The 237,003-nt window shown below is 40.7% G+C and overlaps 16 protein-coding genes and 2 long non-coding RNA genes across 33 annotated transcripts in view; 10 read left to right on the top strand and 8 right to left on the bottom strand.

Annotated features, from left to right (window-relative positions):
• Positions 1-1,242: 1,242 nt before the first annotated feature.
• Positions 1,243-3,781, bottom strand: si:ch73-345f18.3. Its single transcript, XM_031323385.2, has 4 exons — positions 3,526-3,781; positions 2,328-2,406; positions 1,971-2,192; positions 1,243-1,852 (listed from the first exon to the last, which is right to left on the bottom strand). The coding sequence occupies exons 1-4, from the start codon at positions 3,577-3,579 to the stop codon at positions 1,464-1,466; spliced, it is 744 nt and encodes a 247-aa protein (XP_031179245.1). The 5' UTR covers positions 3,580-3,781; the 3' UTR covers positions 1,243-1,463.
• A 1,692-nt stretch (positions 3,782-5,473) lies between these two features.
• Positions 5,474-11,304, top strand: klhl7 (kelch-like family member 7). Its single transcript, XM_031323059.2, has 12 exons — positions 5,474-5,967; positions 6,104-6,206; positions 6,502-6,595; positions 6,822-6,946; positions 7,233-7,408; positions 7,736-7,910; positions 8,391-8,533; positions 9,165-9,405; positions 9,582-9,783; positions 10,218-10,315; positions 10,452-10,635; positions 10,807-11,304. Exons 1-12 carry the CDS (start codon positions 5,839-5,841, stop codon positions 10,970-10,972), a joined length of 1,836 nt encoding a protein of 611 aa, XP_031178919.1. The 5' UTR covers positions 5,474-5,838; the 3' UTR covers positions 10,973-11,304.
• Positions 11,305-11,356: 52 nt separating this feature from the next.
• On the bottom strand, positions 11,357-16,268 carry aste1b (asteroid homolog 1b). Of its 2 annotated transcripts, none has more exons than XM_035993034.1 (7): positions 16,131-16,268; positions 15,118-15,368; positions 14,615-14,881; positions 13,502-14,484; positions 13,163-13,394; positions 12,847-13,039; positions 11,357-12,184 (listed from the first exon to the last, which is right to left on the bottom strand). In XM_035993034.1, exons 2-7 carry the CDS (start codon positions 15,353-15,355, stop codon positions 11,875-11,877), a joined length of 2,223 nt encoding a protein of 740 aa, XP_035848927.1. In that variant the 5' UTR covers positions 15,356-15,368; positions 16,131-16,268; the 3' UTR covers positions 11,357-11,874. The 2 variants fall into 2 exon arrangements, with proteins under 2 accessions (XP_035848927.1, XP_031178918.2); XM_031323058.2 differs by lacking the exon at positions 16,131-16,268 and adding an exon at positions 15,768-15,939.
• smarcc1b (SWI/SNF related, matrix associated, actin dependent regulator of chromatin, subfamily c, member 1b) lies at positions 16,014-25,030 on the top strand. Its single transcript, XM_031323057.2, has 28 exons — positions 16,014-16,280; positions 16,645-16,764; positions 17,138-17,223; positions 17,308-17,389; positions 17,484-17,576; positions 17,770-17,839; positions 18,232-18,301; positions 18,385-18,460; positions 18,667-18,792; positions 19,005-19,087; positions 19,317-19,423; positions 19,522-19,581; positions 19,740-19,768; positions 19,913-20,028; positions 20,159-20,230; positions 20,329-20,442; positions 20,745-20,898; positions 20,993-21,103; positions 21,369-21,428; positions 21,564-21,822; positions 21,939-22,010; positions 22,175-22,221; positions 22,350-22,449; positions 22,538-22,671; positions 23,054-23,188; positions 23,367-23,508; positions 24,501-24,605; positions 24,717-25,030. Exons 1-28 carry the CDS (start codon positions 16,104-16,106, stop codon positions 24,782-24,784), a joined length of 2,868 nt encoding a protein of 955 aa, XP_031178917.1. The 5' UTR covers positions 16,014-16,103; the 3' UTR covers positions 24,785-25,030.
• Positions 25,031-25,581: 551 nt separating this feature from the next.
• LOC116066883 lies at positions 25,582-34,776 on the bottom strand. Its single transcript, XR_004109074.2, has 4 exons — positions 34,763-34,776; positions 31,479-31,480; positions 26,438-26,659; positions 25,582-26,267 (listed from the first exon to the last, which is right to left on the bottom strand). It is a non-coding gene; the product is annotated as an uncharacterized LOC116066883 (long non-coding RNA).
• Positions 34,777-35,390: 614 nt separating this feature from the next.
• Positions 35,391-48,545, top strand: cspg5b (chondroitin sulfate proteoglycan 5b). Of its 8 annotated transcripts, none has more exons than XM_035993196.1 (7): positions 35,391-36,166; positions 40,761-41,535; positions 42,626-42,835; positions 43,342-43,504; positions 43,941-44,003; positions 45,794-45,958; positions 47,508-48,545. In XM_035993196.1, the coding sequence occupies exons 1-7, from the start codon at positions 36,085-36,087 to the stop codon at positions 48,102-48,104; spliced, it is 2,055 nt and encodes a 684-aa protein (XP_035849089.1). In that variant the 5' UTR covers positions 35,391-36,084; the 3' UTR covers positions 48,105-48,545. The 8 variants fall into 8 exon arrangements, with proteins under 8 accessions (XP_035849089.1, XP_035849091.1, XP_031179063.2 ...); XM_035993198.1 differs by having other exon boundaries at positions 35,392-36,166; positions 43,342-43,420; XM_035993197.1 differs by having other exon boundaries at positions 35,394-36,166; positions 42,626-42,814.
• Positions 48,546-61,193: 12,648 nt separating this feature from the next.
• Positions 61,194-69,953, bottom strand: mrpl3 (mitochondrial ribosomal protein L3). The gene is made up of 10 exons (XM_031323243.2): positions 69,714-69,953; positions 68,239-68,420; positions 68,053-68,144; positions 66,790-66,888; positions 64,246-64,345; positions 64,094-64,154; positions 63,763-63,874; positions 63,256-63,333; positions 63,078-63,155; positions 61,194-61,420 (listed from the first exon to the last, which is right to left on the bottom strand). The coding sequence occupies exons 1-10, from the start codon at positions 69,785-69,787 to the stop codon at positions 61,271-61,273; spliced, it is 1,026 nt and encodes a 341-aa protein (XP_031179103.1). The 5' UTR covers positions 69,788-69,953; the 3' UTR covers positions 61,194-61,270.
• Positions 63,809-64,752, top strand: LOC118493458. The gene is made up of 2 exons (XR_004895422.1): positions 63,809-63,912; positions 64,608-64,752. It is a non-coding gene; the product is annotated as an uncharacterized LOC118493458 (long non-coding RNA).
• A 1,845-nt stretch (positions 69,954-71,798) lies between the features above and the next one.
• On the bottom strand, positions 71,799-94,384 carry cpne4b (copine IVb). Its single transcript, XM_031323263.2, has 16 exons — positions 94,026-94,384; positions 90,141-90,331; positions 87,652-87,831; positions 85,008-85,079; positions 84,693-84,767; positions 84,062-84,145; positions 83,881-83,970; positions 80,584-80,682; positions 80,000-80,086; positions 79,441-79,500; positions 79,155-79,288; positions 78,886-78,940; positions 78,624-78,675; positions 77,128-77,261; positions 76,468-76,704; positions 71,799-72,748 (listed from the first exon to the last, which is right to left on the bottom strand). The coding sequence occupies exons 2-16, from the start codon at positions 90,309-90,311 to the stop codon at positions 72,617-72,619; spliced, it is 1,662 nt and encodes a 553-aa protein (XP_031179123.1). The 5' UTR covers positions 90,312-90,331; positions 94,026-94,384; the 3' UTR covers positions 71,799-72,616.
• An 886-nt stretch (positions 94,385-95,270) lies between these two features.
• On the top strand, positions 95,271-102,852 carry dync1li1 (dynein, cytoplasmic 1, light intermediate chain 1). Its single transcript, XM_031323221.2, has 13 exons — positions 95,271-95,538; positions 95,790-95,863; positions 97,444-97,560; positions 97,726-97,956; positions 98,238-98,392; positions 98,654-98,747; positions 99,426-99,561; positions 99,648-99,759; positions 100,019-100,078; positions 100,218-100,262; positions 100,356-100,443; positions 100,548-100,670; positions 101,474-102,852. Exons 1-13 carry the CDS (start codon positions 95,435-95,437, stop codon positions 101,590-101,592), a joined length of 1,458 nt encoding a protein of 485 aa, XP_031179081.1. The 5' UTR covers positions 95,271-95,434; the 3' UTR covers positions 101,593-102,852.
• Positions 102,853-105,168: 2,316 nt separating this feature from the next.
• LOC116066918 (catenin beta-1-like) lies at positions 105,169-115,474 on the top strand. 2 transcript variants are annotated; one of them, XM_035993150.1, is made up of 17 exons: positions 105,169-105,348; positions 106,340-106,389; positions 107,024-107,233; positions 107,375-107,625; positions 107,767-108,005; positions 110,595-110,796; positions 111,272-111,416; positions 111,554-111,657; positions 112,008-112,142; positions 112,287-112,490; positions 112,626-112,784; positions 112,908-113,027; positions 113,238-113,388; positions 113,496-113,617; positions 113,746-113,806; positions 114,232-114,427; positions 114,529-115,474. In XM_035993150.1, exons 2-16 carry the CDS (start codon positions 106,377-106,379, stop codon positions 114,420-114,422), a joined length of 2,307 nt encoding a protein of 768 aa, XP_035849043.1. In that variant the 5' UTR covers positions 105,169-105,348; positions 106,340-106,376; the 3' UTR covers positions 114,423-114,427; positions 114,529-115,474. The 2 variants fall into 2 exon arrangements, with proteins under 2 accessions (XP_035849043.1, XP_035849044.1); XM_035993151.1 differs by having other exon boundaries at positions 105,196-105,357.
• Positions 115,475-119,441: 3,967 nt separating this feature from the next.
• LOC116067039 (forkhead box protein H1-like) lies at positions 119,442-120,737 on the bottom strand. The gene is made up of 3 exons (XM_031323329.2): positions 120,440-120,737; positions 120,221-120,316; positions 119,442-120,116 (listed from the first exon to the last, which is right to left on the bottom strand). The coding sequence occupies exons 1-3, from the start codon at positions 120,593-120,595 to the stop codon at positions 119,475-119,477; spliced, it is 894 nt and encodes a 297-aa protein (XP_031179189.1). The 5' UTR covers positions 120,596-120,737; the 3' UTR covers positions 119,442-119,474.
• Positions 120,738-122,941: 2,204 nt separating this feature from the next.
• On the top strand, positions 122,942-125,628 carry LOC116067038 (forkhead box protein Q1-like). Of its 3 annotated transcripts, XM_031323325.2 has the most exons (5): positions 122,956-123,070; positions 123,372-123,483; positions 124,018-124,284; positions 124,369-124,464; positions 124,578-125,628. In XM_031323325.2, exons 3-5 carry the CDS (start codon positions 124,129-124,131, stop codon positions 125,217-125,219), a joined length of 894 nt encoding a protein of 297 aa, XP_031179185.1. In that variant the 5' UTR covers positions 122,956-123,070; positions 123,372-123,483; positions 124,018-124,128; the 3' UTR covers positions 125,220-125,628. The 3 variants fall into 3 exon arrangements, with proteins under 3 accessions (XP_031179184.1, XP_031179185.1, XP_031179188.1); XM_031323324.2 differs by lacking the exon at positions 123,372-123,483 and having other exon boundaries at positions 122,942-123,070; XM_031323328.2 differs by lacking the exons at positions 122,956-123,070; positions 123,372-123,483 and adding an exon at positions 123,077-123,319.
• Positions 125,629-139,863: 14,235 nt separating this feature from the next.
• Positions 139,864-155,306, top strand: ndrg1a (N-myc downstream regulated 1a). 3 transcript variants are annotated; one of them, XM_031322993.2, is made up of 16 exons: positions 139,864-140,017; positions 144,353-144,427; positions 145,387-145,422; positions 148,102-148,207; positions 148,544-148,664; positions 149,057-149,119; positions 149,219-149,279; positions 149,772-149,858; positions 150,020-150,076; positions 150,166-150,269; positions 150,394-150,450; positions 150,556-150,607; positions 151,620-151,667; positions 152,130-152,165; positions 152,497-152,548; positions 154,645-155,306. In XM_031322993.2, exons 2-16 carry the CDS (start codon positions 144,371-144,373, stop codon positions 154,884-154,886), a joined length of 1,179 nt encoding a protein of 392 aa, XP_031178853.1. In that variant the 5' UTR covers positions 139,864-140,017; positions 144,353-144,370; the 3' UTR covers positions 154,887-155,306. The 3 variants fall into 3 exon arrangements, with proteins under 3 accessions (XP_031178853.1, XP_031178854.1, XP_031178855.1); XM_031322994.2 differs by lacking the exons at positions 139,864-140,017; positions 144,353-144,427; positions 145,387-145,422 and adding an exon at positions 147,419-147,692; XM_031322995.2 differs by lacking the exons at positions 139,864-140,017; positions 144,353-144,427; positions 145,387-145,422 and adding an exon at positions 147,486-147,686.
• On the bottom strand, positions 142,395-169,166 carry ccn4a (cellular communication network factor 4a). Its single transcript, XM_031322996.2, has 7 exons — positions 168,867-169,166; positions 165,777-166,065; positions 158,299-158,553; positions 157,267-157,460; positions 156,084-157,159; positions 142,983-142,986; positions 142,395-142,405 (listed from the first exon to the last, which is right to left on the bottom strand). Exons 1-5 carry the CDS (start codon positions 168,912-168,914, stop codon positions 156,860-156,862), a joined length of 1,086 nt encoding a protein of 361 aa, XP_031178856.1. The 5' UTR covers positions 168,915-169,166; the 3' UTR covers positions 142,395-142,405; positions 142,983-142,986; positions 156,084-156,859.
• Positions 169,167-187,831: 18,665 nt separating this feature from the next.
• On the top strand, positions 187,832-193,281 carry sla1a (Src like adaptor 1a). Its single transcript, XM_031323226.2, has 8 exons — positions 187,832-188,035; positions 188,457-188,544; positions 188,863-188,962; positions 189,162-189,248; positions 189,471-189,574; positions 190,851-190,982; positions 191,438-191,567; positions 192,165-193,281. Exons 2-8 carry the CDS (start codon positions 188,481-188,483, stop codon positions 192,364-192,366), a joined length of 819 nt encoding a protein of 272 aa, XP_031179086.1. The 5' UTR covers positions 187,832-188,035; positions 188,457-188,480; the 3' UTR covers positions 192,367-193,281.
• An 11,633-nt stretch (positions 193,282-204,914) lies between these two features.
• abitram (actin binding transcription modulator) lies at positions 204,915-207,346 on the top strand. The gene is made up of 6 exons (XM_031323119.2): positions 204,915-205,112; positions 205,281-205,332; positions 206,222-206,351; positions 206,445-206,521; positions 206,605-206,674; positions 206,956-207,346. The coding sequence occupies exons 1-6, from the start codon at positions 205,031-205,033 to the stop codon at positions 207,091-207,093; spliced, it is 549 nt and encodes a 182-aa protein (XP_031178979.1). The 5' UTR covers positions 204,915-205,030; the 3' UTR covers positions 207,094-207,346.
• A 550-nt stretch (positions 207,347-207,896) lies between these two features.
• Positions 207,897-237,003, bottom strand: part of ctnnal1 (catenin (cadherin-associated protein), alpha-like 1) — a 50,524-nt gene continuing 21,417 nt past the window's right edge. Inside the window, exons 2-19 of one of the 3 annotated variants that reach the window (XM_031323115.2) lie at positions 229,241-229,430; positions 224,647-224,834; positions 223,594-223,713; positions 222,176-222,265; positions 221,779-221,949; positions 220,772-220,972; positions 219,570-219,656; positions 219,103-219,261; positions 216,383-216,475; positions 214,291-214,441; positions 213,027-213,064; positions 212,888-212,938; positions 212,378-212,532; positions 211,983-212,031; positions 211,331-211,387; positions 210,204-210,323; positions 209,360-209,443; positions 207,897-209,033 (exon numbers count right to left, since the gene is read on the bottom strand). In XM_031323115.2, the coding sequence (XP_031178975.1) occupies positions 208,863-209,033; positions 209,360-209,443; positions 210,204-210,323; positions 211,331-211,387; positions 211,983-212,031; positions 212,378-212,532; positions 212,888-212,938; positions 213,027-213,064; positions 214,291-214,441; positions 216,383-216,475; positions 219,103-219,261; positions 219,570-219,656; positions 220,772-220,972; positions 221,779-221,949; positions 222,176-222,265; positions 223,594-223,713; positions 224,647-224,834; positions 229,241-229,430 (2,175 nt within the window). In that variant the 3' untranslated portion in view covers positions 207,897-208,862. Of the gene's footprint in view, positions 209,034-209,359; positions 209,444-210,203; positions 210,324-211,330; positions 211,388-211,980; positions 212,032-212,377; positions 212,533-212,887; positions 212,939-213,026; positions 213,065-214,290; positions 214,442-216,382; positions 216,476-219,102; positions 219,262-219,569; positions 219,657-220,771; positions 220,973-221,778; positions 221,950-222,175; positions 222,266-223,593; positions 223,714-224,646; positions 224,835-229,240; positions 229,431-237,003 lie in introns of those variants that run through there. The other 2 variants (XM_035993090.1, XR_004895368.1) reach the window with 2 other exon arrangements.

Below are 237,003 nucleotides of genomic sequence, written 5' to 3'. Positions count from 1 at the left end.
ATGATTGCATTGTAAGAATAATTGATTACACTGCAGCATATACAGTGAAGTTGAATGAGCATTTGTCAGCAACTGCCTTTGATTCGTTTGGTTAAAATATATTGACATAATTATGAACATAATCAGTTACAATATTTTAACCATTTTGTTGTACAAACATGGAGTCAGAGTCATGAAAGACATAAGTAATAAAGTTTTCCTTTATTAAACATATAAAAAAAAAACATGAAAAAAAATATGTTGTCAATTTACTTGTTTTATTTCTCAAACCTTTTTCATTTAGATGAGCAACTAATTGTCAGGTTTTACCTACCACATCCTTACATACTTTATGCCAAATGAATCTGTGAAGTTTATAAGGCAAAAGCAGGACTCTAAAACTGTCTCCATCTGATAAATAATGCATGACCACTTGACAATGACCTCTGGAACAATGGATTTTCCAAAATTAATTATCAAGATGGCATATGACCATGTGTTTGTCTGCTTTCACATTAATAGCAGATGGAAAGCTGCGGTTTTAATCAGTTGATAAATGCATGGGCTTTTGTGGATAATATTTAGCAAATGTTCCCTCTGAATGTTAAAATAACAAAACACTACAAGCACAGTCACAACAAACCTCTGGTCCAATGTCTATTGCTGCTATAGGAGATTGTGTCCTGTCCTCTATTGCATTATAGAAAATTGTATATATGTACGTATTATCCAGTGCAGTTCACAACCAGAATACTCCTGCACAATCTTTCTTGTGTCAAAATTTTGCAAAAAAAAAGTGTCTAATCAGGTACAAATTTCTAAAGAATACATACATTATTTTGATTATTGATTCTGGAATTAAGGGAATCTTTATCAATGTAGTGCAATTTCTGAGAAACAGACTAAGTCTGAGGAATATGAATGGAAGAGCAACGGTTGGAATAGTAAAGTGACTCTGCAATGCCCCCTAATGTTAGCTGGTAAGATTACACCAATCCAGGAAAATACTGTAAGTTTTTACTCAGACAACATATTTTAAGTGTTAAAGTGAGTCTTTGCTATATTTATAAAAATTAAGCATTTAAAAGGCAGATATATGGCCGCCCGGGTAGCTCAGTTGGTAGAGCGGGTGCCCCTATAGAGGTTTACTCCTCGACGCAGCGGGCCTGTGTTCGACTCCGACCTGTAGCCCTTTGCTGCATGTCATGCATGCTCTCTCTCCCCTTTCATGTCTTCAGCTGTCCTGTCAATAAAGGCCTAAAATGCCCAAAAAATAATCTTTATAAAAAAAAAAAGGCAGATATCATCGTTAGTCTTTGTGTTCTTATAGCAAACATGATAGAGGCTGCAATGGCCTGCAAAGCAGAGAGTATACTTGGTACATTTAAATACATGCATGACGTTCTGTGTGTGCATAATGTTCAAAGAGTATACTGCGTATTGTTATTGTTGGATTCAAATTAAGTATCTAAAATGCGCATGAACTACAAATAAGCCCCTGCCAACTGTGCAGCCTCAGTGAGGACTTCCCCGGCCCGTTGTTTATATCCCAGCGACAACTCCTTCGCCCTTTTCACTTCCCTCAGGTTCTCCTCCAGGTTCTCGTTCAGTCTTCCTTGCTCCTGGTAAGTTGCTGCAGCCCCTTTCACCTGCTCAGCCATTTGATCCTTGCTACGCAGCAGCCAGCCAATCAACTCTTGAAGTGTGGTACCTTTTGAGATGATGGCTTTGGCGCTCTCAGAAGTGCCCTTCACTTCATCCTGAGCCAATGACAGATGTGGAGGCAGTGGTTCCTCCTCACTTTTGCCCACAGGAACCACATTGAGGGAGAAGTCATAGCCCTTCATCTTAAGGGAGACCCTGTACCTGGCCTCTAGAAGTGGAGAGAGATGGAGATTGAAACAGAGAAACAAAAGAAAACAGAACATTTAAGCAAGGAAACCTGTCATCATGTTGCCTTTATGGCAGGGAGCTCTGAGTGGGTCACTTACCATGCTCATCTCTGATTATCCCCACACATTCGGTTAAAGCCAATGTATCATTTTGGTTACAGCCGTAGCTCTGACGCAGGTTAGTGATATGTCGGACCATGGCCTCATAGCGCTCGTGCTGTTCATTGAAGGTCTCGGCCATGTCAGAAAACCTCTGGTCCAACTCTGGCACACACACTTGCCTCATCACCAGCCTGCCAATCCGCATCACGATCTGCGCATCTGGGAGGGAAAAAAATTATTACACAACAGGCACACACACAGAATGCATGTAGTTCAAATTCATCCGTAATTGTATGCATTAGAAATGTACAGGTTTGAGAGACAGACACATTAACATTTAGAGAGATTTTGTACCACTGTGTGTTGGCCGGGTCTGCCTGGCTGATCTAGCTTCATTCAGGTCAGATGGTCTGGGGTGCAGGAGAGGCTGTCTCTGAAATAGGAATCAGAGTTGTTTGTTTCCTTTACATAGAATGTTTTTGTTTTTAGAGACAAAAGAGACATAAAGTAATAATAAGGCTTGTGTTCACCTGGACACATTGTTATGGGTTTGGTGTGTTTTGTCTTATTATGGTAATCTGTTTTTTCTGTTTTGTATTTTTGCCCTGTTTCCTGTTTTATTTTGACGGTCTTGTTTTCTGTCTTGTCTTGTCTTGTTTTACTTCCTGTGTTTTCCCTCCCTTGTGATTGCCCTAATGTGTTTCACCTGTTTCCCAGCCTTGTGTCACCTGTCTTGTGTTTCCTCGTTACCCTGTTTATTTAGTCTTTGTCTTCCCCCTGTCCGGAGTCAGATCATTTTGTGTTTTGTGTTAGATCTTGTCAGTTTGTTCCTGTCAGCATGTTTCGCTCTTGTGCCTGCAGTCTGAATCTCCCTACGGTCTTTTGTTTCTGTACGTTTTTTTCGTTATCAGTTTGTTCCAGTCTCTGTTTTGGTTTTCAGCCGTTTCCTCGTGTTTTTTGTCATTATTCTTGGACATTAGTTTTGCCTGCTTCTTTTTACTCTGTGTTTTGCCTGCTGGATTTTTGGACTCTTTTTGTTTGCATTTACTCTTCGTTTAAATAAATCCTCAAGCTCAAACTTTTTCCTGCCTGGTCTCCTGCATTTGGGTCCAACTATTCCCTGCTTCACACAACACACATGTAATGACTCATAAAGTCAGTGCACCAACCAAGTGTTCATGTTTAAAACAAATACATTTTTTAAGTTCAAAGTTCTGTGGTTCATTCCTGCCTTTATGGAGACCTTATATATGTCACGATTCTGTTGTATCTCTGCACTTTATATTTGTAACAGAACAATACAACTATAGTGATTTTGATTACCATTTCTTTTCTTGTAAGACACCATGAAAAATACTCTCACAGGGACTGCATTAGCCTGATTCAGATACATAACATTTTCATAGTCCTCACCATTCTTGCATTAAATTAGACTAGCAGGTTCATCCAACAGGCTAATCTCACTGAAGCAAAGCAGTGATCAAGTTTCTCGTCTGAACTCGAATAAAACGCATTCACATTTACATAAAAATTCAATAAACACATAGCCTACCTCGTTGGTGGAGTTTTCACTTGAGAAGCAGCAACTGCAGAGAAAACGGAGCATTTTTCTGCAGCTCTCGGGTCTCAATTTGTTTTCAGGTCAATTATTTCTGACAATGCATCTGTAGTCCGCACATTCCACATTACGTCAACGTCATGCGACTGTCTTCCTGGTTATGTTTTCTGGATTGCTGAAGAGATATCAGCGTGACATAGGCCTACAGGTTAACCTACAGGTGAGCTGCAGCGAGGTAAACAAAACTGCTGTTGCCATAGCTGTATCTATTCCTAGATATAACATCTCAAATTTGCTCTTCCAAGGGATCAAACAACTAAAGTGCTATGTTTTAAATACCAGAACATATTTATTACATCTAAAACATGTTTTGAAGGATAAATTAATCAGTTCCGCAATCCTGTGGTCAATGTGTAATTTGTCATATCTGTCGGTAGAGGGCGAACGCGAGTATCTTCAACCAAAGCTTTATATATACCAATAGTCCAGTCATTTTAAGCCAAAATGGGGGTCAACCTTGAAACAAATTGCAACAGAATCAAACTCAACTGATTTTGTATTCTCATTATGTTCTGAGTAAGGGAAAAAAGCCCCCGAAGAATCCCATTAGAGGAAAGTTTCGAAAAAGACACAATTATAGCCTAGCCTATTCATTCTTTTTCTCACGTGAATAGGGTAAAAATGTTAACCTTTAGATATCACCATGAAAATTACTGAGTTGATTACTTATATCAAGACAAACATAACATGTATTACAAGTTTTTGCATAAATACCACAACAGATCTAAACATTGGGTATAGCCAGGTGGAAATGTCTTGTTGACATATAACAGTAAAATACTTAATGTTAAGGTCTGAATGGAACCCATTTAGGCTACCCATGAGCATTAAAGTGCTCATATTATGCTTATTTTCAGGTTCATAATTGTATTTTGAGGTTATATCAGAATAGGTTTACATGGTTTAATTTTCAAAAAACACCATATTTTTGTTGTACTGCACATTGCTGCAGCTCCTCTTTTCACCCTGTGTGTGAGGCATCACACTTCTGTTCCATCTTTGTTTGGAGTCAGTAAAAGACCTAATGTTAAGGTCTGAATGGAACCCTTTTTCGAAATTTTCCCCTAATGGGGTTCTTCGGGGCTTTTTTTTTCTTACTCAGGACATGTTGAGGATACAAAATCAGATGAGTTTGCTTCTGTTGCAATTTATTCAACCTTTTTTTCATAAAATGACTGGACTACACAGAACAGGTACAGAATTAGATTAGATTAGATTAGATTAGATAATACTTTATTCATCCCACAATGGGGAAATTCACTTGTTACATCAGCAGTTTTTCCACAATAAAAACAAACCAACAAAGAAACAACAGGCAAAACAACAGACAATGTGCAAAAAGTACTGAATGAATGTAAAGTGGCATTATATAAAAAGTATTGTAAAGTAAAGTAAAGTGAGGTGGTCATAGTACGAAAAATGTTGTAATGTAAGTAAGTAATTGACGTGAAATTAGATTGAATAATATGTATTAAATAACATAGCAAAAGTAATTAACAATAATATAAATGATATTGAAGTGTGACCATAATATAAATAATATGGGGGAGGAATTGTTGAGTGTGGCTAAAAGTAACTCAACAGAACAAAACACAGGCAGCAACCTGAACAGCACACATCACATTTTAGTGTATTTTTGTGATTGCTGCATGTGCTTGTTATTACAGGAAGTATGTAGCCTATATCAGATAGAAAGGACATGATGGAAGAAAGGAAACGATTTGGGATAAACAGATGCACGAGTAAATAACATACGTAGAAAAAAGGGACAAGTCAGAAGATGCTTGGCCAGCTTCCTAATGAGAACAGGACTGATTAGGAAAATCTATGAACAATCTGACATGAGTTAACTAACTCCAGAAGATGGCAGTAGTGGAACATTAGGGATGTAAGCTGCCGTTAAAACCCAAAGAATAAGAAGAAGAAGGAAAACAACACACGCCGAGCTAAACTGAAGAGTTTTAGCTTACAAGATATACTTCGCTAACCTGTTTTATCACTATTTGACATGACAGCAAGTTCATCTTTATGGTTTTCTTTATGACGTTCTCTCTACGAGTTTCAAGAAGAATCTGCCGTCAAACTGGCGGCTTTTTAGTTCATAAAATTACAACAAGCTGCTGTCTGCTAGCAAGCAAACTGTTAGTTGCTGAGCCACAACAAAGAGACTGCAGCCGCACACTGCTGGCAGTGGCGCTAAAAGTGTTGGTTAATTTAAACTGAACAGATTACATTAATCAGGCTGACATGACAGGAGTGGCCTCTACAGAGAAGGCTGCAAGCACCAAAAAGAAGAGCGAAAGGAAGTGTGCTACCAAAGAGGAGTACAGACAGCTGTCTAGCATCATGGGAGTCATGAACAACCTGAGGAAACAGGTACAGAAAATACAAAAGAGGACAAGAGTGTATGTCTGTAACATGGCTTGACATGAGGCGTTTACTGTAAGTGTGTGTCCCTCCCTGTCCTGATACTCTCTAACTGTGTGTGTGTGTGTGTGTGTGTTTTATTCAGGGTACTCTCTGTGATGTGACCCTTGTGGTTCAGGGGAAACACTTTCCTGCCCACAGAGTAGTGTTGGCTGCAGCAAGCCACTTCTTCAGTCTCATGTTCACCAGTAAGTGTGGATCCAAAAACACATAACCACTGACAGGATACACACACACACTTGATATCTATGTATGTACAGATTGAGCCAAAGGGGACCACAGTAGTGAGAAGATTTCCTTTGCTGCTATAGGGGTAGTGTGATTTCTATTATAACATTATGTTTTTGGAATGTCACATTATTAATTATGCAGTGCTCCCCAAGCTGTTGCCAAGCATAGCAGGAAAAACATTTCTTGATATCATGTTTTGTTGGCATGTTTCCATTTTCTATTAAGTCTACCTCTGTTTTTCCTTACCTCCAGCCAGAATGATGGAGTCGATGTCCCACGAGGTGGAGCTCAGGAGTGCCGAGCCTGAGATCATTGAGCTGTTGATTGAATTTATATACACAGCTCGGTAAGAATCTTGGCTAAAAGGCTAAAAAAGTAAAAGTTTTTTTTTACCTGTAGGAATGTGGGGTGCTGCTAAACTCACAGCAGATTAGACCATCCCCTTTAATTGTTACTTTCACAAAATTTCATCAGAAACACCACACCTCTCTGTGTGTGTGTGTGTGTGTGTGTGTGTGTGTGTGTGTGTGTGTGTGTGTGTGTGTGTGTGTGTGTGTCTCTGTGTCTGTCAGGATCTTGGTGAACAGCAGTAACGTCCAGTCTTTGCTGGATGCAGCCAACCAGTACCAGATTGAGCCTGTGAAGAAGATGTGTGTGGAGTTCCTCAAAGGACAAATTGATGCAACAAACTGCCTTGGTAAGAACAGAAAAACAATCCATGTTAAATCATATCTCATTTGCTTTTACCCCACAGTTTGAGGAGCCCTTTGGTCCTTCATTTTTTGAGTTACCATCATCAAGTATTAAACTACTAAGGGCCAACAATTCCAGCTTAGCTTGGTCATTGTGCCTGGTATGTAACATCAAAAGCATTTTTGTTCATTTAAATATTGAAGTTATTTTCCCCACATATGTGTTTGGGTCAGGCCTGCCACATCATGTAACTCATTAGATTGACTGTATCTTTGTATGTTCTCCTGCAGGTATTTCCTCCCTGGCAGACTGTATGGACTGTCCTGAGCTGAAGGCAGCAGCAGAGGACTTCTTCGAGCTCCACTTCACTGAAGTCTACAAACTGGACGAGTTCCTGCAACTGGACGTTAAACAGCTCACACACCTTCTGCACCAGGACAAACTCACTGTCCGTGCCGAGGCCCAGGTACACATGTACACACTCTTCGACTATACTGTATGTTTCATTTCTTTTGTGCCATAATCTTTTAAAATATGCTAAAGGAAAAAAAAATGTCTGAGGTGGTCATAGAAACTGTTGGTATTTTAGTGCCTAAGTTCGGGGACATTAATATTAAATAAAAAGATAAGTCCCTTTTTTGTGAAGTAATATGTACTTATTTACAACTTAACTTAACCAAATAAATGGGTGTATCACATCAGGACAAAGCTGAGTGATAAACTCTGGCTAAAAACAATACCACCTTTTAATCTGGATGTTCCCACATGCTTTGTTGCATGCAATTGTGTCTAGATTTACGACGCAGCAGTGCGCTGGCTGAAGTACGATGTGTGTAACAGACAGCGGTACATGGTGGAGGTGTTGGGGTGCGTTCGCTTTCCTCTGGTCTCTAAAACCTTCCTTTCCAAGACGGTGCAGGCTGAGCCCCTCATCCAGGACAACCCACAGTGCCTCAAGATGGTCATCAGTGAGTGGGAAGAGAGAGAAACAAGTTGACACAACCCATTATTTACAAGTGGACGTATTAAACATACACAGTACTGAGTGTCTTATGTCTATATATGAAGGAACATTAAAACATTGGTGTAATGAGGAAATAGTTGACATTGTCTGATATGTGCTATTACTCTGAATATAAACTATCTGTAGCATTCTCTATTATAGTAGTGAAAGATTAAATATTTATTATTAATGAGGGTACAATTCAAGGTTTTGGCTGGGCTCTCGAAGATACATAACATATGAGCCACCACCACAGATGGTGATAATTCACCTAAATCCGAAACCCTGAATTAATGTCTTCATGTATATACATTTGACCTGTATTATCTCATATTGTAGATTCAGATTTATCAGCAAGTTCAAACTGCTTTAGTGCTAAGGTCTCCTGGGTTGACTTGAACACACGCGCATGCTAAAAATATGACGGCCTGTGCTTCTGTCCCAGGTGGGATGCGCTACCATCTGCTGTCCCTGGAGGATCGGGAGGATCTGGGAGAGAGCAGCCGACCGCGACGCAAGAAGCACGACTATCGCATCGCTCTGTTTGGAGGCTCCCAGCCTCAGTCCTGCCGCTACTTTAACCCCAAGGTACCGGGCTTAAGTCAGTAAATGTTGGATAGATATATACTCTTTAGTATACTAGGGTGTGAAACTTCAGAAATCCAATTTTGGGTTTTGGTTAAAAAAAATGATTTGACGTCTTGGGCTTTACATTGTTTACAACAACAATTAATCAGATTGCAGAAACAAACATTAAAGTTTTTTCTATAGTCCACAAAAAATTACCTACATATTTACCAGTAGGGCTGTAACGATACACCCAACCCACGATTCGGTTAGTATCACGATTTTTGACCCACGATTCGATACAGAACCGTCGGGAAACAGACCCAGGCACCCGAGTCAGAACAGCGGCCATTCGTAACTTTACACCTCTGTTAGCGTTACAGGCGTTCGTGCCCCCCCCCCTGACAATTTACCCGACAAAAGGGGGATAAAGCACCAAAACGACTAATGCTAATAGTAATTTAAAGATGTGGTAGCATTGGATCTGGACGGGAAGGATAACTGTGGGAGTTGGAAGGGGTATGTCGCGATTCTGCCTTCTCACTCCGCGACACAGGTTTGTGGATCTGAGTGTTGCGATTTCAGTTTCATATTGCATATCGTTACAGCCCTATATACCAGTGTTTAAGTGTCAGTCTGGCTTTCCATGCAGGACTCCACCTGGACAGACATCCGCTGCCCCTTCGAGAAGCGCCGGGATGCCACAGCCGTCTTCTGGGACAATGTGGTCTACATCCTGGGTGGCTCACAGCTCTTCCCCATTAAGCGCATGGACTGCTACAACGTCCTAAAGGACAGCTGGTACTCCAAGCTGGGTCCACCCACGCCCCGCGACAGCCTGGCTGCCTGCGCTGCCCAGGGCAAGATCTACACATCTGGGGGGTCGGAAGTGGGTGAGCACAGGGAGGTGGAAGGGGTGAACTTGGGACCTGGGATTGGGGAGGTTTGTGTATCTTCTGAGTGGGTTAGGGGATGGTGGACATTGATGATCCTTCATGGGTGGGAAAGGAATCCCCCTTCTAAAAGCATTTAGTCATGGTGTTAATGTACTGTACGTGTGTGTCTGCAGGCAGCTCTGCCCTCGACCTTTTCGAATGCTACGACACAAGAACAGAGTCTTGGCAGGTGAAAACCAGCATGCTGTTGGCTCGCTGCAGCCATGGCTCCGTGGAGGCCAACGGGCTCATATATGTCTGTGGAGGCACGGTGGGCAACAATGTGTCTGGCAGGGTCCTCAACAACTGTGAGGTTTACGACCCCAACACTCAACAGTGAGTCACACAAAAATACAGTCCAGAACTATACAACCCAAAGGATGTTGTGGGACCCCCACTGGCTTGTTTACAGTATTTATGAATGGGAGAATGAAAAGGAATATGAGGGGAAAGGCTTTTGTTATGTACTGGCTGACAACAGTAGGACATGCAAGAACAATGTGAAGAAATGTTGAAAACTATGTATCCCCAACAATTCTCCATAGGAGGACAAATAGCCTTCATTTTAGTTTGACAAGAATTAATTTATTATATTATTGAATTGGCTTTGAAAAGCTTTTATCAGACCAGGAGGTCATGGAAAGTTCTCCACAAAAGAGCAGGTGGACATAAAGCTCTAAACTGGAGTTTTACATATATGTTATATGTGTTCTCTGTTACACTCCTTCTCAACCCCTTCCTTGTCCCTGTGTCTGTCTCTCTGTCCTCAGATGGAGGGAGTTGTGTGGGATGAGAGAGGCTAGGAAGAACCATGGGCTGGTGGTGGTCAACAACAGGATCTATGCTGTTGGAGGGCAGGGAGCACTGGGTACAAGAAATTGATAATGCCATAACCACGTAGTGATTAAGAATTAATTGTCCTGTAATAATGCTATTGAACATAGTAGCTGTAGTACATATGGCCTCTGTATGATACTGTTGTTGTGTGCGTGTGATTTTACTAGGTGGACTGGACTCTGTGGAGTACTACGACATTGCCAGTAATGAGTGGCGTGCTGCTTTGGCGATGCCGTGGCGAGGTGTAACGGTGAAGTGTGCAGCAGTCGGTGAGGTGATCTATGTGCTGGCAGGGTTTCAAGGTGTGGGACGGCTCGGACACGTCCTGGAGTATCACACTGATACTGATAGGTCAGTATATTAACTAAATGTTAACAACAACAAAAAAGTAAAAAACACATCTGTCACTAATAGGCACAGTGGGAATCTACAAAATAATCAAATTAACTCACCATTACTAAAGTTTTGATCTTTATTCCCATTTCATACACCCTGTAAATCAGTTTTCTTCTGTGTGTTTAGGTGGGTGACTTGCAGCAAGGTGCGAGCGTTTCCTGTCACCAGCTGTCTGATCTGCGTGGTCGACACGTGTGGAGTCAACGAAGACGAAGACATGGACCTCATAGACTCTCAGTCACACGCTGCAGCCACTGCCTCTTCATCTGCCTCAACCTCTTCATCCTCATAGGACAAGAGGAAGATTCAGTGTATGGTATGTTATGACGTTTGATGACACTTGTAACAGCTGCTGCGTTAGGCCTCCAGTCGACCATGGAGCTATTTCACAAAGGCAAGCCCTGACTGCTCCTACTAATGTGAATATTCACGTGTATTTTTGTTTTGTTTTTTAACTATGTCCAGTAGCCACATTTCTATTTTTAATTTTTAGCTGTGCCAAAAGTGTAGGTCCTATGTTAAAGTGCCAGTGGGTTACTATCCCACAAATGTATTGTTTACAGGGACAAGGAGACTTTTAATTTTAGGTTCTTAGGTTAGATACATAAGACGTTGTAATGTTTTTGTCGCTTGTGAATTACTTACAAAGTGTAGATATACTGCATTAATGAATAGTTTAATCTTGGTTGTGTTGTGTACATATTTAAGAGTGTTTTGGTAACGCACTGTAACTTAAAACTGACTTTATGGAATAAGTAAACATTTTATTATTGGCCATGTTGTTACGAGTAAAAACTAGCTGAATGTGATAATTGAAAAAAAACGTGTCGAGTTTGATTTATATTTTTTATTATAGAAAGATGAGCACCAAATTCATATGTATGAAGGTGTCTGCAATAAAATAAGATTTCATGAGTTGCTTATTAAGATGACAATAGCTGCCATACAACTTTGTGGTCAACAGAGATGATAAAATAAGTAATCTCTAAATAAGATTGAAAACATGCATCAGTTACAGTGACATAAAAGCTTTCATAAATCAGCTAAAAGCAGAAACATTAGGTGTAGTTCTTCACTTGTGAAATTACTATTTAAAGCATTCCCTGAGTGTATTTGATAAAACACAGGAATGTCCTCCCTCATATGGTCCCTAGCAAGTGCTTCATATCGATCAGTTCATTTTACTCTGCCTCATCAATCGTCATCAGACTCTTCGTCGCTCATCAGGAGAGCAAACCTGTTGTTTATCTCCTCAGTCCCTCTCCCCCCTCCCCTTGCTCCTCTCCCACGCCCGCCTCTTCCTCTCCTTCCCCGGCCTCCACCTCTCTTCCTACTCCCTGCTGCTGAAGAGGATGGCTGGGTTTTGGAGCTGCAGTTCCTCACAGCGTCCAGCAGGGAGGAGTAGAGTTGTCCCGACATGAAACCCCCGGATAGGAGGGATTCAGCAGCTCGGCCCTCCTTCAGATACCTGAGGAGGCCATGCACCAAGGTACCACTGTACAACCTGACGCGCATACAGAAAGGGAGAGAGAGGCAACCAAATTACAAAAAAATATACTTTTCAACTTAACCATGGTGGTATCTGCAGATCTTTTTAGATTGACCCCCAGGTCCACCCATGGAAGTGAATGGAATTTTGAAAATGTCTTTCAGTTTGCTCTCTCTCAATTACTCTTGATTTGTTTTCATGTCATTTCAATGTTTTAAAGCACCACAAACAAAATTCCATCACTCTTATATTGGAATGGCAGCAGAAATATCAAGAGATTGGTATCACAGTTATGATCAGATTCCACTAGGTGAGAAAGTGTCTTATTTGGTTGAATGACCGTTTAAGTGTATTGATTTGACTGACACAGATGTGGTGTCGCTTAGGACAATTATTAATTCTAAATAATGTGAATATTTGTCTTATGTGATACTAGTATATTTAATGTATGAACAGTCTAATGCACAGTTGGTTGGTCGGACAAAACAAGCAATTGGATGTCACTTTGGGTTTGTGACAAAAATGATGGGCATTCTTCACTACTTTCTGACGATGAGACTAAGTGATCAAAGAAATAACAGAGTAATCAATGATGAAAATAGTCATTTGTTGCCGCTCTAGTTCTCATAGGTGGAAAATGAAAATGGTGTCTTCACTTTCATGTCCCTGTGCCTTACCATGATAGGTGGGGTTCAGGCAGTGGCATCAGTAATAGCTGATTGAGACACAGTGTGCTCCAGAGGCAGGCCTGCCATTGGCTAAAACTGTGAGCCGCTCCGACATCCAAACCCCGTCTCTCCCCTGGCCTCACCCGTTGTCGATCCAGCCCTGCCCACACGTTGCGCTCTGCAGCCCAGTTTAGCTGTGGGACTAGGATGATACACAGCAGCAACAAAATGTAGATCATTAAGGATCACTGTTTGCCTTTTTATTGAGGTACATGTTAGTGTTTGTAACCTTGTGGAACAATACAAAAGATACAACACGTCTAACCGGCATGCTGATAGTGTGTAGCTCCAGGCTGGTTGTTCCAGGACAGCTCTCCGTAAATCATGCCCAGCACCAAAGCCTGGAGCTGGGGCTGTGAGGGTGTTGGGATGGCCTCTCGCAGCCAGAAGGCTGTCACTGCTACAGCCAGCCTCAAGTGAAGAGGAACCGGAACCAGAGAAGACTCCTTCATCCCTAAGACTTCTAACAGGACACCAAGACGAACCGCCACAGGAGCCTGGATCAAATCATGGGACATAATTGGGAAAGGTAAATTAATCACATGAACAATTTTCTTTTGAAAACCATAAATTCAACAAACAAAATTTTTATTGTCATGTTTACCTGGCCAAGTGTGTCTAGATGTAGGGGGGTTCTGAGCAGATGTGCCTCTACGTGGTTTTTCTTCAAGTTCAGATCCACACGGTCGTACTCCTCTACAGTAGAGCCCTGAGCCTGCACTGTAGCTGCACCAGCTGCTTGTTCAATGCTGAATCCTACATTTACACCCTGTTGTGTGCCCTGACCCCTACCTCCACCAACCTGACCACATCCCCGCCCCCTTCCCCCTCCCCCTCGCCCTCTCCCACCTCTTGTACCCTGGCTGATTTTTTCTTGTACCCTCATATCCTGTGCTTGGACATCTGGGCCTCTCTGCAGTAATATCCCATATATAGCCTGGCGTATGGTGCTGGCACTACAATGGCTGCTGGCTAGCTTGCTGTTCTCCACCTGTGGGATGAGCAGGACCCTGCGCATCACCAGAGCATCTACCACCAAGGGAGCCAACAGTCCCTGAGCTGCAGCCAACGACAGGCACTCGGGTAGCCCAGAGGTCCGCCCTCCAGGAGCTGGCTTACCTCCAGAGAACCAGCAAGCCAGAGAGCTTTGAGGGGCGATGTGGTACTCCTGCATACATGCCCACAGCTGTGAACTGAGCCCAGCCTTCTGTCCTCTCTTACCCCTAACGTCTCCACCTTCCTCCCCCATTAGCCTGCTCACTTCCGCCAGGGCCTGCGTTGGATTTGAAAAAGAGGACAGCCAGAGAAGGAAGCCCTCAATGCGGGAAGTGGATGCTCTACCTTTACCCCTGCCACCACTTCTCCCTAATACACTCACATCTAACAGACCCAGGAGTGTTTCAGTATCTTTTGGAGTGCCATAATCATTACCAGCCAGGACGGCACATAAGGGTAGCAACTCCTTGTTCATTCCACCAAACCAGCGACACAGCCTGTTAGTGGTGTAGCATCGAGCCGAGATGTAGCGGTGAGAGGCTTTACCATTAAGGTTGGTCCACTGGAAAAAATGGTGTGGCAGGTAACCACCTAAGAAAACAAAGCACATAAACTATATGTAAAACAACAGCAAAGCATTAAGTGAGATATCATCACTGCTATTCATTACAAAAGTCGATTTGGATCGTTATTAAGTACAAAAGTCTGTCGCTATCCACACCTGGCAGGTCAAAGATATAAAAGTCACTGTCATTGGTCAGAACTGGGCAGTTCCACTGGTGAGCCAAACATGCAATTTCCCAGTCAGCCTCAGCTGGACACTGGACCAGTGGCACTCCTCTCTGGATGAGGACCTGAATGAAGACATCTCTTGTGAGGATGGGGAGAACAGAGCCATTGCGGCCGTGGGAGAGGCTGTCTGCCTCTCTTATCTTGGACTGCAGACGCTGGCGCAGAGTGGGAAACTTCTTGTCACTGGGGTCAATCCCTTATAACCAAAAAAAAAAAAAAAAATAACTTGCAGGTTCAAATTAACTTGTTGATCCATTTTTAACAAATGTGAGCGAACTGCTTTTGTTTAATCTAATTCATTTATCAAAAGAACTATCTACATTGATCAAAACACTTGACTATATTCTGTCATTTACATGTAATAATGCATTGACATCAACTGTAATAAGATGAGTTTCCTAAAATAAAAGGTGCCGATAGGGAGTTCCTTACCTCCATCCAGTACTACAAATGGCTGGATGTTGCAAGCCGCCAAAGCAGACAGGAACTGGGTGAGCAGGCAAGCGAAAGCATCATAGTCCCCTCCATGCTGCTGGTCCAAACCGTGGTTAAAGTAGAGGCGGAAATACAAACTGCAGCCATCAATAACCAGGCGACTGTCCCTGAATTTCACATCTTGGAGGAAGTTTCTGTTCCCCTCCACATAGGTGGTCAGACCCTGGACACCCATAGGATCTTACGGCCTAGGTAAACAGGGAGTGAGTGAGAGGATGAATATGTTACTCACAGGGGTGCTGGTGCATCGGTGCCACGCAGAGTAGTTAGACAGCTAGTTGGTGTGAGGTTGTGTGAAGTCTTTTTTCGGTTTTGCGGAATATCCAATTATAGTATGCGACGGAAATGAATCATAACAAACTCGCTGCTACTGCTGAGTCGACAGTCAGCTGCACAGAAGTTAGTTTTTCCTGTCTCTTGGGAAATTATGACAAAACGGAAAATACTGCAACAGCTATACAATTCATATAACGTTAAAGGCAAGTGATTTGGCCATATCTTAAGTACTTTTTCAAACAATTATTCGAAAGGTAGCTTAGAATTAGAGCATTTCAGTATATACAAGCTGCTAAACAATGTCACTTTACTTCACTTCTGTTCATCCTGTTTACATGTCTTGGGTAGTTATTTCCTAAATGTTATATTTCAAAGTAAAAGTCGTGGTTTGTAACAAAGGTATGTATTCTGTTGTGCATAAAAAACAAGTTTGGGTATTTTAAACATATACTACTGAATCAAAAACGCACACAATTAAGTTTAAAAATAAATGGAAATGAAAGGCAGTTAAATATTTAAAAATAGAAAAACCCTTATGCCGAACTGCGACAATCGCGCTGCGTCTCGCGAGAGAAAACGAGAACGCAAAAGCTAGCGAGCGCGCTAGCCAGTTTTGTTCTCCCGTTTGAGATAAATCTTGTTTTATTATGGCCACAATGTCTGGAGGAACAAACCTCGGCATTCCCGGGACAAGCCAAGCCAGCTCTGGCACATCCGCACACCGGAAAAAAGACAGCAGTCCGTCCGCTAGGTTCTGGGAGAGTCCGGATACTTTAGCCCAGCTTGAGGTGGTGCGACAGTGGATCGGGAAGCACTACAAAAAGGTAGTTAGCTAGCTGGTTAGGAAGCTAGCTAACAAGCTAGCCGCCCCCTGCTAGCAAGTCCAATGGCTCAGACTGTAAACAAACATCTCATGCTGGATAACGTTACGTTTAACGTTGCACAGGCCAGCAAGATTCGTGTTATAAAGTTAATGAGTGCTGTATCTTTAAAAAAAAAAATGCATACAAAAAATGAAGTGCAAATGTAGTCAAATCCTAAGGGTTAATCAGTACAAACCCAACAGTTAAACTGGATACACTGTCGGTAAAATGCAATAGGTTATATGTTCCACTAAAGCATGATGATGATGATGATGAAACATTCTCCTCCTCATATACCTCTCATCTCTGTCTGTGTGTCCGTCAGTATGTGCTGGTGGATGCTCCATCGTGTCAGGCTCTGGCTGCAGTAACCCTGCAGCTTCTCCAGTTCCAAGAGGATGCCTTTGGCAGACAAGCTACCAGTCCTAGTCTCACCAAACTGCCTGTGAGTTGTAGCTTACTGTCTTTCACTACACGAGTATTCTGAATTTACAATACCTCATCCTTTGGTTGTTAGCAGTTTCTGAAGTATCCATCTTTTTTATTTATGTTGATTTAGTCTTCTTGTGTGTGTTGAGATCAATATATAAATATATGACAAGATGTAATGAAATATACTAGTAATTAGGTAGATACACTTGTTACTGCATCACCCTGTCTTGACATATAATGAGAAGAACAAAAGATAAAACCCCAATAAATCTCAAAACGTATTTTAGTTGTGGTCCTCATTAAAAAGCAGAAAGAGTTAGGTGACAGTAAATCTTGCAAGACGGGTTACAAAATGCCAGACTGTTGATTTTACAATTTTTCTGCAGACACAGTGCTTCCTTGACCTGCGACCAGGGGGTGGACTCTGCCACATTCTTGGCACTGCCTACAAGTTCAAGGCTGCGCAAGGCTGGTGAGTTGCATGCCTCTGATCGCCTTTGCTTTTATCACAGTAGTGTCCGTCTTATGATCTCTCTTCCCCTCCCTCCTTTTACAGGCGGAGGTTTGACTTGCAGAATCCATCAAGAACTGAAAGGAATGTTGAGATGTTTGGTAGTATTGAAAGAGCGCTGATCCAGGTGACATAAACACACACATTTAAACACATACACACATCAGCCCACCAAGGACACACCACTAATGAATGTGTACCAATGTTTTGTGTGTCAACAGAACAACTGTATGTCACTGCCTGTGGTATATCTGGACCCTACGCTGGATCAGGAGCTGACTAGCAGACTTACAGATATTATCACCAAACACCAGGTAAAGTGCTGCAGAAGTTAAAGATGAGCCGCCACATTGTTAGAGGGCCTGATCAAAGAGAAAATGTTTAAAGGTTGAAGTATACGGAGACAGGTCTGGCCGACTAAGACATTGCAAGAATAAGAAACTCAGTGCAGCTCTGATAATGTAGTTCAATATCAGTGCCACACAGTCACACTTTGTCCTTCCACAGGGTACGATCACTGAAGACCGAACACTCGCCAGTCACCACATCTATCCCTCATCTGCTTCTACAGAGGAAGGTCAGTTAAAATTAATAATAATTTATTAGTCCCGCAAGGGGAAATTACAATGTTTTTCACTCTGTTGTTATTACACACAGGCCTGAATTACACACACATGCACTAATGGAGAGATGTCAGAGTGAGGGGGCTGCCTATGGAAAGGCGCCCCGAGCAGTTGGGGGTTCGGTGCCTTGCTCAATAGCACCTTGGCAGTACCCAGGAGGTATACACCATATACCACCATACTTTGGTCCGTATGGGGACTTGAACCAGCAACCCTCCGGTTTCCAACCCAACTCCCTACTGACTGAGCTACTGTCACCCCCAATTAGTGCATGTATGTGTGTTTGTTATCGTTTTAAATGGTTATTTAACTTGATTAAAAAAAAAGTATATGCATCTATTTTCAGATGAATGGATGCGCCCTGTCATGCGGAAAGACAAACATGTTTTGGTACACTGGGGCATGCACCCTGACAGGTAAAGCACGAGCACATATGCACACAGGTGTTCATATACAATCACAATACTTACCTTTTGTGTCTCTTGCCACCTTCCAACAGTTACGACAGTTGGTTGTCCTCAAGTGATGTTGAAGGAGAGGTTGAAGAGCCACCACATACAGAAAAGCCGTGGCGGGTTAGTACAAAAACATGATTTAGTACCACTCTATATACTTATTTACACAACACTGTTTCCTGCTACATTTACTATCAATAAGTCTACATCCATTTTACTGGTATTTGGTGATATGATCTCTTGTGTGTTCATTTTGGACACTTGATGAGATACACCAGCATGCACCACCACATCAATACTGATTTGTGTGGGTGTGTGTGCTCCAGGTTCATGCCTGCTGGGTTCTGGACACAGATGTTTTCAACGAGTGGATGAACGAAGAGGACTATTGTGTGAATGAGAGGAATGCACCAATCATTTTCCGCCGACGTATTCACCTCAGAGACGACCAGGTTTGTGTGAAGCTGTAGGCGGTCTGGAGGGCCTGTGGAGGGAAAGGTGTTTTCAGTTATTAAAACATAGATCTTACAGTTTCCTGTCGGGAAACTGTGAACCATGAGATTTTCAAAACGTGAAAGCGTCTTGATCGGTGATGTTTCAGTTAATGGCGCTAGAACTCTCTGTTTCTTAATTTCTCACCATCTACCTCTGCCGTCTGCCGCAGGACTCCAAACACACCCCCTTCAAAAAGAGAAGACGCTCCCCCTCACCTCCTTCCTCTGAAGGCAGGAAGAAAGGAAAGAAGGGGTAAGGGGTCTTAACCAAACGGTTTTTGGTTTGGCATTTCAGTGTGTGGTCTCAGCATTGATTTTGTGTGCGTGCGTGCGTGTGCGTGTGTGTGTGTGTGTGTGTGTGTGTGTGTGTGTGTGTGTGTGTGTGTGTGTGTGTGTGTGTGTGTGTGTGTGTGTGTGTGTGTGTGTGTGTGTGTGTGTGTGTGTGTGTGTGTGTGTGTGTGTGTGCGTGCGTGCGTGCACAGGAGAAGGCGTGGACAACAGGAGGAAGAGCCAGAAGAGGACTTGACCAAAGACATGGAGGACCCTACCCCTGTCCCAAACATGGAGGAGGTTATACTACCCAAGAATGGTAAAAACACTAAAATAAAACAGTGACTAGGAAATTCAGTAATCGGTAAAGAAGCATTTTGTCTCCTAACCATCCTTTACTGTCTCCCTCTCTTGTAGTCAACCTGAAGAAGGACAGTGAGAATACTCCAGTCAAAGGAGGGACCATGGCTGACCTGGGTAGGTTAAGTGTTATAGCTAATGTTAAAGGAGAAATGCTGCACGTGTAAATGCTCCTTCTAGTTTAAAACAGTAAAAAAAAATATGAAATATGGTTGATTTTTGTTTGTAAATGCATCTTGAAATGTTACCCTTCCCTCACTTTTTTTTTTTTCTAGATGAACAGGAGGATGATTTCCCAGGAAGGGTAAATATGATGTCATTTTCCTAATGTTTTTTTAAATGCTGGAAGGCTGTGTATTCTCTAGCAATAATTTGTATCTGTATTTAATCTGTTTCAGTGATTTTAAAAGGGGTATTACATTTACTCTGTGTGTATGTGTGTGTCTAGGAAGATGAGGAGGGGAGAGGGGAGATTACTCGCCTGTCAGAGGGGGAGGACAACGTCACAGAACAAACCCATCACATCATAATACCAAGCTACACATCTTGGTTCAATAACAACAGGTAAATAAATACACACACACACACACACACACACATATATGTGTTGTTGTTGTGACATTGACTATTACTCCAAACATAGCTTTCTTCAGAACATATCCAAATGTCTAACCTTTCTATCCATATATTTAAGCATTCAGTCAATAGAGAAACGTGCGTTGCCTGAATTCTTCAATGGAAAGAACAAGTCCAAATCTCCAGAAATGTGAGTACTTGCACACATTCAGACTTTATTATGTAAGTCTTATCGGATTATGGAGATGGCGTCAATAAAAACCTGATTTTTTTTCCTGTGCACTGCAGCTACCTGGCATACCGTAACTTCATGATTGACACGTACCGGCTGAACCCCCAGGAATACCTCAGCTCAACGTCCTGTAGACGCAACCTCACTGGAGACGTCTGTGCGGTCATGAGGTATAACTTGCGTGGGCACGCGTGCTGCGTGGGCATTTTCTACCATGCATTGTCCGCTGCATCTGTTAAATTAAGTGTGGTGTGTGTGGGTGTTCTGAAATATGAATATGTTAACGGAATGAAATCTATTAGTGTTGGAAAGGAACAAGCGGTATGTGGTGTACTTAATGCGTCTCAGAAGCAGCTTTTAATTTTTTTTTAAACATGACACACGCTGATTTGTCAGTGTTTTTACATGTTGTCATCTGTGGGGGGCATTTTACAGCTGCAGCACAACAACAAAAAATATTCTTTGTGTCCAGGGTTCATGCTTTTTTGGAGCAGTGGGGTTTGATTAACTACCAGGTGGATGCAGAGAGCAGACCCCTCCCCATGGGACCCCCGCCCACCCCTCATTTCAACGTACTGGCGGACACACCGTCCGGGCTTGCCCCCCTACAACACAAACCCCTACAGGTAAAACGCACATAAACACAGTAGCGCATGACAACCGCTCTGAAACACACTTTTGTATCAGATTAAATGTTACCTGATAAACTCCCTCTTCCAGGTGTCCGCCTCGCAACACATGTTGTATTTCCCGGAAAAGAGTAGAGAGAAGCCTTCAGACTCCCAGAACTTTGGTCTGCGCTCCGACATCTACACCAAGAAACACCCAAAGGTCTCACATAATAACAATACAAACATACTGAAAATTGCATTCTTTTTTTTAACCTTCCTTTTTCTTTATAAAATAGTTTTAATCATATTTTAACTAACACTTAACTAATTGTACGTCCGTGTACATTTTTCCCAGTTTGTTTTCCATTTACTGAGTTTTACCATTCTCTCAGTTTAACCATTTCTGTAATTAATTGTTTAAAAAGTTGCTATTAGAGATACTAAATGACTGAATGATGGCCTATTTTTCATGACATCTGCCTCAGACTAAAGGAGCGAGTGCAGGAAGGGAATGGACAGAGCAAGAGACTCTCTTGCTACTAGAGGTAAGAGCTTATACATGACTTATTGCCATCCTAAAAGGGAAATTGTTTTTTAATCATGTGAATCTTTTACCTGAAATTTTGCAAGTTGTTCTCACACTTGCTTGTTCCTCTGTCTCCCTCCCGTGTCTCTCTCAGGCCTTAGAGGTCTACAGAGACGACTGGAACAAAGTATCCGAGCATGTCGGTTCCAGGACGCAGGACGAGTGTATCCTTCACTTCCTTCGCTTGCCGATAGAAGACCCTTACCTAGAAGACTCCTCGGCCTCCCTCGGCCCACTGGCGTACCAGCCCGTGCCTTTCAGCCAATCAGAAAACCCGGTCATGAGCACTGTGGCCTTCCTGGCATCCGTGGTGGACCCACGGGTGGCATCATCCGCAGCTAAGGCCGCACTGGGTGAGAGGACAGAGAGAGGAATGTTGATTAGTGTGTAGTGTACATTATGGTATGGTTTTGAGATGGTGTACTGTATGTTCAGTATGTGTGTAGTGATTCTACATATTTGTCTTCAGAGGAGTTTTCCCGAGTGCAGGAGGAGTCGGTGGATAAGGTCTCCGAAACGTCCAACCAGCTCGACAGAACAGGTAAACCCTTTAATGTATATTTATGCACATAAATATTATATTATGCACAAATGAATCTATTTCTCCATCCATCTTCGTCCGCTTATCCGGGGTCAGGTCGCGGGGGCAGCATTTCTCCATGCTGTCTATATGCATCTCTTATTCTGTTTTCCTCTTTCCTTCAGAGTCGATGGATGCAGAAAAAATTGACACAAACTCGACCACCCACCAGGTGAAACGGCATTAAGAGCTTAGAGTTTTTTTGTATCTGCTGGTGATTTTTGTGACTCACCTTGTGTGTGTGTGTGTGTGTGTGTGTGTGTGTGTGTGTGTGTGTACGTACATTTGGATCTGTTTCAGGTCCCTTTGAGGGCAGATGTGCTCAAGGTTGAATCCAGTGGAGCCAAAGTGGAGGGAGAACTTGTCAAAAGAGAAAATGTACTTGCCGATGAGAGAGACGGTATGTAAATATGTATATGTTCTTACTACAGTATATGTGTGTACACGTGCATGTCTGTATTTTAAAAAAAAAACTCTTTCTGATGAAGGAAGGGGAGATGACGACGAGAGCCTAGGGCGGGGAGACGTGGATGAGGGGAGAGTGATGGAGCAGGATCTGGTGGAGGGCAGTGTTGCCACGGCAGCAGCAGCTGCTCTGTCCTCAGCTGCCACAAAGGCCAAGGTAAAAGCCCACCTTTCCACTTCTAAATGGAACAATCAGGGACGTAAAGTGAAGAAATGTTTTTCTTTTCTTCCATTTATGTCTCGGGTCAGGTCAGTTTTCGTCCCAACCCTTGTTGCTGATGATTGATTTTGTAGTTTTCTTTCAGTCTCTTAATTTATTTTCTCTCTCCCTACTTGCCACGCTCCGTCACACCTAATTTATTACCCTCCTGTTATCGTTTCTCTTCTTTTCTCTTTACCTCTGCTACCTTTTTCGTTTCCCTGCTTCTTCACTGTTACTTGCACCTACCACCCAGTTCCTTACTCTTTATTTATAGTGTCTGTTTTCTACTACTTTCACCCACCTCCTAACTTTTTCCATCTTTGCCACGTGTTTGCAGCACTTGGCGGCAGTAGAAGAGAGGAAGATCAAGTCCCTGGTGGCTCTGCTGGTGGAGACCCAGATGAAGAAGCTGGAGATCAAACTGAGGCACTTTGAGGAGCTGGAGACCATCATGGACCGTGAGAAAGAAGCTGTGAGTGAACTACAATATCTGCTATAGCCCAAACCAATCCTAAATTCCTAAAAACGCAATATGTCAAAAAGCTTTAGTGGCTTTTAACATCCATTTGTTCCTTTGTATCCAGATGTAACAGTGACATGTTTAGAAACCTGTATCATTAATACTTTGTGTCGGTGTGTGTGTCATGTAGCTGGAGCAGCAGCGGCAGCAGCTCCTGTCAGAGAGACAGACTTTCCACACCGAGCAGCTGAAAACGGCAGAGATGAAGGTTCGCCAGCAAAGGGAGCAGCAGGGGCAACAGGGGCAGCCTGGATACACAATGCAGCAATCAGGTCTGTCCTAGTCTCGCATTGCCAGACCTATCTCCACAGCGCTGTGGAGTAAAGTTGGGCTACTTTAAACCAATCACAATCGTCTTGGGCAGCGCTAAGCTCCTGACGGAGCGACGGTGGCTCTGCAAAATGGTCTTGGGAAGGAACATGTTTTGGTGGAACATTTGCACCCCGCAAAGGAAAACGCCACATACAATATTAAATAAAGTTACCTGTTCACACAATACAGTAACGTGAGCAGGGCTTGACATTAGCACCCGCCAACCCGCCAAATACAGGTAGATTTAGGCAGTGGCGTGTAAGAAAGTCACTCTCACTAGCCACTTTGACAGGTGGCATACCTTTATATCGAAACACTGGTGGCTGGAGTACTGTGCCACCGCCCGACACAGGAACACTGTGACCCAGTGTGCAGTCCACGGCCAGAGTACGGTGGCCCGTACGGCACCCCAGACCAGTAAGCCGCAGCAATCACGTAAAATATCCCCCAGAACTCTGTTCAGCGCACGCGACATGGCAAGCCAAGGCAATGGTTGCGTCTGTATAGGTTTGTAGAAGAAGTACAGAGAGTGTGCAGCAGGACAATTTACTTGTTAAAACATTTGGTCTGCGCGCTCCACTTCCCGCCACCAACGGGCACATGCCAGCTGCTTAAGTGACACGCGGAATGCTGAGTGGCTATTAGCTTTAGAAAACCACTAGCCACAGTGCCGGGTGAGCAAAAAAGTTAATGTCAAGCCCTGAACATGAGCTATATAAATTAGCTGGATACATGGTTAAATGCGATTTGCTCTTATGAGTGTATTGTCGTGTGTACTATGACCACAGCAGTCCCCGCCAATCGGTTTTAAAACGTCCCACTTCGATAATAAATGACACACACGCACACACACAGAGAGAGAAAAAGGTTAACCTTCTTAGGACACAAGAAAACACCTCTAATGTATTAATCTTTTATCTGTTCAAATATTTGGTTCTCTCATTACATTTAGCCCTGCCTCCTCCTTCAGGCCAGTCCATGCCCAACCGCATGATGCCTGGTGGAGGAAATGCCCAGACAATGGCTCCTCGACTCTCTGGAGCTCCCAATGGCATGTGTGAGTATTCTTCACTGTCGTAATAGCTTCGAAGGGTTAATTTGTGCCATTTTAACATGGTGTGTTTCTGTGTGTGTGAGATGACACTATCTTGTTCTTTTACTGTCTTAGACCCGTCCTCGCAGCCTGATGGGATAGCACCAGCTCAGCCGGGTCCTCAAGTGTCCAATCACAGCTGAACTGACCAGAAAAACACGCGCGCACACACACACACACGCACACACACACACACACGCACACACGCACACACACACCTGTTGAGAAATTGAACTCTTCAGTACTAGTCACATGTTTATAGACAAATTAATTGTGTAATTTGGTCAATGGCTCAGTCTGTCTTATATCTGTGAAATATTTGTGCTCTGACGTCAGAGTTGAGAAATCTTAAGATAGAACTCAACTCATTAAAGTTGTTTTACATGAAACTCAATTTGTCGTGTGTGTGTGTGTGTGTGTGTGTGTGTGTGTGTGTGTGTATAAAGTGGAAGGCAATGAAAATAAAGAGTTTTTGTTTAACTACATTTTAGTGTTGTCTTTTTCGTCAGATAGGTCGACATGTTGATATTGCCAGAGTCAGCGTTTAATGACAGTGGTGCTGATGCCAGTGGCAACTTAATATGCTATAGTGTCTGGCTTTTGTTTGATAGACTATTGTCTGCAAAATGCCTCTTTGAGTTTCCTCTTAGCGTAATGATCGGAATGATATTTGAGCTGTGCTTTTATTGTGAAGGGAAAATGCCTTTTTTTGAGGACGAGTGAATTTAAGCTGGGCTTTTATTGGGAAGGGCAGACATGGAAGAGCCAGCGTTCTGGCAGCGCCTTTTTTCCTCAACCTTTATTGTGCTGTCGTTTAGTGTAGACGACAATCTGAAACTCCATTTTTAGCCACTGATTAGGGGAATAACCATAGACTGTATATAAGAAGGAAATAACTAACTTGCCAGACACGCTTGCTGGTAATGATCACAGAGCCAACTGAGTTTTGTAGATTTATTTGCATTAACACAAACAAGGTTCCGCATCCAATACATCCCATAATTGTATTACTGCCATACGAAGTGGTGTCCAGAAGGCATGAAAAAAAAAAAAAAACGGCATTAAACAGCATTAGAAAAGCGTGAAAACAGCGGTCAGCAAAAATGAGACTCTCTCTCTCCCCACCCTCCCCGGATGAAAGGAGACACACACACACACACACACACACACACACACACACACACTTACTTTCTAGAGCGATTAGCATAAACTCATTAAGGGGTAGACACAGCAGTGAATAGGCACACATTAACTAATAGATATTAACATGAAACATTCCTAGTTAATTACTGACATTAAAACAAAAATGATATTTAAGTCATAAAAGTTCATAGGAAACATGGGCCGTATAGGGTTTTCCAGTAGACTAAAAGCGACTTCTGGAACGGGAGCGACTTCTGGGACGCAGCGACTCCTGGCTTTTCGAGTAGGAGATTGCTGCTCCAGCGCCGCTGGAAAGCGCCTGCAGCAAGGTGGGTTTTCTCTCTTGTGTTCTCAGCTGCGTATTGGTTACATACCAAAGACCAACAGACAAAGTATATTGTAATACATATTGCCATCCACCCCATTTTGATGTAGAAAAGAGCGTTCAGTGCGATCATTCCAAAGACGACTGGTATACTTTGTCTGGAACAACATGAAGAGTAATTAATTGATGATGACTTTATAATACACTGAGGTTTTCTTCTAGCCTTATAACTATCTCACAGACTATGGAAATAACTGTAATGCTACAAACCAGATTACATTTGTTGATAAGGAAACAAAACTATAAGCAAGGGTGCAAGCAGACTTACTGTGAAGGAAATGTCAGCAGGATGATGACGATTCCAACGAGGCTGAGAAAGAACACTGTCCCGTAAGATGGAATCACTAAATTCAAAAATCCTAATGTGAATGCAAGAAAACCACAAGATCAAACCCTGATTTCCACAAAGCAGGAAAAATGCAGATGTCAGATTTATGTACAGACAGCATTGCAACATATTTATACACAAACATGCATTTTATAAGCTGTACTCACATTGGGGATGGAGCTACCATCTTGAGAGAAGCCTCTTGTTTGTTTCAGCAGTTGTTACTTGACCCTAATGAGATTTACTTTTGTGCTATCAAATAGTCCTAAGGAGGCTTTGGTAATGAACAGGTCCTCTTATAGTATCTAGTAGTATTAATAGTGACATGTCAAGGCAAGGCAAGGCAGCTTTATTTGTATAGCACATTTCAGCAACAGGGCAATTCAAAGTGCTTTACATAAAAACGGATTAAAAAAAAGGTGTTTTAATCTTTTGTGCCCCCCCCCCCCCACACACACACACACACACACACACTCCCCACCCAACAGATGTGAACACCCTCCTTTCTTCCTGTCTACTAAATTGTCATTGGCCATTGGCTGAATGCAATGATGCACCTGTCTGAAGAGGTGACTGGTGTTCTGGAGTGCCTACGTTGTCTGTGAACCAGCTTTTCCAAATACCTGGCCTTCACTGACTGGCGTGACAACTGTGTCCTGGCGTGTGTCCTATAGTCCCAGTTGACGTTGCGTCATCTGGCTTTCAGTGGCAATGTATGGGCCTATAGGGTTGTGCAATATATCAATCTGATTGCAGTGTTTGTGTATTTTACATTAAAAAAACATATTGTGAATACATTTATATTTAATGTTGCCACTATTTTTTCATACCAGTGTGACCTTAGAGTTTCAAAGTGGTTAAACCTTCTTCAAATTTCCTTTAGCAAAATTATTAAATTATACTGTAGGTTACAGTCCAAAGTCTGCCTTATCTGTATAATTTTTACACATCCAAAACCATTTTCAATATCTTATCGTTTAGTGAAGTAGTAGTAGTAGCAGTAGTATTCCAAGAATACTACATTCTCATTATGTCATAAAGTCCTCAGACTGGTTTACGGGAATGTATTTATATCATTCGGTTTACGCCCTCTGAAACTAGATTACATTATACACAGGCCACAAGAGTGTTTCTTCTTCCCCTAGTCTCGCATTGCACAACCTATCTCCACAGCGCTCTGGAGTAAGGTCTGGCAGATACATTCTAGGATAGGTGAAAAAAAACACATTGCATTTATTTAAACCAATCACAATTGTCTTGGGTGGTCATAAGCCCCAGACTACTGCTCCAGAGCCATCGCTGCAGAGCGACGATGGCTCTGCAAAATGGTCTTGGGAAGGAACTTGTTTTGGAGGAACATTTGCACCCAACAAAAGAAAACGCACAATACAATATTAAATGAAACTAACTGTTCACTCAATACAGTAACATGAGCTATTAAAATCAGCGGGATACATTGTAAACTTAATTTGCTCTTACCAGTGTATCACTGTGTACTTCTTCCACAGCAATCCCTCCAAAAAGTCCCAGTTAAATAATAAATGCTGTAAACATATTCTTTGTAAATCTTTACAATCATTCACTGAAACCAAGGAGACCTGCCTTATTGCACAAAATACATATTTATGTCAAAACTTACCATTTTCAGCGTGTAGCTTGCTAGCTCGAAGTTTGTTGTTGTTTCCCGTTGTGAACAAAGTATGAGAACGGCAACACACAGAGAGCAGAAGGTGAGGGACATCCGGTGCATGAGCCACGCACCGTATGTCAGGCAATTATGCTGTAAATCTGTTTGAATTCTGTTGATCCAGACTATTCTGCCCCTAACTTCCTTAGCAGAGCCACCTGAAAAGGTCTCATTCTGAACACCACAGAGCAACCTGGGGATTTTTTGGCCTGAATATTTAGTACTCAACTGAATGCCAGAGATGGCTCGGTCTGGTTGAGTCATTTTTTTTAATTTAACAAAATGTGCCCTACTACTAGAGAAGACCAGTAAAGGGTTAAACTGCTCTAACTAACTTTCAGTTTGTATAACTTGTAAGTTATTAAGGTCAGGATTTAAACATCTGCTGTCACAAAGACAAACAACTTTTGTTCTTTCCCTCACATAGTACTTTCCCAGAAGAGATGGAGTATTGGAGTGGTGGAACTCATGAGTGCCAACTCAAGTTTGCATTTAGGCTAAATTGTATCAATAGCTTGATGTGTTTAAAATGTTTGAAATGCTGCGAACAGTTAGTAATATACAAACTATTAGAATACATGTATAATAATGTACTTTAAAACCACAGATTGTCTGCCATCTTTGTTTTTATTGCAGAGTTATGATTCAATCGACACTTTTGCAATTCATTTTTAGGAGAATGAACAAATAATGTTTCCTGTTTGCTGCAGCTTCCTGGCATACCGTAACTTCATGATTGACACATACCAGCTCAACCGCCAGGAATCCCTTAGCTCAAAATCCTGCAGATGTAACCTTGCCAAAGGCATCTGTGCTGTCATGAGTTATTAGTATTAACATTTTAAACATCTTTCTTTTTAAAATAGTTTTATCATATTTTGTACACGTACGTAATTTTACATTCACTTGTTGACATAAAACAAATGGTCCTGTATATTCAGTTTGATTCCAAATTGATGGTTCATTGGAACCCAGTGAGGTTCTGTGCCTTGTTATGTCTTGCCCAGTCTCTCTACACAAAGCTAGATCAGTTATCGTTCCCCATCCACTGGCTCCAACGCAGTTCTGGTCCAGAGTGGTTTTATATTTATTATTGCAAGGAATTTGCTTGTGGCTTTGTCTACACTCGCTTCAGCCAAGAGTGCACTACAGCTGTCCTTTTAAAAGGGCACTTTCAAGTTTGTGAATGTTAAGATTTGTGTTTGGTTTCAGTTTTGTGTCCAGTGAGGCTGCCAAAGGGTGTGTTTCAGCACACTGCAGCGCTTCAAAAACAATAACTGATTAAGTTGTTATTTTCCAAGTTCTTTTGTTCATGATGCCCTAAAAAAACATTGTGTGAACACAATGTTTTTACCAGTAAATTGTTGCAAGGCTGTTGCCTTGCAACAATTTACTGGTAAATCTAATTTTAACTAGAATTCAAATTCTGAAAAACTATTAAACTACTCTATACCAGTTGGTGTTTTAGTTTATCATTCTCTTATTATTTATACCTCTGCTTCGCGTCGTGCCAAACAATGCTCCTTAGCTGTGACATAATCACAACATACCATACATCAACGTGAGCTATTGCTTAAGTATACAGTACACAGGGTTGGGTAGTAACGGATTACATGTAATCTGGATTATGTAATCAGATTACAAAAATCAAGTAACTATAATCAGACCAGATTACAATAAAAAAAATGTGTAATCAGATTACAGTTACATTGTTGAGGATTACCTGATTACATTTTATCATGTAAACAATGCAACTTTTTTATGATAGCCTGTTTTAATTTGACAAGCAGTTAATTCGTTTGTCCACTAGATGTCACTATCATCCAATTGCCTGTGTAGTTTCTTGACAAGAAAAAGGTTCAAATCAAAACTCAAGATGGACAGACGAAAGACAGACCCGTTTCAGTTGGTAAAAATGTGTTTACTAGTTGGCAATATCGCCACAACTTCTATTTAAAGACAGTGGAAAATAATAATGTGTATGTTGTGTGCAAGTTGTGCAAGTTGTGCAAACCAAAAGTGCAAGTATTGTCAACGGTGCTAACATCTACTTCAAATCTGAAGAAACACTTGGAGGTAAGTTGAACGTTAACATTAACATTACAGGAACATGCTCGGCATCGTTCAAACATTGCTAGCTATCAGGTGGTCCAATGATGATAAACTAATGGTTTCAGTTTTTTCACCATTTAGTGAAGGTTAAATTTGCATTTGCCACATCAGTATTGATCATGGTGGCGATGGTTAGGCTAAACGTTATGTCGATCGCTCATAATGTTATATTGGATTTTTTTAATGGATCTCTTAACGTTATCCTGGGATTCATTGTAACATCACTCAACTTGTTAGTTAGCTTAGGTAACGTTAATACAGCAGTGTTCTGCGGTAGTAGTCTAACTTACTGTGTAATTTTCAGTAATTTTCTGTATGAATATGATATTGAAATACAATTGGGATCACTCATTTGATTTCCAACCCATTAGTTAAGACAGGAATGCTTTAATGAGAGCAAAATATTTCTTAGATGTAATGAAATAATAAAGAGAAAATAAAATGAGAATTCATTAATTAATTCTGTGGCGGTGTCTTTTACCTAAGGTGCATATTTATTGAAGTGATCTAAGAGTAATCCTAAAGTAATAGGATTACATTAATGTTTTGGGTAATCCAACTGATTACGTTACTGATTACAAAAATTGCCATGTAATTTGTAATCAGTAATGGATTACATTTCAAAGTAATCTGACCCAACCCTGGCAGTACAAATATATACAGTAAGTATACAAGAGAAACAGGGTGTGTCAGTTGTCTCTACTACCTTCACCAGTGAAGAATGAAAGATGAAATGCCCTACTGCACATTGTTGTTAGATACACTCAGCTTTGTCATCTCCTAGTGGCAGCACTGCACCTTTTATCAAAGCACCATGAGTTTATTTCCTGTAGCGTTACTGTTCGTTACGGTTATATTGCTCTATGAAGACTGCTGTTCATATTGTTGTTAGACATTTTATGAATATATTATGACAGTTGTTGAGATCATTAGAAAAGGCTGATAAAGTTGCCAAATGTGTTTTAAATGAAGTCTGTTACTAAGTGCAATATATAAAGTGCTGTACATGTGTGTTTCTATAGTGGACCAATTCACCTCAATTTTTTTTGTTGATTTTCAGTTGATTATAAAAACATACATACGTACAATCCTCCCAAATTACAGTCTTAGTTCACTGAACCAATAACTATTTAGTGTAGACTACTGTACATTTGTGTAACAACAGGGAGAGGACACCTCAACGGCTTTTGACCTTATACTGTATTTTGCTGGGGGGAAATAACTGATGAATATCACTCTGTTAGGCTACATTCATATTTACAAATGTGCATGAAATGTATCACTTAATTATTATAATATAGTTCCTAGATTTTAGAGTCCAATTTCTTCAGTGTCTTTCTTTTCTATGTCCATATATACGAGGGAGCAAAGCATATAATATGTACAGAAGGAAACTCGGCCTCTGTAAAAAAAAAAAAAAAAAGAAAACGTGAGAAAAAGCATGGCAGATAATAGCGGACCGACTGAATGATAGCCTAAAACTATACATTTACGAACTACTGCTCTTAACTGAAACCATTCAATGAGTCCCTTGTCATTCGCAAAAACGAACAATTGTACACTTTGCATTTAAAGCGAGCAGTGGAAGTTAATATGACTTAGGAAATTTATATTTTAGCCCATGAGAGAGAGAGAGGGAGAAACAGTGTGAAAGAGATATTTATGTATCATATTCTAGTGTTGTAGAAAATGGATCTTCATGGTAAATTTCCTGAGTAACATTATCTTCTGCTTAGTTTTAAGGCAAAGAGTACAATGGTTAATTTGTGCAAATGATTAGTAGCCTAATCCTTGAATGGTAGGATTATGACGGTTTCAATTCAGAGCAGTGGTCAGTTAATGTATATAAACTTAGCACAAAAAGTAAGGAAATTTGTGTTTAGTAGATTATTTCTCTGTGGTAACAATGCTTTTTGCAATAAATCTTATACCGTTGGAAAGCCTGTGTAATTCCCTTTCAAATGGTGCCCCATTTGTAAGGAACATGCATTTGTGGGATGAGCAGCAGCACTGAGTATGTGGGTTGCGCCCATGAAAAATTTGCCAAATCTTCTCTGCCATTGCCACACAGGTTATTTTGCTGTTGCTATTGACACTTGTTTTAAGCTTCTGGTAGCGTGAGGTGCTGCCAATCAGGTGCCTGATTTAGAGATGAGATTCTGCAACCAGTGGCAATCCCATATCTCCACAGTCTGGGACCGAACTCTATCCTCCAAGATGACAACGCTCGCCCCCCACAGGGCGGGGTTTATCAGAGACTACCTCCAGAATGTGGGAGTGGAGAGGATGGAATGACCTGCCAGCAGTCCTGACCTCAACCCCATTGAACACTTGTGGGATCAGCTTGGGCGTGCTGTTCGTGCCAGAGAGACCAACACAACCACGTTGGCTGACTTGCGACAAATGCTGGTTGAAGAATGGGATGCCAGGCTGGTGACCAGCATGAGGAGGAGGTGCCAGGCTGTTGTGGCTGTGTATGGTTCTTCCACACGCTACTGAGGCTCCTGTTTGTGAAATGAATAAATTGTTAAAATTGCCAATATGTCTTTTTTCTTCAAACTTCAATCATCCAATCCACCAAACACCAAACGAGTCAATGGCAGAATAACCTGTTTGGCATTGGCAGAGAAGATTTGGCAAATTTTTCATGGGCGCAACCAACATACTCAGCACTGCTGCTCATCCCACAAATGCATGTTCCTTACACATGGGGAACCATTTAAAAGGGAACTAAACAGGCTTTCCAACGGTATAAGTTTTATTGCCAAAAAGCATTGTTACCACAGAGAAATAATCTACCAAACACAAATTTCCTTACTTTTGTGCTAAGTTTATTTAGGCTACTTACGCATTCAGTCAGTCCGCAGTCGGCTGCCACGCTTTCTCTCGCTGCTTCATTACAGCGGCCGTGTTTCTTTTTTACAAATAATGTGTTTCACGTTATCATACTTCCACAAGAAGCTGCTGCTCACTCTGTATAAAGTATGAACAATGCGTATTCTCCATTTTAGCATCAGTAAATCTGTGATCGACCTCGCGGTCTGTTAAGGAAAGCCGTGAACGCGCATCTATCCAAATTACTTCAGCCTGGCTCGACCTAGTCGCTCCTCCTCAGTCTGGCTTGGCCTTCGTGAAACACATCAAGCCAGGCTGCACAGATTAGACTAGGTCAAGCCTCGCTTTATCGGTTATCCTGGATTTATAAATTCTGCTTCTGTGAAACAGCCCCCAGGACTCCAACCAACCAGCTTCAGCCACAGTGCCACCACCCAGTCAGAGTCAGAACCACCCTATCACTACACAGGACATCACATCCAGAGGCTCTTCAGTGGGTCTTACATGGCAATGACCCTGCCATCCTCCATGTAGTTCCAGTTTCTGCTTTCCATGTAATGTCCTTACATTTAAATCAGAGCTAACTTCAGCTAAGCATCTATTAGAGCAGTTACTTGAGGACACAAGGATCATTGAAATTCAGAATGTGATTAAAGTTGGGGGGTACGGAGTATTAAAGAGATAAGATTCCAGACTTCTCTGAAAAGACCTCACTCTGCTACCTGCTCATTGTTATCCATACATGTTGTGGCTTTATCGATGTAGATATATTTAATAAGCAGCCTCATCTTCTTCCGAGAGTGGACGTTGCAACATTAGACACACACTCACTGACACATGCAGGAAATGCACCAGAGGGGATTTGGACATCCTGTCCACCCCTCACTGTTCAACACAGCGACAGGATGGAAAATCAGGCGAGCCCTGAGCACAACATGCACAAACCCATGCACGCACAGAACTTGGCGTTGACTAAAGTGTGCTATTCTCCCATTCTGGTTCTCGGTAAGATCCATCTGTTCATCCAACACGAAGAAACACAAAAAAAACTAACCTGTCTTGCCTGTAAAATGCCAAGTACCGGAATTAATTCAATCGCTGTAAGAGGATGAGAGTTGAAATATAGGATGTGTGTGCTCGAGGGTGTTTATCATGGCAGACATTTTTGTGTGTTTGTGTTTAGGGGACGGGGGGGGGGGGGGATATGGTAGTACGGAAGCAATTTCGTTCTGCTCTGTTTGGCAGTGCATCAGTGAACATTTTTCTGTTTCTCCTCGCCACCACTCCCAGCTCCCTCTCTTCAACATTCACCCATGTCTGTCCATCCTCTGAATCCCATTACACACAACCTTTCTCTGTCTCTTCGCCTCTTGTGGCTGTCCCTTTCTCTATCTTTCCCCCTCTCTCCCTGCCAGGTCCTTCTCATGCAAAACCCCACTCTTCCGTTGCTGAGAGTGGGGTTTTGAGGTGGACTCAGTTTAGATTGACGGATTGATTGGGAACAGCGGTATGCTGCACACAGCAGGGGCTTGGACCATTTCACTCCCGATTCAATGTGTAATGAGCGGAACTCGTTTTTTTAAAACTATGAACAGAGCATTTGGTCATAATTATTTCATAATGTATTTGACATAATCACATTTAGGAGATGAGTGGGTAGTCAGCCCTCCGCAGGAAGTTTTGTTAGCTGTTTGTGACAGTAAAGGAGACAGAGAAACAGGAACATGGATTAGTGTCACAGAGCAATGATTATGTCAATGTATTTGGAAGCAATTATATTATGGCATTTAGGGTGACAGGGGGAATGATAGTAGGCTAGCCTTATATCAAGTGGTGCAAAGGCAGTGTGAAAAGTGATGTGTGTGTGTGTGTGTGTGTGTGTGTGTGTGTGTGTGTGTGTGTGTGTGTGTGTGTGTGTGTGTGTGTGTGTGTGTTCGGGTGTCTTGTGGGAAGGGGAGAGGGAGACTATGGAAATTGAGACAGTGTATTAAACCATGGGGGCATGTGAGAAAGGGGGACTTTTTAGTGGTCAGAGCAGTGTATGTGTGTGTGTGTGTGGGGGGGGTGTCTATACAGCAGCAGATGCCATTGTCTGGGGCATATCACGATATAACTGTTGGAGGATTACCCACCTACTGTGCACACACACAGCTGCTGGGCAAAGGTAACATGCACACATATATAACCCCCTGACATATAAACACCACCCAGAGAGAGAGAGAGAGAGAGAGAGAGAGAGAGAGAGAGAGAGAGAGAGAGACACTCCTGGACATGATTTGTTCACACACATTAGTTGTTGTGTAAAGTGGAGCATATTGACTTCAAGTGACAACAGATGCTGCTTAAATCCCACTCAGCCCAATTCTACACGAGCTACAGCAGGCTGAGGCTGGATCCTGGCGAGCATTTACTCGGGTGTGTGTGCTGGCACTTTGACACCCAAACGCACTGTACGCACAGACGTGCCGTGCCGTTCTGCGCCGCGCCGTGCTTTGCCGCTCATCGCCTATGCAACCAAAGGGAAAGGCTTAACGGATCGCATATACGCAGACAGGCAGGCAGTGACAAACCTGGCTCATTAAAACATCGTCTGCAGACCGTCAGCAGGTCGCGCGCAGCACTACTACAGCTCCTCGCGGTGCACTGGACCTGCCGGCGGAGCCCAAAGCGCAGAGTGACACGCGCGCGCTAAAGGTGTGGAGGAGAGGGCAGCCGCTCGGTACAATGGGACCGAACCCAAGCCGGTAAAAGGTTCAGAGAGAAACACACGCATACCAGCTCCGAGGGAGGCCAACGTTTGGGGAAGTTAACGGCAACATGGCGAAAACGGTCAAGATCTGAACTTTGGAGGATCCGCTGTGTGGATTAACGTACAGCCCCACAATCTGACCGGTAGTATAACGAGGAACGAGATCACAGTTTGCATCAGTGTGTCAAAGGGATAGCCGTTGGTATGGAGCGCGTTGACAGTCGTTTGGGCACCTGGCAGGTGCTACTGACCATCTCAATGGTCATTATCCCCCTGTCTGCTCACGGTAAGTCCACTGCATTAGTCCCACCCTGTGCGTGTGTGTAAGCTATGTCTGCGTGTGTTTGTGCAAGAAAGCGCGCACGTGTGTGAATCAAATCACACCTGCATTGGTATATGATATAGAAAAATGACAATTTTCCGTTTATGCGGCATGGGGATGCAACTGCCATTTAAATTTGGTCATTGATGGTTAATATGCAATCGTTTTATCTGTCAGCAGTCTTTGAGCCTATTGATAGTAGCCTAACACGCTGGGTATTGATAACTGTTTTTGTATTCTGTTTTATGGACACTGATATTTTAAATGCACTGATAATCCATTGCATTTTGGCATTTTCTGTATAATGTCAGCTGGCTCATATTTAGCATTACAATTGCATTTAAAGACTGTCAGTCAATCCCTACTCTATGCTGACAAATCCAAGTGTATGATATTATCTGCCGTATTTTCTGTCATGCTGAGAGCTGCTATTGATCATTAATGACACTTGAACCGACTGTGGGTGGCCATGGTCCGGTCAATCTCATGCCCATTTTAAGTCCGACAGGGGAAAAACCTCTCCCTACTGTAACTAATATAAAAAGGTAATTGCCTTGTTTTAAATGTTATAAGCTTTATGAAGGAACATCTGTATTAGAAGAAAGACGTGCCTGTGGGTGATCAGAGAGAGACAGAGACATTTGACAGTTCAGTAGCCTACTGCAGCTGCGACTCGCCGCGGCGGTGCGTGACCCAGACAAAGGCGGGATTAGGTGCACCGTGGCCAGGCTACAGGAGGCCTATTCACGGCGCTGAAAGGATTGAATTCCTCCAGACATTCAGGGGAAGCCAGAGACAACCGCTACACCTCTTCTCCCTCCCCAAGCCTTCTCATTTAGCCTAGGCTACTGTCCATCCCTTGAGACACGGAGGCAGGCAGTGTGGGAACGAAAATTTGATACAACCATGTCTCTGCTCTGTCTGGCACACACACGCGCGCGCGCTGATAGTAGTGGAAATGTGGCAAATCTTGTTAATGTAGACATGAGCGCTGCTGCCGCTGCCCAGCAACAGGGTGGCTCGTGCACGCAGAGGGTCGCCGGTTCACGTGGGCACGCGCTACCAATGTAACTCCCCCTCCCCCCCTCTCTCGCCGCATCTCGCGTCCTCAATGTGTGACCAGGCGTTAACTGTAATAAATATACGCCAGGCGTCCTGTCTGTCACGCTTGAAACCCCCAGAAACCAGAAACCACGTGGCTGTCGACATATGTTATTCATTAGGCAGTATAGGCTATAGTCTAGGTGAATCTTCCTTAATTTCTCTGGCAATCTGGGGAGAATATGGAGAGTTATCCATATCCATGTACACGATTTTTCTCCATGACCCTTACAGTAACAAACCGAGCAAATATATTATTATATTATATATAATATATATAATAATGTAGCCTTAATATTCCTTTAATGTTCTTATACAGGTTTATGATGACTCTGACTAGGATTGCCTCATTTTTCAAGCAAGCCGAGTTTAACACATGCTGCAACTCATGCACATAACTTTGCTTTTATAGCAGGTCTGTACTTTTAATCGATCATATACAACTATAGCTGCAACTTATTTTCATTATTGATCAATGTATTCTTTTGATATACAATGTCAGAAAATAGGGAGAAATTGCCATCATAATTTCCTGAAGCCCAAGTTGACATATTCAGAGTGCTTGTTTGTTAAGAATTTTATTTATACAGCCCAAAATCACAAATTTGCTATGAAAGATTTTACAATCTGAAAAGCCCACTCTTGTTGTGCCCGACTGACTGTCCAAACTTCAAATATATTCCATTTACTATTAAAAGGGACGAAGAAAAGGGGCAAATTTTCAGATTTTAAAAAGTCATAATCAGTGAATTTTTGGCATTTTTGCTTAAAAGCGACTTGAGAAATTACTTTTTACTGTTTTAATCAATTAAAATAGCTGCATATTATGCAGGTGATAGTCAGCTAATCAATGAATCAACTAATCATTTCAGTTCTATATAAAACCAATAAAACAATCCACATATACACAAAAACATACCGAAAAACAGATTGTCCCTTATAGCAATGTAAAGTAATATGGATCAAATCCAGACTCTTGGGTGCTCTGCCATGTGTGTGTGTTTGTCTGAGTGAGTGCATACTGTGAGGTCCATCTGCCCTGTAGCCCCAGAAAGCTAATGCTATGTCACAATAGATAAGAACACACACACACACACACACACACACACACACACACACACACACACACACACACACACACACACACACACACACACACACACACGATGCCAGAGGTTTAGTGCTGAAGGAACACATCACACCATTTGTAAGACGGAAATTTCTAAGCAGGGGAGTCGTACATTCAATTTGCTTGTCCTGTCCTTGTAATCTCTTCATGTTCCCTTTTGCTCTTGTAATCACTATAAGACTGCCAGCTACTAACAGGATGCTGCATCTGAGTCTCAACAGGGAACAAATTGGCAGATTGAACCTTTAAATGAAATTTGAATCTGTTGTAATCAATTTTAACTGGTGGAGTATGTTTATCTCTTTCACAAACTGTGAAGCATTCAAGTTCATTCCACCTCGGTTTTCCCAGAGATGGAGTTGGCATATAACACTTACTGCCTGGCTGGCTGATTGATTGAAAAACGCGAGAGAGAGAGAGAGAGAGAGAGAGAGAGAGCGAACACTGGATTCTCTGTTTCCACTGCAACTCCCTCACTCCACTTCTCCTTTTAACATGGCACCTCTTTACATCTCACCATGGCAACTACAGTGTGTGTATGTGTGTATGTGTGGTGAATCTCATGGTTCCTCAGCTACCACTAGTCTTCGTGATTCGAGGCACGTTCAGATGGTTTTAGTATTAGCTCTTTAGCTCTGAATAAAGTACCAGACACTGAAAGCAGTGATCTCATTGGACACAGTGATTTCAGGGTGGCAGTGGGAGAGAAGCCGTCCAGCCAAGAATTGGGTTGAGTTTGGCCATTTGCACAAATGTACCAGGCCAGTGGAAAGGTGTGAAGAAGTGGCTTCTTGAAATTCAGTCTGTCAGTCTTAAACTGTGGGAACACTGTATTCCCCAAACTGTGCAACAACAGGGTCTTCTTTCTTCCCTTACCCCTTTTAAACTCAATTTATTCTACACTTCCTTACAGTATTTCTATTAGCTTCCAACTCTTTCCCACTCTGAATTGAAGTCATTTGATGTTTATGCTGAGTTGAATCCAAACCCAAGATTTCATGTTTTTATGGCCGCACCATTCTATTAATCTTCTCGATGCCTTGTACCTATTTTTTTTATCCATTTCCCCAAAATTCATCCCGTTAGGTTTGGTATTTTTTGGAAACTTTGGGATCTCCACTTGAATTTTAAAGCATTCTGTGGGTTTGGACAATGTTTGGCTGCACAACATGAGTTAAGAAATGACTGGCCAATCAGTGGCCTGCTGCATGTTAAAAGGTTTAGAGAACTGTCTGTACTTCCCTGTTCTGTCTTTTTCTTTCTTTGTCTGTCTCTCTGCCTCTTTGTGTGTGAATATTGCCCTGCAGATTGCCAAGTACAGGAGAAGTGCCTGACCAACCTCTAACCTATTGCTCTAAATCCTAATCCTCACCCAGTCTTGGTCACCAGAGCACATTAGTCAGTCACTCAATGTGCCTAATCCTACATCCCTACAGTCTGATTACACGGCAGTTTTCAGCTCTTGTTTTTGATTTCTTTGAGAATTAATCACTTAGCTCTTAAGCTCAAATCAGCCCTCTCATGACAATGCATTTTGTGCATATATTTATTGCATTGTTTTTCAAATTCAGCTGAATTTACAGTGAATGGTATTGTGACATAACAGTATTCTCTTAGAAAACTAGTCTGATACAGCCTTAAGGCATCTCTACAGTATACTGTAGGGATCCATTTAAATTATTTATGCCTCATCCTTGTTGGGCCACAATCTTTATCAAACAAAACACTGTCAGTACCTTGGGATTTAGCTCTGACACAGTGGCATCGATGCAGTGTTGACAATACGATTATGTTAAGGGGAGAATCAGTCGTTTTTGCACATCACAAGTCAGTAACAGCAGTCAGTCAGTCTAGTTTAGCATAAAGACTGGAAACAGGGGCAACAAAATTCACCAACCAGCACCTCTGAAGAACACATTAACACATAATATATTGTTTGTTTAGGCTGTACAAAAAAACTATGCGTAAAAAATGGCAAATTGGGATTTTATGGGGAGTTACGTGCGGGACTATTTCTTGGCTTGCAGTAACATCCTTGAGACTCAACTGGTTGCCTGGCAACCTTACAGTGACAACAAGACTACATGAAGAAATAGTCTGACACATAACCCCCCCCATTAGATGTTTTATTACATTTTTGTACAGATTAGGTCAGCTTTAGAGGTGCTAGTAGGTGGATTTTGTTCATTTTCGATCTTATCCAACTCTTGGCAAAAAGCCAATAAATGTTTAGTGTAATCTGACTCTTGCCAGTCTCCCAACTTTATGGAAATGCAATACTAGATGACTGGAATGCCTCTTTAATGCCTTTTTGTGTCTGACTGACAGGGAGGCATTCACTGGCCAGGCACCATCATCACCGCAATCAATCATCTGTCAACAAGGAGGCCTTGAACACCAGGATGGTGCTCAGTGATGACTCCGCAGAGAGGGACCACCTGATCGGAGCAGGGCTCATGCTCGGGGCTAAACTCCCACTCAGCTCCACCAAACGCCACCATTCTCATAAACACGCCCATCTAGACGTCGTAGAGGAGGACCAAACTGTGGGGGAGGAGCTCACCGCCGGTGGGGGGGGTCCAGACCAGCCCGGAAACCCCATGTCAGATGATGTCATCACCGTGGAGTTTCACAGCCCTGCGCCGGATATGGTGTCCTCTGATGTTGCTCTAGATTGGGCCAAAGCCCCCAAAGCCCAGAAGCAAAAAGGCGGAGACCCTACTGCATGGACGCTTTCTGACTTTTATGACTACCTGTCACCTGATGACGACCTCTCGACGTTAGATACGACCCCAGAACCTGAGCCCACCCCTTCACCCCCGCCTGAAATGGAGGATGAGAATCCACTCCTGGCTGGTTCTCCTGCTGTTCCTGATGTGAGGCCTAACACGGATAGCAGGCCCTCCCTCCCAGCTCCTGCCATGCCAGGGCCGGACAAGGGTGAGGGGTTAGGCTTAGGTGGCGCCATGGGGACTGATGGCTGCAGGCTGGGCTTTGTGCGCTCTGGACCTGGGGTGTGTGTGTCTCAGTGTGACATTGAACCCAATTTCTGCTTCAACGGAGGAGTGTGCACTGTGGTGGCAGGAATGGGAGCCTTCTGCAGGTGAGAAATGTGGTAATTACACCGGCTGGTTTGTTGTCCTTGGGTAAATTGTAAGGAGAATTACAGCCTTCCTGTTTTTTCATCATGTTTAGTAATGCTGAATGAATACATTTTTAGTAGCATTTACAAGCAGGCAGTGATTTCTTAGAGGAAAAGTGGTACTGTATGGGAGTGGCAGCAGACGTGTTGGGGGAGGGGGAGGGGGAGGGGGGGGTGTAAGTTGCTAAAAACATTCCTCTTTTTAACTGTCTTGTTGGGATGATTTCCAATGTGTTGCCTCTCCAACACAAAAGAAGAAAAGATTTAGGACATTTCAGACAGCGAATAGACACTGAAAAGACAGACACGCACATAGATATAAGGTTGGCTTAATGTGTCATGAGGGTTCGTCAAGATCACAGCAGGGTCGCTGACGGATTAGCTCAGTTTGGTAGGCGGCCGGGCGGGGGGGGGGGCTCAAAGCTCAAAGGCTGGTGACAGCTGATGTAGACACACGCAGTATGCACACACAAAAGGCATGAGGACAATACAGTAAGGCCAGTGCACATACCCACACATTCACAGACACACAGCACCATCTGTCCTATCCAGCAGACTCCGTGTAAGCTTGGAGGTAAAGTGTTGCTCATCTCATCATACCTGCTGAGTAAGGGCACACACACACACTCTCATGTGGACACTTCAAACTTGCATGCAATTGAAGAGAAAAAGACAGGAATATGGAAAAGATACACACAAACTCACACATGCACGCACGTATCCTCATCCTTTGATCTCATTAAGGGCTGGGCTGCAGGCCGAATCCCTGCTTTGCTGGACAGACCTCAGGGCCCCATGTCATCAGCACCGAGTACCATTTCACACTTTTTACTGTGGCTTACATGCTGTGGTCATAAATATGGTAAATATGCTAGTGCAGTGGGTACACATTCATATTAAACCTCTTGGGGTTTGGCCTTTTTTTTTTTTTCTTTTTTTTTTAACAGCAGGTCAGAGGAGGAACATTATTTAGCGCTGTTTTTTCTGACCACAAAAGTGTCACATTAATCAAAAGGGCCAATATTGCTACTTTGCATCGCTTTGCAACCAGGTGCAATGTGCAGGACTACATCTGGAACAAAGGCACGCGCTGTGATTGGGCGGTCACAGACTTCCAGGTTATGTGTGCAGTGGTGGGCGTGGCTTCCCTGGTGCTCATCTTCCTCTTCATGATCATCGTATTCTTTGCCAAGAGGCTGCACCGCCTCAAGAATGAGAACAGGCGCCTTCGCAAACGCAGGTGTGTTTGTGTGACTGGGAGGTGAGAATGTAATATGTGTTGTAAGTTACACTATGTGATGGGTGCTGAGAGAAGTGGCTGTGACTATGTATGTGTCAGTCTAATTCCTGTAAGACTTTACAACCTAACGACTGAGAAAGAATGTTGTAATCAAATGATAAAACAGCAGAGAGGGACAGAGATGAGAATGGAGTTAAATTGAGATGAAGTCAAGTGTCGACAAGCAGTGAACAGTGAGAAAAATCCATCTAATCAAATCAATTAGATTTTTTTAGTCACTAAACGCAATGTAGTCTTTAGAGTTTATCTAATTCTCTTTGGTATCCACTGAATTATTTATGTTCTTAAACCGTGATGATATCATTTTGTGTATAATGTGTGTGTCTACCAGAGTTTTTAATCCCAGTTTCACACTGTGCAGAGCAACGTGGGAAAATATGGACCTGGAGAGAAAAAAAAAACAAAAACAAAAAACACATTAACTGCAAATATTTATGACACAAATCTCTCTCGTTGCCCTCCTGCAGTAAGTACTGCCCACAGAGCAGCGAGCCACAGACAGACGGCCTCTCCATTTCCACAACAGCCGACGGCTCGCAGCCAAACGTAAGGAAATTGTGTGACACCCCTCCGCACGCTCCCCAAGCTCACACTCACAACCTGGCGTACTATGACAACATTATCTGTCAGGTACGCCACAACTCTCCGTGTGTTTATTCTCCATTTCTGTCCTTCCATTCATCTTCTTCGTATTCATTATATTTGTCTAACTTTTCAGTGCATCTACGATTTCTTTTCTCTTTGTCTGTTTTCTGTTGTAACATTTCGTCTTTGTTCATGGTGTCCTCTCCTATGTTTTCTCTCTGCCAGTTTACATAGTGATTTGATTTTTGTATCTGTCTGGGTTTGTCCGTTTTTCTGTCTCTGTGCACAGCCGTCTATCTGTTCCAATTGACAGTACTAACACCAAACCACTAACTTAAGCTTGTACAGCAGTATTATGCACACGTCCAGCTCACCTTAGTGCCCTGTGAAATCAGTAACTTCTCATTGGGATTTCCACCTACAATTTTGAATGTACAGCATGTGTTTGTTTAATGCTTTTCACACTCACCGATCCCTTCAGAGGCCATCAACAACCAGCTATACCTGGGAATATAAACCCAGAAACCCTTATAATCATTTCCAGGTAAGGAGAACGGAAATGTCCAACATGCCCAAAAGCAATTTCCCTCCCTGGCTTTGCTTTGAACTTACCCATTGTGCAACCACTAGATGCCAGATTTCCGCTAACTGCAAACCTCACTTCCACAAACTCTCCCTGTATCTGATCTTATCAGATGCATTCCACGTACACTGTAGGTTAAAATGATTAATCACCTTCTCGCAAGGATTCCTGCAACTAGTTGTTCAGAGGCGTAATGTCATCACACAGCTGTGTGATTAAATAGCAAGTTCCCACATTTGCTGCCTCTCTTACCTCTGCAGTTTCCCGAGAAGCTTGGTGAAGAAGCTGAGCCTCCATTTTGTTTTTAACTGCTGGCTTTGCTCTTGTGCCCATAACGCTCAGACAGCCATTTTAGGGTCCCTCTGCAGCAGGTTTCCTCTTTCCTACCCAATTCTCTTCTAAAAGGTCGTGCATGTAGTGCTGCTATAAAGCGAGTTGCATCATGTGTGTGCATGTGTGTTTGTCTGTGAATATGAATCTGTGCGCATGGATGCATTAATTGCTATCCATGTTTCTGTGTGTTTGTGGGGTTTTGTGTTTGCAGGCAGATTTATGTGTGCCCCTGTTTGGTATTTATCAATCATACACGCCTACTGATACATGATTTAATTCTTAATCTCAATAAACAATAAAGAATATTGTTAATAGAGTCAGAGATAAACCATAAACAGCACATAAAGTCTACAAGATAATGACTTGGAAGCTTTTTGAGCTTGTTGTCTGCTGTGAAAGGGTGTTTAGCGAGTTTTGTCCAGCAGTAGCCAGTGTGACCGATCAATGGTGCCCTACTTACTGCCTGCTGTGCCTCCGACCTTCAGAGGTTTGTGACATGCCAATCAATCGATGGCATGGTCATTTACAAGCTGACACATGCAGACGTACACTGACACTAGTTTTGTAGTCATACAAACACAGCTCTCCAACTGTCAATTGCATGCATTTACTGCATTTAACACTCAGCAAACAAGCACACACTGATGGAATTTCAAAATCACATATTCATTTTCAGTCATACTTGGGCTGGACTAAATGAAGTGAACATATTGTGACTTGCTCTTATAATACAAGCCTCTCAGAGCTCCGCTGGCATTTCAGTGCAATAGTTATAGATGAGTGTCTGTGACTTCGGGATGCTCTAAATGTCAGGTCTAGAGGGTAAAGAGCCCCTGCAGACAAATGGTCTGCAATACAATGCTTTTTAAATGTCAGAGGGCCGATTGGTATTTTTGTAAAAGCTGGGACACGATTGGTTGATTAGATAGGGGTCTAAGCATACAGGTGCAGTATCAGTCCATACAGTGATCCGTATCAGCTCAAGAAAGTTCATCTCTAGCATGGGGAAGAGCTTTCTGGCATATTTTTGTTTTGGACATTGCTGAATTGTATATTTATTTTAGTTTTTTCTATTAAAGAACTACATAGTCTAGTGAATTAGACATGTCAAGAAATGCTACCCCATCCCTTCAACTGTAATAAAATACACATTTAAAAAAAAAGATTGTACAATAACGAATAAGTGTGGAAAAGTTATTAAGTCTTAAAAAGAGACACATGCAGAAAAGCATTTCAGGCTCCACACACACTTTCCTGCAGTTGCACACACACCAAAACATACAAATGCGAGGAGCTGATGCACCTTAAGGTTGCAGAAAATCTACTCACCCTCGTCCTGTGTGTGTCTATATACAGATATTGTGCTTGTAAATGTAAGTGCGAGGCATGTATCAAAAAGTAATAAACTCTCCCCACAGGATGATCCTCAGAAGCAGGAGGAGCCAGCAAAGTCCCCACAAGCCAAGGAAGAGGGATCAATGAACATCCTCAACTCTCATTCCCCCAAACACGAGAACAACCGTCCAGCCTCTGTTGTCCACGACCAGGGCCACACCCCAAACAACACTGAGGAAAACGCTGAGGTAAACCCGCTCCAGAACAACCTGGTATAATATTACCATCTGTCAAAGTGCTGGAGAATCAGACCAAAATATTTAATTCGCACACAAACTACAACAAATTATATTATAGTTAGTTATATATTGTTGCAAAGTGTATACTTTGTATTTTAAACAGTCCAATCAGGTCTAATGTCAAAAGTAAGCACAACATGAATTTAGGATACAACTTGAGAAGCACAAGTCCTGTTTACAAGGCTGCCATGCCAATGCTGATCACATAGTAGCGCCACTGCTTCCTTTTTTTCCTCTATCGCCTCTTACACTGGACTAAAATCTCTGGCTTGGACCAACTAATGAGTGACTTTCCTTTCTACTGATGCCCTGCCTTGGTCTTTGGCCAATGAACTCTCTCTCTCCATCATTGTCTCCTCTCCTGTTTCCTCAAACCCTCCCCTTGCCTCTGTCTGCCCCGCCTTACTGTCTCTCTCTGCCTGCATGCATTGGTGTTATCGGCGAAAAGTGTCTGAAAACTACTTTGCAAAAGAAGTTAAGTGGAAATCAAGTGAATATATATGTATTTGCAAAATATTCATGTTTGACATTGCTAATAAGTGGATGCGTCTAGATTACATGAGGTCAAAGTAATTGCTTGGAGTTGATATTTGAATCTATATACATTATATTACACACGCTATGTCTTGGTTTTCAATGTGATTTATAATACTTTAATGTACTTGAGGTTCTTTTGTACTTTTATGGGTATACATGGAAGATTATAGTTCACAGTTGTTGGAATAAATCTTTTTAATTTTATCCAGCTGGTCCCTGTGTGTTGCTATGAGCTCTACTTTCCCTCCGTCTCTTTCTTGCTCTCTCTTCTTTGCATGTCTGCTCATGATGAAGCCAACTACTGCCCAACTTCTCCCCTGCTCATAGTAACCGAATGCACAGCTGACCCTGCTTTCCTGCTCGAGTTAGCTGCTTACAGATTACGCCACACAAACAATGGTTACCGTGTGCCCATTCAGCACCACGGACAGCTCCCCAAAATGAATGAAAGCTACCACAAAGAGTTTTTTTCTTTTTAAATTCTCCCTCTCAGAACATTCAAATTTCAAGGTGTCTTTCTAACTAAAGCCACAGTGTTGTTGTTGGGAAAACAGCGAGGACAACTGTATTGTAATTTAGTGCACACCAAAAAAAAAAAAAAAAAAAAGCTAATAGGAGAGTGAATATTGGATTTACATGCCACAAATGGCCACAAACATGACTCCAAATGAATTCTGATGTTGCCCAATATGTGCAGGATGTGTAAATAGGCAACTGTTGTCATATTAACTTAGAAGGTGATAACATGTCAGTATTGTGTTCACAGCTTGTTCCCACTGCCCCCAAGTGGCTAAGAAATCAGTTGCTGCAGATTCAAGATAATGTGTCTGACCAGGCGTTTATTGTCTCATATTTAACCATGCCTCTATTTCTTTGTATATTTTTATTTCATTCTTTTTTTGCCTCTGTGACTGTTCCTACATTGTTGCATCCTTCTGTACTTACCATATTTCCACATCAGGATGGAGTCACTATTGGCCTGGAAGTGCTCCTCCCAAAAGATGCCAAGCTCCACTCAGAGACCAACTCGCCCCTTCAATACGACGTCTTCCTCTACAAGGTTGCCAACAACGGAGACTCCGCCTCTCCCAGCCAAGCCCCTCCCACTCACAGCGCTAACTCTTACTCCTCCTCTCACCCCATGCCTAAATCGCCCAAAACATCCAAGGTGCCTAAGTCACCCAAACACACCAAGGAAGACCCACCTAGTAGCCGTGAACCCTTGTCTGGCAGGCACTCCTCCCCCGGTCGCCACCCATCACCCAGTCGCGACTCTGCGCCTGGTTGCTATTCTTCACCCACCTGTCATCCATCATCCCATCACTCTCCCTCTGGGTACAAATGCATGCCCACCTCCTCCTCCATCCCGCCTGAGTTACGCAGGCCCAGAGGTCGGTCGCAAGCTCCCGGCTCAGAGCGCTCAGGGACTGGGAGAGAGTACCAGAGTGCACACATTCGTCCATCCCCCTCCTCCCCTCACCTCACTCAGCCTCCTCCATCACCATCCAGGGTGAAGTACAGCCCAGTCAGCACCCGATCCCTGCCACCACTCTCCTAACCTGGCCTCCACCCAGCCTAGCATCCATCCTTACATTCACACGCACAAACATCTGTCATAATCTAATCTTTCCAGCAATATTTCCATCATGGCTCTAACTTTTTCATTAGTGATTTATAGATTATCCATCCATCTATCATCCATCTTTGCACCCTGCCTCCTCACGTTTACACCCATGAGGAGGAGCACATCACCTTGTCTTGGTCCACGAAGCCAGAAAACTAAAACTGGGACAACAAACACCACACTCTCTCAAACATGGATGCACCAAAATGCACACACACAACACTGCGTAGTTACTGCAGCCAAACATTGACACCTTCATGTAAATAACAACCTCCAAACCTCAGGTTACTGCTCAAACAAGCACAAAATTAACCACATGTGAATATGCTCTCCTAGCATGGTGCCAACGTCAGCGACTGCTGAGGATATTGTTCATTAAAGGGGTGATAAAATGATTATATAGGGTATTTCACACTCTCCTAATAGGGTACGTAACATTGGTTGGGCTGAAAATGGCCCGAGTGCTATTTTATAGGCCCTTAACTACCCTGTGAATATGGCCCTTTTTCGAACAGCTTTTCTTCCAAATATGGTATGCTCATGAATATTTAGATGAGCTGCGCACTGATTGGTTGAGCGAACCACATACATTGGAAACGAGGCAGCAGGTCTCATATTTCAGACACTGCAACGTTATACATTGTTTGTCTGCTATTTTGTTATTAAATTCACTTCTTAGACTTTTTTATGCGAAAAATCAACTATATAAAGCTCAAATATTGGCCGTTTTACGAAAATTGACAGCTAATTGCAAATTTGGTAAGACATTCAGGAGCTCCACACAGTCTGACGAGAAAGCAGCAGCCTGCTGGGCTCCATACCCAGGGTAAAGTCACCGTTTCTGGGTTACTGGACTACCGGGGATCGGGGCTCAGAGGCAGTTTCAAATTGTGAGATTTGCAGAGGAAAGGGATGTCAATGGGATTTTGAGGTTCTATGTATGTCCTATTTACCCATCAAACCGTCGTTATTCAACTATGGCAAGCTAAAATCGGTTTTGTATTCTATCACCCCTTTAAGATTTCATAGAGGTTTACTACAATAGACTTAGTATTATCAATGGTTTATATAAATATTTTGCTATTAAGTGTGTAAGATTATTTTATGCTTTCACAGGCTTTTTGATATGTTTTTCATGTTTCTAATCCTCAATAAATAGATTATACTACAAAGTGTGCAGTGTTGTGTTCTAGAAAGAGAGCTAACTGGAACAAAGAAAACAAAGAGACAGAATTTTCCTTTAGTGTTGCCAAGGTGCATGTTAAAAAAAAATATGAGGGACTCTGCCGCCCCCTTGTGGACACAGCAAACACTGGAGCTGCAGTTACATTTCAGGTTTAAAATCATCAGTGGAGTGGAATGATATCAAAAATGTTAATCACAGGGGTAAAATGCCATGCTAATTCTGTGACCCTTTTAATGGTCTGTGACTGCGTACAGTATGAACTACAGTGTGTAAATCATATACGTGTATGTCTGTGCATATTACTTACATTTCCGAGAATGACTGACTGTCCATATTCCTGCTTGTGTACCTTGCAGTTTGAGAAACACTGCTCCACGTAACTAACCATGAGAGCAAGACTGTGACGTTCGCTGAATAGCGGCCTTTGTGGCCATAAGTGACAATGTTAAATGCTAAAACAGTTTAACAGTAACACAAGTAGAGAGAAGTTATAAAGTCAGCGAACTGATTCATTAATACGTATCTAAGTTTGCTAACATTAGCTATCTAGCCTGCAAACCGACATTTTTCCCGGATGAAAGGGTTTGGTCGCTCATTATATTATATATTTTGTACAACATAAGAACAATAGCATTATTTTGTCCAAAAATATAGAATAATAGGTATACGTGCAGTTTAGTGTCACAAATTCCCCATACAATGTCCTTAATTAATTATGAACCTGGTAAACCACCTGTGCTATTTAACAGGTGTTTTATAGTAAGTAATCAATGTTGTTGCAAATGTGCATTATTTACAAGCGAAACAATGGCAGGGCGACCCCGTTCTTCGGAAACGATTGTGGAAAATTGCGAGGTCCTCAATGGCGATCAAATTAAAGGGGAGGAGTGGAATTTAACGAGGCTAATTCCTGAACTCGCCACACCGACAGCGACTTTGGAGTGGCTGGCGAGACGTCGCCTAATCGGGAATGCGATGGAGTGCACCGCTGGCAGTCACCAAGCGCGACTGGTGCGTCTGGAAAGGGGGATAGAAGGCTTCAGGTGGTACTAATACACACAGCAAGTTGTCACAATTTACAGTGTAGCCTAAAGAAATCACGATAGGCCTACTACTTGCCTAACCCCCAACCCTCAAAACTCCTTTTATAAACACTAGGCTACGGCGCTTTTCCGGCCGCGCACTCACTTTGGGGAAAATAATTTGTGTCACTAAACTGCACGTATACCAGAATAATATTAATATTAGGGCTGTCAATCGATTAAATATTTTTATCTAATTAATTACATACTCTGTGATTAATTAATCGAAATTAATCGCATACATAATTAACGGTGCCTGAACCGATACTTGTTAAGAAAGTAAAAAAAGAAAAACAGTCGGTGACATTAAAGAACGGCTTGTTTATTGCTATGGCCATATGGTCAAAATTAAATGAATTAATAATAATGTATAACAATAACAATAACTTATTTCACTAGTAAATTGCTGTTGAACGACAAAAACAACCACCAGATGGGAAATGGACATTTACAATAACTTCAAATGCACCACGAGGCTGTAGTTTACCAGTTTCATTGAACGCACCGTCTGTGTTGTTTCTCCGACGGCTACTGCAGATTGTTACATACCGGTGTTGAATCCATAGACTGTATATAAGAGTGGACCAACAGATCCCGTTGCTCTGGACGGAGACCAGTGAAGGCTGTTAGAAGCACTTTTCCGGTGAGCGCTGAGCGTTACTGCGCAGCCTCCAACTGAGAGAGACGACGTAGATGTGACGTGAGCAACGTGTCTGAAAGTTGTAAGTCTTCTGGTAGCTGTGCCAAGAGAAATCTCAATCATTCCCAATCTTGCAGAGACGGAGAGCGTAGGTATATGTAAGGAGATAACATAGGCACAGGCTAATCATTGATCACTAAAATGATAGTTAACATTAGTAATTACACTTAAACAGCTAATGTGAGACGAAACTGCCTGCGCGCTTCTCCTGTACTGTACAGTAATTCCTCTACTATGCGACAGTAAGTCGCGTGGTTATGACACAATCGTTTACAAAAACGTCTGCTATGGAGCCATAACGTGAGGTACAAGGTAATGGAGCCTTTTATACATTGTCGTGTTTCTTTAGAAATAAACAATGGACAAATAGAGTCTTTAAACTCTTCAGATGTAAAGTTATTCTCTGTCAAAGTGACGTCAAAATGAATGGCAGTCAATGGGATGCTAACGGGGGGTGATCGCTTTGTAGCATTAAAATGGCGCCATAGGAGGTTCGCGGTCCGAGGAGAAGCTTACCCCCTTGGTTGAATCCTCTACAGTAAAACACAGTCAAACTTTACACCGTTTAGCGTTAGCTGTCAGCATTTTAACCATTTTTAATCCAGCTACTAGCTAGCGGTAGGCTAATGTTAGCTGCTGTCGAGTATAGTGTTAACTAGCTAGCGGTAGGCTAACGTTAGCTGCTGTTGAGAATAGTGTTAACTAGCGTCACATGCAGCGGTGTTTGTGTTGCCTGTATCGTCTGTTTCAGAGCATCAGAGAGAAGCGCAGACATATCAGTGGCACCAGATTTCGGTAGCCAGGGTTGGCAGGAAGAAGATTTTTACAAGTAAATGTTCCATCAATGATCCAGGCAGCACATTCTCGTCTCCCTCCTTCATTTTACAATCCAATGGTGGCTAGAACGGCTCCGGGTCAAACGTCAATATGGAATAGATTAATCTGCCTTATTTTTTTTAACACGTTATTTTTTCTCAGATTAATTAATCGAAATTAACGCGTTATTTTGACAGCCCTAATTAATATAATTATAGACAAATAAGATTGCTAATCACATTTTTACATTTTGGTTAACGTTGTCTAAATGATGGAAATACAGAAAATTAGCTATAATCTTTGTTTGGATTAGGAACATGGATGTATAATATGAAGGAAAACAGATGTAGGTGTCCAGGGAAGCCTGGATAATTTAGTTTTTATCATGCAACAGGGAGAATTATTTTTCTTCATCTAGACGGTTAGGAGAATCTCTAAAGATTTTTAAAAAAAACTTCAGAACAGTGTTTCTAAATTACCTTCAGGGGAGGGTTAGACCAAAAATAAACCAAACATAAAATATACATTTCTACCTTTTATGTTCTCTCATAGACTCATAGAGCAGATATGAATGCTGTAGCAGAAAACAAATGTGCAGTTAAATTCAGTTGGACTTAAAACATAATATAGATTAAACACAGCTTCTGATTCTGACTAAACAATACAGAATGTATTCAGTCACTCAGGATCCACCCAGTTCCTTCAGAGAATGAAGAAAGCATGTTATTCCCTTTGAATGCCTTTATCATTTCTCCTGCATGTTTTCCTCATGTTATATTATTATAATGTGAGGGGTAGTGTTCCTATCCTCTTTGGTGTTCAGGATGTGAATGTGCTCACCTTATGAAGCAGGCAATTCTGTTTCTTAAAGGGATACGTCACAGATTTAGCATTAAGCTTTGTATCAGTAGAAACAACAACATTTTTTGAATGACCGTGCTTCCTCCCTCATGTCCCAGAGATCTCTGTATTGTGGGTCTGAAAAAAAATCTTCTGATGATGTAAAATGACGATTTTTGCGTCATCAGAAGATTTTTTTGCCCAGAGGCAATGGACTACAGCCAGTAGTAGGAGCTACTTCGGCATGTTTTCAACCAGCCCATAGGGGGTTGGACTGTCATCTTTACACGACGATTCCCGAACCAAAACGAGCGTCAGCCATCTTGAATCCTCGCTACTGGCTTCTCAGCAGCCAGCAGGGAGGGAGGGATGGATGGGAACGTTGAACGAGTTTGCTGGTGGAAAGCTAACGCTAGCCAGCCACCTGTTCCATCAATCCTGCTTGCAAGTGTCCGCTAATTAGACAAACAAACAACAAACTGGACTACATCCAACTTCAACGAAACTCCCAACGCGAGTTCAGAGACTGCTGTGTTTTTGTTGTTGTGGAAACATTGCTGTATCGGACTATCCAGCTACCAGGCCAGCTGCTCTGTCACCGGGTAAGACTAGCTAGTGGAGGTGGGCTGTGTTAACACGGACTGCCTGGTGCAGAAATGGGGTGCTTGTATCCAACTAACTGCTGGTGGAGTTTGTGACTGTTAATTAATGTATTATAATAATTTATACTGTTTATTGATCCCCAGTGGGGAAATTACAATTTACACTCTGTTTGTTAGAAATCACTACACACAGGCCTGAAATACACACATGCTCAGGACCTATTCATGCACAAATAGAGAGATGTCAGAGTGAGTGGGCTGCCAGTGCTGGACCAGCGCCCTGAGTGGTTGGGGGGTACGGTGCCTTGCTCAAGAGCACCTGGCAGTGCCCAGGAGGTGAACTGGCATCTCTCCAGCAAGTGCAAGAATGCAAGTGCATTCTGGGATTTGGTGTCTTTCATCCACATGAGCCAAAAACACATTTTCTGGCTTTTCTCGGCCTAGAAGCCACCAATTTCTAAAAAAAAAATTCACATTTCTACTACATAAGTGACCCAATTTAAAGATATATTCATCTTTCCAACGGTGAAATATCCCTTTAAGGCAATTCAAATTAAACATCTAGCATATTTCCCACAATGTGACCTCCTCCACAGTGGTTAACAGCTTTAGGCTGCAGCGGCTCAGCTCTTTTGTTCTCAGACTATTTTCTGGATGAAAAGCACCTTTGAATTCCGGATGGATCAGGTGTCAGGTGAAGGTGAAGTTATCCTTCCTGCTGTACTCATTCATCAGGAATAAACTGTGTTGACTTGAAAAGAGTAATCGACAGGTTTTAAAGTGGAGTGTCCATATACCTCAGTGACACTCAGAGCCTCTGAAGAGCTGTCCCATCCTGCTCCACCTGCAAGGTGCTTACAGTGTGTCCTCAGGATGTCCTCAGTTGTCAGTTTTCTTTTTAGCTGTTAACGCATCATGAAAAGCACCAGTGTCAGAGACATGGAAGAGATCAGTGGTCTTAATAAAGTTTAATTTTGGGGTGACATTAAAACTAAAAATAGTACTTACTTGGAAATAGGATTACATTTCACTGGGAATAATTCAACATTTTACTTACAATTTAGCTGCAATAAAAAAAGTACACACATCTGTGGGTCTATACATGACCTGGTCGCCCTTTCAATCGATGTATTATAGGAGAAATAACAATACATTAAGCTGCATTAAAAAGCAGAATATTGGAGATACCCAAATACAGTAAAGTGGGTGGTTAAAGGTCAGTTACAACTTAAAGAGCTTAAAGAGTAACTTAACACCAGCTACATATCTTGTTTTTACCGACCTCCAGCGGTTTAACATCAAAGACATAGAACTGTACTCCAGGGTGTCAGTACACTGTGACATCACTGTTGGGTGCAGTTACAGATGCAACAAAGGACAGTATAAGTGGGCATTCACACAGCCTGCGTTGGCCGTCAGATGGTGCTGCAAAAAAGCAGGCCTTTCCATTGATTTTGAATGGGGGTAGTGCGTTAAGGATGCGGCGGGGCTTGCCGCAGGGGGGACACGCAAAAAAACGTAGAGGGCCTGCGGCGAAAAGCTGAGATCGACTCAACTTTTGGAGAAACGCAACCCCACGTCATGCTGCGGTGACCAATCATGTAACCGGTGATCAGACTTGTTGGTGTGTTTCGGGGTGTTTTGAGGCAGTGTGAGAATCCCGTAGACTACAGTAAACGGGGAACATCACTGCCTCTATCGCTGCCCTTTCTCTTAATACATCCATGTCGCTGCCACATGTTTTAAAACATAAAACGCAAGCACTGCACTGCCCAGGAGTTTGTGTAACAGCTGAATGTTTCCTTCAACAACAAAGTACGTAGATCTGTCTTGCTCATCTCTTTTCTTTCTCTCTTTCTCTGTAAAATCAAGCTGCCTTTAAGTGTGAACTGAAATGTCGCGATCTATAAACGATCTGATGGAAAACAGATGTTCATGAAAAACGTATTTTAATGCCTTACATTTTGATTGTAAAATATTACATCTTATTAGTAAATGTGCAGTTTCTTTTACTAATAAGTTTAGATAACTGAGCTGAGAGATTTGTTATAGATCTTTGCAGTCCAAAACCCCTACATCAGCTTTCTATATGCAGAAACTCAACCTTGCACTTTCCTCTTAAGAAAAAAAGCCACTTTTTGCTGTACTCCTGAGATGTCACCTTGCACAACCTCCTCTCCAACCTGCCCCTGTGTGTGTGTGTGTGTGTGTGTGTGTGTGTGTGTGTGTGTGTGTGTGTGTGTGTGTGTGTGTGTGTGTGTGTAGCTCCTGTATAAACCACTGAGCGGCAGCGTTGCCCTGCAGTCCGACGCGCACTGCTACTTTAGATACAGATAACACCCGCTGGCACTTTGAAAATGCTGATCTGCATCTTCATTTGCATTCACTCTGAGTCGACTTAGGGAATGTGAGCTGATTCAACATGATGCTGTGATAATTGATATTGTTATCATGTAGATATCTGGATGATCTCTGATGATCTCAGGCATAGTTTAAACTTTGCAGGCGAGGAGATGAGAGCTGGGATAGTGCACAGGTATGAGAGGAATCAATATTCAGAGATATGGGTTTGTGCGGGTGTGTGTGTGTGTGTGTGTGTGTGTGTGTGTGTGTGAATTACTTGAGTGTACAGTATTGCTGGCAGCTTCATTACTGCCTCTTTAAGTAAGGCTATAAGGTGTTTTTGCTGACCCAAAACAAATCTAATTTCTATCTCACAATCTGCCTTCTGTCTATAACACACACACACACACACACACACACACACACACACACACACACGTCTCTTGAGATGCCTTCATAGCAGATGAAGGTTCTTATAATTAGTGGAATATCGACACAATGCAGTGAATTGAATGTGATGAGAAACAGGTATGTAAAAACATATTTTATCTGTATCTGATTTAAAATACAGACTATAATAATCCAATCTAGATAATCTGACAGAGTTTATCTTTCTACTGAGTTAAATAGATGTGGTTTTGAAGTTTTTATGCTTTTTATTGTATTTTACTCTCCACAGTATTAAGAGTACCCACACACACACACACACACACACACTCACTCACTCACTCACTCACTCACTCACTCACTCTCTCTCTCGCTCTCTCTTTGTGTTTTTGCTTTTGTGTCCACTCCTCTCTGAGTCAAGCTAAATGGCTTTCTATTCAGGAGTGAGAAAATGTCATCACTTAGTGTGCATGCGTAGGTGTGTGCAAGAAAAGAATGTGTACTTTTTTGCGACATTGTAAAGGATCACTTTGGATATTCTATTCTATTCACCCAAACCACAAAATAAAATCTATTTTCCCTCCCACACATAGTGGTATCTCGCCATGCAAATAGTTTTGGTTTCATTTGTCTGGAGTTGTTTCAATGTGACTTTTTGATGATTTTGATTTTTGATCTCCTTTGTGTTGGAGTTGTGACAGAAGGCTGGGCAGCACACATCCCTACATTTCAACATATAAAACCATCTACAACTAAACTATGTTTTGTATATATATGTATGTGTGTGTTTTAGGTGAAGTCTGGTGATAGTCTATGTTATTATTATTGTCAACAAATCCCACAAAAAAGACCAAAACTAATCAAAAATCATGCACCATCCTGCTGCTGCAAATAGTCACTAATACACCAAATGTGTATTAATCCACAGCTGAAACTAGTCCCCAACAAATGCACTATTTACTCCTGTTCACACTAAGCCCCCCCCCCCCCCCCCCACACACACACACACACTGATAATGTCACAGATTAACCTGCTCCCCGAATGTCAAAGGTCAGACAGGAAGAGCAGTTGACTCCTCTCAAAGTCAAATCTCACTCCTTCCCTCAGTCTCCTCTCGCTCCCTCTCGCTCCCTCTCTCCTGCTTCCCCTCCCTTTGCTCTTGTCATTTAGTTTTTCACCTGCGGTCCCTCTCTCTTTACCCCCCTCCTTCAGCCTCCTCCCTTGGCTTTTATATTGATTTACTCTGTATCCTGTGGTCACATTCTTGTTGCGAAGGTTTCCGGTTGAAAACCGATGACATTTAGTTTACTGTCACCACACAGCTCATTTAAACCCCATAAAATAGTGCATACGCTTTTACAGTAAATGCCGATGCTGTGAAAGTTATTTTGAACATCTAATGGTGTAATGAACCACTTTGCTATATCTCAGAAGTGTGAGTCAAGGGCCTGAATGCTTTTGGTATACACCTAAACACAACTATGAACATGTTGGTTGATCTTTATTCCCTATTCTCATGCCAACTCTACTTTCCCATTCCTCCATTTGTCCTTGTTACCATGGAGATGTCACAGATCCAAGGTGGGCTTTAATTGAGGGGAAAGAGCGAGACAATGAAAGGTAATAAGAAAGACTGCATTTGTCAGGTCAAATAAGTAGAGGCACTGCACGCACACGCAGACACACAGACACAGATCCCCTTACCCCCCCCCCCCACACACACACACACACACACACACACACACACACAAATGTATCTGAGGGCAGGATAGGAACACCTGTGGAGAGGAAAGTGGGGACCCAAAGGCTGCATCCTGCTTTCACCCAGTGGTGCTGGAAGGAAGGAACCCAAATTTAACAACGTGGGTGGGAGGTATCACACACACACACGCACACACACACACACACACACACACACACACACACACACACACACACACACACACACACACACACACACACACATGCTCATGAGACGCAGGTGTGCACAATTGGGAGGGGCTCGCCACAGCAGGACCACTGGCAGTGAGGCTTAGAGGGTGATATGTGCGGTGATAGTTGTGCAGGTGATATATATATATATAATATATAATATATAATATTTGCTATTTGCAGACTGTGATTGTATTCAGTCTAATAAAAACAACTTAATGTTGTCTTCCTGGTGAAAAGATTAGTTATTTGTATTCCTCGTTTATGAGAGCTTATATAAACACTTTATAATAACATTGCTTTCTGATGCTAATGTCATTGTGAAATTGCATTAACATTATCTCATTTCCCTCTTCTCTCCTGTTTAGTGACTCGCTCCCGTCACTATAGATTTACAACTGGCTGTCTGACTGAGGGAGTTAATGTGTTCAAGAGCCAGCTGTCCCTCAAATAACACACTCAATAATTCATATTGCACAAACACACAAATGCTGATCTGTGTGTGTGTGTTGAGATGCAGGCCACTTCAACACTTTTTGTGTAAACTCTGCAAAGGAAGTTGCAACATAAATGCTGACTAGTCTTGGGTGCAGAATTGTTGCTTGCTAAGGAGGCAATAAAACAAAGTGTGTGTGTGAGAGAGAGATAGATAGTCACATTATATGTGTGTGTGTGTGTGTGTGTGTGTGTGTGTGTGTGTGTGAAAAGAATAGAAGGTTGTGTATGTGTGTATGTCCTCTTTACTAATGGAAATCAGATCTCTCATGTGTTGAGCCAGCAGAAGTAGAGAAGTAGATCCATCATGTCAGGCTGGGGTCAAAATCACAGGGCGACCTGCACTCACACACTCCAAGTAATTTCCCCAAAACGTTTAGATTAAGCTGAAACTTGTCCAGCTTGAACGCATGCATGCAGCATAATAATGAATGAATGCAAATGCATTCAGGGATCGGATATCCGACACTTTGACAGAAAAGAAAACTAGTGGGTGGGGTCGGTGGGAGATTTACAAAACTGTGTTTGGTAGGGCTGCACGGAGACTTGCTTGGGCATGTTGTTTTTAAATGGTTTCTAGCTCCCACTGCTCAACAGTTCCTCTGCTTACAATAGGTATTTTGGGTCATGTCGATCTTGTCGAAACAAGTCTGGAATCAAGTCCTAGGTAAGACAAAAGTTTTTATGAGCAAATTCTTCATGTCTCTGAATGCTGACCATCAAAATGGTAGGCATTTTTGTTCTTTTAAAGCTGTGTTCACCTGCGACAGCGACGTTGGTATTGATTTCACCTTGTAAGTGTGTGTGTGTCATCATGGCAAAATGTGGTCCTGGAGACACCTACTGTAGTGGGAACTACCACAGAGGTAGTCTCACATTGCCAGACCTTCCTCCACAGCACTGCAAAGGAGGGTCTGGCTAGTCCACACAGCATTCCGGGAAAAACGTGCTTTGGTTTATTGGCATTTCTTTAAACCAATCACAATTGTCATGGGCGGTGCTAAGCGCCGGACAGAGACACAGTGTTGCAGCAAAATAGTCTCGGGAAAGAACTTGTCACCGTGGTAGTGCGCAAACGTGCAATATACAGCCACCGAACTGTACAGGTGTATATAGTTGACATCAAAATGAATGGCAAGTTTGACAATGGGTGTGGGAAGTAGGGAAGCCAGTACAGTTAGCACAGCTGCAGTCTGGAATTCATGTAGGTACATTTAAAGGCCAGGTAAAATGGTTTGGTGTTATGACCCTGACATTAGTGTTTGACAGCACTGTAGTGGGGGTAAACCAGTGGCTACAGTCTTGCAACTGATATCACAGCACATTTATTGATCCTTCTAAATACATTTTATGCTATACTGTACTTGAATCTATCCAAATTATCAGGCCCTTTTTTCATTAATCAGGTCATTAGTTTATTGGGTGGAGCAAAACACTGAAAACTGACTAACCTAATGGTGTTCTGCCACAAGCACACAAACACACCAGGCTGGAGTTTGTCTTCTCTTTCTGCTCTGCTGCTTTAACAGGCAGCGACCCCCCCCCCACCCCTCCCTCCCTTCCCTCGTCCACCCCCACAAGAGCCTGATGATGTGCAGGCTCCACAGAGCAGGACTTTCAAACGATTTTATTACCATTTCAAAGAATCTGCTGCTGCTCATAGACCTACAAGCTGTGGCATGTTATATGGAGCAGGACATTGTTTGCCACAAACTTAATCACCACCTTACATCTTTTTATCTAAATGACAACCAAACTACTATATGTTACGCATTTCTGCGTCTGCCGGTTGTGTGTCATCTCAATTAGAGAAAAGGCATCAATGCAGTGTGTGTAACCACAGTTGTTGTGGGCTGAGGCAGCACTACCACTTGTTTATCAGCGTTTCAAACAAAAGCCATGTTCCTGCTGCTGTCAATTACATTGCAGATACAGAGAGAGAGAGGGACTGAATCACATGCAGGCCTCTGAGGATACATTTACACTAAACAAAAGTTCAACACTTTGAAGGATATGATTCTCATTTGATTATTTGTTGCCAAAAAGGTGAAGAAGGGTCCACACAGTGCAGGAGGGAATCTGTCAGCCCACCAGCTGTTCAGGTTCAGGTGTTCTAATTTAAATACTGCTGAACACAAACACACACACACTTAAGCGCTCAGCGGTTCCTGTTGCAACATTAATGTCCTCATTTATCCTCTTATGCACAAATGTCAACCTTTGTCAGCCTCCACCCCTGCCTCCTCGTTGCCCTCCACACCTTCACTGACTCCCTCTCCCATCCTTCAGTTTCTACTCCTATGTATTTGCTTCTATACCTTCTACCCCACTCATTCCTTCACCCCGGTCTGTATTGCCCTCACTCTCTCACACTGCTTTGTGCAACTCATTGTATCCAGCTTCCCCCTCCTCCTCTTCCCTTATCCTGTGTCCTGCATAGATATTGCACATTTCTCCACCACATCTGCCTCCTCTCATTTTGTTTCAGTCTGTTTTTCCTCTCTCTGCTTGGGGAGCCTCTAGTGACATCACTCCTACAGTTACCATGGTTTCGGGGGAAAGAGACCATAATAACTGTTTGGATCAAACAGACTGCTGTTGTTGCATCTTAAACTAGAAAAAAAACTAGAGGAGCTTAAGACATTCAAAGGAATTACTCTTTATTACAGGATCCAGACATAGTTTGAGGGTTTAGATGAACATGAAGTGTGTGTGGTCAGGTCAGTGTTAATGATGGGTCTGTTTGAATGAACAAGTTATCGTCATACAGGTCTTCATCCAGGTCGCCTTCCTCTTCTGTGAAATAGGTAGGGAAAGGAGGGCTGCGCAGGGTGGAGCTCCTGGTTGGTAGTACAGTATCTCTTACCTGGAACACACACAAACAAACCTTTTATAATAGCAGTGAGGACACTAATTAGTATTGCAACAATTAAGTGGCAGAAAATGTGTTTCTAGTTGCTTTTAAAAATTGTCATTGTTATTCAAGCAAAAATGCCTGCATTCTCCAGGAAATGTCAACTTGACGGGTGGAAACTGTGTTGCAGACAGACTATTTTCTAACAGTTGTCAAATCTAATTAGCAGTTCTCAAGCTTTTTCCAGTCATGTCCCCCTTAAGAAGCAAATAAACATTCTGCTTAACATTAAAAGCACATGAAACAGAATTTTGCAATTATTTTTTTTTTACCGCAATATTTGTTACAGAGGTTTAGCTGTCATTTTTTTTGTCAGCCGATAATCTTTAAATCTTCCAAAGGAGTAATGGAACAAGGAGTAGCCACAGTGAGCTGTAGGATGAAGATTAGCAGGTGACGACTCCTCAACCACCCAACCAATTTTGCTTTGACTCTTTATTAAAAATAACTCCATAGAAATAGAATGAGAGTAGAACAGACATTGTTCAACGACTGTTTGTCATGGTCAATTGACTAGTTCAAAAGAAAATAGCCCTCAGCACTGTGCAGTGACCACAGAAATATAATGAGTTACCCCGCTACAATGGCCACAGTTCTTTGCAATGGTTACGGTACACATAAAGATGGCTGCCGCTCTGACCATCATGCTATGTTGATTTGAATGGGAATGTCCGTTCTACTCCTATTCTATTTCTTTGGGTAAACCACCAACCAGGATTTTAATCTTAAGGATTACAACTTTACATTTGAATCATTAACAAAAAAAACAAACGAAAACTACTAATAAAACAAGACAATTTTATTAAAACAAACAAATCATATTTAGGTTGGCAAGATCATTTTGTTTAATGTTCTGCATCCCCTATAGTAGGTCTACACACCCCCAGTCTGAGAACCACTGGGCTAATCGATTAACCAAAACAACAATAAAACATTAATCAATAATGAAAATGATTTGTTGCAGCCCTTAGTCTTGTTTTAATGAATAAAACATAACTGTTCCTCATTTACATAGGGACATTAGGGCTGCACAGAACAATAAAAACAAACAATCGTGAACTAACATCTAACATTAACCTGCATGTGTGCCCTTTAGGGTAATATAATATAGTAGATCCAAGTTTGTGTGTGTGTGTGTGTGTGTGTGTGTGTGTGTGTGTATATGTATGTGTGTGTGTGTGTGTGTGTGTGTGTGTGTGTGTGTATATGTATGTGTGTGTGTGTGTGTGTGTGTGTGTGTGTGTGTGTGTGTGTGTTAGGGGACAGCTGAGCTGGGTGAAATGCAATGCATATTTGTATTCATTATTGCTTGTCTGCAAAACAAATAATAGGCTGGGTGTGTGTGTGTGTGTGTGTGTCTGCACATACACACAAGGCGAACACAACATGCTGATTATGGAGATGGATGCTGTGGCTATTACTAACAGCATTAAGGTGCACACTTCCATTCCCCCACACACACACACACACACAGTCAATGAAGATGGATCACACTGTCTTGCAGGTGTGCCGGCATTTTTACAGGTGCAAGGTCAGTCGTCACTAAGCGTGCTGGGCTTGACCTTCGACATCACACTTCACAATTGTGTATGTATATGATAATTTTTACCTTCAACACGCAGTTCCTGTGGCCGGGGACAGAGCCGTTAACATACAGCACATTATATTTGGTATTGACCCTCCATATCTGGAAGAGAGAGGATGCAGATGAGTATTGAACGGAAATTGCAGTCAAGGACAAACAAGTTCAACATCGTGTGTGTGTGTTTTTTTGTTAGAGTGTGTACCTTCAGTCCATAAGCTGTGATGTAGATGTTGCCCATCATGCCGGGCATCTTTTTCCCTTTGAAAACTTTGCCTGGATCCTAGACGCAGATGATGAAAGACACACACACACACACATTACTGGATTATGGGAAGCCAACTGTTCTTGTCTGGCATGGGTTAGCATCTTACAGTGTGTGTGTGTGTGTGTGTGTGTGTGTGTGTGTGTGTGTGTGTGTGTGTGTGTGTGTGTGTGTGTTTGTTTTACTATATTCGTGGGGTCCAAAAACCAGGGAATACAGTATACTTGTGGGGCCCAAAATGCTGGACCCCACAAGGTTAAGGGGCTGTTTGAGGGTTAAGACTTGGTTTTAGGATTAGGGTTAGAATTAGGTTAGGGTGAGGGTAAGGTTTAAGGTTAGGCATTTAGTTGTGATGGTTAAGGTTAGGGTAAGGGGCTAGGGAATGCCTTATGTCAATGACGGGTCCCCACAAAGATAGTGAAACAAACGTGTGGGTGTGAGACTTACCCCTCCAGGTCCAGAAGCTCCTGGTCTGCGATGAGTTTTGGTTTGGCCGTGAGTGGCTGGCTGACCTTTGAATCCCCATCGCTTCATTACGCCTTGAAAACCCTTACCGATGCTACACAGAAACAAGAAAATTCATGCTCATATTTTCAGGTATGTTGACTTGTTGCCTCAGAGGATACTGACATAAAAAAAGAGGTTTGGACTGTCTTGTAAGGTCAAAAGCTGATCTATCTTCAAAACGTGATGCTGGAGCTGAAAGAGGGTAAGAAGTAGGAGAGGAAGCCAAAAGGAAGCACCAGCGAGGAAGGAAAGCTGGCAGAACCAAACTTACGATTTGGCTGTGACGTCCACATATTGGCCTGGACGGAAATGTGCTGCATACAAAGGAGTGCCTGAACACACAACAAACAAGATTACATTACAAAATTTGAACAAAACTGCCAAAATAATGTTTTTATTCTATTATGTGGCATGGGTGCATACCTGGCTTGATGACAGCATTGTCTGAGACTTTAAAGGTGGTGACTTTCTGTTTCGGAGGCACCCCTGCATTCCTGAACATCTCCATTTCCTCTTCAGACCTCTGTCAGTCAGAGTGATAAATGTAAGGATGGAGGGAAGGAAGGAAGGAAGGAAGGAAGGAAAATAGTGGTAAAGAAGGACCAACAGAAGTTGGATTTTGGCATTTTAAAATCAACCATGGGCCTGTTACGAATGGGAGCCAAACACACATACGCACACGCACGCACACTTGGCAGTGAGCGTCTCTGACATTTGCTTTCACTCAGCTCGCTCTCATCTCAGCCCCTCCAGTCACTCTAAACTCTCTCTCTCCCTTTTAACAGAAGGGTGAAAATCAGCCTGCCAAAGCTCACTCCGACAAAGTCTGACTGAAGAGTGATGTGGCTGTGTGAGAGGGATTCTAAACAACTTCACATTCGACACCGGCCCATCAAGCACCTATCAAGAATAAATTACACTTTGATTTATTCATCCTTGTGTATCTGTTTTTTTCCCAACTTAAAACGATGGATGTCACATTTCAAAAGGAAAAAAATCCTCCTCCTCATACATACTACGAGGCGATTTTCTTTCTTTCTAAAATAAAACTATCTTTAAAACTGTCTACTTTTTTTGAGAAGGAAGTATAGGTTCACAAAGTAAACTGAAGAGCCAGTGCGGCTGTCACCTCAGGTTGCAGTGTTTGTGTTTTTGAGGTCAGATACTGTATGCAGTCTGAGGCAGTGATGGGATCTTGGAGTTTATTATGAGCATGAAAGGCACTTGTCAAATGTGTGTGCACTTGTCAATGTTAGTGGGACATAGAAGTGATGAAATCTTTTGGATCCTGTTTATTTAGACACCTAAAATGAAATAGTCCCTGATGGTTAATGGGTGAGTATAATTTCCTGACTTTGGAATTGTATTCATGAAAGGTCTTAGAACTGGGAGGCCTGATATGAGCTCAATGCTTCAGGGAAATGACAAAATTCAGTTATGCTTCCATAAAGATGTCACACTGATTAGATTTGTTTTTGCATGATTATGAAATGTAGCCAGAACTAAAATGAGCAAAAGTAGACATTGTGATGTGATTAAAGTGTTTGGCACTGGCTGCACTGCTGGTATTAAGAGCATAGTGACTGGTATGATTAGATAAGATATTCTCAAACTTTACAACTCAGTATAAATTGAACAGTTCAACAAGTAATCAGTTCCAGCCTTATCTATGGCTTATGTAATTCATATTTTATGTAAAGTAATTGTGTGGTTTTTTTGTCGGGTAATGTAGGCAATTTCTCATGATTGGAAGGCAAAAATCAATAAGCACACAATAATTAAATTACATTTCTGTGCCAGCACAGCTGAGGATTATAAATTCTCCTACCCCGTTACTGAACATAAAATTCATATTTACAAAGAAACTTTTTCATCTCATTTCAAACGTTTTTATTTTGCTTAAAGCAAGACTATGTTCCTTTTAAAGAAAAAATAACACATTTCACAAATGAAAGGGTGAATTTAGAAGCAGGTTTTCTGCTACAGCCTTATTTGGTCTGGTATGACCAGCAGTTCATGGTGGCTAATGTCAGCAAACTGTAGATTCAGTTTCAGTTCAGATGTCAGTTTGCTGTCTTTAAGACTATTTTCCAATTGGGCTACTGATACAGTAGCTTAGCATTTGAACTAAATGCTAGTCCAGTAGTTCAGCATTTAGCATTTTCCCATAACTGCCACCAGTAGCCATAGTGGCTGCTGTTCAGCAAACGTTACATTGTTTTGCTTGGCTGTTCTCACCCCACTTAACTAATATATCAAAAACAGCATCAAGTGTGTTTTTCACGTTTCACATTCTTATTGTTGCTTGTGCCTCTTATTGTATAATAAAAAAAGCAGGGGCATTTCAGTTTTTTAAGATTATCCTCACAGGTTTATTATCAAAAGCATAACCCAAGTAATGTTTTTGTCTTCCTAACTTGTCATTTTTAAATCCTGCAATAACTTTTGGTCTCCACCAACTCCTGAGGGAAATATATCTGGCTCTTTAGCAGCTAAACGCTCCACTATGTTCACCAGCTAGCCTCTAACTTTGTCTTTTGTCTGCTGTTTGGTGCTGAGCGTGTACTGTACTGTGACTTTTTAGAGCTTTTAAAATGAAAACAGCTGCCTGCTGCAACTGAAAATATGATAGTGAACCAAAACAGTGAAGTCGCAAGCCAGACAGCTAAACAATGAGCTGAAACTCACTATAAAGCTCTGTAAAGCCGAAACAGACTCAGGTAATAATTTTCTATAGATTCATCACTACGAGCAACCCTTTTACATACCTCGTTTTCACATTATCATTCGATACGTTGCTATTATAAAAATGATTGATTTTGACCAGTTAAAAAAATTGCCTACAGGAATTCACTATCATTCACTAACATGTTCTAAGTCATGTAATATAAGATGTCAACACATCCATTATCACAGCTAAGATAAAAACCTTAAACAGGTATTATGATATTAACAGCTATTTCTTACATGGAATGGTGATACATTTTTCCCTCCTACCACAAGGGCGGCGGTGTGTCCGTCATTTTCTTCCTTGGACAGGTGCTTTATAACATGACAGTCCTGCACCTGGAAGAAAGAACAGAGGCTGGATTAACAATAGTCAGTCTGTTTGCAGTTTTTTCACTGTGCCACTTGTTTCCTCCTAAACTACAACTAGAGGAGATTTTCACGGTACAATAACGGTTTTAGAAAATATCACGGTATCACAGTACATTATTATATTATTACATAATTATTAGTACTATTATTATTATTATTATTAGTTCCAATAACCCTAAAATGAATGAAAATAGAAGGGGATTTTTTGGTTGAAGTAATGCTTTATTAAAATTGAAACTAAAACCCATTTTTTTTGTACTGGGAGTATGTGTCTCCCTTTTGAAAAAATAAATTAAATATTTCTTTCTCCCTTTTGAGAATAAATAAAAAAAATTCTCCCTTTTAGATAAAAGTCCCTGGTGTAATGCATTTCAATATGGGGCAACCAGCTAACTCCCAAAACCTGACTATTACCACATTTTGGCCACATACAACAATAGGATGACATCACAGGCATTTAGCAATGCATGATACATTGCAAGAATATCAGAAGATGAGGATAGAAGAGAGAAATATACCCCCCAAAAGTGAAATGTCTTTTTATAAAGCAACAATCAAACCTGTACTATATTTATTCACTGACATACTTTAAGTTTCCCTTTAGATAGAACATGTACCACAATGCCAAAGTGGTGGGAGTACTGTCACCCTGAGAGAGTACATTTAAATGCTCTACTTTTCCTCTAGCACAGACTGTTCCTGGATGAGCCAAAAAAAATAAATGACTAAATGTAGCAAAAGTGAATCAGCAGATGGGGATAGACGTTTAAGTATGTCCTTGAATCTGGTATTAACTGAAGGTGATGACCAATGAAAACAAAATGTCTGACTATTAACAATTGACATTTTACTGAAATTGCAATAGGAGTTTGTGATGCTACCTACTATGTCATTATCAATAAAGAGTAAAGTGAACACACACAGCCGCAGTTTGCCATCAATTTACTTCACTGACAGATTAGTCGATGAGATCAAAATGTGATCTGAATAAACCTGACATCAAATGACATTCATTATGGATGACAAACACATTATCATTCCTGAAGAATACCTGCGCCTGTTTTGAGAACAGAAAAGGCAACAGGTGTGTGTGTGTGTGTGTGTGTGTGTGTGTGTGTGTGTGCGCGCTACCTGTAACATGGTGACTACATGTCTTTCTCCCGTTTTTGTCCAGATAGGAGCCATCCCCAACTTCACGGCTACTAACCCAACTCTTCGACTACCTGGGAGGACGAACAGATGAAAAGCCGGTTAAAGTGTGAGCAAACAGGAAGAGAATTTATGATATACACAGCTCTCACTAATCATGACACCTACCCTCTGTCCACTCAGGACGCTGCCAGGGCTCATCTTTGAGCGGGTTGAGCTTATCAGCTGTTTGTCTCCTGTATTCCTCTGCCATACTCTTCCTCATGTACTCCTGGTTGTCCTCTGTGAGATGTTCATCAAACCATGTTGTGGTCTTTACTGTCCTAATACAACCTACCAAATAGGCAGGACTGCCAGAAAAAACAAAAGTCAGGAAAGCAGGAAGACCATCACTTACCATCACTTTTGCCAGACTAATAATGGCCAGACATGTACTCACAACAACTATGTCCATATCCAATCAATACAAGAGTACCAGTTAGCATACATATGTGCTTATCTTTTTTAGGGCTGCAACAAGGGCTGGGCGATATGGAGAAAATCAGTTATTATGACCTTCTTCACCACCATTGACTTGATCCTCAGAAAATATTTTTATTATTATCATTCTGGGTAAGGGCTAATTTATGTCACTGCATAACCTACCTGAACTGAAATTTGCTTTGCTGCTTCAGATCTCACACTAGTAGGCACAGACAGTTTTGTGCATTTTAATTGTATAAATGTCACTGCTTAATGACGACTCAAAGACTAAATAAAAAGGTACACAGGACTGAATTACCCTGGTGGCCTTTTATTATATTAAAGTCTGCCCACATCTGCTTTCAGATGGCTATAAACACATTACTCATTTGTTACTGTAGACTGGGACTGAGGAAGAGTGGTTTATCAGTCTCTACATTATGTTTTTTTCCACACAGCAGGGCTGGGCGTTATGGAGAAAATCAAATATCATGATATTTTTGACCAAACACCTCAATGTCGATATTGCAACGATATTGTAAGGTTGACAATTGGTGCTTTCACAAAATATCTTCCACATTTAGATTTTAGATAAATAACCATCATAATGTGATAATGACTAAGTGGTTAAAGGCAAATAATAGAACAGCTAGAACAGTCTGGTAAATTCAGAAAATGACATCACTTTACTGTAATGCAGCCTTTAAAACCAGGAAAAGACTAAACTTACAATGTAACGATATTACAATTCTTCAAAATCTAAGACGATATCTAGTCTCATATCACGATATCGATATAATATTGATATATTGCCCAGCCCTACCATACAGTGAAAGCACTAACGTTACACAAATGCACCGGATAAGCTTTTAGACAAACAATAGAAAAACACAAACCGTATGAAATATTTGCAATTAAATGGTAAGATACGTTTTTATAACTCGTGTCACTAGGAAGCAGGGGCAATTAAGATAGCTTTATAATGTACAAATGATAACATTCTTTAGTAGCAAATAAAAGGCTCAGGTAAAAACAGAAAGGACAGTAACGTAACTGAATTGCACTGCAAAACTGTACTACTAGCTAATTCACCACAACAACTTAGTTTAGTTTAGTTTTCTACGTGCTATAGTTTAACTTCAGTTACATTAGCACAACGTTAGCCAGTTAGCATTCACTACCTTTCAGCTGCTGCTCGGGGAGAAATGAGTCGATGTCCCCGCTGAAGAAGAAACCGACAGCCCCACGCTGCCATTGCGCTCTTTATTATATACACTTACACACAAATATATATTAAAAAAATTACGCATACAAACTAAAGGGGCATAGAGTGTCACAACATATGCACAACCATGCCTTCGTTTTCGTCCTGTTCCAAATGTCACCCTTGCTACTACCGGTACGTGACAAAAACAGTTCCGCGCTGCACAGTGTCATTAAAAAGGTTCCGCACAACTGCAAGTTTTTTATATTTAGCAAACATCTTAACTTGCAAAACTATTACATCTGATATCCATACAGCAATTAAACGTGTATGTTTATATAAAACATATTGTTGACGGCTTGATACAAATAAACGATAATAAATGTTGAGTTAGTTAATTGTTGACCTTGGAAACAGCAGTTGACAGAACAATTTCACCCTAATGTCAATTTAACATTAGTAGTTTTGGAGCTTTCAATCATACGTGATCTTCATCAACAGATGGAGTTTGCCCAGTTGTCATCGAAATGTTGATGTTTAAATCTCATTTTTTGAGCACTATAAAATGCATAAACATATTTTATTTGGTCAAATATCAAGTAATACTAGTCCTGTTGATTTGGGGCTCCTTTCTGACTGTCTCCTGAATTATAACAATATACTGTTTAACAACAGTTTTTTGAATGTAGGCTATTATTATTATTATTATTATTGTTATTGTTATTATTATTATTATTATTATTTATATTATTATTATTATTATTATTATTATTGTTGTTGCCTCAGTGTAGCTTTAGAGAATTATGTTAGATTTTATAACAGACCAGAAGAGAATAGTATAGGTGTGGTTTTGCTCATTTTCGGTGGTTTCTCCCCCAGCCTTTATAAAACAACTGATCCTCTTCTAATATGGGTGGTCTCTGAAACAGATATTAGGAGGCTCATATGCTGAATACTGATCTGACTGTCAGAGACTGGGGCACGTATGGAGTATACTCTCAGGACTGCCCAACTTTGGTTTGCCCTAATTAACTATATGGAGATTTGTGAGATAATGTATTCTTGCATTTTAATGTATGTCTAGGAGACACAGAGACAGTGAAAGAGAGATGTTGCAGATGAATGTCATAAACCAGCACTCCACAATACATAAAACTGCCACACACACTTCCTTGACACACATAAATAACACTGTCGGCTCACAAGGCTGTCCATGAGAAAGACAGAGAGAGAGAGAGGTGCGTGATACAGTATCTAACCTCAGTAGAGGTCTGCATATACAAATAGCCTGCATATTCATTGGCAAACAGAGAAACTGAAGCTCACAGGGTGGAGAAAAATAAATCAATTAACAGGCGGCCACCTGCTCTTTCTTTGTTATTCTACTAGATTATATCTCCACACTGCATCCCTAAACACACACCTTTTTTTTTGTTTTTTTCAGTCATTAGGAGGAAGTTAAATTGTTTTACATTAATTCCTTGGAGACTTAACCTTACATTGGCCATAATCACTACCAGCCCTATTTATAACCTTAACCTAAGTATTTGTAACAGTGTGATGTGAACATAGCTCATGCTATGTAAGTTGAGACAATGGTACTCAGGTGTCATTCAGGTCAGTGCCCAACATAAGCTCATCATAACCATTCCAGGCAGAGGAATATTTCAACTTTGTGCCTCTGTAGATAACGGGAGACGTAGCAGCTGTATGATAAGACAGTGCTGCTCACCCTGCCAAGGCCATGGAGGAAGTAAACACATAACACATTTTGTCTGTGCTGAGATATTTGGGCACCTGCAATATATTTGTTTACCTTAAAGGTTCAGCTAAACTTAACGCCTCCAGCATGAGAATAAATACACCTTCAGTAAGACAGGAATTTCAAGTTGGGATGGCACAACACCGTACTGTGTAATCCTAAATTCTCCTCAATTAAGTGCTCATTAAATGCTCCTGTGTAATTCATCAAAGTCTCCCGAACACTTTTCACATATGTGAAATGTATTGTGCTGCAATATCTGTGTACGCACACGCACACAAACATCAGATCACACTAAAATGAGAAAACCAAAGTCTTTATTATAATCAACATGCAGAACACAGAAAAAAAACAGTTTTCAGCTCACAGATGAGTGTCTACCACACACGCTTGGCTATCCACCCAAAACTCTTTACAATGTAAGAAGGTTATTATTAAGAAATTATTACAATTATTCAGTTGTTTATTTCCATTTAGCAAAATCTCAAACACATCTGTAGAAAAGAACCCAAAACACCCAAGGCAACCCTGAATGTCACTCAAATGACAGAGATACTTTATTTCATAACTAGCAAGCTGGTACTGGAGATTGGATATTAGCAGGAGCTGAATTATTCATGCATTTATGCAGTACACTAACAGCGACACTACAATTCCCATAAATAACATTTGCAATGCTAATTCTAAGCATTTCTGGCTATGCAATTACATATTTTGGAGTTTCTACCCACAGATATTTTAGTTCATGTACTTGCTAGTTATCTAAATAAGGTAGGAGTGTCATTTCTTTGGGTGGGCTATGGTCTGAGTCTGCAAGCTGGTTCAGAAGACTGCTCCTGTTTCTATAAACATCTTTTAGATATACAGTAGATAGTAATAAATTTCCAAGGTGATGCCATTGTGGCCAAACATGCAAAAGTCACCAATGGAGTAGTTCAAATTGTTTCACCAGAACAAGCTAATTTTCTGAGCTAGACTACTGTATATAGTATGTAATATGGTTATGCGTACACATTTGTTTGTGTATGTATGTGTGCTTGTGCTTTAACATACAGTACATACATGTATGATATATATGTGCGTATGTATTTGTGTGTATGTTTGCATGTAGTCCACTGTCAGGGGCTGAAGGTTCTTGTGGACTCATAGTCCGACATACACTTGGGTTTGATGCCTTTAGCGTTGTAGTAATCCACCACCTGGTTAGGGACTTCTGCCAAAACACTCTTAGCCAGCGCGGCTGGGGAGGCCTGGAAACACGGAGACAGACGGAGAGGGAGAGGAAGCGAGAGAGCGGGAGAGAGCGGGAGAGAGAGAGAGAGAGAGAGAGAGAGAGAGAGAGAGAGAGAGAGAGGTTACAAATGCACACACATCACCAGCCATGCACAATTAGGACTAGGATGCAAACATTTACTGTTGGACTGATGCTGTCAAGGTCTGGACTAGTGAGACCGATGTAATCAGACAAGCTAATTTGTCCTCTAGTGCCATAGCTTGGTTGATATACAGTATATGTGCTTAACAAAATGGCACAGGAGAAAAACACATCAGATCCTGCCTTTTCATAGAAAACAATGCATTAAAGCACACTCTTTACACTAAGCAAAAGAAAATGATCATGTATATTAAAACTGGGTGCAGATTATGCCGCATGAGTTAATAATGGAATTTAGCAGTTGTGTTTGTTCCTATTTTGCTATTATAAAAAAATGCAATTCCTTGACTTAAGGGTAAAAAACCCCCAATCAAAATAATTAAGGAAAGGTATATTTTCATAGAAGAAACTACTGAAACCTCCACACTGAATTACAAAAACACTGACATCATTAATTGGAGCTATTCGTAGCCAGGATGCATGTTGTAAAATAGTTTAGTATTTTAGTAGTTTATAATTAGATCATTCTAGCCTTCACTAGAATTCACTGCTTTTATTTCATTTTATTTGCGTTGTAATCAGGGTGTGAAAAGAGAGCTTGCTCTCAATGGCCCTCCCTGAATAAATAAAGGTTATAATAATAATAATAGTTAAAGCTAAGTGTTGATATTATTTATTCTATAATATCCTCCAAATTTAGGGTTATGGAGGGTGTTTGGTGGGTGGTTCATTCATTCAGCCTCTTTTTTCTTATGCAACAGTTGTATGTCTATATTTGTTTCTGTATTTATTGTTTATTTTATATTAATATTTAATATGTTTGTTTGTTTGTTTGTTTATGTATGCACCATTCACCAAGGAAAATTCCACACAAGTGTAACTTATTGTGGCAATAAACCCTTTTCTGATTTTATTTTATTTATTTGAAATTTATTGTTAGGAGGATAACCCCTTGAGATGAAGCATCTCGTTTTTGAGTGGGTCCTTGAGACATAAGACAAAGACAATATAGCAGATGTATATTCACACTCGCTAAAGCTCTCCCTCATCTCGCCTCGCCCACCCCACCTGCTCCACCGACTCCTTATTGTAAACAAATGTATGTATAAAACATATTGCAGTATTAAGAGGCATGACAACATTTAGCCCATATACACATATGTATATACATACATATATATAAATATACATACATAATATACATACGCACACCTACACCCATACTCACATGTATACACATAAATAAAAGGAAAGGACAAAGAGTATCCAGAATATTTGGGTAAATAAAACAAAAGTCCAGTCACACACGAGGAAAACATTTACAGCAACAGTTTGCATGCAAGTAAGTAAAGAGCGATGTTTTGAAGGAGTGCAAAGGAGTGACAGATCTTAGAGATCCAGGCAGGCTATTCCTGTCTGAAGGGGCTTTACATATAAAGGTACGTCTACCACTCTCTTTGTAGATGTTTGGCACAGTGAAGAAGGGATATTCAGTGTGTCTCAATCTATAGCTGGGTCTATATGGAATTTTCTGATTCTGTTCAACATTGGGGCATTTTTTTCTGTGCTTCTATGTGTCTGTATATGACTATTTTTCTGTTAGCTTTTTTGTTATACATATGCAATGCACAAAAAGAAATCCATTATGTCAAGAATGCATTGTTATCAAGTTCAAAACAAGGCAGAGTTCTGTTGGTTCATAAAAAGTTAAATGTTATTTTCCACCAAGGGACTTGTGGAGTAATACATGGAAAACTATTACTTTTAAATGTACAGTAAAAGTATCAAATATTCAACCCCAAAACACTAAAAACTATACTTACATTCAGTACTGAAAAAAGAAGGAAAATATTCCCATGTGTACATAAACACACACATAACTACAATCAGGCCAGCCATTCGTCTGCATGAACACACATGCTCCCATGCCGCACACACTTCCGAATCCTCAAAGTCAGAGTCTGTCGTACTCCATCTCACATAATTCCCCGAGACAATGCACCATCAAAGAGCACCCACCCCAACCTCTTCCTCTCATTTCCACCCTCTCTCCCACTTTCTCCCCCCTGCTCCTATCTACCTGTTATCCCCCACTCTGCCTGTCTCACAGCGCCTCTGTCCTACTAATCCTTTCTGAAAAGAAACGACAGAGCAGAAAATCACCTCTCCACCTCTGTCATACACTCCCTTGCTCCCTTTTGTCTTTAGCTCCGGTCTCCCGTTGCCCCCCCTCCTGCACCACCATCAGGCGCTGTCTCTCTCCCTCCACCTTCCTTTTCTGTTCCTCCAGATTTATTCTTCACCTCTCCTGCCTGACTGTCTCTCTATGTCCTTTAGGTACACTATATGTTTCTTCTCCTTCCTACATTCTTCCCCCTCTCTTTCCATTTAGCTGGGATGTAATTTGTTGATTTGTCAACCTGTCAAAGACCAAACTCACCATAACAAACCCGGCCAAACACCCTGTCAAAGTCACGCAAAATGAATGGCACTAGAGAGAGAGAGAGACACACACACACACACACACACACACACACACACACACACACACACACACACACACACACACACACACACACACGCACACACACACACAGAGATAAAGCCACTGCTGAAGTACACTATTTCCACAGGGGCTCAAGATCTAGTGCACAGAAAGTAGTGTGGTATTATTCTGTCTTTGGAGACTACACAGAAAGCTACTTTGTACAGTGTGTGTGTGTGTGTGTGTGTGTTTGTGTGTGTGTGTGTGTGTGTGTGTGTGTGTGTGTGTGAATGCAGCCTTACACTTAAGACAAGAAAAAGAAAGTTAAACTGAAAAGTGGATGAAAAAAATAGCATTTTTTTAAATATCAAGACAGAACCTCAGGTGTTGTTCTAGCAACAGTATTGAAACATTTGAGTCTTTTTAAAGTCTGTAGCCTTGATGTAAAATTATTTAACGCTGACTAGATACTCTGTTATGACCTCACATTTCTTATGCCCTTTAATGTTGTAATTCAGCTTGAGAAAGCTCTAACCTTTTAAAGTAAGCAGCTCTGAATCTAGTGCAAAAATCATATTACAAAACCCATTCTGCTGCATTCTTAAATATAGTGCCCCATTTATGTCTTGATATTGCCTGACCTCCCCAGAGAAATAGTCACATTTTCTGCCTGGAATGCATTTATCATTGCTCTATGATTTTTCCAGAAATTCAAGACTTCTAAACCGTGACTTCGATACTGGTTCCTGAACGATACTTTTTTCGATACCAATTTTATAAAATTAATTTTAACAAAAACAAATTACAACATTACGGCACAAATCTTTTTATTTATTTTTCAGCTCCTTCTATGTGTGCGTAATTTACAGTTTTCCTACCTGCCTCTACGACGTGTAACATTAGACAGCCAATCAGCAGCATTATTAGATCTTGGTAGAAGCATGCTGCATGCTTATTGGCTCACTGACGATGAGATTTACTCCTTAGGTATTGAAATTTGGTATTGAATGACGAGGCATTTTTCGATACTCGATACTAAGGGGGCAATTTGGTTGGTGCCTAAAAAATATTGAATTCGGTACCCAGCCCTACTCCCAGCTGCCACTCACGTGCTTGAAGTCCTTAAAGGGGACGAACTGGACGATGTCGCGGAGGACAGGCTCGCCCTTTGGTGAACGCAGGATCCCATCATCCCCGTCCAATATCTGCATGTCTGTGAAGTCTGCGTTGCCCACGCCGACGATGATGACTGACATGGGCAGGTGGGAGGCGTGCACGATGGCCTCCCGCGTGTCTGCCATGTCGGTGATGACGCCGTCTGTCAGGATCAGCAGGATGAAGTATTCCTGGTGGGAGGGGAGAAAGTTGTAGGAGGACGGGAGGATGATGTGCGGAGGAAGGAATAGATGTTCAATGACTTTTATGTTTTAAAAGTGGCTTCTTGTCAGGGGCTAATTTAAATAAAACCCATTCTAATCCATTAGAGAGCCAGAGAAAAGCAAAGGCATTAAGGCAGAGAGGAATTTGCGCTCTGAAATATATGACTGGAATTAAATTAATATTAATCATTTCTGCCTCTTTTCAATGCATCTCTTTTCTTCTTTGTCCCATCTTTTACACCCTCTGATGTCTCACTTGTTGTCTTTTCATCGCCAGTTGTCTTTCCCTTGTTGTCCCCCATGTGTGCCAGTGCAAAGACCAATAGTCACAACAACAGGACCAAAATGGCCCACACTTTCTTTATTTATCTTTATTATTTTCTCTCTCACCATGGCCTCTTTGGTGTGCATCTCCTCCGAGGCAGACAAGGCCACTTTCTGGATGATTGGGGCAATGTTCGTGGGCCCATAGAGCTGGATCTTAGGGAGACAATTCTGGTAGGCCTCCACCACGCCTTGGATCCCTGCAAAACACACACACACACACACACACACACACACACACACACACGTTATTTTGCCACTTATTTATTTGTCTTCCTGTCTATCTTTGTGTGTAGTGCACTGCACTGACCTCTACAAGTCAAAGTTCTTGTACTTGCAAAAGTATCTGCTAAAATAAATCAGACTCTGCGCATGTGATTGCACTTCAAGGTGACTGGGCATTTTTCAAAAAGCACTCCTAGACCACGCACACACAAGCTGGCACACACATGACATATTCACGGCAGGAATGCAGCAATGTGGGGAGAAGAGTGCACAAGCCCATTTCACACATACAGATTAGTGTTGTATTTCTCTGTATCTTAGAGCCTGAAATACTTCCTGCAGCATATTGACAAATCTCCCGGCTGCATGTGTGTATTTGTATGTGTGAGGGAACAGAGAGTGGGGACAGATACTGTTTAGAGGGAGAAATATGGGTCTGACAGCGAGGGAGAGATTAGAGACGTGCAGTAGTGAGTGATACTGTGTGTGTGTGTGTGTGTGTGTGTGTGTGTTTGTCTGTGTGTGTGTGTGTGTGTGTGTGTGTGTGTGTGTGTGTGTGTGTGTGTCAGGGCCGGAGTGGGAGGGGGTTGCCTTCTGGGGCTCCATCTTTTCTTAAACCTACATTGTGTAATTTTTTGAGTTGATTCTTAGCAAAAAAACTTTTGTTCTTTCACAAATATGTGCTCATTCATGTGTTATTACTTCCACCAACTAATCAAAGTATTCTTGTAAGCGTAGAATCTGCCATTCAGAATACATTTGAGCGACTCGCTCGAATGACGGCAGCCATGTAGCGCCTCCATCTTTAAAATACATTAGCCAAAGAGGGACATACCGCCGCCTTTCGCCCTCTTACACCTAGTGGCACCGTGACGAATGCAAGGGGGAGATTACTCGCCAGGGAAGCGAAAAAGAGAATTAAAATGACAACGCAACAGGCAAAGCAACAAGACCAAAGTTAATATTGGAGTGGCTAGAACAGCTGCGTGTAAACGATGGAGAGAGCTAATTTTGGGTTTGGCCACTGTAGGAGTTAAAACGCGCTCGGAATGGGAAGGGCTAAAAAGTAATATTCAGTTGGTTGTCATATACAATTTCACCGCTAGATGGGAGAAATTCTTACACAATGTAGCTTTAAAAGCCCTGAATATTTTAGGCCGACTTTACGGTCTTTCAGAGGCTGTAGTGGGTTCCGTTTTAAAGCTAGAGTGAAGCTAGATATTTGTATCATATGAAACTAAATGGGCTATATTTTGTCGAGGAAAAACTGCTATGGTGTGTGTGTGTGTGTGTGTGTGTGTGTGTGTGTGTGTGTGTGTGTGCGCTTGATAGCTCACCAGCACATTCAGGATTGTCCTCATCAAAGTTCACGGCGAAATCGTGTGAAACCTTCATTTGGGGCATAGAACACAGGGCCTTTTACCGCCACGTTAAACAGAACACTCAGCACAACACGTTCAGTCCAATTTACAGGTTGGCAGATGCATTCTCTTTTCATGTTGATCAAAAGGAATCTGTGCCTCCGAAAGAGATCTAAGAGGTCTAAACCTAAAGGAACCAGAACTGCAAATGCACATACACACATCCCAAATGTCGTACCTTGAAGTCAGGTGGTATCAGTGCTCCAAAACCAAACACAGGGAACATTTTATCACTAGAGAAAGAGAAAGGCACATGGTTCACTAAAAATGACAGAGAAAGGTTTAGAGCAGAGGCAAAGACAAATAATAGACAAAAGCCTTCAGAGGCAAAAGCTTGTGTGTGTGTGTGTGTGTGTGTGTGTGTGTGTGTGTGTGTGTGTGTGTGTCTGTGTGTGTGTGTGTGTGTGTCAGCATTAGATAAATGATGATTGATGGAGTGGTTTCTACCTGTCATAGTCTTGGCAGATCTCCCCTACAGCCACCAACGCTTTCAGGTACTCATTGGGCTGGTAGGGGTGGATGTAGTGGAGGGAGCAGCTGTTTCTGGGATCCCCATTGGATGCTGTGAAGTCTATTGCCACCTGAGACAGAAACACACACACACACACACACACACACACACACACACACACACACACACACACACACACACACACACACAGCATGGGTGGGCATGGACAGACAATGACATGCTGCTATAAATAGTGAGGAGTTTTTATCTGACAAAACTTACTGTGAACTGAATTTGACAGCCTCCCATGATGTAATCCAGGAAGGAATACATTTTGATAATCTGTCAGGGGAATGTTGAGATTTATGGATGTCATGGATTCAAGATAGGATATAATAAAAGCTGAATGAGGTGGACGTATTTAATGGGTTATGACGCTCAACATTGGCGCTGAAATAATTGTTTGATTATATAACACAAAATTTTGATAATCGATAAATAGAGTATCATGCAAAAATACCAAACATTTACTGGTTCCAGTTCAAATACGAGCATGTTTTAATTTATTGTGAATTTAATATCTTTGGTTTTAGACTGCAGGTTGGACAAAACAGGCAATTTGAAGACGTAACCTTGGGTTCTGAGAAATGTGAGATTGGCATTTTTCACTGTTATGTGAAATTTAACAGTAACTAATCAGCTAAACAATTAATTGGCAGATTAAAGGCACTCTGTGGAGTTTTATGTCCATTAGTAATGCTATGGAGCAATGATTTTACATGTGGGTCGCGTCTGAGGATGCACATGTATTATTATGTAGAATTTGATAGCGTTACTTTACCTTACAGTGGTTAAGAATGACAACACCAGAGTTTCTGTAATTCTTCTTCTTCATCTGGTATTTAGGGTTGATGCACTCCCATTGAAGCTGAGCAAACACACACAAAGACGCATTTGGATGTACACATTCCGTATATTTGCATACAAATGCACACATGCACATACATACAGACACACACACACACACACACACACACACACACACACACGTGTTATTTGTGGTATAGCTGCTTGTTAACCGTCTACGAATTTGATTTTAGTGTTTGTTAACAGATGCATATGTGTGGACATTGTTCTGGCAAAATATACCTTAATATATCAATCCATAAATATAGCTTTTTGACATGTACAATATTGTATTCTTTCAAATCATATAACCTTTTTTAAAGACATTGATTGATTAAGTTTTAATTGTATATTTGTTAAATGCCTATCAGCTTATTGGTATATATGCAGGTGTTGTAACCATTTTAAACATTTTGAACTATCAAAGATCCAGCTGATATGAAATCGTTGTCCATCTGAATACATTTGTGGTGATCGGTGTGCAATCATTACTCTTGCCATCCCTTTGCATGTACTCACCTGTTTGCCCTCCTGCTCTATTCTCATCTCCTTAAAGGTGGTCTGAAACTCCCCAATAAAGTCATGTTTTCCATTAGAGTCCCAGTCCCAAACTGTGCACTGCAACAGACACAAAGAGACACACACACACACACACACACACACACACACACACACACACGCAAGTGCACACATTCATTCAGTTAGAGCGCAGCTGCAACACTGTCACCTAAACACACACACATGCACTCATGGCATGCAGGGAAATGCCATGCTGAATGATTGATAGGGCGGTGTTGATGGGGGGGCAATGGAGCGGTGAAATATTAATCTGAGGATGCTGAGAGGGACGTGGCTTAAGAGACCGCTTTGTGTGTGTGTGTGTGTGTGTGTGTGTGTGTGCGCGCACGTGCGCGTGTGTGTGTTTAGGCGTAATAGTTTGTTTCTCTCAAAGAAGCTGCCAAGACAAGAAAAATGGCCTCAATCACCAGTGAAATGGTCAGCGGTCCAGGGCACATCATAAACAAGAAACCCTATTATCTGAAAAGGTGACAAAAGGCAGCAATATCTGGACTGTTCTGAAGAGTTTGTACAATCAATGACATTCAATAGAGTTGGTCAATAGAGACACACGTTAACACAGAGAGAGAGAGAGAGAGAGAGAGAGAGAGAGAGAGAGAGAGAGAGAGAGAGAGAGAGAGAGAGAGAGAAAAAAGTGATTCTACATTTCACAAAGGTGTATTGGCTGTGAATGACTCATTTTGCTGTCGAGATTTGTGACCTTCTTGCCTGAGGTCACCCTGACAACGACAACACTTGATTAAAAACAACGACGGCAGTAATACCCTTATTTTCTGTCTCCCACTTAAGCTGACAAGTGCATGCACCTGAAATGTGCGTGCGTGTGTGTGTGTGTGTGTGTGTGTGTGTGTGTGTGTGTGTGATCACTTGTGGGTTGTATGTGTGTTTGTGTTTTTGACAGTCAGTTTTGTGTGTGAGGGAGAGAGCACTTCCACTTCAGGTTGCTGAGAGCTGTGCGAGAGAGTAATGAAAGAATGAAGAATCTCCGTTCCATTCAGTGAATACTAACTGTTGAACAGAGGGAGAGAGAGACCAAAAGAGGGACGGACGGAAAAGTAAAGAGGTGGAGGAAATGGATAAGAAGCAATACAAAGCGGGAGACGGACAGACACTGTAGAGGAGGGTTATGCATTTATGCATTGGTCAGTTAAGAGCCCTGTGAAAAGGAAGCACTGGTCTGAATAGAAATCTCTGCCCTGCCATTTCTCACTATAGCTCTGATGCTTCAAACAGGTAGCCCTAGAAACCATAGCCGATGGCCTGCATGTGTGTGATTGTGTGTGAGCCCTTTCTCCTGCTGTCAGGAGCCATGCAGAGTTAAGACGCCTCTGAATATTTAATGAACAACCTCATGTTTATTCATGAAAAGAAAAACTGTTTGGAGCTGATGTGCAACCACTACTTTCACACACAAATGTGCGCACAGATCTATTATGGCAAGTAAAGGTGAGAGTTTAGGACGACCACAGAGCTCTTTTGCACCCGTCCGGCTCTTTAAATAACACATCAGGCATCAGGATGACAGGAAAGGCAGCACATGACTTGAACTTAACTCATGACTCGGAGAAGAAAATGAAAGGAGATGATTGAGGCTGCTTTGTGACTTGCTCACATGGTTTGATTCAGTTATATAGGCTACTTGTGAATATGTGGTACTTTGCTTATATTTTACAAATCTCAACATTTGTATGCTGCACAAAAAAAAACACCTTGCAAAAAAACACCTGCAGGCCTTCAGGTGCTGTTCGGCCTCTCCCTCTAAAGCCCCTTTTACACATGCACTGCAACCCTGAACTTATCTAGACATACTGTATCCCAGAGGAGCTGTATGAACGCAAACGTCCAAATCAATTGGGCCGGACATTAAACAGACTTTACACTCGTGAGCTGGCAGGCAGGGCTTATTTTGAGCCGGAATACGCTGGAACATGTTCCGGCACCTCCGACGTTGGATCCGGAACCTTTTTTATTGGATCCGGCAGCTCCTGTGTCACTATGAAAAATGAATCGCCTAAATGAAGAAAAAACAAATTACTGTTTGCGTAGTGTTCAATGTTGTTATCTGTCTTGTTAGTCTTTATTCCCCATTGAAGTTCCACAAAAATCTTGTCTTTGCATTTTCGATGCGTTTTGAGGTGAATTTTCAGGGTAAGACAGAGAGGGGAGAGGGACGGAGGGAGGGGAGGCACTTCAACAGCGCGGCGCTGCACTTCAAGTGACACAAGCGCTTGTGCTGGTTCAGATTGCTGTTATAGCCTCATTTCACTCAGGGGAAAAATGTCAAAAAGACAACAAAGTTTGCTTAACTTTTTCAAATACGCTGGACAGTCGGATCCCAAACGAGCAAAAAAAGTTTCTGCCGATCAAGAATGTGGAGACCAGGGTGGTTTTTTTTGGTTAATTTAATATGGATAATTTTTTTTTTTTTACATTTCGCACCGATGCAGTGCATGTTCTGAAATACAAATAAACATTGCCCTGATGTACACACAGCGTTGTTTAGGTTTTTTAGTCAGAGAAGCTATGTAGGCAGTGTAATTTTTTTTTTGTTCCGTTAGTTACCTCCAACCCCCGTTTTGAGTCGCCGGATCCACCCCCCCTCCGCTCCGGGACCTCCCACTTTACAAAATAAGCACTGCTGGCAGGGTAGCATCTGTTTAATGTCCGATTGGGCCCCGAGTTTGGATAGAGCAGGTAATTTTGGTAAGAATTCACTGCAAGAGTGTTCGCGTGTTGATGACGTTTCTATCATGCGGCTGGAGCGAAACCGGAAAAATACAAACATCCGAGGGTGAAGAAGCAAGAAGAAGTGTGAGTTACACGGATCTGTAGAGATGAAAAGATTCTGGAACTTCTGTCGGTAAGGGCTGATGCTGAAATTGTCAGAGAAATATAAGGACCGGCGTTTTTTAATGACCAAATTATGAACCGGCTACGTGACCGGCTCTGTGTCTGCGGTGTGTACCCCTTGCTCACACCAAAACGAGTATTTCTGGTAGGTGAGAATGTGTCTGACACGTACAATCTCCTGTTGTGTGCTACATGTGTGAAAAAGCAACTCCGGACATTCAGAGTTCATATGAGAAAACGGCTTTAATGTGCATTGTGTCTCCCTGGGGGAAATAAAGGGAGCTGTAGCCAAGGTTTTGCACACTCAAATTGTTGCATATTATAATTGAGGTTAAATAAAATGATGTTGCCATTATAATGACCTGCAAAAAATAGTTGCAGACTCACCTTTAGCTCCCTATCATGGTCACCACTGCAGAGTGTGTTCAAGGAAACTTTGAAGGATTTCCAAACTGGGCTCAGGTTGTTCATGATCGTCTGCAGTGCACAAAACATGCAGTTTTTGTTAATCACAGGCCTGAAGTGGGAAATAATATATCTATATGTGTTTGTGTGTGCATTTAATTACCTCAGTTCTGTGTACAAGTGACTCAGTCCCGTCATCATTTAATCTAAAAATCTCCAGGAAAGGGTCTGACTTGCTGAAGAAATCCTTTAGAGGGAAAACGCGCACGTAAGGCCACAGAACTGCCTTTGATCACCATTAATCATTCATATACTAACAGAATCATTATTTTGCTTCTTTTTTCTCCCTTTCTACCACCCATCCCTTTCCCTTCCTCTCCAATTTATCAGCCCCTCTCCTGCTTTCTTCCATCTTTTCCCTAAGGCACAACTTGTTTGGATTAGTCAGCCGTGGCTGTGCGTGTGTGTGTGAAAATTAATATAGTTATCTGTGGGGTGGCTGAGATAGGAGGGGGTTATTCAGGAGAGGGGGTGGGGGGCCCATCTACTGTATTTCAGCAGGCCTCTTCTAATGCCAGATTGTACTTTTGTGTATTGTGTGTGAGTTGCTTTATCGCCATTCTCACAACCCTCCACCCACATACTTTATCACGCATGCACACACACACACACACACACACACACACACACACACACACACACAAACCTGCCTGCTGCACACAAACCCATATATCTGAATATTAATTCCTCTCATATCTAAAGGAAAACCACTGATTTTTTATCTTTGCACAAACCTTGTCGTCTAGCTTTCGAGCGCTGAAGGAGAGTTCAACGTAATCGTCATTACCAGACAACTCCTCTGCTGTCACCTTTACAAGTGGGAGGCGGGGGTGGAGAGGGAAAAAAGGAAGCGGAGGAGGGGGAGGCAGAGAGAGGTAAAGGAAGGAGGTGAAAGAAAATGAGATGGAAATGAGGAAGAGAACTGATTGAACAGGCAACATCATCAAATTAATTATCTTCCTAGTGTTTTGAGTGCAAGGGGTGGTGCGTGTGTGATTTGTGCGTGCGTGTGTAACTTTGGCAGGCTGACTCGGAAAACAGTGTCATACCGTTATGGAGGACTTTCCAGAAGTATTTCCCTGTTTGAGTAGAGCTTTGGTCAGTTTCCTCTGAGAGACAATCTGAAACAAACAGACTCCACAAAATCAGCTCACATCCTCCACTTTTTCTCCTCAGAGGGACAAGCTTGCCCTGTTGGTGTCACCCTGGTGTTACCTAGCACTTCTCCGTTCTCCTTAATGCTAGCATACAGTACAACTGCCTACTTTACACATCCAATGGACAGAAAGCAGCATGGTGGCGTCACCTTTCTCACCACCTGTCAAATGTAATTTTCTTAGGTGTTGTATCCCTGTTTTGATCTGCCAGCTCCTATTTTGGGCTGTCCAGGTGTGACACAAGCTATAAGTGAGTGCCCAAGTTTACATGGGGAGGTCAGTGAGATCCATTGAGTGTCAACCACACATACAGACAACCCAAAACAATGAGCTAAAAGCACCTGGAAGCCACAAAGGGCTTCAGAGTGAGGTGTTGTTTCTTAAGTGTGATTTATGGTTCTGCGGAGGCTCCACGCAGAGCTTTCGCCGTAGCCTACGTAAGTGGCCTGATGTTTATACTTGTGCGTTGGTGTGTGCGTCGAGCCGGCGTGTGTGTGTGGGGAGTGGTTGATAGAGCGAAGGAGAAAGTGAGAGAGCGACGGCGATTAGCATCAGAGCGAGTAGTGACTCTAGAGTCATAGTGAGAGAAACAAAGTGTCTCCCCTGTGCTTTCTGACCAAGGTGGTAAATCTGTAGCAGGAAAAGTTAACCCTCTCCCTGATTTCATGTTGTTTATGGAGAAGGAGAACCAGGAAATGAGTAGGGGGAAATGCAACGCTACCAAGCCACGGCCGAGCTACAGCGTAGGGTCCTTATATACTGTCTATGGTAGGGTCCAGCGTAAGTTTGTGCCTCCACGTACCTACGTACGTAGCAACGGCGTAGATTTTACGCAGAAGTAGCCTATAAATCACATTTTAGTGGGATCGGCAGCACTATCAATACCTTCAAATTACAGGGAGTCATTTGATTCAGTTGTAATCCAAAGAGCAAAAGTGATACACAGGGGTTTTATATTGAAGGCTCATTACTGGGATGTCTACATATACTGTACACGTGTGTTCTTTTGTTTTAACTTAAAGCTTGTTTGTAATTATATATTGTGCACAAATCTGTGTTTTATGGTGTTCCATTTTGATATAGAAATCAGGTTTGAAAGCTTTAAAAATGTTTCATTTTGAAATTAAATATAATTACAAGGAAAACACAGGATGTTTCTAGCCTCCAAATGTATTATTTATTAAACATGCAATAATTTATTTTTGGCCACTTGGGTGTAGCAGAAGCAATCTTGTAAACACAACACTGACATATTACTTTTATGTTGATATGGCTGACAGTTGCCGGTTTACGCATTGAGCAGATTCGCAGCAACATTGCCATTCATTTGGAGTTGCGTTTCTGGCAAACTAACAAATGTAAGTCCAATATTCACTCTCCTTTTGACTCTGTTTTTGGTCTCCACCAACTCCCAAGAAAACTATCTGGCTCTTAAGCGTTTTACTAATACTGTACTTTTTAAAAGTTACTCCTGCCCTTTCTGCTTTCTCTCTTGTTCCTGCTTTTCGGCCTGACTTAGCTGGTGATTTCCTGAAAAACCTGTTAATTAGTACTACTGCAATTACAATTTTCTTTTCAAATACACTTTGATATTAAGTAAAGCACGTAAATAAGGAAAATCTTTAAATATTGATTACAACTACATTAAGAGGGCCAACAACACCATTAGGTGAGAAAAAAGGCCATACGTATTAGGATATGCACATATTAATGATTTGAAAACATACTTTAAAGCACCGCCAGGGCTTTACATAACTAAGGACTCAAGGACAACTATAGCTCAGTGTAAAAGCAGATAGCGACAGTAGCCGACCTCAATTGAAACGATAGCATTAGGATTCCATCCACGGCTAAGGTTGGTCTCTCTAATCTTAAATTGCTTTTTCACCCTAATTAAAGTAGTACACAATACCCGATTCAGACGTTTCAAATCCCAACAATCTCAGTTTACTTTACAAAGGATTATATACTTGAGTCTGTAATTCTTACACTCAAAGCATGCAAGCTGTATTCATGCATGCATATGTCTCACACAGACTTCCATGCTCTACACTGGTAAGCATAACACCTACTGTAAGTGATATACTGGGTAAATGCAATGTGCTGGATGTGAGTGCACTCACTGATGCACATGAATGCACTCCTTTTGTGCGTTGGAGAAGCACGCACTCATCATACGCACTTCTGGTTCTTATGGTGAACTCACTCTTATACGTGTTCAGATGTGAACTCAAAACTTCACTCACACGCACCACTTAGCTTGTGCAGCGACCTACCTGAAATGCTGTTTCATATTCATTCATATAAGCTTAGGCTTCTAGTAGATGTCTGTTTTAATGAATAGTGTACAGTGGAAGATGACAGTAATAGCAAGGAGTGTAACATGGAGTGATTACAGTAAGTGTCCAGAAGACAACTAAAACTTAACTTACTCACCTTTGTGTGTACTCATCTGTCACATCATCCATTCTTAACTGCATGTTTCACATACGCTCCCCATTTGGTCAAGCACTGACCCGTCAAAAGACACACTGACCTGTCCTAAGGTGCACTCCAAGGCTCCCAGGAAGTCAGCGTCACGGAGGCCATTGTTGCCAGAGCTGATGTCATGAAGTTCAAAGCGGAGTCTCTGGACCTCCTCAAAGTAGTAATCCACCAGGAGGATCTTGGAGAAGACTGGGCTGCTACTGCTGCGAATCACCTCTGTACGGTCCACCTGCAAACACACGAGTATTTAGGGTTGATGTACTCCCATTGAAGCTGGGCAAACACACACACACACACACACACGCACGCACGCACACACACACACACACACACACACACACACACACACACACACACACACACACACACACACACACACACACACACACACACACACACACACAAACTCAAGGTTAACCCTGGTACCTCCAATGATCATGATAGCAGAGTTGGTAAATGGAAAATCACCTGGGAAGTGGAAATGCTACATCAAATGATACCATAATAAAACTAGAGGGTCAAATTGATTTCCATTATTAATTCATTTTGAATCAATCTGTTTCATTGATTTATTACATTTTTATGTCCAATTAAATATAATGAATAGTTTTATAATGACATTTATTTAATTATTTAACTAACTACTTTGTTACCATTCATACTTATTGGTCAAAACATCTAATGACATACAACTAAATCCTATATTATTATTTTATTACTTTAAAAATCAACCAATGAATCAATCAATCAACCAACCAATCAATCATTTTTTCATAGTTCTGTATATTTTTCATATAGTGAAGGTCTAGCTATGTGAAAGTGGTGTTTCATCAAACTGTGCTATTTTATTGTTGGCAGTTTCACTTTAAAAAATTGTTTTTAATGGTCTTTCCAAAGTGGACTATGAAGTATGAAGATTTCGATGAACACCCAACACAGACATTGTGCATTGATTGTGAACCTCAGCAGACTTTTCAGCACTGCAGCAATTACCACAAATAGCCATTATCAAATTGTTTACACTTATCAACTTAAGGACTGGGAATATAGATTTTTTTATGGTTAAAATCGCACAAGCTGTTTGATGACAGAATCATGGTAACATTGATCTGACATTTTCTTCTCTCGAACTGCCTGACGGAGAAGCCAAACAAAAGGCTCAACGCTGCCAACAAAACATACCCGACACTAGCAGCAACGACTGGGTCCCTTTTATTGTTGATAACCCTTTGGCACACACACACACACACACACACACACACACACACACACACACACACACACACACACACACACACTCAAACGTGAATGGCACACCAGCAGACTCAACAAACACACACACAAACAGATTTGGCCTTTTTCTGACAGTTACCTCAATAGTCTGGCATCTCATCAAAGCAAAAAGAATCATGAACACACACACACACACACACTGTACAAAGTAGCTTTCTGTGGAGTTTCCAAAGACAGAATAATGCCACACTACTTTCTGCACACTAGATCTTGAGAAAGAAAGACACTAAAGGTCCACTCCTGAATTTCCCTGATGTTGTGCCCTTACAAAGTTCAGCTAATACGTGTGCTACTACGCCACCTGTGAGACTTTAGTGGGAATAAGATGTTTCTTAAAGAAGGAAATTCCATCTGAAGTCTCTCAAAGAGGAGAGGAAGTGAAACACCTACTACCAGAAAGCACCATCAGTTCTCCATTTCTTTTCTAATTTCAAGTGCTAAAGAATCTATTCTGCACAGTGTGCCAACACAATGCATGATTCCAGAAAAAAAGTAATTTGTTATTTTCAATATCAAAATGAGTGGGTCAGACAACTTGTTTTGGAGAGCTAAGATGATCAGAGTAACAAAACCAGCACACTTTCAATTTTAAGGTGACAATCTATAAAATATTTACAACAGCAAATACAATCTGTACACCAATCTCCAAAAGATGATTTCAGTTGGCTGCTGTGACAATTAGCATCCATAATTTATTAGAACCAAACATAACCTGCAATTTAGCGGGAGAAGGTTAGCGACACAATCACAGCTCTTTATGACAGCGTAGGTCCTTGATTATACACCATCATTTTGTCAAACAATTCTATGACAAGTGTTGTCTGCAGAGGAATTAATAAGGAACAAAACATGAAGAGCAGATGAAGACACTTAGAGTCTAACGCAAAGATAAATTGTTTATGAAAAGCATCAATAGCAATATAATGTCATGTCACTAAGGAATTGGAAAGCTTTTATTAATGCTAGGCAGTTCTATGGGCTGCTCTATGTGCTCTGTAAAGAAAATAGTTCAAATGGCACCCTTATTCATAAAAGATCAACAATATACAGTATGGGTAGATAGCACATACACAAACCTGCTGCGATTGAGAATTTTGAGAATGTCTTACAATGGGCAGTGAGTGTTACGAGCAAGAACACTTTGACTGATATAACCATTACACTTTCATTTTCTGGCTTTGTCTTTATGAACTGCAGACCCCCCCACCTCTCACTTCAGCCCTTCATCCCACCAAGTTACTGTACCTCAAACCACTGCCCGTGCGACTGCATCTTGAGCACCACGCAGGGGTCAGGTTTGGAGAGAGCGTCGCGGTCCGAGATCCCCCGGCTGGCCACTCTCAGCTCCACTTTAGCTAGGCATGGAGAGCTGATGAAGCCCAGTGTGGCCTCTGCAGACTCATAGATGTTACTCATGCTGAACACACAATAACACACTGCAAGGAGAGGGAGAGAGGATAAAAGACAGGGTTAATTACAAGATAGATAGATAGATAGATAGATACATACATACATACATACATACATACATACAGTACATACTGTACATAAATAGATAAAAAAATCCCATGCACTGCAGTGCATTTGAACTGTTGTTTGCTTTGACATGAGCAGATGCAGAGGTCCTGACTAAGCAGACAGCACTCAAACTGTTCAAGGTCAGGACTCTGAAGCTACTGAATATCAGACAAGGTCCCCAAATAACAAATACACACATACTGTCCAGCATGAACACAAACAAACACAATTAAGCCTTTTCATGTTAATGCAAAGATGCATTTGGATGTACACATTCCGTATACATTTGCATACAAATGCACACATGCACATACATACAGACACACACACACACACACACACGCACACACACACACACACACACACACACACACACACACACACACACACACACACACTTAGCTCTGCTGAGTAACCAGAACAAATCGGCGAGGTTTCTCCTCAGGTTTCATCAGAGTGTATAATGTTCACAATCCCAAAATAGAATACCATCAAGCATCTAATCGCTGCGACATCGACATAGTTTTTCCTCATGTTAATATGAAATGAATTCTTAATCAAGAAATGAGTTTAAATCACATTTTACAGTAAAAGCCGCAAATGAAATGGCTCATCGTCACAATGTCTGCCACTTTTCGTTTGTTCAAAAGCTCTCGTTTTCTACCCAAAATCTAGCTACTTCTTCCAGGTATTCAACTATATAACACATCTCACAGGAGCTTGATGGTCAATTTGACACACGCATGGCAATAATGTTTAATGTGTAACAAGGGATAACTCTTGATTTTAAAGGCGCTGCACATCCATCAACCACCCACACAGGTGTTTTCAATTACTCTGCTTAATTAGACCTGGGTAGGTGGGTGCAGACTCAGCTTGATTGACATCTTCCTCACTCTCCTCTTGTTTTGTTGCACCTGTTCAAGTGTAAAAATCAACACTGTTATAGTTCTTAATGATTCTCTTGTGACTTGACGTAATTTCCAGCATAACTCCACCAACCTCCAACCTGACCAGAGATGTAATTATTAAGAAGTAGTTAAAACACCTGTGTGGGTGTGCAGGACCTTTAAAGGGATAGTTCAACATTTTGGGATATGCGCTTATTCGCTTTCGAAGAGAAGACTGATACCACTCTCATGTCTGTCTGTTAGATACAGTATGACGCATACAGCCAGGAGACACTTAGCTTAGCTTAGCTTAGCATAGCAGAAAGACTGAAAAAAGCTAGCATGGCTCTGTCTAGAGGTTAAAATCTTTGAGTGAGCTTTAGATGGATTTTGTTACCTTTAGACAAAGTCAATCTATCTGTTTCCCTGCTTTTATGCTAAGCTAAGCTAACCATCCCCTGTAGCTTCTTATGTAATGGAAAGATATGACACAGGTATCGACCAGTAAAGTACAGAACAGTACACTTAGTACAGTACAGTAGATTGTACACTTGCACTGTAGCATCATCAATAATACTTAAATGACCTCCCAACATGTGCTACAATTTCTAAAGCAGGATCCAGTTGACACTATACATTTATTACTATTATGGAAACACTGCATTGCATGTATAATAATCTTAAAATGCATGGATCCATTTTCCCAGTAGGCTACATACTGTACATGGAGAACTGGGCTGAAACTATAGCAGTCCAGTTAGTTCCAAACAAGGATAACCGCAGGTCTGATGTGCTACATGGTACAAACTGAATATTAATGCAGCGGTCTAGTAGTGACATCCTTGGGGAGTGAAGCTCTTGGAACTGGGTCTGAATCTGACCTGAATGTCTCTCTCTCTCCCTCTGTCTTCCATAATTCATGTTCCATGTGTGTGTTGGCTGGTGGTGATTATTTTTAGCTAAGCTCACTGAATAGGTTGTATACAGAGAAACAGGCGTAAAACCTGTGTGTAGGTGGCGTGTCGTTAGTTGTGTTTCCGTATGTGCCCCGATGCACGGTGGTGACATGTTTGCGCACGTGTGTATGTGTGTGTGTGTGTGTGTGTGTGTGTGTTTGCGCGAAGCAGCATATGCCTGTCTGTTCCGGTGACAGCAGGTGACACTGGTAAGTGACGGAGGATGTGGAAGATATTTACAGCTACAAGAGCTGTGTGTGGGATCTGCCTTTAGATCAGCTGTCACATACTGTATGTTGCACATTGCCAGAGGTGACAATGAATTTTCATATCACATGTTGTCACAGGCGGAAAACAAAACAAATTGAAAGTACAGCTCCTAATTCTTAAACCCTGCTTGGTATTACAGTATATATCAAGTCTCCCCCCCCAATAAGCTATTGTATGAATTTATAGAATAACAGGGCATGTTTTTAACATTTGACAAGTATATATATATATGACTGCAGAGAAAAGATTTATAGAAGCTACCACCACTGACAAAGATGAACAAATTGTAGCATTATAGCCTGAATGCTTTGTTTTCTGTGCTCTGAAATCTGTGTGTAAATCCAAATACAGTAATACCCAAACAAGAACCAGAATAGTAATGATTGATTGCCGGGCGGTGTAAGATGTCTAAAAATCCTTCCAAGGCTCCTTACTGTCAGCTCTTAATCTCCACACTGTGACAATCAATCAAGGCTCAGAGGTTAATTGCCATGACTCTTGACTCTCTCTGTGTGTGTGTGTGTGTGTGTGTGTGTGTGTGTGTGTGTGTGTGTGTGTGTGTGTGTGTGTGTGTGTGTGTGTGTGTGTGCGTGCCTGCATGCGTGTGTGACCATTCACCTTCACATGTGCACGTGTGTAGAGTGACTGTGGCAGATGTGAAATTAACGATTTAGCCACAGGTCCATAACATTTAAATACTGTAACTGCTCTGTCACATATTGATTATCAGAGGAGTACCATCACCATCCAGACACAGTAGAGTACAGGCAGCAATAGCTAAAGAACGATGCACACCCTATGTGGAACATTAATCATGACAGGTGTCAGATGAAAGAGTGGATACAAGAAAGGCGGCTGGGTGTGAGAAAAGACAGAGGAGAGTATCAGAAGTGAAGCAGTCTAGTGTTGCGAACTCACAGTGTTATTAGAGCTGACAGAGAGAGAAGCAATGAGTGTGAGGAGACAGAGGTTGTGAGAGAGGGGATTAGAGAGATGGAGTGAGAGAAAAAATTGGGGAAAGGCAAGCAAGTCAGAGTGAATGAAGCAGAGGAAAGGAAAAGAGAGACAGAGAATAAAGCAGATTTTTCTTATCTTGTTTTATGACTCCAGCCGAAATAAATTAAAGCAGATGCTTTCTAAGAGCATAGCCTACAAGGTCTCTTCCAGTGTTTTCTCAAAAAAAACAATCTCTCAAATCACTGTAGATTTCTTTAGAATAATATGTTGTTGCCTGATAGTTGCCTGGACCATAAAATTATAGTTTTATGGTCCATTTTATTCTACAGAATAAGTAATAAATCCACAAAGTCTCATACACAATAAACATGATAGGCTACAGATCCGGCTATAAACATCTAATGTCATCCTATGTCTTTCACTTATTGGACAATAAAGATGTCCTGCCAAATGTTTGGAATAGCCTCCACACTCTCATGCAGCGGGGTAAGACATGCACCATCCGGGCTGCTCCTATCTCCTGCAGAGAGAAAACTCACCTCAACGACCTGGAGAAAAGATCCGAGCGGGGCCGAAGAACTTCAACAACGTTTAGCCTGCTTGACAATCACGGATGCCTCACTGCCTCCGGACCCATCTCCCTTTCCTCACTCTTTGTCTATATGTTTTCCTCAGTCCCCCACACTGCAAAGCTCGGCCGGTTTGCCACTGACAGCCAAACAGAATTCCCACAGGGCGAGCACGGCGAGGATGCGCTCCGTGCTACTGGGTTTACTCGGGTTGAAAAATGGGGAGGAGGGGGAGGACGGTGCTTCACTTAACTAGAGTTCGTAATCCGCTGGCTCCATCGGGGGCCGCAGAGAGCGCACCGTACCCTGGGACCAGCGAGCTCCGAGCACAGCGTATCAGCGCCATCTCGTGGTTGTTATAGTGAACTGACACGTATAAAACAGATTTTCCGGTTCTCAGCTTTGATTGGCTGCGATATGCTTCAGCGGTTTTAAAAGTGATGACCTGAGACCACTTGGTTGTTAATTCAAAGTTCACGCTGTGCCCACCAGAGTCATGGTGTAGACGAATTAAAAACGTTTCTCAACACTATATATCACATTTGCATTTTTGTCTATTTAGTTGGTTCAATTATTTCAATTTCTGTGTGGTCTCCAACTATATTAGCTTATCAGCTATATAATTATAAATAAAAGTAACGTGTCACTAACCTTTATGGAAGTTCTTATTCAGATGTTTCTGTGCTGACCGCTCACTGCATGACATTTTAATAGGGCTGCAATTTGGATTGATTCACTTATTTTCCTTGTGTTATCGTTCTATTATGTTGTCTAACCTGTAAAATGATTGGCGCTCGATCTCAACCTCTAATAGTCTAGCTAGTCAATTTGAAGTGCATCCAAATGGTAGGCTATTCCAGCGTTATCTATCCTGTAGGCTTAGGCCCGGTGCCATATTATTCACAAATCAAGGCATTATAAGACAACGACTTTAGGATTTGTGTGGCTTTTTTGAAAGCCCATTTATCCTTACTCTGATAAATCGGCCGGGACACGCAAAGCTACACTAGCAAAATAGCCTTATTCTCGCTGGGCTTTGTACTAATTTGGTTCATTATTTATGTATCAATGTATCATCAAATGTATCACCAATTTACACAAGCCTACATAATATTATGCCCCATTTAGCCTGTATCACATTTGTTTTTTTGATAAGTTAATTATATAATAGTTTGTAGACTCGCAATCTGTACATAACTTGGGGTGGATGGACAGTCCAGTCTGTCACTTTGCGGATGAGATAATTTTATGTCTGGAGCAAGGACCCCAGCTTTGTGCGGGCAGGACCACGCCCCAGCCCCGGTGTGCGGTGCACCAGGCTAGGTTAGCACACAACTGCTACATCCGGGCGCTCTGGTCGGTTTGCAAGCCCTGCGAAGATGGCGACTTCAGGGAGGAGTGCATTATTATCCTCCACCTCAACTGGACCTAAGAGCACACTGGAGAACTCCAACCCAGAGGAGGATGACGGACAGGACTTATGGTGGGCGATTGGTCTTTTAGATAAGGTTATTATGAGCAGGGTTTGTGGGAGCAGAGGGTCCATTGTGCTGGGATGAGGATGGTTTGACAGCTAGCTTGCTAACAAGGCTAGCTAGCATCAGCACCAGACTGGCTGGGCACTGGTGACACAGCAGCACTAGCTCGCTTTAGCTCCTCGCTGTCAGTCGTTGTTTGTTAATGAATGAAGAAGCCTTGTTTGCCTGTGTTGTAACGGGGTTGTTCTGTCTGCAGGTCCACCATCCTGAGTGAAGTGTCAACCCATTCAAGATCTAAGCTACCGTCTGGGAAAAATGTCCTGGTTATGGGTGGGTATCTGTATGTCTGCAGTCTCCTAGCTAGCCAATAAGCATCGCTAGCTTGGTGATCATCTCATCCTGGTAGACTCGGGTAGACTTATTATACTGCTCGATAGCTAAGCTAGCTTATTCTGGACTGATGACTGATGGTGCTTTTGTGTTCAAACCTGGTAGCGGGTGCGTCGGCTAGCAGAGAGAGACAGGTGTATTTTCCTGAACAAACGCACACGCGCACACGCGCATGCACACACACATACATACATACATACATACATACATACAATCATCATCTTGAGAGAGTATCGGGCCGCTTTGAAACACTGCAAGTCATACTAGCATCCAGTGATGCTAGTAGCAGTTAGGTGGAGATGATGCTGAGGGGACAAGACAAACCATCAGCCTGTGTTTTTTTTAACGCGGCCGCGGGGCTTTATGTGACTGGGAGACAGAAAGGGTGCCTCCCCGTCTCGCTCGATCCTCGTGTCCCGCTGTCGTCCACACAAACACATACACTGTCTACACATCCGCCTGGGATAATCCGCAGCCTGCTACCCATTCCAGCTAATCGGCGAGTTGGTTACCGACGTATGGCTTTACAGCCATTTGTCTGTTATGCTATCCATGACAACATCAGCAAGATCTGCCCTTATGATGCATTGAGTTCCCCTGTTGACATAATACGGCTTAGTGCAAGAATGGATGCAGCCTTGGCCTTATAACATACACAATAACAATGGCATGCTGTCAGCGTTGAGGTTAGCAATGATGCCAGGACAAATGCAGATACAGTCCATTGTCAAAAAATATACAACAGTATATTAGGGCTGTTGATCCTTTATGAAAATAATGAAGCTGTGTGGCTCTAGTCAAGGGGATTGTGTGCTACACTTAATTTGTTTAGTGCTGAAACAATTAGTGATTAATCAATTAGGTGATTGACAGAAAATATATCTAACTATTTTTCTAATCAATTAATTGCTTAAGTAATCAAGCAAAACATGCCAAACATTTTCTAGTTTCAGCTTCTCAAATGTAAGGATTCTTGTGACAGTAAAAACAATATCTTTGGTTTTGGACTGTTGGTTGATGTTCAGGAAATTGTAATTGGCAGTTGCCACTATTTTCTGACATTTTATAAACCAAATGATTAATAAATGAATCAAGAACGTAATGTGCAGAGTATTCGTTAATTAAAATATTAGTTGCATCCCTATATTTGTGCAGTTTTGTGCAATCCTAATTTTGGATAGTGTGTGATGAACACCATACTATTTCTATTAACCCTGAAGTGTGTTACTAGTACAGCTCATAGCATGATAGAGGGCAGCAGGTTGCATGGGCAAATCGTCCACCTTCAGCAGTGGTGTGGTGTGTTGGCTTCAGTTAGTATGTCACTTAAAATGCTTTTGCCAAATTTGAATTCTTGCTCCCCTTTATTCAAACTGAAAACATATATGGTTTAGGTAAACTCCAATATTATTATCATTATAGCAGTGAATTCTGGCATGGACGAGGCTATTACCCATAATTTGTCTACTATCCATAATTCTTTTTTTCTTTTTTAAAACTGATGTTATGTGTGTGTTTAGGTGAGGTGGGTTCGGGGAAGACAGCCTTGGTTGCAAAACTGCAGGGGGTTGAAGAGTTCATGAAAGGGCGTGGCCTGGAATACCTCTACTTCAGTGTCCATGACGACGACATTGATGGTAACCAGCAACTACTTGCAGTCCATAGACCCAATAAATGTTTGAAATCCATGTAGTCTTGTGTTTGTTTGTTTTTACACAACAGCATATCTCTGTAATGTATTTGTCTTTACGTGTGTGTGTGTGTGTGTGTGTGTGTGTGTGTATGTATGTGTGTGTCTTTAGACCAAACTAGGTGTAATGCCTGGGTGTTAGACGGAGACCTTTACCACAAAGGTCTGCAGGGAGTAGCTGTGCCAGTGGACTCAATCGGCAACACGTTGCTGCTGATAACAGTTGACATGTCGCGGCCATGGAACGCCCTGGACTCTCTCCAGAAGTGGGCCGCCGTCGCTAGGGAACACATTGATAAACTCCGGGTCGCCCCGGAAACACTGCGGGAGCTGGAGCACAGACGTGAGTCATACTGACAGCAGTCAGGCTGACGAGTAGATAAAGTTGAAAACTGTACGTGTCTTCACGGAAAATGCTCTTAGCAGTATGAAAACACTTCTTGAATAAGGAACCTCTTTATCAAAGCCTTTGTACAAAGCTTTACATTGGACTGGGTTTTGTCTAAAGAGGCCAGTTATGATGAGTTATGAAAATAATAATGCCACATTTAAAATGATAACCCATGCCAGGTCTTACTATTTGCTTCATCATTATTTGTGTATCTTAATGTTGTGCGTGTGTAGTTGTAAAACAGTTCCAGGAGTACACAGAGCCAGGCAGTGGGGAGGATGGCACCCTGCAGAGGAGGAGTGAAGAGGAGGAGAGTGTGCTGCTGCCGTTAGGAGACAACACACTCACACACAACCTGGGAATACCAGTGGTGGTGGTCTGCACCAAGGTACACACACACACACACACACACACACACACAAACACACACCCTTATTGCTGGCTTATAAACATAGCTTATGTGTGGCAACATATTTTACTTTTACCTTAAAATCTAAGTGTACTTGGTTCTCAATGTGCTGTACATTATTCTTGGACTAATGAAACCTGTGTGGAATTGTTAAATCATTTCAAAATTGAATGGCCCTTTTTTCATTGCATCTACTTTCTCACATTCACTTGTGCCTCACACCTACTTATTTGTCCTCAGTGTGACGCCATCAGTACATTGGAGAAGGAGCATGACTACAGAGACGAACACCTGGACCTCATCCAGTCTCACATCAGACGTTTCTGTCTGCAGTGTATCCTTCACTGAACATTGTTTCTGAAAAGTGAACAAACTAGAAAAAGTGTACAAACTCAAATGTATAGCGTCAGAAAACAAAATGTAACTATTGGTCAAAGAACAGTACATGGGTTTTAATGGGGCTGTTGATCAATACCACTGACTCTGCCGTTTTCCTGTCAGATGCTGAAATTTAACACATTCATTCACATTTTGGCCTGTACTCTCCTAATGCCCAACTGTTCAGTCATGAAGGATGGTGGTACAGCTGAGTGACTGGCAGTCGTGGTGTTTTGTTCTCAGGCCAAAGTTCCCAGCAGTACCGTTATTGCAGTATTTTGACCACTGTAAGCTGTATCTGAACCGTTGTTGTTGATATTGCTTTGTTGCAAAGAGAGTTCCATAAAAATCATAGAATGCCCAGTACTGCTTGAAATGGTTTGCTTTTCAGAATAGTTTCTCCAGTCAATGCTGAGTGGAAACAGTATTAGAGTTTCAAGGGTTATTGCTTTTGAAAATGAGGCAATATTGCACATGGCCTTGGTTGTTTTGTGTACTAGTTGCAATTACTCAAAGCTAAAATCTGTATTTCTGTAGTGCTACTGATATTAAGAGATGTAGGTGTTCTGTCACTGTGGTGTAAGTTTTATTTTTGAGATGGTGGTGTTGAAAATATCCTTGACACTCATGTCAGACGGTGCATCTCTGGTTTACACATCAGTGAAGGAGATGAAAAACCTGGACATCCTGTACAAATATCTGGTCCACAGACTGTACGGCTTTCCCTTCCACTGCCCGGCACAAGTGGTGGAAAGAGATGCTGTCTTCATGTAAGCCTGCATTTGTGTGTGTGTATACATGCTAGGACTGTGGGGCCACCTGTATTTGGTTTGTAACCCTTCCTCTGCTCTCTCAGTCCATCAGGTTGGGACAATGAAAAGAAGATTGCCATACTTCACGAGAACTTTCAGACAGTAAAAGCAGACGACAGCTTTGAGGAAGTAATAGTTAAACCGCCAGTCAGAAAGGTACAGGCACCCAAAAAAAAACGGCTAACTTTGAAAGATCATCTAAGGCAAGCTAAGCTTACAGCGCAACAGATTGATTATTGCTGTATTAGTATGTTTCATTACCTTCTGCATTAATTTCCATGTGCTAAAGCTTTACCTAATATCCCTGCAGGGATCATGAGAGTTTTATCCAATCTAATTTATTAGCTGTTGTAGAGCTATAAAGAAGGCCTGTAAGCGATTTAAAAAATATATTTTTTATCTTGCTTGTCACCAGATTGTACATGAAAAGGAGATTCAGGCAGAAGATGACCAAGTGTTTCTGGTAAAACTGCAGGTCAGAAAACATTTCCTGTTGTGTTAATGTCATTTGGTTTGCTGCTTGTCTGTACTCCAATTAAATCTGACTGAAGGGTCCTGATATGTTAATTAAATACTAATTGGAGTGAGTGTGCATATTGTGCTCTAATTTGCAGTCGCTGCTCGCTAAACAGCCCGCTGTGACAGCAGGGCGACCAGTGGTGAGTGCTCCTCTTTTTTTTTTCTAGTTTTGGCTCATAAGATAAAGGAAAGCTCCCGTGTGTGTGTGTGTAAACTTTTTTTGTCGTTCATAGGACACCACCAGTAGAGCACCCACCGGCTCCCCCAGGACGAGTAATCGCTCCGCAGCGGCCAACGTAGCTAACGCCATGCCACAGTCGGGTATGCATTTCATCGCTGCACACATCAACCCATGACCATTTGCGTAGTCGGTGCATTTCTTTGTGTGTATGTGTGTTTTTAACTCTAGTCTCTGTATGCTGCAGGTCAGACTAGTGAGGGTGTGTTGGCCAACTTCTTCAACAGTCTACTGACAAAGAAAGCAGGGACAGGGGGGCCCGGGACGCCAGGTGGCGGTAACAACACACCAGGAACAGTACGCAAGTCAGGTGAGAATGCACACTAGGTGGTAGAGGTTGTTACATTGCTCTGGTTTTGTTGAAAAAAGTGCTCATGTATTCAGTTGTTTTTGGGGTTTAATACCATTTTCAGTTACTCCTCATCGCTTCTTTTTGGTTTCTACCTCCCATCTGCCATCCTTCATTTTCTCACCTCTTTACTCTCTTGTCCTCTACTCCAGATATGAACATAACGCATGGTAAAGGAAATCATAAAAGGGTCTGAGTTCAAACAAACAGCCCTCGTCTTTTATGCCTCGTCTCTATGTCTGTAGCTCTGTCATTCTAATGCTCATAACCTATTGTGCAATCTCACTGTTGACATCACTCATGTTAAGGTGTGTGTGAAGGCTGGGGGATTTCTGGGGGAAAAAAATATCTTGTTACTTTTCAACATATTGGCCATATACTATATATATACTGTATACCTAATATGTATTCATTCTCTGTGAAGTGGCTGGAAAATCAAGGCAGATCATTTTCAGTTAGAACCATATCTTTATATTTTTAACAATGCAACTTTAAAACTCATCAGACAAGCTCAAAATTACCGTAAATAGGGTCTACCTTCCACTTTGGCCTGTTTTGAACTAGACACTGTAGATCATATTGGTACTACTACATGAAACATACAGCGCACTTATTCAATTGCAGCTCTGTCATACAGTGGTTAACAAAGACACATTTGTTCAATATTTTACCCATCACTTATTTTAACCAAGTGTATAGCCTTTGTGCCTTGTTTGCTGTGGTATAGTACTATTTTTTTATGTATCTACCCACACTTGATGCAGGTTCAAAGCTGGGCCTAAGCGATGTACAGGCGGAGCTGGACCGCATATCCAGCCGGGAGACCGACTCAGACTTGCCCAATGCCAACGACACCCCTGCCACCGACGGCCAGGACACATGAAGACCAACACACGTCACCCTGCTCTCCGTCTCTCCCCTGTCCACCTCAGTCACCTTCCACCTCCCTTGTTCTTCCTCCCTCCACTCCATCACAAAGATGTGGGGAGAAAGAGGGATGTAGGCACGCAGTTTTCCTCTCCCCGTTCTCTCCTTTTGCTTTCTCCTCAAGGAGAAAAACTCACCCTCTCTTCCCCTACCCCTTTTCCCACACCTTGTTCTCCCTCCCCCCTCTTTTCTCCTCCTGGCTGTTGCGCCGAGGGCGAGTATTTGTCACTGTTACATACAAGACTGTCTGTCTGTTACATGAGAGTAACTGGGTATGGGGGACCAATGGGGGTGTGGAGGAGAAGAAGAAGAAGAAGGAGGTGGGTTGAAAAAGATTGATTACAGGAATGCAAGTGAGGGTGTTTTGTCCATCCATTTCTTGTGATGGTACAGTTAGTGTTTTTACAGTAGGAACTGCTAAAGGGTACCATAGGAAGGATTGTGTGATGATGTATGTGCGGCAAGTCATGCTTGGCCAGAGGAAGAGATAGAGAACAAAAAAAACAAAAAACATGCCTGAAACTAAATTGCAAACAGTCTTGTTTTTGAAGATGAAGGGACAAACATACCAGTGTGTGTGTGTGTGTGTGTGTGTGTGTGTGTGTGTGTGTGTGTGTGTGTGTGTGTGAGCGATAGAGCGAAAGAGAGAGAGTGAGACTTAAGATTTAAGGAAGTTACTTCAACCTAGACTTGTATGTCGAGAGATTTTTGGCTGGTTGCATTTCAACCAAAATGCAAAAACATTACTATGCTATTACACTACAAGCTCTTAAAACAGTGCACACACTATTATGACAGCAGCACTGTCTGCTAGACTACACACAACAAACATGACAAAAAATATACACTAGTCCTGTGTAGAGGGCACTTAAGGTCCATCATGGCACCCAGTTCTACATTTGGCCAAACTTCCCCAAACCTGTAGATAACAGACGGTGCACTGAAAAGGGAGGGTGGTAGAGGGTTGTAGAGGGTAGGTGAGCTTTACTTGTACAGAAAGAAGCACTAGTTATTCAGTTCCATAGTTACTGCGGGCGGGGGTGGGGTGGGGGGGGGTGGGCAAGAGGGTCAGAATAAGGGAGGGTCACACCAAGAATGTACAGTCATTGTCTCGCTGATTGGTCCTGTTATTTCAGAGCTCTGTGTTGGCGTTTGTATAATCAGATCTGTTAATCAGTCAAATAAAAGGTGTATTTATTCGGATTCATCCACCTGACTTCTCTCTTTGTCTTTTGTTTTTACCAATCATTCCTCTTCTCCTCACTGCGAAGTCATATTTTGTGATGGGGAATTGTTATGAAAAACAAAAATCTTCAGTTAGATTATTAGCCCATGTTGGCAAGCATCCACCTGCTTCAGTGACCTTGTGCAAGACAGTGAATTTTCTTGTTTTCAAAGAATGAAATTATTGGAAACTATTTAGAAAACGTCCAAATAGCAGAAAATGGACATATAAATGGCTGAAATATAACAAGCAGATAGTGTCATAGGCACTACTGGTTTGAGTCCAGTGCTTCCTCAGGCAGAAAAAAGGGTAATGGAGGAAAAGACATTTGGGTGCACAGTCACCGAAGCCCCTTAAAATACCATTGCTCTGCAAATAACTTTGATGCTCATGTTTTTTTGTTGTATCTCAGATGTATTGATTCTATTAAATTAAGCTCAAAGATGAGGTATTTGCTGCAGGGTTATTGTATTGTTAGTAGTTTCTGTTATTTTGTCCACCCTGTGGAGACACTGTGGCTGTTGCTGTCTGGCAGATTCTGATCTCTGCCATCTCTGATCTCTTAACTGCTCTAAAGGGGGGCTGGGCTGATTTAATTTATGTACAGTATATTTATAGAGTCCTCTAGTGTCTTGTATCGGAATAAGTTCTCTTCTTTATTCTGCAGAAAGCCAAAAAATACATTTTCACTATCTTTAGAAGACTGGACATAATCTCAAACCTAATATGCACTTGCAAGGAATAAGCGATTCATTTTGCCAAATAAATGAATACATGTGTATGAACGGGGTTTGCATTCCTATTATATAAAACAATTGGGGTAAATGTTTGTAGGAAATGTTCCTGATGATGGCCAGCCTAATTTTCTGATGGTACCTTGCAGACATACAGTAGTTGTGCTTTCTTTTAGTATATGTGATAGTGAACTATCAGGTAGTTGTGCTTTCTATTGTCTTTTCTGTTTACCATGCTATATTTGTCAACTTGGGTAAATAAAATGGACTTAATATAGAAATAGCCACAGTTGGACACAGTGGATGAGGTACATATAGTTTTATTCCAAGGGTTTGATGTTAGTCCTGATGTGGTATAACAAATGGTCAGTTTGCAGTATCACCAATATGACACTTTGGACTTTGACCTTTTCTGCTCTATGGCACGTGTCAGAAACATGAACATGCACGGTACTATGTGTGACACGTTTGATTGTTTTCATTTAATATCAATAACATTTCTTTTTATATAGCTATAATAATAGGTCAATTTGAGCTTTCCTATCATTTAACTGGAATTGTTAAGACTCTTGTGTGTATTGAATGCTAAGTACACTAGATGCATTTAAGTGGATTTTATTTAAGTTTTGCAAGAAACTTCTCCATAAGCACCAAGGTTATTAGTTATGATCTGAAGTATATACAAAATAAAATACTTGATTGTAGGGCGTCATTTGTGCATTTTATTAGTAGGGATAGTCTATAAATAATTGCCCAAAACGGAGATGCATGCAGAAGATATTTTATACAATTTCAAGAATAAACACTATGTGTTTAAGCCTTTTACATCGGCCATACAAAGAAGCCTACATATAGTATGTCTGAGTTTTACTGTCCACCTTAAATCAGTTAGTTATGTTGTCACAAGTTGTGCAGTGCATGTTAACACAAAAACAATATGAGACAAATGATCAAATGCCATTTAACCCACAGCACGGCATCATGTTATTGTGGCATGTTTTTCTTGCAATCAATGTTTTTTTTGTTTTGTTTTTTAATGTGTCATGGGATCAGATTATGGGTTTCAGTAGTAACCCCCCACATGGTTTATTTTTGTGGTCTATGTATGATTTTTCTTCTTCCTTTAATCACCGCAGTTTATCTTTTGCAGTCCCAGTTTAACTGTGTACAAGTGTGAGAAACGTGGATGAGAGAGATAGTTGACAAGCACCTTTCATGTTTGCCAAATTATGACCTAATTTAATAAGATAAATGAATGAATGATATGGTCCTGCTAGCGGAAATGTTTGTGTTTCTGAGTTAACTGCATGTTAATTGACTCCCTCCATCATATCACAGCAGCTCATGAATCACATTCCATTCTAATGAATGCGCCTTGCCCTCACTACAGCAAGTATCCAACATATTTTATTCACGTGGATGAAAAATCGCAAAACTGGAATGGCCGACCTCTCTTAACATAAAAGGATATCAATATCTACCAATAGCTGTAAAATAAAAAAAACTGTTTACATGTTAAAACTTTATTTTAAATGGCGCCCTATTTTTCCGAATGCGGCAGAATACTGTATTTTTTCCCCTCGCCATCTTGATGTTCGATCGCACAGGCGGAAGCAACATCTTCAGCGGAGCAGCAGCGGGTGTGGTTCGGACTTCTACGGGTGGTTCACCTAGCAGCCCTTTTCCTATTTCCAGCCAAGAGAAAGGAGAACATATTTCCTGATAAGAAACACGGAGGAGCCGTTCGACTCTGGTAAATATTGTATGTTTACTACAGCTATTATATAACGGATTTACAGCGCGTCAATGTTTGCTTCACCAAAGAAAATCATCTTTGGCTAGGGAGGGGGCTCCGGTGGGGTTTTCTGATTTGGCTGGAAGCACGGCAGGTTTGTACGGTGGCGTTTGGAACTACTTTTCATACGTCCTGGTTAGCTAAGCTAATCAAACCAGAATCAAAAATGTGGATGGTTTGCTTGAAAAGCACGAATCAAATAATGAACTGATTTGTAACGATAATGACATCGAGTAGTGGTTGCGTCTCAGGACAAGTCTGAACTCTTTAGGCTTTGTGAGTAAAGCCCTAAACTGTGTTTGTTTATGTTCGCTAACTAGCGGAGGGGTTAGCTACGCACGGTAACGTTAGGTTAGCTTAGCGAGCTTTCAAGGTAACGTTAAGCTAAGCCAACCTGTTAGCTAGCAGTGATGGCTAATACATGCATCGGTCTTGATGTAAATGTCCTTAAAATATGTTTGGTGATTGATGCGACCTGTACAGTTAGATTATTTTTTTTAAGTTTTGATTAGCTAGGTAGCTTGTTACGCTCTTAGTTAGACCCACCATGAGAGGAGGAGTCATGGAAGTGATTGCGGGCGGAGGGGGTAGTTTCTCTCATTGGAAACCCAAGCTGCGAGGTCGGAACTTGGCCGTGGTAGGGGGAGGGGGAGAAATATGCCTTTGATGTTCTTTGCCGCTGAATGGTGAATTGTGTTCGTGCTGGCCTGGAAATACCCACCGCTTTGCTCTCTCGGCTGGAGTTGGAGGCTCGGCATTTCCCCTCATAGCTACGTTAGCAAGCCAAACAAGCGTCTAGCTGGTTAACGTTAGACAGTGGTTTTATTATTGAGACCACGTAAGAGAAACGCATAAGCATTACGATTAGGTTTGGCTTTGGCAAACAAGAACTCAAGGTTGAGTGAGAGTTGGCTTATTTTCCCCTGTGTACTTGTTTCCTTTTTCGCAGACATATCTGCTGTGCGGGCTGAGGGCAGGCAAGAACAATGGCTACCCAGTGTAAGTATAAAAAAAACTTACTTTGATTTTAAGTAGTTTTATGTTAATATGAACGCAGCCCAATATTTTAGATTGTATGCCCATACATGAGTTTCACTGTACATGAATACGTGAAATACCGTAATCCTTAAGGCACTGTGGAAATTAAGGAAAATGGGAGCTAAGTGGACACATGTCACATTATCCCAAGTAATTCTAATTCGTCTTTTGTAACAGCTCGACGAGTTTGACTCCAGGGAAATGTGCTTTGCGATTGAAAGAGAAATTTGATTTATACATACATCAATTTATGATCCGTACCTTCGGGCATCATCAGTCATAGAGGAGCACACACTTAATCTTTGCTTGTCGTTTATTTTCCATTTGCTTTAACAGGATTCTTTGTTTTTGTCACTCTCACTTTATGTCCCTCTTCATTCTCCAGACAACTAACTACCACTTCTGTAATGATTACATCTCCTATTTGCATTAATTTAAGATTGGGAACGTTATATTACTTATAAGATTACTGAAACCTTTTAAAATCACGCTTAAATATTTTTTTTCTTTGCTTAAAATGAGAAATTAAGTTGAAGTGAAGTAAAGATTACTCTGTCATTCCTTGTGTTTCACATTTCTTTCACTTTTTATGTAGCTGATTTGATGGAGTTGGACATGGCAATGGGAGACAGCAAGGCTGCAGTGTCTCAGTGGCAGCAGCAGTCCTACCTGGATTCAGGCATTCAGTCTGGAGTCACCACCACAGCCCCATCTCTGAGTGGCAAGGGGAACCCTGATGCTGAGGAGGATGATCCAATTCTCTATGACTGGGAGTTCAACCAGCCCTTCACTCCTGAGCCCACAGGTATACGAGATACTGATTTTATATATATGCTGTGTATATATAAAACATTGGGATCGCTACTACAGCATAAATGCTATAAATCTCTGATGATTGACAAATGTCTACAATCTCATATTAATCGTCATATTGTATTATTTTCAGACATTGAGGGGTATGCCATGACCCGGGCCCAGCGTGTGCGTGCTGCCATGTTCCCCGAGACCTTGGAGGAGGGGATCCAGATCCCACCTACCCAGCTGGATGCTGCCCAACCCACAGCAGTGCAGCGCCTGGCAGAGCCTTCTCAGATGCTGAAGCATGCTGTGGTCAACCTCATTAACTATCAAGATGATGCTGAGCTGGCCACTCGTGCCATCCCTGAGCTTACCAAACTGCTCAATGATGAGGACCAGGTATGTGCATTAATACACTCAAATGCCCAAATGGTACCTGCTGAGGAGCATGTGGTATCATGTAAATTATTATAGCAATGCAGTTTACATCCATTCTAAATCATGCATCCTTAACTAACGTTCTAAGGTTCTCTGTCCTAGGTCGTTGTCAATAAAGCAGCTGTAATGGTGCATCAGTTGTCAAAGAAGGAGGCGTCCCGCCACGCCCTGATGCGTTCCCCACAAATGGTTTCGGCCGTTGTTCGTGCCATGCAGAACACTGGTGATGTGGAGACAGCTCGCTGCTCTGCTGGCACCTTGCACAACCTTTCCCACCATCGTGAGGGTCTCCTTGCAATCTTCAAGTCTGGAGGCATTCCTGCCCTGGTCAAGATGCTGGGGTAAGAAACTGGAGGAATTGTGCAGTGTCAGTTAATATGATTGATAAAGATTCAATACTTCACATAAAATCAATATTCATACATGTAGGTGACTAAAATACCTCAGAATTCATAAGAGTACCTTCTGATAATTGTGATATACTATTATGTGCATTATTGATATGGTTTAGAACAAATTAACCCCCAAAATGTAATTCTTTAAAAATCAAAGTATAAACCATTCACAATATTGTATGTTGTGAAGTGCATACACACTTAAATGCACATTTGTGTCTAACAATGCACAACCCTCTAGAGCTGGACCCAAATATTGCTGAAATTCAGTATGGTATTTTGTCAGGATTAAGCTGCTAGCTAAATATCCTCTGGCTAATTTATGCAGCGTTATTGAAAAATCCAGCGCTATGCCGTCCATCTTAGCTGAGAACAGAGAAATGTCGAGTTATAACCGACCAGTCTGTGTGTAGAGATCTGTATGGTTATACTGTAGCAGCCCGGTGTCATTTTCAGACGATTTAATAAAGGTAACATATAGAGGTCGACCGATTCATCGGTTTTGCCTATTAATCGGCACCGATAGTTGATTGGTGGAACTATCGTTATCGGCAAAAATCCATACCGATGGTTGCGTCCGTTGCTGGAGCGGCTGAGAAGCGCGCGCTGCCATTCATTACACAGTACGCGAGAGCTGAGAAGGGTCTGCTGGCATCATGCATTACAATAGCGGCCTCTAGAGGCGAAATAAAAACTAACTGATGCCTGGTGTTTATTTTCGACACGTGTTACTGCGCGCTGCACGGAGAGCACATGCTGTGCGGAGAAGGCTGACATCAGATGCTCGTTTAAAGCATCGACAGCAAAAAGGTATGTATACAGTACATATTAATTTGTTGAATAGATGCTGCATTAGTAGAGAAAGAACAGCACAACAGTATATTTGTTTGCTTTCGAGGCTGAGATGACGCTAAACATTAGTAGTAGGCTAACTTACCTCAAGCGGTTAAAACACTGACAAAAATAAACGCAAGTCCGACCCAAATGTCAGAATCAGAACCCTAAAGGCTCGTCCACGATCCCAAACGGCACCTCTGATTCATATTTAGATCATTTAATAACAGTTAAACGTAGAGATTTACTGATTGCTGCAGCTAAAAGCTAACGAGTTAGCCGTCACGGGGGTGTCTTTGGTGTCTTTCTAGCCTTTACAGGTGATTTTCTATCCAGCCTGGAACTGGTGCCTTTTTTCGGGGTTGTTGAGCATTAAATCCAAACTGTTACATCCAAGATTTATCCACTTGATGTCCATAATTCATCACGTTTTCGGTCATTTCTGCCGCTAACTCCGTGCTACCCACAGACAGTAGGTGCTACCGACAAGGGGATCTCCTTTGTTTATGTTTTCAACCAATGGGAAGGCAGGTCCGTCACACATTACGCCTTATATGGGCATCCAAGCGAGTGTGTGTGTGTGTGTGTATATATATATATATATATATATATATATATATATTATAAAGTGGGAAAGATAGATCCCTCCAGGTCAGACATCGTCTGTTACCGTTCTACAGAGAAGAATGGCGTCACTATTTTGAGATTGTTTGTCCTTTATATGAATTATAATGCTCATTATGTTTATTTTTGCATTGCATGACTCCAAATATGTAGGAGAACTGTTTTCGACAACACACATGCTTGTGTAGCATTGCTGTGGGTGTAATATCAATAAATATGACATTATTTTGATTATTGGCAAAAGGTCTGGACTTTTTTTTTTTTTGAAACAATGTATGTATTTTGTCAACTGTATAAGTTATAAATACTATCGGTCGATTAACCGGTTATCGGCAAATGCGGCCCAACCTAGCTATCGGTCGACCTCTAGTAACATAGTACAGCTTAATGCCACTGTGGTCTGGTGCGGCGCTGGCTGAGTCATGATCAGCCACTGCTGCCATTGTTTGGGGAGTGGAGCCTCCCTACAATGCCAAATAACGCTAGGGTGACTACTACAGGAGCAGAACTTCATAACAAGCAAATTAAATTCAATCTGCTCTTACTCTACACTTGTGAGGTATACAACATGTATCAATGAATGGTAGCTCATAAGGTAGGCAGTAATACTATTTTACAGGCTTTGACAATTGACTCTGTCCCATCGGCCACTAATTGGCTAGACATGTTGTTTTTGTGCTTGAATATGTCCAGCAGGCTACAATATTCAATAATCACATACACTACCGGTCAAAAGTTTGAGGTCACTTAGAAATTTCCATTACAGACAGAATACCAGCTGAGATCAGTTTTATTGTTTTTTTTAATCAGGGCAGCAGTTTTCAGATTACATTATGTGCTTACATAATTGCAAAGGGTTCTCGACGGTTGTAGAAAGGAGTGGCTGATCTTTAATGCAATATCTACATTGCCCATTATCAGCAACCATTCATCCAATGCTCCAAAGGCACATTCTGTTTACTAATCTGATATCATTTTAAAAGGCTAACTGAGAAAACATTGGAGAACCCTTTTGCAATTATGTAAGCACATAATGTAATCTGTTTGATCATTTTCTTTATTTGGATTTTCTTCCAGCTCGCCAGTTGACAGTGTTTTGTTCTACGCCATCACCACGCTCCACAACCTGTTGTTGCATCAGGAAGGGGCAAAGATGGCGGTGCGCCTGGCTGGAGGACTGCAGAAGATGGTGGCCCTGTTGTCTAACACCAATGTCAAGTTCCTGGCAATCACTACGGACTGCCTGCAGATCCTTGCATATGGCAACCAGGAAAGCAAGGTATTGGAAGATAAATAATATACCTATAAATGTATGCATATATTCACATGCATTCATTCAGGGTTGCTGCCAGAAAAGATGTTAGGCCCGGCGGCCAAGTGGCTTTTTGTTTTTGTTTTTTGGAGGTGTTGCTTCATTCACAGCTATAATGTTACTGTTAACTTCATATCATTACACATTCTCTTGCTTCTTTGGAACGCACACTCGTTAATGTTACGCACATAACCTACACACTAAGTTAATCCTGAAATGAGTTTGCTACTTGTAAAACACATTTTAAATAAAATAAAAAAATGTTTAAAATATTTTTTTTGTTTTAAAAATCACCAATGCTTAGGCCTGGCGGGCTTGTAATACACTGGCAGAAACCCTGATTCAGTCTATCCTGGTTTAAACGCCCCTGAAGGGTCTGCTGATGCCACTTGCCTGGCAGCAATTTGAAGCATTTATAAACATAAAACTGTCTTTGTTTTAGCTAATCATTCTGGCCAGCGGTGGTCCCCAGGCCCTGGTCAACATCATGAGGACCTTTACATATGAGAAACTGCTGTGGACCACAAGCAGAGTGCTCAAGGTGCTCTCGGTTTGTTCAAGCAACAAGCCTGCTATCGTAGAGGCTGGTATGTACAGAAATAGAATGGAAACACAATACTATGTAAAATGCATAAATGTTCTAGTTTCTAGTTGTGGTTTGCTACTAGGGTGAAATTCCTCTGATGTAATGAATTGTTTGTTGAATTTTGGCTTGTGTGTGTAGGAGGCATGCAGGCCTTGGGGCTTCACCTGACAGACCACAGCCAGCGTCTGGTCCAGAACTGCCTCTGGACTCTGAGGAATCTTTCAGATGCTGCCACTAAACAGGTACAACACACACTCTCAGTAGTCACAAGTGCTTCTTATGAGCCCCTAGGTTCAATGTTAAGAACTGTTGCTCAGTAAACGGTGTGTTAAATGTCCATAGCATGTTACAAAAAAACACAACAATACAAGGAACGCTGTTTTTCCGATAATATTATGTATGGCAACTTCATTCGGTAAGTATGTACAGAATGATCACTACATACATACAGGAACCTTCTTGACCACTTATAGAATCCCATTTAATATAAAGTATTAGATAAAACAAAATGCTATATATTTAGGATGTATCCATTCATATCCCCTCATTTGATTTCATTTGGCCCTTCCAACCTGTCCTCTGCTCTCTCCAGGAGGGAATGGAGGGTCTCCTGGGGACCCTGGTCCAGCTGCTGGGCAGTGATGACATCAATGTAGTGACATGTGCTGCTGGCATCCTCTCCAACCTGACCTGCAACAACTATAGTAACAAACTCATGGTCTGCCAGGTACGTATTTTACCTTTTGAACATAACTGCGTATCTCTTTGGAGTGTAGATTGGGTATTGTAGTTTTAAATTATTTGTCTGCGGTCTTATTTTTGTAATGATGTAACAAGATGTAGTCGACTGATCGATCTCATCACGTGTTAGGTTGGCGGCATTGAGGCTCTGGTACGAACCGTGCTCAGGGCCGGTGACAGAGAGGACATCACAGAGCCAGCAGTCTGTGCCCTGCGCCACCTGACCTCCCGCCACCAGGATGCTGAGATGGCCCAGAATGCTGTGCGCCTTCATTACGGCCTGCCAGTGGTGGTCAAGCTACTACACCCTCCGTCCCACTGGCCACTAATCAAGGTCATTAGCCTTCTCAGTTTCTCCGCACCTACATGTTTCCCAGAACATACTGTTGGATCAACCTTGCATACTGACATTGATTACCAGAATTTAATTCTAACTAACTAAAATATATTTAATTTTCCCCCTATCTAGGCCACAGTTGGTCTGATCCGCAATCTGGCTCTTTGCCCAGCCAACCACAGTGCTCTGCGGGAGCAGGGAGCCATCCCCCGACTGGTCCAACTGCTTGTCAGGGCTCACCAGGACACCCAAAGGCGCACCAGCATGGGAGGCAACCAGCAGCAGTTTGTGGTGTGTAACCAAGCCAAGAACCTCTCATGCTTTCTGTATTTGAACATTTAGATTGGTGTGTGTGTGTGTGTGTGTGTGTGTGTGTGTTTGATTTGCCTTTTTTCCCCACTCTAACACATACAGGAAGGTGTGCGTATGGAGGAAATTGTGGAAGGCTGCACAGGAGCTCTGCACATCCTGGCCCGGGACGTCCACAACAGAATTGTCATCAGAGGGCTCAACACCATTCCACTCTTTGTCCAGGTAAAATGTAACCCCCAATCTTATTACAGACAAAATGTAATTGTTAAAAATGTTTAGCGTAATGGTTTAGCGTTGGAAATACAAAATCTGTTAATAGCAACTTGCTTGATTCTCCTCTTTCCCTTGCTCTAATTGTTCCACTACATGCATTTCAACTCTCTTGTCTTCATCAAACGTCTTATCTTTCTCTCTGCTATTCACTGTCTCCAGTTGCTGTATTCACCAGTGGAGAATATCCAGCGTGTGGCAGCAGGTGTGCTGTGTGAACTGGCTCAGGACAAAGAAGCTGCTGAGGCAATCGAAGCTGAAGGAGCCACTGCACCCCTCACTGAGCTGCTGCACTCCCGTAATGAGGGCGTTGGTGAGTATACATGCACAAATACAGGCTATGCACACAGTTCTGATTGTCAATGTACTTGTGTACACTCAGTGTACCTGACTTGTGTTGCTGTGCATTGTCTCTTGTAGCAACCTATGCTGCAGCTGTCCTGTTCCGCATGTCTGAGGACAAGCCCCAGGACTACAAGAAACGTCTGTCAGTGGAGCTGACCAGCTCTTTGTTCAGAACTGAGCCCATGGCCTGGAATGAGGTACTATGTTATAGTGTATACTGTACACAATAAGTAATGTACTATAGAATTGGGGACTAAGACATCCACTCCTCTACATAGGCTGTCTAATGTCAGGCTTTACTCATTACCTTTTTGCCTTTTTATAGACTGGAGACCTGGGACTGGATATGGGAGCTCAGGGAGACCCTCTGGCTTACAGGCAGGATGGTGAGTGCATGTATTATCTCTAATAAAATCCTTAATCTGTTTCTTGCCTCTTTATTTCATCATCCTTGGTCCATCCTGGTTTATGTAATTTGATCTTTTAAAAGCATCTGCTTTTGTGGTTTCTGTTGATAGAAAATATGTTGTAACTGAATTTTGAGTCAACAGAACAATTGTATTTCTACATAGTGGCTTTTGTCTCATCAGTTGATCATAAAAAACATATTTCATGGAATATGATGAAACTTAACTGTATGTCATCCTGCCTCTTCCGGCTGATATATCATTTTGTTTCACCCAGCAATGATCGCAGAGCGCTATGCATTTGTTTAAAATAAAACTAAATGCATCCTTGTGTCTGTGTCATTGGAACCTTTTGCACCAATTTAATACACGCGTTTTTTTTTTGTTTTTTTTTGCCTTTCCAGATGTAGCCTACCGGGCCTACCCAGCAGCCTACGGCCAGGACTCCCTTTTGGACCCCATGATGGAAGGTGCTGACTACCATGCTGACACTCTGCCCGACCTGGGCCATCACACTGATCCGTTGCCAGACCTTGGCCACACCCAAGACCTGATGGACAGCAACCAGCTGGCCTGGTTTGACACCGACCTGTAGGATTGGTAAGACCGACGTCAACAGACGGCGTAACTTGCAAGTTCAAAGTAAAAGCAATATTGATATAAGTAACACACTGAACATTTTGTCCTGTTCTCTTTTGCAGTTGTATTCTGAACCTGCATTGTGATTGGCCTGTATTGTCTAAAGCAGCATTATGATTGGCCTGTAGAGTTGTTGAAGGTAATAAGAGGTCTTGGAAAGTGCCTGACACAAGAAAACAAAGAAGATGGTTGCCATGGGAATGTTTAAGCAAGTTGAAGTGGGGGGGTGGGGGAAGAAGGGGTTAAAGTATCAGAGATGTGGAATCACACAATGGAGGTCTTGGAGCAGGTCACCTATATGGATGAGTGCACATGAGGTGGATCTCAAAAGTTTGAAACACGTATGTTTTAGCCTTGCCTGTATTCTTATCAGTTATTTGTTTCTATTTTTCTTATTCTATTTTTTTATTTCTTTTTGTATTACTCATTCTCTGTTATGGTACTGACCCAGCTTGCCTTCGCACTAGCCATCTTCATTTTCTCTTCACTGCTAATCATTTGTAATTTAAAAAAAATACAACGTATATTACATGTAGTGTTAAGTTATAGTGATATTATACAATGTTCCTTTGGTTTATGGCCGAATGTGTAGAACACTAATAATCAGTTGAATTGTACTCTGACTTAAAGTGTAACATTGTGTAGTTTTTTTATAATCTCAAAAATGGAGAATTATGCATTCTTAATATGTGCTTGTTCAAGCATAAAATATGTCAGTGTCACAAATATTCTAAAGAGGGAGATGGGTGAAATTGAGGGTGGGTTGGGGATAAATCTAGAGACAAGTGTTTTTATATACATTATCACTGGTAGGTTAACAACTATTTTGTATGCTATCATTGGATGTCTGATAGAAAAGTCTTTAATGCTATCATTGGTGGTCTAATGAAACCCAGTTTTATTTGCTATCAAGGGTAGCTAGGTTGATGAACCAGTTGTAGTCCTGCTGTGCTTATTTTGGAGACGAGGTTATGACACGGCTGAACAATAAAATGGCATTTTATTTCATTTAGTCTCTGTCCTGCGTCTTCTGTCCTTCCACGTGATGTAGTGGTTGTTTACTTCTTTGCTAGACAAGTCTGTTTTTCAAGCTTTACAATATGAGGGGGAGGAAATAAATTGTCATGTGAAATTACCTTCAAGTTGTATCTTGACATAAATTCAACTAATCCAAATTCAATTGGTATTTCTTAGTAAAAAACCATCTCATGTTTTTGTCCACGGTTGCTGCTCAACTTAAAAGTCAGTATCTTTGCCAGTTACAGACTGTTTTGCGGACATAAAAGGAACATCTGACATATTAAGCAACCAGGAAACATCCAATAAGTACAATAGAAGTGCTTTTTTTTTTATTGTGCGAAGAGGATTTCATCTGCGTTGTATGATACCAAAAGATGTTTGAGAAGTTTAGTGAGCGAAAAGAACCAGTCTGTATTTCAAATACAAAGTACAATATGCCAAATGGCAAACTCAGTCTTGTCTGTATTTTGACTGGATGCTAGTCAAGACATTGTTGCACCTCCAGTCATAGACAGTTGTGTAAACTGTTCTGGTTAAGGGTGGACAACAGCATTGTTGTAAGTCAGGAGATGGGTTCAGTGCTGTGGTGTCACTTTGGTCAACATTCCTGTTTTTGCAGCGGTTTATTTCAGAAACATTCAAACAGCATATGAGATAAGCAACCTAAAACTACTTGTTCTTGCATACTTAAAAACACTTTATAGACTCATAACTTTTCCATTCTCAAAAGGAGCTTTCACATTTATTCAAGGTAAAATACAAATAACATATTCAGACATTGAATGAGCTGGCATGTTTGACATTTAGCTGACATTCTTGTTCAAGTGAAGATGAGTGTGTTGGATAAGAAAATCAAATATCCAGATTGCCAAAACCCCAAATAGTTAGGAGCGAGAGTCATGGCTATAGAGCTTACATTTTTTTTTGTTTGTATAAGAGAGAGTAACCAAAACATGCTCAAGAACTCCTGATTCTTCAACAAACAAGATGTTCACTTTTTTCAGGTAAGAAAGAGTGAAGTGGTTTTCAAGGACTATGTTTAACAATCTAATTTTGCAAAGAACAAATTTCAAAAACTTTATTTCAAACTGATGTTTTGTATTTGGACAGAATGATAATAATCCCTGAAGACAGAAAATCTGTTGAGAACAATAGTTTGATTATCAACCAACAAATGTTTTGTCAAGGTAAGTTTCTATTTCGAAACTTTTAATATTTCAAATGAACCCATTAATTGTTTTATTATATCAACTTAACCTCTGTTTCTAAAAACCCTGTGTTGTGTGTTTCAGACTCCAGTGGTCCCAGATTCTCTGCACAGTAAGAGAAACTACTGGAAACTGGATCCCAGTCAGATCACAGCAAAGATGGTGCGTCGTCACTTCAAAGGAATCCTGCAGCTCTTCCCTGAGTTGGCCTGCAAAGTGGAAACGGAGAACGTGAGGAGACCACCCCAGCACTGCTCAGCTCTCCACTCTCCTGAACCTGCAGCCTGCACAGCTGTTCAGATCAGATGTGAGGTGAAGTTCAGCAGTCCTTTCTCCATTGAATCCCTCCTGAAGAGAGACAGTCCCTCTGCTCGGGCCTCCAGAGCGTCTCCTCTATCCAGTGTGCGGGTCAGAGTGGAGCAGCAGCCTCGGTCCACACACAGACGAGTTGGGACAAAGAGGAGCTTCAGCTGGGACTCTGAGGAGCTTCTCCTCCTTCAAGCTTCAGCTGGAAGTTCCCCCATCTGCTCAACAGGGGGCAGCACACACCATGGACTCACTGCTAATGCAGCTGCTCAGCCCATCAGGATGGATGTGTGCTCAGATCCCTCATTCCCTGTCTACACAAGAGCCAGTGCTGCTCCTTATTTCACCAGCCCACACAGCAGTTACATCACTTACCCTGTACCCGCATTTACCCATGATGCTCTCCGTTTCTGGTTGTAATGTGTTTTGTACCTGACATACCAGCTTTCTGCAGCACTTGTTACGCACGTTATTGTACAAGTTTATTCATTAGGATACACCCCTTGCGATGAACCATGTTTTATAACAAAATGTAAAACCAAATGAAGCTTTTAGTTGTCTTCAGTACGATTATTAATATTAGTAATCAAGAGGATTTTTACTTATCTTTACTTATACATAGTCAGTGTATTACCTAGATGGCGGTTGGCACGTCCCCAGTTTGGAGAAACAGGCAGAATGACAGGCACCGAAGCTAAGCAATGTACTGTTGTGGATGGGGGTAGTAGCTAAATGTATTTTAGCCACCTTAAAAAAGGCCCACCTAAAAGAAAATATAATTTTTAAAAGGGTTAGGAACTGTCCAAACTAACTAACTGAACAAGGCAGCGGTAGACCAGCAAGTAAAATAGATGTTTTTGTCAATGGAGTCTGTTGGCTTTGACAAGAACATACAGTAGATAACGGCTTCTGCTCCCGTCATGTAAACTTAAACAGGGCTGTTTGACTAAATAACTAAATTTAAAATATTCTAAATATAGCGTACACTCACTGATAGTGAGAACTATATGTACACTGCATGACTTGTAATTCAATCAATCACCATTTATTTATATAGCGCTTTGCAGCAACCAGCAGGTATCCAACGTGCTTTACAACATAGCTGTGGGGTAAAAAGGCAAATATTTCCCTCTAAAATGTCATGGAGTAGAAGTATAAAGTAGCAAAGATCCACACAACATAATGTTTGTTGTGTATCAGTGAAGTGATCTGGCTGTCTGGTCACTCCACTGAATGACACAGTGGACCTCAGATAAGGTGAAAATAGCTGGAATGTTGCCAAAAGCTTTCCACTTAAAAGCATCATTGTTCTTGTTTAATCACTCTCAACCACCCTTGGCACCTTATTTATTACAGCTGTTGTCTCTGATGGGGATTTCTTTGTGGAGGGACAAACTGTTTTTGCATCTAATAAATATGTATTAAGTTTCCTCTAAAACTAAAATGAACTGGAATGTAATGAAATTGAAAAATGAAAAATGCAAACATTTCCACTTAGACCTACGGGTTTCCTATGAAATATGTACTTTTCTTCTTAATGATTACACACATTAGGAAGAGTTTGTTTCAATACATTCAGTTATTATTTTGAAAGGCTTGCTTTGGCCTCCTGAATGTGGACATTAATAGGTAGAGGTAAATAATAATCATATTTACCGTAGTTTACTTTTGCTTATTATCCTTAGTATAAAATCAACTTTTGTGTGGTATTGACAATCATTTTATCAATTTTTTTTACAAATGTACCAAAAATTCAGTTTTAACATCTTTTTTGAATTGTATAAATGTGACCAATGATAATGCATTTTATTGTTGTTTTCCTCTGACAATGAATGATTAATTTGCATCACTTTTTATCAAGTGTTTGTTTAAATGCTATGTTGTACACTACTTATTGGAAAAAACAACTACACAAAAATGATTTGTTTTTATATTTTATTGAAAAGTGCTGCAAAAAACTGGTATGTCAGGTACGAAACACATTACAACCAGAAACGGAGAGCATCATGGGTAAATTTGGGTACAGAGTATTGACAAAAACATCTATTTTACTTGCTGGTCTACCGCTGCCTTGTTCAGTTAGTTAGTTTGGACAGTTCCTAACCCTTTTAAAAATTATATTTTCTTTTAGGTGGGCCTTTTTTAAGGTGGCTAAAATACATTTAGCTACTACCCCCATCCACAACAGTACATTGCTTAGCTTCGGTGCCTGTCATTCTGCCTGTTTCTCCAAACTGGGGACGTGCCAACCGCCATCTAGGTAATACACTGACTATGTATAAGTAAAGATAAGTAAAAATCCTCTTGATTACTAATATTAATAATCGTACTGAAGACAACTAAAAGCTTCATTTGGTTTTACATTTTGTTATAAAACATGGTTCATCGCAAGGGGTGTATCCTAATGAATAAACTTGTACAATAACGTGCGTAACAAGTGCTGCAGAAAGCTGGTATGTCAGGTACAAAACACATTACAACCAGAAACGGAGAGCATCATGGGTAAATGCGGGTACAGGGTAAGTGATGTAACTGCTGTGTGGGCTGGTGAAATAAGGAGCAGCACTGGCTCTTGGGTAGACAGGGAATGAGGGATCTGAGCACACATCCATCCTGATGGGCTGAGCAGCTGCATTAGCAGTGAGTCCATGGTGTGTGCTGCCCCCTGTTGAGCAGATGGGGGAACTTCCAGCTGAAGCTTGAAGGAGGAGAAGCTCCTCAGAGTCCCAGCTGAAGCTCCTCTTTGTCCCAACTCGTCTGTGTGTGGACCGAGGCTGCTGCTCCACTCTGACCCGCACACTGGATAGAGGAGACGCTCTGGAGGCCCGAGCAGAGGGACTGTCTCTCTTCAGGAGGGATTCAATGGAGAAAGGACTGCTGAACTTCACCTCACATCTGATCTGAACAGCTGTGCAGGCTGCAGGTTCAGGAGAGTGGAGAGCTGAGCAGTGCTGGGGTGGTCTGCTCACGTTCTCCGTTTCCACTTTGCAGGCCAACTCAGGGAAGAGCTGCAGGATTCCTTTGAAGTGACGACGCACCATCTTTGCTGTGATCTGACTGGGATCCAGTTTCCAGTAGTTTCTCTTACTGTGCAGAGAATCTGGGACCACTGGAGTCTGAAACACACAACACAGTGTTTTTAGAAACAGAGGTTAAGTTGATATAATAAAACAATTAATGGGTTCACTTGAAATATTAAAATTTTAAAATAGAAACCTACCTTGACAAAACATTTGTTGGTTGATAAACAAACTCTGATGTTGTTCTCAACAGATTTTCTGTCTTCAGGAATGAATGGTGCCAGTCTGTCCATCATCTGCAAAACATTCAAATTGAAATTAAACAAAATGTTTGTTTTTTTATATTTTTGAAAAATGTTTCATGTAATATGACATTTTTGTTAATCATAGTCCTTGAAAACAACTTGACTCTTTCTTACCTGAATAAAAGTGAGCATCTTGCCTGGAGCGTTTTGGAGGACGACAGCGATCTTAGCCAGGTAGGTGGTACTCTTACTGAACACACCTCGCTGAGAGCTGCTGGCTGGAACAAAGAGAGGCAGCTGAGCTCCAAACTTCTCACTCCTGTTCTGCATCTTGTTTCTTGAAGAATCAAGAGGAGTCAGGTCTTCACACACAGAGTAGTGTGATCACAACCTCACTGAGAGCAGATGTGGACCTGAAGAGGTCAGCTCTGGATATAAGTCCTGTCGGGACAATAGGACATGAAAGGGTGTGCACTGCAGGTTAATGAGAGCCTTTTGATAAGTAGATGAGCCATTACTGCTGGAGGTGGAGCCAGTGATCACAGAAAAAGTGTATTTCCATAACATTTATCAGCATGTCTATATGGATGTTCTGAGACTTTGTTCACCTTAGGGAAGATTGTTTACCAATTACTCCCTAAAAGTTATATTTTAAACGGTGTCATTTACTGATATTTAAACACACGTCACATCAAGGTGCTGATCTCTTTTGATTCAGTCCATTACAGTGTCACAGTCAGTTAATGTTGAACTCACCCTGAGGTGGCTGCCAGTGGACATGTGAAGAAGGCCCTTTTCCAATTCTCTCATTCTATACAGGTAGATTTCTATATGTTGTATATATAGAAATCTACCTCTTTATTCTACACAGAAGAGTTTGGAAAGGCAATGTTTACATACTTAAAGATTTCTTGAATCCAGCTGAAGGGCTGATAAGGTGTTTAAGAAGTTTAATGTTGGTGTTATGAAGAGTCAAGATTATGAGGACTTCAAACAGACTCACATCACAGATCACAGACAGACTGGGCCTCAGTACCACGTTTCATGTGTATAGACAAATCAGCATGCCTTTTTGAGAATTTCTTTTCCTTTTGTAATTAGTTTCAGACAGGTTAAGGTGATTAGGGATACTGGCAAGATGTGCATTCTTTTTTTTCAAATATTACCTCTTACACAGTCTATATTGTTGCCCTTTTAAAAAAACACACTAAGATCAGTCAAAGCTAGTATTCCTAGACAAAGTTTTTAATTTATCAGGCAATATTTTATCTTTCTCTAATATTGTGTACAGAGATGATTGAAAGAATACATAATGCATATTTAGTAGATTCAACTACTGTGCCCTTTCACCAACAAGTGAATCACTCTCACGGACAAAGGCTGTAATAGGCACTGGAATGTAACAGTTTAAATGGCTGAATACATCAAACACAATGGATTTGAGCAGGATGCAAATCTTTGGTCACATTCCAATGATTTACACCTCATCTAAGCTTCATTCACATTCAGTTCAACTGACCGAACAGACAACCGGAGTATTTCACGCACAGTAAACATGTTTTAAAGTACACTGTGTGCATTTTACAGTTTCAAGATAATAGTGCAATCCTTTTATTTCTTTTTCTACATGAATTATGGCAAACATACTTTAACCACTAAATGGATTGAAATGTTTTATATTTTGTATTATTTAATATATATTTTTTCCCAACGTTTATTAGACATGCACTGTATTTATTACCAACACAAGATTATGATGTGTCCTGCCACACCACTGACCACTGAGTTGGTTGCTCTGGAAAGAAAATGTCACTGTCTAAAGAAAAAACAAAATGCCCAACTCTTCATTATTAGATGAATAACTAGCTCTTAAAATGTAAAAAAAAAAAATGGAATAATTAGAATCAAGTTGGGAGATGATTTGATCTGTGGTGGTCTTATTTTATTGTAATAGATTGTGGCTTTACTACACTTTGATTTACACGAGGCATGTTGTATTGTAATATATGAGGGGAATAATAATGAACATTCAGGAGCAGGACCACACCTCAAACCACCTCAATCCTGTTCTACGTCTATAAACACCTTCCTGTCCTACACACCCGTTCGTTCTCGCTTTCCGTTCCTCACCGTCTGTCTCTCTTTTCTGTCTCTCCTCTGTCATCTCTCATGGACCTTTTTTACAGCAGACATTTTTGACTTGTCATAGTAGAAAAAGCACAGCTGAAATTGATAACCTTGATAACGATGGCTCAATTCCATCAAGTGTCCCAGTAAGCTATTTCAGTGAGTCAGCATGCACAATACCAGGGCCTATTCTAAGTGGAATGCAGCCATCATTAATGGTTTTGAATACACCTGTGCTTTTCCTACTATGACATGACAACATGTCTGCTATGAAAAAGGTCTATAGTGTCCCCTTGGGGCCACACTGCAGCCATTCCCAGCTATCAGTCACTACTCACACGTTTCATATTTAATCAATCCTTTCTTTGCATCTTAGTTGATGGTATGGTCCTTGCCTGTGAATTACCTGGGTGGGTCATGATTCCTAATGTAATAGTGACAATTTTATTCAAACTTCTTAGAGCTTTCTGACAATTGTCCTGAGTAAAACCTGGAACCCCTTGTTATCTAGACGCCTTACTAAACTGCTTCTTGGAACAGATCCCAGAGCAGCTGAGTAACAGCTTCAATCAAAGACAAGTGAAATCAGCTGGTCTAGTGTTTGGTCAAAATGGAAACTTGCAGACTCACAGCCCTCAGAGTCGAGTCCTAAACTTGTTTTTAAAGCATTCAGCACAGGTAATGTATTGTTGCATTTGAATGAGGATCACTCATGTAAATTACCTTCGTCATTATATGGGAGAAAGGACGATAGGTTTGACTTTAAAAGGAGTGATGACGAGGGATGTGCAAACTGCTGGAATGTGATTCGATTGCTCATTGGAATGTCAGCGTCACTCAACTGTGTATTGTGTGGTATCAGACCAGGCTTTGAAAGGATGAAATGCAACATCTTTATGTCGTCTCTTGAGAAATAAGGTTGAACATGTAAGTTGGAACCTTGGTTATGTAATAATTACTAAAGGTAAAATGTCAACAGTATCCAGGTTGAAGGAGGAACAACACACACCTGCAGACAGTTGAGAATCAGCTGAAGTTTGTCTGCTGCTCCACTGTGAACAACTTCAATGTGATCACTACGCATTTCACTAGTGAGTTCACTCTTAAGATTATTCCAAAGTTAACTACTGAAATACGCTCTGAAACTGATAAGTTATTGATGTTAATCATTTTATGTCAGGTTTTTAATTAGTTTAAATTGTATTACTAAAGCTTCAAAAGTTGACAATACTTTAAATATTTGTTTGTATAGTACTTTGTTTTAATGTGGCTTGGATTGTATTTAATTCATACATTGCTTTGGACAAAAGCTTCCAATTTAATACATGTATTTTGTATCAGTTATTTTAGATGAAGTCTGAAAACAGGTTCTAATTAATACATGAAACTAATAATATGTATGCAATGTTAGACTTCTGTTACCTTATTTAAGGTTTTGATATAAAGTTTGAAAATCAGAGACAGATCATACTCTCAAAACGTCCATATAGACATGCTGATGACCTTTTTGTAAGACTATTATTGTGATCACTGGCTCCACCTCCAGCAGTAATGGCTCATCTACTTATCAAAAGGCCCTCATGAACCTGCAGTGCACACCCTTTCATGTCCTATTGTCCCGACAGGACTTATATCCAGAGCTGACCTCTTCAGGTCCACATCTGCTCTCAGTGAGGTTGTGATCACACTACTCTGTGTGTGAAGACCTGACTCCTCTTGATTCTTCAAGAAACAAGATGCAGAACAGGAGTGAGAAGTTTGGAGCTCAGCTGCCTCTCTTTGTTCCAGCCAGCAGCTCTCAGCGAGGTGTGTTCAGTAAGAGTACCACCTACCTGGCTAAGATCGCTGTCGTCCTCCAAAACGCTCCAGGCAAGATGCTCACTTTTATTCAGGTAAGAGAGTCAAGACTTTTGCCATACCTGTCTTGAAACACAATTGTCATTTTAAAACCTAATTTCAACTTGGCTGTTTTGTAGTTGATGGACAAGCTGGCACCACTAATTTGTGAAGACAGAAGATATGTGGAGAACAACGTCAGAGTCTGTTTATCCAACAACAAATGTTTTGTCAAGGTATGTTTTTTTTATTTATATTTTTTTATTTAAAAATGCATCAAATGGACACTGTTTTATTAAAGGAAGAAATTAACCTCCTGTTTCTAAAAACCCTGTGTTGTGTGTTTCAGACTCCAGTGGTCCCAGATTCTCTGCACAGTAAGAGAAACTACTGGAAACTGGATCCCAGTCAGATCACAGCAAAGATGGTGCGTCGTCACTTCAAAGGAATCCTGCAGCTCTTCCCTGAGTTGGCCTGCAAAGTGGAAACGGAGAACGTGAGCAGACCACCCCAGCACTGCTCAGCTCTCCACTCTCCTGAACCTGCAGCCTGCACAGCTGTTCAGATCAGATGTGAGGTGAAGTTCAGCAGTCCTTTCTCCATTGAATCCCTCCTGAAGAGAGACAGTCCCTCTGCTCGGGCCTCCAGAGCGTCTCCTCTATCCAGTGTGCAGGTCAGAGTGGAGCAGCAGCCTCGGTCCACACACAGACGAGTTGGGACAAAGAGGAGCTTCAGCTGGGACTCTGAGGAGCTTCTCCTCCTTCAAGCTTCAGCTGGAAGTTCCCCCATCTGCTCAACAGGGGGCAGCACACACCATGGACTCACTGCTAATGCAGCTGCTCAGCCCATCAGGATGGATGTGTGCTCTGATCCCTCATTCCCTGTCTACCCAAGAGCCAGTGCTGCTCCTTATTTCACCAGCCCACACAGCAGTTACATCACTTACTCTGTACCCGCATTTACCCATGATGCTTTCCGTTTTCGTTTGTAAAGGTATTTTTCCTACTTCCGAATTGCACTTTTATATGTTATACGTTTTTGAAGGGGACCGTACACTTCAGAGAGACTTTAAAATCAGATGCATTCAAAGAACACAAGGCCCATTAGTAGGTCACCATGTGTTTCTCATTGTGTCATATCTATACATCTTTTATTTGTGGCTGTATTTTGTTGGTAAAGAAACTCACGGATGAAATCTCCTGAAGCTCTGCTTGATTTACGTTGTAATACTGTTTCCAGGGACATTTTATAATTTTTTTTTTTTTACATTGTTTATTTTGTGTTTTGAGGTCAGCATGTGACCACAAGAGGGCAACATAGTATTTCAAAGTTTAGCTTGAAATAATGTCAACACACTCCCTCGTATCAAACACAGAACGATTAAAGGTGTTTCTTCTGCATCCTGGTACTTAAGTTTTTGTTGAACATGATCAGTATTAGTCTTTTTATAGTCATACTTTTGTATTCCTCCTGCCATGCCTAGGGTTAGTGTAAAAACACTACAACATCTAATGGTGCATGCCAAGATTAACCATGCAGTTCAACCATGCATGTGCAGATGTTAAATTTGAACACTTGAACTTTCAACCCTGTTCCCTGATGCTGCAGTCACCATATTTAGTCCTTGACATTATACTGGGTTGACTGACCACTGTGGCAAGGTTAAGGTGAGCAAATATGTAAAGGATGAAATCTGTTTGCTTTTCTATTTGCAGTACAGCTTTGCTGCAATGTACATTATCTGAACCATGACCTACATAGTCCGTATGAACATCTTTGATACAACTAACAGTGAATCAGACTAAAGAATGCACAGTTTTAGACACCGACATTCAGAATTTTCCAGCAAATCAAATCACAGGTTCACATCAAAGTTTGTCCAAATTTCTTTTTCCAAGCATAGAAATCAAACAGATTGGTCTAAGGCTTGAAGGCAATAGATTTAAATCATAAGCCCCCGCATAAAATAGTTCTTTTTTAAATCCGTTATTATGTGTGTCTCCCTACTTGACAGCCCTTATCAATGTCAGGAATTTCTCACAGATAACATCAGAGCATGTGAGTCTTGCAGTTGAAGAAAAACTGAAAGAGGTCTGTCATGAGACGAGAACTTGGCTGGACAGAGGCCAAGGAAGAGGAGCTGGGTGAGCTCAGCATTTGGCATTGTATGCCCACCGCAACATATAACTGGTGGACGACCTAGATTGCGATGCAGTACTCCTGCCATTCACCCCCCCCCCCTCCATCCACTGACTGGTCAACAGAGATTACACTCGCAGAGCCTGGCAGTCAGAGAGACAGGCTCAGCATGTGACTGACTTGAGTGACACAATGAGGTACGGAGACAAAAACATGTCTCTTCCCTTTTCGTCACTGCTTCTCATTTTTATCACATTTTATTTCTCATGCTTTCATGTAATTTTCACATTGCATTCATCCTCCAGAGCAGCTTCTTTAGGGATATTTTATTAAGTCCTATCTCAGGGTGAAAAGGGACTTAGCCAGACACAGAAACTGCTTCTGTTTTGAATGTTTACAAGCCCCAAATTTTACATTAAAGTGTTGAGGAAATGATACCAGGAGATTGAGCTGACCAGATTTCCTTCAGTTGCTCATACAGAGGAAGATGGAGTTGGTCTGTCTGTCTAAACTTCAGTTGCTGGTTTGTGTTTACTGATTGAATAAACTGGTTCAAGCATTAATCTCCCTGAATGCCATATTGTGCAGAAGATTGTCACTGTATTTGGTGTACAGGCCATTATTATTCTGGATGTCATGGATTTCCTGACCCACCCACCCTACGTGTGTATGTACTGTATGTGTGTTTTTATGTTACTCCGTTTAAAAATTTGTCTCACAAATCCTTAACCTAAGATTTCAAATCAACCTCACGATAGCTGAGCTGATGTTGGTCTTCACCCCTGAACCAAAATATGCCTCTCCTCTCGTTTCAAATGAGACAAGACCAAATTGTGTTCTGGCTTAGCATGATATATTATATGTGTGTGTGTGTGTGTGTGTGTGTGTGTGTGTGTGTGCATGCATGCGTGCAGGTTTCAGGCTAATCTCTACACAGTTCTCTGCAGCTTGTTTACATGTAGGCCGGGGGACACCATTGGAGCATGCTGCACTGAGGACAAATGCACTAATATTAGCACTCAAACTTCCATTTCCTCACATTTGACAGTGGAATAACGAAAAAAATGTCTTAGGCTACTTTCATTGTTATTTGTCTCATGCTTTGTACAATTTAGCAAATACTTGTAAAAACAAACAGTAACACCCAGTTGTGGAAGACGTATTCAGAAGTAAAAGTAGCAATACAACAATATAAAGATATTTAATTACAAGTTCTGCAGCTAAAATGTTTACTCATTATACAGCAGAATGACCCATAATTATTCTGTTTTTATCACTGGCAAATACATGTGAGCATTTTTTTATGTTGTGGTTTGTCAATGTGAAGCCAATTTGAGATACTTTGTATACTACTGGGTAGGTTAGTATAATAAGCTATTGCATCACATATAAGTATATCATATGTTGTTAATATGTAAAAAGAAACTAGTATCTATAAATGTCAAATAAATGTAGAGTAAAAAATACAATATTTATCTCTGAATCGTGGACTTGGAGTAGCATAAAACGGGAATACTCATGTAAAGTACAAGTATAGCCTACCTCAAAATTGTATTTAAATACATAACGTATTTAGCTACTTCACACCGTGAGAAATACAAATAGCTACCATACAATATGTTTAATGTAAAACCAGGTATCACAGTTGATTTTTCTAAAACATACAAACATACAGTAGATTATAGGCTACATTCTGAGCTCATGGAACTCCCCATGCCGTAATGTCCTGAGTAAGTACTGGAGCTGATCTGACACATAAAGGTGTGGTACTCGGACGTAAGAGGATAAACAAAAGCACCACGTTCACATCCGTTCACCACAACAATCGGGGCAGTCACGTCGCGCTCGTCTTCCTCGTCCCGATCCGGCCCTGCACCGCCCACAACAGCTACTGTCATTCGGAAACTACTGTAACTATCATTACAGCCTGTAGCCTACATTCAACGTGCAGCCCCGCACGTTGAATGTAGGCTACAGGCTGTAATGATAGTGCTGCGTTCAAGAACTGCACATAAAAACATTTAGACATTTGCACATTCAGGTCTTTTGGTGATGACCCTGTTTTTGTTGTGGATGTTGTTTTCTTTTTTAAAGCTGTACAAAGATTCTATGACTAAAACATTTCATTGGGTTAAATTCTTAGGATTTTGTAATGTAGGCTATCTAATTTTTTTTTTTTATCTTTAGTAATATAATCTACTTACTTTACTACTTTACACTTCTAGCCTACTGTATTGCATGTCAGAGGGAAATATTGTAATTTGTACTCAATTACATTTTCAGCTATAGTTAGGCTAAGTACTAGTTACTTTACAAATCAAGATTGTATGCACAAAACATATGATGCATTGTCATAAATTAAAATACGAGTAGGCTATATACAATAGTTAATATTTGTTTCACCTTAACAAAATATAACAGTAAAATCCTACTTACACATGAATTCCTCCGCAATAATAATATAATATATAACACTCCCATGGATAATTTGTCTGCATTTAACACTTTAACTTTTGATACTTTAATTAATAGGCCTACATTTGGCTAATAATAGAATGCAGGGCTTTGACTTGTAATGTAGTATTTTAGCAGTGTGGTATTGTTACTTTTTCTTACGTAAAAACCTGAATAATTCCTTCACCACTGTCCTTTTTCATTGAATTGTAATGGATGTCTAATCACGGAAGCAATATGTACAACAGCCCCTGAAGGCAGCATTACACACCATGAATAAGCTCATGTAGTGTCTACTGTGTGAACGTGCTTTAAAAAGTGCTGGTAAATTGACCTAAAACTGTTTCAAGTTCACTTACACTTATTATTAGGGCCCCAGCACGAAAGTGCAAGGCCCCAAGGAACCTCTTGTTTTTGGTCAGATTATTATTATTTTTACCAATTCCTCGTCGCATTTTTGAGGGGGTTAGCATGCACGAAAACTCACAAAAATTTGCACACGTCACAACTGGTGAAAACTGCAAAGTTCTGTAGTGATTGGGCTCGGGCGTTGCTAGGGGGCTCCATAGCGCCCCCTAACGTGCGCCTTAAATTGGACAAAAGTAATAAGTTAATATACCAACTTTTGAGGGAACATAGGTCTCATCTTGAAGTCCATGGTGCTATTTTTAGAAAAAATTACAAAATTCTATAGTTTCCGAAATATTGGTTTTCGTGTAAAAATCTTCATTTTACGAACACTTGTTTTGAGAACTTTAGCGTGCACGATGCACAAAAACTCTCAAGATTTTGCAGCCATGTGCACAATATTAATCATTTAGGCTCAGGAATGGTATGGTTGCTCTATAGTGCCCCCTAATTGGTTTTAGCACTTGGGCACATTTTTGACGGCCTCATAATATACGAAAACTCACAAAAATTGGCGCCCACATAAACACCTGGGAGCTTTGCGAGACTATACAGCGATTTGGCCCATACCTGTAAGTGGGCTCCATAGCGCCCCCTAATGCGTGGAAGGCCTTAACTTGGACATAGTTGCTCCGATCTTCACCAGATTTAATACCCATATTGCTCTAATCATTGCGGACATATTTCCCATTTACCTTCATTAGGTCCGCCCAACCAGAAGGCGGCCATTTTTAATTATGCATTTATCAGGTGTTTTACATTCTTTCAAACTCGTCCTAGGCCGTGATTTCAATCTTCTTGAATCTTTACAGGTAGTATCTGTTGACCCTCATGACGAAAAGTTATCCAGAGAATTTTGATAGTTGAAAAAATGCGCAAGTTACAGCAACTTCCTGTCTAAACAACTTCCTGTCTAAACAGGAAGTTGCATTATCTTGGCAACAATTATTCTGATTGCCCCGAAACTTGACAAGGTTGTTCGTCATGGCTGGTTTAGCATATGTGCCAAACTTGGCGTCAAATCGGAGGACCCTCGTGACAAAAAGTTATCAAAAGAATTTTAATAGCTAAAACAATGCGCAAGTTACAGAGGACCAACTTCCTGTAGGTGGGTGTCGAAACAGGAACAGTTGTATCTTGCACACGGCTATTCCGATGGACACAAACCTTAAAACAGTTATTCCTCATGTGCCAATGAGGCTGTGTGCCAAATATGGCATCAATCGGCCTTAGATGGCGCTGTTTTCATTTTTTTAATTAATTAGTAAATTCGCTTTGAGCGAAACCTACTTTTTTTTAACTCCTCCTAGAGCGTGAGTCCCATCTGCACAAAAATGTACACGTAGACTCGGTGGACCCTCATGACAAAAAGTTATCAAAAGAATTTTGATAGCTAACACAATGTACAAGTTACAGAGGACCAACTTCCTGTAGGGGGCTGTCAAAACAGGAAGTTGCGTATCTTACCAAGATTTATTCCGATTAACACCAAACATGACAGTTGTTCCGCATAGGGGCTTGAGCATCCATGCCAAATTTAGAGTGAATCAGCCATTAGATGGTGCTGTTAGAATTTTTTTTATTAATTAGCCACATCGCGATATATGGGAAACATACTTTGTCTAACTCCTCCTGGGCCGTGAGTCCAATCTACACGAAAACTTGGATATAGACTCGGTGGACCCTCGTGACTAAAAGTTATCAAAAGAATTTTGATAGCTAAAACAATGCGCAAGTTATGGAGGAACAACTTCCTGTAGGTGGCTGTTAAAACATGAACGGTTGTATCTTGGCAAAAGTTATTCCGATTTACATGAAACTTAGAATGTGTGGTCTACATGTGATGTTGCGTCTGCCAGTACCCCCGACTGCAAGAAGGCGAGGGCCCGTTCATCGCTGCTTGCAGCTTTAATTTATTTTAAATCTACACACAGGGATTCATCATAGTCTTTAAAAAACATAATTATATTATAGAGGATATTTAGTCTTGTATCTACGTCTTTATGTAAATATGAATTTACTTTGATAGATCAAGATAAAAAAAGAGCAGGCCTATCACAAGGGGCATCTCAGTAAAAAAAACATTGATGGGCCCTTTAAATATGCCAATCATTATTTACAATACTATTCACTAGGGGTGTGCAAAAAAACTGATTCACATTCGAATTGTGATTCAAGCTCTACCGATTCAAAATCAATTCATAGAATTCCAAAAAAAATTTTTTTTTAAATTGTGTGTCTACTGCAATCACATGGGAAAAGTAACTACATTTACATACTGTGAATCGTTTTTTGAATCGAGAATCGTTTTTGAATCGAAAATCAATTTTTTTATCAAATCGTGAGCCTAAAAATCAATATTGAATCGAATCGTGACATTTTCTGAATCGTGCATCCCTACTATTCACTTTATAGTACTTGATAAGTTGTATGAACAATACTGAGGAGTGGTTTGTCCTGAGGCATTGTAGGAGTGACCTTTGATTTACAACAGTGATAATGTAGGATTTTATGATCTGTTTTTGAAGAGTGTTCTGTTTGTTTATCCTAACAGTAAGGTTAATGAGGCAAGTCAACTAACTCTTCACTAACTATTAACAACTCAGACAGTGAAGTGGTATGCAACACAATATCACAGTGCTCCAACTTTTTCCCAAAACAAACTGTCAATCATTGAAAATGTACTACAGTATTCATTCCTTCGAGCAGTGCAGTATGGTGTAGCCTGCAGTGAGTTAATCAACCATAAGTTTTCCCTGGCCGTGAATGAATCTGTGACTTTGAGGACACGCGGTCAGTCGAAACATCCTTCACACACACACACACACACACACACACACACACACACACACACACACACACACACACACACACACACACACACACACACACACACACACACACACACAAACACACACACACACACACACACACACACACACACACACACACACACACACACACACACACACACACAACACACAACCTCTCAACCAAAACATAACATCATCCCTTATTTCTATTTAATGGGACACCCTTCACCCCTACCCCAATGTCCAAACAGTTCTGTCCACTGTTTATATATAAACCATGTTGGTCCACAGTACATCAACTAATGTTCCTGTTGGAGGACGAGTGAAAACAGTCCCACCTGCGACACAGCAGGAGCTCACAGTTTCCCGTCTGTATGTCACAGAACACATAGCCCCTTTAACACATTCAGGAAGAGGCCCATGACCAGGATTAGGTTTTAGTTTAACTTTTAGGCTTCAATAATTCCAATCAATTTGATAGCAACTGAATCAAGCTCTGGGTAGAATGGCAACTCTATATTGCACTGAGTTCATACAGTTTCATTAGTTTGAATCTAACACAATGCTGTCTCACCCACAAGCTAATGTCCTGTCATCCTGACCTCACATATTTTCCTCAGGAATTAAAACACAGGCTGGTTAGGTGCTGCTCCCATCCCGTCCAGCTTTTATCTGTGCAGGCTGACCTGCATCTCCTGCTGGAATGTGTTGCTCCTGCCAATGGTAAATGCAGAAAAATAGGTGACAGTAGGTGGGATTTCCATATGCATGAAAAAGTAAACATTATGCAAGGAAAGCAGGATGTTAGTGTTACAGGTACAATGAAACAACATCATCGATTTGTTGCCAGTGTAACCGACTAAAATCTTCATCGCATCGGTATTATTCTAAGCGATTTCTGGGTAGCATCAATGCCAAGCCTGTACACGGCTACAGTAGAGTAGTAAAGATTTACACCTGCACCCCCTGAGAGCGCTTTTCCAGCTTAGTTTGAGTGTGTCTAAAATTGTTTCTGGTGATGAAGAAATTCAATTCAGTTCAATTTTATTTATAGTATCAAATCATAACAAGAGTTATCTCAGGACACTTTACAGATAGAGTAGGTCTAGACCACACTATAATTTACAAAGACCCAACAATTTCAGTAATTCTCCCAAGAGCAAGCATTTAGTGGTGAGGAAAAACCTTGCGTGATGAGAAAAACTTTCAGGGAGAAACCAGTTGGGGGTGTGATGAACAGTGGCAATAATAGTCGTAATAAAGATAATGGAACAATGACCAGAAATAGTAGTTGTAGTAGTTCATGGCATAGCAGGGCACTGCAGGGTGTTACAGGACGTAGCAGGGCACAGCAGAGCATAGCAGGGCGTAGCAGGACGTAGCAGGGCGTAGCAGGACGCAGCAGGACGTAGCAGGACACTGCAGAGCGTAGCAGGGCACTGCAGAGCGTAGCAGGGTGTAACAGGGCATAGCAGGGCGTGGAGCAGGACCACCGGGACAGCTGCAACCATGATGTAGGTGCTCCCCAGAGCTAAGTTAGTAACAAGCATTTCTGGGACAAGGATGCACACAGATGGAAAGAGAGAGGAGAGAGAAGTCCCCCAGCAGTCTAAAACTATAACAGCATAATTAAGGGAGACAGGTTAAGGAGAGGAGCCTGGTCGGGCACTATGAACAGTGACTGCGGCTCTGAGAAGATTAGGTTAGTTTACTGTTTGTTTATCTTCTTTTCTTATGCAACACAAAATGCGCTCAGTCAGATGCATGCTGGTCATTCATACAACCACCATTCCCTTTGTAGCCTACTGCATAGCTGGATGGTGACTATTCTCTTTTATTCCAATGATTAACTGGATTTTGGATTGGCATTAAAGGGCAACTATGCATATCAGATTGTCACTTAACTGCATTGTAGATAATAATGTGTATTGAATCAGTTAGACAGTGTGAACACATGAATGAACACACTTATAACTATTCTTGTGCCTTTGATTTACTAGAGCAGACAGTAGGTTGTTCATGTCTTTTGTAAGATATGATAATAATTACACAGACATGTTTGTCTCACTGCTTTGAGAATGTGTCAGCTGACTGTCCCTGTGGTTATGTGACTGCTTTCTTCACAACAAATCAGATTTCCTTTCTTTATCATGGTTTACCCACATTTTCCGAGATTATACCACCGGCAAGTAGACATTCAATAAACAGTTAAGACCTATGGAGTGCGTTCAGATTTTGTAGGTGTCTGGTTAGTTTAAACTTGTCCCCTAGGTGCTCACAGACCAAACAAACAATGTTATTAATGTTTTACTGTTTAATGATGACCGGTATACATCAGTCACATTTACCCAGCCTGGTCATTTAGTAACAACTTTATCAACATCAAGAAAAAACAAGACTTATCATAGCAGTTGCTGCACCTTAAAGAGATAATCAATGTTGAATATAGGCCAGGCAGGGGGGGACATCACATCAGAACAGCGCAGCAGCTGACACCACCACTGCTGGTGAACTCACTTTACAGCCAAATAAAAATTCCACAGGGTTTGTTTGTCTATTGACCTATAATAAGGTGCAATAATTACTGCATACATCCACAAAACACATGAGTGCAGGCTGTTAGGGAGTAAAAAGATTTATTTCTACGGCTAACATGCCTAAGTGTTATACATATCATATCACAATACATATCACATCTGTGAAAGGAACATCTGTTAAGCTGAGCATGAATATTAGACGCAATAGAAAACGTGATGTAGGATATGTGACACTTTTGTTTTGTTTTTTAGTTTAAAGGAATAGTTTGACATTTCGAGACATATGCTTATTAACTTTCCTGCTGAAAGTTAGATGAGAAGGTTGCTAGCATTTCATATCTGTATTTTTAATGTGAAAATGGAGCCAGGAGATGGTTAGCTAGCTTAGCCATAAGAGACAGGGGGTAACAGCTAGCCTAGCTTTTTACTTTAGTTTTTGTACATGTTAAAGAAATGAGCTATAATGTGTTAATTAGTGAGCTTTGTGGTCATGAACTTGGAGATCAAACACACTTCAACTGGGTGACCCCTGACTGGCAGAGAGCAAAAACAGACAAAACAATTTTTTTTTAGCTAGTGTGACCACTGGATGTACAATATGGGCCTACTGTATAAGAGGCAGAAGGAGAAGAAGTGTTGTGTCCTTACACCACCTCTTCTAATGATCCATTTCTCTTTACACCTAGCTCCTAGAACTCATTGTACATAATATTACTAAAAGTAGTTATAACTTTCTTTGTATAGCATACAATCAATACAGAAATAAAGTACATGGTAGAGGCTTTGTTTCTGGTGACTGTGACAGGGCGAATGAATTAAATCTTTTTTTCAATAGATTTGATTCTACCCCCTCTCCTCCCCCCTCCAACCAGACTTCAGACCTGTTGGTGACTCAACCTTTTCCAATCTGGCCACTGCGGACCACCTCATCCCCTCTCAAGGCTTCTGAGACTTCAGCATCCCCCAATTCACACCTGTCCACAGCTTTTGATTCCCCAGTCATGGATGTTACACACCCCTCCCCCCATCCTTCTCTCCAGGGAGCACCTACAACTCCCTCCAGCAGTCTCTCTCTGACAGTCAATCAGGTGAAGAAGGAGTTAAAAAAGATCAAGGCAAGAAAGGCCCCGGGCCTGGATGCAATCTGCTCCAGACTGCTTAAAGATTGTGCAGATCAGCTCAGTGAGGTCATCCTGCACACCTTCAACCTGAGTCTGGAGTGAGTTCCAGTCCTGTGGAAGACTTTGTGTGTGGTCCCAGTACCTAAAACTGTGCATCCCAGGGAGCCCAACCACTTCCGACCGGTAGCCTTAACTTCTCATCTGATGAAGACCTTGGAGAGGATTGTATTGCGACACCTGAGAACCCCGGTGAGCTCAGAACTGGTCAGCTCAGTTCGCTTACCAACCAGGCATAGGGGTGGAGGATGTCATTATCTATCTATCACACAGATCACTGTCACACCTGGAGAACACTGGGAGCACTGTGAGGGTCATGTTTTTTTTTTATTTCTCCAGTGCTTTCAATACAATCCAACCATCACTGCTCTGGGGCAAGCTATTGGGAGCTGGAGTTGACCCCCACCTGTTTGCATGGACCATCAGTTACCTCACTGACAGACCACAGTATGTGAGGCTCCAGGACTGTGTGTTTGATGTGGTGATGAGCAGCACAGGAGCACCACAGGGTACAGTGCTCGCTCCTTTTCTCTTAACCCTGTATTATACAGCGGACTTCAGGTACCACACAAGCAGCTGTCACATGCAGAAGTTCTCTAATGATACTGCCATTGTTGGGAGGGTATCAGAGGAGAATGATCAGGAATACCGGGAGGTCATCTGGGACTTTGTCAACTGGTGTGAGTCAAACCACCTTCACATCAACGCCAGCAAGACAAAGGAGATGGTGGTTGACTTTCGCAGGAGGCCGCCTGGTACTACACCGGTGAACATCCAGGGTGTCGACATTGAGATGGTGGAGACATACAAATATCTGGATGTTCACCTCAACAATAAACTGGACTGGTCCAAAAACAACACACAGACGTTCTGTACAAAAAGGGCCAAAAAGGGCCAAAAGCCGTCTCTACCTGCTGAGGAGGCTGAGGTCCTTTGGTGTGTGCAGGACTCTGTTAAAAACATTCTATGACTCTGTGGTAGCGTCTGCAATCTTTTATGCAGTAGCCTGCTGTGGAGCTGGGAGCACAGAGAGGGACAGGAAAAGGCTAAACAGACTGGTGAAGAGGGCTAGCTCTGTACTGTTCTGCCCTCTGGACACCATAGAGGAGGTGGGGGAGAGGAGGATGTTAGCCAGGCTAGCATCAATCATGGGCAACACCTCTCACCCCCTACATGAGACTGTGAGTTCCCTGAGCAGCTCCTTCAGCAGCAGACTGCTGCACCCTCGGTGCAAGAAGGAGCGCTACCGCAGGTCCTTCATTCCAGCAGCAGTCAGGCTCTTTAATACAACATCATAATATAGCACTGCTAGCTGTTTCTGCAATATGAGCCATCACTGGACAATATTCTGCACTACGCTTTATTATTTATTACTCTGTGTCACCTCCAACTGTGCAATATTTCATTTCTGTTCATCCGCACCTTACTCATCTGTATATCTGTGTTTATATACTGTCTGTTTATAGAAGGGTGTTTATTGTGTAAATATGTTTGATTTATTACTATTATTACTACAACTATTTCTATTTTTTTCTATTTCTTATACTCAATGTATATTTCTTCGCCTATGACTACCGAATGTGTATTTGTATTTCTTTGAGCTGCTTTAGCACAGGAATTTCCCCAGTGTGGGATTAATAAAGTCTATCTTATCTTATCTTATCTTAAGTAGGATTAAAATGGCGAAGAGAGGGAAATAGAAATATAGTAATACAATACATAAAAAAATAATTAAAAGCCAGACTAAACAAGTAATGTTTTAACATGAACAGGAACATTAACAACAGGAGCGTAGATTATCAATTGCCTTAAGATGCATGAAGGGGTGAAGATACCTGAGGACCTGAGGAGCTCTGGCCTTATTTTATATGCCTTGTAAAGGTACCTGCTGTGCCCACAAACACTGCAATCAGCTAGGTGAAAGTCCACTGGTTATTTCAAGTATTGAGACACTGCGACCCAAATATGCTGCACTAACTCTATCACAGTTGGCAGGCCCGCAAATGCTATCTTTAACAGCAGTGATCTTCAACAGGGGGTCCGGGACCCCTATGGGGGTCCTCAGAGTCAATGCAGGGGGGCCTCCAAATTCTTGTTAATTTTTGAAAGATTTTTCAAAAATTAAAAATTCTTAACATGAATCCAACATATTAGCAAATATAAATCCCCACTGCTTACTGGCCTATAGGTAAGGTAGTCACTAAGGCCATACACAGATAGTTAATCGTAACGATTCACTGTGCCACATGTATGTTTAACATTAAAACATGATTTATAAAATCATGCAACAATTATTAGGCTATCTGAATAGTTTAGTATTCTATGCAAAAAAGATATGTATAAAGACTTTAGACCGCCCTACAGGTTATTGTTGGCCGAATTTAATATGCAACTTGATTTTATACAGTATATGTAGTAGGGGGTCCCTGCTCCATCTCTCATTCAGTTAAGGGGTCCTTGGCTTATAAAACGTTAAAGACCCCTGTTTTACAGCAATAGCTGGGCAAGAGCTGTAGGATCAGACACAGGAACTCATTCACACGCGAATGTGACTATGTAGTGTTTTATCAATGGCCAGATATGTAAGAATATTTTTGTTTGACTTATCTCCAGCAGTATAGCTTCCTATGTTTTGCAATGTACTAAGTGACTGACCATGAAATTAGCATAGTGGTTATATTTTTCCCCTCAAATGCGCCTATTGTCCGATGTGTTCCTATCGTGGGCCTCACATTACAAGCCCACAGTGCGGCTATTGTATTTTGACAAGGACCTTTCACACACTCATTGCCAATACTAGCACTTATTGGCAGATTCACAGTGTAACAGTGAGACTCTTGCAGGTGTGGAAATTTCCACTGCACTATATGATGAGAAAGTGAAACGAATGGATCTGGAATCACAAACAACATGCTTACACATGATACAGAAGATGTGCGTACACACACACATACACGCACACGCACACGCACACGCACACACACACACACACACACACACACACACACACACACACACACACACACACACACACCTCAGATTACAGTGCAGTGTGCTGTTAAATGGTGTTAAACCACAAAGTGGCCACTCAACACAGGCATTATTTCCGATTAGATAATTGAGGTCACTTGTAGAGGGGATTGCTGCAGGTAGTGTGTCTGTCATACTTTCCCTCTAAAGTAAAGTTTGTATAGCAGCTCACACAGGGGCAAACTGTCTCTGTTGTGGTTTTGATTATTGCTTCTGTAGGACAGGCTAACTTTGACTAGACAATAGCAGTGTGCTATCAAGGAAAGGCGGTTTGATCGAAGGAGAGGGAAGGGCTTCCCTTTGTACGGACTTATCTCCTCTTGGCCTCTAATCAAGGTTGCAGGCCTGGCTGCATTCCTAACCCCACAGCCTCATACAGCCACAGCCAACAATGGCTCAAACCCATCTTAACAAATAAAAAGACTGCTTGGATTGTGAGAGTGTAAAAATACTATTATGACTTCTAGTCCTCAGTTAGAGTGTGATGAATTGTGGTTTACAGTAGACTACACTGATAAACGGCCTTGCCAAGATTCCTGTCCACTCCCTGTCAGCTCATAGTGGAGAGAAGGAGCTCTGTTATAGCCTACCAAACTCATTACCACCTAACTATGAATGTTAACTATCAAATGTGTCTCATCACATTGTGTAATGATGACACAGTGGCAATGCCCACAGCGGGCAGCGACATTTGACACGTCTTACTTCCAGTTAAACTGTTTTGTCAGCACCTATGTGAAACAACAACTACTAAACTCCATATGAAAAATGCATAACGGAAATGTGAGTGCTTAAAGGGACATTAGCCTACAGCGGATTAAAAAAGTCATAGAAGTCACTATGAATCCTCAGGCAGATTGATAATACTGTGAGAGCATTGCGATATAATGGAGAGGGAAATCGACTCTTTTCGAGTATTTCACCCTTTAGTCACTGGCTGTCATCATCTTGCTCATCATGAACCCGCTGGAAAGAGTCAAGCTGCGTTATCAATCCCACAGCTGCGTTTGCCCAATAGAGAGAGCAGCGGGAAAAGTGGGCCGGGCTGCACTCCCCCAAGGCTTTATAAAAATTCCCTCAAACATCCGCCTTGCGCCGCACGTTATAAACAAAGCAACGCTTCTGTCACTGCAACATTTTGCGCTGTTTTGAAAAGAGAAACAAAGTTTTTGTGGACTTTTTTCATCCCAGAAGTGTTCACCTCAGGACAATCAGAAGTTTAATCCACAGGTAGGTCTCTGCTCCAAATGATAAACTTTGAATGTTTTCATTAGCCTATTATTTTTTTTTTAAATAAGAAACTGTGCGCTGTTTCGCAATATGTCTGAGCACGTTGTTAGCCTATTCCTAGTTTTATTCGACCACAAGTAATATAAAAGGCCAAATCACAGAGAAAACATTGTGCATATATTTCAGAATGTGTTTAGATTTTGTGCATATAAGATAATGCAAAACACTTTCATGTACAGTTATTTCATGTACATGTTCTTTTTGGGAGGGAATGTATATGTTTTTTTTGTAAATTTCTCTTTAATAGTAGGTCACACGTGTGTAGCATGTAAGCAGGTACAGGAACTTATCATAGATCAACATGCTTTTCACACAGTGACACTGGAAGCACGCGCACACACACAAGCAGGAAGCTTTTATATATAATAATATTATTATAAATATTATGAGAACCATAATTGCATGACAAATCCTCTTTGCTTTCTAGCCTTGATATACGACATATATAAGAAAACAAACAACAAATGCATGAGGGTGTGAGCAGGGGGAGGGGGTCAAAATATGAAAAATGTATTAACTTAAGGCATTAATTGCAGTCTGCCAAAAATACAAAGATATCCTCCATTAGTTGGTACCAAAACAACACTGTAGCCTATTGTGTGTGTTTATAATTTTCCAGCTAATTTCAATGTTGAGCAAAAATCCAGTCTTCAATCCTGTCTAAAAGGTTATGAACCTGATCTCCGAAGGTCTGCTGAGCCGTGTTGATACAGAAGGATACATCCCACAATAAACAGCAGCAGCTGATGGTGTGATCCCCTCAAACCAACCTCACCCCCACTCAGCAACATACTGTAGCAATGGAGACACCCACATTTTGATATCTTTTTACAATCTAAAAATGTAGGTCTATGACGGCTTAGTCCAGCAGGCCTGCTGCTGCTGCGCTGATATTTCAGAACCAGGGATTTGACAGATTAAGCGAGTTCCCAAAGATTAGGGAAGCAATCATTGTTTCTGCAGATGGAAGCAACGGGCGTGGATTTAAAACTATATGTAGTCAAAGGAGGAAGGATGGCCTGGCCTTGATTCTGGCTCCCTAATATTGAGACTTGATGCCCAGATCTAATCAGTACATATGTTCCTCTCTCTCAGCAAACAGAGAAAGAGTTTGAGCTCATGTTGTTTTGTTACTTGGATGTTCTGGCTTAAAGCAGTCTGTCATATCTCTGGATTTACAAAACAAGCACTAATGTGTTATAGGCCTGCATAAGTGTTGTTGTTTTCCTCTAGAGCTCAAGCCACATCATCTCGCTCTCAAGTGAAAACATTGGATTTTCAAAAAAGCCTGCTTTTCATGAATCCACATATAAAACCTGATCACAAGAGTGATCTTTATTGTCAAAGCTTGAAAAAGTAATGGATTAGGAATTGGATGGTAAGAGCATATAGTTATGTAAAGGCTTTATTATAATGTTGTCATGTAACTTACACTCAACAAATGTTTATTTCCTAATCTTGTTTCAGAAATATTGAAACCGTTCCAGCCAGTATTTCATCGAAAGTATGTATTCTATGTTATGCAGCTGATTTTATGCTACGCATTTTGAATCGTCCCAAGTCTGTGTCCTCCCACGTCTTCCTGCTTCTGATTGCATAACACAGTTTCACTTCTGCCAGGCCAAATATGTGTCAGTGAATAGTTTGTTTTTTTCCTCACAGCCTGACATTTTCTAAACAAATAAATTAAAAAGCCACATAAGTGTCATTAGCGAATATGCATGTAGGAACTGGTTTGACCTGGTTAAAGACAATGGGCGACTGTTGCCAATGACACCAAGACAGTTTTGAAGTGAAGCCAGTTTAAAGAGAGACCCCTGCTGCAGCACAACAAGATAAAATCCCTGTGAGAAAAAGATACACTGCATGGGCATCACTTCCCTTTTTAATAGATTGCTTTTAGGCATTGGCCAGCTTTCTGATAATCTGAAACACAACATAAAACTATTCATAAATTATATTGAATGTAGCAATGTTTGTCCATGCCTACTATTTGACATGACATAACTACATCTATAAAATTAGTTTGACAAACCATTACATAAGAAGTGTCAAGACTCATGTGGTATCCTAACTGTAATATTAAGTTATACGAATGCTGATCTGTAAGCTATATCATTTACTTACCTATTAAGAATAATAGTTAATTTCCTTACCCTGTTTTAGAAGTTATTTGCTAGTAAGTGATGTTCCAGAAGGAGGCGCTACTAGTTCTGAATCTGAGTATGTCCGCGGACCGGATGACAACTCTAGCTAAGTTAGACCGAGGAAGTTGTTGCTAGCGAGAGACATGTGAAAGTAACTAAGTAACTTGTAAAGATGTCATGCCTGCCTGTTTGTATTAAACTTGCTGATGTATTTGGATGTTGTGGACATTCAGTTCTTCCATAGAAGATGCAACAACTCATATCTCGTTGCTTTAGAGTCTTGTGTGAGTTTAATCTAAAATACCGCCCTCCCTCCAACCCTCCCTCTGCTCCTCTTGGCCAGGTGAAACATTAGCTCAGCAAGGCGGACAGTTGGAGGCACACCGCTGATGTAAACCGCAGGTGACCTAGTTGTCTCTACAGCCAGGTTCTCTCTGTACTGCCGACCTGAAAAACAGGTGGTGATGGTGGCCAAGTACAGAGGAAGTCTGCACTCTGTTAATGAACTCTATGTCTGGTTTTACGCAGCAGTGTTTGGAAATAGGCTTAGAGGATTCCCCCCATGTTGATGACCCCCCCTGTTTCTAATCTGAAACAGAGTCGTTTCATTTTTCAACATCATGAACGTGACTTCTCTCACATGGCTGTGGAATCTCAACGGGGGCTGATCTCTTGTCCTCTTCAACAAAGCTCCTGCAGTGTGATGGCGGCCATGTTTTTGAAGGCCTCAGCAGAAAAATGAACCTGTTGTTTGATACTCCTCTTCCTCTGTGCTATTGTGAGATCCGGCTGGCTCCGGTCTCTGTTCTCCCAGTCAGAGGAGCATGTGTGTATGTGTGTGTGTTTGTATGTCTAGGGCGTTTTCTTCCAGACATCTCCACATTTTAAATGTAACTAATCAATTCCTCGAAAAGACTACCTCACTCTGACTGCCATACTGCAGTCCTGTAGGTTGATGGTTGATTAGTTGTCTGCTCTGGCTGTATACAAAGACAAACAGAAAGACAGAGAGCACAGATGGAATGAGTATGGGAAGAGCAAACATAGCAACTGCAAACAAAGCAGAAACCAAGATAAACAGAGAAAAGTGACAGAATGCACAGAGCTAGGAAGCCAGCACAGGGATGAAAAGAGGCTGGGATGTTTTGATGGAAACCAGGGTGTCTGTTTCTTCCTGTGTGTGGGTCAGTGAAGGCTTCCTTCAGCAGGGGGGGAGAGGAGGGCAGGCCCCTGGCTCACAGGAGCCAGTGGACAAAGAGCCCTCTTAACCGCCTAATTTGATTTGCATGCAGAGCCGCAGCCTGCCCCCTTTCCTCCAACACAGCATCATGACCCAGAGCACAATCTGCGCCTGGCTTCGACCCACAGCACAGTCTGCGCCTGGCTTCTCTTTACACTCGCCTTTACTTCCTTTTTTTATTCTTAGCCTTTCTAAGTCTCTTTCTGTTGGTCTATCCCTCTCTTCTTTCTTGTTTTGAAATGTGCTCTCAATCTTGAAGCTTTTATCAGGGAGGGACTGCTTCACTTTTCAGTTCTCTAAGTCCTCTGTCTGTTTAAAAAAAAAACAAAAAAAAAAAAAACGATTTTGGCCACAATGGTGTTTTAGCCTTGTTTCAGTACAGTGAGAATTACACATTTCTTCTGTCTGCCAGGTTGTCAGTGAGACTTTCTCTGTGTGTGTGTCTTCCCTGTCGAGGGTGGTTCAGAGGTGTTTGCCTGTTATGTGGTCAGCATGTTAGGGCAGATCACAGCGCCAGTCTCTAGTCATGTTCCCGTGTTTGTACACCTGTGTGGGTGTGTGCGTACGTGAGTGCCAGCAAGTCTACTGTATATTCGTTTGTTTTTATGAGCTTTCTGTAAATAAGAACCCCAAAGTTCAAGCATTCTGTCATTTGATTGTCTGTAAGTCAGCCTACTATAGCCTGCCAACTTTTGCCACACTTATTTTTTTTTTTTTTTAAAAAGAGGGTTGAATAAAATGACAACATCTTTGTTCATTTAAAAGAAGAACCCTAAGTATTTTCCATAGTTTGGGAAAGCCAAATATTTTTGCCAATTTTTTTCCCCCACACATTATCCAATATAACCTGACGCGTACTCAATAATCATTTTGATCTCTCCAACTCAGGCTCTACAGCTCTTTGAAATGGATGACATCCAGGTTGTTGAGTCCAAACCCCTGCTGGTTGACAGGGAACTGCCGGTATGTATTCTGAACAGAGCCAAGACAAATAGTGTTTGAAAAGAATTCTCAGAAAACAGCTTGAGTACTAGATCGCTCAGCTTTGCATGATTTATACCTGACAACAAAGTTGCTTGTGTGGTTCATTAGTACATCTGTGGTTTAATCAGATTGCTGCATATAAGAATTTGAGCACATTTAAATGAATGTCACAGGTGCTGTTCACAATGAAATGCACAATCATGATTATAAGTTACTAACATTATACCTACTATAATTTCTAACCATTTTCTGACAAAACTCTGAGCCATCGAAGTAATATAATCCATAGTGAAAGTTTAAAAAAAAAAAAAAAAAGAAAATACACAAGTAAGAACTCTGAGCACTCAGTAATAGAAATGTTTAATCTTCATCTGGATTTGCATTAAAATACAAACAGTGATATGCAATCATGTGTGCCAGGTTTGTTTTGTAGCCTCATAGATGGAAAAAGCAAAATAATTGCACAATTAGCAATTCATATTTGTTGGATTTGGATCTGCACCGTAATATCGCCAATATTAATATCACACTAACTAATAAACAGATAAATAAATAGGACTTAAACCATAATATCCTTGTCAAAAGACGTGAAAAAAGAGTTTTCTAATTAAGGCCATAGCCAAAGGTTGACGAATGTCTGATAGCTTAAAAAATGCTAAAAACATTTCTTTAAAAAACAAAAGGGTTAACTTAAATGAGTGGTAGGTTTGTGTGAAAGTTTCTGTGCAGCACAAGGTCTGAAAGTAGTTTGCTATCCTTTGTCGACAACTACAAAGTTGTGCAGTTGAAATGATACCCTGTGCCTCATATGACAGAGGTCATATGGATGTAAAAATACATTCAGTGACAGGATGGCGCCCTCAGGATATTAGATTATAGCATGTTGTAATGTAATTACATTAGTTTTGTATTTTCATTACTCTGTTCTTTCCTTGCAGGGCCTGAGAGAGGCTGTGCAGCAGCTTGTTATCAAGGTATGATGATGATGATGATGATGATGAAGAATTTTATTTTGGTTAATATACATGAAAGAAATGATTATTTACCACAATTTGCCACCGTATCTAACCGAAAGAGGAATAGGCTGAAGCCAAGGCTTATTTTTCCCTATCCTATCCCATAATCCCTATAGAATCACCCAGACACAAGAAATATGATCCAGCATTTATCATACCTACCAGTTGTAAACCCAGTCTTATTATTGGAAGCTTGTGTTGACAGATGATTGTAATTACTGACAGTTTTATTCTATATCTTATTATTTTAGCTTGTTTGGTACCATCTAGTGGTGGATAAAAAAGAAATACTCTGCCACCAGTCAACATAGCTGCTGCAGTGGCTCATCTATCAATGCAATTACCTTTCAGCCGCTTTGATTTTATTAAGACTGAAATCTAATTGCGCCTCCACTAATTCAGTCGGCTACTGAGAGTGATGAAACACACTTTGGACAGATAACACAGCTACAGTGCATCAACCCTTTCACTTTCCTCTCTAGCACATATACACACACTCACACACATTTTGAATGGTATATGGGTGCTGCTGAGTCTGGGGGCCTCGCAGCACTTTGGACAGTGCTCAGACTCTCACAGTCAGAATTTTATTTTAGAAAAGTTGCTGAACTTACAGGTACAGTGTCCGTATGAAGTAAAAAGTTATTCCTTAATTGTCCCATACACACAGTACAATGAATGGGAAACTATATTACTGCATTTCAACCCATCCTAAGTGTTAGGACAGCTATACGTACAGCATCCAAGGAGCAGCTTGGGGTTTAGTGTCTTGCTCAGGGACACTTTGACATGTGGCTGGAGGAGCCTGGGGTTGAACCGCCAACCTCATGGTTATGGGGCGACCACTCTACCTCCGAGTCTCAAGCCACTTTTCTCAAAATTGCATTGACCTTTACCTCAAACATAGTGGCTCCAGTCTTGGAGGTCAGAGTGTGTGAGGTTATGGGTTTTCTGGTCAGGCAGTCAGCGGGCAGAGATCTTTCACCAAGCTTTTTAAGGAGCTAATTTGCACTTAAAGCTGTTACACTGACGGGTAAGATGACCTGAAGTTTCCAGCGCAAGGGTTTGATATCTCAGGCCAAACATTAGTGACATAGGTTGTTGTGTTGAGGATTGTCTCCCCTGTGTAGCCTGCTTGAGTTTGCCCAGTGGAGGGGGAGGGGGGGGTGAAGCGAGGCATGGTGAATCCTTAGATGTTTACATGTACTTTACGTCCAGTAAATAGGATATACGCCTCCTTGGCCGTTTCTCCAAGGCAGATCCCATGCGGTCAAAACTGGTTTGAAAACTACCCAATAGGTCATTGCTAGACCTACAAGTCAGGTCACCATAGGTCATATTTTTTTAGGATTCAATCTGCACATCAACAGTTTGATTTCAAAATATTTTGGTAAAAATATAGAAATGTAAGGATGTATACAAGCATTTGTCTCATATAACAACACTGTTTTCAAAACAAACATGTTTTGACATATTCACCAGTTTGTTTTGACAACATCTTTTAGACAGGAAGTTGCACTCAAGAGTGTATATCTCATTTTCAAATACACACACATTATGAGACTTAACAGCATTTAGAGTTTAAGCTTTCATGTTGAAATATTCTGTCTGTATTGCTTCTGGTTATATAAGCCTATTAAATCAGTCAGTCACGGACTGTTAGGAAGTATTTTTAGAAGCTGTTTATGACTTTATCTTGACTAAATCTTTGTAAATTAAATTAAATCTTTCTAGCCTTGGCTGCTGTGATACATTTTATTATTTTAGCTAAGGTTCCTCAGTTTAGCCATTATTTTTGGAAATGTTTCCCCGAAATAATTCTACACTAACTGGTGTCTTCTCCTCCCTCATTCATTCAGCATGTTTTCCTACTGATCACACACCCATATGTACTCACCATGTCAACACAGTAGCCAATGCCCCTCTATCTGACATTGGATGATCCAATTTAGGGATATCTCCATCTAGAGTTAGCTTGTTTTGACCATCCTGCAAGGCACCATGGGAGGCCGGGGGCTTAGCCCAACTGGTAAGCAGCGGGGTTATAAAATGCAGCTCTCAGAGCAGGTCTAAACCACTTCAGAGGCTTAACAACATTTGGATCTAAAGCTCAGGGAGTCACTGTGACTACAATTTTTCAGTAGCGAGCAGCGTTGACCTCCTCTCCTGCAAACATGGTTCTGGAGGATTCTGATATGGAAATGATTGTTGCTGAGATTGAAGTCAGTGTGAGTAGACTAAAGGCTTTATTGAAATGCTTGCTTGCTGAGTAGTTTCCAGTGAAGTGTTGGATTATGCTCCCTGCTGCAGTTGTAGAACAGGTGTCAGCACTGAATAAAGAATTGTTTTATTTGTTTTATATTTCTGTTTTGTGGCTTAAAAAGCAACCTAAATATGTTGGATTCATGTTAATGTATATTTTCAGTCATATTTACTTTTTTTTTTTTTTACTTTTTAAAACCTTATCAAACAATAATTTGGTGGCCTCCCTGCAGTAACTCAGAGGTGCAACATGTTTCTTATCTTTTAGCTTAAAGCTGAATTCCTTGATGTTTACTTGGAATTCTTTTTGGAATTGTTTTTGTTATCCACACATTTTATTCAAAGTTTGGTCTTTTTTTTTTGTTGCATCTATAGGAGCATGATGTGGAGACTCCTCATGGAAGAATTCACTGTACAATGAAGGGGGTTCCCAAGGGTGACAGACCAGTCATCCTCACCTTCCATGACATTGGACTAAACCGTAAGTCTGGCTCCCTATTCAGCTCAATCTAGGTGAAACATCTGTTGTTGTGTCCAAAGTCTTGGGGCGTTGTGAATTAACCGTACCACGTGGGACAAGATTAGGTTCACCAAGCTAACTTTATATTGTTAAGTCTACTACATTACAGTATCTAAACTCTTCCATGCTTACTGACAGATTTCTTGTGATGGTGTCAAATATTGTAAGATGATGAGGCACCAATACCTCCTAAGCAAAAACAAATGTATTCTCCGGTTACTTGAGAGATCATTTCTACTTATCAGCCACGTGTCATTCATCCACCTCCACCTCCCTTTTCTTTGGGCTGCTCTCTAGACAAAACTTGCTGGGACACGCTCTTCAACCATGAGGACATGTCAGAGATCATGCAGCACTTTGCCGTATGTCACGTTGACGCCCTCGGGCAGCATGAGGGAGCTAACACCTTTTCCACTGGGTGAGCCATGCAGACACACACACACACACACACACACACACACACACACACACACACGGTCACAAAAACACACACAAGCACTTAATGTAAGTCAAGCAGTTAGTGACCTTTGACTTGGCAGGTAGATCCTGTGGCTGTACTAAGACGACCTAATTTGAAGTGTGTTGCAGGGATAGGTGTTTATCTCGTTCAACCTAATCTCTGCTTTAATGGGGGGACTTTGCCTCACGTTAGTGCTACATAAGCTAAACATGATATAAAACAGACAGTAAACATAAATTGCTAATACAGGCTGATAATAACAATATGAAGCAATTTAGACCAGTGATTAGATAAAGGCTATTATTAAATTGTTCAATATTAATTGTAACAATATGCTTTTTGTCTTCCAGATATGAGTACCCGTCTATGGACCAACTCTCTGAGACCCTTCCACTGGTGTTAAAGCACTTTGGGTAAGTTGAGCTGCAGTTTTCACACCAACTGTTCACGCTCAAATTTAAGACTGTTTCTAACCTGTTGTTCTAACAGTTTCCATATATGTTTGAGCGCAGGCTGAAGAGTGTTGTCGGAATGGGCATTGGAGCCGGGGCCTACATTCTGACCAGATTTGCTGTAAGTTTCCCCCTCCCCCTCTTTATCAGGCTTAATAATTATGAGTTTTAATCATTTAAGGATTAACAGAGCTAGCTAATGTGTTTCTTCTTTTTGCTGATTTTGGCAATATAATGCTGCTTATTGCTTGAGCCTGCTGAGCCATAAAAGCTTACAGATCGGAATGTTCCAGATCAGCTCAACACTGTGCTCAGTAGGAAGTCTCACTCTGTTGACAGAAGGCGGACAGAGATAGAACTTTTAACTCCTTGCTGCGGCCTTCTCTGTAATTAAATCAAGTGTGCATCATTGCACTATATATTTTTATTTATTTAAAATGTATTTGACCGGGAAAGCCTCTTTGTAACGCAGAATATATTCCAAATTAGAATTAAACAGAAATTGAATTATAAAATCACTTGGGGAAAACAGTTTTTGCAAATATATTTAGCTCAATGCAGCATTGTATGTTGCAGTAATAAATCACTTATTTCATGCTGTGTTTGTTTTTAGCTGGACTACCCGAACATGGTGGAGGGGCTGTTGCTCATCAACATCAACCCATGTGCTGAGGGATGGATGGACTGGGCTGCAAACAAGGTAACATACATTAATAGATATCATACACACATACAACATTTTAAATAATTGTCTGAAACACCACCAGAGGCTAACTGGAAACTGAGAATTTTGGACTGGCAGAGCTAACAAAAACAAATGCTGCATTAAAAGCTAAATGTAGTTTTTATGTCTAATTTCAGATCAGCGGCTGGACCAATGCCATGCCTGACATGATCATCACCCACCTCTTTGGAAAGGTACTGATTCTCTTTGAGTTGTTAACTAAGTCTTTCTAGGCCTTTAGGTTTCAGTGAGTCAGACTAATTTTGTGTTTGGTCACCCACAGGAGGAGATCCACAACAACCAGGACCTAATTGGAACATACCGTCACCACATCATTAATAACATGAACCAGTTTAACCTGCATCTCTTTGTCAAGTCCTACGAAAGGTAAAGAAAACACATCAAAGTCAGTCGGCTAGAAATACACTAAAGAAAAACAGGTTGCAAAATCGTAACTTTTAATTATGATAAAACTGGAGGATTTTTTATAACATAATGTCTCTCTCTACAGTCGGAGGGATCTTGAAATTGAGAGGCCGATCCCCGGAAGCAGTGTCAGGACCCTCAAGTAAGTTGTCATTAAGCAACATTCTGCAACATCGCCTGCTGCATATTTTATTTTAAATCACAATATTATAATAAATATGTAATTGTATGTGTCTCCCTTATCCAGGTGCCATTCTCTGCTGGTGGTTGGCGACAGCTCTCCTGCTGTGGAGGCTGTGGTGAGTTAAAGCACAATCTCTGTCGTTCACACAGCCATTAAAAACAAGGCTTAAATGCAACTGATTAGACTTCCCACCACCACTGGCTGACTTGTGCTGACTTGTTCTGGACGTGTTTTCCATTCACTCCAGTTAAGCTAAGTTTAAGCCAAAGAGATATGCAAGACAGTTTAACATGACTTAGGCAAGAACAAAGTTGGGAACAGATATCAAGTGACACGGAGTAGTTTCAATCTGTTAAAGTTGAGAGAATTGTGTGACTGTTACTGCTTTTAGCTCAGAGAGGTGCCCCAAATCCCCCAAACACCACTACTGATTTGTTCAGCTTTTATGAGCCATAGCCAGCGACTATAAGTGATACATTAAAGGTCCAGTGTGTAACGTGTTTAGTTGTTCATTATCAAAATCTGTGTTGCCCGTTCACAAACTTGTCCTTTTTCATGAATATTTACCACCACCATCAATTCAACACCATCAATAAAATTGAAATTTTACATTTGCATTCGCATGAACTGGGATAGATGCTCCATATTCATGCGCCATCTTGAAATATGTTAGCCAGTAAGGGACATACAGGACATACTGCTCCGCCTTTCGCGTTTTCGCTGTCACATGATGCAAGTTTGAAGAAGGAAACATGGAGGACCACACGTATTCAACATCCAAATTTCAGGAACAGGAGTCTTCTTCTTCGCCCAGAAAAAGAAAAAGGATATTGAAAAGAGCAAGAGACCGGCTTTTTGAAGCTTGAAGCCTATCGTAGCTGTAATACGTACTTTGAACTGCGTGGTGTGAGAGAGTTGATTGCGGTATATTATCTCAACACTAGATGGGGAGAAATTCCTACACATTGGACCTTTTTAAAACCTTATTTTCGAATTGTAGTTCAACAAAATTTAACTTTTTATTGTACATTATTTTAGCCATAGCAATTTATATATTCAACCTGCAAAATATGACCACTAATGATATAAGATACTTTACTGAATAGATGTGTTATTTGTACCCACAGGTTGAGTGCAACACCAAGCTGGACCCAACAAAGACGACCCTGCTTAAGGTACAAGGGCCTCCTCCACCTCCTGTCCCATGTCCTCATTCAGATTATAATAGCCTTGATGGAAACGCATTGGCTGATAAGATTCCAGTGGCTCAGCATGTATCTGGTGACATATTAACCATGGGTAAAGCTGAATGAGGCGATGTGTGTATGCATATTGCCTCTGAGAACGCAATCTGCTGCAACTGACCTACTTCTATTGGCCCATGGCAACCTTTTATGATCCACGACTAAAACCAAATGGCTGTTGGAGCTAAAATGGGTGCCATTTATTGGGGTTAACTGTTTAGGGTCTAGAGGAACACTGATTGGAGGTAGCAGGGACAAGGTGTTTGGCATGTTCAAATGGGACATGTTGAGTGTAATGGGGGGTAATGGTGTGTGTCCACTGCTGTGCCAATGTACAAATTCCAACATGCTAAATGCTAATGGCCTCTTTTGTGTTTTCCCTCCTCCCTCCAGATGGCTGACTGTGGAGGCATGCCCCAGGTTGACCAGGTGTGTATGCTTGTGTGACAAAAACAAAACAAGCTTTGCTAGACACCGTAAATGTTGTAGAGCGATTCTGGATAATCGGCACAGAGGGTCAGGTGGACGGATGGATGGCATACGAAGGTTGCACTTAAGAGCATTAGCAAGTGGCAGACATGAACCACAGTTGTCAGGTTGTAATCCTCCACCCTGCGTAGCACCTGCTCATAACAGCTGTCATATCTTAGACCCTGAGCCATAAGCTGCTGGATGAGAGATTGAGTCTGTCAATGTTATGTAAACAAGTGTGATAATGACAAGAGGACTAATTATCTCCCTACTTTTTTTCTCTCTACAGCCTGCCAAACTGACAGAAGCTTTCAAGTACTTCATTCAGGGCATGGGATACAGTAAGTATTCAAGACATGCAGTATTTTTTTACCTTGGTGACATGCACTTCCCAGGAATGTTGCGGTTAGATTTTAAAGTTTTGTAAACATTTTTTTTTTTTTTTTTAAATTAAACCTTGTAAACCCATTCTGATATAACCTCTAAATACAATTATAAACCTGAAAATGAGCATAATATGAGCACTTTAAACATTGTAATTTGTTTTTGGTGCCATGAGTGTTTGTAGAGTTCAGCCACATTCTCCTCTTCACCCCTGTGTTGGTGTTGGTTAATAAATGACCCATGTACTCACATTGTAACAAGAACTCCAAAGCCAAAGGTCAACTCCAGATGTTTATTGTACTACGAAGTGTGCAGACAATGGCAGTTGAAGAACTAGTCAAATTTAAAAGTGGTACCACTGAAGAAATAATCTTGCAAAACTGACATCATTATAAATAAGAAATAATACCCACTATTCAGGTCAAAATGGCTTGTCACAGTTATGGCATTATATATTATACAATTGGATATTCATTCACAGTAGCACTAGTATAATCTTCAGTCAAAACAGTGTCTTTACTAGGGCTGAACGATTTTTGAAAATAATCTAATTGCGATTTTTTTCCCAAATATTGCGATTCAATATTTGATTATTTTTTTAAGCTCTTTGTCTTCTGTATTATTCAACAAAGAATAGTAATATAATAATTTATAGTATGAACACACAATTACACACTAGACAGTTAAATAAGTAAAAATATAGTATATATCTATACACACACACACAACAGTGTCATTTTTTACAGTGCACAGAGAGGAGCTGCTTCCAGCCCCTCCCCCTCGTGAAATTGCGTGCTGCCGTGTGCACTTGTTCAGAGAGGCTATCGTTACGTTAGCTAGTTGCTGGTGTTCTTGCCATGGGATTAACTGTAATAAAACTGTTGAAACACCGCGGCCACGCTGCTGTGAAAGCTCCCCGAACGTCATTTATCAGTCTGATTGTTACCCCTCTCAGTGGCAGCTCCTCCACTCCATATCTTTATAACGGAGCTAACCGGAGCTAACCGCTAATCAGAGCTAATCGTTGCCAACCGAGCCTTGAGTTCTGTGTGCCTGTATCCATTAACTGCATGTATAGACTCAAGCCCAAATAAAACCCTTCATTTTATTAAAGTGGCCGTAAAAGTTTTAAACTACAACTCAGAGTTGTTTGAATGACAGAAATCAGCTCAAGGTACAGTGTAGCGTTAGCGTGCTAGTTGATGCTTTCTCTGCGGAGTGCAGACTGATTTGCTCTCGCGAGTCATGTGACCAAATCGCAGCCTTTGCGATTAGGAAATCGCGTTTTAACATATCGCGATATTATCGCAAATGCAATTAATCGTTCAGGCCTAGTTGTCGGTGTCGGTACACGATCCGTTCTGCCTGCACGATCCGTTCTGCACATGCGCAAAATGTTCGCGCATGCGCGGTTGTACGAGGATTTACGACTGCACGATCTGTTCCACGCTTCCGGTCGACAGCCAAGCTAACGTTAGTTTAGCTAACAGCTAATTCGGCTAACTGCTAGCTGATTGTAGCGGTCTGCCGTTATCCTCCACAGGCAAGCTAACGTTAGTTTAGCTAACAGCTAATTCGGCCAACTGCTAGCTGAGACAGCATGTAATAACTTTAAAAGACCCTCAAAATAAAACTTGAAAATAAACGTTGACATATATAACAAACACCTAACATATATAACAGCTGTTACGTCAGTTCTACTTTACTTGTGCTCATTTAAAATACAATCACTCAATACTTGTCTTTATTGTTATTACTGTGAAGTCTTAATTTAGCTGTAGCCTGCTTTTCCCATTACGTTTGAGTTAACGTTATTTTAGACTGAATCTAGCTGTCAGCTAGCGGTTAGCCGAATTAGCTGTTAGCTAAACTAACGTTAGCTTCCCGGTGGAGGCTAGCCATAGGCTAGCGTGGAACAGATCGTGCAGGTCGTATGGATACGTAAAACAGTATTATCTTGCGCATGTGCAGAACGGATCGTGCAGGCAGAACAGATCGTGTACCGACACTAGTCTTTACTAAATCCTCCTCTCCTCTCCTCCCCTCCCCTCAGTGCCCTCTGCTGGCATGACCCGCCTGGTCCGCTCCCGGACCGCCTCCGGCTCCAGCGTCACCTCCTTTGAAGGCAACCGCTCCCGCTCCCACACCAGCGAGGGAAACCGCTCCCGCTCGCACACAAACGAGGGCAGCCGCAGCCACACTGCCGAGAACCAGCGCGGACGCTCCCACACGGAGGGCACGGCCAACAGCAACGTAGACCAAGCCGTGCCCAAGTCCACCGAAGTGTCCTGCTAAGTGAACCTTCACTCTCCAGGCACCCAAACCTCTCAAGGTCCCTTCGGGTTGTGCTGCGCTGCCTCTAACTGACACTCATTACTACGCACATACACACTAATGTGGGTGAGAGGGACATTAAGATAGCATACCTGGAATTGTAAAAATGCACAATGGACACTCGCATGCAGACTATTTGATGCAGCTGAGATGCCCCAATTTGAAAATATGATTTTCTTCTTTTGAGTGGGAGGTCAGGGTCAACTGTATGTCTGTTTAGTCATTCTGAAGGACTCAAACATATCTGAACAGAAAATGCTCCTGAGCTCCTTGGTCAGGTGAATGTTTAGTTAGGGGCAACGCAGCATTTGGGAACACCGAAGCCGTGAATGTCGGAGAAAGCTGTGGCTACAAGGACACCAGCTTGTTTATATATATATATATATATATATATATATATATATATATATATATATATATATATATATATATATATATATATATATATATATATATATATATATATATATATATATATATTAAAAGTTTTTATTTCCATTTCTGTGTTCCCTTATCCCGGTTTTATCCATTTTTACCATATTGACACAGCTTTCTTAAATATACCTGACTGTAAATGACAGTTTTGTCTGTTCTAACTGTAATTGTGTGATTTATTCTTTATCTTCCATGTCTGAAGTGTTGTCGTTTGTGCATAGGAGCAGATTTGTAGATGTGGAGAGAGAGAGAGGGCCCTTGGATAAATAAAAATGGCAGTTCGTCTCACAAATTGCTATGTAACATTGAGGGAAAGACTTCCAGTATATCATGTACATACAGCGAATAATATTGTTTCAACATGCCAATATCCATTATCCTTTTTTTTTTTTTCAAATCCTCTGTTATTTTAACGATTACACATCTATTCTCTGGTGAACTTACATCTTTCAGGAATCGAACGGTCATTTTTAGTACATTGCAATGAGGCTGTATGCTTTGTAATTAATCAAAACACACTAAAACAGAAAATTCAGAAGTTTTTACATTGTATGCTTTATTAATGGATCATGGCTTCGAACAGTTTCATTTTTTTATGATGATTTCTATGCAATCAAGCACAATGGAACAAAGATGTGCCATGGAATATTTCTTTTTTTCTTTTTTTTTTTTTTTTTTTTTAGACGTTGCTCCTACATAGGAGCAACGTCTCGGAGCAACCACATGGTTGTGGATTTTTGGGTGAGTGAAGTGATGGGTCCACATGTTAACATGAGGATAGCCATAGAACTTACCTGACACCTTCTACTCCTGTATTTTACTTGCACTACAGCAACATTTTGCTTTGTAGAAGACATACACAGCTTTGTAAAGATGCACAACTGTCTAATGCTGTAGACAAAGAATTAAAATGACATAACAGTTTGTATTTATTAAAGAAATTACAATAAAAGAATCTTGTAACTGAGCTTTCCTGATCTTGTCATTATTTCATATTAGGACATGTGGTCCTAAAATAAGGCTTTGTCTTTGACATCTCAGTCCATTTCTGCCTTTTTTAACATTTATTATAAAGTAAATTTCATGAAATATAAAGGAAAATTTCTACAATAAAGCCTTATTATCTAAGTTGACTTGTGAGTTTAAAGACAGACAATGTTGACTGCATTTGAAAGCATCTCAAGAACACTACATATGTTATTACATATGCAAAAAGCTACATAAATAAATTAAGCCTTCAACTTTCACACTGACTGGCTTTTTCATTTGCAAAGCAGTTCTTCAAATATTCTTCAAAAGCACATCATGCTTTATGAATCCAATCTGGAGACACATATATTTCATATTTACAGATTTTTCCAATAGGAAAAAAAAAGACTGTAAAAAAATCCCTTGTACATAATTAACACGCATCACAAATACAAACCATTGCATAAGAGAAAAAGAAGCCAGAAGAAAGTCAGGATCCTCCCACAGGCAGAGAGCATGATTGCCACCTGTTAGTTCATGACTTCTGGGTGACCATAGTAACTCTCCAACTCGGCGAAGATGTCGTTGGGGTTTTTGCAGCTGAGGTTACAGAAGCATGCCTGGACCCACAGCATCTTCCACGTGAATCCCGTCCCGTTAGGACACTCAAACTCTACGTCGATGGTTTTGGACTTGTAGGGGATGCAGCAGCGCTCATCTGTGCAGACACCGCAGTATTTGGGCCTGTACTGCTTCCTGCTGGTGCAGCCAGAGATGGTGAGGTTTGAGGGTAGTTCTTCCCTGTATATGTTCAGACATTTCTTTCCCGGCTGAAGAAAGAAGGGAGTAGAAAGGTGTAAAGTCTGGGAACCTTTTAACATGCAGTTTTCATCATTCAATTTGTTTGACCACTTAAGATATTAAACAGAATCACTACCTTGATGTGTTTGGTGATGTCGACCTCACAGGGCCGCAGGTTGCAAAGGCGAGATTCTCTGACCAGCTCACACTGCTCGTTGGCATTAGAGATCCTCAGGGACAGGCCGCGGCCACAGGTCTTTGAGCAGGGGCTCCACGAGGTAGTTTGGGTAATGCAGTTCTTGTGCCAGCTCCTGGTCTCAGCTGGGGGAGCTGGATCAGATAAGTGAGGTAAATAGATCATGTCGACAAACTGCTACAAATATCAGAGTTTATTTGTGATATGGACTGATACAACTAATAGTAATAACGTGAGAGAAAAGTCAAAAGCCCTGAAAGAGAAGCTGTTACCAAGAAAAGCATAGGAACACTGCCTCCCCTTCTGCTGTCTCTGTTTTTAATCTACATCTTTAAATTGTGTTTGTCTCGTAATCTGGATCTGATTTGTATCCTTATGCAACACAAAGAGATCTTAGTTCACATTGATCCCTCCACAGCACTGCTGCAATACAGGACTGGAAACTGGATATGACCCAAAAACAGTGTGAGGGCTTCCACAGGAAAGGATTGGTCTGTCCCTGCACACACACCCAAACCTCATGATCCTCTTGGACTCACATATGTGTTTATTGCCAATTCCAAACACAGCTGCTGCTATTTCAATATCAAATCATCTTATCCATCTGCTATTGAAAAAACAATATAAATTCTACTTTTCATTTCATGGCCTCTTACATCCATGTACAATACATTCAACTGTACATATGAAGTTATTCAGTGAACTGAATCTACAATGATATCTTCCAGATCAGAGTTCTCTAAAAAGCTGACCCTAAGAATTGGTTTACATAACCGTGCTTATGAAGCAATGACAATCATTTCCCTAGTTTATTCCCTTGCACCTAGTTTTTGTGTTCTCTTACAATACTTGAAGCATTCGTTTTTCAGACTTTTCATTTCAGCAGGCTGGAAGGAAATAAGGGGATTTGGCAGTGCAAACATGAGCCCCTCTAGTATATATATATATATATATATATCTAAGGCGTCCTACCCTCTACTGCATGTCGTGGCGCCGTCTTGCGCCCTCTTTTGGGTTCATCACAGATCCACTGCTCACAGCATTGTCCCCGCACTTTGACCCGGCGTGGGGTTTGGCACCAAACCCGCGGAGGCTGGGACTCTGTGCACAGGGCCACACAGCCGATGGCACCATTCACACACACACACTCGTATTTACAGCTGGGTTTGAAGCTCTGCCCGTTACGGTAAATCACGCCATCATGCTCGCAGCCTGTTCCAACCATATCTGGCAGAGGGGAACAACAAGCAGTCAGTCACATATTATAGAGACATGCAAGGCAAACTGCACACTTGGAAGTCAGGTCACAATGTCATTGCATTTAGAATCATAATTAAGTAGTTATGAATGAAACTATTCTTAGGATGTAAAAATCTATGACATTGTAGGTGAACTAGAGAATGCATTTCCTGCAGAAAATGCTTGTGAATGCTAAAAAGCTGTTGGTGTTGAGGCCTGAAGTCAGTTAGGAGTCAGTTGGTCAGTTAGTCCATCATGTTAGCTGACAAATAACACCTCTTCTCCTTTCTTCATCTCCTCTCCTCCACCTTTCTTCCTCTCCTCTTCTCGTCCTCTCCTTTTCTTCTTCTCCTGTGGCAGTAAGTGTTGCTAAAGTGATTTGCGCAGTTGGAACAAAAATATTTGGATTCGGCCGAATATTGGGCCGAATCCTAGCACCGAAACCAGGATTCGGCTTTGGATTCGGCCCAATATTCGGCCGGATTCGGCTTCGGATTCGGCCCAATATTTTCCTCCCCCTTTCTCTTCTTCCCAGCTGATCTACGATGCAGGTGTGTCCTTCCCCATACACACACATTGGAAAATCGGAAACAGTGTGAAAACTGGATGATACATAAACTGTGATTTGGTAGAAATCGTGCTTGATTTCAGAATGCCCATTCAGCCCAATAAAGACCAAAGTCTTGTTTTCGGTTTAAACTTTTAATTATTTTTCTACATTAAAGTAAGGCGATACAGTATAGCCACAAAGAGGGGTTGTTTTGAGCTGTCTTAAGCGATTTCCCAAAGATTTCCCATTAAAGGGGTGATAGAATGATTTTATAGGGTATTTTACACCTAATAGGGTATGTAACATTGGTTGGGCTGAAAACTGCCCGAATGCTATTTTATTAGGCCCTTAACTATCCTGTGAATATGGCTCTATTTGGAACAAGAGCTTTTCTTCCAAATATGGTATGCTCATGAATATTTAGATGAGCTGCGCGCTGATTGGTTTGAGCAAACCACATAGAAACACATTGGAGACAAGACAGCAGGTCTCATATTTCAGACACTGCAAAGTTATAAATTTTTTCTCGGGCTATTTCGTTATTAAATTCACTTCGAAGAGGGGAGCTGCAAAAAAGGTAATAAAAAAGCCAAAGCAAAGTATGTCGAAAAAAGTGATAAAAAGTCATAGTATATCATGTTGAAAAGTCATAGTATAGGAATGTCAAAAAAATGATAAAAAGTCATATTATAACATGTCAACAAAAGTCATAGTATCATATGTCGAAAAAATTCATACAAAAGCCATGGTGTAGTATGTCAAAAAGAATAATGATATAGTTTGTCGAAAAAAGTGATAAAAAAGCCATAGTATAGTATGTCGAAAAAAAGTAATAAAAAAGCCATAGCATAGTATGTCGAAAAAAGTGATAAAAAGTCATAGTATTACATGTCGAAAAGTCATAGTATAAGAATGTCAAAAAAATTATAAAAAGTAATATTATAGCATGTCAACAAAAGTCATAGTATATGTTGAAAAAAGTCATAGTATAGTAAGTCGAAAAAAGTGATAGAAAGCCATAGTATAGTATGTCGAAACAGACATAGGATAGACAAAGTTAGGATCACTTTAACGTGTCCAGAGGAGCCTGGTATTGATTCACCAACCTTGTGATTACAGGACAACCATTCTACCTACCTAACCACCCTTGTTTGAAAAGTTGATCAAAAAAAGCCATAGTATAGTATGTCGAAAAGAATAATAATATAGTATGTCGAAAAAAAGTGATAAAAAGTCATAGTATAGTAAGTTGAAAAAGTCATATTATAGCATAACGAAAGTAGAATAGTATGTTGAAAAAAGTGATTAAATGCCATAGTATAGTATGTCAAAAGAGACATAGGATAGACAAAATTAGAGACACTTTGACATTTGTCCAGAGGAGTCTGGCATTGATCCAACAACTTTGCAATTATGGGATGACAATTCTACCTCACAGCCATAGCAACTACCTTGTTTCCAGAATTGATTAAAAAAAAGCCATACTACAGTATGTCAAAAAAAAGTGATAAAAAAGCCATAGTATAGTATGTCGAAATTTCTTTATAAAAAGTCATAGTATAGCATGTCGAAAAGTCATAGTATAGGAATGTAAAAAATGATAAAACGTCATATTATAGCATGTCAACAAAAGTCAAAGTATCATTTGTCGGAAAAAGTCATATAAAAGTCAAAGTATAGTATGTTGACAAAAGTGATAAAAAAAGTCATAGCATAGCATATCGAAAAAAAAAATGTTATAGTAAGTCGAAAAAAGTGATAAGAAAGCCGTAGAATAGTATGTTGAAAAAAGTGATAAAAAGCCATAGTATGTCAAAACACATATAGGATAGACAGAGTTATGGACACAGTGACACGTGTTCAGAGGAGCCTGGTATTGATCCACCAACCGTGTGCATACTGGACAACCATTCTACCTCACAGCCATAGCATCCATCCTTGTTTGCAAAGTTGATAAACATGTTATAGTAAGTCGAAAAAAGTGATTAAAAAATGTCATAGCATATCGAAAAAAAAGCCATGTTATAGTAAGTCGAAAAAAGTGATAAAAAAGCCGTAGAATAGTATGTTGAAAAAAGTGATTAAATGCCATAGTATAGTATGTCAAAAGAGACATAGGATAGACAAAGTTAGGTACACTTTCACATTTGTCCAGAGGAGCCTGGCATTGATCCAACAACTTTGCAATTATGGGATGACAATTCTACCTCACAGCCATAGCAACTACCTTGTTTCCAGAATTGTTTAAAAAAAAACCATACTACAGTATGTCAAAAAAGTGATAAAAAAGCCATAGTATAGCATGTCGTAAAAAGTGATAAAAAAGCCATAGTATAGTATGTCGAAAAAAAGTAATAAAAAAGCCATAGCATAGTATGTCGAAAAAAGTGATTAAAAAAGCCATAGTATAGTATGTCGAAATTTTTTTATAAAAAGTCATAGTATAGCATGTCGAAAAGTATAGGAATGTAAAAAATTATAAAACGTCATATTCTAGCATGTCAACAAAAGTCAAAGTATCATTTGTCGAAAAAAGTGATATAAAAGTCAAAGTATAGTATGTTGACAAAAGTGATAAAAAAAGTCATAGCATAGCATATCGAAAAAAAAAAGCCATGTTATAGTAAGTCGAAAAAAGTGATAAGAAAGCAGTAGAATAGTATGTTGAAAAAAGTGATAAAAAGCCATAGTATAGTATGTCAAAACACACATAGGATAGACAGAGTTGGGGACACATTGACACGTGTTCAGAGGAACCTGGTATTAATCCACCAATCTTGTGCTTACTGGACAACCATTCTACCTCGCAGCCATAGCATCCATCGTTGTTTTTCTTAGTTGATAAAAAAAAGCCATAGTATAGTATGTCAAAAAAAGTGATAAAAAAGCCATAGTGTAGTATGTCGAAAAAAAATAATAAAAAAGCCATAGTATAGCATGTCAAAAAAGTCATAGTATAGGAATGTTAAAAAAATGATAAAAAGTCATATTATAGCATGTAGGACAACCATTCTGCCTCCCAGCCATAGTATCCATCGTTGTTTGTAAAGTTGATAAAAAAAAGCCATAGTATAGTATGTCAAAAAAAGTGATAAAAAGGCATAGTATAGTATGTTGAAAAAGTCATATTATAGTATGTCGAAAAAAGTGATAAAAAAGCCATAGTGTAGTATGTCGAAAAGTATAATAATATAGTATGCTGAATAAAGTGATAAAATGGCCATGGTATAGGAATGTCAAAAAAATGATAAAAAGTCATATTATAGCATGTCAACAAAAGTCATAGTATCATATGTCGAAAAAAGTCATATAAAAGTCATAGTATAGTATGTCGACAAAAGTGATGAAAAAAAGTCATAGTATAGCATAACGAAAAAAAAACATGTTATAGTAAGTCGAAAAAAGTGATAAGAAAGCCGTAGAATAGTATGTTGAAAAAAGTGATTAAATGCCATAGTATAGTATGTCAAAAGAGACATAGGATAGACAAAGTTAGGTACACTTTGACATTTGTCCAGAAGAGCCTGGCATGATCCAACAACCTTACAATTATGGGATGACAATTCTACCTCACAGCCATAGCAACTACCTTGCTTCCAGAATTGATAAAAAAAAAAAGCCATACTACAGTATGTCAAAAAAAGTAATAAAAAATCCATAGTATAGTATGTCAAAAAAAGTGATTAAAAAGCAATAGTGTAGTATGTCAAAAAAGACAGATGCTAGTATGTCGAAAAAAGTGATAAAAAAGCCATAGTATAGTATGTCGAAATTTTTTTTATAAAAAGTCATAGTATAGCATGTCGAAAAGTCATAGTATAGGAATGTAAAAAATGATAAAAAGTCATATTATAGCATGTCAACAAAAGTCAAAGTATCATTTGTCAAAGTATAGTATGTCGAAAAAAGTGAAAAAAAGTCATGTTATAGTAAGTCGAAAAAAGTGATAAAAAAGCCGTAGAATAGTATGTTGAAAAAAGTGATAAAAAGCCATAGTATAGTATGTCAAAACACACACATAGACAGAGTTAGGGACACATTGACATGTGTCCAGAGGAGCCTGGTGTTAAACCAACAACCTTGCGATTACAGGACAACCATTCTACCTCCCAGCCACAGCAACTACCATGTTTCCAAAATTGATAAGAAAAAGCCATAATAGAGTATGTCAAAAAAAAGTTATAAAAAAGCCATCGTATGGTATGTCAAAAAAAGTGATAAAAAACCCATAGTATAGCATATCCAAAAAAAAGTGATAAAAAAGCCAAAGCATAGTTTGTCGAAAAAAGTGATAAAAAAGCCATAGTATAGTATGTCGAAAAAATTTTATAAAAAGTCATAGTATAGCATGTCGAAAAGGTGCAGCCCAGACTGGGAATTAAACCTGGGTCAGAGCCTGCATTGCCTACTTGCTGGTGCTAGTAGCAGTGCCAACAACTGAGCCACTGTGCTACTAAAAGAAATTATGTTGAAAACAGTCATAGCATAGTTTGTCGAAAAAAGACAATAAAAAACTCACAGCATAGTATGTCGAAAAAAAGTCATAGTATGGTATGTAAAAAAAAAAGTGATTAAAAAAGTATAGCATGTCGAAAAAAGTTGTTAGATACATTTTGATTTACATCCTTTCTCTCTTGTTATTATTAAACTGTTTGCATAGAATAATATTATACTGAATACTCTAAACAAGATAACTGGAGCCATTGCGTGTCCTTGACTGAGAACGGTGTGTTCCAGAGGGCATACATGCCCTCTCAGACCAGATAGGGGAGATGTCTTCGACTCTGACAAGATAAACAACTGACGACACCAACTCTTGTATCATGATTATCACATTCTACGTTGTATTACAAAAGCTGCTGTAGAGAGCTTTTCGTTAGGTCATTGTCTATACTATTCCGTAGTGCGGAGAAGGCCTCCTCGTTGGGTTCTCAAGTAAAATGAACTTTAATATCTCTTCAGTGGTTCCGTCTATCCTTTGATAATGTATTTATTCTAACAAAAGTGATACAAAAATGTCATAGTAAAGTATTTCAAAAAAAGTCATAGTATAGCATGTCGAAAAAAGTGATAAAAAAGTCATAGTATGTATGTCGAAAGAAGTCATAGTATTGTATGTCGGAAAAAGCCATTAAAAAGTCATAGTATGGTAGTCGAAAAAAAGTGATAAAAAAGTCATAGTATAGCATGATCAAAAATAGTGATAAAAAAGTAATAGTATAGTATATCAAAAAGTCATAGCATAGTATGTCGAAAAAGTGATATCAAAGTCATAGTATAGTTTGTTGAAAAAACCATTAAAAAGCCTAAACAATATGTGGTATCAATATAATGACCTCACCATGAGCACCAGCATTTGCAGACATATTGATATATAATATGTCTGGATAAAGTCAAACAATGTGAGCATATTAGTGATTTGAAAAACTGGCACTCAACTGGCAGGATGTTTAAGAAGGGCTGTCAATGAAGGAATGCTTGAATCACCCACACTGTACAGCCCTCAAAAATGCAAAAAAAAGCCTAAAGGAGCACAAAACTTAAACAGTGATAACACAAAAACTGTAAAAGATTTTGAAAAGCGTTTACTAATAGCTGACAGTTTTCTGAATAGTTTAAAGTTAGAATTACATCTGTAGGTGAAAGTATGTGGGAGGACTAGCATTTAGAAGTGGAAGAAGCCTGAAGAGGATTTAAAGATTGCTCCATTGACTTTCAATGACTTTTCAAGAAAAAAAGCTTTATATTTTAAAAAACTACAGTGGAGAAAAGTTGAATACAATCACAAATGTCCTTAAAGAGCTGAACATTTTGATATTTGAATGTTTTTTGTAGCTGAAAGTATGCAGAAGTAGGCGACCGAAGATTACAAAACTGAATTCTGCTGAATCTGCATTCACACAATTACTTTCTGGTTTGACACTTTCTGTTGCAGGCTGATATCACACAATAGCAATGCTGTGAATTATGCTGTGAATGATAAAATGATAAAATACATACAATACATTAAGCAAGTGACTTTATTTTAATGCACAACCCGACATTCTCTATTTTAGTGTGAAAAGTGAAACAAATGGAAAGTCTAAATTAGATTTAGGCATAATTTTGGGCTACGGTTAGGGCTTAGTCTGGGGCAAGAAAATAATTATAATAAAAACATTATGTTATACAAAAAGCTTTTTTTGCATGTTTAGGCGTTAGATTTTATTTCCCATGTGTTAACACCCCCAAAACATATGGAAGTCAGGCTTTTGAAGTCATTTCCATATGTGGTTTGTAATATGATCCACATAAAATTTGTGGACATGCAACTGTTGTCATTGAGTGAAGTGATTTAATTCAGCAGGATATTACAATGATAGTGCAACTACAAACTACCGAAATAACAAAGAAAAATCAGAGGAGGTGAAAGAATTGCTTGCATGTTGCTGCCTGTGGTACCAAGCAGGCAACATTAAACTGCATCAGTATACTAGTCAAGTGACACCTGTGTTGTGTTGCTAGGACAACCAGTGTTGATATGGCAGCAAAAACCTGCTCTACTGAAACATAATCTGGTCACTTGCAGTCTGTGCTGCGGTGTGGACAGTGATCCAAAAACACATCAGAAAATAAACTGTGTAAAATCTTTGTTTTGTCGGTTTTGGTGAGTGACACTTACATGCACACACTCCTTTTTCGTACCTAGGCTTGTCCGAGCTGTAGTCGCAGTACAGTCCCTTGTGGTAGTCGCATGTGTCTGCCTCGTTGCACACCTCGCCCACCTGCCGGGCGCAGGTTTTGCAGCATTCACAGCCATCCATGAGGAGGCTCACGCCCAGGGGACAGGTAGGGGTGACATTGGGGCACTCGCAGGGCCACTTGCAGTACTGTGTGCGGTTGTACAGGTCCACAGCTGAGGATGTGAAGGCTATGGCAGGCGGCGTGGCAGTGGAATTCTGGGAGAAGACCTGGAGAGAGGAAAGTGAACAAATTAGGCCTAAAAGACAACTTTAAAAAAAAAAAAAAAAATGCAGTTTAACCATGATGTGCAGTTCATATTTGTAGCCATTTCACTGAACCTTCACTACATTAAAAATACAGCATTATCTTTGGTCACACAGGCTTCAGTAGCTAGTCTTTCTCTGTGTTTGTGAAAAACCAAACAGTCATCTTTTATCACATGAAATGTATTTGACCCGATGTGGCGAGGCTCTCCTGAATTCTTTTATAGCCTGCCCTCTTTGATAACCCTGTCTCAGAAAGTCGCTGATCCTAATGGTGTCAAACACCTTTGTTTCACTGCGTACACGGGTGGAACACATGGCAGCCTGCTAACGTCTGCTCTGTGCAATAAATCAATTAAGCCCATAAAAATGAATTACACACCCAGTGGTCTTAAAGCAATGGCATAGTCTCGTCTTGTATGTACTTAACACTCTGGAAGTGTTCCATTATCATATTTAAAATCTGCAACAGTAACAAAATCCTGCCAATGAAACATGAATGTCAGTGTGTTTTGACTCTTACAAGCCAAGATCACACAGTTAACAGCTCTGTGGTTCTTAAAAGCAGATGTTCTCACTAAAACAGGCCACAGGAGCCACATTAACAGCCTAGCACTTGGAGGTTTGTTTTAGACAGTGGATGCACGAGTGTCAACAGAGGAAGCTTTTCTTCATTGGTTTAGAGTGTGTTTTTCTGATGACAGATATCACTATTTAAATTAATTTCTGCTTGTTTTAAGAACACAGTGTGCTTGGGAAAAATGCCAGAAGATGCTCTCTGGGTCATCGTTCAGTGAGGGAGAAACTGAGGTTGTCTTCTTAGGCATAGACAAGTTGACAAAACTCAAGTAAGGAGCTTCTGATCCATGAAAAAAACAAATGCATTTACACACATACGTGTGCATGCACACTTAATTCACAATTACTTGTGAAGAAACATGCTTAATCATCTTATGCAAGCTGTGCCCTATGTCATATCCCTAAGCTTGTTCTCAGCACTTCAATGGAATTATGGGCATATTAATAACTGCTGTGCTCAGTGTTAAAAGCTAATGCAGATAAATGAGTTTTAATCACGGCGGTACCACTAAACCATTCCTCAGATGAGTTAATTTAGCTCTCAGGCTAATTTGTAGAAGAGGGGAAACCAAAACAAACAGCACAAAAGCTGTCCATCACTCTTAACAAATACAGGAGAGCAGAGAGAGGTGGGCGTTTCATAAGTTAATTATGAAAACATTCGGTAAAGCCTAATGCAATCATCAGCCTGAAATCGTTCATCTTTGCTGACTAAATTCAGCATGATTTTATTTAAAAGAGATTTAAACGCTATCAGGAAAGGTATCCCTAACAGAGCACTAAATGAGTTAGAGAAACACATATTTAAGAAAACTAGAGCAAAACTAAAAGCAGAGAAAGACGCTCAAATAGTTGGGTGAGCTCAAAATATTCAGGTTTTAGACATTTAGATATTCGTGACACAAACCTTCGATATCATCACCTCTTTGAATGTTTTCCAGCTGCCATGTTTTGTTGATGGCCAGTTAATTATAATGCTGTTTTCTTTTCTCTGTTGTGAGAAGTGACCATGATGACTAATGACCTTCCTTTCCCTGCTGGTTTGATCTTTTCCCTCCTGTCAGATCAGATGACTTCTGATCTGTGCACAGGCATGGACAAACCCTTTGCAGGAAGGTCTGATAACATTTTATAAAACAAAAGTGGGGAAATAGACAAACTGGGGTTCACTGGGGTATTGCTTTCTTAAATTTCTCTCCAAAAGCTTGTGACACTTAAAGGAGGAAGCATGGCTTTAAACAGTTTAAACATGTTCATACTTTGAAAGATGCTATGAAAAATTGCATTACTATATTACATTATATTATCAGCTCAAATGATAGTAGCCTAATAACATCCCATATGAAGTAATGTATTATTATGACCTATAATTGTGACAAGTGTTACATTGATTACTTTTCCTGTCGCTAAATGGATTTAAAACTGGCAAAACTGAAAAGACTGCATGTTATTTTGGAATAAATCACTGATTTCTTCTTTTACCCAAGCATCCAAAAGGTGATCCACAGACTTATAGATAGATAATGGGAGAATAGATGATGCAGAAAAAAGCTGTTTCCTATATAACCACGAGGTGGCACTAGCATATAACGATGGGAAATGAAGCCGCAAAGTGGCAACTGCCAGCATCTCACTCTGCAAATTTAACCCCGGGGTGGTTGATGACAAAACGACTTATCTTCGGAAAAATGGGGTCCAGTCCATTCAATCAAGCTTACTCTTTCACAAGTCAAGAAAACGTACCATATGCAGCACTGACTAATCTTTTAAGGGCCACAGTTACAGATCGACAGCCAACTCATTTTTGATATCATCACATTAATTTATGTTAGAAAAACGACGTGGTTACTATAAACTTGCCACTGAGTACCACAAAACTCCTTAAAGGGATATAAACTATATAAATAGACTCTAACGTCCTTACAGCAAGAAAAATAAAAGGAAAATAAAATAAAAAGTCACTAAAACTTACTGTGAATTAGCCTATACAAACAAGTCCCCATAGTAAGGGTAACTTTTCATGTTGTAAAACACACTAAATGGGCAATAGAGATGCAGAATAATGTTAATCTCACAAGTTTTATCCCTACTGTGTGCATCCTGAAAGTGAGCTAAGTAGCCTATGCAGTTTGCACATTAAAAAGGACTCTTTAAATAATCTATAATAAACCTATCATTCATCCCACCTGTTGAATCCCGGCTGCAGTTAGAATCCACAACAGGAGCCAACTCATCACTGGTGAGAAACTGCAAATGCATTGAAACCAGAATTAGTTCCGTTTTAAACGCATGCCACGCCGCTCTCCGCAGGTGTGCTACATCCTCCTCGTCCCATTGCTGTCATCTCCGTGCACCTCTGCCTGCGTCCTGACCGGGACCGACAGTTTGTTAAAGAGTCCGGGCTGACGTAAGGTCTGAGAGGACGAGCCCCGCATACTTCTGACAAGGGACGGGTTCTTCTCTTTCCCTCCGCTCCGCTTTCACCCGATCCTCCTCCTCAGCCCCGGTGGCTATAGGGCGTGTCTGGAAACCCAAAGACACTCAGGGCCAGGCAGAGGTCCCTTTGACACAATGTGCTGCTCACATGCCCATATGTACATTAAAAGAGTTATTGGTTGCTTTAATGATTTCTCATGTCCATGCTCCATACCAAACTCGCTCTTTCCTCCAATTACAGCGAGCTATAGGAATGATATTGTATATGTAGCCTACACTGTGCACATCTGCACATCTTATACGCCATCATTTAGCTCACATTGTCACAGCGGGCTTGTTTGTGTGGACTAATGGTCTTACACATGCACATCATGCATTGCCCCAAATGCATGATATATAACTGTATAATCTGAGGCAATACTTCTTCAACTTTGTTAACTGCATTGTAGTTATTGCACTGAATTGCAATCTTCATATTGATTATACATATTGTCTGACGTTTCATGTAACAGCAATCTCATCTTATCTCACCTCATTTGTGCACACTTGTGTTTTATATCAGAAAATATGGGACGTAGAAATAAGCGCTAAAAATGTGTAGAAGAAAAATGTAAACATTTAAAACGTTGGAAAAAGCAAAAACAAATTGTGAAAAAAAGGCGTCAAAAATGTCAGAAAAAAAAAGTGTTTTTTTCAAGGTTGAAGGGAAGACAACACAAGGTTAAGGCCACGCTTCCTCTACCACAGACTACTCAGCTGTGGCTGAATTATCTGTCTGAATTATCTGAACTGCACACAAATTGTTGAAAGCAAACATTTGCTTTTAAAAGAAACTAATAAATATACCCTGCAGGTTGCGTACCGCCTGCCTACAATACCTATTTTAAGGCTGGGTCTGTGTCTGGCCAACAGATGTTCAGTTCAAATTAATGATGTCATCTATGTCAAAGTCTGCTTTTTTGCTCTCTTTTCATTTTCCTAGAAATGTTAAGGTTTCTCTTTGAGATGATGCAGATGATTGCCAAAAGAATTCCACTTTACACTGCTTAGAAACCATTTATTTCAGTTATGCTGGTCTTCTCAAGAGAGGGGAAGAGTGATAGATGAGAAATGTGCACTTTGTCAAGGAGCAAGGTGCCCCAGGTCTGAACCCCTATTATTTACAGTCCTCTAATCCCTGTCAGAGAGCTGTCAGCCTCTGAGCTGATCTGAGCAGCGCTTCTCTCTCTGCTCTGAACGGGACGACCTGATCCGACGCCACAGCACAATGTACCCACTCTCTCTGTCTCTGGGGCTCTCTTTCTCTCACGCTCAATTTCTCTCCATCTTTACTTTTCCATCTCTGTCACTTTCTATTGCTCTTTCTTTCTTCCACTTCACTCCATTTCCATCCACCTCAGTTCAGTTCATTGTTGTTTTGTTATTTACATTCATTTGTATCCCATGTAACCTATTCTGTACCATTTAAGATTTAGTATTGTTTCGCTATTTTTGATTCTGGTTTCCTCAGTGATATTGTTTTTTTTTTTTTTAATTCTTGAAATCTGAAAGTAAGTGTTCTCATTGTTTCTCACATGTTTTTGATGATTTCCCATGTATGCAAACTAGGAACCCTCTGGGACTAAATGTACAGTAGAAATATTATATAAACCCCTTGTTCAGTTAAGACAGCATCTTTTTCAAATGTTATTCTATTCCGTGCTGTTTTCATTAATCCTACTTGATTCCCTTTTTTTCCATAAACATGAAAAATAAAGCTACAATTGGTAAAATAAGTTTTTTATGAGTGGCTAACATTTAGCTGTGCATTACTCACTTCATCAGTCTGTCTCTGTCCTTCTCTTTAATCCTCTAACCTCTCTCTACATCACAAACTGGCTCTCTCACACACCAAAGGCCTTGCCATCGTCAACGGAAACAATACAGAGACAGGAGAGAAACGTTTAAAACTACAGGTGGTATCATTCACGCTCATGTCAGCATCTGTCCTCCATTTTCTGGTCTGATACGATAGCGGTAGTTAGTGTTAACTGCGGGGGTTCACATGGACCTACAGTATGCATCATTAGGTGACGTCAATCAAAGTGGCGCTGGGTGCCAACTTGTCTGTTATTTTGTGTCTGTTGTGGTGTATTTGGCAAAAATATCTCATAATGAAAGCCAGGTCTGAGGCAACTACTGCTTTGTTCTCACATGAAGTGGATATAGGGCTCAGTTTATCAGCTGACTTGAATTCAGAGTGTTTAATGATTAAGTCGAAGTTTAAAGGTGAAGGTTGTTTAAGGGAAAGGCTTAACAGGGAGTAAGAGCAGGAACACAGAGCTCATTTAGCCTATTGTCTTAAAGTAATAGTTTAACATTTTTGGAAATACGTTCTTTCGCTTCATTACCAACAGTAATTAAATGAGAAAATTGATACCACTCTGAAGCCTAGCAGGCGATTAGCATAGATCAGCATAAAGAATTGAAACAGGGGGAAACAGCTAGCCTGGCTCAGTTAAAAGGGTAACAAAATCCACCTACAAGCACCCCTAAAGCTAACTACTGTTATTAATGCAGTATATTTTGTTTGTTAATCCGTACGCAAACTTTTTACTGTAGTCCGTCGGAGGAGCTGTCAGCCTTCATTTTGGCCGACCTGACTTGCTGGGTTGGAGGGCGGGCAGTCGGACTCAATGACTAACCTGATTGGTGGAGTACTAACCCGGAAATGACGAGCAGGATGAGCGTGACTAAGCCTCTCAAAATCTGACGAAAATCTTTTAGACTGACCTTTGTTGATCTGAAATGAAGACAGATTCAGCAACTGTATGGCCTATTTCTCGCTTAAAATGTTTTCAGAAAAACTTTTCGGTGAACTATCTTCGTAAAATATGAGATTGTATTCCGAACGAAGCCGCCATTATGCCCGTTTGTAAAATCCGGACCAGCCAGACCCACGTGACGCGCTCGTCCAATAAGTTGCCGGTTTTCATTTTTTGGGCGACAATACAGATTAGCTGCGCCTGCTGTTATGGAGTTGTATTACGTCTCGCGCACACGCATAACGTACTCTCAAGTCTGCGTCGCTTCTGTGTGTTCTGAGGCACTTTTTGGACCTCGGGGAGCCGACTGATCAGTCTGACTGCCTTTTCTGCCAACGGTCGGCCGTCGCGTTGGTGTGTCAGGGGCTTTAAAGGAAGGCACTGCTCCCAGCCAAGAAAGAGTTCCAGCATATTGTTATTTTAACATGTTGGTTAATGTGTTAATTTGTGAAATTTAGAGGTGCTGGCAGGCAGGTTTTTTAATTTTAAGGATTTTTTTTTTTCATCAATCAGTGCCAGGTTAGTGGTTTTCCTCTTGTTTCCAGTCTGTATGCTAAGCTAAGCTAACAGACTGCTGGTTGTAGTTTCATATTTAGTGTACAGACAGAGCTGGAAACACTGTAGACATGTTCCCATCACTCACTCATTCATATTAATGGTGAATTAAAAGTTTCTTGATTTGTTTTAGACTGAAAGTCTAGGTGGAAACAGGCAATCTGCACACACAAACGACATTGAACCTGAGGTCAACAGCACTAATCAGTGTCACCCAATATTTGCATGTGCACCCTTAGACTCTTTGGGTGCATCACATTCCTGTATGTGAGGAGGAGTAAAACACAGCACCCCCTGAGCACTGTGTAATATCTGTCCCATGAGAATGAAAGAGCCAGTAAAGCATAAAGTATAAAAGTGAGATAGAGGGCCTGATTACGGGAGTCGACCATCTATGGCTCGAGTCAAAATCCCCTCATTAAAATGCCCTCAACTTACAGAGAAGCCTTGAAGTCAAACCGTGTTTTGGAAATCTTCAAGCTTCAAAGTCAAGTGGAGTCGGTAATCCTCCTTAGAATGGGAGAATGAATTTACAACACCTTGAGGCGACCAAAAACTGCTGAGGTGATACATAAAAAAGTTCAGCACATCACTAGTGTGGGAAAAAAGTTCACATTTTCTTTTTTCTCTGCAGCTAGTGGACTCATAATAGACTGTAAACTTCGGCAGTGTGTTTTTTGCAGCTTAAAATTGTCAAGATCAGAACAATCAGTCGTGCTACAAAAACATACTGACTGTATTTACAGTTAAAGGGCAGTTTGAAAGTTAATTTAAGAACAGGGCACTAAAATAATTAGAACATCTCCTAAATTAGCAAGAATAATTGGAAAAAGAAACCAGTAAAATATCCAATAACAGTGATGAAGACATTTTAAAGTAATAGTTTGTCAATTTGGGAAATATGCTTATTTGTTTTCTTTCTGACAATTAGATAAGGAGATAGATATCACTCGTCTGCCTGTACAGTAAATATAAAGCTCACGTCAGCAGAGGGTTAGTTTAGCTTAGTAAATTTATAAACTGGAAACTGGGAAACAGCTAGCCAGGCCTTGTTGACGGTAACAACATCTGCCTGACGGCACCTCAATATATTTAAATATCTTATATATAAATCTTGTTCATACCATGCCTAAACCAAAATGTAAAAATGTCACATTGTGGTTTCACGGTGGGTTCTACAGGAAGTGACTGAGCCCTGCAAAAAATAGTCCCTGTAAAACCACACCGTGTACGTTTATATACTTCAATTTTTGTACAGATTAAACAAATGAGCTTTAGAAGTGCAGAGGCTTTTGTTACCTCGAACAGACACAGGCTAGCTGTTTCCCACTGTGTCAATTATGTATGTTAAGCTATATATTCATAGTACAGACATGAGCATTGCAATCCGCTCATCTATCTCTCAGCAAGAAAGCGCATTTGCATGTTTCCCAAATCTCAAATTACACCTTTAAACTTGATTGAACTTTGTGAGCCATATGTAGGCCTTCGTGCTTAAACTATATGAGTGGCTTGTTTGTGTGGATGTATATGTGTGTGTGTGTGACAGAGAAAGGGCATGGCAGGCTGTGCTCAGACCAGTCCAGTAATTATACTGCCTTTATATAGCTGTGGTCTGAGACTCATGGACTGAGGAAAACATCTGCTGGGCTCCACAGTTATGAGAATCCTACATGAACTCGAAGAGGTTTAATAGCGAGCGATTGCTCATGCAGCTCATGCAGAAACACTGTTTAACATGTAATACTGTATTATTGCTAGATATATATGTATATAACTGGTATATAATATAAATATTTAACACTGTTGGCCTAAAGCCAACAGTACACAAGTACATTTCAAACAAAGCTAAGCCCAAAATAATGCCACTCACTCAGTCAGCTGTTTAAACATCTGATCTATTACATCAGAGTTCAGAGTTCTTTATTGTGTCTCGAGGGGAAATTTGATTTGCATTTGGAGGTACAAAAAAAACAACAACAACACAATAAACAAGGCACAAAACATCAAAACATCCTAGCAGCACACAACCAACAGATTGATTGAGAATAATTTCAACACTACACACAGTGTACACAGTGTAAAATGAAATCCCTTGAGATTGTCTGGAAAAGTGAGCATGTTTTATATGAGTAAGGTTGGGTAAAAATATATATTAATAATTGATGTATTGGGCGCCCGGATAGCTCAGTTGGTAGAGTGGGCGCCCATATATAGAGGTTTACTCCTCGACGCAGCGGGCCCGGGTTTGACTCCGACCTGCAGCCCTTTGCTGCATGTCATTCCCCCCTCTCTCTCCCCCTTTCATTTATTCAGCTGTCCTGTCAATAAAAGGCCTAAAAATGCCCAAAAAATAATCTTTAAAAAAATAATAATAATTGATGTATTAATCCTTTGACAGATTGCACAACTTTGAAAATGATTATCCACCTTAAGTAATAGGTCTTGAGAAGAAATGTTTGTCTAAAAATCAAGTTTCCATTTATGCCTGTGTTTGTTGTCAAGTGGAAAATCCTAACACAACCTGCAGACATTTAGTAAGTTACGATCCTGCCAAAAACAACTTTAATTTCTGCTTTTGGTCCAATGCTTTCGGCCCTGTATAATAGGCTTTGTATGAGAAGAGGTGTGTTATGCAAATGCATGCAGACATTTCCACACACAAGGACACACACCAGTGGCTAAAAGGTGAACAATAGTTTTCTTATGATTAAAATGATTTACACCAAAGGCCTTTAATAGCTATCATTATTTTCTCCGTGCAGCTGATTTCCACTGGCTGACCAGGCGGGGCTAGATTTATACCTTTATAACATTTTTGCCTGACATTTCCTTTGCCTTTCAAAGACCAGCTTTAACATCTCCTCCTTAACTGTCTGCAGCTACACAACTAGACAATAACAGATCAATCAGGATAGTAACTGCCTGATTAAATGGAAATAAGAAGTTTAAGGACGCAATCTTTAGTCCAAGCCATATTTGAAGAACATATTTTGTTGTAATTTTGTCTTTGTATTGCGTCAGCTTTTGGTTCACATTTTAAGGCACATTAGTCCGCACATTATAACTACAGTAAACTACACAAACATTTCAGTTCCAAATTTATTTTTCATGTTTTTAAATTGTTAAGTTTGTTAATTTTTTCTTTAAAGTAATCAGGGAATACCTAAAAAAGAAAGTAAAGAATTCAGACACTAACAGCAAGTGACAAAGGACTTATACAAAGTAGATACATGGTTTGCCAACAGGGTGGAGTTTAAAGGAATATTTCAGTGTTTCGCTGAGTTTAATGTTATCAAAAATTAAACATCTGTGTAAATATAGTTTTGGTGTCCAGGTAACATGAGTTGAAATTCCTCACCTCACGTCAGCCTTGTTCTGTGATTTAAGGCCAGGCCCAGACATGCCTCATGCAAATGTATTGCACATTTTGGTACTGTGCCAGCCTACAAGCATCTTGTTAGCCTCTAACACAGTGTGCCTGCATCACGTGCTGTTTTTATCATTTGTTTAGCTTTTGGCAGGCGAGAGATGACATGTAGACAAAGCGAGCGACTTAGAATGCTGCAAGATCCCAACTGCTCTCAAGATTATGACTTTTAACAAAAGCGGTCTTTTAGAGCATTTGTGCATGGGTCAACAATAAGCAGCCCAGTGAGGCATATACATTTCAGCTCAGTGTGGCTTTGGCTGTAGTTCAAACCAAACACTGGCTCAAATTCTTTCAACTTAGTGTAGACATTGACTTTTTCATATACGCAAACATGTTTTGGTTATAAATGGCTGATTTGTTAAGTTCCTTTTCTTGATGGCATGAGCCCATCCCACTGTAGGAATGCATTGTCTTAGAGTGTTTACCCTGGCTAATCCACTATCTCTAAAGACCTAGCCTCAGGATGAGTGATTTTAAAAAGCTTCCATTTGTAGTCAAGAATCAGCACAAGGTGCTATCTGACATACAGATGGGTACACAGCACAGAGATCCGGCACCGCTGAGACTTTTCAGCAGCTGTTTATAACAATGCCTCTGGATCCTGTTGTGCATATCCAAATGACTGACATGGCTAAATGACTTTGAGGCATTCTCAGGCTTTAATGCCAGATCTTACATCAGCATCTAATCCCCTCTGCATTCATGGAATCAGTCATTGGCACTTCTGCAGGTATTTACCTTCATTCTGATACGGTCAAGTCGATGGTTGGAAATGACACATTTTGAAAGGCTGGAAGAATCACATTAGTGGCACAAGGAAAAGAACAAGAGGAAAACACATTATAATCAGTGTGAGAGTCCTGGCTGCCTTATCTGCTCCATGTGTTGAGACATTCAAGAGGTTAAGGAGAATCTTGGAGCCATCGTGGCTGAATAGATTTTCTCAAAGTGAAGTGAAGCCATAAATGAGATTTAGAGCTAAGCACATCCCCGGAGAACCGTTCCAGCGAAAACCATACTTTAAACGTCGGCCTGGTTTATGCAATCACAACTCCAAACCTGCGGGGACCAGTTCAAAGTGAGACGATATGACAGGGCTTCCTTCTATGCCTTGCTCCATCTTCATAGAATATATAGAAGACTGCAAAGCTGTCAGCAATCATTCCAGGTAGCTCCAGTCTTTTTCCTTTGACCTTTCATGCTTTGTGAAGTTAGTATTAAGAGTGAACGAGGGCCAATTACGCACTGGGAGGAAAAACAACATGCACATGGTGAAAATCTCTTCAGTAACATCTGCAATTGACGTATGGCCTCAAGTGTTTCCTGTTTTATCCATACAAATTTTTCCAGTCATGGACAAAGTCTGCTACTGAAAATTAAAGTTTATATTTTTTTATTCTAACAAATAAAAAAAAGATTTAATTAGTTTTTGATGAATTACTGTGATAAACTACTTGAGTGAAAAGGAAGGGGGTAAAGTTAAAATACAACCACTTTTTGAAAGCAGAAATAACTATGTACTCACCTTATCCTGGACTTTGAAGAAGGAAGTTGAGTGAGGGCTGGTCAGTTCGGGCTCGATACCTTGGACACAGATGACAAGGTGAATTCCAAAGTTAAAAACATCAGGCAGGAATGTCAGGAACGAGGGAAATGACAGGAATCACATTACACTTATTCAGCGATGGTTACATTACTGGAATGAACATTGTGAAGCATTTGCTCCCTCGCATGAGTACAGAAAAGGAATACTGTTATCTTTTTTATTTGCTAAATCAATTGTAAAAACCTATCATGCTTTACTGTTTAGGTGACTAGATAAAATGTACAACTGTCCAGTTTTTCAGTCATCTAAAGTTTTCTAAAGTGTTAGCGTCAGCAGAGAAAGTCAAAGGTCATGCAGAGAAAAACATCAGTGAACTTCCATTGGTCCACTTGCTTGAACTTAAAAAATGATGGCTGTTTCTTCCTGCACATTAAAGTTGCATTATGAGCCTCCATACAAAATATTTCACATTTTGGTCAGATCAGTTTTTGTTATTACTATTGCATAAGGAAAAAGTAGGTATGCTGAAGTATAACTGAGCTATCCAGACACCAACTATTTGTCTTTGAGGTCAACTCAAAGGCTAAGCTTGATCTATGGTTCTGTGTTGAATCTACGGCGTAGGTACGCACGTACGTAGGTATGTATAGATACGGACCCTGCACCATTCCCTACCCCGTAGCCTGACGTGCACCTCCCCAGAAATGTAACTAGACGTCGTGGCGATGAAGACCGCAACAACTGTGGACCAACAATTGGTTTGCTTGGCTGGGCTTGGTAGCGTCGCATTTCCCCCTACTCATTTCCGGGTTCTCCTTCTCCGTTAACCACATGAAATCAAGGAGAGGGTTAACCTTTCTGCCACCGGAGTCGGTACTCGCTCCGAAGCTAATCCCTGTCACTCTCTCACTTGCTCTACCACACACTCCCCACGCATACACACATAACGGCTCTGCTATTCTCTTAAAGAGATACGCTAGAACGACGAAGACACACCAGCGCACAAGTATAAATCCTCACACGGGCGTAGGCCACTTAGGTAGGCTACGGCGTAGGCTCTACGTAGAGTCTATACGTACTACTATAAACCAGCCCTTAATAGTTAAAGCTATCTTATGTAGCTTTGGCTAAACAGCGGCCACTGTGACCACAAGAGACAATTACAAGACAGCAGAAAGTACTAATCTATCTATCTAAAGTTTGCTAACATTATCTGACATTAAGCTACTGGTCATAACAGACCAAGTAAGGCTGTAGCAGCAAAACCCTTGAGTGTCGAATTGAACAGGGGTGGGTTTTATTGCTTATGAATTCAACTTTTTATTTGTAAGAGGACGATTGGGTTATACATTCTTTCAAAAGTTACATAGTCTCACTTTAAAGAAAAAAAAATGAAATATGCTTTAACTGCTAAGATGTGCCAGCAAACTCTGAAAAAGACATTTATTTCCCTCATAAAGGACCTTTCAGTCTTGCCAGCTGTACGCCCGGGATCACAGTCTGCATTTTAATCTGTTCTGTCTCACATCAAACACACCAATGTGTGTGACGTTGAGCTTTCCTATACATCCTGCATCCATGACAGGATCTATATATTCTACTAAGCCAGCAAGCTTAGACAACCATGGTTACACAGTAAATTGACCGTAAATTTAAGAACTGTTGGCAATTCTTTTTCACAGTTCCATTGTGGATTGTTTCTCAGAAGAGTAATAAAGCAAATGATCTGCCTGAAATGCCAGCAGGAGCTGAATGATTTTGAACAGTGGCCAGTGGAAAAATAAGTTTAGAGTGTTTCCTGAAAAGGTACATCATCAGCTAGTCAGGGCCCAGCTAGTGAAATAGTTCAGTGTGTGTGTGTCAAATCTTTACTTTTACTGAGCTGAATGAGTAAAATATTGTTGGATGTAAAAACTTGTGATTTAGTTAAACGTGAAATCAGCTAACATGACATTTACATGACATTATCTGCTTAGGACTGTGCATTATTACATTCCACACAGTGACATGTCACTCATTACACGTTTTCAGTGAGCAAAAACATGCTTACACCAAAGCTGACAACAGCATTAAAGTCTTTATCAGATCTGGCTCTGGGGCTTCTTTGGGATTTACACGTCTTAAAAACAGCTGTTTATGTTTGTTGGTGGGGTGGATATATTTCACAGGTGCACAGTGAAAACATGCATCATGAAAATAGCTTGCTGGCATATAATGACTGGGTAATAGATGATGACGGAGCAATAAGCGGTAAACTCCCATCTGGAACGCTGAAGAGAGCGACTGCGTCCACTGATGCAGACTCTCATTATGGGCTTGGCAGGGCTGGCTGGCAGGGTAACTGATAGTTACCCTGCTCTGGATGTGAAGGCTGGCATTATCCTTGATGTGTGTGCATGTTAAGCGTGCATGTGGAGGTGGAGGGCGGGGCTGCCAGAATACACAGGTGGCCCACATGAAATCACTGATAACAGAGTTTGAATGATCCCCTGACATTAGGAACACTTTCCCTCTATGCAGAGCACACCTTTGGGGATTTCACTGCAGGGAGACTTGTTAGTTTAATGGCACAATTAGTGTAAGACTGAACCTCCTCCACTAATGACTGCATGATGTCAAATCTGTCCTGGAATAACCTAAGGTAACCTTACTGACTTTGAGAATTAAAGGGGCTCTCCACAGATTTTACACATGAAAGTCAGTTTACCCATCATGCCGTATGACTCAGCCAGTTAAAACAGTTGTATAATGTCTCCTGTGGTTCTATAGGGAAATTTCTCCTGAAAAAAAAACAAACTGACAAAGTCATCAGGCACAGAGGGTCTAACAAAATACTGTATGCTATTCAGTTGCATTATGGGAAATGTAGGAGCTGCTATGTGTGGAGCTGGAGCCCTCAAGGCTGAAAGTCAGGCTCTCTCTACCTCTACTGTATCGATCTTGACCACTCATTTTAAAATCTGTTTATGAAAGCACACTACTACAATCACTGGAGGACCCATTTAAGGCCTCTTTTAGGAAATGCACATGTAAATGCATGTTTCTCTTGCATTTACACCAAGGGTTGTGTTTGCTGTCTGTCCATAAAGTTGTTATACATTATAGTTGCAATCAGTCCTTGTTGATTTGTTGACAGCCATAGTTACTGTGGTAACAGAAAATGCAGTTTAATACTACAGCAAATAGTCCCTGAGCAACTGTTGTCAGAAATACAACAGAGGAGCAGCTGGTGTATCTGTTTACAGTGCAGCCAAACAAACGCCTGCCGTTTTAATCAGCGTTATTAGTTTTAGAGCTAACTATGCTGACAAATACATTGCGTTTCCTGTGACTGCTTCTCAATAAAAGCCACATCTTATTTTGCCAGCTGAATGGTTTTAATGTGATGCAGCAGCTGTAGGAAATGTTGGGTTTGCATTAGCAGTAAATTAATACAACTCTGATATTGCTGTGGGAGCGTGAACTGGCTAATATTGATGACTGGATTACATGCTGCATCGCTTCCTGTAAACCCTTGTGTGTAAAAGCAATTTAAATCCAGTGTAAATATGGCAGACTCCACCACAAACAATGAAAACTACTATAAAGTGAGTTAATTACAGAGTGCAAATACATTAAATAGCTTTTGCTGAAAAAAGGCTGATCATAGTAATAATAATAAAATGTTTTATTTTAGACCAGTATATGCATGATAAGGAATAGTGGCATCACATGTTAGTTATTTTGCCAAGAGGGTCCAGCCACAGTCCCCTAAGTACCTTCACTTAACTACAGTAAGTGCCATCACATGGCCCAGGACTGGATTCTTTTAAAGATGGTCGCGGTTCACAGTAATGTCAGTGATGTAATTCTTCTGAGTAATATTTTCCTCTACATAGCTGAAAAAAAAGCCATTAAGTCAGGTCTCAGACTGGAATGAATGTTTCAGGTCTGGAAAGGTTTTCAGGACTACAAGTTGTTGTTGATGATTCAGTGAGGAACTTTTGGGAGCTTTTGCTTTCCTGCCAGAAAAGACTAAACAGAGGACAACTATGCAGCACTGTGCTCCCCCCCCCTCACAAACTCTGCTTTAATGATGGAGGTTTGCAAGTACAGGCTCAGATTTCTTAATACAGTTTCATCCAATTATGTTACCATTAAAATCACCCAAAATTATCCTGCTGAAGTGTGCTTGGGGATAATATGCTATCTTATTATAGTTATTTTAAAATCACTAAATAAGCAAATAAATAACGCTTTCGAAATTCATCCGAGGATTATTATTATTTGTGAAAGCTGGGAGGAATGCATTAACGGATGTGAGAAGCAGGGAGGACTGATTACTTGTGCAGATGGTTTGGTGGATAAGATGCTCCAGATGCCTGTATGACCCACATGCAGTGACCACATTACGTTAATGATTACAGGCTAACTGGTGGAGGATTTGGGGCTCTATATGTAAGTAATTTGGGCTCCAAGTCTGTGGCTAAAAAATCTCCAGATACATACACATGTGCATATAGCCAACACACGCCCCATTCCTTTCAATCCAGTTTGGACTCCAGTGGCCTTGCTTCTGTATTTAGATACTGCTCATTACAGTGTGAGAACACAACAACCGCATAAGGACTAACTACCGTACCGAGCATGTGGAATGTGTATTGTTTTTAGGAAAAGAGGAACTGTGGAAAAATTCATAATAACAATACTCACCTCTTGCTTCCACTGCCTGCCAAAGAGCTTTAAAGGCATATGAACACATCTTGATTTAGACTTCTAGAAACAATTATGAGGGGAATTCCTTACAGTCAGTAATTTTGTAATTTTAGACAGAGGGCATGGAAGTCACTTCTCCTTGAAATGTTCAAACACATCCAGTCGCCTACACAGCAGCCACTGGCAACTGTGGCTGATGGGCAGAGAGAATCTGTCTTTACAAGACCGTGTTGCCCAGAAAAAGTGCTTACAAATCATTGACCGTATTCAAAGTTGGAGCTTTAACTTCCCCCAACACGTTTTTCAACGGGCACTGGGTCATCAATCATGCACACCTCTTTCACAATTATCCACGTGAGGGGAAGTCTCTGACAGCTAAATATCAGCTTTACTGCTAGCGTAACATCTGCAAACACCTGCTACACTGCTTTTATGAGCATTTTATGAATAAAAACATTTGGTACAAGTATATTTTGTATTCACTCAAAAAAAAATGGTTTAATTTCGTCCTGTTTCTTAACTGCAGTAGCCTATAAGATGTTATTCATGTGATTGCCAAATAAACACCTGCCTAATCCAATTTTAAACAAACAGTGTTAATAGAGTCAATTTAGACAGGAAGGAGTCTTGATCAATTACCTTGACTAATTTGGGAATGCGTTTCTCATCCCCATGTAACAAAGAGTCCATTGAGTTGGAGGTCAGTGTGGGCGGCCTCACTGGGCGAGTTTCACCTGTGTTATTTCTGCTAGTGACTAATTCAAAGACACACATGGCCCTGGCACTGCCAGGGATATGAGCCATGACCTGAAAAGAAAAACAGAAAAAAGGAGGGAAATGTTCCAGAGTGAAGTAATAGCCTTGTATGCCTAAATACTGTACATTTGAAAATTGCGTCAAAAGTATATCTATTTTATACCACTTAATACTTCTATTGCACTACTTTTCAGTAGAAAATATACTTTTTACTTTACATTTATCTAATAGCTTTAGTTACTTTTTACACACAAAACCTATGATGAGCTCATGATGTATTGTTAAAATTAAACTACACAACAGTAGTAAGTAGTAAGAATAAGCTCTACCTTGACAAATAAGAGTAAAATACATTTACTTCTTCCACCATTAGATATATTGATTATGAACTTTGTTGCACCGCCCTATGAGACTAATTCTTCACTTTGTGAAATGGTGCATTGGTCATACATCACATTACAAATGTGATATACAGTATAAAATAGAAATAGTTGCACTATGAACTGTTGACAGTACATTAAGGTGACCAGATTTCTGAGACAAAATCCGGGGACATTTTCAGCTCAGAAGCGTAAATACTCCCAAACAGGTAATGTTTTTATCTTTGTAAACTTAAAACGGGGACACTGCCCCAGGGCTCCCCTAGGGGGGGGTCCATGGGCAAGCTCCCCTGTAAGAAAATGTTGTCTATTTTATCGTTTAAATGCATCAATCTGGTGCACTTTGAAAAGAAATTCAGAGGTTAGACTTGATTATTCTTATCTATGGATGGAAATACTTGTGCTGTAGCCTGAACTATTTTGCACTTCAGAATTTTAACCATGCACACACAGGTGGAATAGTTTTTTCTTAATATTTTTGCATTAATGTCACTAGGAAGCATACCAGTAGAAATATATATTCATATTTGTAAGTGGGATATAAGTAAGTGGGATTGTCTGGAATCTGCCAATATAATAATCATTATGGTGGGATACACTGGCTAAGCAATTTACAAAAATGTCTGTGCTGACATAAATAGTTTACATGAGAATACATTATAATTTTGGCCCAAAGTTGGAGACCATGTAGAAATTTTGTTGCAATTTCAAAACCAGATTACCCGGGAACCGCTTGCATGTGTTGAGTGAAGAGTTTGTGAGATATTTCACAGAGAGTAATGGGTGTGCAGAGATGTATGCAGAATGCAAATATGATAACATTTCATGTAAGTTCAATGTTAATTTTCTCGCAAACCATTTGTCACAGCAACTGGCACTAATATCATTGGAAAGCTTAGATTCTGGTTGAGGTGGTTGTGCCAGACTCACGCCTTTGGCTGAGTCTCTATCTGTCAGAGGCAGAGCAGGAGTGCGGTTGTGAAGAAGTTGGTCATTTCATGGCACAGATTAACACTTTTGCATGCACTATATCCGTGTCACATTCTCATTAGGGGCTGAGCCCCCCTAAAGGTCTGATCCTAGAATCACCCCTGCTGCTACTTCATACTTGTACTCCACTACACCTCAGAGGGAAATATTGTAATGTTTACTGCACTACATTTATCTGACAGCTTTTGCTTTAGTGCTTCACGCTGGGCTTGTTTCTGCAACAGCTCATTGAGTATCGGATACAATTAAAACTATTGAGGAGATATTTTCCTTTGACATTGGTCCAGTATTAAACGAGATCGCTGCAGTCGGAAACGGCGAAACAAGCTACAATGTAAGTTAATAGGACAATTGTCCAGCTTGTATTTACGTTCATAAAAGTGCTCCTTTTGCCACTGACAGGCTCAAATTAATATTTTAAGTGTCTGACAACATTATGGAAAGGATTTCTAAGGAGGTTGACCTTTCTGTTAAAGAGTAAGATCCTTTTTTAAACATAAAAAGTTCGCGAAATTGCGTTCGCTAAACCCACCAGACTCCATGTAAATAAACAGTAATTTTAGCATCGTAAAATATGGGCACATGCACGTTTAGGTGCGCGTTTGGTCAATGTTTTTTCTCTTTTATTCCAATTTTGGGTCTGTCAGTCACAGTGAAAACCGGGGACATTTCCGGGGACAGCTCCAGTCGGGGACAGGTCACCGAAATCGGGGACTGTCCCCGGAAACCGGGGACATCTGGTCACCCTACAGTACATTGTGTCAGGGTGCAGGCTTGGACCCAAATGCAGGAAAGCGAGGAGAGTGCAGCAGTTTGAAATAATAGTAATTTAATGAAAACACAAAGAAACTTGACACAGGGACTAGACGTGACACATTGTTTCGGTAAGAATTTAACCAAACCACCAGAGCTAAGTGAGACAATATGTTTTGTTTTTCATTTGTTTCTTTGTTCAGTAATGCGGCTGAACCAACTCTTTAAGAGAACTCTTTTAGAGTTCCCAAATTAAGACAAAAAGCTTGTTGTAGCACAAAATTGTTGAGAAAAGCAAAGAAGATGGATACATTTGCCTGGAACATTTCCATCAACAACTACAAGTAAAATCTACTTTGAAACTTTCTAAAAATGAATCAGACTGGCCACTGGAAATGTTGCAAATTCTATTCTAGCTCTTCACACCGTCACCACACACGCTACAAGTTGAGTATTTATTTTCATCTAAAGTCGATGAAGACTTCCTTCCTCCCTGGCATCAGACACCAGCCACCACCCACCAAGCTACAGCAGCTGCTTTTTTTCTACAATGAGCAGAAAAACTCTGGTACAGCCTAAAATGCAATTTAGTTGCAGTTCAGTGTAGACTTGATTAGACGTACGATTCCTGTGTACAGTACTTCCTATTTATCTCTCAGAACTCCTCTCTCTCACTTACACACACGCACACACACACACACACACACACACACACACACACACACACACACACAACCACACACACACACCACACACACAGCAGGAAGCCAACAAAAGGAACTGCCAGCTCATTGTTTTTTGGCCAATATGAAAACAGTTCATACCTCTATTTATCTACTTTTAAAATCCCCAAGATAAGTTTACTTTAACAATGAGGCTGATCTCTTGCTCCGTCTCAATTTTTTGGTTTACTGCAGAAAGGAAAGGTGGCAGGAAAAAGAGGCCTAATGTCTGGAGCACACTGATCCAGGTTTTAATATGGAACATACATAAGCTAAGATGTCTTGAGAATAATAAAGTGTGGCACAGAGGAACTTTCTTATGTAACCAGTAATCTGAGGCTTCAGATATACTCCTTATACAGGGGTTAAAATACAAGTTTTTTTTAGCTTAGTGCAAAAATACTGTAATTCAAATAAACACATTTGTAGAGCTGAGATGAGAAATGAATGGGAGTGTTTGCTGTAAAGAAAAATAGCTAAATAGAAATAAATGTGAGATCATGAATCACAGGCAAGTAGAGTGAAAGGTTTGTCATTCATGAGTAAAAGGGAAAAGATGTCTGCATAAAACACATTTTTGTGGAATCAGCAGCAGTTTGTCTATCATAACACATCATGCACATACCATAAACTCCTGACACAGCATCATACAGACTGTGTCCTGTCCCAAAAGGTCATAGATCTGAAACTGAATGGTTTTTGGGTTCCCTGATTTGAAACTTCGGCAGTGTCATTTTGGGATACTTTCAGACACCAGATAAACATCACAGCTAAAGATAAGACCATATCATTTTCAGTTTCCCTTCTGCAGATAGATACATTCATGAGAGATTCACCATGGTGACATTATTTTCACATTTCTGCCATCACTTACAGAGCTACCTAAACAACATTATAGGTCGATTTCCAGACTCCCAAAACGACACATACAACCTTTCAATTTACTGCCAAGATGTCGAAGGCATGTCCTTACTCTGCCTGATTGGCTTACTATGACATTCTTAACCCTAACCCTAACTAATCCCACTCCTCTTGCCTAAACCTAACCAACCCAACCAACAAAGGCTACCAGTACTAGCCAGTCAGAGGGAGATTAGGTCGGGTCATGCCTTCCCCATGCCTTCGCCTAACTTAAACTTAGTAAAGCTTCATTCCATTTTCCTCGGAAGTCGAAGGTTGGGACTGGGACTGATGTCACACCTGAGTTAACCGCATTTCAGTTACAAGTCTGAAAAACCAGTAACTTCCTGAAGTCTCGGCTAGTTGCCTGACAACTATTCCCAGCCATGAAATAATCTTGCACATAACCCCTCATAAAACCAAAGAAATATAGTTTGTACACTTTGTTTTTGTAATGGATAAACAAATGAGATAGTGTTAATTAGTACGTTTTATAGGTGCAGTTTTAGAGCTCCCTGTCGAGAGCTTTTGTGCTGAGCTAAGCTAACCGTTTGCTGAATGTAGCTTCATATTTATTGTACAAACATCATCAACAGCATCAATCTTCTCATCCAATTCTAGCAACAACAAATATTAGTGTATTTACCCATATGTTGAATTTTTCCTTTATTTGCCAGAAAATGGTGAAAAACATGTTAAACCCAGGTGACATATTCAGATATTGTGTTCTGTCCGATCAACAGCCCAAAATCCAAATATATTCAATTTACTATTACATTAAAAAAAGAAAATCATCCTATCTTTACAATAGAGAAGCTGGAAGATGGTTGGTAATGCTTGATAAATGACTCAAATGATTAATCGATTATTATCCAAATAGTTTTCTGTCAATCGACTAACTGACCAACAATTTCAGCTCTATTTTTTATATATATATATTTCTATGCTTTCCATAACAACAGAAATTTACAGGAAATAACAGCTTATAGGACAGAAATAAAATAGTCATAGAATTAGGTTGATCTCTACTGAAACATTACCAAGATTACCAAACATTTTAACATATAATTTAGTAGGTTACTAAAATCATTAGCCTACAATAATGACTACATTTAGAAGGGCTGTTGTTTACGCTCTTCTTTCATAATCTGTTGTATGTGTCTCAACAACACATGCTGGCCCTCTTCCTCATTTCATTACAGGAAGTGAGTTTGCCGTCAGATGCAGTGCTGTCGCGACACTCTGTGACAGGTCATTACTGAAAACTCTTGGGAACATGGTACTTCTCTAGTACTGGACTGCGCTGCTGCCACCATGCCCTGTTTGGGCTATCATTTCTCTCACCACACTTGATGCCATCACAGCAGGCCAGCTAGTCCCCAAAGGTAGGTGTCTACATTTTATCACATCAACTGCTTCTGCTACGTACAGCTTATAGTTTCTGTATCAACAGGACTGTTGTTTCTGCCATAAAGGCCAACTGAACACTGTATGATGCAACTTAAAAGTTTCGTCACATAGAAAGGCTTTGCAACTTGGGAACAGGATTTTGCAATATATGAATTCAATATCACAATTAGTTGTCAGTACACAGAGCTAGGTGCTGCAATGGAAAATTGAGTCCGATAGCATCTAGCCTCAGCTTCCCCAATCTGCAGTGTGTCAGTTAAGAGTTCAATTGGTCAGCTTATAGGAAGTTAAAATTAGGTGGTGCAGCAGCAGAGAGAAGTTTAGTGGTACAGATTGGTTCATGAGTGGAAAATTAGTTACATTTACAGTGTATGTTTCTCTGTGCCCTGACTTCAGGCTGGAATCTGGTCCATCTGGAGGATGGGGAATATGATCCGAGGCGCGAATGCCAGGGACAAGGTCACCACAGACAGCTCTTTAAAAGGTAAGATCTCCCAACATTTTTTTAAATAACATAATTTGTTTTGCAATAAAAGAATTTTGCATAGTGTACGGAAAAAGCTTTCGCCACTCCTGTCAGTAACAGCAGTTACACACTTTTTGCACATGCATGTTATCGGAGGTGTCAGGATCTTAAGCTACACTCGAAAATAATTTAAAACAAAAACTAACTAACTAAAACAAAATGAATTGGTAATTATTTCGGACCTTTGTCTTAGACATCTTATGACATTTCTAAATCATGATGTCTGTGTATCAGCATTTGGCAGTTTGTAAAAGCTGTAAATATTGTTCTTGGCAGGTCCCGAGGACGACATTGTGGTGGTGCTTAACGACTACCCGTCGTCTGAAATCAGTGAGCCCATCTTCAGGATGGGGGAGAAGCTCAGACTCATCTCTAAGTATGATCATGTTATTGCATTCTTGATTAAAAACGACACATTTTTCGATCCAGATGTACATTTGGTAGACGGATGATCTCAAATAACTATGAGGAAATAAAGTCAAATTTTTAACTTGATGCTTTAGGTTTGCAGTTTAGAGAAGTGTTTACACAAAAAGGTCAGTGGTTGATTCCTCTTTGTTCTTTATGGTGGCCAGGGAAGCTTACTGGTGGAGAGTACGCTCTGTCCAAACACAAAAAGAGAACTACATACCCAGCAGCCATGTGGCAATTGTCTACCATGGGTAAGTAGAACTATACTGACACTAACCTCTAGTATCGGCCTAGTTGGTCTGTTTGAACTTGCTTGAGATTGATAACACAACACACAAGTTATTAGCCATATGTTGTATGTGTTGATTTCAAGATTATGTCTTCAATATTAGTGGGATTTGTACTACTAAGATTTAAAATATAACAAGTATTTAATGCGATCTTAGTTCATAGCATATATTTTGTTTTGTCAGTTGGCTGTTTGAGGGGGTGGAGAGGCAGAAGGCCGAAGAGCTGCTCTGTCTACCTGGGAACAGAGTGGGCTCCTTCCTGGTGCGGGAGAGCACCAACGAGAGAGGTAAGTCCGCAATCAGCTCTGTTAGTTTGATTTAACTTTGGCTTTTTGTAAAATGTAGAAAGTCTCTGCATTGGAAATTAAAATGCTTGTCAGCAAGTAAGCATGCGGCAAGATTCAATCAGCATGATGTTAGGACAAGAGCAGGGGAGTAAAAACGAAATCTAGTCAGATCCAAATCATAAGTCAGGAAAATGGAATTCATTGATGTTTCCACCTGAATACATGGATTCTTAATAGACTAGATATTCAAGGAATTTATGTTTTGGAATGGAGAGATTTAAAATATATTTTTGGCATAATTTAAAACAGTTGAGATATTATCACATTAAAATTAACCTTTGATGCATGTCAAAAACAGACTTAAAACATATCTCTTCAAGATGGCTTATGGACTGACTGACTGACTGACTTTTATTTATTTTTTATTTTTATGAGATAAGATGACTATAATTTTAACGATGTTTGTTTGTGAAGTGACCTTGGGTGTCATGAAAGGCGCTTTAAATAAAATGTATTATTATTATTATTATTACCATTTGCTCGAACCCCATGTTTTCCGTTTGTAAAGGCACAATTCTCAAAAATAGTCTAAAGCTAAAAGAAAAGACATTTTGGAGATACGTTTATTCACTTTCTTGCCGAGCTTTAAATATAAACAGCCGAAAAATGATTTGGCACCCAACCGTTTGTAAAACCACAAATTGAAATTGAAAAAGCGTTTTTACGCTTGCTTGTACAGGTTAAACAAACAAATAATGCATTAATTATTGGGCATTAGAGGTGCTGGTAAACTGATTTTTTTTAAGCCAGGCTACCTGTTTGTCCTGTTTCCAGTCTTTATGTTAAGCTAATCTTACTATCTCCTGGCTGTAGCTTTATTTCTAAAAGACAAAAATAATAGTGGTATCAATCTCCTTATTTAACTCTGTGTATTTCCCAAAACTATTTCTTTAGGGACATGTATAAAGGGAATTACTTGTTAGTGGATTTTCCACTGAAACATTCTGTGTGGTCATAGTTTGAGTTTTACTCATGATGAGTGATGACTGAGCATTGGAGGAGATGGGCGCTACGGTACAGTGTTGACATTCACATTACTTCTGCTTTGACATTGTTGCAACTTTTTTAGTCTGAGTGGATCAATAGTTAATGTTCATGGGTTTTGGCAAAATTACAGTGGCCTGTTACCATTATGTGCTACTTTTCTAGAACAGAGTAGTTTGGTGTCATGTTTGAGAGCTTATTGCTAAGTGTACGGTGTGTGTCATATCCTCAGGTCTGTATTCGCTGTCAGTGAAGCACATGATCGTAAAGCACTATCGTATCTTCAGACTGGACAACAGCTGGTACTACATCTCCCCTCGCCTCACTTTCCAGTGCCTTGAAGATATGATCAACCACTACTCGGGTGGGTGGATGCACAAACACATAGATACAGAACTAAACAGGGACACGAGGGTCTAAAAACAAACAAAAAGGAAACAAGCAACACCACATGTAGAGCCATACACATACACAAACAGGCAATCACACACTGAAAATAATTTATCATGTTCTTAAAATAGAACCGTTTCTTATCAGTGGTCAACTTACATTTCCTGTTCTGACTGAACACTTTTAGAGCAAAACAGGAAATGAAATACAATATGCATGCTTAATAATGACTACTGGTGCGTTAATTGTTGTAATAGTAAACTTATTCTGGGCCAGTATATCCCCAACCCACTGCCTTCACACGTTTAGTTTGTGTTTGCCTGAGCAGAAAAGTGTGAAAGTGGTTAATGCAAATTAGGTAACATTTGTTCAGTTTGTTCGTAAGCCTGTGAACAGTATTTTACTTCCCCTGTCCTCCCCTTTTTTTAGACTTTGCAGATGGCCTATGTTGTGCGTTAACCTCCCCCTGTCTGTCGGGCATGACCCCGCCATCAGATGCAACCCCTGGAGCTCCACCTGTTGTCATGCGACGCAACTTTGACTGGAAGAAAATAGACAGGTAAAATAGTGATAATATTTACCAGCTCTAATCTGACAGTGAATTATGATTCTGTCAGATGGTAGCTCATTTGGTGTCATCTGATCCCTGTTCTTGCACTGTATGTACAAATAACAAAGATCAGATGTATGATTGTTTTTTTTTTATTAATTAACCTGCTGATTACTTTCTTAAATAATTAATCGGTTTGCATATTAAATGTTGGAAAATTGTCCGTTATAATTTCCCAGAGCGCAACATGACTTATTCAAATTCCATTTTTATGTTACAGTCTAAAATCTGAAGATATTGAATTTACTATCAAATATGAGAAAGAAAAGCAGCAAATCTTCAAACTGGAACCAGCATTTTCTCTTGAAAAATGTCTGAAACAATTAAGCGATGATCAAAATTGATGTTTTCTTTTGATTGGCTAACTAATGAATTAACTAGTTGTTATTGAATAGAGATATTCCAGCAGCTCTGTGGTTGATGGATTTAAAAAAAGTAATGGCTTGAAATCCATGAAGCCTTATACATCATTTTCATAATTTGTGAAGAAGAAAATTGAAACATTAAAATGCTCTGTTTTTTTTTTTTTATCTCCTCCCTTAACAGGGGACAGCTGGTCAGCACAGACAGCTGCAGTGACAACATGGTGAGCTATGGAGTCAGGAACAGCATCGCCGCCTACCTGTCCTTTTCTGGGAATCAAGACCCTACGCAGACAAGAAGAGACACCAGGAAGAAAAAGAGTAAATCTGTTTATGCTATCCCTCAAAATGCCCTTGGAACAATTGATTATGAGGATGACTTCTAGAGATGGCAGCAGGGTTCAAAAGACTGGAACACAGACTGGAACACTTTCAAGTGGAAGGGAGTAGAGGGCATCCTTCTTTCAAATCCACCACATTTCTAATGTTGGCAGTGAACGAACATTTGTGTTTAGCATCCCAAACATCGAAGTGTGTTATAGTTTCTAAATTGAGCACTTTGAAGTACTTTAACAATAACGCAAATTGCATGCCCACTTACACTTTAACTCAGCTGAGAAGACGGAACTTTATGGCGTTTAACTGGAAGATGGTGCAATTGAACTGAGATTATGTATTCTGCACAGCCTGGCATTATGATAGTAAAAAGGAGACTTGAATGCTATGGGGTAATGGTGGGTAATATTAATGTGTGAATGGGTATTAGTGGCTTTCAAACTATTTTTCTGTGTTCTTAATAAATGTATATTGTAAAACTGCTATATTTTACCACCAACTTAAACCAACCACCAACTTGATTTTTTTGTGTGGTCACTTTGATATACTTTCACCTTATGCAAATAGCAGATATAAAGCAATTTTAGCTATACTTTTAGTCTACCTGATAAGTCCAATGTAAATTTTGCTTTGAGCTCTGATATTGGCCTCCACCAACTCCTGAGGGAAATATTTGGATCTTTAGCTGCTAAATGCTCCACTATGTTCACCGGCTAGTCATTAACTTTGTCTGTTAGTCGTTGGGTGCTAAACAGGTAGTGTACAGTTGGTTTATCAGAGCTTTTCCATTAAAAACAGCTGCCTGCTGGGAACCAAAATTGAGGACTGAACTGAAGAGTTGGGTGATGTGTCACATCTTATTTGATCCATTGTTAACATAGAAATATTGATTAGAGCAGCTGCAAGTCTTAAATATTTGGTGTCGAGGAAGTAGAAAAAATAAACATTTGGAAAATAATAAACTTTCCTGATGGATTCACACAATTCACAAAGAGGCACAAACAGTTTGCAGAAACAAGCCACTATTACAATTATGTACACTGTGTTTAATTCTATCATACATATATTTGACAAAAGTATTGAAACCGACATTAGCATTTGTGCATGATGGTTGCATTGTCCATTCAGGTACTTGGGCAAATGATAATGCTGCAAGATGTACGAATCTGAATCAATGTTCATAATCCAGTATTGTTCACTCTCTCCGTGTGATTTGTCAATTTGCATTGTAGCATGTCAGTAATTGGGAAGAATTATGGGGTCTTTTGTGTTTTTTGAACAGAATCCAGGGTTAAATGCTACAGTGATTTCAATGGGTAAACACTCTTAGACCTCCTAAGTTCAAATATCCTCACAAACATCCAGCAAAAAGTGGTCCAAGAGTTCAAATATCTGAGAATAATAATAGATTCACATCTTTCATTTAAAACACAGGTCAAAAAGGTCATAAACAGAATCAAATTTAACTTGGCAAATTTCAGACATATTAGGAATAATTTAACTACAGAGGCCTCAAAGTTATACATTAATGCTATGATTTTCTCACATATGAATTATTGTCTTACCAGTTGGACACAGACAGGACAGACCACATTACGAACAGTTGAAACACTTTATAAACAGGCCTTGAAAACGTTGGATAAAAAGTTAAATTAATATCACTATTGTAAAATCTTAATTAAATATGATCTGTTACCCTGGGAAAACATGATTAAGTTTGCAGATATTTTACTTGTATATAAAAAAGTTCATGGTATGGCTCCCCCTCCGCTCAATAAATTCATTCAACAAAATCTAAACTCATCCACCTGAGCATCTACAAGAGGGGATTGTAAAATACCATGTAGAAAAAGTAGTTTTGGACAGTCAGCTTTTTCCTTTTGAGCAGCCCATGCATGGAATACCATACCCACATAACTAAGGAACATGACATCTATCAAATTCTTCTCCAAATCCATAAAACATTGGTTATTGACTCAATCAAATATGCTGCCATAATCCAGAATAATGTGTTTGTCTTTATAGCTGAAGTAGTGTCTTTGTGTGTGCTTACGTGTTGTTGATGCATTCTAATGTGTGTCTATGCACTTTTACCTGTGTCTACTGTGTATGATACTTGTATTATGTTTTTCTCATGCCACCAACCTGCCAGTTGTCATGATCTGGAATGGTGATTGTGTCATTTTACTTGTCTATGCCTATGTCTTTCTTGTTTTGTGTATTTGTTGTATTGTTGTAGCTTATCTGTTGTTTTAAGCCATCAACCTACTAGGGACTGCAGATAAAATTAGCCTGTATGGCTAAATCTGGCACATTTACATGTTGGACTCTGTACTCATATTGATTAATATGCGTTGTCCCTTTTAAATAAAGAAATAAAAAAACAAAAACAAAAAAACTGATATTTGTTGAACTTTCTCTGCACAGCTGTGTCTATTCTTGTGTCTCATCAGGTTTCACTAATTTCACATGGTCACCATATGGTTGACTGAACTGATTAAAAAAGAAAAAGAAAGGAATGCAAACATTTATCACCACCACCGTTATGCTGATCTCACTTTCATGTTGATTTTATCCTTTTGTATTGTATTTGTGTTTTATTCTATGTTAATCTGAAAATGTTTTTCTTTTTTTTTGTTGGTTATGTTGTGAAGCAACAGATTGTAGCACTATGTCCAAGACAAATTTCCCCTTGGGGACAATAAAGTGTATTCTATTCTATTCTATTCACTGCAGAAGACTTATTTGTGCTAGAAACTCCCCTCAGACACTTCCATATTTGTGCTTGAGCAACTTCCTCTTCTGTTTTTAAGACCTTGACCTAAACATTTTTAACCGCTAACCCCAAAGAGCAGACTGTATAGAAACATAAACTTGGGTCTAAATAAAGAGAGCAGCATCTGTCTATATCTATAGCTATATCTGAGTCAGACTGTAAAGCATGATAGATATGTCCAAGAATGTCAGCAGAAGCATAGTCAGTCAATTAGTCAGTGAGGAAATGTTACATGTTAGACATTATTGTTCAAACAAGAACGGTCTCTATAGTTTACAGCAGATGTTTCCAACATGGGGATCAGGACGCACACTAGAAGTTGGGGTCGTATGAGGATTACCTGGCTAGGGAATAAGAAACATCTTAGTTCTACTACACAAACATATGTTCTTTTCTCAAACTTTTCTATTTTCTACACTTTTGTGTGAAATAATGGACCGTTTTGTCTCTTCGGGCCTCTAAAAATGTTCAAATAAAACAGTTGAAGAGGGGAAAAATCACTTTCATCACTTAACAAAAGGACATTTTCATCATCAGTTACCGCCAGTGGATGTGAAACTTCATGGCTGCTGTGTTTACTTGCCTGGGAAAATGTAAAGAAAACGTACTCTGTCTGTAACACCAGTTTCAGGAAGTTGATGTAAATCCCCAAAGTTAGCAACTCTGCCAATCTAATTTACTTGTTGTCATTAAATACATGAGCCAATTGTGTGTAACAACAGTAGTTAAGACGAGGTCAGCACTTTCATCTCGGTTAAAAAAGCAGGATCAAATACATTTCCTGGTTTTAAGGTCTCGTAAAACCTGCAAGTTAAGCAATGTGTGTGTGTGTGTGTGTGTGTGTGTGTGTGTGTGTGTGTGTGTGTGCGCGTGCGTTTAGTGGAACAATCAGTGATGCAGACACACACACATCTGGTAGCCTATTGCTGCACCACGCAGAGACTGCTGTCCAGTCAGCATTACTCACTCCTCACATCAGGCTGCCTCTCCAGACCACCAGGAACCAGTCTAAAAAAGACTGAAGATCGTGCTCTGGGTGAATTTGCTGTTGATCAATGAGTATATAATTCATTGACAGTTAAAGTCAGATGTGTGTTACATCTGGGGTGAAGAAAAGCGTGAAGTTTAAGGCCATGTCCACACGTACCAAAACGATCTTTTTTTTTTACCCGTCTTCCCTTGATTCGTTTCGAGATTTTTTTCGTCCATACGGGGTCAGATCGAAATGACTCAACGCGCTACTTCATATTCCAGGTCTATAGGGGGCGCTGTTTCTGCTACAGAAATTCACCAAAACACGGAGAAGAAGAGTTAACTTCCCATCATAACATGACTAGCTAGACTAACGTTCTCTTAATACATCCATGGACTATAATAACTTTCACCACTCCTCATTTTATAAAGGCCTCCGCAAGGAAACGTGTCTTTGTTTACATTATATAATGTGCTGTTGGATTGCTTTTTATTTTGCAATTCTGTTTGCCATCGGACATGATTGCAGCGCGCTAGCTGGCAGAGCTAACGTTAACGCGCTAACGTTAGTTCTGCCAACTAGCTAACATCGGCAGTCAAACAAACATCAATGATCCAATGTCTTTTTAATAATCTACACGTTTTTCTTGCAGTAGCTTTTCTACAATAAGCCGTGGTAAAAGTTACTATAATCCGTTCAAGGAGCTAGTTATCTAGCTTCCACTTTATAAACAGCTAGCTAACCATAGCAGCTAACGTTAACGTCTACTTTAGCGATGTTTAACGTTAGCTACATAACGTTAGCAATATATCTTGTGTAGAATCCAGGACCGGCAGAGAAGAGGGAAGTGTCAGGGAGCAGAGACAAACTATTTAGCTAGATGAAGTGAGCTGGTTTGACCATTGAGATGGGATATGCTCGCTAGCTTCACCGCAGTGTGGCCGTGCGGGACTGTGGGTGAGAGGTCGAGGGGTGTGGCGATGACATCATCGATACGATAAAAAGCCAGCTTCACCATCCAGACGAAGCCAAAAGAGAGCCGTTTTCGAATTTTTTCACCCTGGGACCCGGTTTCAAAAAAGTGCGTTTTCAGGCAGTGCATTTACTGAATTTGTGTGGACGATCGGCCCAAACGATGCTAAAAATGTGCGTTTGCACCAAAAAACGTCTCCGTGTGAATGGGGCCTAAGAGTTCATCTCTGAATCAGAATAAAGGTTGAGTTGTGGGAAACATGTTTTCATCAAGGGCCACTTACATTTAAAATAAACTCCCTCTGACCGATCTATTCATCTATCTTTACATCAGTGAACAAATTAAACAATAAACAACTCTTCCCTGAAATCATGTGAGCATTTACTGTAACACCATTGCCGATAAGAAAGACAACACTCTGTCACCCTGCCAATCATCACACATCTGCGTGTGTGCACATGGTGAAAACAAAGTTTCTCAGTGGGATGAAGAGCGGAAGAATTACAGCTCAAACTTAACAAAACCAGACACCCGCAAAGCACATGTTGTCTTACGAGAAAACCCCTGGTTCAAGACGACTTTATAATGAGACAAAACAGATTCCAAGTTGAGTCCCTTGATCTCCATGTGAATGTTGTTTGATATTACAGTCGATGTAAGCACCAAGGAAAACACTCGAACAATGCACTCTGTCCTTTTTTTCTTCCCTGAAGGAAAACAAGAAGAGGAAGGAGAGTTGAGGCCCGGGATTGAGGCATGAAGAGAAGAGTGGGATAAGAATAGGAAATTAAGAGATGGAGGGAGATTCCACTTCGTCCAGTCTGTTTTCTGTTAATCAGTCTCTTCTAATCTCGCCACATCCTCTCTTCTACCCTGAGGCCCAGCTGTCCAAACCTATGACTTCATCACTACGGCACTGGACGCTCACTGGTGAGCCACAAAAATATCCAGATAAATGTTTGCTTTGCTCAATCAAAAACGCATTCTGTGCTTTCCCCCCTTGGTAAAGGTCCCATGGCATGAAAATGTCACTTTATGAGGTTTTTTAACATTAATATGAGTTCCCCTAGCCTGTCTATGGTCCCCCAGTGGCTAGAAATGGCGATAGGTGTAAACTGAGCCCTGGGTATCCTGCTCTGCCTTTGAGAAAATGAAAGCTCAGATGGGCCGATCTGTAATCTCCTCCTTATGAAGTCATAAGGAAGAAGGTTACCTCCCCTTTCTCTGCTTTGCCCGCCCAGAGAATTTGGCCCGCCCATGAGAAAGAGAGAGACATCATGGCTTTCAAACAAGTGAAGCATGGCAGTTGGTCAAGGCCACACCCCCACCCTCCACCTTGCACCCCCTCTCTCCTCCTCAATAGCATTTAAAGCTACAGACACAGAAATGGCACATCCTAAGGAAAGCTCATTGTGGGACTGGCTCTAGTGGCTGTAATTCTGCACCAAGGCTGAATTTCGGGAAAGAGACTTCAGATACAGTATTAGGGGACCACTGAGGCCTATATAAAAGCATCCAAGAAGCAGCATGTTATAGGACCTTTAATTAAAACAGCTGTTTTCCCCCTCCATACTGTTGCCTTCATCACATGAAACTGTGGCTAATTCTTGAAGTGGAGATGTCTTGGAGGTCATCTTGTGGGGGTTTTCGGCCCAGCTCTAATAGAAATTAGTTTATATTTGTTTTTCTCTTTTACTCTGTTTTCAGGAATCATATATATAGTTTGAGTGTTTCCTGTAACAAAACCTCACACTATGAGCTGTTGTTGCTTTCAGCTTAATTTGGTGCAAAGCGTGACGTTTCACTCTAATTTTAACTCTCACCACCTCCTGATGGTGTCGAATAGAAATCAGTCTAGATCTCTATCTCGCTCTGTAGCCCCGAGATGGACACAAATATGGCAGCTGCAGACTGAGGGATAATTATGGCATTTTACTAAGCAACAGAAAAATCGTTCACTAGTGTCAACAATTACAGTGATGGTAAAATTTCCCAGAGAAAATCAACATATTAACTTAAGGCTATTTTTGACATATTTCACCAGACCTGTGAAATAGCCTCCCCCAAAGAGCACTGTCAACAGCACTGAGTGTTCGCTTCAGAAACAGCACATGAGAACATGTCCTTAATGTTGAACCAAGGGCCTCAGCCAATACACACAACCAGATCCAAGGCTGTCCAGAGAGCCAGGGGAAAACAAACAAAAACCAAACTCTACAAAAAAAAGCTCCAAATGTCCACATCTTTGCCAGGGAATGGAGTGTTCTTATGTGACCTGCTAGGAATCTGTGTCTGCTCTCATTCCTTATGCCATTTCTCGTACATGATGCTGCAGAATGAGGCGGTGACGTTCATTGTGCTCTTTGGGTCTTTTTTTTTTTTTTAAATATTATGTAATATAAACTAAAGGTGCAAAGAAATAGGCTAGGTAAACATTGTGACAATCGTTACAAAACAGTTGCACGAGTGTGCCATGTTGTGCTTTGTGTACCTTATTGACATGTCACAGGTTTGACCTTTGCAATTTCTGCATAAGGAAACTTTTACTTTGCTGCTAAAAGCTGCTTTATTAGCCAGACGTGAGTGACCATAATAAAGTTGAACAACACAGGGACATTGTAACACCTTAATGAAGTGCTGGGAAGCCTATTTCAATGGGCAAAACCTGAGAGAATATTTTTGAAGAAAACAACCATTTGGATCTGAAAAGCTTCTGTCAGGCAGAGGCATAAATGAGTTTTTCTGGGAAGCAGTTGAAGCGTGGATATTTGGATAAAAAGAAACAATCTGGCTCCGCTGTCATTCAACCGCCAGCTGAGCTAGAGCTCAGATCATCCTGCCTGCTGCTTCCCTACAAGCAAACATGGAGAGTTCTTCTCGGAGAGAAGTTCACTTTCCATGAGAAGCTTTTTGAAATGTTTTGCCACGTGGCTTCTTACAAATAAGTAGCACAAGAACTGATCAGGTACTTTCTAATTATTTAAAGAAATTGTTGGTAAACCTAAATAAGCCCAGTTGGTGACTTAATATATAGCCTATGCACATATCCCTTTCATTGTCTCATAAAAAAAAGTCTTGTTAAATTTAACGGCTTTGGCAAGAGAAAGCATGTGGGAAAAATTCCAAAGCTGAAACCTCTTAATACCTGTAAATTATTCCTTGTGTGTGCATGTGGATTTGGCATCTTACCTTGCAGTGTGTATGTTCTTTCCATTGCACTCAGCTCCTGTTGAACCCCATTCATCTCTGATGACAAGCAGGATAACAGCTGTGAACAAATTAGCATTGCGAATGAGTCTGAAGCACTTTGTAGTAAAGATGGGTGGGCACCCGGTCAAACTGTGCGCAAAAGATGTATGTGGCACTAAAGACAGAAAATAATATGTGATTGATGTAACCAGATCTGATAGACCAGTCACTCTGGTCATTTTGCGACTAACTTGTAACCTCTCAGATTGGACATAAAATGATTCCAAAACACTATTATATCCTATAACAATCCAGATTACATTTACTCAGTACGAGTGCAGTGTCTCAAACTGACAGGCAGCAGTTGAAACAAGCCAGTTCAGACCACTTCCTTGTTCTCACACTTCAGAGGTCAAAGTGAAATGACATCGCTGTCAGGTGAAAACCTTGCTTCTCTCAAATGATAACGTTTAAGTGAACCAAGAGAGACTGGTTTGGCCACCATGCAGTTTTGTGTTATACTGTTTTCACATAACACAACAGTGATATATGAGCATTTCGGCTCTCGGAGGAGAGTCCTGCTCTGCTGCCAGGGACACCTAATCCCTTTCTTTCACACACATAATGTAGACACACACATATTTAAAATACTGATATATGTTTTTATACTTTTTCAGAGGCAGATGTGTACCTGACTGGCTCTGGTCATGCTTTCTGTCAATCACTGTATTGCTTATGCAAAGTAATGTATCTTTAATTTATAATTGTAGTAAGTTCATCAGTATTACAAACCCATCAGCAGAACAAAGTAGCAAAAAGTTCAAGGAAAAATAACACTTAGCTGTTAAAGACATCGTTCTTGTTTCTATAGTAACAATAAATCCACTGGTAATATATAAGCAAGGCTCAATGTTGCGATCACTTGCTTGCTCAACATTCAGTCTGATATTTTCAGTTGTATTTAATTTATAATTTGTTATCACTGTTAAGGGAGGATGCTCACTTCACCCCTTCTGTGATGAAATGTTTCAACTACAGGGAATTGTAAGTTGACTTGCACGCACGCATGCATGCACGCATGTGCGCGCACACACACACACACACACACACACACACATATATTTTCATAACCTCAGGCATCGCTGCCTTTGGAGAGAGGCCAGAAATAACAGAGAAGCTCTGACATAATTGATTACACCTTTGGCTGCTGATTATCACAGAGAAAGCTAATAATAACTTGACATGGGACCAGCTTATCAGAGTGATACAGTTCCTCTGCAGACATGACATTTATAAAGCTTACAGGACCTCTGAGCACCAGATTTACAGCATTGGTCAGGAGCTATAGGGTTTCTGTGCTGTTGCATGTTGCACATTTATTGACAGCTGACTGACAAATTCATGATTTCCCATCTAAACTTTTTAAGCGAGAAAACAGATCACTGTGACTCTGTATGTTGATCAGTCCACCTGGGCATTAACCACACTCACTAAAATGTAATTCTTGCCCTGGCACATTTGACAGCCCTTCAAAAACGTTACCCTGAAATTACAGTTCTCTGATTGAAACCCACTGTACATACCAGTGAATCAAGAAGTTTTTAAATGTGCCTGTTGGCAGCGTATGACTCAATCTGTTAAATGGCAAATGCAGGTGTGTGTTTGTGTGTGTGCCTCGATGCTTTCCAGGAAAAAGACAGGCAGCATTTCTAACTGCAGCATACCTCTCTCTATTTTCCTAGACCTTTATCCACTGATGACATACTGAGGGCGAGCCTGGATTGCATGCAATTCCCTACTTAAATGATGAATTGCTGAAACTGGTACTGACTGACTGTTTGATAAACCACTTAAGATAAAGAAATCCCCTTTCTCACAATTATTTACTTTATCTGCATTACAACACAGAAACATCTCATCTGTCTGTCTCTCTAGCTTAAAACACTGCAGACTGTGTGCCACGAACCAGGAAATCCTCGATTGAGGATAAGCAATGTCCTAATAATAAAAAGAAACAACTGTTTTTCTCTAAGCCACGCAGGCATCACCCCTCTTGGTTAGAGCTTCTCTCGTCCCTTATCATGGACAACTTCCATGTGGAGGGAAAGACTGCTGGAGCCAACCAGACAAACAGCCGGCCAAAGAAGACAGGCTGCTAGCTAGCAGTAGCAGTATAGCTGACGTGGAGCTACGCAAGCAACACACTCACTCACTCACACACTCACACACACACACACACACACACACACACACACACAGACACACAGACACTGTGCAGCTGGAGACACTCGAGATGCCTGTCTGACAGCCAGCCAGTGAACCTCGAAGTTGAGTCTTGAAGAGTGGGAGCAATGTTTCATTCCAACAATACGTAGTAAAGGCTTGGGAATGTACACAGCCTGACAGATACATGTAAGGCAATGAACAGACTGATAAACACAGATGTACACACACTCTTGCAAATACCAACATCCATGGAGGTCACCAGGACATACCAGGCCCATTTCCCTCTCACACAACAATTTGAAATAAGAAATTGTCAAACGTCCTCATGAACTTTGTTAGAATCTATTCTGAGTGAAGACCTACTGACAAATGCTGACTTTAGGTATCCAGCATCTACGTGTTGCTCAAAAAGCAGCAGCTGTATACCTTGCTGTGGGAAATTTGTGGAAAAAAAAGATCACAGGTAAAGTTGCTGATTCATATTAAGGATGGCCTTGTTTATTGGAAATGTCTCGTGCAAGATCGCATATCTATGGGACATTTGTGTCCACTGTTTCCACAATGGTTTTGCGTTTCATTTCTGAATTAATTGCAAACCACGGCCTACCACAGACGGAGGAGTAATGGAAAAATTCATTACGATGGGTCTTGACAGCAAAACTTTCCGAGTCCTGGTAGTAGTGAGTAGATGCAAGGAAAACTCATTGTGCCCCCAAATAACAGCTCTCTCAATTTTGTGACCAAGATGAAGTCATCATTACTTAATCTTTCTCGTGCCGATGCCAATCCCTGAAACATTTTTCCCTAAGCATTGTCCACATTGTGCAATATGGAGCCAGATATGTCTGGTATGTGATTGGTCTGGGTCAGAGAGGGTCTAGTTCACAGATCCAGGGAGGGGAACAGTCCTTCATTCCTGCATCCATTCTCTCTCAGACCTCTATACTACATAATCCACTAGGATGCAGACTCAACATACTTAAATATATATATATAGATATATATATATATATATCTATATATATATATATATATATATATATCTATATATATATATATGGCATATGTGAGAGTCATTAGAGTCTAGCGAAAAAAATTACATGTAGCAACTATAATATATTGTTTAACTGGTTTACATATAAACAAATGCATAATTAAATGTGAAAGTGTTTAGCTGGATATGCTAATTTAGTTCAAATATATGGAGATGTACCAGCATCATGCAGAGGATTTGCATTTTAATAAACGTTGATGTCCTTTGCATGTGTAGAGGTAAATCACATGACTGTACAGTACACTGCAGTTGTTAGCAGTAGTCTGCCACCTAGTGGGCAATATGGAATAACTGCTCTCACAATGTGTCCCAGGTAGCAACCAACACTACAGCATTCAACAGCATGAGCATGATCGCTTGACCCGGCTACAGGGCCCAAAAAAAAATGCAAAGTGCAAAACATTGTTATTGACCCCTGTTTGTGGTCATTTGTTTAAACACTGTTTGTTTTTACAAGATTTTTAACATAGGGCCTCTCTACAACAGTGGTTCCTAACGTGAGGTCCAGGCAGCCCCAGGGCTCCTTGAGGGGGTTCCAGGGGGTCCCCAGCAAAAAGGGGAATCATTTATTTTCATTTTAATTCCATCCATAAGTAACACAATGGCTATTGTGGTCATGAGTTTCACTTTATATAATAAAATAAAAAAAATAACCCAGGGACAAAATCTTATCAAATGGGTGTCTGTGGTCTAATTTGTGTCAGTTTAGGTGACTTCATGGAAAAGTTTGGGAACCACTGCTCTATAAGACAAGTAACGTTACCAGACAAATAATAATGCAGGAGCAGCCTTAAGGATCTTATTTCAGTTGATATTGTTACTGTTGAAATATTATACATTTTGAGTGAGGTCTCGGGCCCCTAAATCTCTGGAGTCCGGATGCAGTGTCAAGTGACAATATCTATCACTACGAAACTTATAAAAGTTGAAAAAGGCAGAGCAAGAAATGCTTTTGAGATGTTTACAACGCTAACAATCAAAGCCAACCTTAGAAAATCTTTGCTTACCTGTCCAGAGAAAAGAGAATTACTCTAACTACTTTTAGCAGATGATTAATTTAGAGCCTTCAAATGTCCACACGGCTGATGTGAATGCGACAGCAGATAGAGATTCAGGTCCAGTTTAGATTAACTAAATTAGATGGTGATGGTAAAATAATTTAATTAAGTTTTAAATTACCTGACGTTAACGGTAGAACAGTCTAACCGACAGATGCTCGGTTCTTCTCCTATGCATCTATACTTACATTTTCGAAAATAATCGTATAATTTATAGTTCATTATTGTACAAGAGCAACATTTTCTTTGATGTATTGCACTTTTCTAAAGTCAAATTCACCTCTACAATCGCCCACAAGCGAAAATAATCTCCGGAACGGTCTTGGTGCTCTACACAACTTTCGGATTTGTTCGAGGGACGGACCGCCTGTTGTCACACCATTTAATGTCCGTCACGCAAAGTAGCGGACGAGCTTTGCTGTAAATTAAGAATTTATCTTGTAACCTGTGTTGTGAACACTTTTGATGGACTGCGTGGAGCAGAAAGACACAGAAGCGACTGCGCCTTCAGTTATCGACCGATATTACACACGATGGTTCAGAGCCGGTAAATAAAACGTCACCTAAATGTGTCTTATGTTATGTTAGCTAGCTGTCCGGTGGCTAAGTCAGCTAACGTTAGTTAAGCTTGAGACCTTAGGTGGAGAGAGCACTAAATATTTACATAATTACCCCGGATAATGCGTTCAGTTCAAATGTCTGTTGTTTTATTTAGATATGAAGGGGAAACCGTGTGAGGACCACTGCATCCTGCAGCATTCAAACAGGTAACGTTAACAGGGGTATGATGGGTAGCGTTAAACAGTGAAATCTACACCAGGTGGTGATAATTACAAAACGACGTCATTATTATAAAAGGTAATTAAGTATATGCTGAGTGACTATTAATATAGAGACACGTGCGCAACGGAAATATTCCGTTTGGTTGACAGAGGCTTTTAGTAGTACAATATAACGTTATAGTAAGATTTACAAATTAAAAACTCTTTACAAACTAAAAAAAAAAAAAATATATATATATATATATATATATATATATATATATATAAGCAAGCTGCTTCAATTAGAGTATAAGCCTCACAAAAAAGTGATATTACAGGAAAGTTGATTGGATTTTACAGTGCACATGGGTTTCTTATTTTTTTATTTCCTGTGCTAGAGCTGGGCAATATATCAATATTATATCGATATCGTGATATGAGACTAGATATCGTCTTAGATTTTGGATATCGTAATATGGCATAAGTGTTGTCTTTTCCTGGTTTTAAAGGCTGCATTACAATAAAGTGATGTCATTTTCTGAACTTACCAGACTGTTGTAACTGTTCTATTATTTGCCTTTACCCACTTAGTCATTATATCCACATTACTGATGATTATTTATCTAAAATCTCATTGTGTAAATATTATGTGAAAGCACCAATAGTCAACACTACGATCGTTGCGGTATCGATCGAGGTATTTGGTCAAAAATATCGTGATATTTGATTTTCTCCATATCACCCAGCCCTATCCTATGTTCAATTTGAATGTTAAGTTTGATATTCCATATTAAAATGTGCATCTTAAATGTACCTCTATTACACTCAATATAAGTGACTAAGGCCTACATACACTCATATTGTTAACTTTTGATTTTGTGTTTGTTCTCTGCAGACTATGCGTTGTCACATTAGCAGAGACTCACCCGATTCTTCAGAATGGACGGGCAATCAAAAGCATCAATTACCAGATCAGTAACTGCTGCAGTCGGCTGAACAATAAAGTGTCTGGGAAGTCCAAGCGGGTAAATTCATAAAGCTACAGATGATTCTGGATTATGTGCATACGTGTGTACTTGTGTTCAGTTTGGCTCTCAATCATTTTATTCCCATTATAGGGCGGTCAGTTTGTTACTGATTTCGCACCTCTGTGTAGGATAACATGCATGGATGAAACTGAATACACAATCTACAGGTGAGATAATAGTTTTTCTATGCATGCATTCCACATGCTTTTACGTCATCATGGTCAGTCACACAAATCTATAATCTTTTTAGCTGCATCCGGGGCCGTCTTCTCGAGGTCAATGAGAGTATTTTAGAAACACCTACTCTCTTGCTGGAAAAGGTAAATGTATATTTTTACCCTGTATTATCGTGCATATTTGGATACCATTTATGTTTGTACTTCTGTGAATTGAATTATGTTTCTAATAATGAAATGCCTTCTTGAATTAGGGCATACATTGGCATAAATGTAAAAAACACTTTCAATATATTGGGGTTTTTTTTGTGTCTATGATTTGACTGCAAGATGACAGTTCAGTTTCTCTACCACAATCACTGAAGTTTCATCTAATCTTATCAAAACAATGTTTTAATAGTGCTTTGTCTGTCAAATCTAAACAGCCATTCACTGAAGGCTACATCGCTGTCATCCTGCCAAAGTTTGAGGAGAGCAAGAGCATAACAGAGAATCTTCTGAGCAGAGAGGAATTTGAGAGTGTTGTCTCCAAACGTACTGTTGCCCAATCTCAACCATCATGATGAGAGCTCCCCGTTTATGCCTGAAGTCAAAACTGTTCTGCCACTCCCACCAGGTTGGGTGAAGACTGAGGACGTTATCCTGGAAAGTGACACTTAACGTGTGGTCACTTTAAAGAGACTATTGCATATAATGCAAGCTGTGCACTGTGACTCTGTGCTTATACATTGTTTTTCATTGTTTCAGAAATTAACGAAAGTTTCAAGAAGCACTCAGTGTTCAAGTTCTGTTTTGTTTTTTTTCCAATTTGAAAAATGAGAAAATAGGGGAAAGCATGCCAAATTACTTAGAAGTCTTTTTAATACCCCCAACTAATATTCAGTTTGAATTATTTTTCTAGAATGCAATAAACACAATCAACAGTGGTTTAAGAAAAATAGTTTTATTTTTGTCATGTTTAACCTTTCAATTGTCAAAAGAATAATGATCCAAAACTGGATTTCTCTATGATTTCTTCACATCTGTAGCTCCACTACAATACCCAGCATCCTTAGCTGCTTCCACACTGTACAAAGCATATCTAAAGCTTAATGTGTTATTCATCTCAGTCATTATCACACCCTCACCTAGTACCAAAGTCATTACCCTAGGATACATACTGTGTGTATATATCATTTAATACATATTGGCCTAAAGGGCAGCTTCACAATGATAGTCTTCATAACAAATACACTTCAAGGCTCCATTTGACACAGGTGTAAGTTCAGAATTCTTTCATTTATTTTGTGAGAAACTATACACACAATATGATTTATTAACAGGACAGCATAAAGTAAGGTCCTGACATCCCAAAAGCATCTTAGTGATCAATTGACTTTTTTTTTGGAAAAACCAGGCCCAAATAAAAGTAAGTCTCCTGTGATGTGCACTGGAGGTGTAAGAGCTTTATATTTCACACTAGAAGCAAGCTGAAGATCACAGCGTCTTCATGAAGACAATCATATTTGGCATTAAATTGTGATTTTGTTACTAGGATTCCATGGCAAACTGTATGGAAAGTAGTCATTCATCATATGGAGTGGTTGACTTTTAAAATACTTATTTATCCAAGTGAGATGACTACAATGCCATTGATCAATACCACTACATCTAATATTACAGTGTTAACATTACAAACCTATGATACATAAGAGACTCAAACACAAGGGTTTGGTGATGATGGCATCATGCATGGTGGGTTTTCTGCCATTTAACTTTTTTCACCCCCCATTTGGCTAATATGTGCAACACGTACGTACACTGTATACAGTACACCACAAAGCAAATAGGCTAGTTACACAGAGGCACACAGTGAAGACAGATGTATGGCTAAGATGAGCATTAAGAGGAGTTCTTTCCTGATTTCTGATCAGTTTATCAACTCAGTATTCAGAGACTTGATAAAAGTGACTCCAAAATCAGGCATGTGTCAGGCCCCCTCGCTCACTGCAAATGGCAAACTCATAGTGTTGGCTGATTGTCTCCATTTTGTGGGCTGGGGTGGAACTGGTGCTTCAGGTAACAAGCTACCCTGGGTTAAAACTGCCCCTGGGCACAGCGAGCTTGGATCTGCTTTTTCCTTTGTAAACCATCATTCAGACAGCAAATACAAACTTTGACTGACCTGAGGCAACCATATTCACCACACTGCTCTAGCCCACTCTCTGGTGGGTGCTTGAGGATGAGGGGAGTGAAGTATTTCCTGGATTTTACATGTTCTCCAGAAAGGTGAGGTTGGCTATGTGCTGCTCCAAGGGAGAATAGTGGACAAAGGAGGTGACTGTTTCCTGGATTATTTGCTCTCCAGGAGATTGAGACCGGCCATGTGCTGCTCCAAGGATTTGACGCCAAAGCCGTTGCTGTTCTTGCTGTTGAGAGCTCCCTCCTCTTTGACAGGTGTTGACTCATCCGGCCTCTCTCTCCAGTCCTGCGGGGAACCCAGGCTACTCCTCTCTGACTTGTGCTGCAAATGGACACAGCATGGCGAGGAGAAGAATAAAAAGAATGAAATATAATGAAAAAATCAATAGCTTGCGTCTTTTGAAAGTTTTGATCTCTGTTGTTACTTTGTTTTATTTCTTTAATCTGGTTTTATGCTATTTTATATATGTGCAAATAAAGAAAAATATACTTCAAGCTACTATGATGAATATGTCCATGTTATGTTCACAGCTTGTTTTCACTGCCCCTAAGTGGTCAAAAAAAAATCTATTGCATTGGTAGATATCCATGTAGCTTGCCAAGCTACTACAAGTGCCAACCAGTTAGTAATGAGTCCCGTTTAATCACCTTTTTATTCAGCTTATTGCAGAATGAAAGGAGGGAGAGGACCACAGTCAAGACACCTCTGGTTATCTGAATGGATGATTCCACCTAGAGGCAAAGAAATAAAATTATTAACATGTTTACAAGGGGTAGCATGGATACACATTGGATACAAATGCTGCACAAGAGCATACAAACACTTCAACCCAGCAGCCTACCAACCACACACACACACACAAGCATTTAACTTAACGTTTCGTAATCAGTGCTCTACCGACCCCTGGCAGACACACGCTCTCCCATTAGTGACGAATGATAAAAGTGAAAATCAGGATGGAGAGACAGAGAGACGGGAGCCAATACATATCAAAGAGATGCTCATTAATCAGCCGAGAACACGCTATTCTTCATTCTGTCCTTTTGATTTCAACCTTTGCCTTTATTACAAGGTGACCTAAGGCAGCTCAAGATGCTCATTAATTCCTCACAGACATTCATTAATCTAGCGCCCTGTGTTCGATAATGGTGTTACTCGCAGAATCACTCAACTATTATGCCGTAGCCAATAATGAAGTAACGCAGTTAGTCATGCTCTATTGTGTGCTCAGTGCTTCATTGATGCCCGTCTGTTGTTGGGGATGTAGTTTTGATGCTTTTTTTAAGTTTTATTATCGCTTTAAGAAAAAAACTACAGTATGTCTGTTGTGCACACACTATGTGATGTTATTAATTTGATGTTGCTAATTTGATGTTACTAATTTGATTTCTAATAAATAAAACAGATTCAAGACATAAGTCATATTCTTTGATAAAAAGTGTTTACACGAACAGACACAAAAAGACAGACACACAAGCGTAGTGTGAGTACCTTCTGGAAGGTGGCAGTCTTCCCCTGTACAGGAGTTTTGGCCCCCATCTGCAGCTTTTGGCATAATGCCAACAGTTTCTCCATCTCTGTCATCACCACAGACTTTTCCTCATCAACCAGCTGGAACAGAGAGAAAGACAGAGAGAGGGAGAGATGTCTTTCAGGACAGCAGAGATGGTTTATGATGGTATTATCCAGGGAGACTGAGTTAATATGTACAGACAGTGATAGATGTACTGGACGGGATCTACAATGCTCTTGTTCAAACACAAATCAAGCATCACAAAAAGCCAAAAAAAGGAGGGTGAAATGAATTTAAATTTATTGTAGCTTGATGTAATCCATCAGCAACAGCCAGGTCATGATCTACTGCTTAAGTCTGTTATCCAGCTGGGTTAATCCCTCAATCTCAGTCACGGGGGCCATCAATCTACTTTACTTACATGCCACCAGCAACCTAAAAACACAAGCTTTTTTTTCAGCACAGCACTACTCATGACTGACATAAAGTACATAAAACTTCTTGAACCTCAATTACAATTAATTTGCATAAATAGCTCATAATTCCAATGAGGGCAATGCAGGTGTGCTACAAGTGTGTTTGGTGCCAAAGAACTATGGGAGTGGAGGGTGAGACAGAGGGACTCCATTAGCGTGACTTTGTTTGATATAATTAATCTGAAAGCGTGAGGCAAGTTGAAGAGCCGGGCTTCCTGATTATGAATTAGTCCTGGGCAGTCGCAGTGTACTCCTCCACCCTCATCCCCTGCACACATGCACATATGCACAAACATACCGACCCACAAATGCAGTGGTGACAAATTACACTTGGAGGACCTGGGGAAGGAGCTGGTGGAGGGCAAGAGGAAGGAAAGCACTGAGGCTTTGTTTGTTTGTTGGATCTCAACTCAGAGAGGAAAGGAGGATGGTGAAAGTGTGTGACAGCCTTAATTTCCTGCTCTCGCTGTGTGATTTATAAGGCAGACCTGGCACCGCGGCATGCCAGAATGGGTGATATGGGTGTGAATGTGTGTGAGAGGCATAACGTGGGTGGGAGCTCAGGTGCCTGTGTGTGTGTGTGTGTGTGTGTGTGTGTGTGTGTGTGCGTTCATTGCATTGGTATATACCTGAGTGGAAAAAGTGCGGAGAGATGAGCACAGCTGGAGCCCCTCTTCAGAAAAAACCTTGAGAATGAGTCAGAAAAAAACACAAAAATCAAAACAAATACAGGCAAAACTATAATTCTTTTAACTTCCACCAGGAAGCCGTGCAATTGTAAAAAACACCAGACAGTTGGTAAATAATTATAAGATTTTACTTTTTCACGGCTCTTGCTTATCAGCATGCCTTCCCGTCTCTTTCCCCTCTCGTTCCCCTTCCTCTCTTATCCCCCTCGCTCACCCCAAATGGAATAAATCCTGGCTGACATTTTAGGCCCTGATTCTACAAATTACAGCACATTATTGGCAATGATCCCAATTCAAAAGATACACTCCTCCATGCAACCTTGTTTGTTATCACCTCATGTGTCTGATGTGGCCAGGAACACACAGCACTATAATTTCATCATAATGATAAGTTCTACTAGTCATGCCCTATCAGATGCGAGAGGAAAGTGAATGAAGGGATGTTCGCATTTATTAACCTATTGATCTGCCAGCCACATTATGTCTTATGTTTAATGAAACAACAGATGCATTTGCAACTTCGATAAAACAGCAGGAAAAAAAGAACAGAAGGTGGAGCGAACAAGAGATTAGCCGATATGGACGCACATACCTCAGCTTGATGAAAAAGATCTAGCGTTGTTTTCAGCAGCCCCTCTCCTCTGGGGAATCAATTTGGGAAACACAGAAAATGAGGAACAGAAACAAGAATGAGAGAGATGGATGAGGATAAAATACATCCACAGCAATCAACAAAAACTGTTACTTAGATGGATTGCAACGATTTTATTGTCAGAATGAGTCATAGTCACATCAACTTTGTCAGTGCCTCTAACTAAGCCTGGTAAATATCGATAGATTGGGGCTCGAGAATCTCATTAACAGTAAGCCTCTAAAGAGATTCCTGTGGATGCTTAAGAGGCTTTACAATACTGAGCTCTGAAATGAATGTAACGGTTCAATTGCAGCATGTGCATATCTGTGTAGTGTGTGGTGCTGTTCAGTCACCTGGTGAACAGGTACATGTTGTAGGCCATACTGGCCAGGCTCTGGCTCTGTCGGACGATGTCGTGTTCCTGCTCCTCCCATTTCTCCACCTCTGTGTCCACGTCCGACGACAGCAGACGGAGCTCCAGACCCAGCTTGGCCATGCTTGTCTGCTCCTGCACGCACACAGAAACACACACTAAGTAATTCCATGCGGGAAAGACTGAAATATGATGGATGTCATTTTAGAAACTCATCTTAGCAAATAGGGTTATTTGTATTTGTTAAATTGTATTGGTTAACACCATAAAAAGTTCTATAATAAGCATAATCCTGCTTCCTGTGGTGGTACAGCATGTGAGAAACTGCCAGCCTGGCAAAATCACAGTTCATTAATATGCGAACACCATCAGTTCTGCAAGCGAGTGACACAAAGTTTCCTGGAGATGAATATACTGCTGTCAGAACAGAGTACAGGATGTGTCGTGATGTTTTGTGCTGAAAGCCAGAGGAGTTTATGGTGTATGCTACCTCTGCATCCAACTTGACAGCCTTGGCAGTCTTCAAGTTAGCTGAGTGTTTCTGTGGGAAAAGAGGGTGGCTTTAATCAGAGGATTACAAACCATTGGATCATTGGAATATTCATGAGGATGGATGGTGTGACACTCACCCCGGGTCTGGGAAGTGACAAATAGGGTCTTTTGTCTCCTAGGAGAAGAGAGTTATTGTTATTATTATTATACACAAGGCAACAAGTAAAAAAATAAAATAAAAAAAAAGCATAAAATATTAACGTTTTATTTCTTTTTGAATGACTCAGTAATTATGGTACTAAAATTGTTATGCTTTTATCACAGTCCACCCTTGACACATTTTTATCTTTCATCATAAACATGAGCACAGTTTGTTTCAATTGACTACAGGGACAATAAACTCTACTGTCATGTTCATGGAGGAAGATTAAGAGAAAATAATAAAAGCAAATCTCTCCACAGTGTCAATATAACACTTTAAAACAGCATTTTGGCTTCACAAGAATACACGTGATGGATGGATCCTTTCAACCTGCTGAGCTGCACTTCAAAATGTTTACTGGGTTTTATGTGAATGTCACATTCTTAAAGGGCAACCACATCCAAAACATATGCCAAAACATCTTTCCCCTGTCTTTGAGATTTCTCAGGCTTACAGTGTGTGAAAGCGCGGGGTTGATACAAACACAGATCTGTGTGTAAATGGACAAATAGTATAGAAGATGCAGTCACACAGGGCTGTCAGTGAGGATAAGGATATTTATTGTCATTCCAGAACATGTCATACAAAAAGGAAGGAGAACTCAGGTCCTGGTGCAGGTAATAAATACATAGATGTAAAAAAGGTGTAAGGTAACAAGGAGGCCAAGTGGGCCTAAAGTGCAGCAATACCCTGCATAATAATAAAATTGAAAGTGATAGTAGCAGCAGTTGGTTCAGTGGATAGCAGCAAATTGTCTCACAGTATCAGGGACACAGCTGTCACAAACAGTTAAGGTGCTGTCCATGATTTGTACACTTCAGGTAACTGGCACAAAAATAAAGAGAGAGGGAGGACAGAGGAGGAATAAATGCATGCCTGTTTAATGGCACTGACGTTGTTCCTTTTACAAAATGCTTCCCACAGTCTATGATGATTCATTTTTTAAAGATATGTGCTTGCATGCTGTTTGCTTTGCTTCAACTTTAACTTTCATTAAGGCTATTGAAGTGTTCAGGGGCAAAATGATTCACCAAGGTCTTTTCAGAGAACTTCATTCTTTCAGGCTAAAATGTAATTGACAGCACATTTTGCCTGTATTCACTTCTGCTCCTCACTCTTCCTGAAAGACTCTCTGTGCTCATGTATGTGTTGATCCACATAAATGCACACAAGTATCCATTAAATGAACAAAAACGTACCTCGCCTGCCTTCAAAAATGTCGTTGATCTCTCTCAGTAGCAAGGCCATGTCACAGAGCTGCGACTCCCAGGCCTCGCAGAACACCTCCAGGTTCTCTTTAGCGATCTTACTGGACGGGTGGAGGGCCAGCGTCTGGGCTGCCGAGATGATCTGAGCGCGAGTGTGAAGAATTGCGACATGAGAAAAGTAATATTTAAATAAAGCTGTTCTGTAACCAGGCAGAAAAAACTATGCAAGTACAGTAAAAGACAGAGGAACAAAATGTGGTGTAAATCTTGTCCAGAACTGGGAAATTTAATCAGCTGCCACTATTGATCTAAAAGTTAACCAAAGGGTCGTCCTACCATTGCAATTTAAACACAAGATTGGAAGCTGACATCCCTTTCAAACTGCACGTTAATACAGGAACTCACACTAGAAAAAAACTAAACAAAGTCATTACTATGTCTATTTTAATGTTTTCTCTGGGCTGAGGGGTAATAAGTGGGCTACAGTTGTCTTGGAATAAGCTTCTTTAATCAACACCAACACGGCAAGAACACAGACATCACTCTCTTGGGGTTCACATCAGAGCCTCGGTTCTACTGTTGCAATCATTACACTCGATACTGTTACACTCACAACTTGCCCCCGTAAAACAAAGGCCACTAGGAAATACAATTACCCCAAGGAAGCAACTTAAATGTTACACATAAACAATAATATTAATAGTGCTGTAAATTAAAATTAAATAATAAAATAATAATCGGTGTAATAATAATAAAATGTAACTCTGACGCCAAAAATAATATAGTGGAATTATTGCAACTAAAAATATATAATTTACTATAGTATATCATACCGCTTAATTATACAACATAAATTAGTCAGATACACTGAAGAAATCAAAGTAGCCCCAAACACTATGTGCACGGTAACTAAGATTAAAGCTTGTTTACACCAGTTTAGTTGTTTATGTTTATATGGTCAAAAGAATTAAGCATTGGGTATTTAAGTCTTAATCATTGATCTTGTATTTTACAAAATAAAAGAATTACGGTTGATGAGTATAGTTTAGCACATCTCATCGTATGTGTAACAGAGCTCAAGCTTGCAATATGTTTGAAAGACAAGTATCAATTTATATCTGCAATCAACTACGATATATAGCAAAAAGACACACAGACCGACACACACACACACACACACACACACACACACACACACACACACACACACACACACACACACACACACACACACACACACACACACACACACACACACACACACACACACACACACACACACACAATGCCCATCCGCTACAGTGTAGTATTTAATAGCCAATTACCCTCTGGGCCACCCCTCTATTACTTTGGACAGACACAGAGACATACCACCGCCACCCAATACTTCAGCAGTATTGATTGGTTGACCTTTGAACTTAGGAGTGGAGTCATTACTGCAGAGTCATGCGGGGCCTGACATTCACACCGCAGGATGGGAACATTCTACATTGCTGGATAATTACTGGCATGAATGGTTTCCAAAAGCAAACATAATTAGATCTGGGATAGGGGGACTTTGTGGACAGCAGTTCTAAGATGGAGGAGGTAGACAGAGGAGACATGAGGTAATTTGTTGATTTTCCCTCCCCCCTGCATCTAAATAGAATATTTCTCAGGTTTGATTTCACTCCCAGACCACTGTGTGACTTTACAGTAAGTTTACTGACATGCATTAAAAGTGTTTAATAGAAGTAAATGGGCCTCAGGTTTAATTAAGGTAAACCTGTAGGTCTTTCTAGACTAGTCTCACATTGCCAGTCATCTCACGGTGTCAGCGCTGGAGTATCTATTCAGGTATAGGGGGAAAATGTTCTGGCTTGTTTGTATTTCTTTAAATCAATCACAACTGTCCTGGGCGGTGCTAAGACCCGATAGTTGAAATAGTGAGAGGGGAGGGACATCCGGCGCAAGACGGATGTCAGGCTTTATCCCAGCAATGTACATCGGTTGAGCCAGACTATTCTAGACTGATCCTGTCTCCCCTCCAGCCAGTGGGTTATAATATCAAACTAACAAAAAAAATCCATACAGAAAATGTTACCTGTGGACCAATGACGTGGAAGGTCTCCTCAGCATGTACACAGGTAATCTCCAGAGGCTCTGTCCCCGACACATGGCACAGCAGCCGACACGTCTGAAGGCAGAGACACACAGGGGGAAACGGTGATTAACTGGAAGTGCTTTTGAGGTTTGAAAGTTATACTGCAGGAATTTGATAATAAAATTTGCTGTAAATACAACCTGGCTACAATCATAGGTGATCATACCTATTTGTTTCAGTGGATGAATTATATATTTATAGGTTTATACAGTAACCTTATCACTGCATTGTCATTTTTTCAGGTTTACATTTACACATAAACCTGTAGAAATGTATGTTTTTCACCTTTTATTTGTGGTTTCAGCATGATGGAAAACACACATTTAGCTTTTGTTTGTGTGTGTGTGTGTGTGTGTGTGTGTGTGTGTGTGTGTGTGTGAGTAATGAGTGAATCTTCAGGCTACATCTTTAAGAAAAGGTTTCACACTGAAAGAAGTTTTGTGTACTTTTATAAATTAATCTGAAGAAAATCTTAATCTTTTAAAAAAAAGAGTACCTTTACTCTTACACAATGTCTCTTTTCAAACTGAACTGTACGTTCTGTTTGTTAGGGTCAATAGCAAAGGCATGACAAAGCCAGCATGTCAGTTTCTGTTCAGTGTTTGCATAACAAAGCCACATGTTGACTTTCATTTGGATTTGGAGGATTAGAAGTGTAATATATGTGTTGTATGTGCTGTGCTGTATGTGTTTGCTTGCACATAAATTTCAATGTTTTTTACCTACTTTGTAACTCATGGCAAACTTTTTTAGCCCTTTCTTTCTTTTCTTTTTTTTTCAGCCCCCCTGAAAGTGTAACATTCCAAAACTAAAACCAAAAAGTGTACCCCTCCTCCACACTGTGTCCCAACAGATATCTTCAACATGTATAGCAGCTAAGTCCCTATGCCATGTGGCTTCTACTGGTAATCGTTTGCCAGAATCAGAAATAAATTTGTAAAGTTTAGAGAACCTCCCTCGTGTTAGTTCCATTGAGGCTAATATTATATGAAGAGGATGTGTGCGGAGTGGTGATCCCCATGGGATACCATATGCCCTCATGGCTGACCTTAACTGCAGGTAGAAGAAAAAGATGATCCCGAAAGCACATACTCAGCCTGTAAATCATTAAAGGCTCTTAAGCCATGGTCACAATACAGGTCTTTTAAAAGATAAACTCCCCTGTTCTTCCAAAATGGGAATGAAAAAGGTATATTGCCCTTAAGAAGTGAAACATTGTTGAAAATTGGGAGTGATTGTGCCATTTGGGATCTGCACGCACGTTTCATTACAATACGGAAAGTTGTGAGTAGAAATGAAATTATAGGGCCTAAATGTAATTTGGCTTTTTTCAACGGTATGTAGGAATACACTAGGTCCTGCAGTCTGTGAGGTAGCGACAAATTTTCCTCAATTGGTCTCCAAGAGACTGAAGAACCAGGATTGAACCAAATAGATAGAGGGTGTAACACAAAGGACCGAAAATACGTCTTAAAATCTGGGGAAGCCAGCCCTCCCTGTGCCTTGCCTCGTTGAAGAATTGTGAGTTTTAAACGAGGCCTATTTCCTTTCCATATGTATTTAGATATTAATGAGTGAAGTTTTTCCCAGTAGCCAATAGGAGGGATAAGAGGAATCATAGAAGAGTAAAAGTTAACATAAGGTAGTACATCCATTTTGAATCCAAGGTAGTGAATTTGGGAGATTTGACCAGTGTTCAAAGTCCTTCTCTATACGCTTGTATATACCTTGAAAGTTTTGTGCTGAAATAGAAGGCAAAGAAAGGAAGATATCAACGCAGAGATACCTGAAACTCTTGACTATTGGTATGTGGGTGGGCAGGGGAGTTTTGAGATGTAACAATATTTAAATGCACCAGTGCTGACTTTGTCCAGTTAATTTTGTAACCAGAAGACAAGCTAAATGAATCAAACATGGAAAGCAAATGTGGAACTGAGAAACCTGTCATGCCTACATAGAGAAGGATATCATCAGCATACAATGATATCCGATGATTTGTATTACAAAATGTGATGGGATGCACTGACAGATGAAGATTTTCTGAGCCAGTGGTTCGAGGGAGAGGGCAAATAGTAGCGGTGAAAGAGGGCAGCCCTGACGAGTTCCCCTAGACACTGGGAACTGGGCACAGCAAAAATTGCCAGTGTTGATGAATGCTAAGGGATTTGCAGATAACATTTCACCATACTAATGAATTGTGCACCTAGCCCAAATGTATCCAAAGTAGCCCAAAGATAGTCCCATTCCAACCTATCAAACGCTTTCTCGGCATCCAGTGATAGAACCGAGCAGGCTACTTGCCGCATGAATAATGTGCAGCAGGCGACGCATGTTATCCGATGCTAGTCGAGTTTTAATAAAAGCGGTCAGATCATTATGTATAAGTTTTGTTAGATGTACCTCTAATCGAGCTGCAAGCGCTTTAGCATATCATTTAATATCTCCAATAAGAAGGGAAAGAGGTCTATAATTACCACATTGAGTCAAATCTTTATTTGGTTTGGGAAGCCCTGTAATTATGGCTGTGTTAGCACTAATATAAAAGGTCAAATCTGAACTTCACTACAGTTATTATTGGTGTATTTATTTTTTAACCAGTTGAACACCTCTACTAGATGGCATTACCATCAACCTCTCCCAGCCTCCATGCCCCCGCTTACCTCTACCAGCTGCTCCTTCTGCTCGGTGAGCTTGCGCGAATACTCCGCCATCGCCTCCAGGTTTCCCTCGGCACCTGCTGCTTTGAGAGCCCGTAGAGGCAACTGCTCCCCGTGAACTTTGAGCAAGTCAGAGGCACGAATGACTGCCACCTTATGGAGCTGGAGGAGGAATCAGAGATCACATAGTATAAGAAGAGGTGGGAGTAATGGAGGCTGGATAAAAGAAAAATAAAGGTGAGTGAGAGGCATGCATGAGGGTGGATTTTGAGGAGGCAAAGAAAAAAGAAGAGGAGCAGAAGTGACACAATGACATAGTTGAGTTGACAGAGAGAAGCTGAAAAGTGATGAAAACCAGCTACAGAGGCAGAACATCTAGTGAGAAACATTCCAGTCATGTCCGTGTCTCTCTCTACATCTATTCAGACTCAGAGGGCAGACGGGCAGAGCAGAGACAGACTGCTGCTCACCTCACGTCTGAGGTCACTGATGCTCTGGCATGTCTTCAGGATGGCCACCTCCATGTCCTCTGTGGCTTCTTTGGCATGGAGAGACTGCTGCTCCGGTGAGACGGAGAGAGGAAGAGGGGAATAAAACATGAGACCCAACATGGTTTTACAGGCCCACACACACAAATGTACATTATTATCTGTAAAAGTATGGCAACAGGAAAAGACTGGATTGGAAAATTAACTTGGGGGTTCATAACATGATTTGTGACCTATTATGTTCTAAATATGCAAAAATAGTTGGGAATTTCAACATCCAATTTTGTATAATCAAACTACAATGATTCAAACTAATAATTAAATTTAAATATTTTACAACAATTTTCAAAATGTCATATTTTCAGACCTATTAGTCTAATTGTAATAAAAACTATACATTATACTAAATTTTCCACAACAAGAATTAATACCACAAATGCAGAACACCCAACAATAAATGCAAATCCAGACGCGTTCTGTACAATATAAAAACTTTGCAGTGTTCTGGTCTTTTCAATTCTCCAAATGGCCTTAAATTGTCTAGATTCAAGTCTAGATTTAAAGTTTACAATGAGAAACTGCAAAATGACTCCAAAGTCCAACAATTTCGAAGGCGTAGGAGACTTTGTTGAATGGCAGCAAGACACGGAACACTACCTACGGAACACAACGTGATGTTTCTCTCTCGGCTGAATGAGCCATGTGAAAAATGGTTACACAGGTGGGTTATTATGCTCTGTTGTTCCACAAATTATGTATGAAAAGAAATTGGCAAAAAGAATGACTAGGTGACCCAGGGAGGGAGTCTTAATGTGCGTTTGTGTCTGTGTAACGTGTGTGTGTGTGTGTGTGTGTGTGTGTGTGTGTGTGTGTGTGTGTGTGTGTGTTGAACAGACACTGTCTGCTATATAAAATGGCACAAACAAGATATTAAATATTACATTTTGTTTATAACCTCACAATCTCCTCATCATTTCTTAAACTAACAACAGTAATGCAAACAACATCTCTTCTTCTTTGCTTGGATAACTCTGTTTTGCATCTAATTATCATACTTATCTTTTACAAGTGACTTACAGATAAGCTACTTATTATTATTCCTTTCATGGTAGCATATGTTTTTTATGAATATTCCTGTAGGTGTATGTGCATCTGTGCGAGCGTGCCTGCTTGTGCCAACATACCGCCTCAACCCAGGCGTTCACCAGCTGCTGGGTGTCCTGACGCGCCAGCTGGCACAGACCAAGGATGGCCTGCCGCTGCTCGTGGCTAGTGTAGGCTGAATCAGTAAAGTCCTCTGTTCGCTCCACCAGTGCCTCCAGCTGGCTGCCCATGCTCTGGGGGGACAGGGAGTACAGGTTCTCCCGCAGGCACTCCACACTGGACTGCAGGAGGGGGGAGCGGAGGAGGGTTGGGAATTAGGAATGAGTTAAAGGATTGTTTTAAAGATTGAGGTGGGAACACATGAGATTTTTACTAACCAATGTCCTGAGGGAAAACATAACTTATTATCTCATTATCATGATGCACTTGACCTCATCATTAAATAACAAGGATTGTGTGATGCTTAAGAGTCACATTGGGCCATCAAACAGCATCTCAAGTACACAAACATGAAAGCTAATGCCTTTTTCCCCCTGTTTTTTTATGTGTCCTCAGATGACAGGTTTACATAAGCTTTTAGTTCAACTCTGCCATTAAGAGCTATGAAGCCATTTATTAAAAGCAATATGCAACTCCGGGCCCTTTCATTAAAATACTTTCTTCTTCTTTTATCTTCATGGAAAAGACACCTTCAAAACATGTTTTGTTGTTGGTTTTCTTTCATTTTCCACTGCACAAGGTGGAGGGAAAAGATTAGTCATAGTGATGTAGGTTTATGGTGATTTCACATAACCATATTAACCAAATCATAAAATAGATACAGAATCAATTTGTAGGAAAAGACACGAGTTACATTTAAAGCTGTTTCATCAAACACAGTGAATGCTAAATGCTGCAACCACAAATCAACACTCTGCTTAAAACCATGGTCTTTCTTATTAATATTTAATAGATTGTAACTGCCTCTTTTTTTTAAAGTGATTTTTAAACAGTTAAAAAAAAACTTGTTCAGTATGATACTTCACCCACAAGAGGATCATGACTTAACTTCACAGACACCTTCACTAAGTCCAACCTCTGACCCTACCTTGAAGTCCTTGATGCCGTTATAGATGCTGGCAGGAAGGATCTTGTTCTCCCCACAGCTCCGTGCCTCTGTGACTATCTCGATGACCTGCTCCAGGGCACAGCGCATCCGGTGGAACACGGCGTCCTTGTTGATCCGCGCTGACTCGCAATCTGGGTGCCTCAGGCAAGTCTTTGGAAGGAATTTGATGTGAAAGGTCAAAGCTCGTGCCCTCCTCTAGTCTTTTCAACTTTTACCCTTTTCATATTTTACAACCACGATTATTCACTCTCTTTGGTGTTTTATGATTATATGACTTTGAGTTTTGAGTATTACCACTGACTGCAGCATTTGAGAAGGCCTTACATGTTTAAGCTTGACATAATCCATAACCCTTGCCCAAAGGTCCAGTGTTTACCTTGGAGGCTGTGAGGAGCATCATGGTGCATTTCTCCAGCACTGCTCTGGCTGCTGCCATCCGTGCTTTCTTCTTCTCATCCTTCAAGTCCTACAACACACACACACACACACACACACACACACACACACACAGTAATGGGTGGCTTAACTTCAGTTGCAACTTCTATGAACTCCCTAGGCCGAATGACATGAAGCATCAAAAGTATGCAACAAATCTCTTTCATGCTGGTATGAAGGAACATACAAATGTGACACGTGACACAGATTCCTCTCCAAGTTTACACACACACACATGAAACTTCCTAGGTTAATTGTCTCCTAATAAAAATAGATGCTACCACAATAGGAAAGAAGATGAAGCTTCTATAACCTGCTGCACCCCCTCTATGTATTCCAAACAGAAATAGACAGCTTGAATTAGGTATTTGGGGATTTAGAAAAGGCAGTTGAATCCACTCCTCTACCATTACTTCACTGTAGATTACAAAGACAATGTGATCATCTGTCATTATTTTTGCCTCTGTGCTCGTCTGGCTTTAAAAGACAAAGATGGTAGATTTGGGGCTGTGTGCATGTGTGTTCCTGAAAGCGCGTGAGTGGGAGTGAATATGGCACCAAAAAAAAGATAACAGGGTGAAAATTGAGGAAAGGGAGCATTAGCTGCGTTGCGTTGACATGACGTGTATTTCAAAACACGTGCCCTATACGTATAAATTCAGAAAGAGGGATGGTCGATCCTCTCTCTCTTTCGAGATATCACAGCCAGTGCACTTTACATCAGCTTCTGCAGGCAAAGCGCTTTAGCTGCAGAAGCTAAACATATGCATCAAAGAAGGATTAGCCGTCTTTGACAGAGCAAAGTTAGAAACCCTAAGTTGGACTGTTTTTCTAAAGCTTTAAGCAAAAGTTTTATTTAGCAAATTTGCCAAACTCTAAGCTGATATATTGCAGAGAGAATGCTTCGCTTAGGTCAGTTCATATCAACATTTAATCGTGATGTAAAGAGTGTTTGAGGAGTAGGGGTCATAACTGACCTGCCAGTTCTTTTATGGATTGAGACTTAATTGAGAAAAATAATAGATACAGAACAAAATATTTGTAGAAATAAGAGAAGCATGAAGAGGCCTTGTTAATTCACTGTTTGATTTTTTGGGAAGAATAAATATTTGACGCTTGAATTATTGATTTATACCATGTTTAGAAAAACACTGATTGTTGGAAGATAACATCTGCATGAATAAACAAAATGTGTCTGGTGTTGCAGAAATGAAGAGGCAAATTACTGCATGTTAAACCAAAATATATTTAAATGTTAGCCACATATGCATTTCATTTATTGAAAGAATGTAATAGTGTGCTGATGATTTTGACAATCTTAAAACTTTAAGAGAGTTGGTTTCTTCACATGCTACTCACATTCTGTCTGTCTCCAGTGAGGTGGGCAAACTCCACCATCTCGTTGCCAAACTGACTGAAAATCTGAACAAATTCCTGGAAGGTGCTGACTCTTTCCAGATGGTCGAGCGTAACCAGGACCTGAGAGGAGTGAAACGATCAGAGTAGTACAGTGCAGAAGTGCTAAAACAACAGAGAATATCATGTTTATATCCCACGAGTGAAGCCTTACCTTACAACAGAAACAAGAATAAAAGTTACTGGACTGTGATTATTTTTTTACATTCTATTTCTTTGTTATTTCAGAGCTCCCTTTTGTAGTATTAATGTCTCAATGTGAATTTAATTATATCAATGATATCCTAAAATAAAACCAGCGGAATAAGTAGTTCCTAACCTGCATTTTAGTTAATAGTAGTCTATGTACAGTAGCTGCTCATTTAGCTGCCGAGGGTAGGCTAGCTGGCAGTGCTGACGCAGCAGCTTTTATCCACGCCAGATAAGGAGGAGGAAGACATGTAATTGTGTTTGCCAGTAATGGAGAACAGGGGGCTGTCGACTGTCTCTCCAAACAAGGCTAACCAGTCATGATTAGGCCCCGTTTCCATTCTTAGCTCAGTCTACGGCTACATCCATATCACACTGTCTGGCTAAGAGCATATCCAGGTACGATTGAGAGAGACAGTCTCTTGCTCTGTGTTTTTATGTTATCGCTAAATGTGCAGCTTCCCTCCAATTACCTCCAGAGTACTCCTTGAGAGAGCCAGTGCTTATCTATTCGGAAATAAAGGACTCAAGATTGAGTTTGCTTAGGTGTGTGTGAATGTATGTATGTATGTATGTATATATATATATATATATATATATATATATATGTGTGTGTGTGTGTGTGTGTGTGTGTGTGTGTGTGTGTGTGTGTGTGTGCGCGCGTGCGTGCGTGCGTGCGTGCATGCGTGCGTGCGTGCGTGCCTGCCTGCCTGCCTGTGTTTGTGTGCATGTGCAAGAGAGACCTAAGCAACAGAGTGTATGCATATCCTTAAAGGTTGTGTGACATCTCACATTTGCACGTCTCACCTTGTTGCGTGATGTGATTATCTGTTTGATGACGATGCGGTCAGCCAGGACAAGGACTTTGGTGACTGAAGAGAGGAGCAAGCGGGCAGCCTTCACCATCCCTGTCCTATCACTGAACACCGTGACACGTCCATCTGACTGGGATGGCAAAGCTGATCCCACATCGGTCAGCTGGGCTATGGCATCACCTGCAAGAGAGGAGAGAAGGGTACTGAGAAGAGTTCAGCAACAGAGCTAGACTGATAAACTGGCTGGAACAATAAACTGTGAATATAGGGATGCAACAATACAACTTTCTCTATATCAGGCTTCCTCACTGCATGGAGCTCACTGGGATCAAACATAACTTTAAACATGACAACCTAAAACATACTTTCTTATGGTCTTAAAGAGTTACTGTCTGTCTGTAAGATGATTCAGGAAGTGCCAGTTGGGGAGGCTGGCTCAGGACATGCTGGAGGGTTTACATATCCCATCTGGCCTGAGAACGTCCTGGGATTCCCTCGGAAGAGCAGGAGGATGTGGCTGGCCAGAAAGAACTTTATGCTACTTTGCTTTGCCTGCTGTCACTGAGATCTGAACCCAGACAAGAGGCAGAACATGAAAAAGATGGGCGGTCAACTGACCAGACCGACTAAGTAGGTCAGACAACACTACGGCACAATGTTCTTCCAATCTGGTACTCTTCAGCTCTGGGAGAACATATCGTCCTAGACAGGCTGAAACACAACTGTACTTTATTCAGCACAGTGGTACAACAGTTACACTAGCCTGTCCCAAGCACTACTGTCATGCTTTCTGCGTGACGTGAGACAACTAAGGCCCTCAAATACAATTGGCAAACATGCCAGAGCAAATTCATATTCCAACTTTCTCTCTTTCTAACCTGCTCTTACTAGCCCTAGAAAGGCAAGAATACAGAGTTTTTTTAGGCTTAAAATCCCATCACCAAAATAGTCCCTATCAAGAGAAAAATGTCCAGAGTTAAGAGCGAGAGGGAGGTGGAGAACAATCTCTAAAAAAAAAAAAGAGAGCTTAGAAAGGAGGGGGAAGGGGATAGAGCGAGGTCTCTATCGTGTCATGCAGCTTGGCTGTCTCTTGCTTTGGCTGGTCCTTTAAAAGAAGCAGCACTGACGAACTGATTGCATCCGACAGGCTGCTTTTCAGTGCCAGCTCCGTTAACCAGTTAAAACATCTAGGCCTGGCTCACAAAGAATGCTGCTCAACCTCTTTACACTAGCGGGTTGGAAAGCAGAGGGAACCAACTCTCCTCTCTAAATCCCAAAATATGGATGGTATGGAGGATGGATTTTAATGACCTTAGATGTAAAACAGAGCTATCCCACTTGTCCCTTAGTTATCATATGTACTTGAGACCTTTGTAGCTTCTTTTCACTGTAAAAAAAAAAACAGTTTGTGTTTCTACATGGGAAATCATGCGTCAGGTGTAATGAATTCTATGAATTTATTATTCATAAGTGAAAACTTGAAAGGCCAATCCTTGATGTGTTGTTACAGTGCTTGCAGGCAGTCAATCTTGCATGACTCAATGGATGGCAATGTCTGTCTGTCTGTTGGTGGATTGCGATGAAAGCTGATACAAAAAATAATGTACCCTTTTCATCTAGCACCATCACCAGGTCAACAATTTGTCTAATACTTTGGTTTATACCTTCAAAACTATTACCATTCCCATCAGCTTGAGCTGTACTTTGTGTTTAGTGCTAATTAAGAAACGTTAGCATGCTAACAATGCTAAACTGAGATGGGGAACATGGTAAACGTATATCTCTGCTACACATCAGCAGGTTAGCATTTAGCTCAAAGCACCACTGTGCCTCAGTACAGACTCACAGAACTGCTAATATTGCTGAAGACTTGTTTCTGTATCATTTATATCTCATTCATGATTGAAAAGTTAAAAAGGCCAATCCTTGATGTGTTGGTACAGCGCTTCGAGGCAATCGTATCCCCTTTTTTTGGCTAGACAAGAAGGGCCAGTGCTATAAACCCAAAAGTCTGTCACTGAGCAAATGAGCGATGAAGTTACACTATTGGTCGGAGTGAGTGATGACATTGGTCGAGTTGGAGCTTCCTTATTGGCTGTTGTTTCAAAATGAATTGTGCACACAGTCGGTCAGTCTTTCTTTGCCTCTGTGTTGCGATCAATCAGCAGATTTATGTCCTACGCTGTTGTTGATGTTGCTGCCACCGCCATTTTAATGCGTGTGTGTGAGTTGAGTTAAAACTCAGATTAGATAAACTACTCAAATAACAAGGAGGAGTACACATTATGAACAAAGCAAAAATGTTAAAATAGAACCATCTGAAAGTAGCGCAAGGAAACGACGCCACTGGGACTTTAGTTTCACTTTCAGTTTCTGGCGGAGATATTAACATCAATGCACTAAAATGAGCAGAGAAGAAATAAACAGTAAAGTTGTAAGGTGTTAGGAAATGTACAGTGTAGGAAATGTACAGTGTAGGTTTCAAAGAAATACTACTGGGACAACTCATATAAATTCATATAACTCATATAAATTTGATATCGGAATTCATCGGAAGTCATGTAATAGACACCACCGCCGTCTATCTGTGACAATTTGCCCACAATTAGGCACATTAACCAGACATGGTCCAGCCATACACTAGGTTGCTAGTTAGTCCAGTATTTTAAATACTCACACACTGTATGTGCTATGACTTTATTTTGACCCTAACTACTGTCTTATCTTGAATCTTTCTCAGGGAGAAAGAAAAAGTGAATCAGAAGCATGCAAATGTGATAATGACACTGTGAGACTGAGTGAAAGAGACAGTGACAGAGATTCAACACAGATTGCCTTCACTGACCTGCCTCATTGAATCTCTCCACCGCTCTGATGACGGGTAACATCTAATTAAACTAGTGCTTTCAGCCTGCCTTTATTTCATTTATTATAGCACACAAGGCTGAAGCCTGCCTGATTAAACTCTCCCTGCGGCTAGGTATTAGACAAATGCCAATCCTTCACTAACTAGCCCCTCTCTCTCCAGGAGACTTAAAGCCTCTTAAAAGGCTTTCTTTTTTCATCCCAGAAGATGTCTCCCTTTTTTAATGGTCAGGGATACAAAAAGTATTGGAAACAGTTGTACAGTGTCTGATAGAAAAAGTGCATGTGAAAACACCTCCCTAAGAGGAAAGTGAGAACTAGAATAAATTAGTCGCAGTGAGCACACACACACACACACACACACACACACACACACAAACACACATCTAGACATTTGCACACATACACACACACTTCACTTGGCCTCACCTAGACACACACATTCACACGCACATTTTCTCATCAGTCTATTCTCCCCCTCCCAGCAGTGCTCTTTGTGTGAGTTTTAGCTGTCTTAACAAATCAATGCTGTGTGAGGATTAAATGCTTTGCTACCCAAGCTGGATCTCCCAACATAAACCTATTATCACTGTGTTGTGTCTAAATTCTTATCCAATGTGATATTGTTTCTGGTCTGTTCTGGAGAAGGCTAAATGAGTTCCTTGTTTTGCCTGATAAGAACGAAGTTTCCAGATACAAATACGCAAGCGGTGACAACTATCTAAACGAAGAATTGTAAGAAAGTTCAGATAGACAGGAAGATACAGGTTGATGTGTGTCTTGAGTGTGTATTTTTAGACTGCAAAATGTTACAAGAAAGTGTAAAAACATGGTGAGAAACACATTTCTGACAAAACCATCACCTCTTCTTTCTTGGGTTTAATAAAAGCTGACATTCTTGTTCCTTCACGCTGATTGTCACTGTTTCCACCCCTCCTACAAACCTCTGTACCTCTTTGTCTCTCTCAGTTGTTTACTGTTTTACACTTGATATATCCATATATCCACCAAACAGGTTATCTTTTCAGAATCACAGAAGGATGGAGCCTCTTGCAGTGCACATTGGGTGAGAGGCAGAATGGGAATGAAAGTGCAGAAATGCAGATGTTGGAAGAAATCTAAAACTACAACTTCTTCAATCTCTCCAACAGCTTGATGCATAAAGTCTCCGGGAGCCTTCTATCAGAATCTATTATGCAGTGCTTTCCAAGCCAGAGCAGACACATTCATTCCCACCTTCTATGCAGCACTTTTTTCAGCCTTTACTTCGTAATAACAACAATTTCTCTAGAACACTCTGGAGGTCCTCTGGTGTAATACTGTCAGACAGCCGGGCTGTCAAGACAAATCAAAACTTGCTCAAATTTGATAACGCTGTGAAGCCTGAAGGTGATGCCTGATGCTTTATGAAACTGTCAGTTTGTCTTAACAAATAAACACTTATACGTCTTAATGGCTGACCAGCTCCAACACCCTCAATGGCAATTTCTGAACACCATAAAGCCATGGCCATGCTTATGACAGAAAGATGCAGTACCCACTATGAATAAGTCTGTAGCATGAAGCACCCTCACATAGTTTTACAACATAAATTTGTGACCACAAAATAGGTGCCATCTCTATCTACTCCAAAAGAGAAACACTTGACAATTCATTGAGTTTAAGGGCAGCAATTTGAGGAAATGTCAATTACATAATAAGATTCAGCCAAAGAGGCCTACCTGCTCTGCGTGCCTCGAAGCAGGCTTGACCCATCTCATCCTTGAGCTCTTGGTTCTCTGTGGCAATGGCCTCCCCGACAGTGACAAAACGTCCCACAGCCACACTCACTGCCTGACCCACCCTGTGTATGGCTGCCAGGGTGCGCTCTGACTTCTTTGGCTTGTCTTTATGGTTGATCAGAGTGGTGATCTGCAGGAATTGTGTGGAGAAGGAAAACGAGAAAGCCAGACATTATTTATGTAGGAAGACACACACTTTGTTGTAGTCAGTTATTTAAGCACTTGCATAGTTAGGTACTTTATAGATACTTTTGCAATGAGCCATCTTAAAGCCTAGAGGAAGATAAAAAAAATACACAAGTACACAATCTAGAATCATAACTTCTTGTTCTATAGTGAAAGTATGCTGCTATTATATCCAAACAACATCTTTGATAAGGGAGCATGTTGAGTCTGAAGCTCACACTCCATTTGCTTATCAGGAGAGAGGAGTTTCCTGCCTGTACAGCTACAAGTGGCGATAACATTTTGAAAGACGCACATGGATAACCTACCATGCGTGTCTGAAAGACAGAAAGCATTTTTACAGCACAAACACGCACCCAATCTCCAACACACCTTACACAATATTTTATAAAATTTGAAATAAGAGCGGCAACAAACACAGCAGATGGGACATGCACGCACGTCTTCTGCGACATATACAAGACAGTCCACCACCGGGTACACGGAAACACACACACACACACACACACACACACACACCAGTGGGGCCTATTAGTGATAACTGAGGCTATGAATTATGAATGGGTGGAGCTAATTATCATAAATTATTAATTGACTGCTTTCACTCTCTCCAGCTGTTATCATTGTAGATCTGAGTGTGTGTATGTGTCAAACCATTTGGGTCAGGGAGTGGTGGGTGGTTTTTTTAATTGCTCCACAGCTTCAGGTGGTCCAAGTGAGGAACATTTGTCAGAAAAGTCTTTGTGGGCTACAGAACACACGCTGGTTCTGCACGGCTCAGACGGCAATCAGCACCCTGACACAGGAATGTAACACACAAGGCTTTCTGAATGAAAACCTTTAAAATGTGTTCAGATGTATCTGACAGTTTATAAACAATAAACCCTGAGATCTCATGCAAAGTTGACAACATTGCTATAGATCAGCACCTGGCAGACAGACAGACAGACAGACACACACAGACACACAGACACACACACACACACACACACACACACACACACACACACACACACACACACATTTTTGTTATCTGGGTCCTTCCTTAGCTTTGCTTTAAAATAAGACAAAATACAATTAGCATTAGGGAAATTAACTGACTAATTCAATACTTGATTAACAATTGACAAATTTCTACATTTGAGAACCCGAACCAGCAAATGTTTAGCATTTTGCTTAAAGAACTTAAACAATGAATCGATCAAAATAGTTATTTAATGTCTTTTAATGACTTATCGTTGCAACTCTACACCTGACAATTGTTTTCTTCAATCTATCGATTAATCATGTCAAGTCTGTAAAATGTCAGACAACAGTGAAAAGTTTCCATCACAATGACTTCAAATGTCTTATTATGGTCTTATATACTCACCACAAAAGGGGAATATAAACCTGCAATAAATGCCTCCAGAATCTGAATGCTATAAATGTAGCCGGAATCAGCAAACCTCTTGAGCTGCTGCCCTGTGGGACATGACCCACATTTAAACTGTACATCACACATCATCCATACTGACAGTTTCATCGCTGAGTTTCAAAGTTTTTTAAACTGATGTTGATGTTTAATGCTGCTTAAGTTGTTCCACTGAGTCTCCATGCTCATTAGTACTGTGCACAGCAAATATATGTCTAGTTGGATACAGAAAAAATTCAATATTGGGTCAGACTTTCCAACTTCAAATTGCTGAGAAGCAAATTAACTGGGAATGTTTGGCATAAGTTCTGCAGAGCACAGAAAAATATACTCCTTCAAGTCCTTGAACAATGAAGGTCACATCTATATACTGTATCAAAGTTCCAATGGTAGTTTGGCTCAATCACAAAAGACACATTCACTCTGATAATGGCACTGATCAATTTCTAATAAGCAAGCCTTACTTTCTATAAAATAACATAAAAGATGGTAATTGTAAAGTATCTGTGTTATATAAATCATGAAAAAGAGACATGAAGAAAAAAGGATAGAAAGAAATAGTTGTGACGTAAGGGAGCAAAATAAAAAACATTTAAAAAAAAAAAGAGTGGACCAACAAAGATGTTGCAAAGATGCTGCTCTTCTTCCACCATCCCTCTTCTATAACTTTTTAGTACCAATCTCACTGTCACTACGTTTCTCTAATATGTTTAGAGAAGTTGTAACTTGTTTTTTTTTATTGCTCTATAGCAAGATCTTGACCCTGAAAGTGCTCATAAACTTCTTTTGGTCCGACACTCGTCCCTTGATGAGCTGTCTTCTTTATCTCAGTATCAGAGCTTCCCTTCCTGTGGGCCCAGTGTTTTTCACTGACTCATCCACACAGAGTAGGCTACTACGTAGAAAACACAAACACCGGCAGGACATGATGTAGCCTAAAAGAAGGAATTAGGGCACAGTGACACATGATTCTATGTCATAAAATAGACTTTTGTTCAACATGAGGTGGCATTCATGTTATAAAAGAGACCTAATGGGCATTTCTGTGACGTAAAGATTCTGATGATTCAAGCATCTGACCCTGGCTTGCCCAGAGGACTCTGTGTCTTGTGTTCAACTGAAAGTGTGTATGCATGGTATTTTTATGTATGCAGGGTCCATGCATGATTGTTTTCCCAGATGACTTGTACAAACAAATGGTGACATGAACACTCATGCTGGCACTGATCCAGAAACTGGGGGGTGAGACCATTAGAGGGGAAACAAGCAAGAAAAGAGAAGAGGTAGGCGAGGCTGTGTGCTTGTGTCTATCTATCTCTCTGTGTGTGTGTGTGTGTGTGTGTGTGTGTGTGTGTCTACACTGCAGCAGATGAGCAGAGGGTGAAGTTAATTTAACAAGTTTAACACGTTGTGTCTGTGAAAGACAAACAGAATAAAAAAGTCTGTGAATTACAAAGAGAGGCAGGGAGGGAGAGAGAGAGAGAGAGAGAGAGAGAGAGAGAGAGAGAGAGAGAGAGAGAGAGAGAGAGAGAGAGAGAGCAGAGAATAACCACTGCCTGGAATTTCTTCCATTAGAGATTACTAGGTGGGGTACATTTACTGGGCTGTGCAAACAGGAACAGAGCAGGGTGGAGAGAGAACATAATATTGATACAGTGCCATCACAAAACAGAGGCCATTGTGTTTGTGTGTGTATCAGAGGAACTTGTGTCGGTTTCATTTTGCAGAGACAGAGAAAAATGCACATTCATTCTAGATGGGTTAGTGAAACACATTTTAAGTAAAAAGAACCAACAGTATTTCTTATTACTGCTTGGCATCAAGAGACATTTTTTGGATACCATAGTAAACAAGACTACAAATATGACCAGACATGCAATGCCAACTTTCAGTACTTCACATAATTTGATACTCAGTTCGATGGACACATTTCGGTCAATAACAGAAAAGTATTGATGTTCAAAACCTAGCTTCACTCCTTATAGACACCTGCTCAAACTGCATTCAGGCAGGCCAAAGGTTAGGAGTTTACTTAACATTTCACCGCAGTCTATTCATTTAAAATCTCTCCTCTCAGTTTTTCTCAGTCTTCATCTCTCTGTTTACACACACCGTCGCTATGCCATGCTGCAGTGCACTGCACAGCAGTGTTCGAATGCCAATAACCACTACCAACCAAGCAGCATGCCAGCATCAAAGCCTCCAAAACCCCACTGAGGATTTACACAATATAAAATCCGTGACATAAGCATAAATGTTGCTTTAGATGCAAAGTCAGACCTCCGGCAGATTTGTTTATTGACAGGGCTAACGGGTAGTGTCCCTGGTGCTATACCAGCTTGGATACAGAGGGGTTGGCTGGAAAGAAAAATGGCTTACTATCTAATGTAATAAATGTGGGGGTCAACTTGGAATGTGCATTCTGGTAAATTCAACAAATTTGATTATATTGACAAATATCCCGCTGTGTACGTTCCCACTGCTCCTACACACACACACACACACAGTTCTGTACATAATATCTTATAAAGTCTCTTTCACATTAACACAGCAGAGACTGTCTATCCCCTGCTTGTTACGTTCTCCCCTGGTACACAACCAGTCAATGCCCAACCATCCACCTCTCATCTCTTTGTTCCCCATAATTAGGAGGACAATTACAAGGCCATAAAAACGACATCAAGAGCTTACTCTGAGCAACACAATGCACTAACAGAGCCCACCCGTTGGCTAGCGGGAAATCTAGACTAACACCTCAAGGGCACAGTGATTGACTATAAATCAGAGGGTAACAAAAGCTGGAAACATTTGTGGCTGCCTCCCATGGCTACTGACAGTTTCGTTCAATGGCTATGCTGGAAGAAAGTTTGGTGTTATCCGAGTCATTCTTTCTCTCTGCCTGTTTTTTTTCTCTGCTCTGATTCTTGGATAATGCAATTGTATAAATGTGTAGCTAAACGAGTGCGTTTGTGAAATAACAATCCAGTTTACTCAAAACAGATCAATTCAAGGCCTCTTTCCCAGTGACGTCATCCTTGTCATTTAGTAACTGTGAGAAATCCTCCGCAAACAAAGGCAGCATGATAAAGGTGAGTGTGAACAAGCTCATCCTGGAGGCCTGACGGGGCTTTTATTAAACACACATTGCAGCCATTCATCACAATAATTGCTTGCTTGGCAAGTGTTACGTTGGCCTGCTTATTTGTCCGAATTATATCTCAGATTCCTTGAAGCTTTACTTGGCCTGCTGACGAGAGTTAACAACTCAAAAAGAACTTTTTTTTTTTCCAGAGCAAAGAGACTGAATATGAAGTTAGAAACAGAATCCTAGCAAAGAAACTCACATCACATTCAGCCATTAACTGTCAAGCTCAATAGGATTTCCACATGTAAATGTAGGAGTGTAAATCAAAGAAGAAACATTATCCATTCATTTATAGTGAGTTTTATTTTTGTCTTCTAATGTGTGTGTGGGTGTTTGTGCAGATACAAGTATTTACTGCAGTACTGCTGTATGTGCAGTATGTGTGCTTGAAAAACTGTATGGGCAGGAAATAACTAGACAGTATATTGTGTGAAGAGAAGGAGACAAGTAGGGGAGAAACAAGAAAAAGAGGTTTAACGCCTTGGTTGTGTTTATTTTCTGATCAGATGAAACTGTCGGCATCATTTTGTTTAAATGACTTTCCGTGTTTCACCTTGTTCACGTGAAAAATAATTGTTCTTCATTTGTGGTAACTTTGGTAGCCTCCTGTTTCTGTACACCTCAGATTGTCGATCTGATTGCACAAACTCTACAGCATATGAATCACTTTGTTAAAGTAAACAGGAAAAAGAATACTTCCAGGTCTCATTTCAGCCTATTACAGCACAAAGGGATCATTGTTGCAGGGAGAGCTACACCTAAAAAGGACAAGGAAAATGTTTGTCTTATCCATGTGGATTGCTCCGGGAGGTTTCCACACATTTTGTTTTTGTCTTTCACAGAATCTGCTCTTGAAAAGCGTTTTTTATTGATGCAAGGAGAGATATGGCTGGATGTTCGCTGGGAGTGGCAAGAGTAAAAAAAAAAAAAAAAACAGAAGAGGAAAGTGATGAAAGTCGCACTGAACATGCACTTAAATAGGGGAGCAAATTCCTTCCAAATTGGCTGCGAGCAGACAGGAGTTCAATGCTGCACTGGTCCACAGCCAGACTGGAGAAGCAATACGAAGAGATGAAAAGAGAGACAAGGGGATACAGATAGATGGGGAGAGGTGAAGGGAGCAAGAAGATAAAGACTAGGACATGTCACATCCGCATCACACTTTACCCTGACGTTTTCCTTCCTCAGTGTGCCTAATACCATTCTTCTCCCTTTCAAAATTCCCTCCCTTGTGACTTTAGCAGTCTCTTAACACCTTAATCCATCTCTCCTCTTGCAGTCTTCTGTGTGCAGAACTGTAAATGATTTAAGTATGTCCCTACAGTCTGGCTGCTGCAGTACAGTACACTGTGATACACCACAGTAGCAGCTTATGAAGTTCAAGCTGCATCCTTAGGGGTATACTGTAAAAACATGTGCACAGAACAGCAAAAATAGTTGAGCTGCTGTACCGTCTAATTCTTGCATTGCAAAAAACATATGCCCTTTCATTCCCCAATGAAATAGGTTCATTTCTAGGGGCCTTATTTCAAGTGCACAATGCACACAGTGACAACAATTTGACAAATTGGTCCAAACTAATATGGTTTTCTGTACACAAAGTACACCAGTTGGTCATTTCTGAATAAAAAACATTAGTAAAACATACCGGGCTAGTGGCCAATTTACACCCATATTCTGCAACAATGAGTCATGCCCTCATCTAGTAAATGTAAGCTGCACTCATTTTATGCTCTTTCAGCTGCCTACGGACACAAAGGGAAGAGGTAGAGTCAGCTAAAGGGAGCAGAATACAAGTTTTCTGGTGTATCTCGTTAAATTAGAACTACAAGGGAACAGTTCAATTTAGCGTAAAAGCGGAGCTGAACCTAATCTATGTGTAGTCTTGACTGGTCATGCATTCTTTAGGAATTGGATTCTTTAGGAATTGGATTGCATATGCAGAGCAATTTTCATTTGGTACACACACACACACACACACACACACACACACACACACACACACACACACACACAATTATTAATATTGGACTTCCATTCCCCAGGTGGCCAGAAACATAACTCCAAATGAATGCTGAACCTGAAAATGATGGTATTGAATTACTGTCAATACAGTGGATTATTCACATTTCCAACTGCTAGAAAAGGATTTTTGCTAGTTAGTCAAGATTTGTGTCTAGATGCCTCGGGTCATTTTAAATATAATCATCATATAATGATCTGAGACATTTTTCACTTTTTTTGGCTGAAGTCTGGGTGGATAGACTCAGTAAATATGGTGGGCGAGTAAGCGGGTGACATGTGACAAAGGTCACAAATCAGAAGACAAGAATCAGAATCAGAATCAGAAAGGGCTTTATTGCCAAGTACGTTGCACATACGAGGAATTTGTCATGGTGTTGTTGGAGCATGTCACACATACAAATATAAGAAGGATAAAAAGATATAAACAATATAAGTATAAACATATACACACAGTACGTATTAATAACGATAAAATAAATTTAAATAAATAGTAAAATAAGTTAAACAGTAGTGAAAAGGGACGCTACAGCAGAGTAGGTACAGTGGCATGATGAGCCAGAGGTGGGGTGTGGAGAGAGTCAGGATGGATTCCGAGCCTTGTTTAGAAGGCTAGTGGCGGAGGGGAAAAAACTGTTTATGTGGCGTGAGGTTTTGGTCCTAATGGACCTCATCCTCCTGCCAGAGGGGAGTGGCTCAAAGAGCTTGTGTCCGGGGTGGGAGGGGTCAGCCACAATCTTTCCAGCACGCTTCAGAGTCCTGGTGGCGTATAGGTCCTGGAGCGGCGGCAGATTGCAGCCAATCACCTTCTCAGCTGACCGAATGACACGCTGCAGCCTGCCCTTGTCCTTGGCAGTGGCAGCAGCGTATCAGATGGTGATGGAGGATGTGAGGATGGACTCAATGATGGCTGTGTAAAAGTGCACCATCATTGTC

The sequence above is a fragment of the Sander lucioperca genome, chromosome 16 (assembly GCF_008315115.2).
Source record: "Sander lucioperca isolate FBNREF2018 chromosome 16, SLUC_FBN_1.2, whole genome shotgun sequence".
NCBI classification, from domain to species: Eukaryota; Metazoa; Chordata; class Actinopteri; order Perciformes; family Percidae; genus Sander; species Sander lucioperca.
Note: the sequence above shows the minus strand (reverse complement) of the source record. Positions and strands in the feature narration are given on the sequence as shown.

Excerpts from the sequence above, each read along its gene's own strand:
- si:ch73-345f18.3 (XM_031323385.2), bottom strand. The coding sequence starts at position 3,579 with ATGCTCCGTTTTCTCTGCAGTTGCTGCTTCTCAAGTGAAAACTCCACC. Across the intron at positions 2,407-3,525 it reads GTGAAAACTCCACCAACGAG|AGACAGCCTCTCCTGCACCC; the intron begins GTAGGCTATGTG and ends TTCCTATTTCAG. Across the intron at positions 1,853-1,970 it reads GATAATCAGAGATGAGCATG|AGGCCAGGTACAGGGTCTCC; the intron begins GTAAGTGACCCA and ends CTCCACTTCTAG.
- klhl7 (XM_031323059.2), top strand. The coding sequence starts at position 5,839 with ATGACAGGAGTGGCCTCTACAGAGAAGGCTGCAAGCACCAAAAAGAAG. Across the intron at positions 7,409-7,735 it reads CTGTCCGTGCCGAGGCCCAG|ATTTACGACGCAGCAGTGCG; the intron begins GTACACATGTAC and ends AATTGTGTCTAG. Across the intron at positions 9,406-9,581 it reads ATCTGGGGGGTCGGAAGTGG|GCAGCTCTGCCCTCGACCTT; the intron begins GTGAGCACAGGG and ends GTGTGTCTGCAG.
- aste1b (XM_035993034.1), bottom strand. The coding sequence starts at position 15,355 with ATGGGTGTCCAGGGTCTGACCACCTATGTGGAGGGGAACAGAAACTTC. Across the intron at positions 14,882-15,117 it reads ATTTGTAGTACTGGATGGAG|GGATTGACCCCAGTGACAAG; the intron begins GTAAGGAACTCC and ends TTTGGTTATAAG. Across the intron at positions 13,395-13,501 it reads ATCTAGACACACTTGGCCAG|GCTCCTGTGGCGGTTCGTCT; the intron begins GTAAACATGACA and ends GATTTGATCCAG.
- smarcc1b (XM_031323057.2), top strand. The coding sequence starts at position 16,104 with ATGGCCACAATGTCTGGAGGAACAAACCTCGGCATTCCCGGGACAAGC. Across the intron at positions 17,224-17,307 it reads TTCAAGGCTGCGCAAGGCTG|GCGGAGGTTTGACTTGCAGA; the intron begins GTGAGTTGCATG and ends CTCCTTTTACAG. Across the intron at positions 20,029-20,158 it reads TCTTGGTTCAATAACAACAG|CATTCAGTCAATAGAGAAAC; the intron begins GTAAATAAATAC and ends CATATATTTAAG.
- cspg5b (XM_035993196.1), top strand. The coding sequence starts at position 36,085 with ATGGAGCGCGTTGACAGTCGTTTGGGCACCTGGCAGGTGCTACTGACC. Across the intron at positions 44,004-45,793 it reads ACCCTTATAATCATTTCCAG|GATGATCCTCAGAAGCAGGA; the intron begins GTAAGGAGAACG and ends CTCTCCCCACAG. Across the intron at positions 45,959-47,507 it reads ACACTGAGGAAAACGCTGAG|GATGGAGTCACTATTGGCCT; the intron begins GTAAACCCGCTC and ends TTTCCACATCAG.
- mrpl3 (XM_031323243.2), bottom strand. The coding sequence starts at position 69,787 with ATGGCAGCGTGGGGCTGTCGGTTTCTTCTTCAGCGGGGACATCGACTC. Across the intron at positions 64,155-64,245 it reads CAATGCTGTCATCAAGCCAG|GCACTCCTTTGTATGCAGCA; the intron begins GTATGCACCCAT and ends TTGTGTGTTCAG. Across the intron at positions 63,334-63,762 it reads GAGCTTCTGGACCTGGAGGG|GATCCAGGCAAAGTTTTCAA; the intron begins GTAAGTCTCACA and ends ATCTGCGTCTAG.
- cpne4b (XM_031323263.2), bottom strand. The coding sequence starts at position 90,311 with ATGAGTAACATCTATGAGTCTGCAGAGGCCACACTGGGCTTCATCAGC. Across the intron at positions 84,768-85,007 it reads CTGGAAAGTCCTCCATAACG|GTGACAGCAGAGGAGTTGTC; the intron begins GTATGACACTGT and ends CCACTTGTAAAG. Across the intron at positions 80,683-83,880 it reads ACCATGATAGGGAGCTAAAG|TGCACAGTTTGGGACTGGGA; the intron begins GTGAGTCTGCAA and ends TGTCTGTTGCAG.
- dync1li1 (XM_031323221.2), top strand. The coding sequence starts at position 95,435 with ATGGCGACTTCAGGGAGGAGTGCATTATTATCCTCCACCTCAACTGGA. Across the intron at positions 95,864-97,443 it reads GAAAAATGTCCTGGTTATGG|GTGAGGTGGGTTCGGGGAAG; the intron begins GTGGGTATCTGT and ends GTGTGTGTTTAG. Across the intron at positions 98,393-98,653 it reads TGGTGGTGGTCTGCACCAAG|TGTGACGCCATCAGTACATT; the intron begins GTACACACACAC and ends ATTTGTCCTCAG.
- LOC116066918 (XM_035993150.1), top strand. Across the intron at positions 107,626-107,766 it reads TGCTCAATGATGAGGACCAG|GTCGTTGTCAATAAAGCAGC; the intron begins GTATGTGCATTA and ends TCTCTGTCCTAG. Across the intron at positions 113,028-113,237 it reads CCATTCCACTCTTTGTCCAG|TTGCTGTATTCACCAGTGGA; the intron begins GTAAAATGTAAC and ends CACTGTCTCCAG.
- LOC116067039 (XM_031323329.2), bottom strand. The coding sequence starts at position 120,595 with ATGCAGAACAGGAGTGAGAAGTTTGGAGCTCAGCTGCCTCTCTTTGTT. Across the intron at positions 120,317-120,439 it reads AGATGCTCACTTTTATTCAG|ATGATGGACAGACTGGCACC; the intron begins GTAAGAAAGAGT and ends AATGTTTTGCAG. Across the intron at positions 120,117-120,220 it reads CCAACAAATGTTTTGTCAAG|ACTCCAGTGGTCCCAGATTC; the intron begins GTAGGTTTCTAT and ends TGTGTGTTTCAG.
- LOC116067038 (XM_031323324.2), top strand. The coding sequence starts at position 124,129 with ATGCAGAACAGGAGTGAGAAGTTTGGAGCTCAGCTGCCTCTCTTTGTT. Across the intron at positions 124,285-124,368 it reads AGATGCTCACTTTTATTCAG|TTGATGGACAAGCTGGCACC; the intron begins GTAAGAGAGTCA and ends GCTGTTTTGTAG. Across the intron at positions 124,465-124,577 it reads ACAACAAATGTTTTGTCAAG|ACTCCAGTGGTCCCAGATTC; the intron begins GTATGTTTTTTT and ends TGTGTGTTTCAG.
- ndrg1a (XM_031322993.2), top strand. The coding sequence starts at position 144,371 with ATGGATGACATCCAGGTTGTTGAGTCCAAACCCCTGCTGGTTGACAGG. Across the intron at positions 150,451-150,555 it reads AGCAGTGTCAGGACCCTCAA|GTGCCATTCTCTGCTGGTGG; the intron begins GTAAGTTGTCAT and ends TCCCTTATCCAG. Across the intron at positions 152,166-152,496 it reads GCATGCCCCAGGTTGACCAG|CCTGCCAAACTGACAGAAGC; the intron begins GTGTGTATGCTT and ends TTCTCTCTACAG.
- ccn4a (XM_031322996.2), bottom strand. The coding sequence starts at position 168,914 with ATGAGTTGGCTCCTGTTGTGGATTCTAACTGCAGCCGGGATTCAACAG. Across the intron at positions 158,554-165,776 it reads CGAAAAAGGAGTGTGTGCAT|ATATGGTTGGAACAGGCTGC; the intron begins GTAAGTGTCACT and ends CCCCTCTGCCAG. Across the intron at positions 157,160-157,266 it reads ACATCACCAAACACATCAAG|CCGGGAAAGAAATGTCTGAA; the intron begins GTAGTGATTCTG and ends TTCTTTCTTCAG.
- sla1a (XM_031323226.2), top strand. The coding sequence starts at position 188,481 with ATGGGGAATATGATCCGAGGCGCGAATGCCAGGGACAAGGTCACCACA. Across the intron at positions 188,545-188,862 it reads CACAGACAGCTCTTTAAAAG|GTCCCGAGGACGACATTGTG; the intron begins GTAAGATCTCCC and ends TGTTCTTGGCAG. Across the intron at positions 190,983-191,437 it reads TATGATCAACCACTACTCGG|ACTTTGCAGATGGCCTATGT; the intron begins GTGGGTGGATGC and ends CCCTTTTTTTAG.
- abitram (XM_031323119.2), top strand. The coding sequence starts at position 205,031 with ATGGACTGCGTGGAGCAGAAAGACACAGAAGCGACTGCGCCTTCAGTT. Across the intron at positions 205,113-205,280 it reads CACACGATGGTTCAGAGCCG|ATATGAAGGGGAAACCGTGT; the intron begins GTAAATAAAACG and ends TGTTTTATTTAG. Across the intron at positions 206,352-206,444 it reads TGTCTGGGAAGTCCAAGCGG|GGCGGTCAGTTTGTTACTGA; the intron begins GTAAATTCATAA and ends TTCCCATTATAG.